At 36.5% G+C, this 288,358-nt stretch overlaps 3 protein-coding genes and 1 non-coding gene across 55 annotated transcripts; 1 reads left to right on the forward strand and 3 right to left on the reverse strand.

Moving 5' to 3' along the window:
- Positions 1-64,994: 64,994 nt before the first annotated feature.
- On the reverse strand, positions 64,995-78,231 carry PEG10 (paternally expressed 10). 2 transcript variants are annotated; one of them, NM_001291293.1, is given in 2 exon segments: positions 64,995-71,349; positions 77,965-78,231. In NM_001291293.1, coding segments are annotated over 2 exon segments (2,355 nt in total). In that variant the 5' UTR covers positions 77,970-78,231; the 3' UTR covers positions 64,995-69,000.
- A 159-nt stretch (positions 78,232-78,390) lies between these two features.
- Positions 78,391-149,963, forward strand: SGCE (sarcoglycan epsilon). Of its 46 annotated transcripts, none has more exons than XM_045388800.3 (15): positions 78,391-78,567; positions 90,034-90,095; positions 90,692-90,793; positions 95,264-95,371; positions 104,936-105,058; positions 106,695-106,852; positions 111,668-111,740; positions 116,111-116,309; positions 131,641-131,803; positions 134,318-134,529; positions 135,459-135,485; positions 136,231-136,419; positions 146,481-146,524; positions 147,395-147,429; positions 149,672-149,963. In XM_045388800.3, exons 4-15 carry the CDS (start codon positions 95,350-95,352, stop codon positions 149,720-149,722), a joined length of 1,296 nt encoding a protein of 431 aa, XP_045244735.2. In that variant the 5' UTR covers positions 78,391-78,567; positions 90,034-90,095; positions 90,692-90,793; positions 95,264-95,349; the 3' UTR covers positions 149,723-149,963. The 46 variants fall into 46 exon arrangements, 27 of the variants coding, with proteins under 27 accessions (XP_045244735.2, XP_045244734.2, XP_015303219.3 ...); XM_045388799.3 differs by having other exon boundaries at positions 90,692-90,737; XR_012432655.1 differs by lacking the exons at positions 135,459-135,485; positions 147,395-147,429 and adding an exon at positions 146,317-146,383 and having other exon boundaries at positions 90,692-90,737.
- CASD1 (CAS1 domain containing 1) lies at positions 100,979-225,158 on the reverse strand. Of its 6 annotated transcripts, XR_010585775.2 has the most exons (19): positions 224,788-225,158; positions 217,157-217,253; positions 216,502-216,622; positions 207,632-207,676; positions 206,598-206,660; positions 201,617-201,661; positions 201,076-201,199; positions 199,379-199,593; positions 197,030-197,452; positions 195,870-195,959; positions 189,920-190,039; positions 188,749-188,905; positions 187,268-187,347; positions 184,496-184,597; positions 182,335-182,475; positions 181,371-181,448; positions 179,212-179,304; positions 147,754-147,837; positions 147,443-147,629 (listed from the first exon to the last, which is right to left on the reverse strand). XR_010585775.2 is itself a non-coding variant. In XM_065542325.2 (18 exons), exons 1-18 carry the CDS (start codon positions 224,918-224,920, stop codon positions 103,403-103,405), a joined length of 2,175 nt encoding a protein of 724 aa, XP_065398397.1. In that variant the 5' UTR covers positions 224,921-225,158; the 3' UTR covers positions 100,979-103,402. The 6 variants fall into 6 exon arrangements, 5 of the variants coding, with proteins under 5 accessions (XP_065398397.1, XP_005550247.1, XP_065398399.1 ...); XM_065542325.2 differs by lacking the exons at positions 147,443-147,629; positions 147,754-147,837 and adding an exon at positions 100,979-103,450; XM_005550190.5 differs by lacking the exons at positions 147,443-147,629; positions 147,754-147,837 and adding an exon at positions 176,773-178,293.
- Positions 225,159-239,869: 14,711 nt separating this feature from the next.
- Positions 239,870-239,975, reverse strand: LOC123572603 (U6 spliceosomal RNA). Its single transcript, XR_006697168.2, has one exon. It is a non-coding gene; the product is annotated as a U6 spliceosomal RNA (small nuclear RNA).
- Positions 239,976-288,358: the final 48,383 nt, after the last annotated feature.

A 288,358-nucleotide genomic window follows, 5' to 3' on the forward strand; every position in this document is an offset into this window, starting at 1 on the left:
ATGTTGTTAACTTGCTATCTTTCTAACTTTTTGATGTGGGCATTAAGTGCTGTGAATTTCCCTCTTACTACTGCCTCATCTGTGTCCCAGAGATTTTAGTATGTTGTATCTTTGTTCTCATTAGTTTTAAAGAACTTCTTGATGTCTGCCTTAATTTCATTAATTTATCTAAAAGTCATTCAGGAGAAAGTTATTAAATTTCCATGTAAATATATGTTTTTTCAGTGAATTTCTTAATCTTGCTTTCTAATTTGATTGTGCTGTGGTCCAAGAGATTGTTATGATTACAATTCTTTTGTATTTGCTGGAAAGTGTTTTACTTCTGATTATGTGGTTGATTTTAGAGTATGGAGAGTCCTGTAGATGTCTTTCAGATCCATTTGATTCAGTGCTGATTTCAGGTCCTGAATATCTTTGTTAATTTTCTGTTGCAATGATCTGTCTAATATTGTCAGTGAGTTGTTAAAGTCTCCCACTACTATTGTGTGGGAGTCTAAGTCTCTTTGAAGGTCTCCATGAACTTGCTTTATGAATTTGGGTGCTCCTGTGTTGGGTGCATATATATTTAGGATAGTTAGATTCTGTTTAATTAACCCTTTACCATTATGTAATGCCTTTTTGTCTTTTTATCTTTGTTGGTTTAATGTCTGTTTTGTTTGAAACTAGGATTGCAACCCCTGCTTTTTTCTGTCTTCTATTTACTTGGTAGACTTTTCTTCATCTCTTTATTTTAAGCCTATGTGTATCATTGCATGTGAGATGAGTCTTTTGAAGATAACCTACCAGTGGGTCTTGGCTCTTTACCCAGCTTGCCATGCTGTTTCTTTTAATTGGGGCATTTAGCCCATTTGCATTCAAGGTTAGTATTGATATGTGTGGATTTGATCCTGGTATCATGATGTTAGCTGGTTATTTTCCAGACTTGTTATTTGATTGCTTTGTAGTGTCACTGGTCTGTTAAGTACCAAAAGACCAGTGGTACTTAACCAACTTAATGATTAAGTTTTTAATCATTAAGGTTTGATGGAATGGTTGAAGGCTCTAGTTATTGTTTAAATCAGCTGTAATGCTTTTTCTAGATTGTATATTGTAAAGATAGGTTTTCTGTCATTTAACCCTTGTCTTCTTTTTGTAGAATATGGTAATTGGCCTGTTACAGTAATAATTTCATATCTGTCCTAAGCTGGCTTCCTCTTGTTTCTTTCTTTCCCTTTCTTTTTCTGATCTCTCTGAAAATTTGGATATTCATTTGTTCACGAACACTGCTCTGTCATTATGTGTAAACTCTGGAAATGGTTAGTGCAGATATAAAGTCAAGAACTCCCAAAACTAAAAAACAAACAAACAAACAAACAAAACACAAAATATTAACAGTTTGTGTGGGTTTTTTCGGTATGTTTTTTCTTGTCAAAAGTGTGATTCAAGAAAAGTTCACTGTGAGTTCAACTAATAGTCTGTTTCCTGCATATAAAGAAAAACTCAACACTTAAGAGCTTTTGGCAAAATTTTAATCTTTTAAATTTTTGATATTTTATTTGAGATTGTCTGTAATTGAAAAAGGAAAAGGTATACTTAAATAGGCAATTCTTTGGACAAATTAATGTAATTTATTTATTTATTTACTTTAAAAATTATTTTTAATTTTTATGAGTACATAATAGGTATAAATATTTATGGAGTACATGAGATATTTTTATACAGGCTACAATATGTAACAATCACATAAGAATAAATGGTGTATTGATCAGCTCAAGCATTTTCATATATTTGTGATACAAATATTCCAGCTATACACTTTTACTGATTTTTAAATATGTAATATTTTTAAATTATTGTTGGCTGTAGTCACCCTGTTGTGCTATCAAGTACTAGATTTTATTCATTCTATCTAATCATACTTTTATACCATTAACTATCCCCACTCCCCGCCCCACTCCTCACTATGCTTCTTAGCCTCTGGTAATCATCTCTGTCTTTAGCTCCCATAATAATTTACTTTATATATGTGGGCACTCCAGTGTCTGGTGCATATATATTTAAAATTATATCTTCTTGCTGAATGGACCCCTTTATCATTATATAATGAACTTCTTTGTCTCTTTTTATGGTCTTTGTCTTAAAATCTATTTTATCTGAGTATAGCTACTCCTGTTCTCTTTTGGTTTCCATTGACATGAAATATCTTTTTCTATCCCTTTGTTTTCAGTCTATGTGTCTTTGTAGGTGAAGTATGTTTCTTGTAGGCAGCAGATAGTTGTATCTTGTTTTGTTTTGTTTTTAATCCATTCAGCCTCTCTGTGTCTTTTGATTGGAGAGTTTAGTTCATTTTCATTCAGTGTTATTATTGATAAGTAAGGACTTACTCCTGTCATTTTAAAATTTGTTTTCTGGTTGTTTTGTGATCTCTCTTCCTTCCTTCCTCTCTTCCTTTTTGTGAAAGTTATTTTCTCTGGTAGTATGTTTTGATTTCTTGCTTTTTATTTTTTTGTGTGTCTGTTGTAGGTTTGTTGATTTGAGGTTACCATGAGGCTTGCAAATAGCATCTTATAACCCATGATTTTAAACTGATGACAACTTAACTATGATTGCTAAAACAAACAAATGAGTAAAGAGAAAACTAATAAAAACTATACTTTAACTTCATCTCCCCCACTTTTTAATTTTTGTTGTTTCTATTTACGTCTTATTGTACTATTTATTTAAAAGTTGTTATAATTACTATTTCTCATAGGTTTATCTTTTAGCTTTCCTACTTATGATATGAATAGTTGATACACTACAATTACAGTGTTACAATATTCTGTATTTTTTGTGTACTTACTATTACTAGTGAATTTTGTACCTTCAGATGATTTCTTGTTGCTCATTGACATCCTTTCCTTTCTGATGGAGGAACTTCCTTTAGCATTTCTTCCTTTAGCATTTCTGGTGTTGATTAAATCCCTCAGGTTTTAGCTTTTGTTTGGGAAAGTCTTTCTCCTTCATAGTTTTGCTTGTGTTGTTGTTGTTTTCTTTTTTTGTGCAATGGCATGCTCTTGGCTCAATGCAATCTCTGCCTCATGGGTTCAAGTGATTCTCATGCCTCATCCTCCCAAGTAGTTGGAATTACAGGCATGTGCCACCACACCCAGTTGATTTTTGTATTTTTAGTAGAAGCAGGGTTTCACGATGTTGGCCAGGCTGGTCTCAAATTCCTGGCCTAAACTGATCCACCTGCCTTGGCCTCCCAATGTGCTGGGATTACAGGTGTGAGCCACTGTAGCCAGCCTCTCCTTCATATTTGAAAGATATTTTTGCCAGACATGTTATTTTAGGATAAAAGGTTTATTCCTTCAGCACTTTAAATATAACATGACACTCTCTCCTGTCCTGTAAGGTTTCCACTGAAAAGTCTGCTGCCAGACATAGTGGAGCACCTCTATTATATGTGATTTGTTTTTGTTTTTGTTTTTATCTTGCTGCTTCTAGGATCATTTCTTTATCCTTGATATTTAGAAGTTTGATTGTTACATGTCCTGAGGTAGGCTTATTTGAGTTAAGCCTGTTTGGTGTTCTACAATCTTCTTGTACTTAAATATTGATATCTTTCTGTAGGTTTGGAAAGCTCTGTGTTGTCTCTCTGAATACAATTTCTACTCCAGTCTCTCTCTCTACCTCTTCATGTGGGGAATAGGCCCCCAAATCTGGCCATAAACTGGCCCTAAAACTGGCCATAAACAAAATCTCTGCAGCACTATGACATGTTTGTGATGGCCATTATGCCCACACTGAAAGTTGTGGGTTTACCAGAATGAGGGCAAGGAACACCTGGCCCACCCAGGGCGGAAAACTGCTTAAAGGCATTCCTGAACCACAAACAATAACATGAGTGATCTGTACCTTAAGGACATGATCTTGCTGCAGATAACTAACCAGAGCCCATCCTTTGTTTCCTATAAGGAATACTTTTAGTTAATCTATAATCTACAGAAACAATGTTTATCACTGGCTTGCTGTCAATAAATATGTGGGTAAATCTCTGTTCAGGGCTCTCAGCTCTGAAGGCTATGAGTCCCCTGATTTCCCACTCCACATGCTGTATTTGTGTGTATGTATTTAATTCTTCTAGCGCCGCTGAGTAAGGGTCTCCCCGACTGAGCTTGTCTCGGCAAGTGATGCCTATACTGGGGCTTGAACCCAGGTTGAAGGGTCACCAGAGTGATGGTTGGAAAATGTGGAAGGAGCTGGAGGACACACAAGTACTTTTAAGCAATCCCCATGGTGAGTAAGAAGGGGAGCATGGAAGCATCAGGGTAACAATGGAACAAGTGTGGGCTCTGGTTCATTCCACCTTGGAACCTTCATACTAATGATGAGGAAGAAGGAAAGTAAAACGAAATAACAGAAGAGGTGACAGAGAGGTTTGTTTGCCAGCTAAAGCTACAGCGGCAAAGGAGGGAGAGGTTTGTCCCTATCTTTCTGCACCACCTCATTATTTTGAAGAAAAAGAGTGACCTGACCCTCCAGATCTTTCTTTTCCAGAGGACACTGGGTGAAAAGTGACTGTTTGAGCAGTGCCTTGAGCTACCACTCTCAGTTCTATTCAGGCAGGAATCCAGCAAGCTAGACATGAGGGTGATATAGAGGCTTGGCAGTTCCCTGTTAGGATACACTCCCCAGATCAACCAGGAAATACTATAGCTACATTTGAGCCTTGTCCTTTTAAATTACTCAAAGAATTTAAATAAGCTATTAATCACTATGGACCAGGTTCTCCTTTTGTAATGGGACTGTTAAAGAATGTTACTGTTTCCAGTTGGATGATTCCTACTGACTGGGATGCTCTTACTCGAGCTTGCCTGACTCCTGCTCAGTTCCTACAATTTCAAACTTGGTGGGCAGATGAAACTTTCATTCAGGTTGCTCACAATGCCCAGGTCCAACCTCAAATTAATATAACTGCAGACCAACTTTTGGGGGTTGGCAGCTGGGCTGGTTTAGATGCACAAGTGGTCATGCAGGATGATGCCATAGAACAGCTTAGAGGAGTGTGCATTAGAGCTTGGGAAAAAATCACTTCAGGCAGAGAACAATACCCTTCTTTTAGTGCTGTAAAACAGGGACCAAAAGAACCGTATGCAGATTTTATAGCTTGGTTACAGGAGTCTCTTAAAAAGGTGATTGCAGATTTGGCTGCTGGGGATATAGTGTTGCAGTTATTAGCTTTTGATAATGATAATCTTGAGTGCCAGGCTGCTCTGTGACCTATTTGAGGGAAAGCACATTCAGTTGATTATATCAAGGCCTGTGATAGTATGGGAGGTAATCTGCATAAGGCTACTCTGCTAGCCCAGGCAATGTCAGGACTGAGAGTGGGTAAAGGAAATACTCCATTTCCTGGAGCTTGTTTTAACTGTAGGAAGCATGGTCATACTAAAAAAGAATGTAGAAAAAATCAGTGAGTCAGGCCACCAGATGGGGGAAAAAAGAAAACTGTTGAGCCTGAAATATGTCCAAAATGCAAAAAAGGAAAGCACTGGGCCAATCAGTGTCATTCTAAATTTGATAAAGATGGGAACCCAATTTCGAGAAATGCCATGAGGGGCCCATCCCAGGCTCCATTCCAAACCGGGTCATTTCTGGCTCAGGCCATTCCCTCACCCCTTTGCAATGTCTGTCCCCTGCCACAGCTGGCAGTGCCTCAGTAGATTAATGCTGCACAAAAGCTGTGAGCCTTCTGCCTGGGTAACCCCCACAAAAAATTCCAACAGGGGTCTGTGGACCCTTGCCAGCAGGGATGATAGGATTACTTCTAGGTAGATCTAGTTTAAAGTTAAAAGGAGTGCAAGTACATACAAGAGTCATTGATTCAGATTACAATGGGGAAATTAAAATTGTTATATCTACTCCTTTTCCCTGGAAAGCAGAGCCAGGAGAGTATATAGCACAACTCCTGAATGTGCCGTATGTGGAAATGGGGAAAAGTGAAATCAAATGAACAGGAGGATTTGGAAGCACAAATAAGGCAAAGCAGCTTATTGGGTGAATCAAATTACTGATAAACATCCTACCTGTTAAATAACTACTCAGGGAAAGAAATTTAAAGGTTTGGTAGATACAGGAGCAGACATTTCAATCATTTCTCTGCAGCACTGACCATCCATGTGGCCAATTCAACCCACTCAGTTTAACATAGTTGGAGTTGGTAAAGCCTCTGAAGTATATCAAAGTAGTTATATTTTGCATTGTGAAGGACCCGATGGACAACCTGGGACTATTCAACCAATTGTAACTTCTATACGTATAAATTTATAAGGGAGAGATTTATTACAACAATGGGGAGCACAAGTTCTAATTCCAGAACAATTATATAGCCCTCAAAGTCAACATATGATGTATGAAATGGGGTATGTCCCTGGTATGGGACTAGGAAAAAATTTGCAAGGTTTGAAGGAACTACTTCAAGCAGAAAGACAAAGTTCCCACCAACATTTGGGATATCATTTTTGATGGCAGCCATTGTTAAGCCTCCAGAACCTATACCTTTAAAATGGTTAACAGATAAGCCAATTTGGATAGAACAATGGCCACTCAGTAAGGAGAAACTGGAGGCTTTAGCGGACTTGGTTACTGAACAATTAGAAAAAGAACACATAGCTCCAACATTTTCCCCTTGGAATTCTCCAGTTTTCGTAATTGAGAAAAAATCAGGTAAATGGAGAATGTTAACTGACTTCAGAGCCATTAATTCAGTTATACAACCTATGGGGACATTGCAGCCAGGACTGCCTTCTCCTGCTATGATTCCAAAAAACTGGCCTTTAATAGTCATAGATTTAAAAGACTGTTTCTTTACTGTCCCCTTAGCTGAGCAAGACTGTGAATGGTTTGCATTTACAATTCCTGCAGTAAACAACCTGCAGTCTGCTAAGCATTTTCATTGGAAAGTGTTGCCATGAGGCATGTTAAACAGCCCAACAATTTGCCAGACATATGTAGGGCAAGCAATTGAATCTACTTGCAAAAAATTTTCAGAGTGTTACATTATTCATTATATGGATGATATACTTTGTGCTGCCCCCACTCAAGAAATATCACTCCAATGTTATGATCACTTGCAAAATTTGATTTCTCGCACTGGTTTAATTATAACTCCTGACAAAATTCGGACTACTACTCCTTACTCCTACTTGGGGACCTTAGTAAATGACACTACCATTGTGCCACAGGAAGTAGCCATACGTAGGGATCAATTGAAAACACTAAATGACTTTCAAAAATTACTAGGGGACATTAATTGGATATGACCTGCTCTAGGCATTCCTACCTATGCCATGGTTAATCTATTTTCTCTCCTTAGAGGAGATCCTATTCTCACTAGCCCTCAGCAATTAACAAAAGAAGCTGAGGCAGAGTTACAGCTGGTTGAAAAGCAAGTCCATAAAGCTCAAATAAATAGAATAGATCCAGAGAAGACTCTAGATTTGCTAATTTTTTGAACTCAGCATTCACCTACTGGTGTTATTGTTCAAGAGTAAGATCTTGTAGAGCAGCTTTTTCTTCCACATACTAATTCACAGACTCCAACTCCTTATTTGGATCAAATTGCTACTATGATAGGAAATGGGAGAACTTGGATTGTTAAATTACGTGGATATGATCCTGAAAAAATCACTGTCCCTCTCACGAAGTCACAAATACAGCAAGCTTTTATAAGTAGTCTTACTTGGCAAACCCATTTAGCTGACTTTGTGGGTATTCTTGATAATCATTTTCCTAAAATGAAACTGTTTCAATTTTTGAAATTAACAATTGGATTCTCCCTAAAAAAACTAAATTTAAACCAATTGAAGGTGCTGAAAATGTTTTTATGGATAGGTCTAGTAATGGTAAAATTTATTCTGGCTCAAAAGGTAAATAAAGTTCTTCAGATGCCCTATACTTCAGCTCAAAAAGGAGAACTTGTAGCTGTAATTGCAGTATTGACTGTTTTTAATATGCCTATTAATGTGATTTCTGATTCTTCATACGGGGTTCATTCCACACAATTAATTGAAAATGCTCAGTTATGATTTCACACAGATGAACAACTGATGACTTTATTTACCCAATTGCAAACAGCAGTCAGGAGTAGAATGCACCCTTTTTACATCACTCACATTAGGGCTCACATACCTCTTCCAGGACCTTTGACTGCAGGGAATCAAATCGCTGATCACCTAGTTGCTACTGCAATATCTAATGCTAGACACTTTCACAATTTAACCCATATTAATGCCTCTAGTCTCAAATGCAGATACAGCATTACCTGGAAAAAAGCTAAAGCTATTATCCAGCAATGCCCAACTTGCCAAATGGTACATTCCTCATCTTTTACAGGAGGAGTTAATCTTCAAGGACTGGTACATAATTCTCTTTGGCAAGTGGATGTCACACATGTTCCCTCATTTGGGAGACTAGCTTATGTACATGTATGTGTGGACACCTTTTCTCACTTTGTCTGGGCCAATCAGGAGAGTCTTCTGCCTGTGTTAAATGTCACCTTTTGCAGTGTTTTGCAGTGATGGGCATTTCAACTTCTATTAAAAGAGATAATGCCCCAGGCTATACTAGCCAAGCTCTAGCTACATCTTTCTCTATATGGAATATTAAACACATTACTGGTATCCCATATAATTCTCAAGGACAAGCCATTGTAGAACAAATGAATGTCTCCCTAAAACAACAATTGCAAAAGCAGAAAGGGGGAAACAGGGATTACGGGACAGCCGATATGCAATTGAATCTAGCATTATTGACCTCAAAGTTTTTGAGCCTGCCTAAAGGCCAGATGCTATCAGCAGCTGAACAGCATCTACAGAAACCAACTGCAAAGACAGAAGCAGAACAACTGGTTTGGAGGAGAGAGCTGATAACAAAAAGTTGGGAAATAGGTAAAATAATAACTTGAGGTAGAGGTTATGCTTGTGTTTCTCCAGGCCAAAACCAGCAGCCAATTTGGATACCATCAAGACACCTGAAACCTTATCATGAGCCAGATGCTGAAGAAGAGATTCTGGGAGGATCCCAAGGACCCCCTAGTTGCAGCCATGTTGAGGCTGATGCTGAGGAGGACCCCAACTGTCATGAGCAACATCCATTGAACACAGCCACATACCTGGGGACAGATCAAGAAGCTGTCACAGATGGCAGAAGAAAAAATGAGGAAAGTGGGACAACCAGTCACAATAAGTAATTTAATGACAGCTATGATAGCGGTGATCACCACTGCCATGCGTATTCCTTCAACAAGGGCTGACACAGAGAGTAATTATACTTATTGGGCATATTTATCAATCTTGGCTGTTAATAATGTATGGATGTAATCACTGTATGACACAGTTACACATGCTTTCTAATCTCAGTATTTACCATAATAAATCTGCTACTATAATTGAGGCATACTGCCCTCAACAAGTATTTGTAAACAGAATTGGATCTGGTCAGAAATAATGAATGTACTTGTTTGGGAAGTTTGCACTGCAGAACAGGCAGAAGTGCTGCGCAATGATTCCTATGGAATCATTATTGATTGGTCCCCTAAGGGGATGTTTAGCTTAAATTGCCCCTCTCAGCCTGCATACCAAGGCCATACTAGGTTCAGCTGGGCTAAACAAAATGATCAGATGGTAGAAATAGTAAGAAATATAGTAAGAGTTCCTATTACCTGGAAACATGATGGTGTAGTGGCACCTCAACCTCACTAAACGTAGGGATTTGTGGAAACTATTAATGACTCTAAATAAGATCAAAATTTGGGAAAGAATAAAAAAGCATCTAGAAGGACACTCTACAAACTTGTCTTTGGATATTGCAAAATTAAAAGAACAAATATTTAAAGCATCCCAGGCACACCTAACCTTAATGCCAGGAACTGGAGTGCTTGAAAGAGATGCAGACAGATTAGCAGCTAGTAACCCATTAAATGGATAAAAATACTTGAAGGACCTGTGATTTCAATGATGATTGTGTTATTAATCTGTGTTGCCTTTGTGTAGTCTGCAGATGTGGATCCTGACTCCTGCGAGTAGTAGCTCACTGTGGTAAAGCTGCCTTTGTTTTTACTGCCCTGCAAAAACAAGGAGGGTAACATGCTGGGGATAGGCCCCCAAATCTGGCCATAAACTGGCCCTAAAACTGGCCATAAACAAAATCTCTGCAGCAGTGTGACATGTTTGTGATGGCCATGATGCCCACGCTGAAGGTTGTGGGTTTACTAGAAAGAAGGCAAGGAACACCTGGCCCACCCAGGGTGGAAAACTGCTTAAGGGCATTCCTGAACCACAAACAATAGCATAAGCTATCTGTGCCTTAAGGACATGTTCCTGCTGCAGATAACTAGCCAGAGCCCATCCCTTTGTCTCAGCCCATCCCTTTGTTTCCCGTAAGGAATACTTTTAGTTAATCTATAATCTATAGAAACAATGTTTATCACTGGCTTGCTGTCAATAAATATGTGGGTATATCTCCATTCAGGGCTTTCAGCTCTGAAAGCTATGAGTCCCCTGATTTCCCACTCCACATGCTGTATTTGTGTGTGTGTCTTTAATTTCTCTAGCACCATTGGGTTAGGGTCTCCCTGGCTGAGTTGTTCTTGGCATCTTCATTAAAGCCAGTAATTCTTAGATTTGCCCTTTTGAGACTATTTTCCAAATCTTAAGGCATTCTTTTAAATTCTTTTTTCTTTTATCTCCTCTGTGTATTTTCAAATAGCCTATCTTCAAGCTCACTAACCATTTCTTCTGCTTGATCAATTCTGCTGTTGCAAGTCTCTGATGCATCCTTCAGTTTAAGAGTGATTTAATTTTACAATGAACACTGTCTTCTAATTTTATCAATATGTGAAAATTTTTAGCAAAATATTTTTGTTAGTAAAAGTCTAATTTTTCATGATTTAAATGTTTAAGTTTTCTTACCTTTGTTTCATGAGTCCAGTAATTCATTTTTGTTTCCACAATTTTTTTTAGATAACAAATATTTAACTAAAAATGTAATGAGAGATATCTTTTGAAATACCATAATATTTTGAGTTCTTATTATCTACACCAACATGTCAATAGTGCCAAAGTGGAGAAATGATGATTTAAACCTAAATTACGAACCCAATTTGACTTGTCTAAGGTTTCACCTTAATTATGTGGATTTGAATTCTTATATAAAAATTCTTTTGAACTAAACTTCACAAGAAAGTAATTTTTAATAGACTATCATATATAACATTAAAATTTAGTTTTGTTAATTTTTAGAAATTCTAGGAATATTAGATTTATGTAATAACTTATTAGATTGTAAAAAACAAAAGACTTCTTTTATTTTCTAAAACTTTATAATCTAATTTATTGATACCATCTGGAAGTAGGAAAATATTCAAAATCACCCACCAAGAGGTAAGGATCTTCCTCAATCACAAAAACACACAGAAAGAGTTTGCAGATTTAGTTTAGCAACTTCATCCACAGGAGAAAATAAATACAGAACCAAAAACTCTATAGTCCTGATATCAAAAGCCTGTTCTTCTTTCTAATGGACACAATAGTCAAACAGAAAAACAAGTCATGTTCTCTGTTATCTCTCACCTGAAAAGGAATTCCTCCCCATTGCTCTTGCAGAGATTACTAAATGTAATATCATAAAAACAGATTACCAATCATTATTGTAATCAACAAGAAAAAATTTATTGTCCACACACAAATGAGATTCATGTGTATACAAGGTGCTCATCTGACTATGCAGTCAAGACCATCTTACAAGACCACTTGTCCCTGCTCCTAGATGTAGAAAGTGACTTAGCCCAAACACCAAACTACGTGAGACATAGGCCAACTACAGAATTTACCAAGAACCAGAAGAGAAAACAAAATGAGAAAGCAATAACAAAGGGGAAAAAAACCAACTAGAGACACAGTGTATCAGCAAAAGTATAATGCCATGATTGATGAGGAATCACTACAGGAGTCAAGAAAAGACATGCTAAGGCATAAGTAAGTAGCCCATTAAGTTAACTTCATAGACAATGCAGTTTTATCGAATTCAGCAGGTAAGTCCATTCGAGTATCTTTATGGTTGACTTATCAGTGTGTTACAGTATGACTTTCAAATAATTGAAACAAAACTCTTAAACAGATTAGAATGAACACAAGTCAAATATTTTGTCTATTTTTTAACTAATGAGCAACCTATCAAGAACCCTGAAGGGTTTGTGATTTTTCTCTACTTGTAAGGTAAAAAGTTGCCTTTCAAGGACTCATAAGTGCTGGCAGAAATCACAAGACCCCTGGGTCAGAAGCAAAAGGAAGCTTATTACTCATGGTATAGCAAGCAGCATGTGCATAAGAATATTTAGTACTAGTTCTCCAAATCAGTTTCCACACAGTAGTATGAATAAGGCTAGGGGACACCTGCACATGCAGTGGGTTGCATTCTGAGAGACTAGGAGAACTCTGAGCTTGTATTATTAATATCTCTTATGATACACACTAAGAATGACTTACCCTTGATCTGGAGGGAGACCTATTTATATCTTCCAAAGGCTATAAGCAAACCTGCACTTTGCTCTGGAAATAAATACTATATATTTTAAGGCTGTTTGCTATACAAACATTTTTGAAAAGATAATTCTGAACAAAGGTAGCCAGTATCTCTGCTTATAAGACATACAAAAATGTGAGAGACCCACGGAGAACTGGCTTTCAACATCAGCAAGTGAAATAGCAGAGATAATTCAAAAAGCATTTTGTGGAAGCATCTATTTAAAGGAACTTGAGTAAAGTAATATTAGAATTAGATTGCTAGGTTATATGTAAAACTGGTTACTTCACAGTTAAAAAACAAACAAGAGCTGACATAATTGTGGAAGTTATCTTTTCTGTCACACAGAAATCTATAAGATAACATGAATTTTGTAGTGTTTAAGCTCTAATCAAATAGTAAAGAGCAAGATAAAACACAAGTAAATGTGCTAGTTTAATTTTCTGAAAGAAATATCATAGATATGTATTAAATAATGATAGAGTATGACATTGAAAGGAGAGACTACATTCTCTTGACTTTATTTCCAAGTTTTAAATGTTTTTTCATAAAGTGTGACCACAACATGCTTGTTCATAATTTGATATCATTGCATGGATGCTGTTAGTGTCCTTGCCTTACTTTCACTATTATACAGTAAACTTCTATGTATCCTTCAAATTTTACCTACAGTTGTTAACAAAGATAAATATCCATAGTGATCATGGCAATACTCAAGGTACAAAAACAGCATAATCAAGAACACTGACATATCCAATTTTCTTTGGTATGTTTGTTCATGTCCCAGATGAAAACAAATAACATGCCTCCTATCCAGAGATTTACTAACTGTATTAATACTTTATAGAAAAAAACTTTTTGCTTTGTTAATTTTCTCTATTTGTCATTTTTAATTTTATTGATTTCTGCTCTTTATAGTTTCTTTCTTTTGATTTCCTATATATTTAAGTTTTGCTTTTAGGTTTCTAAGGTACAAAGTTAGATCTTTGTAGGTTCTGGATATTAGCCCTTTGTCAGATGCATAGATTGCAAAAATTTTCTCCCATTCTGTAGGTTGCCTGTTCACTCTGATGGCAGTTTATTTTGCTGTGCGGAAGCTCTTTAGTTTAATTAGATCCCATTTGTCAATTTTGGCTTCTGTTGCCATTGCTTTTGGTGTTTTAGACATGAAGTCCTTGCCCATGCCTATGTCCTGAATGGTATTGCCTAGGTTTTCTTCTAAGGTTTTTATGGTTTTAGGTCTAACATTTAAGTGTTTGATCCATCTTGAATTAATTTTTGTATAAGGTGTAAGGAAGGGATCCAGTTTCAACTTTCTACTTATGGCTAGCTAGTTTTCCCAGCACCATTTATTAAATAGGGAATCCTTTCCCCATTTTTTGTTTTTGTGAAGTTTGTCAAAGATCAGATGGTTGTAGATGTGTGGTATTATTTCTGAGGGCTGTGTTCTGTTCCATTGGTCTCTATCTCTGTTTTGGTACCAGTACCATGCTGTTTGGGTTACTGTAACCTTGTAGTATAGTTTGAAGTCAGGTAGCGTGATGCCTCCAACTTTGTTCTTTTGGCTTAGGATTTTCTTGGCAATGCGGGCTCTTTTTTGGTTCCATATGAACTTTAAAGTAGTTTTTTCCAATTCTGTGAAGAAAGGTCATGGGTAGCTTAATGGGGATGGCATTGAATCTATAAATTACCTTGGGCAGTATGGCCATTTTCATGATATTGATTCTTCCTGTCCATGAGCATGGAATGTTCTTCCATTTGTTTGTGTCCTCTTTTATTTCACTGAGCAGTGGTTTGTAGTTCTCCTTGAAGAGGTCCTTTACATCCCTTGTTAGTTGGTTTCCTAGGTATTTTATTCTCTTTGAAGCAATTGTGAATGGGAGTTCATTCATGATTTGGCTCTCTGTTTGTCTGTTGTTGGTGTATAAGAATGCTTGTGATTTGGGCACATTGATTTTGTATCCTGAGATTTTGCTGAAGTTGCTTATCAGCTTAAAGAGATTTTGGGCTGAGACAATGGGATTTTCTAAATATACAATCATGTCATCTGCAAACAGGGACAATTTGACTTCTTCTTTTCTTAACTGAATACCCTTTATTTCTTTCTCTTGCCTGATAGCCCTGGCCAGAACTTCCAACACTATGTTGAATAAGAGTGGTGAGAGAGTGCATTCCTGTCTTGTGCCAGTTTTCACGGGGAATACTTCCAGTTTTTGCCCATTCAGTATGATATTGGCTGTGGGTTTGTTATAAATAACTCTTATTATTTTGAGATACATTCCATCAATACCGAATTTATTGAGAGTTTTTAGCATGAAGGACTGTTGAATTTTGTCAAATGCCTTTTCTGCGTCTATTGAGATGATTATGTGGTTTTTGTCTTTGGTTCTGGTTATATGCTGGATTACATTTATTGATTTGCATATGTTGAACCAGCCTTGCATCCCAGAGATGAAGCCCACTTGATCATGGTAGATAAGCTTTTCGATGTGCTGCTGGATTTGGTTTGCTGGTAATTTATTGAGGATTTTTGCATCTATGTTCATCAGGGATATTGGTCTAAAATTCTCTTTTTTTGTTGTTGTGTCTCTGCCAGGCTTTGGTATCAGGATGATGCTGGCCTCATAAAACGAGTTAGGGAGGATTCCCTCTTTTTCTATTGATTGGAATAGTTTCAGAAGGAATGCTGCCAGCTCCTCCTTGTACCTCTGGTAGAATTTGACTGTGAATCCATCTGGTCCTGGACCTTTTTTGGTTGGTAGGCAATTAATTATTGCCTCAATTTCAGAGCCTGTTATTGGTCTATTCAGGGATTCAACTTCTTCCTGGTTTAGTCTTGGGAGAGTGTATGTATCCAGGAATTTATCAATTTCTTCTAGGTTTTCTAGTTTATTTGCGTTGAGGTGTTCGTAGTATTCTCTGATGGTAGTTTGTATTTCTGTGGGGTTGGTGGTGATATTCCCTTTATCATTATTTATTGTGTCGATTTGATTCTTCTCTCTTTTCTTCTTTATTAGTCTTGCTAGCGGGCTATCAATTTTGTTGTTCTTTTCAAAAAACCAGCTCCTAGATTCATTGATTTTTTTTTTGAGGGTTTTTTTGTGTCTCTATCTCCTTCAGTTCTGCTCTAATATTAGTTATTTCTTGCCTTCTGCTAGATTTTGAATGTGTTTGCTCTTGCTTCTCTAGTTCATTTAATTGTGGTGTTAGGGTGTCAATTCTGGATCTTTCCTGCTTTCTTTTGTGGGCATTTAGTGCTATAAATTTCCCTCTACACACTGCTTTAAATGTGTCCCAGAGATTCTGGTATGTTGCATCTTTGTTCTCATTGGTTTCAAAGAACATCTTTATTCCTACCTTCATTTCGTTATGTACCCAGTAGTTATTCAGGAGTAGGTCATTCAGTTTCCATGTAGTTGAGTGGTTTTGATAGAGTTTCTTAGTCCTGAGTTCTAGTTTGATTGCACTGTGGTCTGAGAGACAGTTTGTTATAATTTCTGTTCTTTTACATTTGCTGAGGAGTGCTTTACTTCCAACTATGTGGTCAATTTTGGAATAAGTGTGATGTGGTGCTGAGAAAAACGTATATTCTGTTGACTTGGGGTGGAGAGTTCTGTAGATGTCTATTAGTTCCACTTGGTGCACAGTTGAGTTCATTTCCTGGATATCCTTTTTAATTTTCTGTCTCCTTGATCTGTCTACTGTTGACTGTGGGGTGTTATGTTAAAGTCTCCCATTATTATTGTATGGGAGTCTAAGTCTCTTTGTAAGTTTCTAAGGACTTGTTTTATGAATCTGGGTGCTCATGTATTGGGTGCATATATATTTAGGATAGTTTGTTCTTCTTGTTGAATTGGTGCCTTTATCATTATGTAATGGCCTTCTTTATCTCTTTTGATCTTTGTTGGTTTAAAGTCTGTTTTATCAGAGACTAGGATTGCAACCCCTGCCTTTTTTTGTTTTCCATTTGCTTGGTAGATCTTCCTCCATCCCTTTATTTTGAGCCTATGTGTGTCTCTGCATGTGAGATGAGTCTCCTGAATACAGCAAGCTGATGGGTCTTGACTCTTTATCCAATTTGCCAGTCTGTGTCTTTTAATTGGACCATGTATCCTAGTTACATTTAAGATTAATATTGTTATGTGTGAACTTGATCCTGTCATTATGATATTAGCTGGTTATTTTGCTCGTTAGTTGATGCAGTTGATTCCTAGCATCAATGGTCTTTACAATTTGGCATGTTTTTGCAGTGGCTGGTACCAGTTGTTCCTTTCCATGTTTAGTGCTTCCTTCAGGATCTCTTGTAGGGCAGGCCTGGTGGTGACAAAATCTCTCAGCATTTGCTTGTCTGTAAATGATTTTATTTCTCCTTCACTTATGCAACTTAGTTTGGCTGGATATGAAATTCTGGGTTGAGAATTCTTTTCTTTAAGAATGTTGAATATTGGCCCCCACCGTCTTCTGGCTTGTAGAGTTTCTGCCGAGAGATCTGCTGTTAGTCTGATGGGCTTCCCTTTGTGGGTAACCCAACCTTTCTCTCTGGCTGCCCTTAACATTTTTTCCTTCATTTCAACTTTGGTGAATCTGACAATTATGTGTCTTGGAGTTGCTCTTCTCAAGGAGTATCTTTGTGATGTTCTCTGTATTTCCTGAATTTGAATGTTAGCCTGCCTTGCTATGTTGGGGAAGTTCTCCTGGATAATATCCTGCAGTGTTTTCCAACGTGGTTCCATTCTCCCCATCAGTTTCAGGTACACCAATCAGACATAGATTTGGTCTTTTCACATAGTCCCATATTTCCTGGAGACTTTGTTCATTTCCTTTTACTCTTTTTTTTCTCTCAGTTTCTCCTCTTGCTTCATTTCATTCATTTGATCTTCAATCACTGATACCTTTTCTTCAGTTGATCGAGTCGGTTACTGAAGCTTGTGCATTTGTCACATAGTTCTCATGTCATGGTTTTCAGCTCTCTCAGGTCATTTAAGGACTTCTCTACATTGGTTATTCTAGTTAGCCATTCATCAGATCTTTTTTCAAGGTTTTTAGCTTCTTTGCAATGGGTTCGAATTTCCTCCTTTAGCTTGGAGGTGTTTGATCATCTGAAGCCTTCTCTCAACTCGTCAAAGTCATTCTCCATCCAGCCTTGTTCCTTTGCTGGCAAGGAGCTGTGTTCCTTTGGAGGGGGAGAGGCACTCTGATTTTTAGAATTTTCAGCTTTTCTGCACTGTTTTACCCCATCTTTGTGGTTTCATCTACCTTTGGTCTTCGATGATGGTGATGTACAGATGGGCTTTTGGTGTGGATGTCATTTCTGTTTGTTAGTTTTCCTTCTAACAGTCAGGACCCTCAGCTGCAGGTCTTTTCGGAGTTTGCTCAAGGTCCACTCCAGACCCTGTTTGCCTAGGTATCAGCAGCAGAGGCTGCAGAAGAGTGAATATTGCTGAACAGCAAATGTTGCTGTCTGATCGTTCCTCTGGAAGCTTTGTCTCAGAGGGGTACCCGGTCATGTGAGGTGTGAGGTGTCAGTCTGCCCCTAGTAGGGAGTATCTCACAGATAGGCTGCTTGGGGGTCAGGGACCCACTTGAGCAGGCAGTCTGTCCGTTCTCAGATCTCAAACTCTGTGCTGGGAGAACCACTACTCTCTTCAAAGCTGTCAGACAGGGACATTTAAATCTGCAGAGGTTTCTACTGCCTTTTGTTTGGCTATGCCCTGTCCCCAGAGGTAGAGTCTACAGAGGCAGGCAGGCCTCCTTGAGCTGCAGTGGGCTCCATGCAGTTTGAACTTCCTAGCTGCTTTGTTTACCTTCTTATGCCTCAGCAATGGTGGTCACCCCTCCCCCAGCCTTGCTGCCACCTTGCAGTTAGATATCAGATTCCTGTGCCAGCAATGAGGGAGGCTCCGTGGGCATGGGACCCTCCAAGTCAGGTGTGGGATATAATCTCCTGGTGTGCTGTTTGCTAAGACACTTGGTAAAGTGTAGTATTAGGGTGGAGTGCCCCGATTATCCAGGTGTTGTGTGTCACGGTTTCCCTTGGCTAAGAAATGGAATTCCCTTGCCCCTTGTGCTTCCCAGGTGAGGTGATGCCTCACCCTGCTTCAGCTCTCGCTCGCTGGGCTGCACCCACTGTCCTGCACCCACTGTCTGACATGCACCAGTGAGATGAACCCGGTACCTCAGTTGAAAATGCAGAAATCATCCATCTTCTGTGTCGCTCACACTGGGAGCTGGAGGCTGGAGCTGTTCCTATTCGGCCATCTTGGAACCACTCCCTGAAGGAGACTTTATAAATCAAATAGATTTAAAAGTGTTAGGTGGTGTAATTATGTAATGTTTATGGATAATTTTCTTTTCTTTTCGCTTTATTGCCCCTTTCACCATGTGCTGGATAATTTTCTTAATGAAAGCTAATAATAGGTTTATGTTATTTAAAGAAAAACTCCAACAATTTTTGTAGTAAAATAACTATCTAAAAAGTATACATTTTGTAATACATATATACATAAATTCTAATTGTGTCTAGGCTTTCATAAAGTTTATATCTGTGGAAAAATATCATTTTTAAAATGTCGAGCTAAGCTACTTCAGAAAAACCTGAATTTTAAAATTTTTGTTTCAGAAGAGTATTTTTATATCTTATTCATTGTATAATGCAGATCAAACTGACATTCTTAACACTGTTAACCTTATTGTAATTCGGCACCAGAAAATGGAAACATATATAGCCTTTGTAATTTCAACTTAAGTAGGGACAGGATAGCCTCCCTTTTTCTCCAGCTTTTGGTCCTCATGAATTCAAATGTTTTGTTATTGACAAATTCAGTATGCCTGAGGATTTCAAGAAAGTTAGTCTTCCTATTTTTTATACTTAGGCAGTACTGCATGGCTTCTGAGCCTTTCTAAGTGTATTGTTTTTAATAACTTGTATGTACAGTCAAAGAAACTTCAGGAAACAAGGTTGTTTGAGGATATTTTCCGTATTTCTTGGGTAATTGCTGAGCATCCTTCCAGCTTCAGAATGTACTGTGGAAACCTCGTGTTTATTCAACTGCCCCTGCATGTGACCTCTAGATTCCAAAGAGTGGATTGAAGTGCCATTCTGAGGTCCAATAATTTATATAAGGCATACTTTTTTTTTTTTTTTTTGAGATGGAGTCTCACTCTGTCACCCATTCAAGTGCAGTGGCGTGATCTTGGCTCACTGCAAGCTCCACCTCCCAGGTTCCCGCCAGTCTCCTGCCTCAGCCTCCCGAGTAACTGGGACTACAGGTGCCTGCCACCAGGCCTGATTAATTTTTTGTATTTTTAGTAGAGATGGGGTTTCACAGTGTTAGCCAGGATGGTCTCGATTTCCTGACCTCGTGATCTGCCCGCCTCAGCCTCCCAAAGTGCTGGGATTACAGGCATGAGCCACTGCGCCCAGCCTACAAGGCATGTTTTAATTTAGTATATTCTCTATCTTAAATTAGTATATTCAGATCATGTTTAAGCATTTTGAGCTAGAGTTTATGCTATTCTTATGATACTACAAGAATATACATGGACATTAAGTTTAGTAATTACCAGAAGAAATGTTTGCAGAGCAAAAACAAAACAACCGTGGGCAAGGATCATTCTTGAAGTTAATGTCGCTGATGCCAACTTCCCCACCCCCTGCTACAACCAATCAAATCTAATCCTGTTATTAAGCTTACAATTTTTTTTAAACCAGTTACGTTGATTACTGTTAATTTAAATATTCCAATAGTTTATATTTAAGTGATGAACAAATGCTGTCATTCAGCAATGCCTAAAGAAATGGAGGAGATGTTACTAGGCTTCAAGCCACTGCAAAGCTAGTTGAATTTTGGGTGCAAAAGCAATGACATTTTTGTGGAAGTAAGGAATGTGCATATTGCACTAACATGCTTTATCAGAGAAAGAAATACAGTGAAACTGTATTTCAGAAACATTTTTAGAAGAATAACCTTCCTAGAGTCCTGGTATCTTCTATTTTAAATTCAGCTGTTTCCATTATTGACAATAACTGTTATAATCCTGATCCTAAACTTGGGAGTTCGTGAACTTATTCATCACTTATATACCAGTTAGATTGTTGCTGTACTCCTGAGGAGATAATGAGGGACAAGATAAGGCAAAAGAAACAGAAAAGGTAAGTTTAAAATATACTTAAGGTAGGATATATAGAATATGGGTACTGCTTGGAATAAAAAAAAAAAAGTAGATTTGGAAGCTTAAAATGGGGTATAATTGTGACTGACATACAAATACAAAATGATTTTATTTAGCTCATTAGCTAATGAGGGACCCATAAATGTTACAATTGATCCAAATGAGTGTTAAAGAATATGCACATATATAAGCAGTAAATATGCTGGAATTTATTTACAAATTGGTGTAAAACGGTCTTAATCCATGGGAAGTAGAGAGAAATCAGTTTAATTTCCCTAAGACAGAATTCATTTGTGTGATTCTGGAGAGTAATTACTTGCGTTACTATCAGTTACTTACAACTTACAAGAATTATAAAATAACTCAAAGACAAGGAAAAATACAGAGAACCTATAGATCAGATGACAATAATAATGTACTTAGACAACTGCCTAGTTTCCCACTGAAGACGCCCTGTAATCCTTCTGGTTCATTACAAAGAAGAGAAAACATGAGCTTAATTTATAAAAAAATTTTAATTTGTTTTCTCAGAGATTTTTAGAATAAATCCTGATAAATGTTCTTTATATTTGACATCTGATAATTCTATTTTTTTTTTCCCAGAAAAGACTGAGAACAAGACTCATAGAGTCTTAAGAGGGTTTATTGATCTAATTCTACTAGATAGGACACAGTAAAACTTGGGTAAGAACATGGACTCTCAAGTCAGATTGCGGAAATTGCAATTCTGACTTCCTTACTAACTAGTAATTGACTTTGGGAAAGTTAATTTACTTTCTTTGTAACTCAGTTTCTACATTGCTAAAATGAGAAAAATAACAGCATTTAATTTACAAAACTGTTGAGAGGATTTCTTAAGATAATAAATGCCATGTATGTGACAAACAGTAAGACTCAGTGAATGCTTTCCAGTATACCTTGAGAGAAAGGCTATTAATATTGCAAATCTTCTTATATAGAATATATTTTGATGGAAACTTTATGTAAGTCAGTGATCCTTTTTCTGATTACAGCATTGCCCAGTCGTCTGTAATTTTCAGTCGCAAACATCCTCAGCCCCATTACTTTCAAAGCCAACCTTCAAGCAGCTACCAAGAGAAATGGAAGTGAAGAGGATGCAAAAGATGCACCCCAAAATATGTCATTTTGGCATATTGATTATTTTGAGCTGAAGACAATTAAGAAGAAACAGACATAAGAAAAACTCTTTCCTCCCTTATTTGATTAAAAGCAGAACGTAAATTTGTAAATGTGCCTCTCTCTTCTCTCCACCAGGAAGGACAGAGGTAATCACTGGAGACAGCTCTAGACCCTTATCTGCCTGGAGACTGCACCAGGGGAATCTATGTAACAAATCTTATTAATTAACGCTTATCTTTCATTCATCCCCCCATATATTTGCCTTCCCATAATTTGCTGCCCTAGAAACTCAAAGTCCTTTTCCTTCATCTTGTCACATCTCTAAAATTTATTGCCCTAAAATCTATTAAGATGCTATGTAAGCCGAAATACTAACCATCCCTTTGAGTGCTCTTCTGTGTACGCATACTATACATGTTAACAAACTTCTGTTTGTTCTTCTCTTATTAATGTGTCTTTTGTCAGTCTAATTTACAGGGCCCCTGCCAATGATTCTAAGAGGGGTAGAGAAAGGAAAAGAAAACTTTCTCCCCTACAGAAGGAGCAGCCATTGCTCAATTTTAGCCATGACAGTTTCATCTTTCATCATCACCATATACCCTCGTGGCATCTTAAGTCCCACAACCTTCACCTTGTCAACAGGGAGTGTTTTCCAGATAGATCCATCCTCTGACACTGTGGTACCAAAGGTATTTCTTCCCTCTAGCTAGTATTTCTCCATGAAATAAATTCCAAAATTACATAAACCCTACATGTCAAACAGAGAAAATGAATATTTTAAGGCAAAAATGAGAGCATATTATTAACAAGTTATGCTGAATGATAGCTGGCTCGGCTAGATTCTCTTGTAAAGGAATAAAGGTAAAGAAATACTAGACAAGGCAGTTTAATATGTGTAACCCAGTCATTCATTTAAGCAGGCACCTGCAATTCCTTTTACAATTGCAATGAAAGCCCCCAACTATCTCAGCTATGTTTGAAAAAATACTTGGAGAACTTAGATCAAATTGTTAAGTAAAATTAACTCCAGATAGTGGATTTATGGTTTTTTTTTTTTTAATTTGAGGACACTTTTATTAGTTTTTATCAGTTAGTCCTTTTGTTTGTTTCTGTTTTTAAGGAGAATTTAAAATTCAACCTAAAATCAGTAAAGTAACTTCAGAAAAAATTTAATGAGAAAAGAGTGTTTTTCAGGAAGAATTTATTATCTCTGGCTAATTTTCTTTCCTCTTGTTAGACTTTATCAGTAAGTTATTTAGTTAAACCTTGATTTCAGTAAAAATTTCCTGTAGTCGGTGGAGCGATGTAAAACAGTCTGGAGCAGTGATTTAGAATCTCAAACATTCTGACGTGTCAAATTGAAGCCATGTTTGAAAAATCCATGTTACAGCTATTATGTTATTTTTCAATGCTGCTCTTTGCCCTGGAAGGAAGCTATGCATTCCTCATAATCTTAGCAGCCTGGAGAGCTGGCTACAACACCTTCAAAGATTACATTTTATTTATTTATTTATTTATTTATTTATTTATTTATTTATGAGACAGAGTCTTGCTCTGTCACCCAGGCTGGAGTGCAGTGGCGCGATCTCAGCTCACTGCAAGCTCCACCTCACAGGTTCAAGCGATTCTCCTGCCTCAGCCTCACGAGTAGCTACACCATGGCCAGCTAATTTTTTGTATTATTAGTAGAGATGGGGTTTTATCATGTTAGCCAGGCTGGTCTAGAACTCCTGACCTCAGATGATCTGCCTGCCTCGACCTCCCAAAGTGCTGGGATTACAGGCGTGAGTCACCGGGCCTGGCCGAAGATTCCAGTTTAATGAGGTAGACCAGGAATACAGAAAAGTCTTTCAGCTTTTCCTGCCCCTTTACATATCTTACTGAAAGAGTCCTCAGAAATCATAATTTGGGTATGTTAGGACTTCATTTCTTTTTGTTGAATTTTAAGTGTTTGTTACATATCTTGGATAATATCTCTTTCCAGGTAGGTGTTTTGAAACTTAGTTTGGCTGGATATGAAATTCTGGTTTGAAAATTCTTTTCTTTAAGAGTGTTGAATACTGGCCCCCACTCTCTTCTGGCTTGTAGAGTTTCTGCCGAGAGATCTGCTGTTAGTCTGATGGACTTCCCTTTGTGGGTAACCCAACCTTTCTCTCTGGCTGCCCTTAACATTTTTTCCTTCATTTCAACTTTGATGAATCTGACAATTATGTGTCTTGGAGTTGCTCTTCTTGAGGAGTATCTTTGTGGCGTTCTCTGTATTTCCTGGATTTGAATGTTGGCCTGCCTTACTAGGTTGGGGAAGTTCTCCTGGATGATATCCTGCAGGGTGTTTTCCAACTTGGTCCCATTTTCCCCATCACTTTCAGGCACACCAATCAGACATACATTTGGTCTTTTCACATAATCCCATATTTCTTGGAGGCTTTGTTCATTTCTTTTCACTCTTTTTTCTCTACATTTCTCTTCTCACTTCATTTCATTCATTTGATCTTCAATCACTGATAATCTTTCTTCCAGTTGATCGAATCAGTTACTGAAGCTTGTGCATTTGTCATGTAGTTCTCATGTCATGGTATTCATCTCTATCAGTTATTTTAAGGTCTTCTCTGCATTGATTATTCTAGTTATCTATTCATCCATTCTTTTTTCAAGGTTTTTAGTTTCTTTGCGCTGGGTATGTAGTTCCTCCTTTGGCTCTGAGAAGTTTGATCAACTGAAGCCTTCTTCTCTCAACTCGTCAAAGTCATTCTCTGTCCAGCTTTGTTCTGTTGCTGGTGATGAGCTGCATTCCCTTGGAGGGGGAGATGTGCTCTGATTTTTTGAATTTCCAGGTTTTCTGTACTGCTTTTTCTCCATCTTTGTGGTTTTATCTGCCTTTGGTCTTTGATGATGGTGATGTACTGAGGGGTTTTGGTGTGGGTGTCCTTTCTGTTTGTTAGTTTTCCTTCTAACAGTCAGGACCCTCAGCTGCAGGTCTGTTGGAGTTTGCTTGAGGTCCACTCTAGACCCTGTTTGCCTGGATATCAGCAGCGGAGGCTGCAGAAGATAGAATATTGCTGAACAGTAAGTGTTGCTGTCTGATTCTTGCTCTGGAAGCTTCGTCTCAGGGTGCACCCAGCCATGTGAGGTGTGATATGTCAGTCTGCACCTAGTGGGGGATGTCTCCCAGTTAGGCTACTCAGGGGTCAGGGACCCACTTGAGCAGGCAGTCTGTCCTTTCTCAGATTTCAACCTCCATGCTGGGAGAACCACTGCTCTCTTCAAAGCTGTCAGACAGGGACTTTTACATCTGCAGAGGTTTCTGCTGCTTTTTGTTTAACTATGCCCTGTCCCCAGAGGTGGAGTGTACAGAGACAGGCAGGCCTCCTTGAGCTGTGGTGGGGTCCACCCAATTGGAGCTTCCTGGCAGCTTTGTTTACCTACTTAAGCCTCAGAAATGGCGGGCACCCCTCCTCCAGCCTTGCTGCCGCCTTGCAGTTAGATCTCCACTGCTGTGCTAGCAATGAGGGAGGCTCCGTGGGCGTGGGACCCTCTGGGCCAGGTGTGGGATATAATCTCTTGGTGTGCCATTTGCTAAGACCCTTGGTAAAGCGCAGTATTAGGGTGGGAGTTACCCGATTTTCCAGGTGTTGTGTGTCTCAATTTCCCTTGGCTAGGAAAAGGAATTCCCTTCCCCCTTGCGCTTCCCAGGGGAGGTGATGCCTTGCCCTGCTTCAGCTCTCGCTGGTCCGGCTTCACCTGCGGACCAACATCAACTGTCCGACACACCCCAGTGAGATGAACCCGGTACCTCAGTTGAAAATGCAGAAATCACCCATCTTCTGTGTTGCTCACACTGGGAGTTGGAGGCTGGAGCTGTTCCTATTTGGCCATCTTGGGTACCACCCACGTGTTACATTTGCCTTTTATTCTTTGTGAAAAATCAGTTAACTGTATTTTAGTAGATATTTGAGATTTGTGTTTATTAATCAATTTGTGGATTATTTTGCAAATACAATGTTTCATGATTACTACAGACTTATAATAAGTATTGAAGTTGAGTAATAACAGTCCTCTTTGTTCTTTTTCAATATTGTGTTGTTTTGATTTTTTTCTCTTCATATAAATTTTAGAAAGTATTCTCAAAATCTACAACATAATTTCTTTGGGTTTAAATTGGGATTGTGTTGATCAATCGATGAAGCTGAGAAATGACATCTTGACAATACTGAGTTTTCTTGTATATGAGAAGGAAATATTTATTCTGTGAAATACAAACTATACTCTGTGAAATACACTGCTTCTCATTTGAATAAGAAGATGAGGCACCGACTGGAAAAAAATACTTTCAAAATACCTATAATATTGTATGTGGTTATTGATTTTTTTCATCAGAATTATATAGTTTTTATCAAAATGATCTTGAATATATTTTGTTAGATTTATATGTTTCATTTTGGAAAGTGCTAATTTACATGTTAATGCATTTAAAATTTCAAATTTGACTTGTTCATACCTGCTATACAGGAAACAATTTACTTCTGTATATTAATCTTGTGTTCCGCACCCTTATTATAATTGCTGATTAGCTCCAGATTGTTTTAGGTTGATCATTTTCGATTTACTACATAGACAATTTAGTCATCTGCAAAAAACAGCAGTTTTATTTTATCCTTCCCAAACAGTATACACTTTCCCCCATATTATACTATTCAGATTTTCAGTAAAATGTTGAGATGGAGTGCTGATAGAGGACATCACTGACTGGATCCTGATCTTGACAGGATAACTTCTAGTTTCTCACCATCTAGGTTATGATGGTAGCTGTTGGCCTTTTTTTTTTCTTCTTCTTCTTCTTCTTGTTGTTGTTTGAGATGGATTCTCACTCTGTCACCCAGGCTGGAGTGCAGTGGCATGATCTTGGCTCACTGCTACCTCTGCCTCCCGGGTTCAAGTGATTCTCCTGTCTCAGCCTCCTGAGTAGCTGGGACTACAGGTGCCCGCCGCCACACCCGGCTAATTTTTTATTTTTAGTAGAGATGGATTTCACCATGTTGGTCAGGCTGGTCTTGAACTCCTAACCTCAGGTGATCCGCCCACCTCAGCCTCCCAAAGTTCTGAGATTACAGTCGTGAGCCACCGTGCCTGGCCAGGTGTTGGAGTTTTTAAAAAATATATGTTGTATGAAGTTGAGGAAGTTCCCTTCTGTTCCTTCTTTGCCCAGTCTTTTAACCACAAGAAGGTACTGGAGGTTTTCAAATGTTTTTCTCTCCATTTATATGCTCATCTTATTTTTGTTCTTTAGTCTCCATGGAATGGATTGCATTAATTGGTTTTTAAGTGTTGAACCAGATTTGCATTATCTGAAATAAATCCAAGTTGGTCATAGTGTGTAATTGTTTTTGTATCTCATTGAATTTGAATTGCTAGTATTTTGTTGAAGTTTTTGCATGTATATTTATAAGAGATATTGGTCTGTGGTTTTATTTTCTTGTAATATCTTTGTCTGGTTTGATGTAGGTTAATGCTGGCTTCATATAAAGATTTAGGAGGTATTCTGTCTTCTCCTGTCTTCTGGGAGTTTGGCTACTGTCTCATGTCTCTTCACATTGCAAGGCTATTTCCTTTCCTCCAGACAGGTGAGCAGGTCTGGCTTCAAGATGGTGACACCATTTCTTGGCTTCAGGAGTGTCCTGGGGTCTTAGCTATGAATGTTCCAATACCAGCAGGTCACAGAGCGATGGAGGCTGAGGCTGTGGCAGAATCACCGAGACCTCCTGGAGCAGAGGACACAGGGCAGTGAAGCACTGACCCCAAGCTCTGACTGGAATGAGAGACAAAGGCTTTATGTTTTGTTTTGTTTTTTTAAATTTTTTATTACTCTTTAAGTTCTAGGGTACATGTGCACAACATGCAGGTTTGTTACATATGATACATGTGCCATGCTGGTGTGCTGCACTTATTAACTCATCATTTACATTAGGTATATCTCCTAATGCTATCTTTATGGGTTTTTTAAAATCTTCTTTACAGTACACTGTGCTCCCCAAATTCTGTACAATGAATTATATCAATGTTTAATTAAAAATAAAGGGAGCCAACCCCTCACAAAATCTTCAAGGATGTCCTTTTAAACCCTAGATGCAAAAGGAATGATGTAAACACATAAGATAATATGAATCATGTCAATTTAATTTTTTTCACTACCTTACTGCTATGTCAAAAAAAAAAAACAGATATTTTTCTAAGTCAGAAAACATTGTTTAATACAGAAAACATTAATACAGAAAACATTGTTCCCATATTGGGAATACACTTGAAGAATTATGGAACACCTGGTAAAAAAGAAGTAGTCAACTTTACAATAGAAAGTTTTGTATTCCCCTGGTAAATGCACAATTGTTATTCCAGCTTTGGCAGTAGCAAGTATGCACTTCTGTTAACGTTACCAAGTTACTTGCTCCCCAGTTTCTATGGTAACCACTTTTTGGGGGGAAGGTATGTGTATAAAAACATCATAAAATTAAGAATGGGGTTTCTTCCAGAAATTCCACAGCATAGAGCTGAGAGGTAAGCGGTCTATGTTTGAATTAACCTTAAAATGGATTGGCACTTCTGGCCCCTTTGTAAGAATCATAATATAATGTTCCTCCACTGAACTAAAAGGTGATGTGGAAATGAGAATAAACAATCAATAATGGATTTAACTACTTCAAAAAGGGAAACATAGAGCTTAAAACTGAGCATACTAATGGACTAGAGCTGAAGAGCTGTGAAAGTTATTCACTCACAATGTGTCTTTTGTCTGCCCCTAGAAAGGAATGCATAGGTTACACACATAGACTCCCTTTTCTATGGTAACAGCAACTTTCCCCAGGGCAACAGGAAATAGGAAGGGAAAATATTTTTTGCAGGCCTGACATGGAGTTAAGTAGATGAAGTTTTTGGTAAATAACCAGGCTTCACCAGAGTCTTAATCTCCCTTCACCAAGGACACTCTGCCCTCCTGCTCTTTGCTTTGTGTATTCGGTCAACGCTTACTTGTAACAATCTGTCATAAATGTCCTTAGAAATATAAATGCTTGATTACAGGTTGTTACTTTAGGTATTTATTCACAATGGGGAATATGCTCATAACCACAAGGAAGGGCGCTCCACAGGTAACACTTAAGGCATAAAACAGGTTGGTAAAGGAGATAGCAGGATAAAGGGAATCCTGTGGTGAGCCTGAAATTAGGCTCCTAAAGCTGCCTTCTCTTAAAGTCATAAAGTTAATCCTATCCAGAAATACTTTTTTTTTTCTATTTTTAATTGTGATTAAAAAAAATCCAACATAACAGTTACAGTCTTAACTATTTTTAGGTATAGAGTTCAATAGTGTTCATTATATTCACATTGTTGTGCAATGGATCTCCAGAATGTTTTCATCTTGCAAAACTGAAATTCTATATCCATTAAACAACAATCCCCCCGCCCCCAATTTCCTGGTTCTCCCAGTTCCTGGTAACCATGATCTATTGTTCGTCTCTATGAATTTTTTTTTTTTAATAGAGACAGGGTCTCTCTATCGCCCAGGCTGATGTTGAACTCCTGGGCTCAAGTTATCTTTTCACCTTGGCCTCCCAAAGTGCTGGGATTACAGGTGTGAGCCACTCCACCCAGCCTGTCTCTATGAGCTCGACTGCTTTAGATATCTCATACAAGTAAAACCATGTGGCATGGTCTTTTTGTGACTAGTTTATTTCACTTAGCATAATGTCCTTAAGATTCATCCATGTTGTAGCGTGTGACATGATTTCCTTCCTTTTTAAGACTGAATAATATTCCATCATATGGATATACCACATTTTGCTTATCCCTTCATTCACTGATGGACATTTGAGTTGCTTCCACCTGTTAGTGGAAGCTGCTACAAACATGGGTGTTCAAATACCTCTTTGAGATCTTGCTTTCAATTCTTTTGTATATATACACAGACATGGGATTGCTGGATTACATGATAATTCTATTTTTTTTATTTTTTGAGAAACTGCCATACTGTTTTCCATAGTGGTTGTGTGATTTTGCATTCCCATCAACCGTGTGCAAGGATTCCAATTTCTCCACATCCATATCCCTTCTAACACTTGTCATTTTGTTTTCGTTTTGGTGGTAGCCATCCTAATGTATGTGAAATAATATTTCATTGTGGTTTTGAATATTTATATTAATACTACATCTTTTACTAGACTAATTTATAAAAATTACTTACAATCTAACTAAATTATATCCCTGCAAATATTATAATACTTGGCAAACAATGATGCAAAAGAATGAAAAAGCTTAGTGATTCTCCAATACTCATGGGAAATTAGTAATAAATTGGGAGTTAAACTTGTAGCTATGAAGCCCCCCGCCATTTATGTAATCCCTGGAAGCACAGATACACTTTTGACTTCCATGTTCTGTTATTATTTCTCTATGCTAAAATGTGTTTTTTATACTGCCTAATATGGATGCCACCCAATTTTGATAAAGAACATAGTCATGTGGTATATTTCTGCATGTTAACATAAAAAGGACTCTGCGAGGTGCCTTAATGAAAATAAAACTAAAGAGAAAATCATTTCTGATTAAAAGTCATCATCATATGACACAACGTCTTGATAGTCTCAAGAAAACATTGAAGCACATAAATCTGAGGTAAGAAAAGGAAATCTATTGAAATATTGTAAGAAATTTTGAAGTAATTTCATGAATTTCACAAAAGATGTACCTTTCTATTTAAAAGATATTACCTTGATGCTCTGTGTACAACACTTGATTACAATTATATAATAAAATCCCAAAGCACCAAAATTCAGTGAAAAACCATTCATTCAAATGTGTTAACGTATAGTTTTCACAAAAGTAAAATGATTACTCTCATACAAATATAATATAAACAAGTGTAAAAAATGCTATTGAACTCACATTTGCATGGGAACCAGTAAGGTATTAAAAGCAGTTCAAGAAGCAGTTGAGAAACGATTATGCATGCATGCATGCACCTGTGTGCACAAACACACAGAGACATATTCAGTTAAGATAGTTGGGTAAGATACAAAACTGGTAATGTCTTATAGGGCAATAATATTTAGTATTATATGTTACTCTGGACAGAAATTATTTCCATTTCTACTGAACAGAAGTCTATAAACTGATACCTAGAAATGCAGATGAATAATGTACAGTAAGTCTAGGTAGGTATCTTCTTCTGTATCAATGATTCTGAAGTTATAGTTCCTGGATTGGAAATTCCTGGATCTGTCTCACCTGGAAATTTGTTAGAAATGAATATTCTCAGTCCCCTTTGCCAGATTTACAGAACCAGGAGCTCTGAGTGGGAGCCAACAGCCTATGACTTAGTAAGTTATTTAGATGATTTTGAATGCACACTGAAGTTTGAGACCTACTTCTCTAGATAATAATTAGGTTGCTGTCCCCCTAGTATGACATTGAAGGGATATGGTACCCAACTTTTTGCCACACTTTCAAATTTTGCCTAATTTTTTCATAGCAAGTAAAAATGTTAATATTTTATACTCTCGATTTTCCCCAAATTTTGCAAATGCCTCATAATGTCACTTCTACATTTAGGGTCATCTTCTGTCCCTGACATCACAGGAACTTTTATTGGATGAATCACAGATATTTTAAAAGGAAAATGCTAATGTTACATTTTCATAAAATAATCTTTATGCATATAATTTTCATACAGTTTTTGGGGAAATGCGAGAGATGTGGGTTGTAAGCCAAACTATAATGGAGTCCACTAAACTCTATATTTGCCTTGTTAGGCTTTGGAAGACTTAGAGGAGATTTCATAAGGCTGTGAACACATATTTCTTCTGCATAATACATGTTACTGTTAAGTAAATAGTTAACATTGATCTTTTGTTGCACATCCTAACGAAATTATGGTTCTTTTAAGGTGTACTAACGGGACTAATTTCTAATCTCAGTTTTTACAACTTTGTTCTGCCTTTATACAGTACTGCCAAACTACAGTCTGAGGAGAAGGAGAACTTCTAGCAGTAAAACGTCCTATTTCACACCGGTTCTCATGAGTCAACTTAATAATATGTTGTTTTGAAGGTCAGCAGCTGGCAGGAAACAGCACAGAAGAAATAACACATGCAGTTTTAAACTTTCATTCTATACTATGGTATATACACAGAAATCTTTATGCAATCTGTATACATAAGGCTGTTTATGCTTTTTTGTTTTTTGCTTCTTAAATTTGCTGCTGTTTGTGACTACTTCTCTTGGTAGCCATGGGCATGGTATAACATTTATCTAGCAAACTAAAAAAAAAAAAAAAGCAAATACATTTATTTTTAAAAGTCCCCCTTCAAGTTACACACATGTTTATTGTAGAAAACTGAGCAAAAGCAAAAAAATCTAAAAGCAAAAAAAATCAACATCGCTCTAAATTCTACCTTCTGGAATAACCACATTAATATTTTTATCTTCATATGAAAATATATATTTATGTTAATGTATGTTTTAATGTTAATGGACATATATCTTACTCAGAAAAGGGCTAAGAAAACAATTTCTAAGTAGAAGTACTGAAATGAATTGTACAAACATCACATAACAATTTGCATTTTTAAAGTATCATGGTAAAAATCCTGTGCCTAAGGATTCATTTGCACAAACACAGATTCCAAATATACCAAGGAAAAAGCTGAGTTTTTGATCACAGCCATGCATCATTGTTTGTTTTATTGAGTCTCAGCTAGCCTGAAAATTACCATGTTACCTAGTGGATTATTCACCCATTGTGTGGTAGAAAAAGACAAATGTTGTCACCAAACAAGATGATACAGTATTTCCTTTTATTCATAAAATCACCTTGAAAAACAGAAGTGATTCATTAATTTAAAAAATCTATAGCAGCACTGGAGACAAAGCAGAGTGTCATTATCATACTTAAAATTTGAGGAATTTCTTAAAAACATACAGTAGTTAGCAGGATTAGTGCTAGAAACCATAGTGAAATGCAAAGCTTTGAGTCAGCAGGGTTAGTAATGGGAGCTGGACATGGGTCAGATAGTGAGCCAATTCACTGAAGAATTGTGCAACAGTTGATCCAGTCCCAACTTGAATATTCTTTAGCCTGCAGGCTAAATCATGTTAGAAGAATTAAATAAGTAGAATTTTAAATGAAGCCTTGGCATGAACTCCTGAACTGGAGTAAGGCAAAAAGGTAAAATTTGACCCTTAGAATGGACTTAAAGAAAATGACAAAGACATTGCAGCTCCATGCTAAGAGTTGGGCTACACTCATACTTTTCTTGTTTCACCATTTGAGAAAAGTCAGTAGATGATCTCTTTGCTTTTTGTCTATGGGCCTTTCAAAAACAGCTGCCCTTTTTTCTCCTGGCAAGAAGCATTCTTGTACATTTTTCCCCATCACACTTATGGAGCCCTAAAGTTACAACTCCCTTTTGAGGGGTAGTTCTCTATAGCAAAGAAGGCTTGAAAGTGGCCAGGGAGCCCCATGACACCCACAATGGTGAGGCAAGTCTTTCATTTTTAAATGTGAATACAAAATTTGCCAGGCATTTTGAGGAAAACCAAGAGCACATTTTAGTGAGGGATACTAAAAGGAATACAAAAATACAGAGGAAAAAGAAACATATTCCTTAAATAATTTGTAATTAATACCTTCAAATAGATTTGAAAGGTTATTGCATACAAAAAATGGAACTATCAGAACAACAGAGCATTCTTAGAAGTAAAAACATGACACAAGGGTATTTTTGAAAAAGAACTCAATTGTTAGACTGAAGATAAATGACGTGTTTGTAGAATGACGTGATGACTGGAAGACAAAGTAGAAAGAAATTAACTGTTTTAGGAACTAAGCAAAGAGGTGAAAAACGGTAGAAAAAGTAGTTAAGAAAAATATGTAGTAGATTTTGTGTTCTTTGTGGCTGCTCAGCAATTTTGAACATCCTTTCTATGTTTGAAAAATTTCTTACCTTATGAATCTCACCAAGATAGAGGCGAGAAAGTTGTCTTCCCCATCTCTCTTGTTATTTAAAGGTAAATTTGATTAGTTAAAAATTAAAATTGAAAACTCTAGGGCAGTCTCTACTAAATTATTTTTACAAAGAAGTATAATTAATATGCTAAAGAATGAGATAATGGAGAATTATAAAATGCTCAATTAAACCCAGGCAAGACAGAAAAAGAGGGAAGCGAAAGGAACAAAAAATAAGTGGAATAAACAGAAAACAATTATAAACAAGGTAGATGTTAGCCAAACTATATCAGTAACCATTTTAAATGTGAATGGTCTAAATACACCAATTAAAAGACAGATATGTCAGAGTGGATAAAATATCAAAACCCAGCTAAATACTGCTTACCAGAAAGCCACCTTAAATATAAAGACACAGATAGAGTAAAACTGAAATAATAAGAAAGATGGACGATGCTCACACTAATAAAAAGAAAAGAAAGCTGTGCTTTAGGAGGGCCAAAGTGGGAGGATTCCTTGAGCCAAGAAGGGGAAGACCAGCTTGGGGAACATAGGGAGATCATGTCTCTGTAAAATATTTAAAAATCAGCCAGGCATATTGGTGTGTGCCTCTGGTCCCAGCTACTTGGGAGGCGGAAGTGGGAGGATCACTTAAGCTTAGAAGGTTGAGGCTACCATGAGCCATGATTGTGTCACTGCACTGCAGACAGCAAGACTCTGTCAAAAAAAAAAAAAAAGAAAAAAAAGAAAAAGAAAAAAGGAAAAAGCTAGAGTAGTTATTTTAATTTCAGGAAAAAAGTAGACTTCAGAAAAAAATATTAGGAATAAAGGCATGCATTACACAATGGTAAAGGTATCAACTCTCTAAAACGACATAACAATCGGTGTGTGTGCAGCTAAGAACAGACCATCAAAGTACATTAGGCAAAAACCAATGGAACTGTAAAAAGAAATAGATCCACTACTAGATGTGGAGAATTCATCTGTTAGCAGGGGTTAATAATGCATACATCAAGCAGGTTGAAAACTAGTAAGACTATAATTGACAAGAATAGCACTACCAATCAATATGATCTAACTGACAATTACAGGATACTCTATCCAATAACAGCTAAATATACATTCTTCTCAAGTTCACTTAGAACATTTGCCAAGGTGGACCACAATCCGGGTCATAAAACACCACCTTAAAAACTTGTAAAGAATAGAAATCATACAAAATATGCTCTCAGACCATGATAGAATTCAACTAGATCAATGAAAATTCCCAAATGTTTGGAGATTAAACAACACCCATCTAAATAACACATGATTGGGAGGCCAAGGAGGGCAGATCATGAGGTCAAGAGATTGAGACTATCCTTGCTAACATGGTGAAACCCTATCTCTACTAAAAATACAAACAATTAGCCAGTCGTGGTGGCACGCACCTGTAGTCCCAGCTACTCAGGAGGCTGAGGCAGGAGAATCCCTTGAACCTGGGAGGCAGAGGTTGCAGTGAGCTGAGATCATGCCACTGCACTCCAGCCTTGGTGACAGAGCGAGACTCCATCTCTAAATAAATAAATAAATAAATAAATAAATAAATAACAAATGAATAACAAAGAAACTTCAATAAAAATTATAACATTATTTAGAACTAAATGAAAATGAAAAATTTTCAAGTTTGTGGAATGCAGAAAAAGCAGTGTTTCGAAGGAAATTTAAAATTAAATGCCTTTATTAGAAAAGAAGAAAACCTAAAATCAATAATCCAAGCTCAGGAAACTAGACAAAGGAGAGCAATTTATACCTAAAGAAATCAGAAGAAAATAAATACTAAAATTGAAAGCAGAAAGTAATGACATTGAAAAGAATAAAGTAATAGAAAAAATCAGGAAAGCCAAAAGCTCTTTAAAAAAAAAATCGGTAAATTTGATAAACTTCTAACCAAGATAACCAAAAAAAAGACACAAGTTACCAATATCAGACATAAAAACAGGGCCATCGCTACTGATTACTATCAGTACTGGGCCAATTCCCTGAAAGATACAAACTCCCAAAACTCACAACGAGAAAGAAATAATCTAAATGAGTGTACGTCTATTAAGAAAATTAATTAATCTTAATAACCTTCCAAAAAAGAACACATCAGTTCCAGATGATTTCACCAGTGAATCTTATTGAGCAATTAAAGAAGAAATTACATGAATTCTCTACAATCTCTTCCAGAAAATGGAACCAGAGGAACACATTCTAACTCATTGTATGAGGCCAGCATTATCCTAATACCTAAACCAAATAAAAATATTATAAAAGATAGCTTTCAGTAAAAAACTACAAATCACAATCTCTCAGTACAGAGATGACAAATTCTCAAAAATAAATTAGCAAATTGAAAAAAAAAATCTATGAGAATAATTATAAAACACAACCAAGTAGGATTTATTCCAGTTCTGCACACCGATTCAACATTCAAAAACTGAGTAATATAATCAGCCATTAGTAGCTAAAGAAGAAAAATTTCTTGGTCATGTCAATTGAGGCAGAAAAATCACTTGACAAAATTTATTACCTATTCATGATAAAATCTGTCAGCAAAGTAGGAATAGAGGGAGAACTTTCTATATTTAATAAAGAATATCTACAAAAACCTACAGCTAACATTGTACTTAATGGTGAGACACTGGGTGCTTTCCTACAAAGATCCAGAACAAGAAAGAATGTTTCCTCTCACCAGTCCTATTCAATGTCATACTGTAAGTCTTAGTTAGTGAAATAAGACAAGAAAAGGAGGGCTTCAAGAGTGGATTACTGGAGGCATCTGGTACTTGCTTCCTCCACAAAGAAGAACAAAAATAGTGAGTAGATAATCACGCTTTGAGTAGATAATCTACAGAGAAGTGACAGGAAACATCCAACACAAGAAGAGAGGGAAGTGAAGCAGTCTATTTGGCTAGGATCATCTGGGAGCACGGAGAGGCTCCCTAAGACACAGAAAGGGTAAGTGAGAGACCCTTAATGGTGCACATTTCCATCACAGACTCCTACAATCCTAATAGGGCCCTTTAAGGAGAACCCCTAGACCCTCAAGGGCCCCAAGACGCACAGGGAACTGCCCGGAGACTGTGCAAAGGTATTTCTCCAGAGTAGGAGCTCATGCTGGGTCTCACAAGGTGACATTTTGAGAGCCAAACCCCCACCAGGCTGTATCCTGCCTGGGGGCCCAGTAGCCCCTGTATGTCCACATCCTTGGAGCCCCATTGACATTCACCACCCACAGCCACTGCCGTTAGGGGCAAAAGTGTGAACTATTAGCAATGACCCCACTGCTCCAAGCGACAAAGCTGTCATTCATTTCCATGCACCCTGAGGACAAATTACCTCCCCAACACACACATACAACCACCATATATGCAGTCTGAAGTGCACACTCCCAGTTACTTGCATATGGTTGCTGCCACTGAAAACAACCACAGCTTCCCTAATAGCAGAGCTGTAGCACAACTACTGCCAATCCACCTGAACATTCTGCGAAGGGCCTAGAAATCACCCTGCCCCTGCCTACATGCACCACTGGAGGGCCTGATGACACATCCACATTACCCAGCTGCAATCCACCAGTACCGACGCATACATCCAAAGTCCTGAGATTGCCCAGCCCAGCACACTACTGTTGGCACCTGAGCACTTATCCCGGGAGCCTGAGGTCGGGTCCACTCAACCTGCCCTTATCACCACAGCCAGCAGCCACCTGCAGATGCCACCTGAGGGCCTGGAAACTGTCCTGCCCAGCCCTTCATAGTCACAAGTAATATCAAGATAGACTGCTTGGGAGCTAGAAGAATGTCATGCCACTGCTACTGCATCATATGTGCCATAAGTACACTGCTTTGGGCCCAAGAGCCTTCCCATCGGCCTGCCCCACTGCTGCCACTACCAGCACCTGAAAAAGTTACATGGAGGCCCAATAACTGGTCCACCTGGACCCGCTAACACTGGTGCCAGCATATACTGCCTGGAGGATCAAGGATAGGTACACTTGGCCCAATGCTGCCACCACCAGAGCCCACGGATAGGCCCACCTGATACCCTTATCCTCAGTAAAACTTCACCACCGCCACAAAAAACTGCACCCTAAGCCACTGAAGAAATCACAAATACCATTGATGTTATTTACAGTCAAAGAAATGCTGAGACTACACTACCACACACATCCAGAATCAAAGCCAAAGTGCCCTACTCAACCCACACCATAGATACACCTTCAAGAAAATGTCCTCTGCTATGAAAGCAAATTCAAAAAAATGGGAGAAGTGATTATTACACCAGATGCACAGAAATCAACATAAGGATACAACAAACATGACCGGGTATGGTGGCCCACAGCTGTAATGCTAGCACTTTGGGAGGCCAAGATGTTCACATGAGACCAGGAGTTTGAGACCAGCCTGGCCAACATGGTAAAACCCCATCTCTACTAAAAATACAAAAAATTAGCCAGGCATGGTAGTGTGCACATGTAGTCCCAGCTACGCGGGAGGGTGAGGCATGAGAATCACTTGAACCCAGGAGGTAGAGGGTACAGTGAGCAGAGATCATACCACCGCACTCCAGCCTGGGTGACAGAGTGAGACCATGTCTCAAAAAAAAAAAAAAAAAAAAAGGAGGCACGAAAAAGCAAGGAAATATGATGTCTCCACAGTAACACAATTTTCTCCAGCAACAGATTCCAATCACAAAGAGATTTATGAAATTCCAGAAAAAGAATTCAAAATAATGAGGTGCAAGAGAATACAGAAAAACAATGCAAGGAAATCAGAAACACAATTCAATATATGATTGAGAAACTCATCAAAGAGATCTCATAAAAAAGAGCCAAACAGAAATTTTGAAAAGAATTTAATGAATGAAATACAAAATATATTCAATAATTTTAACAATAGACTAGATCAAGCAGAAGAAAGAACTTCAAAACTTGAAGACAGGTCTTTCAAAGTAATGAAGTAGACAAAGGAAAAAGAAACCTACATGACATACGGGACACCTTAAAGCAACCTCATCATTGAATTGCTGTTGTCTCAGGGGGTGAGGAGAAAACTAAAGGGACGGGACACCTATTTAATGAAATAATAGCTGAAAACTTCCCAAATCTAGCAACAGATTTAGGCATCCAGACACAGGAAGCTCAGAGAAATCTCAAACATACACAATTCAAAAATATCTTCCCCATAGCACATAATAGCCAAATGGTAAAATATCAAAGACAGAGAGAATTCTAAAAACAGCAAGAGAAAAGCATCTAGTAACTTATAAGGGAATCCCTATCAGACTAACAGCAGATTTATCAGTAGAAACATCTCTGGCCAGGAGAGAATGGGACGATGCATTCAAAATGAAAAAAAAAAAAAAATTAAGAAACCGTCGGCCAAGAATACTATACCGAGCAAATTTATCCTCATAAATAAGAAGAAATAAAGTCTTTCCCAGACAAGCAGAAGTTAAGGGAATTCTTCACTACTAGATCAGCCCTGTAAGAAATGCTTAAGGAAATTCTATACCTGAAAGTGAAAGGTTGGTATCTACCAACATGAAAACACACAGAAGTATAAAACCCACTGGTAGAAATTCTAGCCAAAGAAATCAGGAAAGTGAATGAAATAAATGACATCCAAATTGGAAATGAGGAAGGAAAGTTGTCCCTCTTTGCAGATGACATGATCTTATATTTAGAAAAACCCATAGACTCTGCCAAAAAAACTCTTAGATATGATCAATAAATATAATAAAGTTGCAGAGTACAAAATCAACATATAAAAATCAGTACTGTTTCTATATACCAATAATGAGCTAGCAGAAATGAAATTAAGAAGGCAATCCTACTTGCAATAACTAAAAAAAGAAAAATCTAGAAATGAATATACAAACAAGAGAAACAAATCAAATGTTACCACTACAGAAAAACAACAAACCACAATGATAAACAATTAGAGAGGAAGAAAGGAGCAAGGAATATACAAAATAATCAGAAATCAATAAAATGACAGGAATAAGCCCTCACATATCAATAATAACATTAACAGAGTAAATGTTTCACTTAAAAGATACATACCAGCTGAATAAATATAAAAACACGGCCTAAAAATGTGTTGCCCATAGGAAATTGATCTCATCTGTACAGACACATATAGTCTGAAAGTAAAGGGACGAAAAAGACAGTCCATGCAAACCAAACCCACAAGTGAGCAGGAGCAGCTATACTTCTATCAAATAAAAGAGACTATAAGCGAAAACAGTAAAAAGAGACAAGGAATGTCATTATATAATGACAAAGGGATCAATTCAGCAGAGGATATAACAGTTCTAAACGTATATGAACCCAATATCGGAACACTCAGATACATAAAGCAAATATTATTAGCTCTAAAGGGAGAGAGAGACTTCAACATAATAATGTTTGGGGACTTAAACACCCCATTCTCAACATTAGACATGATCTAGACAGAAAATTAACAGAGAAACATTGGATTTAAACTACACATTAAAGGGACCTTAACAGTTATTTACAGAATATTTCATCTAACAGTTAAATAAAACACATTATTTTCATCAGTGCATGGAACATTCTCCAGAATAAACCATGTATTAGTACACAAAACCAGTATTATTAACAAATTTGTAAAAATAAAAATTATATTAAGCATCTTGCCAGAATACAATAGAATAAAACTACATATCAATAACAGGAGAAATTTTGGAGACTGTACAAATACATAGAAATTAAACAACATACTCTGGGATGTCCACTGGGTCAAGGAAAATACTCAGATGGAAATAAAAACATTTCCTGAAACTAATGAAAATAAAAACATACCAAAACCTATGGGACACAGCAAAAGCAGTATGAAGGGGGACATTTATAGCATTAAATGCTTACATTAAAAAAGCAGAAAGATTCCAAATCAACAATCTAATGATGCACCTCAAGGACCTGGAAAGCAAGAACAAACCAAACCTCAAATTAATAGAAGGAAATCAGCATGCAATAAAAAGTAAACATCTCTTCATGATAAAAACTTTCAACAAACTAGGCATAGAAGAAATATACCTCAACATAATAAAAGCCATATATGACAGATTTGTAGCCAACATCATACTGAGTGGGGGAAAGCTGAAAAGCTTTCCTCCTAGGAACTGGAACAAGATGAAAATGTCTACTTTTACCACTCCTATTCAACATAATACTGGAAATTCTAGCCAAAGAAATCAGGAAAGTGAATGAAATAAAAGACATCCAAATTGGAAAAGAGGAAGGCAGGTTGTCCCTCTTTGCAGATGACATGATCTTATATTTAGAAAAACCTGTAGACTCTGCCAAAAAACTCTTAGATATGATCAATAAAGAAGTTGCAGAGTACAAAATCAACATATAAAAATCAGTACTGTTTCTATATACCAATAATGAGCTAGCAGAAATAAGAAGGCAATCCTATTTGCAGTAGCTAAAAAAAGAAAAACCTCGAAATAAATTTAACCAATGAGGTAAAATACCTCTACAAGGAAAACTGCGAAACACTGATGGAAGAAATTGAAGAGGACACAAACAAATAGAAAGATATCTCATGCTCATTGACTGGATGAATTAATAGTGTTAAAATGATATTAATTAATATTTGAATTAATAGAATTAATACATAATACTAATGTATCATATTAGTGTTAATTAATAATACTAATTAGTAATATTATTAATACTATCCAAGGAAATCTTCAGATTCAATGCAATTCCTATAATATTATCAACATCATTTTTCACGTAATTAGAAAAAACAATCCTAAATTTCATATGGAAACAAAAAGGAGCCTGATCAGCCAAAACAATTCTAAACAAAAAGAACAAAGCTAGAGACATTACATTACCTGACTTCAAATTACACTGCAAGGTTATAGTAACCAAACAGCATGGTACTGGTATAAATATGGACATGTAGATCAATGGAACAGAATAGGGAACCCAGAATTAAAGTCACATACCTACAATTAACTGATCTTTGACATAGCCAACAAAAATATACACTGGGGAAAGGACACCTTATTCAATAAATAGTGCTGAGAAAATTAGCCATATGCAGAAAAAAGAAACTGGACCCCTGTCGCTTGCCATATAAAAAAATTAACTCAAGATGGATTAAATATGTAAACGTAAGATGAGAAACTATAAAACTACTAGGAGAAAACATAGTTGAAACACTTCAGGACATTAATCTAGGCAAAGATTTTATAGCTAAGACCTCAAAAACAAAGGCAACAGAAACAAAAGTAAGCAAATGAGATTATATTAAGCTTAAAAGTTTCTGCACAGCAAAGGAAACAATTAACAGAGTGAAGAGATAACCTGTCGAATGGGAGAACATATTTTCAAACTATTCATCTGACAAGGGACTAATACCCAGAAAATACACGGAACTCAGACAACTCAACAGGAAAAGAAACAATTCCATTAAAAAGTGGGCAAAGAACACGAATAGACATTTCTCAAAAGAAGGCAAAGAAATGGCCAGTAAGTATATGAAAAAAAGCTCAACATCAGTAATCATCAGGGAGATGCAAATCATAACCACAATGAAACATCATCTTATCTCAGTTAGAATGGCGATTAGTAAAAAGACAAAGTAAGTACAGATGCTGGAGAGGAAGCAAAGAAAAGGGATCTCTTAAACGCTGTTGATAGAAATGTAAATTAGTATAGCCACTATGGAAAACAGTATTGAGATTTCTCAAAAAACTATAAAATAGAAATATCATATAATCCAGTAATCCCACTATTAGGTATTTATCCAAAGGAAAGGCTATCAGTATATCAAAGGGATACCTGCACTCTCATGTTTATTACACCACTATTCACAATAGTGAAAATATGGAATCAACCTAAGTGCCCATCAACAGATGAATGGATGAGGAAAATATTGTGTATATATACACAATTGAATGTTATTTGGCTATAAAGAATAAAATCCTGCCATTTGCAGAACATGGATGAAACTGAAGTTTATTACATTAAGTGAAATAAGTCAGGCACAAATAGATAAATATTGCATATTCTTTATCATATGTGGGAGCTAAAAATGTTGATCTCGTGGAGGTAGACCATAGAATGATAGATACCAAAGGCTGAGAAGGTTTCCTTGGTTGGAAGTTGGAATAAAGAGAGCTTGCTTAATGGATACAAACATACAGTTACACAGATAGAATAAGCTCTAATGTTCGATAGCAGACTAGGGTGATTATAGTTGACAGCAATGTGTTGTATATTTAAAATAGCTGTAAGAGAGGCCTTGAAACATTCCCAACACATAGAAATAAATACTTGAGGTAATGGACACCTCAAATACCATGACCTGATCATTACACAGTCTATGCATGTAATAAAATACCACATATATCCCATGAAAAATGTACAGCTATTATGTATCGATAAGAAAATAAAAAAGGAAATAAGCAGTATACAGATTGGGAAGGAAGAAAAAAACCTCTCTGTTTGCAGATGACTTCATTGGCTATATAGAAAATTCAAAGAATCAACATAAAACACCTGAAACTAATAAGCATATATAGCAAGACTATAGGATACAAGATTAATATACAATTAATCTTATAAATTTAATTGTTTTTATAAATACCAGCAACAAATAATTACAATTGAAATTTAAAGTGATACAACTTAAAATAGCACCCCCCAAATGAAATACTTGGGTATAAATCTAACAAATTTTGTACAAGATTTATATGCAGAAAAATTCTGATGAATGAGATCGAAGAATATCTAAATGAATGAAGAGCTATTCCAAGTTCATGAATTAAAAGATTTAATATTGTTAAGATTTCTATTCTTCCCAACTTGATCTATGATTTAACACAATCCCAACCTAATGGTAGCAAGTCACTTTGTAGGTATTGACAAACTGATCCTGAAGTTTTTGTCAAAAGGCAACAGACCTTCAACAGCCAACACAATTCTGAAGAAAAAGAACAGAGTTAGAGGTCCAACACTGTTTGAATTTAGGACTTAGTATAAATTTCAGTGATCAGAATAGTGTGATGTTGGTAAAATAATAGATATATAGTTCAGTGAAACAGAATAGGGAATTCAGAAATAGATCCAGAAAATATTGTCAATTGGTTTGAGAAAGTTGCAATGGAGCAAAGGCAATACAATGTAGAAAGAGTAGTTTCTTCAATAAATGTTGATTGAACAACTGGACATTCACACGCAAAAAAAATGAATCTAGACATTGATCTTTTACAAAATGTTTCTGAGTTTTCAAAAATTCAAAATAGATCACAGATCTAAAAATAAAATACAAAACTATAAAACTTCTAGAAAAAAGTATAGGCAACCTTCTGATGGCAATGAGCTTGTAGATATATCATCAAAAGCATAATTAATAAGCCTTAACGTCATCAAGATAGACTAACTTTGGAGGATTTTTAAAGTGTTTCCAGGTATATTCAGATTTTTTTTGAGAACATTTACCAATAATATTGTATCTTGGTAGAGTTCATCTTCTAGAACTTAAAAATTTGCCAGGATGTACCTCAAATCTCTTCTTCCATATTAGCAGCTTATCCAAGAAAACGTGTGATTTTTCTGTAGCAATCATGTTAATTATTTAGGATCTGTCATTGAAAGACTTAATTATTTTCATATGTTTTAAAACATGTGCAAGCAGAACTCACACTGTCACAAAATAATTTCTTTCATAGTCTCATAAAATGATTTCTTTGCTATAGTCTAAATGTTGGTGTCTCCCCCAAATTCATGCACTGAAAAATGTACCCCGAAAGCAATGGTATTGAAAGGCAGGAACTTTAGGAAGTGATTAGGTCATGAGGGCTCTGCTTTCATGAATAGGATTAATATTCTTAAAAAGGAAGATTGAGGGAGCCTGTTTGCCTTTCCGCTATATAAAGACGCATCTAGAAGATGCTAAATTTGAAGAAAGGAATGAGCACTCACCAGACTCTGAATCTGCTGGTACCTGGATCTTGGACTTCCTAGCCTCCAGAACTGTAAGCAATAAATTTACGATGGTTATAAATTACCCAGTCTAAGGTATTTTGTTATAGTAGCTCTAACAATCTAAGATAAAAATTGGTAATGATAGTGGGGGCTGTTTTAACAAATACCTGAAAATGTGGAAGCAGGTTTGGAATTGGGTGATGGGTAGCAGCTAAAAGGGCTTTGAAGTGCATTCCCAAGAATGGACCATAAAATGTAATTCTTGTGAGAACCAGGAAAAAGAGAAGAGCTGTAGGGAAGCCTCAGCCTTCTAGTGATTGCCTAAGTGGTAGCCATTAGAATGTTGGTAGAAATACGAACAGTAAAGGCCATTCTAATGAGGTCTCAGACACAAATGAGGAACATGTCATTGAAAAATGGAGGAAAGGCAATCCTTGTTATAAAGTGGTAATTAGGCTGAACTGTGTTCATGTCCTAGGGTCCTAGTGTTTTGTGAAAGGTACAACTTGTGAGTAATGAAATAAGATATTTCGTGAAAGAAATATCTAAGCCAAGTGTTGAAGGTGTAGCATATCCTTTCTTAACTGCTTACAGTAAAGAGTAGGAAGAGAGAAATGAGTTCAAGATAGAATTTATAATAAAAATGGAAGCAGAAATTCCATTTATCAAGATTTGAAAAATTCTAAGCATGGCTGTAAAGAATGAAAAAGCATGTTTTGGGGAGAACACCAATGTTGTGGCCAAGTGATTGTTAAATAAGAAGATTAGTATGGTTAGAAGCCAGGTGCTATTCATTAAAACAATGGAAGAATGACACCAAAGTCATTGTGGAGATCTTCAGGGCTGTCCCACCTATCATAGGCCCAGAATGTCAGAAGCTTGAGGAGAGAACAATTCTAAGGCTCCATTCATTTCATTCATGTGAAGTGGTCCTTGGTCATCCCAGCTGCAGCTTAACCAGGCCCAGGTGTGACTTTGGTGGGCCCTCCAGAAGGCACAGGTAGTAAACCATGTGGCAGTGTCTGCACAGTGCCACCTCCACAGGTCCACAGAGTACATGAACTGTGTGGCCATGGCTATCTCCAGCTAGATTTCAAAAGATGCCCTGGAGAGCCTCTGTATCCAGACAGAGAGCTGCCACAGAGGTGGGGCCACTGCAGAGAACCCCCATAAGGGCAATGCCCAGCACAGGCATAGGTCGGGGTCATCAGAGAGAGCATCACAACATTTAGTGTTGTTGTGGGAGTAGGCTCTGAGACTCCAGAATGATGCAACTCCAGCCTGGGAGAGCTGTAGGCACGTGATTCCAATGTATGAGAGGTACTGTGTGGCATGCACCCAGCCAAGCCTTGGGGATGGGGCTGCCTGCATCCTCGAAGGCCCACTCCCAAGGCTTGGTTGTGCCCCAATGTGTACAGAAGGCAGGACATCAAGTCAAAGGATATTATTCTCAAGACTTAAGATTTAATGTTATTAGCCCTGTTGGGTTTTGGACTTTGAATCAATTACTCTTTTCTTCCTTTCTAGTTTTCTCTTTTGGAATGAGAATGTCAATTTTATGCCTACCCCAATGTCGTGCTTTGGAAGGACATGACTTGTTTGATTTCATACGCTCACAGCGGGAGAGAAATTTGCCTCAGGATGAATCACACATTGGAGTCTCAACAATTTTTGATCTTGATGACATTTAGATGCAACTCTGGACTTCAGGCTTTTGAGTTGATGCTGGAACAAGTTAAGATTTTGGGGGCTATTAGAATGGAATCAATGCATTTTGCATGTGACAAGAACATGAATTTGGGGGGATCAGGGTGAAATGCTGTGATCTGAATATGGTTTTACCACCAAAATTCATATGTTGAAATCTAATCCCCAGTGCAACAGGTATTGAGAGATGAGGTGTTCAGGAGGCAAACCCGGGGCCTTTGGGAAGTGGAGACCTCATAAATTAGATTAGTGCTTTTATAAAGGCTTGAGGGAGCTTGTTTGCCCTTCTGCCGTCTGAGGACACAGTTAGAAAGTGCCATCTTTGAAGCAGAGACTAGATAAAACCAGATACCAAATCTGCTTATTTTGTCTTGTATTTATTTTAAACTTGAAATCTTCTGGTTTTATCTTGAACTACAGCATCCAGAACTGTAACCAACAAATTTATGTTGTTTATGAATTACCCAGTCTAAGGTGTTATAGCAGCTCAAACTGGACAAAGACAATGTTCAAAAAGTATTTTTTGTTATTATTGTTTCATAAAATGTACAACTTGTGCTCAATAAGCATAGGAAGATTTATTCTCTTAAAAGCCAGCAAACTTCTCTGGTGGTGATCACTTCCTTTGCCCATTCCTTGACAAAAATTTTTAAATGAAATGATTCACATACCTTTTTCTGATAAAGTTAATTAGTTTTATGTCTGTTGACAAAACTTATTTTAAGACTGTAGGAAGAGTTTTGTTGTGAGTACATGAATGTGTTAAATGATGATGCAAAGCACTTTCTTTTCCCTAAAAGTAGTAAAAACTGGAGACATTATCAAACATTATGGGAGCTCCATCTAAGCAAAGAATATAAACCTTACTTCCTGATAGAATTACTTTGGCCAAAATATGATGTGCTAAGTTTACTAACTGCAGCAATTTCTAAGTAATAATGACTAAAAACATTATTTTTAGATATCTGTAATTGCAATTTGATATAAAAATCTCTAATTTCTATTGGTAGCCAAGTCAGGGATACAGATATTGCTGCTGTAGTTTGTTTCCTATGCTCATCATTGAAGGAAAGTATAAATACCAATTAGATGTTAGTGAAAATAAAAGGGAATATTTTTCCATTCAGATTCACAGATTTGCCCTGAATCTGTGGATCTCTTGGGGGACCCATGGATGCTACTAGTCTGCTTAGTAAATTATGATAGAAAAATGGTTAGCAGTATAAAATAAATGATTCTTAAGTAACATCATAATTTTAAAAGGTTCTAGAAGGGTCAAAAGTATCAACATTTTTAAAAATTGCAAAAGAAATAGAGAAACATGTTGAAATATATTTTAATTTTGAATGGGATAGAACTTTTCTGAGCTTGCTTTATAGCATAGAGACCATCAATAACTGGAAAAATGTGTGACCATAAAATAAGCTATTTAAAGAAGAAATACAAAAGCCCAATAATGTGAGCAGCTCAAACTCTCCAATACTTAAAAAAAAAATAAAACAGCAATTACATTATATTTTTGTCTACTGAATTGGTAAAAATAAATCACGCTGATAATATCCAGCATTTTTAAGCAAAAGTTTCTGTCTTTTTTTAAAAAAAAATCTTTATTTTAAGCTCCTGCTACATGTGCAGGACATGCAGGTTTTTTACATAGGTAAACATGTGCCATGGTAGTTTGTGGCATGTATCAACATATCGACTAGGTATTAAGCCTCACATGCATTAGCTATTTATCCAGATACTGTCCCTCCCTCTGCCCCCTCAATAGGCCCCAGTGTGGGTTCCTGTGTCCGTGTGTTCTCATTATTCAGCTCCCACGTATAAGAGAGAATATGCAGTGTTTGGTTTTCTGTTCCTGTGTTAGTTTGATGAGGATAATGGCTTCCAGCTCCATCATGTCCCTGCAAAGGACACGATCTCTTTCCTTTTGATGGCTGCAATAATATCTAGCATTTTTTAAGGTGTAATAAATCTGCCACTTTCTCATACTATTGTTGGGATTGCAAATTTTTATGACCTCTGGAGAGTGAGAGGACTAAGGAAAAGGTATCATCAATTTCAAATGTGTGTTCTTTTTGAAACAATTAATACCCATTTTAAGAACCCAGTGGCCTACCAGAGGCAGGTCAGTGGGAAGATTTGCCCAGGATATAGGTAATCAAGGGGTTTGGAGAGAGTTAAAAAAAAATAAGAAGAAAACCAACCAAAAGTTATTCTTTGTATTATCACTATGCGCCAGCAATTCTAAGCAATTTCAGTAATAAAACACTTCTCTTAGGGTTGACTGCTCATTGTCACTAGCTCAACCCACCCCTTGATTGCTACTTTAAGATTTAATCCTTCAGAATTACTAGTTCAATGCAGCATTATTTATAATAATAAAATAAGCACCTGGCCAGGCACAGTGGCTCATAACTGTAATCCCAGTACTTTGGGAGGCCAAGGCGGTTGGATCACTTGAAGTCAGGAGTTCAAGACCAGCCTGGCCAACATGGTGAAACCCTGTCTCTACTAAAAATACAAAAATTAGCTGGGCGTAGTATTGTGTGCCTGTAGTCCTAGCTACTCGTATGGTTGAGGATGGAGGATCACCTGAGCCCAGGAGGCAGAGTTTGCAATAAGCTGAGGTAGTACCACTGCACTCCAGCCTGGGTGACAGAGCAAGACCCTGTCTAAAGAAAAATAAAAAGGCACCAATTTAAATACAATGGTAAAATAAATTAGACACCTATTGTTCAACATCATTCAGCTCTTAAATCAGATGGAACTCTAATAGAAAGTGATCCTGACCTATTCCATCTCTACTAAAAATACAAAAATTAGCTCGGTGTGATGGTGCACACCTGTAGTCCCAGCTACTTGGGAGGCTGAGGCAGGAGAATTGCTTGAACCCAGGAGGCGAAGGCTGCAGGGAGCCAAGATTGTGTAACTGCACTCCAGCCTGGATGACAGAGTGAGACTCTGCCTCAAAAAAATAAAAAATGAAAAGAAAAAGACAAGTTATATGATCTTACTAAATTTAAAAAGTATGTGTATACGCATGTGGTATGTGTTTGTGAGTACATATGTATGCTTAGAAAATTCAGAAAGCAACTGTTGTTACTCCTAGGGGCAATCCTTGCAGAAGAACAAAAGGAAGAATGTATTACTTTTGTATTACTTAGAGAAAAATCCACTAAAATTTTAAAAGAAAGAAAAGAAGGAAAGAAGTAAGAAGGGAGAGAGGAAGGGGGGAAGAAGGGAAAAAGAAATAGTATTCAAATACTATGTGATTCAAATCTATGCTCTGTAATTAACCATGAGTCTAAATTTTCTTCAACTACAAAACATGGCTGGGTGCGGTGGCTCATGCCTGTAATCCCAGTACTTTGGGAGGCTGAGGCAGGCGGATCATGAGGTCAGGAGATGGAGACCATCCTGGCGAACATGGTGAAACCCTGTCTCTACTAAAATACAAAAAAAAAAAAAAAATTATCTGGGCGTGGTGGCGCACACCTGTAGTCCCAGCTACTCGGGAGGCTGAGGCAGGGAATCGCTTGAACTGGAGAGGCGGAGGTTGCAGAGAGCTGAGATTGCACCACTGCACTCCAGCCTGGTGACAGAGCAAGACTCTGTCTCAAAAAAGCAAAAACAAACAAGAAAAAATAACAACAACAAAAAAAACCCTACAAAACACAAATCGAATAATTAAAGAGAAAATATTTTTAAATAGGACTTAAAGGCTTAAATGAAGACCACGAGGAATGATAATAGGAAATGCTGAGGAAACTGATGAGATTCAGTTGGCTATCATGAAGTTTTGTACAGAAGTGTGGGGAGAAAAGTGCGAATTAGGTAATGAAGAGTTTTAGTATAGGACCACTCCATGTCCATCACAGTCCATCTCTTGCATTTCTCAGATTTATTTCTTCACATACATTTTGGCAAGCAACTCTTTCAGGATTCATTCCAGTAGGCCTTCCTGCCCGGAGGAAACTTAAAGGAAGAAGATCAGTAAAATAAACTATGGCCCCTGCCTCTGCAGATTTTCTCAGTAAATATGAATTTCTTTTGTCAACAGTGTAGGAGAGTATTATTTTTTAAACACTTACCAGTTTGTGTCCTCTTACCAATAAAATATCTCCTCCTTGTCTACCATCTGCCATTTAGGTAAAGCTCTGAACTAGATTTGGAAAAGAGGAGGATGTAGGGAAGATGAGAAGGGGAAGTAAAAGATGAGCCTGCTCCTTGCAGTCAAGAAAGGGATACAGTGGTAGGGCGAGAACAGCAAGTGTTGAGATGTTTTGCTGTAACAGGACACCAAAGTAGAAATGTATGAATCACTGAGACGGAATACCATGTACCTGTTAAAATAGGTGGAGTGGAACTACATGTACATTTAGCCACAATAATGCAAGCTGTGATATTATTCAAACAATACTTGGAACAGGTATAACATACCCTATCTTAATGTTGGATCTGTATATATGTAGTTATTCTATAGAAACAGTCATGGAAATGATAAACATGACATTTAAAATCGTTGGCTCTATGAAACATAAAATCTGAGATTGAATTTAGTGTGCTTGGCATCAGCCCCTGTGGAAAGGAGGAGAAGGAAGTAGAGGACTGGGAAGAGATAGAAGTCTAACTATGATACAGCCCCAATTGTGGCCATCATTTTACTTTCTTTAGGGTATGTTTTGATTAAAGATTTTAATATAGTCATGGATCAATGTGTTCTCTATTGTTAGCATTTTTGTGTTTTGAATTTTTTTTCCCTGTCCTGATATCATACAGTTACTTTTTCACATTTTCTTCTAAAACTTTTAGAATTCTAAAGTTTGCTTTTCAAATTAAAAGCATTTATTCACTTGAATTTGACTTTTGTGCATAGCAGGAGGCAGAAACACAGTTTTGATGTTTGCTCTTTTCCCTTATGAATAAGCAAATTTATCAACACCTATGTTAATTATTTATATAACAAATCACCCTAAAAAATTAATGGTTTAGTACAACAATACTTATTTATCTCTCATGGTTGCTGTGGGTCAAAAATGTTGAGAAAAGCTCCACTGAACATTTCTCACTTGAGGCCTTTCATGCAGTTTCAGTCTTATGTCTTCTGGGGCTGCATTAATCCGGAAACCTGTCTTACCTAGGGCTAGGACATCGACTTCAAAGGTATCTCATTCACATGGCTGGCAAAATGATGTTCGCTGTCAACACGGGCTTCAGTTTCTCTTTGCATGAGCCTCTCAAAAGGGCTGCTTGATTGTCTTCATAGCATGAAGGCTGGATTCTCCCAAAGGAAATGTTTCAGAGTGAAAGACAGAAAATAAAATGCCTTTTATGACCTAGCCTCAGAAGTCATGAACTGTCACAACCACTGTTATTTACTGGTTAGGGCAGTTACAAAGGTCTGCTTAGTTTCAAGGGAAGGGAACACAGACTCCACTTCTCAGGGGGAGATATGTTCGTGTCACAGTATGAGAAGGACATAGTGGGCTATGATATATATTTGGTGCAGTCATCTTTGAAAATAAAATCTGCCACAACACCCATTAAAAAGTCCATTCTTTCTGCACTCATCTTCAATGCCATCTTTTTCACACATTTTAAATTTCCGTATATCCATACTTCTGCATTTCATTTCTCTACTGGTTTATGACTCCTTGCCTATCTGGCTATAATAACATTTATCTTAATAATCTTAACAATATATTTATATTGTTGATATCTGCAAGATATACTCCTCAATTTTATACTTATAATTGAGGTAAATTTAATAGGTTTGGGACTCAGAATAGCATGTTCTCAATTCACTACTTCCATAAAGTCAAGATCTAAATCAACACCATTTCCTCATTTTGCTCATGATTCCCTTCATTCACCTTCCTTCCATCAATACAAGTTGATATGGTTTGGCTCTGTGTCTTCACCCAAATCTCACTTCGAATTGTAATCATCCCTGAGTGTTGTAGGAGGGGCCGCATGGAAGGTAATTGAATCATGGGGGTGGTTTTTCCCATGCTGTTCTCGTGATAGTGAATCAGTCTCATGAGATCTGATGGTTTTATAAAGCGGAGTCCCCCTGCACGTGCCCTCTTGCCTGCCGACATGTAAGATATCCCTTTGCTCTTTGTCTTCTACCATGATTATGAGGCCTCCCCAGCCATGTGGAACTGTGAGTCCATTAAACTTCTTTCCTTTATAAATTACCCAGTTTCTGGTATATCTTTATTAATAGCATGAGAACAGACTAATACATAAGTAGGTCAAAAACAATGTGGATCTGGATTGTACTATGTGGTAGAAATTGAGTTGTCTATTCTAACATCATTGTTCTTTCCTTTTTCCTTAGGGATGGATCCCAGATTTTAGCTGGGAACAGAAACATTTAAAATGAAATGTTACATTTCCCATCCTGCTATACTCCCACTCATAACTGAGTTCTGAGCAATGAAATCTAAGCAAAGAATGTTGGGTTTTAGCTTAAAGAGACCTGACTCAGCATAGCAGGACCCATCTTGCTTTTTTGCCTTTGCTGCTTTTGACCAGCAACAGTCTTAGACTAGAAGTTGGTAGGATGGAAAGATCAGAGTCTAGGTATCTAGTGATACTGGAGAACTACTTCACTAGCTGTGGACTATTTCTTTTTGGTCTTCTTTTATTTGAGAGAGGAATGACTTCTGTCTTTAGCCACTATCACTTTGTGGTTTTCTTTTGTATGCAGTTAAAATTAACTGATTCAAACCATATGCTAGGGCTTAGAAACATCATTTTGCTTGGTTAAAATCTTTAAGGGGTAAGGGGACTGTGTCTGTGTGTGTGTGCAACTGTAATATTCTTATGTATTCCATGATCTGTTTTTCTAAAAATGTGGGACACATGAGAGACTTGGATTAGTTTAACTCAGTTTGGAAATGCTGAAGAAAGTACCATCATCCCTTCAGCACCAAATAACCCAAGCTTAAGGAAACAATGCTCCAGCTGAACAGCTGTGACACCCTTCTGAGTTAAACTGAGTGGAAGAAGAAATTAGTGTGAGCAAAAGTTTGATTTGACTTAATGCAATAATTTGAACATTGACTTTTAGCTTTAACTTCAGAGACTTTTACAGTAGTAGAAGTTTCATACATTCTAACATAGCTTCCATATCAAATTTAGAAATTTGTCTAGGAATTTCATTTGTGCCTTCCTGGGCATAATTTGAGATTGAATTAGTAAATGGGATAAAATGTTGGCCTAGACTATGAAGTATTTTTGAAATTAATGAATACTCTATTATGACCCATTTCAGAAGTTTCTGGGAATAAAAGCTGAACTACCCATCATTGGTCTTAAATAAAAGGAGCAGTGCATGTTTTGGGGGAGATACCTCAAGGTAGGTATGGGCCCGCCTTGACAAGGTACTGGTGGCCTCTTCTCCAAGAATGATGGCCACCCCCACCACACCCTACAGCCTTGGCTGTGAAACCCAACCAGTTAATAGAATGAGGAGCTGGAGTAAATAGAGGGAAACCATTTCTCTGTTTCATCTTGCTTTCATACTATGGCCCATGTAACAAGAACTCAGCCTCTCGGAGGAATTTCAGTAAGGAAAGTTTCCCCTTCTCTTCCCTGGAGCATCAAAGATATGTAGGTGATGATCAATGCTACTTCAAGGTCCATCATATTGCATTTGCACTTTCTTACTGAGGCTTGCTGCCAACATAATGTTTTCCGTTACATCACTCTAGAGCTTTTGAATTCCAAGACCTCCTGTGTCAGGGTCATGAGCAAGGCTGTATAATTACAGAGGATTCTAAGACCAAGACCTATGGTGAATACACTACAGACATTCCACTTGTTTTGATATAATAATGCGAACACAAACCAGAGAGAAACTGTTGAGATTACTTATACTTATTTTACTATAATAAATACCAAATACATATGCACATACAGTCATACATCTAATAATTACATTTTGGTCAATAACTGACTGCATATAAGATTATAGTGGAGCTGGAAAATTCTTATTGCTTAGTGCTATCCATCATAGCATTGTAGTGTAATGCATTATTCATGTGTTTGTGGTTAGCTGGTGTAAACAAACCTACTGCATTGTCAGTTATATAAAAGTATAGCACATACAATTATGTAGAGTAGATATTTCTAATGATAACAAATGACTGTATTACTGGTTTATGTATTTACTGTAAGATACTTTTTATCATTATTTTAGAATGTACTTCTTCTACTTATAGAAAAAAAAGTTAACTGTAAAGTAGCCTCAGGCAGATCCTTCAGGAGATATTCAGAAGAAGGCACAGCAATCATAGGAGATGATGGCTTCATGCGTGTTATTGCTCCTAATGACCTTCCAGTGGGACGTGATGTGGAGGTAGAACACTATGCTATTAATGCTCCTGACCCTGTGTAGGCCTAAGCTAATGTGTGTGTTTGTGTCTTAGTTGTTAACCAAAAGTTTAAAAGTAAAAAGAAAATAAAAAATTTTCAAAAGAAAGAAGTTAAGCTGTCAGAAGAGAAAAAGTAACAAAGATCAGAGGATAACTAAAGGAAATTTAGACCCCAAGAAACAATACAAAGGCTGAACAAAGTGAAAATTGGTTCTTTGAAAAGATAAACAAAGTTGATAAATCACTAGCTAAATTAACCCAGAAAAAACAAGACTCAAATAAGTACAATCGAATGAAAATAGAGGCATTACAACTGATTACATAGAAATGCAAAAGATCATGAGAGACTACTATGAGCATCTCTATGCGCACGAACTAGAAACCCTAGAGGAAATGGTTAAATTACTGAAAACATACAACCTCCCAAGATGAAACCAGAAAGAAATAGAAATCTTGATCAGAGCAATAATGAGTACTGAGATTGAATCATTAATGATAATAATAATAATAAAGGACCAGTCAGATTCACAGCTGAATTCTGATAGATGTACAAAGAAGAACTGGTTCTAAAAAATTGAGAAGGGACTCCTCCCTAACTTGTTCTGCAAAGCCAGTATCACCCTGATACCAAAGCTGGGCAAGCAAAAAACAGCAACAACAGAAACTACAGGCCAATATCCCTGATTAACATAGATTCAAAAATCCACAACAAATTACTAGCAAACCAAATCCAACAGCACATCAAAAAGATAATTTACCACAATCAAGTGGATTTTATTCCAGGGATGTAAGCATGGCTCAACATTTGCAAATCAATAAATGTGATTCACCACATAAATACAATTTAAAACAAAAACTATACAATCATCTCAATAGATGCAGACAAAGCATTTGATAAAATTTAGCAGCCCTTCATGTTAAAAACCCTCAGAAAACCAAGCATCAAAGGAGCATACCTCAAAATAATAAAAGACATATATGACAGACCCACAGACAACATCATACTAAATAGGGAAAAGTTGAAAGCATTCCCCCTAAGAACTGGAAAGAGTCAGGGATGCCTACTTTAATCACTCCTATTCAACATAGTACTGGCAGTCCTAAATAGAGCAATCAGGCAAGAGAAAGAAATAAAAGAAATCCAAATTGGAAAAGAGGAAGTCAAATTATCTGTTTGCTGATGATATAATCTTATACCTAAAAAATCCAAAAGACTCTTCCAAAGACTCCTAGATTTAATAAATGACTCAGTAAAGTTTCAGGATACAAAATCAACATACAAAAACCGGTGGCATTTCTATACACTAATAAAGATCAAGCCGAAAACCAAATCACAAACTCAATACCATTTACAATAGCTACCAAAAAGAAAAAAACCACACAAAATACCTAGGTATACATTTAACCAATGTGGTGAAAGATCTTTATGAGGAGAACTAAAAAATACTGATGGAAGAAATTGTAGATTCTTCTATCAGTATTCTTTCCACAAACAAATGGAAAAACATTCCATGCTTATAGATTGGAAGAATCACTATTGTTAAAATGACCATACCGTCCAAAGAAATCTACAGATTCAATGCAATTCTTATCAAACTACCAATATCATTTTCCACATAATTAGAAAAAACAATCCTAAAATTCATATGGAAACAAAAAAAAAGCCTGACTAGACAAAGCCATCCTAAGCACACACACAGAAAAAACTTCTGGACATTGACCTAGACAAAGAATTTATGACTCAAAAGCAAAGGCAACAAAAACAAAAATAGACAAATGGACCTAAACTGAAAAGCTTGTGCACAGCAAAAGAAATAATCAAGAGAGTAAACAGACAACCCACAGAATGGGAGAAATATTTGCAAACTATGCATCTGATGAAGGACTAATGTACAGAATCTACAAGAAACTAAAACAACTCAAAAGGAAAACAAACAACCCCATAAAAAAGTGGCCAAAGTGGTGAAAGTATTACACTGGTAATACTGTGGGTTTTTATTCTAATCTTATACTCCAGATGGAAATGGGGAGGTGATTCCTGGGCTTAATTTTCTTTAAGGACATGGGAGTTTGGTTTCTTTTTTTTATTGCCATGGGCTCTTTTGGAAGACAGTGAGTTGATTAGCAGGGAAGAACCATAGGGAGTTATACACTGAGATTAGGGTGTACTGGCTGAACTGTGGAAACTGTATGCAATTCTGCATTCCTCAGTAAGTGAGATTAGCATCTAATGAGTAGCACACATTTACTAACTTACTAAGTAGTGGTATAAAGGGATTTTTATTTAGTTGATTACTAGGGAGATTTAGCATAAAGGTTCTGGATTCAATAAATCAAGTCAGATTAGATCATTCACCTTAACTTTTACTTTAGCAGCCATTTCCACTAATCTCCATTAATAGTGTTCTATAAACTTTGGTTCAAAGTGGAATCAATGTCTTCTTCATCTTGTGACAAATTTCTGTGACTATGATGCATGTGAGTGTTTTCATTTCATCTGGTAACTCTGTTGTTCCTTTCACCATGATATTCACAAGATCAAATGAATAACTGACCAGAATGAGAATTGTCCAGTGGCCAAAAAACATGAAAAAAATGCTCAATATCACTAATCATCAGGGACATGCCAATGAAAACCACAGTGACGTAGCATCTCACAACAGTCAGAATGGCTATTATTAGAAAGTCAAAAAACAACAGATTCCTGTGTTTTGAGGGAGCTTAAAAAGATTAACAAGAATGGAACAACAGATATTGGTGAGGATGCAGAGAAAAGATAATTCTTATACACTGTTGGTGTGAATGTAAGTTAGTACAACATCTATGGATGGAAAACAGTGTGGAAGTATCTCAAAGAACTAAACAGAAACTACCATTTGATCCAGAAATCCCACTACTCGGTATCTACCCATAGGAAAATAAATCATTGTATGAAAAAGAAATCTGCACTTGTATGTTCATCACCACACTACTCACAGTAACACAGTCATGGAATCAACCTAAGTGTCCATCAATGGATGATTGGATAAAGAAAATGTTAGTAATATTTCTTGGTGTATGTGTGTATATACCTTCAGTGTGTGTGTGCCTCAGTATGTGTGTATTTCTTCAGTGGAAATAACTCAGAAACAAAAGCAAGTACCACATGTTCTCCCTGATAAGTGAGAGCTAATAAATGTGTACACATGGACATAGAGAGTGGAATAACAGACACTGGAGAGTTCAAAAGGTAGGAGGGAGAGAAAGGAATAAGGGATGTGAAATTACCTGTTGGGTACAACATACACTATTTGGGTGATGGTTACACGGAAAGCCCAGACTTCACCACCATAAAATATATCCATGCAAAAAATAAATACTTATACTACCTAAATCTATAAAAATAAAAAATAGAAAAAAGCTTATAGAATAAGGATATAAAAAGAGAAAATATTTTTATACAACTGTACAATATCTGTTTTAAGCTGTGTTACAATAGTCAAAAATCTAAAAAAATTTAAAAGTTTTTGAGGCTAAAAATTACAGTAGGTTAATTTATTATTGAAAAAAGAAAAATTTTTAAATAAATTTAGTGTAGCCTAAGTGTACTGTTTATAAAGTCTACAGTAGTATATAATAATGTCCTAGGCCTCATATTCACTCATGACTCACTCATTGACTCAGCCAGAGCAACTTCCAGTCCTATAAACTCCACTTATTGTATGCCCTCTCTATAGGTGTACCATACTATTTTTTAACTTTTTAAATTTTTATTTATTTATTTATTTATTTATTTATTTATTTATTTATTTATATTTTGAGACGGAGTCTTGCACTGTCGCCTGGGCTGGAACGCAATGGCACAATCTCGGCTCACTGCAACCTCCACCCCCCAGGTTCAAGCAATTCTCCTGCCTCAGCCTCCCGAGTAGCTGGGATTACAGGTGCCCACCACCATGCCTGGCTAATTTTTTACATTTTTGGTTGAGATGGCATTTTACTATGTTGGTCAGGCTGGTCTTGAACTCCTGACCTTGTGATCACTGCCAGCCTCGGCCTCCCAAATTGCTGGGATTATAAGTGTAAGCTACTGCACCTGGCCTATTTTTTATCTTTTATACTGTATTTTTACTGTAACTTTTCTACAGAAATATTGACCTTTGTGTTACAATTACCTATAATGTTTAGTATAGCAACATGCTATACAAGTTTGTAGCCTAGAAGCAATAGCCATACAGCCTAGGTGTGTAGTAGGCTATACCATCTAGGCTTCTGTAAGTACACTCTATAATGTTCACACAATGACAAAATTGCCTGACACATTTTTCAGAATGTATCTGAATACTATATAACATATAATAATATGTTTATACTTATTTTACCTACAACTATTATACTATATTGTACTATTATTATAAAACATATTAAATAACTATATAATATATGATATAATATATACTAATATTTAGTATTCTTATACTATATTATATGTTATACTCCTCTACATTATAATAAATATAAAATTTATAGAATACAAAATACAATATTGTATTAGTCTGCTGGGGCTGCCATATCAAAATACCATAGGCTGATTGGATGAAATAACAAAAATTCATTTTCTCCTAGTTCTGGATGTAAGAATTCTAAGATCAATGTGCTGGCACAGTTGTTGTCTGGTAAGATATTTGTGTTTGACTTGCAGATAGCTACCTTTTTCTGTGTCCTCACATGATCTTTCCTCTGTGTGGGTGTTCCTGGTGGTTCTTCCTTTTCTTAAAACACTAATTCTGTTTGATTAGGACCCCACCCTTATGAACTCATTGAATCTTAATTGCTTCCTTAAAGGCACTTTCTCCAAATAGGTCACATTGGGAGTCAGGGCTTCAATATACAGATTCGCGGGAGGGAAGGCAGAAAATTTAGTCCATAACAAATATGTATTATAAGGATTAACTATATATATGAGTATGGAATTAATCAACATTTAGAAATTCTACGTAGACTGGGTGCGGTGACTCATGCCTGTAATCCCAGCACTTTGGGAGGCCGAGGCAGGCGGATCACTTGAGGTCAGGAGTTTGAGACCAGCCTGGCCAATGTGGTGAAACTCCATCCCACTAAAAATACAAAAATTAGCTGAGCATTGTGGCAGGTGCCTGTAATCCTAGCTACTTGGGAGGCTGAGGCAGGAGAATCACTTGAACCTGGGAAACAGAGTTTGCAGTGAGCCAAGATCACATCACCACACTCCAGCCTGGGTGATACAGTGAGACTTCACTTGAAAAAAAAATTCCTATGTAAAACTAAACTGTCTAAACTACACATTCCTATTTATAATAAAAATATCTCACACATTTCTTTGCAGTAGGTATAGAACACCACCTTTTAACCTCTAGGTGGGTGTCCGTGATGGTTCATTTATCATCTCCTAGGTAGGAATGTGTCTTCTTCAAAGTGGTCCTTTAGGCTATCACTGTGGATTGGAATCACTGTGAGGACTCTCATCACAGTGAGGTCCAGAGTATTAGGTCAGAGACTTGATCTTTCAATATTAGGGGAACAAAGGACAGCAGGTCCCCTGAAGTAGGAACAAGTGTCATCAAGTTCTTAATCAGGATTTTTATACTTAGTGAACCCTAATATGCTACACTAGACATACGTGCAACCCTTAGCTTTCTGGTTGTAAATTTTACATATGTGCAAATAAGTCCAATCTCATATGTATCTCCTGATAAGAGCTATCACTGGACTGGAGAAACCTTACATATCGGTGTTGACAATGTCCTGAGAACAAACTGGGACTTCAGTTCTATACTCTATACTTACATGCAATCTACATAGACCTTGTCTTAAAAAGGTAGGCTTGTAGGCATATCTGCCTTGCTTTTGTTCCTCTCCCAAGTTCTTGATGGGTGTGAGGCAGCTCACGTGCCTCCTTGAGGGGGCTGTGTAGTGTATCTACTCTGAGCACATCTTATCCTCAGATCCAGAATTGGGGAGGAGGAAAGGAATAGGATGGATAATTTTAACCTAAGGCCCAAATTGCATTCTACAGCTTAGCTTGACCATAATAAAGATGCATTTTAATCCACATCTAACTACCTGTGTTCATTCTCAAGTAGGTACAAAAGAAAAGAGAGGTCATTAGTGAACACTCTTCCAACCTCAACATTGGATTTTGGTGAGGTTTAGTGCTTAGTAAGAAGACTTAAGCCCAGTTGTCACAATTGGGTAGTATTTCAGACTTGGACTGATAGGGTAATTTGCTGTACCAATGTTGTGGTTCAAAAGCTAGCAAAATATTGTTCACCCTACTTTAACTAACCTTAAGAACTGCAGGCAGTGATGAAACTTAGGGTATTGCTCAAGAGACTCAAAGTAGAAATGAGCATGTGTAGTCTTCACATCAACTTATACCTAGAAAGTAGGATGCTGTGTTATTTTATTAGATTTATTCTAACATAGGCTGATATATATGAGATTTAAGTAATGTTGAAACCTCTTAGAAATAAAATAGGAAAAAATATTTGTATTTTAAAAAGAATTTTATCTATAATAAATTTTTATAAGGTGCTGTCTCTGAGTCTAAATTCCACCTATTTCTTTTTTTGTAACATGGACTGATTGAGAATAACTAGCCAATGATTTAAAGTTATATAAGTTATAATTCATTTTAATTCATGGATTTTCTTATGTAAGGACTATAAGGCTAAATAGAAAATAGCAATTAATGATTTAATGATATTCCAAAGATTCACTTGCTCTCTTTTTTGACTGTCTTGGATCAAAATGTTATTCTGTAAATTATCCTGAGTTTCCAGGAACTGGGATTCTAGATATACAGCTGTCAACTACCTCTAGGGATTATCTGGGAATAGAATAAGGGAATTTTATTATATGCTAAAAGGGCTGTTTGGGAGGTCAATTTGGGAGGAAGGAATCATTTCTCTTGTTCATTCTTTCTAATCCTCAACTGAAAAAGATTAGTAAAAATAAATATTTAAGAAAATTTAGTGTATTCTAGAAAAAATCTTAAATGTCAAATATCCTTTGTCTGCACTAAACGATAATTAAATGCTGCCTACTCACAAATGACTTGGGCAACTATGGTGCCTAAGAACAGTTGGAGTACTCGGGTGTTATCATATGGATATGGTTTGTTTGTCCTTACCAAAACTCATGTTGAAATTTGATCCCCAATGTGGCAGTGTTGGTGGGCATGGAGCTAATAGGAGGTGTTTGGGATATGGGGGCAAGTGCCTCATGAATGGCTTGGTGCTGTTCTTGAGGTAGTGACTGGATTAGTTTCCTTAAGGGTGGGTTGATATAAAGCCAGATGCCCCTCAGGTTTTTCCATTTGCATATGTCTTCTTCCCCTTTGACCTTCTCAGTCAGGTTGTGACAAAGCTTGAAAGTCCTTGCCAGAAGCCAGGACCATGTCCTTGAACTTCTCAGCCTGCAGAACTGTGAGCTTAATAAACTACTTTTCTTTATTGATTACTCAGTCTCAGGTATTCTTTTATAACAACGAAAATGGACTAAGACACCTAGCTAGAGAACCCTTGGGTGCTCACCCTTCAACTGCATTAGGTGTGGTAGTCCAAGGTCTGTGCCCTGAATTGCATTCCCTTACACCTAGCCTACTGCCTTGAACATTGAAAAAAATTAATAAATTGTTATTGAACATACCACACACACATACTCTCTCTCTTTTTGTTATTTATCCCTCCTTCCAGATTCTTCTTCAAATACAGTTGTCCCTTGGTGTATGAAGGTAATAGGTTCCAGTACCTCCCACCCTGCCAATAGTAAAATCTGAAGATGCTCAAGTCCCTCAGGTAAATCCATAGTATTTGCATATAACTTATGCCCACCCTCCTGTATGCTTTATCTCGATTACTTGTTATACCTAATACAATGTAAATTCTTTTTTTTTTTTTTTTTGAGACGGAGTCTCACGCTGTTGCCCAGGCTGGAGTGCAGTGGCGCGATCTCGGCTCACTGCAAGCTCCGCCTCCCGGGTTCCCGCCATTCTCCTGCCTCAGCCTCCTGAGTAGCTGGGACTACAGGCGCCCGCCACCGCGCCCGGCTAATTTTTTGTATTTTTAGTAGAGACGGGGTTTCACTGTGGTCTGGATCTCCTGACCTTGTGATCCGCCCGCCTCGGCCTCCCAAAGTGCTGGGATTACAGGCTTGAGCCACCGCGCCCGGCCATACAATGTAAATTCTATGTAAATAATTGTATTGTATTATTTTTATTTTTATCTTTGTATTGTTTTTTTACTTTTTTTTTTCTGAGTATTTTCCATTTGAGATTGGTTGAATGTAGATGTGGAACCCGAGGATAAGGAGTAAAAGGGTGGGGATTGTGTGTTTAATTTTTCTAGCAAAAATATGAGGTGGTTTGAGTAGTGAATTAGTTATCAAATCTTTTATAGGTATGTACCAAATACGTTTCCATTCTATTGTGCGTGTTATCTTTATTAATTTAATTCATCTTAGATTTATTAGTTTACCCTCCTCATACCAATAAGTTATTCTTCCTTCTTGTAGTCCTTGATTTATGCAATTTTTTGAGGTGTGGCTCAAGAGTGATTCTTATCCTCATGAATACTTAATTGCCTTTATGTTTTTAAAAGTTGTTTATTTTCCCATTGCTATGTAACATTTTGTGCCAATGATTTAATTTATTCAAAAGGGCAACTCAGAGCTCCAATCAGTGGAACACGCACCTCTATTAGACTGACCAAATGAATGTATATTTGTGTTTTTAAGTTAACATAGTGTGGTCATCATTCTAAAAAATTGTTTTGATTGTAGTTGTTTTGATTGTAATTAGTTGTTTTGATTAATTGCTAGCATCCACTACACTAGATAAGAGGGAGTCTTTATTCATTTCATAAAAGGTTTCAAAAAATATTTCAATTGTTATGTAAAATAAGTTTATTGTTCTGGACTAGCTTTGTCATACAGCTGCATAACTTAATATCTTGAGGCTGAGTACCTTTTTTTGTTTTTGTTTAATCACGTGGATTACGGAAAGAAGTGGGGCCCAGGTGGGGAGGAGTCTAGGTGTAACAAATAGGAATGAATAAGATATTTCCATTTTCTTTCAACATGATTTGGCTATTCACTTTTGCATCAGGTTCAATTTTAAGAAACTCCCAGGGCAAGTACTTAATAACTCAGTAGTTCTTGGCCGAGGACCCTCACTCCCAATTTCTTCAAATCCACCCACCACCCTGCACACCGTTGGAGTTTATGAGCTCTGCTTCTGAGGGTAGACAGTTTTTAGTTGTGTGTTTTCATTAGTTCTAGATTTTTCCTTTTAGTCACTATCTTCCCAATAAACAGTCATATTTATGTGACTATCATGTCACAAGAACACAGCAGTCCTTTGAAACTAACCCACTAAGAGTCCCTTTTTCAGGTTTCCTATATGCAATCTATTATTCTACAACCCTGAGTGGGGTCACCGTGTTTTAAAATCTGATAGGATGAGTGCCTTGTAAACACCACTTGCCACTTTTTCCTTAGATGAATTTCACTATCACTCTCATTATATTGTTTTAGTGTTAATTGGTATAAATCTCTGTGTTAATTTCCCACACATCTATACTGCATTTATGTCTTCTTCTATGTCCTAATACTTCATAATTTTCTGTTAATGAATCTCAAGTATTTAAAGTAAAACTGATGTTAAAGTGTGTGATACTATATCACCAGAGTTATTATTAATTGTGTACCTTTATTTTATATGTTAAACTTTTACAGTTGGAATAACTGATTTCCTGGAGTATTCTGGCTATATAATTCATACTGGGTTGTAATAGACAATGTTCTTTATACCACCACCCCACTATCCCAAACTCAATTCCACCCCTATCCTACCCACCCTCCTACCTCCCACCTCCCCACCCTTCCCACAATCCCACCCTCCCCACAGCCCCACCCTACTCTACTATCCCCACTTGTAGCCTCTCCCACCCTCCCTACTCTCTCAGCCTTCCCCACCCTACCCCACCCCATTGCCTCGATGCTGGTAGACGCTGAAATGATCAGGACACAGTTTGCACTTAACCACTAAATCTTTATTGAATTTTTATTGTAACAGCAATGCAATATTAGCAAATAGAGAGCAATATAGAGTGAAGAGAATACAGCAATAAAGTTAGAAGGAGGGGGTAGGGGTAATGGGGTTCAGTGGTAGGAGGAGGGCTACTGACAGGGGTAAAAGCAAGGGTTTTTATTTATTACTTTTATAACTTCCATGAAAATTTACCATCCATCATTGATAATTTCATTCTAGCAGTAATTTATCAAAGGGCACTCATCCTCTATTAAACTATTAATCTAATCACCTTTGAACTTTCTCCCACTAGGGTTTTTATCCATGTCCAATTCACTCTAAATAAGTTGGTCTCCCTGCAGTTCCCTCTGAGTTATTTGAAATCTTTAAGGATAGCAATTACAGGGTAAAGGGTCACAAGTAAGTACACATGCCCACTTATAGCGATATCTAATACACAATATTATTCTAACATTCTAAATAACCCCACCCACTTAAAATTACTTAATAGTCCCTCCCACCCTAAAATGCTTATGATTATATATCCCCTATTACTTAAACTTGATTACACAAAGAAATAAAAGCAATGCAATTTCCACAGACCAATTCAATACCATTCTACAATCTAAAACAACAAAGAACTTTCAGTCTCATCAGATGTGTCTTCTCTCTTTAGATGAAAATGTAACATGGCTCCCGCAGGGCTCTCCATTTCTGCCCAGGTCTTTCCAGCAGGGTGTTCTCTGTTGTCAATCTTGGAACTGTCTGTATCTGATGTGAGATGTCTGTGGTGGATGACAACTGGATCAATTCAGATGTCCAAGAGGTACCTGCAAACTTAAACAGAATTCCAGACTGCACCATATAGATGTGGCCCTCTTATTTTGTGCACCTGCAAGTTCACTGTATTACTTCATGATTCCATCAGACTAATTCTCCTTTTTTCCACTATCTAGGACAAATACCTCACTGTCCAAAGTAAATTGACCCTTCATAAATGTATGTAAACCTTCTCTGTTTCAATATCCTAGCATGACAAATTTAGCTAGTTCTCTCTAGGCTTGCCTATCAATGGGAGCTCTTAGATCTTCTTCCTTCTTGATTTAATTAACAATGTAAATTTGTGCCAAAAGTCAATTAATTAATTTTGCCAGTTTGTTTCAAAAACTCAGCTATTGATTTTGCTTAATAATCTATCTCCTTTATGTTTTTTATTTTGCTCCCTTTCTAACTTCTTTAGATATCAAATTCCATTGATTTTTTTCCTTTCTTATGAATAAATCCATTTTTGTTGGAAAATGCCAAAAAAATTAAAGGATCCAATTAACATAAACTTGATTAACAACAAAAGAAATCAATTGAGTGAAAGGAAACTTAACCAAACTTCAATACTATAGAATAATAAATTTAGAATTACTTATCCTTAACATCTACATTTATAGATAGCATATATAGCAATAGAGCATAGTACACACTGCCAAAAAGTTAATCACAAGCTTTAGTAAGCAGCCAAATGTGGATCAGGGACTTTCTGAGTTATTAACCCACAGCAGCATATTCTCCCTGATCATTCTTGTCGTTGGGGAACTTTTCCAGACTTTTGCTTGCAGTGGTGGCAAATGTCCGTGTGCACATGCCAGGGCTACAGACAACGGCCCATTTCTAGGCACCCTGCAGCTTGAAGATCAATTGACAACTGTAAATTTGACACAAAACAACTTGAATTCAAAGGTATGGAGGATGAATTGATACTTGAGGTAAACAGAAGTGACGCTTCAAAATAGTTCAGAAGCACAAATGCACCATTTTAAAAGTAATTACTCTAAAACACATGAGTGATTGACAAGCTTTCTGATTCCATTGAACAAAAAAAAGTTGTTTTGGATTAAATAGTCAATTAGGTTTCTCTTTTGAAATTTTATATCCTTTTATATGATTTTTAAAGGCCCAATTAATAGAATTGAAATTATATATGATGTTAAAATTGAAGATGAACAGGATGAACCGTTATACAAATACTCCAGTTCTGAGGAGCCTCTCATTCACAGCATTGTAAGAACTTCACAGTAAAGAAATATTTTACACTATGTTACTTATCATTTTTACTTAGTTTAACTCTAACAGTAAGAACTGGATAGTACTTTGTAATTCAATGGAAATTTTTGAAAGCCTAGTCACCACTTCAAAACACACGAAAAATTATACTAAAAATTTTAAGTATTTAAACATGCAAGAATAAGGGTGGATGATAATGAACATGTGAAAGATGATGCTGATGAAAAGTGAAACTTCACCGTTAAGACTCCTCTTCACGTCAGGCAATCTGAAATACACACCATGTTGTTTTCCACCGCTCGCAATTAAAGCCTGCCTGTTACATCTCTGTGTGTGGCAGCAAAATGGAGTCTCAGCAACCAGGCAGGAACATGATACAAATCCTGCAGCAGGGTCAATGGCAGTAGTAAAGAATTAAACAGAAAAAGAGAGGTTAGATAAAACAGTTCAAGGTAGTAGCAAGGGACCAGGCTAAAGGAAGTCAGGCAGTCCCAGGTTAGCATAAAGCATCCAGGGGACACCAGAGGTGTCACTGGGCTGAAGACAACTCTTGTGTTGTTCGTTGCTTTGAGTTCTTTGAGTTGCTTTCTGAGGCTTTTCATCCATTGGCAGCTTCACATCAGCTCCATCCTCTAGAGGGACCCTTTTCATTACATGGATTCTGATCCTTCTGAAGTGGTTATCGTCAAGTAATGTGGAGTTCACTAAGGAAGTCCACATCCTCAAGACAGTGTCCACAGCCCTAATTCCTCTTCTTCAAAGATGTCCCTTCCAGGCATAGGAGTGTGAATCTGGGTGCTAAATCATTTCTCTTCTCTCCACACATCCTAACACGCTACAGTCTAATGAGGGGACTGAAGATGGAATGCCCAGATGCGTATGGAGACAGACACATGGATAGAGGCTTCTAAAACGTCAGCTGGTGCTTTTCCAGCCAATTAACAACACTCATGAAAATTCTTTCTGAAGTACCAGGACAAATCTTTTAAGAGTTGGGTACGGGATTTTGGAGTCCTTTTGATCTGCTATTCTTTAGCCCTCGAAGGTAATTGAGATGTGGTCACATTTCATGAACATCTAACACCCCTGGAGCCACCAGTAATCTCTGGTTACCAGGTTTAATGCTTCGTGGACGCCATTATGGCATGATGATGGTAAGGTGTTATGTCAAAGCCGGAGTCCTGGGTACATGTGATTTGCACCACGATGTGAAGGCACACTCTTAACATGCAAGAGTCCATCTGAGAGAGCACTTTCTTTTCAAGCCTGAGATGTTTCATGTTACAAGGGTTTTGCCTGCTCCTGGGAGAACCAGTCAAGTTGCTGCTCCTTGAGAATTAACAGAACCACAGAAATGGAGTTTGAAGACGGTGAAGTTTCTAAGGGTGCAGCGAGAGGATCACGGAAGCCTTTCCATACTGCACCGATAATTTTGGCTTCCTTAATAAGGCCTCGGTCCTCCAGTGATTTAAAGAGGGTACCGAAACTGCAAGAAAAGTCATGTCCTCCTCCTCCTCTTTGTCTCCCCCTCCATAAAGAAATCAGCATTTCCTGCATTTGTATCAGCTTCTCTGTAAATGTTAAAGAACAAATTTGGCAGCCTATAATTTAGATGGTGACAGAGGTTTTGGCAGGTAAAACCCAGACTTCCAGGACTGGCTGGAAAGTAAACTTACTAATTATTTTAGTTAGATTGGCAGTCAAGGTGGAAAAATGAGAGCTAATTTATTGGCAAATACTCTGTTGCTCTCAGAAAATGTTGAAGGTCTTTTGGTGCTTTAGGATGTGTGCCAGTCCAGGGTGGCCCTGACCTTCTACAGCCGTTTCAGAGAGGATGTGCCTCAGGTGGCCTGAAGATACAGTAGCCTAAAACTTAGCACACAGTCACTGATTGAGAAGCTGAACAGGAATAAATTTTGAGGGCAGAGATCCTGAAGGACATGACAAGTATTTACAGGGTACTGTAAGATGGAGGCGGCGGCGGCGGCGGTGGTGGAGGCGGCGGCTGTGGCGGCGGGTACTGTGGTACCGGAGGCTGGCGGTACCAGTGTGGATTCCAAGTGATCATAACAGGTACATATAGTGATCTTCCTTGTCCGTCTCTTCCCACTGGGTACCAGGCGAATCCTACTGGGTAGGTCGGGTATGCGGCATATGTGGGGTACGTTTGGTATCCAGGTATTTGAGGTACGAATTCAGTGTACGTTGCCAGGTGCGCTTGGTCTTCTAAATTTGGAATAGATAGGCGAGGATACTGATTCTGGATAGTAAAATTGTTTGGAGCTCGGCAATCGTAAGAAACTTGCAGTTTCCACCCCCTCTTCACCTGGAGAACTTGGGCTCCATTAGGTGCGATCGTTGGAGTAATCAGCCCATCTTTCACATTTCTTGCCACAAAATCTCGAAGAGCTGCCATTTCAGGTTCAGACAGTGAGTACACATGTCCGCTGGGAATACTGTGTGCTCCAGGTATCATTTCTATGTGAGGGTCAACCAGGCGGTGATCTGGGTAGACGTGCTCATCTACTGGAGTGTACACATTCTGGACATAGTAATATCTCACTGGTTGGTAAACTCTGTATCCATCTACTGGATAATAGAGTGGCGGTTGTTGTGCTGGCGGTGGGAGCGATGGTGGTATTGGAGAATACATCCGGCAGTGGTAGCGGCAGTATTCAGAATCAAAGACAATAGATCGAGTGCTCCATGTGATGTTGGGATCATGTGTGCTCAGCCAGCGAACCCCTAGGACGACAGGGAAGAATGGAGACTGAGTCACATCAAATGACAGCACTTCACGGTGATCTCCCAGGTCAACTATCAGGTCGTGAGTTTCGTGGACAACTGGGCCCGATGCTATGGGGCGCCCATCAATTGCTTCCACAAGTATTGGCCAGTCCTTGATTCTTAGAGGAATTCCATTTTGAGCAACGTATTCGTGATCAATGAAGTTGCCAGAAGCACCAGAATCGATCATGGCTCGGACGAACAGGGTGTGTCTGCCCGGAAGATGAATCTGGAGCATCACTTGCAAGTGTGGAGATGAGGCGTCATCTTGTGGGGACCTTATTATTTCTGGCCCGGTCGCTGAAGGTCCCTCTACAGCGGGGCCGGGGAGTTTCCCGCCGGCGAAGACTTCGAGGCCTTGGCAGGACAGTTGTCAGCGTAGTGACCTCCTGTTCCACAGTAGAGGCACAGGTTCAGCTTTCTGCGTCTTTCTTTTTCCTCCTGGGTCAGGCGCATGCGGGCACCTCCCACCGGCTCGGTTGGATCTACCTGGTGGTGGCTTGCAACGTGAGGCAACACCAGCGCCCGGGGTGGTGAGCGTGGCTTGCGAGCTGCAGCAGCCCTGGCCAGCCTTCTCTCAATGTGAATGCACTGCCCAATCAGAGCAGACAGCGACTTGGCGACCTCGAGGTGGGAGAGCTCCTCCTGAATGTGGTCGCTGAGGCCCTCGTGGTACTGGTCAATCAGCGCAGGCTCGTTCCAATCCAGGTCCTGGGCAATCATCTGGAAAGCATTGGAATAGTCGATGACAGACCCCATGCCTTGGCGCAGGCGTCTGATCTTGCGTTTGGCAGCCTCTCGCCTCTGAGGGTCTTCAAAGACATGCTTCATTTCCATCATGAAAGCTGGGTAGTTGTGCATCAGGTAGTGGGAGCGCTCCAGCTTTGCTGAGGCCCAGCGGGCAGCACGGCCGGTCATCATGCTTGTCACGAAACAGACACGGACACGATCAACTGAGAAATCTCTGGTGCTCTTTTCCATGAAGATCTGGCACTGGGCCATGAAAGGAGCCAGCATGTCTGGGTTGCCATCGAACTTCTCTGGAAGGTCTTCTGGGCACTCTTCCTCTATTGGAGGGGGTGGGGCAGCAGCTGCTGCAGCACCGCGGAGCTCGATGTCATCATCATCATCCTCAGGGGTGGGTTCCACTTGCTCTCGAAGGGTGGTGTTCTCCTCTGTGAGCTTCTGCACCTGGTTCTGCAGGTTGCTGTTCTCCTCGGACTGCTTAATGACCTTCTCTCTTAGGTTGTTGATCTCTTCAGAGAGCTCATCCCTTCTTCGTTCGGTCATGTTGGGGACACACGCGCTCTTATGGCCGGTGTGCTTGGAGTTGTTGTTGTTGTTGTTGTTGGGGGGAGGGGGAGGGGGAGGAGGTGGGCAGTCGGGACCCAGGGTGACGGTTGGGGTGGGAGGAGACCTCCCAGCTGTAGCTTCACTTCTGTGGGGATGGAGGCCTGGATCCTGGCCCCCTCTTCCACTCCTTCTTTTTTTTGTTTTCAAAATCCGCTTATTTCTGTAAATAAAGATAAATGTATAAATCCAACTTATAGATTCAAAGCAGCAAAATGCAGACACAAAGGATTTAGTGTTTAAATTATCCCTTGCTCTATGCACTTACTTTAATAATTAGCGAACAAAGAAAACAAACTTTCAAGAGAAAAGTATCAATCAGTACCATAGATAACAAAAAGGAAACTACTTTTTGATGTTCAAATGACCTTGTCTTCCTCAAAGGCCACCTGTTCATTATGATTCAACAATACATCATCAACAGCATGCTTACCTTTATAAACTATAAAAGAATGTTGAAACCCTCTAAACAAGTAGTTTTGTATTGAAACAGAGGAAGAAACTTCAAGGCAAACATAGATACCAAATCAATTATGCAAATTAAAGCCAAAATAATAACTTTTCTTACTAAAGAAGCTAGGCCAAAAATAGTTAATACTACAACTAATAGAAGCTAATTAAAAAAGAGGGGAGTATTAAAATCACAATGCATGTATTCATCAGCCCTGTGGGTGGGAGGAGGGTACTGTGGCCAACTGTCACAACCCTGTTTCACTGCCACAGAGAAGGTCACTGGTTATCAAATCAAACAACCACCACCACAAAAACTACAGGACTGCCTAAATTACTTTTCTGACCATAATTTAAATCCCCAAAGAAAATTCTGTGTGGGACAGAAATGGCACTAAGCAGCAATATGTGTATGTCAGTTTCCCTTGTCATTTATGCAGTCATTCAAGAAATACTAATTGATGCCTCCTAGGAAAAGCTATAAAATGGGGCATTCAAAGAAGCCCAATAATAGTATACCTCAAACTAATTGTGAGGACTTAATTAAATAGTGCAGGTAAATTATGTAGTGAGTATTCAATAATGGTTAGCTGATATTAACAAAGTTATTAATTAGCAAATAGAAAGGTGATTATCTGTGTGAAGAGAGTGGGATTAAAAGAGGGAGGGGCTGCAACTATAGCAACATGGGCATGCATTTCCCACCTAAAGATGTTTACTTTTTTAAAAACACTGTGTTGGTCAAATCCAAGGCCTTATTTGTCTTGCAGGTCACCAGTCTGCAATCCATAGTTTTTAACCAAGATTTGTCAGCATAGCCCCAAATGCAGGTTTGTAATGTTAAGGTGGGACAGGGCTGCATTCCTGCGGGTGAGTGGATGTGTGTGGGGAGGTGGGGGTAGGGTGTGTGTTTAAGCATTCTAATTATGAGTGCAATGACAATAAATCACACACATAAAAAATCCTGACACAGTGTCTGCCTGTGTACTTCCTGAAAATACAGTTAAATACATTTAGAATGATTTAATTACTTTAAATTTTATTAATAATCTCAAGTCCCATATTTGGAAAATTTAAATACATAAAAAGTTTAAAACATAATATGGAAAAGTTTAAAAAAGTTTAAAAAACTTTAATTTAAAAAGTTTAAAACTTTTAAAGAAAGTTTAAAAAGTTTATAAAGCTTTTAAAGAAAGTTTGAAAAGCTTATAAAACTTTTAAGAAAGTTTGAAAAGTTTATAAAACTTTTAAAGAAAGTTTGAAAAGTTTATAAAACTTTTAAAGAAAGTTTGAAAAGCTTATAAAACTTTTAAGAAAGTTTGAAAAGTTTATAAAACTTTTAAATAAAGTTTGAAAAGCTTATAAAACTTTTAAATAAACAAAAGTTTAAAAACATAACTTGGTCCTCTCTGGATACTCACTATGTGATTTACCTGCAAAAACGGACACCAAATAAATTACATAGAATAAGCCCAGAAAGATACACAGTTGGTAATTAGAGAAGTTACTATTTTCAACCAATAGAGTACAAGAAAAAAAAAAAAAAAAGAAAGAAAGTGGTAATTAAATATGATGCCCAGCCCCTGGCTGTAAAGAAATGCTCCTTCTTCCCCAACTCCTAACCCTTTAGGTACCTCCCACGCCCCAATGTCACCACCCACAGATACTTTCCCTGTGTCCTTTGCAGTTGGTGTAGCCTCTCCAAGGAGTGGCTATACAGCAAGCAGGGTCTTTAAGAGACAGGGAGTAGTGTGACATTTTAATAGTTTTAACCCACTACTTAATTACTTTAGTAACTTAGTCTACAAAAACAAGTAATTGACATTCAAGATAAAATATTCAAGTTTAGAAAAAATTAGAAAATACAATAAACACATCATAACCTGTGACATCCAGTATCATTTCCAACTCCTTAAAGACAATTCTATTGGTGACCCTGACAATATAACATCACAACATAATGCAATTTTTACTTATTAAATTAGGAGTTTTCATGTACCATTAAGAAACAACTAATAAGCATAAGTAAGGCGACTAAGGTACCACTTTTGTCATCTAGACATTAATATCTTCAAAACCTTGAGAAAAGACTTCCTAAAGAGCATTCACAGCATGGCCTGGTGCAGCCTGACCACTTGTTAATCACGGCCACTAAGGGGGGCTTTATTGAAGCCCAGGTCTGATAGTTTCATTATCTGCAAAAAACAATGATGTGACAGAAATAATAATACATTAGGAAATCAGCAAATTAGGAAATCCCTAAACTACATGGTTTAGGGAAATAAAAGATCAATAAGTGTTAAAAATTCAAATACTTTTGATATATAAGGAAGGTACTTTAAAAGTGAAAAGAGACCAGAGTTAAGATGGGAGGGGCTGCAACAATGGAACTTGGAGGTGCATGCCCTCCCCCCTACCCCCCCCAACCAGACATTTCGTTCTTTTTTATTTTTTAATGTAGTGCTGGTCAAGCAAATTCAAGGCCTACTTTAGCCTGCAAGGTCACTCACTTAAGACTTCTGACCTTTGCCAATAACAAGCCTGAGGCCTTCACATGAGGGTTGGCAAGTTTAGGGTGGGACGTTAAAAGAGACAACTGCCCAGGGAACAGTAGTTTATCCATTAAAAGTAATAGGGTAATGGGCAGGCAGGTTAACAGTGCATATAAAAATATTTAAACAGCGACTGAGGCAGCACAAGTTAACCTGGGACAAGGAGCAAGTTTACTTGATTTGAATTATAGAACTATGTATGGCTCCTTAAACTCCCCCTTAGTAGGGGCTGCATTGGAGGGGAGGGTTCAAGAGGTCTCATTCCTGAAAATTAAAAGGACAAACTGCATAAAGCCAAGCTGCCTAGGACAGATGCCATCTTTACATGATAATAATTTCAGTTTTAGTCTTTTTAGGAATTAAATACATTTGGTTAATTATTGACTCTTCATAATAGCTTGGAAAAATTTCTATTCCACAAACACACCAAAGAGCAATAGTAGCCAAAAACCATAAATAAACATCCCATTAGGAAATGACACCTCATTAAGCAACTCTTAGTTGCTTCATATTTTCAAATGTCCAATTTTTTACTACTATCTTGTACTATTTATGAAATGCAAATTCTCTTAATATGCATGTTATTACAGTTGTTTTGAACCTCTTTAATATGCCAATATACAATATCCAAAGAGGAGGGGGAATTACTTAAAGCTGTAATTATGATAAGCACAAATTTTCCATAGATTGTGTACTTGTTGTGGGACGGGGGTACGTGACACGAGATTTTTGGGAGCCAAAGCCCCCAGCTCCTCCCCTATCAAAGTCCTGGCTCATGATTTGTAATATATGGAACCAGGTTTTAAAATTTCTTCATTCAGCTAGAAACACAATTCTTATATGGTACATCTTACTGGGAATCAGTTATAAATTTGTTTTATACAGATGTTTATGCAAGCTGAAACAATCTATATTTTGTAATGTAACCACTTTATGTAACATTACACAAACTTTAATACCAATATGTACCATTAACAATCCACTTGCCCCAAATTTAAATTAGCTTTTTATGAAAAAAGCTAATTATTTGGAATAACTAGCTTTTTATGAAAAAAGCTAATTATTTGGAATAAGTAGCTTTTCATGAAAAAAGCTAATATTTGGAATAACTAGCTTTTTATGAAAAAAGCTAATTATTTGGAATAATTAAAATTAATTTAGTTCTTTTGTATTATAATTACAGCTTATATTATTGGAGTTTAAAAACACATACACTTTTAAAAATTCTGTTAAATGTGAGAGACAACGCAAACAAGGCAACCCAGGACAGCAGACCACCATAGGAAAGGAGCAAATCAGAAGAGACCTACAGACATCAAGCAAGACACTGAATAAACCAATTTACTCTGATCATTTAACACATATTTAATGAATGCCTACCATGTGCAGGCACAGTTTATTATACATAGGCAAATAGGCTAGGGTTAATCACCTAGAGATGCAAGAAAAAAAACCAGCTTCATAGGCACACAAATAAAAAAGCCTTATCCTCACTCAGAGGCCAAACCAACAGCACCAATTTTGTATCCACCAAAACATCGGATTCCAAAAGGTCCACTAGTGTCTCTAAAAAAACCTTAAATGTGAAAATATTTTTAAAGTTTTTAAAAAGAAGTTGTTAAGTTTTGGTTTTCATCTGCAGTAAATACATTTGGCTAAACTGCCGTTAGAGGCACCAGCCATGCCAGTTTACAAGGTCCCTTCGTAAGCCATTATCAGGAGTTTAAATTGTGGGATTGTGTCATTGAATATATGCAAAGCACATATTAAAAGTGCTCATAAATTCCAGTTATAATTATTAATTGTTTTATTATTCTAGTAGACACTAGTAGCCAAAGAGCAAAACCGACACAGCAGAGAAACCGCAGGGGGGCGGGGCTGTACAGCCAGGCTCAGGCTGGGAAGGTGCGCAAGCGCAGAGGACAGGGGCCTGAAGGGAGGGGCTGAGGGCTCACACTGCGCATGTGCGCTAGCTGGCTCTGAGGGAGGCGGAGCTATAGGCCAGTCCGGCAGAGGCAGGCTTAGGGAGGGGCCAAGCCTTGGAGAGGGGGGGCCTGAGCAGGCCACCTCAGAGAAGGCGGGCCTGGGGGAGGCGGGATCTGGGTGAGCTCACCTCAGAGGAGGCGGGCCCAGGGGAGGCGGGGCCTGGGCAGTTTATCTCAAAGGAGGCGTGCCCGGGAGAGGCGGGGCCTGGGCAGTTCACCTCAGAGGAGGCGGGCCCAGGAGAGGCGGGGCCTGGGCAGTTCACCTCAGAGGAGGTGGGCGGGGAGAGGCGGGGCCTGGGCTGCTCACCTCAGAAAAGGCGGGCCTGGAAGAGGCGGGGCCTGAGCAGCTCACCTCAGAATGAGGTGGCCAGGGAGAGGTGGAGCCTGGGCAGGCAGACGCTAAGGAGCTGGGAGGAGGGGCCTGAGGACGCCGCATCTAGAAGGCGTGCTCTGGGAAGGCGCGCTGCAGGGGAGGCGCGCTCTGAGGAGGCGCTGTGGGAGGAGGCGCTAAGTACCGCAGAGAAGGCACGCTAGGATGGGCGGGGCAGGCCTGAGACTGGCTGCTACAGGGCTGCAGAGTATCTGCACGCCCCCCCCAGAATCCCCCCTCCCAAACTCCTCCCACCAACCACCAAAGCCAGATTCATTTCATGCAGCAAGAGCAATCCACAGATCCAATCCCCCCGCCATACTCAGCAAACCCACAGTTTCCACAAACTGTTGCTGGACGCTGATTCGCGCCACCACAACTACACCGCCACTTCAATCAAGCACAACCAGGCAGGCAGCCTGCTCTGCCCTCACCAAAAGATTCCCGTTTCCACTCAAATCAGCGCCCCTCCACTCCACTGCTATAGCGGGAATGGTATGGGCAGAATGTTAAACACTAATTTTTGCCCAGGGCTCCATTTTGTCTACCAGCACCATCATGCAGAGAACCGTCCTGCAGAAAAATAGAGTGGGAGCCATTCCAAAAGGTGAAAGGGTGGGGTCCTGCTCCAAGAAAACAGAGGAATTGTACTCCTCAGCTCATGTCCCACTACGGCTGCTTTATTTGTAGCGCAAACACAGTCTGCAGCTCCTGTACCTCTGTAGCTCTTACCACTTTGTAGTGCATTTTAGGTGTGAATTGTTCCGCAGCTCATGTACCTCTGCAGTTCATGTGCCTCGGAGCGCAATGAAGCGCTGTCTTCGGGCTGGCTAATCGCATCGTTTTTGTAGCGTTTTTGTAGTGCTACTCTTCTGCAGCTCAGATTTTGCAGCGCGTGTAAAGCGCAATTCAGTTTTCTGTCTGCAGCTCCTATATCGCTGCTCCTCGTTCGGGATTGTAGCGCCACTGAAGCGCCCATCCATCAGTTTGTGGCACATAAAGCGCCCATCAGTTCATAGCGCAATGAAGCGCCAGTTGTAGCGCCCATCAGTTTGTCGCCCGCGTGAAGCGTGCTTGTAGCGCATCTGAAGCGCCAGTTTTGTAGCGCATTTGAAGCGCTTATCAGTTTGTAAAGCATGGCACTTGGTAGCGCATTTGAAGAGCAAATTGCAAATCGATCTGTAGCTCCTGACCGTCTGCAGCTCATCACTGTCCGCAGCTCATCTCTCTCTATAGCCCATATCTGGACTTGGTCCTGGAAACCCAAGCCTTGAAGGCTTGTTTTCCCCATTTGTTTTGGGGTACAGCCAGTGAAGGCGTGACAAGGTTTGCGTGGAGACATTCTGGGGTGCTACTCTATCTCCCGCAGCTCCCGATAAGCACGGGGAATGAACGTGATCTTTAAAAAAAAACGTCCTCACCGCATACTCACCACGCGAGGACTCCTCTGCGAAGGCAGGAAGGATGGGGTCCCACACCTGAGCCAGGCGCGGTCTCCACTGGGTGCTCCGCAGCCCGGAGTGGCTCCGGACGACAGCCCGCTCAGTGGACCTTTCGCCAGGCTTGGTGGACCTTCTCCGCTGTTCTCCTCAGGGCGCAGTCAGGTTTCTTCGACACACACCAACCGAAGTTGAAGCGCGTGTACCAAGAGCGCAGACTGCGAGCCTTATATAGGTTGCACCGAGGAGGGGGGCGCCAAATCCCAGCGTGCTCCGCGGGCTAGGGGGTGGAGGGGGGTGCGGGGGATGGGGGATGGGGGTGGGGGCGGTGGCAACACTACAGTGGCCCGCCGCTAGAGGGAGTACGGGATTACCGAGGGGGTGCGGGATGCTGATGCTGAACTGGCCAAGCTGGGAGGGAAGAAGAAAGGGAGGGGAGGGGAGAATCGAGGACGGACGGCCTAGCCAGGCCAAGAATGCAATTGCCCCGGTGGTGGGAGCTGGGAGACCCCTGTGCTTGGACGGGACAGGGTCGGGGGACACGCAGGATGAGCCCCGCGACCACTGGCACATTCTTGCTGACAGGTTAGTGGCCTGCGCGCGACGTGGAGGACCCGGGGCCAACAGGCCGCCGCCTCCCCATCCCCCGCTCGGGTTCCGGGCGCCTGGGCGCGCCCTTTGGGCACCAGCCTCTCTTTCTGTCCCGGACCCCACCGTACCCCTCCTTCAGTACGCCCTGTACCCCACTTTCCCGGCCCAGCTTCTCTCTTCCCAGGCTTGACCCCTGGCCTTTTTTCCTCTCGGCGCCCCCGCGGGCCCCTCCCTGCTCTGCGGGCGCAGAAATTCCATCTCCAATTCCCGTTCCCAACATCCCCCTCCCCGCCCAGCCCCAGGGTAGTCCTCTCCCGATCCCTGCAGCAAAGAGCTGGGGGTCGTTGCCTGTTTTTCTGGGGGGGCCGTTTCCCCGCGATTGGGCTCTGCGGCCGGGATGCGAGCCAAAGGAAATGGGTGTCAATCTGCGTCCCCGCTACACAAACACATCTTTTCTCCTTTTCTTGATCGTGATAGAGAACACAAAAATTTGACATTTAAAACACCGAATTTCCCCCTCTTGCTAAGTCCATTTCTCGGTGGCGGAAATCTCGGTTTTCTTCGGTTTTACGGAGCAGGGAAGCGGAATCGTGAAATGCTGGGAACTACACAGGGCGTTCAGGTCAGGGTTAACCCCGGCTGGAAGCCAGAGATGCTGCCGCACCAAGTGCGCTATTTCCAGAAACCAAAACCAATTTAAAACAGCTGTGGATGCTTCCACTGTGTTTGGCGGGCTTCGGAGGCTCACAGCTACGGACTTTTGGTGGCGATTACGAGGTTTACACAGAGATCTTGCTTCCCCTGCAACGTTACATTTTCCTAAATCTTGTAGGGTGAATGAATGCGTTTAGTCACGGCAACCGCACGTTTAATCCTTTCCAGCGGGTTGCCGAGATTCAGCCACAAATATTTGCGTGCATTTGTACTATCAACATATATATTTTATGTCAGGGAAAATTGCAGTGGCTGATAAGACGCTAAAATACTGATGAGGAAGGATGCTAAATAAAACCTTAACGCGGGTTCCCATCTAAGCGCCTCAGTGTTAGGCGCTTGGGAAACTGACAATCTGTTGATGATCTTAGTAAAACAAATTTAAGTTAAAAGGGAAAACCAAATTGTCTACAGCTGAGTTAGGTTTCTGAAACACAGATGAAACGCTTTCATATTTGAAGAGCAAAATTGAGCACATTTTAGTAACATTGCTACGGATTATTTTATACTTGGAGGATCAATAAGAATTTGACTTATTGTCGTAACAACGTTGCAGACACCGCACTTTAAAAGCTAGCCTTTCTAGGAATAAACAAAACTGGAGCCCATTTCCTGAGATTTTACTTTTCATTAGAGATAAAATATCCACTATCCGGAATATGAATGAAGGAAATGCAGCTTTTTAACAAAGATATTTTCCTAGGAAGTTGGGTGAACACAATTACACTTTTTAGAAGTGCCTTTTAATTTAATCTTTAGGATATTCACTCTCTTCTGCAAGATAGAATAATTCCAGGATTTCTTATGCTTGGTAGAGTACTGTTCTGATGACCGCTGTCAAATTCTTAGCAGTTTTGTTTGTTTAAATTCGAAAGTTACTTCACCTAGTTAACTGAGACATTATTTTTCTAAAAATTGAGATTTAAAACCAGTATAGATGAAAAGTAGGAAAAATTAAAGTTCAAAACTCCATCTTAAGACTTTGAAAGTTTGAACAAGTTCGAACCAATTTGATTTTTTCTTTCAAAATGTTAACCAGGACTTTTTTTAAAAAAACGTAATTAGTATTTTACCGTAATAAAAGTAATTTCAGGTATTGTACAAAATTCAGGAGAGAAAACCTTAGAAAACTCTAAAGAAGAAAAGGTCACCTGTAACCTCTTCACCCTGCAATAACACCAGTAAACATTATAGAGTCTGCTTTTTCAGTCGTTCTCTATGCATATATAGGTATCTATACCGTAAATATTTTTCATAGGATTGCAGATACTTTCTAAATGTTAAAAACAAGATCAAATTAATTCTTTTCGATTATTTTCTTTCCAAAGAGCCTTTAAATGTTAAATAACATTAAGTTTGCAGAGCTTTCTTTCAAGGAAATAATAGTAATTAATTTTTTAATTAAAATTTTAAATGAACAACGTTAGTACATAAATATTTAAAACCAGAAAACTGAGAAGAATTTTCTCTGGTCTCACTGTTTCTAACATATTATAGTTTTTTTTATTCTTTTACATATGAAAATATTTTCACTTTGCTTAGAAATAGAATATTCTAAGGGAAAAAACAGCATCAATGAATAAGTAATTTAGATAAAATCTTCTTGTTATCCAAAAAACAAAACAATATTAGAAATAAAACAGAAAGATAACATTAATAGAGCAATACTTTCGGCAACATTTTTGTGTTGTCTAGAACAACAAAAACTTTCAAAACCAAAAATAAAACAAAATTAATAGATAAGAACTTTAAACATATTTTGGATATTTAATATCTACGTGAATTTTGGATTTTCTCAGATATTTATTCCTGGTGTTGACTATTTCTGCCCATTTTGCACAGGGTTGCATATACAGCAAAGAGGAGTTAATGCATATTATTTATTTTATCAAATAATAACTGGGCTTTGTATTTAGACATTTTATCTATTTTTATGAGAGTTTGCTGTAGATCTACGAAGCTGTTGATTTAACACCTATATTTAACTTCTAGTAGGGTAAGAAAATTGTATTTCAAAACAAAGTGGGATTTTCACTTGTTAGATAATAACTAGACTTTCTCTTTGGATATTTTACCCATTTAATGAAAATTTGCCATGTATTTATAAAGCTGTTGAATTTACCTTATGTATTTAGCTTAAGTTCTAGGGTTTTAGAAAAACTATTTCAAAACGAACTGGAATTTTCACTTGTGAAAGAGTAATTGCACTTTTTCTATTTGGACATTTTACCCCTTTTTAATGACAATTTGCTATAGATCTGTGAATCTGCTGACTTATTACATGTATTTGGCTTAATTTCTAATATGATAGAGAAAATATATTTCTAAGTGAAGTTAAATTTTCAGTTGTCAAATAATAACTGGATTTTCTATTTGGACACCTTATTCATTTTTAATGACAATTGCTATGGATTTACGAACCTGCTGACTTACCACCTGTATTTGGCTTAAGTTCTAGTATGGTAGGGAAAATTTATTTCTAAGCAAAGTAGAATTTCCAGTTGTCAAAGAGTAAGTGGACTTTGTATTGAACATTTTATCCATTTTTACAACAGTTTGCCATAAATCTAAAAGCTGTTGATTTGCTTCATGTATTTTACTTAACCTATAGTATGGTGGACAAATTGCATTTCTAAGCAAAGTGGCATTTTCACTTGTCTCACAGACATTGAAAATAAGGGACAGCACCAGAAAAAACTGGTTAGAGACAACTTCAAAGAAATAAAGATAACATGTATCCAGTTTCCAACATTAGTTTTCCACTGGTGAAAATCGTGCAGTACACAAAATATGGAAGCAGTGAAGAAATCCTGACTTGTTAAAAAAAATTCTCAAGTCAAATATTCAGATTGTTTCTTATTCTAATAAGTGCAATATTTATAGATCACATTGTCTCCAAAATACCCACCTGCCTTCTTCCTTTTTCTTTTTTGCTAATTATCCGTACTCTACTCGAATAATCCTTTCCTTAAAATTCACCCTTCCATATTCTCTAAACACCCAAATGCATATTCTAACACTTATTTCCTACCCTCGGTGTAAAGAAATGACTCTAGGGGAATTGATGATATGGGTTTATGTGTTTGTTAGAAATTCTTGGGCTGGAGGGGAGATCGCTTTTACACTTCACTCCATTTTAGTCCAGAGCTTCACAGAAATGTCAATATGATGACTGTTTTCTTTCTATCCCTTTCAACCTCCCCAGCAGACAGACAGACAGACAGACAGACAGACATATGTGAGGGGCATACATAGACTAATACACACTCCATTTAGGCTTTTTCTAAACTTCGGAATCCAGTTCTCCAGTCTGTTATCTCCCTGATTGCCAGAAATATTAAGCATAATGTAGCAGTACAAGAAACAAACAAACAAACAAAAAATGAAGAAGAAAAAGCCAATGTTTCTAGGTATCAACAAGTCTTTTCCAATGAATATGTTTCTGATTCAAGTTTTCATGTTGGTAGGATCAGATAGAGTCTCAGTGCTCTTAAATGCTGTTACACATGGATTGCTTCCAAGCTAAATTCTCTCTTCATAATTCCCAGTGTTTTAAATTTTGTAAACAATGTAACCGTATTAAAGACAGTATTAAGTAAAAAACAAACCTCCAGTTTCCACAGCCTGACACTGGAACAACCATTTCCATTGATGTTGTATCCCTTCTAGTCTTTGTTCTGTATACATAAATATTTTTATATAATTACAATTTTAATATGTATAGATTTCTTACACTTTGTTTTGAAAGGTAAGTTAATCCTGCTGTCTGCAAAGCATTTGTCAAGGATACAGGATGTTCTTGTGTATGAGGTGGTGTGCAGATTAATTAACAGTATTTCTGTGTGAGCGGGAGGCAGACTGAACCAGCACCGGCGAGGTGTATGTGTTCTTGGGTTTGGGTCAGGGTATTATCCCTGGTTAAGGATCATAAGCCTTTGCCCTGAGTTTTCTCTTCCTCAGCATTTGTATGAATGAGTTGCATGAAGATCTAGGAGGCTTGCTTTAAAATCCAAGGATGAATTGAAAAGGGATAGCTGTTAGAAATTGATAACAATTTAGAGTTAACATGGTTTTTAAGTTGGCTGCAATGCTGTGCTGAAAGCAAAGAATATTTTATAGTAGTAAATGCATCATAATTCATTGGTATGAAAGTATGAAAATGACTTTGTATGGTGACAGTTCTTTAGGAAAATGAAGGTTAATATGAACCAGTGGCATGATGTGGTTGCAAAAGAAAAAAAATTAGTTAGCTTCTGGTAATAGTATAGTGTCCATATGTCACAAACATTAATAGTACCCTGCTCTAATCAACCACACCTGTAGTATTGTGTCCATTTCTGGCTGTCACATTTAAAGAGAGATTTTGACAAATTAGACAACTTCCAGAGCAGTCCATGGGGATGTTGAAGGGTCTGGCAATCCTGTCATGGGAGGTATCTTCACAGGGTCTGGAAGTGTTTAACTTGATAAGACTAAACAGTCAACATGAACTCTCTGATGTTTGCTTTGGAAAGTAGAACTAGCATTGGTGGGTTAAAGGTACAGATAGATTTCAACATGAGGCCTTCCTAACATTGCAGCTCAACAAAACAATCAACTTTATTTATTCTGTTCTTTAAATATCGGAAATATTCACCTTTCTTGCAATGAATATTTAACTTGAAGGCCATGATAACATTTTAGTGTTCACCTGAAAGACATTTGTGATGAGAACATTTTATTTTTTCTGATAAACTGTCTAAATAGCCCTGTGTGTTGCAAGTTCATTTCTTACAGCTTGAAAATAGCTGCAACAGCGTAATTTAACACACACCCTCCTATCTCTCCCATTCTATTTCAAACATGAAAACCTGAGAAGAAAATGAAAGATTCCTTTTCCCCCTGCAAAGTGTCTTAACTTGCTTAATTTGCTTCCTAGAATTACTCTTTCCTGGAATTTCTTGCTCTGTCCGAGCAGGCTACTGAGGCTGAGTGACCGTGGATGCCGAGGGTACCTAGGACTAGAGGGGGCAGGCTGGCTGCTGGGGCTCAGCTGCCACTTCTCCAGAGGGAAATAGGGTCCCTTCTGCAACCTCCCCTCCCTTGTGATATATCTCCCTACAAAACTTAACAGTTAAAATTTTTAGCTTTTACATAGCAAAATAAAATATTTTTATCAAATGTTTTTAACTTCTGTCCGTTTCAGGTTAGCCTGGTTTCTGCCTGGCTTAAGGGCACATTCTTAGTATCTCAAACATGTCTTGAGGCAGATTTTTCTTTCCTGTATGGTGATCTGCCTATTGATTGTTTATTTTGGTTACTATATCAAACTTTGAAAATACGATTTCTTAAAATGAATTTGTGGAGTATATAAGACTTCCTTACAGGACCCCTTTTGTGAGTAGTTTTGGATTCCACGGAAGCTATTTTTATACCCTGGAGTTTCTAGTTCTTGCAAACTAAGAAGTCCAATGAGAGAGGTGAAGGAATGATAGAAAAATTCTTGTGTCATATTTTCTAACTTTTCCCTGCAGCTTTCACTTCTGCCTCACGCTTAGAACTTTCTCCTCCACTCCAGTTGTTAGGTCAGAAATGCAGTCACTTTCACTCTGACTGTATGAAGTATATTTCTCATGTTGAACAACTTTCTCTTTTCCTTATTTTCTCTTTTATAAAAGGGCCCTGTGCACTTTTGTGGGATTGTAATAATGCAAACAGCAATTTACAATGGCTTGCATCCCTGTTGTTGAAGATGCCACGGGCGTTCTTGGGCTGAGTTCATATTTCCGAGACAGAAAAGCTCAAAGATGAGTTTCTGGCTTGTCAACGCTCAGCTGGTCTACAGGCGGCTACTTGTAATTCCTTGAATGCAGTGCTTGCTTGCTCTGGCTCCGGCTCCCCTGCTTTGGAAGTAATAATCCTGTGTTTACATTTTAAAACTTAAAGATGTTACCTTAGGAAATAAATAGGTAGCCTCGAAACATTAGGTGCTGGCATGATTATTGTTATATTCTTGGAAACAATATGTTAGTAAAAGCCACAGTGCTGTTTTCTTCTTTGGTCACTCTTTGGTAGAATTTTTTTTTTTTTTTGTATCTTTATCTAAGAATTTTTATGCAACGTTTATGCAATAGCAGTTTAAGTGCATTTTATTATTTAAAAACCTCTCGTGTTTAGTACATTTCACTTTGTATTTAATTGTCTTAGACTAATCAATTTTTTGGAATAGATCTTTGGCATCCTGTACCACGGGAATCGCCACGGCATCTGTTGTGACATGTACGCAGACTTTCTTTTCTGATAAATGAAGCCGCTCATTTAAAAAATGTATAGGAGTTAGGCAGTCTGGTATAAATTCTTTCCCATTCTTTAGCTTTTCACTCATTTGTCGGGTCACCACTTGAATTATTATGGAGATTTGGGGTTCAGTGCAAATTTGAAAGAAGAGATCACAGTATTTTTCTTACAGCAGTTAAAGTGGAATATTTGTTACCTATTTCTTCAGCAGTATGCATACAAGGATAGTTGCTCTTTTACCCTGGAAAGCAAAATAAGAGAAAAAATAGCACTGAGGTTTTTTATTTCTCCTTCTTAGCAAATTCATGTTTCTTGCTGTGCAGTAAAATGACATTGGCTTTTCTCTTCTATGAAATAGTTAATCAGTGTAGCACTTTTAACATCTTTCATTTTCTGTAGCTACAGGGTTGATTCTCATGAAACACCAGTACTGCAGAAGTAGAAACAGAACAGATTACTACACATGCTTATCAGAATTTGAAATGTACATTATTTTTTGTCTAACCATTTTACTGCTAGAAGTCTAGCTTACAGATATAATGATGAAGGTGCTCAAAGATACAGATAAGGATTTTTATTGTAGTATTGATAATCATAATGAAAAAAACTAGAAAAAATCCTGGTTATCTTTACTAATTAGTAATTCTTTTTTTTTTTTTTTTTTTTGAGACAGAGTTTTGTTCTTGTTGCCCAGGCTGGAGTACAATGGTGTGGTCTTGGCTCACTGCAACCTCCACCTCCCGGGTTCAAGCGATTCTCCTGCTTCAGCCTTTCAAGTAGCTGGGATTACAGGCACCCGCCACCAGGCCCAGCTAATTTTTTGTATTTTTAGTAGAGACAGGGTTTCACCATGTTGGCCAGGCTGGTCTTGAACTCCTGACCTCAGGTGATCCTCCCACCTTGGCCTCCCAAAGTGTTGGGATTACAGGTGTGAGCCACCACACCTGGCCAGTAATTCCTTTATTCATTCATTTTTTTGAGTGTTGACTAGTTTTGAGACCCCACGCTGGATGCTGGGGAATACACAGCTCAGCTATCATGGAACTTTTTACACTAGTGGGGTTGACAAAGGACAGGTTTTTTTTTTTTTCAAGATTAGTTGATTAATCAAACATTTACACATATAAATGTGCCCTTAAAATTATGGTAAGTGCTACAAACATGACTAGAACTTGTAAGTAGAGGATTTGGCCGGATAGGGGGTTTAAGGAAGGCTTTTCCAAGGAAGCACTCAGATCTTAAGGATGAGTAAATATTAGTAAGGAGGGACGGTATATTTGAGGTAAAAGGAAGACCTCTGTAGAGGGCCTGGGGCAGGTTTAATATGGTAAACAGAAAGTGCTAAAAGACGTCCAGTGGAGTTGGGGCAGAAAGAGAAGGGTGAGCACAATGTTAAATGAGGCTAGTGAGGAGATCAAGGAACAAATTTTGCAGAACCTGGTAGACAGCCTTAAAGGGTTTAATCTTTATACTAAGAGCAATGGGAAAATCTTTGCAGGGATTTAACCAGGACATGATCAGATCTGCATTTCAAAAAGAGCACTTTAGCTGTTTGTGAGGAAAGGGTTGGAGGGATCAGAATAGCTTGTTGTAGACTGGTTAGGCTCCTTTAGTAATTGAAGATAGAGATGATGACCTTGTGGGCTAGGGTGGTGATGGGGAGATGAAGATAGGAGAGATATTTTAGGGGGTAAAAAACAACAGGAGTGAGTGTTGCATTGAATTTGGTGCTAAGTTTGTCAGGAGAAGATTTCAAGGATGATTTCCAGATTTCTGTCATCTACGTGAGGACAGATGGTGGTGCCACACACAGGATGAAGAAGGCTCGAATGGGATCAGTTTTTAAGGGAAAGATTATGGGTCCTAGTTTGGACAAGCTTAGTTTGAGGTGATGATAAATAAATTATGATTGAGACACAGCAGAAAACGATGTAGCCTTAAAATGTGCTATCATGTAAACATGTTCAAGATATATTCTAAGTGAAAAAATGTGATCATATTATGCAAAAAAGAGCATGGTATGTGTTTTGTGTGTATACACATAGAATATGGAAAGATGCCAAGACGATTAAGAGTAGATACGCTAGGCAGTGACATTGGTGGGATGGCAACAGGGATATGAGAGAGAACGTTTATATTTTGTATCTTCCTGGTTATACTATCGGAATGTATCATAGTACAATGAGAATGTATGGATTTTTATAATTAAGAAAATTAATAACAATTTAAAGCAAACATCCAATATGAGGATATTTCTTCTTTAGAGGTTACTTAGTTGGAAAGATCATGAGTGTTGTTGTATTTTTTACTGTGAACAGAAATTTTTCCTGCAGCTTTATATCCCTAACCCAACAGCTCCTACACTTGGCTTTTTAATCCTTTTCCACTAGATTGCACTATTACACTAGATTTTACATTGCCTTTATACTGTTTTTTATTCTGCTTTTCACTAATTGTATTATTCTCACAATAGTCCAACATTGTGCAAATAAGGACATTAAATTGTAATGGTGCATGTAACTCTTGCTTATGTGCATTGTTTTTGTTAAAGTTCCCACTGGTGTTCCTATTTCATCTGAGATATAGTACTGTTCCCATGAGTGGAAACCCAAACTTATCTTCTCTGGCTATTTGAGCAAAGGAGCAGAAAATACCAAGAGAAGTGAGGAACTTTCCCTTCTCCAATAACTATTCTGTCAAACCAACACTTCTTATATTGAATGTTTAACTTTCCACTCAATTTTGATATTGTGATTAATGCAGTTGAGTCTTGCTCACACATAACTTTTTGCTTTTGTTGCATTGTTTCCTCTAAATAAATATCTAAAAGCTTATGAGAGTCAGAATATAAATATCAATGTAATTCATATCTTATTACATCAGGCTTCCCTAAAAAGGGTTAAACTGCAGCCCTCAACTTGGCTGAGTGCAGAGAATGAGGACTGGCTGAGTTGCCATCTTTTTAGCCCTTGGGCAACCATGTAGTAGAGTTTGGTATGACTGTTGCCTCTTCTGAGTAGCCTCTACTGTTTACTCTATAATATATTTCTATAGAATATCATTTTTCACATGTGTCATGATTGTGGAAAAAGTGAGAGTGCTGTATTATTATATAATGCCACCTGTAGTGATGACAGTTTTTTTTTTCATTTGAAGATGTATTTTTTAAAATGATTGTATTTAAGGAAATCCAACATTTTCTTCAAATTAGATGAAGAGTAAATGTAATAATAGTTTTTATTTTGGGGGGACATCACTATATGCTAGGCATTCTTCAAAGTTCTTAAATATATTATGTCATTTAATACTCAATGGTTTGTCACTGATATGGATACTATTCTATTCCAGATGAGGCACAGAGACATTGAGTAACTTACCCAATGGACAAAAATTAGGATTTGAACCCAGACCCTGTGTCTGTAAAGATTGATGTTAAACACTACCTTTCTGCACTACAGTTTTATTTCACTCTAAAGTCTCTTATATCTATTTTTTTAGGTTCTTCTGGCATTCTTCATTTAAAGTCTTGCTGTAACATTTCTTTTTTATTTCACTCTAAAGTCTCTTATATCTAATTTTTTAGCTGCTTCTGGCATTCTTCATTTAAAGCCTTGTTGTGACATTTCTTTTAGGATTATCTTTTCCCAGCTCCTTTCAGAGGTTGGGGTAGACAGTCCTCCTCAGTAAAGCCATTTTTTTTTCTCATAGGTTCCAAAATTTAAAGCTTTCTTCTTTCAACAAATTGTTTTTGTTCTTGTTTTGGTGCCTGTAGTACATGAGATTAATTTCCACTGCACAGCAATAGCATAGTAATGGTGATGGGAACTTTGGTTTTCTATATGAAAAAATATATATAAATAAAAATGTATATATCATTTTGTGTAAGTACATTCTATGATTGCACAACAACAAAATCACCTAACAATGCATTTCTCAAAAAGTATCCCCATTATTAAGCAATGCATGACTGTATTTGGGGATAGTATTGATGTGTTCATGATATAGACTTTGCAGTCAGCCACGAAATGGGTTCAAAATTCAACTCTGCCACTTAGTAAACATAAGACCTGGGGTAAGTTAACAGAATTTTCTTAAACTTGGTAGTCTCACTGTAAAATAGAGTGAATGCTACCTACTTCACATAGTCATTGTAAGGATTACATTAGTTAATATGTGTACAACCGTTAGTGTAGTATCCAGCACTTTGTATTTAAGACATTGTAGCTAAAGAAGAGAAGTAATAGTGAACTTACACTTTTTAGAGAGAAAAATATAAAAACAATGTTTCGGTGTAAGAAACAATTTTAAAAGAAATAGGGAGAATTACATAGAAGAAGGGAAGAGAAAAACGTAGAGGGTCAGGGAGCAACATAGCAACTTGGATGGGGATGGTAAGAGAAGGGAAGGGATGCAGGACACGTGAGCTATATAACTAACTTCTGAAAACAAAGTCTTCCATCCCCCTTACAGTGAAATATGAAAGAGACAGATGAAGTAGTGGACAGAGAAAGACTTGACAGTTTGGTTTTAAGGTGAGTATGATAATCAGATTAAATTTCATTTGACATATCCTGCTGTTTACTTGGACAGTGATGTCTGAATAAGTTATTATTTATTATTTCCATTCCTTGATATTCTGATTAGCTCATCAGCAATCAGTCACTATTCACAGCTCTTCAATTACTTTTATTAAATAGCAATCCTCTCCTCCCCCAGTCAGCAAATTATTCAAGTTTGGGTAACAGTAATATCTCTTCAGAGATTGCTTGCCCCAGGCCAGATGAAATGTAGTTATGCTGCTAGAAGACTCAAAATGAATCATGGAATCTTAAGACAAACTTTAGCTGTCGTATGGTTTCTAGGGAAGGTGAAGGCATGCCAGCCACCTTTGGATTAATTTAGGCTTTGATGATTTTAAAGGGGGAACATTGAAAATATGATTAAATTATGTACAGTGATATCCTGGCTAATTGTGTGAATGCTTTCTTAGCTTGGGCTTTGTAAATGCAAGATACATATGATTCTTTGTTTCTGTGTTTATGAACCAGAGTAAAACTCACACCCAGATGTAATTGTAATGTAGATTTCCATGAACCTGGTGAGCACAGTGGTGTTCTCTTCCTTTTAGGATTCCTGGGGATAGTCCAGTGTCTTTGGAGGAAGTTCAAGAACCGGTCTGTACAAGTCTGACATATCTTTACACATTAGATTTAATCTTGAGAAGTTGTAGGTAGGATAAATATTTTAAATATTGAGTCATATTTTTCCATCCTAGAGAAATTCATTCTCACATTAAAAAATGCATTGGTCCTTTTCTAATGAAAATTAAACTTTAAAATACTAGCCTTTTTCAATGAGTACTCTGTACTTGTCAATGTACAGAATACAATACTTTTCTATACAAGAAGTTAGTCAAGTGGATCCATGATATTGGACACACAATTAAAAATAAATAGTTATTTCCCTATTATTAAAGTTTCTCCCTCAATATGTGGGACTTGGTTTAAGCACATCATTTGTGGCATCGTGTCTTGCCTTTAGTGATATTGCTTGGGGAGTAGAGCCATAAAACATTATCCTTTTATTGAGATTTATTGGACTTCAGTCTTCTGTGGTCAAAGTAGGACTTCATATGGATCAATACAAACTTTCAAAAAATGAATGTGCTCAAAAGCAGTGCTGGCCTTGAAATAGAGCAACGTCTGTGTGTTGTGTTTAAACTATTCTACCCTGCCTCTCTGTTTAAACAGTTGAGACACCAATTCAGTTTGCTTTTTGAATCCTGTAAAAGCCAACTAGGCTGCCCTTCTACAGGACCTGGAAAGTATGAGCAATGATGCATTGATTCACTAGCCAAGGACATGTAGTGGTGTTAATTCTTATGCTGGGTTAGTCGGATTCTAAAAGCAAGGGTGTAAGAAAAAATTCCATAGACCTAAAGTTATCCTAATTAATCCTTTAAATCGCCCATAAGCCATAATATGTGTAGTTTTGTGTATAAAACTCTGAACAATAATTTTTATGCACAACATAGTCTGAGAACCACTGAGCTAGAATAAAGGAAGGAACAAAAGAGAAACTGGGCACTCAACCTGTTCTTTCTTTATGGTAACTACCCAGTTCATGGAGAAATGGAGAGTTCTATAGAGTGTCTGCTTGCCTGCAGGATTTACTTCATTATGCTTTAAGATTAAGCCCCTATAATCTTCAGACACATTAATAGATTGATTTGGTTTTGTAAGGATTGAATTAGACAGTATATGTGAAAGCACCTTGCTCAGGAGGTGGTGATGGAAAGCAGTTAAATCTAAATGTTGCTTGTCATATCCACACATACATTGTTCTTTGGAACATTGTAGAGAAGAATTTGGCCACCTGTTTCTTGTCCTTCTAGTTGGGATATTCCACTATCCAGCAAGGTCTTGTATGTTTTTGCAGATTGGCTGTATCTGTAAATCAGTTGGAGGTTGGAATGGGTAGGGTTTTCACTTCTAAGGTCAGCCCTACATTTGTTGCATATGTAACTCAGGTGATAGTTTATATTTCTTTGGGTTCTGTAATGGCTCTTCTGTCTTCTAGAGTTCACAGTTTTGTATGTGAATTACCTGGCGGAACTGTGTAACCCACCTACCTAGACTCTCCATGGTGAAGTCATGAATATGTGTTTCAGAATTTTTTTACTATGTATATTTTGGGGGTACCTGTGAATATGTATTTTAGGGGAGCTGCCTATGTGATTCCTATGTAACTAGCATGTTGCTTTTGGAACATAGCCATCAGGATAACCCTGGGGGTGGAGTATTTTGTCACAAGAGACTATTAATATTTTTGATCCTGTTTTAGCTTAAATTATTGGGAAATGCCTCCTGTATTATTCATCTAGATTTAAAAATACATAACTTCAGTTATTAAATACATTAACCATTTATTAGAGAAATTCATAACATTGGTCATTTAGTAGATAAAATTAATATTCTTAATTTGATGTATTTTTAAAATTGAATACAAATTAAGTAGCTTATTTTGGGGGGTGTTGTGGATTTTGATTTGTACTCCTAGGTAGCAGTGACATGATCACCTGAGGTTTTGTTTGTTTTTAATAACCTGGGTTTAATAACTTTTTAAAATTTTAATTATGGATATGTAATAATTGTACATACATAAAGGGCACCTGTGACATTTTGATACAATCATCCAATGTGTAATGATTAAATTAGTAACCTCGGTTTTAGCTGGCTGCAGTGGTCTGAGCAGTTGTTGTAGTCCTAGCTACTTGGGAAGCTGAGGTAGGATGATTGCTTGAGCCCAGGAGTTCTAGTCCAGCCTGGGCAACATAGTGGACCCCATCTCTAAAAACACTACCACTACTACTACTAATAATAATAATCTGGGTTTTGAATTGTATTCTTTTCTCATTTTGAAGGGTGGATTTTTCATAAAGTTCAGATTTTTACTGGAAATTTAGTTTGAAAAGGAAATATGCCTTTTATCTCTGATTTATTAAGGTGGGGAGCTCCTTTAAAGTGAAGTTTGCTATACCCCACTAACTGTTGCTGTCTCTACTTTCCTTTCCCTTTCTCATGCCCAAAGCATTTTCCTTACTTCCATATGCTTTGTCCTACCCATTCTACCTTTTCTTGGATTGTATCTTATCAGTTATGCTCCTGTTCTTTATCCTTAATCTCTTTCTCCCCCCTTACATCTTTTCCTCTATTTAGATACAAAATATGTCATCCCTACTAAAATAAACAACCTTTTGTCCACCTTGCCACTCTTCAGTCTATCATTTGATCTTTTTGATTCCCTATTCTGACCAGTGTTCTTGAAAGATTAACTGTAATTTCTGCATCTATGTCTTGACCTTTTGCAGTTTGGCTTCTACTCTCACCACTTTATCAGAACTCCACTTTCAAGGAGTCACCAGTAACTTCTCACTTTTCAAATCTAGCAGTCTTTTCTAAGCTCTCATCCTCTTTGACCTTTTTGCAGTAAGTGAGGATGTTGATCATACTCTCCTTCTTGACATGTCTCTTCCGTTCCGTTGGCTTATGTGACTCTTCAGACTTCATTTTTTAACCTCTGTGACTGCTTCTTTCTTCTTTCTTTCTGAATCATCCTCTGCTTTTGATATGTTAATGTATTTATTAATATGTTGTTTTGCTTTTGCTGTCCCTCTTCCTTTTGAGCATTCTTCCTTACCGCATACCAGGTCCAGAAGCTAGGACAGGCTGGGTGTGGTGGCCCACACCTGTAATCCCAGCACTTTGGGAGGCCGAGGTGGGTGGATCACCTGAGGCCTGGAGTTTGAGACCAGCCTCAACTCCATCTCTACCAAAAATACAAAAATTAGCCAGGCATGGTGGTGCACGCCTGTAGTCCCAGCTACTCCAGAGGTTGAGACCAGAGAATCTCTTGAACCCAGGAGGTGGTGGTTGCAGTGAGCCAAGATCGCGCCACTGTACACCAGCCGGGGCAACAGAGTGAGACTCCATCTCAAAAACAACAACAACAACAACAAAAAAAAAACAAAAACAAACAAAACGAAACAAACACACAGAAGCTAGGACAAATCCCCTGGGCAATTCTTGGGCTGAACTGAATCCACAAGGAACTTACCTAAAGTAGCCCAATGGAGAATAGGATGGAGAGCCAATATTGTAATCAGAAAAAAATGGTGCCCAAATCTATCATGTCTAAAATGTAAGGGTGAAAAATCAGAGAGTAGACAGCAGATTGGCAGTTTGGATGATGAAAAATAGGATCAATGAATGGGTCAAGAACAGGAACATATATTTGCTCCAGATCACTTTCTATGTAAGAGCCTGATGTATGTGTTACTAGGGAATCACACTAGGGCTTTAGCTTCAATAATCATTTCTTTGGAGAAGAACTTTAAATCTGTATGTGAAGCTCCATTACATTATCTTCTTCTCAAATCGTTTCACCTAGATACCCAACTAGTACCCTAAGTTTAACATATCCTGAATCAAATTAATCTTCTTTCTCTTGAAACTGACTTTTCTGAGGTTCCTAATGTATTGCTATTCTATGTCATTCTAGATAAAAACTTCAAAGGCATCTTTGATTTTCCTTTTATCCTTACACCTAGCAGTTTGAAAAAGTATTGTCAGTATTATCTCCATGTTGTCTTGTAATTGGCACCACTTTTTATTTCCTTGTGCTTTACCCTGACTGCTATCTGACACTCTTGTGGTAGCCCCTATTTAGTATTCCTTAACCCCTATCCTAGTCATTGCTGCCAGTGTGAGGAAAATTCAACTGTGAATTTAAAAGTTACTTTAAACTTAACACAACATTCCTAGCCAGAGATAATTGCTGCCCCATCAGTGTTCTTATAGCACTTATGCTTTCTACCATTTGTGTGTATAATTACTATGATGTATTTTATATATATCTGTGTGTTTGTATGTATATATACACATATATATGTATATGTATATGTACATGAATTGCCAATCCCCATAGATTATAAGCTTCTTCAGGGGCAGGAAGTATGCCTTGGTTGTCTTGTATCCCCACATATTCATTGTGTCAACATACAACAAATATTTGCTAACTAGAATTAAACAGTTAGCTGGGCTGGAAGGAATCTGATCCCAGTTAATTGTAGGTGATCTGTGATAGTCATTTTAACATGACATTAATTTCATTTTTTTGTACATTTTTTTATTCTGAAAAGCTTTTTTATTAAGCTGTGCTGATGGCATAAATGGAACAGTTAACTGGAAGACCAGACAGGCCAACAATTTTATTATCAGCAGAAAAATGGCTGCTGGGATGAAAGATGGTGAGTTTAGGTTGTAAATCTAAATCCCTTTGGGGGATCCAATTAAATGTCTGCTTCCAATAGTCTCTTCGCTTTTTTAGTCATGTGTGGCTTTTTGTTGTTGTTGTTGTTAGTTTGGAAAAATAAAATTTTGTTTTCCTAATCTGCTTAAACTTCTGATCCTCTGTGTTCTTAATCCATTATTTTTCAAGTCCTTTTCCTTGGCTATAGCTTTGCCCTTTTTAAAGAAAAACTAAAAACCATTCCTATGTTTTTAACCTACCTTTTATCCAGTCACTAGCTTGCCACTTATAAAAATTGTCCTACTGTAGTTACTATAACAAGTTATTTATAATATTGAAAAATGTGTATTTAACATCTATCATTTAAAACAGTATGTATGTAACCTTGGAGAAATAATCATAAAATATTTTGGCTAATTTTGGATGATTCTTGTTGCAAAACCAAATTGATATGTTTTGCTATTACTTAGTTGGCACTTGTTTTCTATTGGAAAGATGATTTGACCTGTAAATGACTGATTGATCCTTATAAGTTTTTCTTCTGTATCTATAAATGTGACCATCAGCAATATTCCAGGACTTTTGAAATAATGTATTTCATTAGGGAGAAAAGGTATTACTTAACAGTCAAAATATTAGTTGTTTTCAAAATATCAATTACCATTATGAACTTGCACTTAATATTTCTTTGTATTTTTTGGCTTTATGATCCTTCACACAAAGTATTAACTACATGTGTTCATGAACATTAGCAGAATAGCAGTTTATCTAATTTTGGAGCAACCAAAATGTCTATAAAAATAAGAGTAATGTTAAAATGTTTTCAAAAGAACAGTAATTTTATGTGATAAGATGATAATGCCAGATGAAACCTGCTGGGTACTTGTAGGATTGATTCCTGGCTTACCTCATTTTGTTCATACATCTCTGAAGTTGGGTGTCACTAATTTTTTTATAGCTGGAACCAAATTATTCTTCAGCTGGAGTCTTTTTGCCCCAGATCTCTTTCACAATGGGACAAAGTTTCCCAGCATATTTTTTCTCAAGCGACTTTGAAACAAACCCACAATACCTGTGTATTTTTAAGGAATTTTCATTGCTAAGATTTGTAAGAAAACATACGTAGAGTTTCATACAAATAACTTCTCATGAAAAGATCACAAAAATTTGTTTTAAAAAGCACTAGACGCACTTGTTCCTGGACACAGGCCCATGATCTCATAGTTCTTTTCCCCACATTCTCTTTAGATATTGCCATCAGATTCTCCCATGTTCCTTCAAGGGAATCACCCCTGATTACACCCTTATCTGGCTGGTTTCTTGAGCAAGCTGAGAGCCATCGGCTTCTTTGACACAGTCACTCTTCCTTTTTTCTAATCTATTTTCTGGATATGGGTCCCCGGTGTCCTTCACTGTTGCAATCTGCACTGAGCTTCTGCTCTGTCATCTCCAAAGGACTTGGGACATGCCCTGGTTCCTTGTGCCTCACCTAGAATCTCCGAAGATTCTTCCTCTGGACTTCACATCATTTTTCACTAGATTGCAGTCATCCCTTTTCTTCAGTCTTTTCTCTTTAGCTTTGATCCCTGGAACCTGGATCCTCTCTGAGCATGCCTCTCTCTCACTGTTTGATTTGCCCAAAAAAAAAAAAAAAAAAAAAAAAAAAAAAAACTCAACAGCTGCTACACTCAGCAGAGTCATCTATTATGGCGCTGTTCTCAGGGAAATGCATTTCAAGACCTTGACATATAGTGTCATCTAGAATCTCTAAGAGACGCCAGTCTCTTCCTGTTTCAAACTTCAGACTGTCATTGAACCTCACACTGATTTTCTCCTTGGAACCCTAGAGATAACTAGAGTTTTCACAATAGAAATGATCACTCCATGTTGAATCTACTGAGGTAACGAGTTTAGGTTATAACATTCTCTTATTGCTTTAGTTTAGCTTGATCTCATCCTTTAGATTATTTTTCTTTCTTCTCATCCTATTTATATCCTATCTTTGTAGTTCTGAATTATCAAGATACCTTATACAGAGAGTAAGTTTTGTCAACTGTATGAGGAGAATTTTTTCATCACTTTTAAAATTATAATAACAAATACTAGTAGCTTGTATGGCAAGGCCATTTTAAATGCTGTCTCAGATATATAATGTTCTTTGAGATGTTCTTGACCATGAATCTCAGTCATCTCTTTTTGAAAATTTCAAGAGAGCACAAAAGATGATAGGTTCGTTTATATATGAAATAACTTTAACAAATGTATGTTTTGTGTAGTGCTTTTTTTTTTTCTTTTTTTTTTTTTTTTTTTGAGACGGAGTTTAGTTCTTGTTGCCCAGGATGGGGTGCAATGGTGTGATCTCAGCTCACTGCAACCTCCTCCTCCCGGGTTCAAGGGATTCTCCTGCCTCCTGAGTAGCTGGGATTATAGGTACCCACCACCATGCCCCGCTAATTGTTTTTTGTATTTTTAGTAGTGACAGGGTTTCACCATGTTGGCCAGGCTGGTCTTGAACTCCTGACCTCAGGTGATCCGCCCGCCTCAGCCTCCCAATGTGTTGGGATTACAGGCGTGAGCCACTGGGCCCAGCAAAGAATATTCCAATTCTTAGCTAAAGTGGTAGGATGGTACTTCTTCTGTAAATAGGATTCCAAGGAATTTGAACGCCTTGGAACAACACTTTTGGCATCATTCTACCTCAGCACCCAGTAAGTGGTTACAAAAGTAATGAAGAATACTCCAGATATGGACTATGGAATCTCTTCTTTTTTTCCCTGGAATGGGAGTAGGGGACCTACTTGAGCAAGCTGAGGGCCATCAGCTTCTTCAACACACCCTTCCTTTTTTCTGTTTTCTCGTTATGGGTTCCATAGGTTTGAAGCAGTCACTTAGTCCCTGTAGGTTCAATTTTGTTATCTATAAAATAGATAATAGAGAGACTGAACTCTCCAGGAGAGCAAATGCATGCAAACTCTGATTGTTAGTAACTGTCAGGAATCGTGGGTTGAGTAGGAGGCAGAGGCCATATGCAGGTAGGAAATAATGTTACGATCTGTCTCTTAATAAAGAAATATATTTGGCATGCCCAGACACGATAACATATAAAGCTCTTTTCAATGTAGCATACTATGACACTAAGCTTATTGCTCACCAATTAACAATGGTATGGAACCTCTTTCCAACTGACATTTAAAAAACACACACACATGAAATCACATAATAATCAAGATGTTTAGTTCCAGTTTGGAAAGATTAAAAGTCAGTGGTTTTAGTTGGGAAAAAAATATCATGAAGAAACTCTTCTGCTTTTTTGTAGAAGAAGATTCAAGTAATAGATTCCTCTCCTACTTCATGTAAAGAAAAGTGGCCATATCTCTTAGAGAAATGAAGTTTACAAAGACACTGTAATGCCTTCCCAGTGATGGATTCCACAGCCAAGGCATGGACTATCTGTGACTGAAAAAAAACAATAGCTGGCCAATGCCAGATGAATGGCCTGCAGTACTTTGATGTTGAGTGAATTCAAAGGTGAAGGGCAGACTGCTGAGAAAAGCTTTTGATTCAAAGCCAACATTCATAAAGTTGTATTGATAAAACACAAGGTAAATCTTAGTGAGAAAAACAAAAACAAAAACAGGTTGTGTAACTGGCTTGATATTGATATCTCTTAAAATATTTCTCTGCAGCAATTATCTGGTTTAATAATTAAATTTCAATTTGACTGTAGTAACATGTTAAAAAATAAATTAGAAAGGCATCCATAAATGTATCAGGCTATGCAAACCTTGAAATGAGTTCTTTTGATGCAGAGACAGCAAGTGAGATTTGCCTCTTGTAATCAATTTCTGTGTATACAGGGACTCTGAATCTCATAAAGAGTTTTTAGATGTTAAAACTATAAAATATGAGGCAAGAAGTATTAATTTTTGTCAGTACTTAACATTTTTAATTATCAGGGATGACCATACCTAGTTGCTTAGGCAACAATTTATTTAAAAGGTACAGCAGATCGGTGGCTATTTAGTACTCTCTTTATATCCTCAACATACCTTAAAACCTTCTTAATTATTCTTATCCAAAATTTTTTTTTAGATAATACTTACTGTTAAGGCAATATTTAAACTAAGTTCAAATTGCTTAAACAGCTAATTTCCCAGCTGTGAAATATATACTATCATATTTAAGTAATTTGAACTCAATTAAAACACCTTTGTGATGCTTGCCCCCACCGAATAGCTTCCATCTTCAAACTCTTCATGTGAGAAACAAATTGATAAAATTGAAATGCTTTTAGAAATAGACTTTAATTGCTTATTAATAAGTTACTTATTAATTATATTATGTTATAGTACCTTAGGCTGATTTTGCTATAACTAAGGGCAATAGATCATTTAATTCATAGATCTCTTTGTTTAAATTATGCAGTGTATTTCCCACACATCAAATATGTAAGTAATTATTTTATAAAACTCATTCAATCCATTTTTTATTTGACAGTTCTTGGTTCTGTAATATATGCGTTGAATTAAGACTTTCAATTGTACACCTATTTATTTGTGAATGTATTTTATAACAGAGTTTCTGCTGCCATCACCTTAAGTAATGGCTCTCTCTCAAGTATAGTAAGATCATCTATTCAGAAGTGTACTGCGTCAACTAAGAACCAGGAAATACGCCACAAAAGAGTCTTTCAGCAGCCAAAATAGATGCTGCGAATGCAGGCTCCTGTCTTTTACATCTAGCAGAGCCCTATGTGCGTTAAACAGTACGCATTTGCTTTTACTTTAATGCGCAACCCTGCCTCATTTGGTAGTCTGGTTTCTAAACCTGTAGCTGATTAATAACAGCAAATTAGAGGGGATAGAGAAGCTGCTACAGGAAACATACTGATAGCAATGAGAAATGACAGCTGACAACTTGTCTACAAAAGATAAAACAAATCTGTAAAACACACAGCCTTAAAAAGCATTAGCAGACTGGGACCCACAGTATGATCAGTAAATGACAAGGCAACCAGACAGTCCGCACGGGTATCACCGTATAATAGAGCAGAGTGCAACAATTGATGTAGAAAATGATGATCTTGTACCGTCATGAAAAAGAATCAACTGCAGAGTACTTCAGAAAAATCAGCTCCATGGAACAATTCATTTCATGGGGTTCTGGGAAACTGAGATTTTACTAGATCCTTGTAAACCTTAAAAATTAGAAAATGATGTTATAAATGGACATTTTACAGTGATTAATTTATTAATAAAGCATCTGTAAGAGAGACCTAAACATACTGGCTACCTAATAAAAGTCACCTGGACATAAATATCGACAATACTTTATGACTTTCTTCTCAAAGATTTCACAAGAGAGATGACTTTAAGATTTAAAACTAGCTCAGACTTGCAGGGTCTTATACTCAGTGGTTATTTTATCTTTATAGCCATGTAATTGTTCTTGGTGGTGCAGAAAAAGGGCTGGCAAGTGTTCTCTGGACATTTTTGTAGCGAAGGGGCTGTGTGTGTGCCTGTGCTTATGCATATGCCATTAAGAATAATCGTTGTGAGAATTGTGAAGTTATGTGCTGTGTATTCATTAGCAACATACCATCATAATACTTTCAAAATTTAATGTTTACTAAATACATTCGAACTTGCTTTGAAGGTAATTGTAATAAGCACACATGCACACCCTAATATTTTCATTATGGAGAGAGAAAGTTTCCACTGGACTATTAGTAAAGGAAAACAAGACATTGTTTAGCTTGCATGAGGTCCCAGTTTTTTTTGCTACTGCTATCATGGTCTGTTATTTGGGCTCTGTGCTGTCACATAATATACAGTTGTTGAAATGGCTGCAGATTCTATACCTGTGAATGAAACATACAGATAACATTTTGTGAACAAGGTTTTGGTAACACGGTGATGAGAGACATTGGGACTATGTTTAGGGAGAGCGAGATAATGATCCCAGCTACTTGCTTACATACCCTTTTGGCTGTCTCTACTCAGATATGTAATTATTACTTTTAAAATTCTGTTCCTTATGACTACCTGTCTTCAGAAGTTTTTAATCTTTGTAAATCTAGCTATCCTTGCTATTTGGAGATGGTGTTTTTGACCTCTTGTGGGTTGGACTTTTGGTTTCATTGTTTTTCCCATTACTGGTGATAGAATTGCATGGATTTAACCACCCATAGGTTTCCAGTTTCATTTATATCTAGTGGCATATGTTTGCAGAGGTAATGGATTTGCAGCCATAGAAGATTGCAAAACCATGCGATACACAGAGAGGCCAGACCCTGTTACCTTGGCTTAATTAGCATGGCACTGTATACATGTATATTTCAGAGTTTAGATCTTAGTGTTGTGGATTCTTAGAGTGTTTAAATTTGATTTTCAAGACTTGCTCCTAAGGAAAACAACATGCTTTAAGCTTATGGTTTGTGAGTACTGCCTAGGCATATGTGAGTGCAACATGTGTTAACTGTTAGTAATAGCCTCTGTGGGTGTTGGAGCAGACCCCATCAGCTTTATTTATATGGCTCATGTTTAGAACAAGAACCTATAGCTTCGAATTCTCTGTGTCATTTGTTGTTTTTGAAAGGAAGCATAGGTGTAAATACTGCCCAAATTGCCTCTGTTAAAGAGCTATTTGTTTTGCAAGTAACAAATGCGAAAGGGAAAGGCAAAGGGCACTGCTCTAAAATGTTGTGTGGGTGCCTGTAATTTAAACTGATGCTACAGAAAGGAAGTATTATTTTTACAAACAAAACATAGTGGCTTAGTCATTTTCCATTTCTAGATGATGAATGTGTCATACATCTGTATCATGTTTTTCTCAAAGTGAATGGCATACTATACTTAAAGTGAAGCAGCCTTTACTGTGGAGTTGCCAAGGTAACTGACCAGCAAGTATGCAGTTCAGCAGATTGCTGAAAGGCAATTGAGTACACATGAATAAAGAAATGTGCTTGTCATCTTCAAACCCAGGAGGGCCATGGTAGATTGTGTCTTGGCTCTGTAGATCGCAGAAATGTTTTTTATAAAAGCAGAAACTGAGATGTTCTATGCAAGTTCTTGAAGTGAGATGATATGGGGTGGCAGGTACCCTTTCTTTAATGGTTCCACTTCACTACCTGTGGAGGGCAATGTAGAAAATGGAATCATTTCAGTATTATTTAATATGAACAACCTTTCATTTTGCTTTGTAAGCTAGCTTTTACCACCTTATAGCAGCAAATACTAAGGGAGACTATTAGTTTATAATGTCAATGAAGGATGATAATCTACAGAATGCTACCTCTGTAAGTATTATATATATTTAGTTCACTAATAGGAAACTTGTGTTTGCCTCTGCCGTACTTTGTATTAGAACGTACATATCCATTCCATAGGCATTGATACAATTATTCAAATATACCAGACTCTCTTCTAGCTGCCGAGAAAATAGCAAGGTAAATAAAACTTAGTGCTGTACTTCAAGGTATTTTTAATCTCTAGAAAGAATAAATTAGATAATTAGATAAACTCCAAAGAGATTCCTTTAGATTATTTGAAATGTTCTCTGCTTGGGATGTAAGGCTGTGATCCTGAATTTAAATACTTTGATATATAGAGTGAAATGACTTCTTAGCAGGAGTTCAAAACTCCCTATTCTGACTCTTCTTTTCTTCCCAGTTTTGCCTCCCCCTACCTTAAATTTACCCCAGGATCCAGCATTACTGGCTTAATTCCCTTCCTTGAAAGGCCCTCACAGTATCCAGTATTGTATGTTGCACATATGTTCACCGCTGAATTGCCGAAATTCCACATCTCTGAGTTTCAGAATCCTACTACTGTAGTACTTGAGGAGCCATATTGAATTCCACTTCTTCCATAAATCTTTTCCGAATCTGTCCAACTTTAATTGCTCCTCCCGTTTTTCCAGGTGTTGCCAGAGCAGTTTTACCTCTGGGATAATACCTAGTTAGGTGGATGTTGGTCTCCCAAACCAGATGGTGAACTCCTGGAAAGCAGTGGCCGGGTCTCTTTCATCTTCATATTCCCCATAGCACTTCACATTCAGGGTACATTGTGGTATCAAACTGGTTAAAAAAAAAAAAAAAAAAAGTATAGAATTCTCATCTTTACTATTTTTCTGTGCTTCATTCATTCTTGTTTTGGGGAATGGGATTATTCCTGCTGGTAAGTACATTGTTCTTGAGTAGAAGGTGGGTACTGTAAATGCCACGGGGGAAGATCACTTATGAATACTAGTACAAATAAATCAGGAAAGAATAGATCTCTCTACAAACCTAGTTTAAACATAACTTGTAGCTTCCTTCCCTCTGTTACACAGCCTTTGAAGTTATGTTTTTAGTAGTAAAGCTGTAGATACATGAAGCTACGAGCCAAATATTTTAGCTCAGTTCCCCCTTTCTGGCAGCTATCCACTGAACTGCAGGGACAAGTTTTCACAGATAAAGAAACATTTTGTGGGAGTTTTGATTTTTGTGCTGAAAAATGTAGTTCAGTGATCTTGCTATCTAAGGCTTTTAGTAAGTTGTGAGCTTGGAGTGAGCAGCCTTGGGGTTCTTAAGGTTAATTACCATATTTACAAATCCATCAATGACTTAAAAGAAAGAACTGGCCTGATAGGGTTAATCTGTCTAAAAATTGCAGCCACTAGCCAATCAGGAAAATAGAAACCCAAAAGAGATTGCAGATGTGATGAGAGTAACGGCAATAATGTGTTAGTGGAGAAGATGCTATCAGAGCAAAAACAATAGGTGGAAACTAATCAAAATAATTGGCCATTTTAATGTACTCACCTCGTATGTCTTAAGTAACTGGTAAATCATGAAATTTACGTATTTCACTTCAATAAATTATTTGGCCTGAATTTTATTATGTAATTGTTATTGCTTATTTAGGATGCAGCATATAATAGATTATATTGTTTGAATTACTAAATATCAAGATCAGGGAAAATTGAATAAATCATGTCTATGAGGGATGTGAGGAATGAATTCCCAGAAAAAGTATCCAATACATTTTTATAAGTATACATAAAAACCACATTGTACCTATTGATAGTGTTATATAGTCTGACATGCTTTGCCTAGAAAACAATTAGTATAGTATGGATTCTTACCACTTAAAAATTACTCTGTGTACTTTGCTTTAAAAAAAAGGAAAGAAGAAAAACATCTGAAGCAATTTTGTAGCTTTTCAGTTCTTATGATGTATTTTGTTGGTAATAACCTCAAATAAAAAAGAAATTACCAAAAAGATATTTTGGATAGCTTCATTATTTAATAATGGTCTAAAATATCAAATGTGCATAATTTTGTCTATGTAGTGTTTGAAAAGCCTGTAAACACAAATCAAAAGAATTTTTTTCCCGTTTTGTCCTGAAATAACTTCCATTTAAAACAAATTGTTATTAACAGTTTCCTTGCATGTTGCTTCAATTTTTCCAGAAATGTCTACGTAGTGAGACCCCTCTTTATAAAGAGTGTAAGCTGAATTATCAAGGGCATATCTCATTATTTGTCTTTCTGTTACTTATCTTTCCTCTTTGTTTTCAGTGTACACTATTTTCTCCAAGGTACACTCCGATCGGAATGTATACCCATCAGCAGGTGTCCTCTTTGTTCATGTTTTGGAAAGAGAATATTTTAAGGGGGAATTTCCACCTTACCCAAAACCTGGTATGTTCTTTGTGAGGAGAAAAAAAGTAGTTAACGCACTAAATTTTTTGTTTAATTTGCATAATCTAGACATATATGATAAAATATCATTAACATTAATTCAAATGGTCTAAATGTGATAAATTGTTGTAGGACATTTCTCATTTTCAGATTAGAAATTTAATTACAGACAAAAATAATTTATTTTTGAATGTTAAAGAAACCATATTTCTGGATTCTCAGTCTTGAGTTTTATGTCTCTGACAAGTGATCTACCTATATTCACATGGAAATGATTATAGCTGTAAACTTACGATTTTCTATATTAAGACCTAGATTCTCACATAGTACTTTCATTTTTGGAAAACTATACATATGTTGTAGAGGAGAATGAAAAATGGCATTAGGTAAGAGCTTTTAAAAAGCTTTTACAATAGGATATAATTTCATATAACTCCTTAATAATATTATGGAGATTAATTTTTCCTTTTAAGTGATACCAATTATGAAGTCTTATTTAATTCACTACTGGCTTAAATATGTTATTTTGAATGATCATAAATGCCATCAAATTAACGAAGGTATACAAAGAATAGCAAGAGAAAACATATCGTTATAACTCTTCCTTAAGCAGAAAATAAAAGCAAATTTTATGAAAATTATATTGTATAAGAATGTTTTTAGCATTAGAATTGATATAACTATTCTTTTTGAAGATTATATGATGAATACTGTACCTGAAAACTCTCCCACGATATAGTTAACCATGTTCCTAATAGTATTCAAGAAGAAATAGTCTTTTCATCAATTTTTTTTTAATGTTTTCTTATGAGGCATTCCATGTTTGCAAAACTATATGGCTCAAACTTTTGAGCAGCAGCCATAACATTTGAGAAGAAAAACATGTAGTTAAGAGCGTAGTTTGTGGAGTCAGCCAGGATTAAATGCTATTGTAGTTTCATCACTTAATATGACCATGGAGAAGTAACTTAATGTGGAAAATTACATATTCCATCAATAAAATCAGGGCTAATACTAGTAGTAGGTTCATAGGTATGTGTGAAAATAGATGAAATACAGCTTGTAAGGCATTTAACAGGGCCAGGGAATGTGCTAATAAATGATGCTGTTATTATTGCTTGTGATTAATATATGCTGTCATTAGTACAGTTGTTATGGATTTGTAATGTCTTTTTCATCCTATCCTCCAGTGTTTTAAAATTACATTTTTTTTATGAGACTTTTACCATTTTGGAATATCTTTCATACTCATATGATAGTGTCCAGCGTTTCATGAATGGAATATTTTGGAAAAGAATGAGTACATCAGCATGATTAGGGAATTTTCCTGAAAGATAGTTGTCTCACTGGCAGAACTATCTCACTGTTTGGTGACCAAAAATATATTTCCAAGAAAATTGTATGAATCTGCTTTCTTTGTTGCATCAGATTTTGAGACAAATTAAACAACCAAAAGGATTTTTTTTTTTTTTTAACGTGGAGCCCTAATTTAAATACCCAGATGGGTTTTGTATGTGTGTATTTAGTTGGCTACAAAATAAGAAAAAATTTTAGACAGAATGTTTTGATTGAAACTACCAAAGCAACATGTGTGAAAATAACTGTCTTATGTCTTAATTCTCTGTTTCTTATCTAGGCGAGATTAGTAATGATCCCATAACATTTAATACAAATTTAATGGGTTACCCAGACCGACCTGGATGGCTTCGATATATCCAAAGGACACCATATAGTGATGGAGTCCTATATGGGTCCCCAACAGCTGAAAATGTGGGGAAGCCAACAATCATTGAGGTAATTTACCCCTAGAAAGAGCAAAACTATACATATATATGTGTGTGTGTGCGTGTATATATATATATTGTAATGTGAGTTTTAAGTGTTGAAACTGTAGTTACCTGATGTGGTTTTTAATATTTTGTGCATGGAAACACAGTAGATAACATTTGGAAATGTGCCATTCTTTTCTGTTTATAAAGTTTTGCCTCAGCTTTTATACTAAAATGACAGTCTAAATTTGTGAAAAAAGTCACGACATTTAAAAGAAATAGGTTATTATAATATGAATTCTATTTGAGAAAATAATTGTAGACTTGATAGACTTATTTGCTCTGTATTTTGAATTCTGGTTTTATGTTCATTGAAATATAGCCATTCAACAGACATCTTATATACCCCTACTATGTGCCAAGCATTGTGATAGGTGCTTAGGGATAGAATGATAAATAACAGATGAGTCTTGCCATATCTTACAATTCAGGGGTTGGAGGACTGGGATGCAAACAAATACTTAGCCCACACTGTAATAACTGCTATAGTAAGAAGGTGCTGTTTGATGCAAAGTAAAGAATTTACTTCACAAAGTAGAAGGAAGGCCGTCTTGGGCAGAAGAAACAACGTATTAAAATCTTGGAGGTATAAGGAAAGTCACATGGTCTCAGAGAATGATAAGTGTGGCTGGAAGAGGATGTACCCCAGTAGGCAAATGATGGGAATGGGAGGTGTTGATGCTGGTAGGGGCAGATCTTTGAGGGCTCTGTAAGCCATCCTGATGTGTTTAGCCTTTATTCTAGAAGTGATGGCAGTGTTACCATTCATCAGGTCCTCACCAGCACCTAGCATCTTAGCTGGGAGATATTAGAAATTAACAACAACAAAACAGTTGTTACATTGAATCTTTAGTGGGAATTAATATAATACTTTAAAAAAATGAATGGATGTATAAACTAAAAGTATACATCCTTTCAGAGGATTACTTACTATGAATCTTTCTCCAAAGTTTTAGTCAGCTGTGTACTGTGGATGTGAGCTTCCACAGTGGCCAATTCATTTGGAATTGAAGTTTGTATTAACCGTTCAGTGATTTCTATCTATAAATCGTATTCCTTAAGGCAGTGTAGCTATAAGATAGACAGGTACTTAGAAGAAGCAAGTTAGTTTGAGCTATTGTCAAATTAATTTTTTAAAATATTCAGCAAAAGTTATAAAAGAAATATATAAATGTAATTCACCACATTATCAGATTAAAGAAGGAAAAACAGCATAATTGTCATGATAGTTATGGAAAAAGTGTTTATTAAAATTTACTACCTATTCTTGATAAGAAAAAATAGCTCTTGGCAAACTAGGAATAGAAGTGAAGTTCTTTAATTTGCCAGTTTTTACCAAAAGTAATAGCGAACATCATTCTTCATAGTAAAATGTTAGAGAAATTTCATTTAAATTCAGGAACAAAACAAGAATAACTCTGTCTGATAAATCTATTACAGAATGTATTGGAGGTCCCAGCCAGTACAGTAAAGAAAGAAAAAGAAATTAAATCCATAAGGATTTAAAAAGAAGAAATGGAAACTATCAATGATATAAATGGTCTGTAGACCATTAAGAATCTTAAAGGCTAGCAGTGAACTGTGAGATCAGTATAAATTATTGTGGCATTTCTATACATGAATAGCAAGTATTGAGAAAACACACATTTTTAAAAATACCATTTTTAATAGCAACAAAAATGTTGAGGTACTAGGAATATATCTAACAGAATATATGCCAGGTCTCAAGTCTAGGTAGATTAGGGATTACATGTAAAATGCAAATTTTTAAACAATTATATTAAAATGTAGAAAAATCTCTTTTTGACCTATGGATAGGGAAGGATTTAAGTAAGACCTAAATATTTTTAAGAGAAAAAATTTATCAATTTCACTATATGAAATTTGTGAATGTCTGTTCATCAACCATTAAACCAGAGCATGATTTAAAAAGACAAGCCACAAACTGGGAGAAGGTATTTTCAATACATGTAGCTGACTAAGAGCATCTAAAATAATAAAGAAATCCTGCAATTTAATAAGAAACAGATATTTCACTAAAGAGGAGACACAAATGCCAATAAACTTAAGTAGCTTACTTGTATGGGTAATGAGGAATATTCAGATGGAGATCACAATGAAAATTTTGCCATCAGTAAAATGCACTGCAGGTGGATGTGGGAGTTGGCTTCACTACTTTGGAAAGCAGTACTGGATATCTCATATCGTTGAGTATTCCTGTACCTTATGATATGGCAGTCCTACTTCTAGCAATATGCCCCAAAGAAGCACTTGCGAATGCCCTCCTGGAGACATGTACAATCATGCTCATCAAGCAACATTTGTATAGCACAACACTGGAAAGCCACAAAACAATAGAGACCCAAAAGTCTATCAGCAAGAGAATATATTAATCTTGATGTATTCACACAGTGAATGTTCAGAGCAACAGTGAACTTAAGCTTGCCCAGCAATATGAATAAGTGTTTTAAACACAATGTTCAATTTAAAAAAAAGTACTAGAAGACTACATATAATAGTTTGCCATTTTGGTAGAGCTCAAAAACAAGCAAACTAAACCATATGCTTTAAGCATTCATGCAATTATAATAAAATTGTATTTTAAATGAATGGATTGTTAAACACCAAATCCAGAATGACTACTTCTGGTTGGGGAGAGACAAGGGCTTAGGCTAGGAGTGAAACACATGTACTGAGATGGTTTCATAAGAGTTTATTGTGAGTGCCTTCATTATATACTTTATGACTAACATACAGTGTTATGAAAATGTATAAAAATATATTAAAAAAATAAAAATGAAAGTTTACCATATCTTTCATATAACGTAGTGATTTATCTGTAAATAGCTCATTTTTACGTTCATTTATAGTAACAGGTATGATATTTTAAAATATTCTATTAAGTTAGTCAAGAATTTTTGTATCTTAAATATATAATATTTAATCATATAAGTCTACTATTTCCTTCATTCAGTAGATGTTTATTTGAAATATTTAAATTTTAAGTATCTAAAATAGATCAGCTCTGTTTTAGAAATTGGAGAATAAAAATAAAGCATGCACACATAGACACACACATACTCTTCTGCTTTGAAGGTCTTCACATCATCATAATAAGTAAAATCTGAGGATATTACAGCAATTAAATGTCTCATTGGAAGTGATAGAAGGACTACATTCTGATACAGCTGTTAAAATTAAGCATCAACTATAAAATCAGATAATAAAATTCTTCCTCCTGATATAAAATATTCTTCACTCCCTTCAATAGTCTGCATTATTTAAAAATAAAGACATTTATTGGAATTTATGAAACTTATAATAATGAAATTTGTGATGATTAAGGGAAGGCTACCCATAAAAATGTTGCTATTAATTTGAAAAAATCTATCTTTTTCTGAGCTGAAGCTTCATGATATTGTAACAAATAGTAGAGGATTATACTTTTTATTGAAATGGGATTAAATGTTTTGCAGGGTAAACTTTTCAAATGATGAAGTTTCTCAACAAAATCTAGTTAGCATTTTTTGTATGTTTCATTTGAGGAAAAATTCCTAGTTTGTTTAATGGCTAGTCTTAATTTTAATGTTTGGTGTGAAATTAATTGATCATGTGTCCCAACAGATAGCAGCAAGGAAATAATTAAATATGATGGAAATTTGACAAATCATGGAGAGAGAGTTTCTTTTAACTTTATGGAGTAATATGCCTTTCAAACTATGTACCTTTTAAACATTGTTAAAGGTTTGGAATTATTTATTTCAAAATTCTTGCTATTCTAACTTAGTATTTTCAATGACTGCAACTTATTTTTTTGACACTCATGTAATGTATAAAAATCTTTGATATTTGTTTTAAAATGCACAAGATATTTATTTTTAGTTGAAATCAGTTTCATCCTACTTTTTTGTCTCAGTGTCACCTCCAGCTGCAATCATTGCCAGAAGGTTAGTGCTGGGATTCTAAGATTTTGACACAATCATTTGTTCTTTTTCTTTTTCTTTTTTTTTTTTTTTTTTTTGAGGTACTGCAGACGTGTCCGAATGATTTAATATCTGTTATAAAGTTAAATAGTCCTTAAGTTTTGAAACCATATCCTGTTTTTGGCCTTTGCTTTGTGTGTTGTTTGCACTGGCTGTTTCTGAATTGACTTTGATGTAAGTCTATTGGCTCTGCAAATGTTTACTAATATTTGACCGTATGAAGGGATTGATTTGTGTTTTTGAGCATGTTCCATAACCTTTATGGACTCTGATCCTTACTACTTTACTCCCATCATAAGTGAGATATGATTTCCAAAGGGTTATTTATGACATTTTTTGACTGATTGGGGTGCAGTTTAGAATTAAATGCAAAAAACACAAAGATGTGCTTGTTTTAAAGTGTACTTTTCATTATAATTCTTAAATTCCATGTAAAAGTACAAAAATTATTGTTTGTTTTTTTGAAAGAACATCACCGGTAAGTAATTCTTAATGGTTAATGCATTTACTAATGATGCATCTGCATTGCTACCAGTGCTTAATGGCCTTCTATGAAAGAGTCTTTCTGATTTTAACTTTTCGTTTCAGTACATTAAATAGACCTGACTAATTATTTATTTTCCCATAATATTGCTAAAAGCTCTGAGTTCTCATTGCCTAGAGAAGGATTATTTTGTAAGTGTATCAACAAATAATGAAAATGGAAAGAACGACAATTTTTTTCATTTTAATCCTTAATGAATTTCATTTTACAAAGAACATTTCACTTCTTTAATATGGTTTTCCTTTTATAATAGATAACTGCCTACAATAGGCGCACCTTTGAGACTGCAAGGCATAATTTGATAATTAATATAATGTCTGCAGAAGGTATGTATGAAAATATGTTGATGATCATTTCCTTATTTACAAGAAGTATTTCATTATGTTTTATAACTACATAAAATATAGTTAAGAATTTTAAAATGCCACATACCTAATATAACTGATGAAATAATAAGATATAGAAAAGAAAACTAAGCAATATCTAATTTGTTATAAAATATTATGGTGTGTTATGATGATGAAAAGCTCAGATACGAAGCCAAACAGATAGTCTTCTTATTTCTCTAATCCTTTTTCATCACCTTAAAATGGGACTAACAATAGCATTTCTCTTATAAGTATGGAGTAAGGAGTCTACAAGTTAAGGCTGGAGTACTGCACTCCAGCTTAGCTGACAGGGTGAGACCCTGTCTCAAAAAAAAAATTACTAACTGCTTTTATTATTTATTTAAAAATTTACTGTAGGTAGTAGTATAAGTGTATGTGATAATGTAGGGTTTCTGGAGAACAAATAAACCATAACTTAGGGCACAATTTCCTTCCTAAATAATTAATAGTGTATTAGTAATTTGTAGAGTCTTTCAGCAATTTAAAGTTTCATATGCTCAAATTGTAAGTGATTTCCTAAGAATTTTGAAGGTTAGGGATAAGGAATTATTCTCAGAATTACACTCTCAAATATTTTGACCTTTTTAAAATCAATTGACTGGGAAAATACCGCCAAATACTTTGTATTTTTTTTTTTTTTTTTTTTTTTTGGAGATGGAGTCTTGCTCTTGTGACCCAGGTTGGAGTGCAATGGCGCCATCTCAGCTAACTGCAACCTCCGCCTCCTGGGTTCAGGCGATTCTCCTGCCTCAGCCTCCCGAGTAGGTGCGATTACAGGCACCTGCCACCATGCTTGGCTAATTTTTTGTATTTTTAGTAGAGATGGGGTTTCACCATGTTGGCCAGGCTGGTCTCAAACTCCTGACCTCATGTGATCCACCTGCCTTGGCTTTCCAAAGTGCTGGGATTACAGGTGCGAACCACCACACCTGGCCTGTTGTTGAAATGTATAAATCATGAAATAATCCTCCCTATGTTAGATATCATTTATGAGGATGACAGGAGGGAAACAGATCCAGAATTTTTTTCCCTCTAAAAACAAGAAAACAATTGTGCATTCTTGATAGGGGAATTTTTGTTGCTATTTACTAGTGCAACTAAAAACAAATGAGCAAACACCAAACATTTTATCAGAACCTACTAATTTAGAATTAATGATAATGCAGTCAAGGCTGTTTTAAAAATTACTTTTACACTATATGAAAGAAGGAATTTCTGTAAAATTAAACATATGTGTGGAGAGATTGCTTGAAGACTTAACCCCCCTTAAGTGAATGTTTTCCCCCAGGAGTTTACCAGTATCAATTGTAGACAACAAATGTGCAAGTTTAAAATTTAAAATGACCTTCATATATGAAAAGCAAGTCCAAGTGCCAGTTCTGTGGGCCTGGACAGAAGACTCCCTGTTCACTCTCCCACTCCCCAAAGGCTTTTGGTAGGTATTTATGTTTGGATCAGGGAGACTTTTGTTCTTGACTACAGTGGTGATTGGATGCTTGCATGCTGTCTAAGCTGGCCCTGTAGAATTGGAATACACTTAATGAGCAGAATAATTGAAAAGTTTCGTTCCTCCTTGGGAATTCATCATTATAGTTATAAAGTTATACTACAGTGGCCTTGGACCATCTCACCTCACCATTATTTTCTCAAAGGGACTCGAAACTCTGTCAGGTGTGAGAGTCCCTACAAACTGAAAGCTTGGTCTATAATTTGAACTTCTTCCTTCTCAAATGTAGTCTCAGTGCTGTAGATACAGATTACTCAAGGCATCTCAATAGATGTTGTTGTTGACATATGGGGACCCATGGTCAAGTAGATACTAATGGAAGACTGCTAGACAACTGTAGGATTGAAAATTGGCAGTAGGGCTCTTTGTCTAAATAAGGGGTTTGGAAGGTGTGCTAGTGAGAAGGAGTAGAAGACAGGTTTTAGAAGCCTCCACCATTACTCCAGGCAGTGCTTGTTCCTTTGCTTTTTATGTAGGGTTAGTGGCCCAAACCTATTTGAACCACATGCACTAAAGTCCATGCATTTGTCCTTGCTGGTCTAGAAAGAAATGTGCAGTGGGATGTACATCTTTGAGCATGGCCTACACTCGTGTTATTTATCCCAGATTAGATTTAGGAAAAGAAATAACAAAAGTTGTATATCAGGGTAATCATGCTCTGTCCAACTCCCTGCCCAGCTGTCTCCTGTTCTGAGAGACCTAATGGGAAATTAGTCATGTAGACTCACACAGCATGAAGCTCAAGGAGAGTACATAAAGTGATTCTCTAAATTGGGTTTAGTGCCTCAGAGGCCTGCCACCAATCTGTTGGCCTACTGTTCTCTTGGCCTCTGTGATTTCCAAATATAGCAGGCATGGGATTTCCCCAGAGTTAGAAAGCTGCTGTGACTCATCTCTGGGAGTCCTGGCAGCAGCTCTTGGATGGGTAGATAGCAGGCAGCTGCCCAGCTCAGAGCCTCTGAGGGGTGTGGTGGCAACCACAGGCTTTGCAGCAGGTCTCAGAAAAGGAGCCATGAAGCGAGATCACATGGAACAGGAAAAGCCAGATAATAATTCTCCAAAAAGTAGCACTGATCATAAGAAAAAAGTTTTAGATACTTTTTAAGAAAACTGAATGTAAAAACATTGAATGAAATGAATAGATTTTAGACTTGTGGCATATTCAAAAGCTGCATTTGATATTATTTATAAATATTTTATTATTTATTGCCAAGAAACTTTTTCATAACACATTTCTGCATGACTATTTCTAGGTATGCAGATAAATGTAGCATGATTAAGCTATTTATCTGTATAAAACAGGAAATTTATTTGCATAAATGAGAAGAAATATATTTTAGATTGCAGATGGGCTATACATTAAGCAAATCTAACAAAATTGTAAGCAGAACAAGTGACAATATAGGAGATAAGCAAAGAACTTTGTATGATTAGGGCTTTGAAAAACTAAGTCTTTAAAAAGTGATGACCAAACTCTAGAAAACTCTTGAAAATTCTGAAGCCATAGTTTCTTCTCTGACTTCATCTCAGGCATCAAATGTCCTTTAATAGGATGCTTCATAAGAAATAAGTTAACCAAGATTTCAGGTACTTAATGTAATTTTTATTTTTTGTTCATTAAATAAAAGTGGAATATCTTACAGATACATGAATTTTATTGACATAAATGAGAGGATATACATAGTGTAATTACTACTGGGGACTTTAAATCTGTGTAGCACCTAGAAGCATTTTCTTGTCCTTTTAAAGTACAAATTCAGATAATCAATCTTTTCATATTATTATAATTAAGCTAACATCTAATATTTTATAGGCTCCTACTATGTGTTGGGAGCTCTGCTGAGCACCTTATATATGCAGTCTCTTTTAGCATAGATAAAAATCATATGAGGTAAGTTCACATTATGAGATAAGCTTCTGGAACTCTCTAAAAATAAGCTTTCTCATAGGAAAGTATAATGAAAAATACAAACAGCTACTCACCCTCTTGTTGTGAGAATTAAATGTTCTAATTCACCTAAGTCCCCTAGCTTGGCCTGCCTCATAGTAAATACATTTAAAAAATTAACCTTTATTCTTACAGAAATATTATTAAATAAACAGAAAGCTATTATTTATCATAAGAGAACAATTAGAATATAGAGAGTGATGATTTGTAATTGAAGAGTAGCATTTGAGTAACAAATAATCTTTATATATATTTACAGTTTCTTATATCGAAAGGCTGAGTTTGACATGGGGTTGTTTTAATATGTGAATCATGAAATATTTAGAGAGAAATTTTGATGACACATTGTGGAGGAAAAAACACCAAATCTCCAACAATGTGAAGTGGAAGTCCATGAGAACTTTATAATTTTTCTAGAATATTTAATTATAGTGCAATTAAAAACTGTGGAATTGTTCTGGTTTTTAGAATTCCTATTGGACATATAATTGATTTTTATTTCAGAAAAACTAATATTTTAGCATGCTGCCGAAAGATCAGTAATATTATAAATTTAAAATGCAGATTTATCTTTTCTTAGTTGTTTTGCCAAATCCTGTGATTATAAATTGCCCTGATGAGTCTCTGGTGAGCCTTGGATTTTATTATATTGTAGATAAAGTTCTGTTTCTAATGTCGGTTATGTTTTTAGACACATCCTCTGTTATACAGAAAGCCTTTAAAGTCAGTATTAATATTGCTTCCTGCTGCCAGGATTATGACAGAACTCAACAAATTGCAAATTGTTCTTTTGTTTCCTTTTTAAAAGACTACTTCATTAAAGATATGCATGCCCTTTTTCACCAAAATTAGACTTCCCGTTGCCATATCAAGCAGAATTCTTCATTAAGAATATGAATGTAGAAGAAATGTTGGCCAGTGAGGTTCTTGGAGACTTTCTTGGGGCAGTGAAAAATGTGTGGCAGCCAGAGCGCCTGAATGCCATAAACATCACATCAGCCCTAGACAGGGGTGGCAGGGTGCCACTTCCCATTAATGACCTGAAGGAGGGGTAAGCAGACCTTTATCTCATTGCCTTAAATATAGATTTTTTAAATATGGTGATCTTATCACACTTATTATAGATGGAAGATGGTCTATTGCATTTTTCTTTTTAATAAGAAATAGATATTGTAAAGATATGAACATACTAGTAATTTTCTATATTGACAAAGATATCGTGTTAATGGTTTTTTATATCTCAAGTTCCTGGTCTGTGAAATCTAATTGTAGATGAGGGTCAGCATCATAAATTACAGCGCTAAGTCTTTTGTACCTTCCATAAAGAAGCCGATTATTTAGGGCCATGAATTTCAAAGGAAATTGACGCCCCAGTTATTAGCTGCAGAAGGATGCGCAGACTGCTGTAACTTTATTCTAGGAAACTATTTCTTCATCTTTAACATTCTTTCCACCATGTGTCGGTGACTGATGGCTGGGGTGGATTTGAAACCCATTCCTGTGACACAAAGGCCTAAAGCCTGACCTTGTCACTCACAAGCTGGGTGACACTGGGCAAACCCTGAACTCCTCTGTGCCTCAACTTCCTCATCTGTTCCTGTGGGGAACGGATATTCTCCCTCAGAGTTGTTATAATGATTAAGTGAGATAATGCATTTGAAAGGTATTTGTCAATTCTCAAGCAGTGCAGATAGAAAGCATGACTTCTGACCTTGTGGAGGTCAAGAAACAATCCTGCCTGGGTAAAGTTATTATCAAGACAAACTTTGATGTTTAATTTTTAATATGTAGGTTGAGGCAGATTTGCTTCTCCTCCCTCAATCCTATAAAAGTATAGTCTGTGGAATAAATCACATTTTGCATAGCATATTCCCCTTTCAACTTCTCCTTCACCCATAATCCTGGAAACACTTTTATACAGGTGATATCTAGAATTAGCTAGAATACGTGGATTAGTAAGAATTAAATGTAAGGATAGCTTTAAAGGAGAACTATGTACACATGGATGCGGTCTGTGGGAGTAGGTAGAAGGCAGATGGGGAAAAGCAGTGAGCTGTAAAGTCCAACCTGAAAATTTCAGAATTCAATTTTATCTTCTATTTTATAGCAATGGATTTTGAAGTCAGTCAAGCATACATAGAAGTCCTTTGAGGAAAATGGTTGCTTTTTCTCTTGTCTATGTGCTGATTGGCTTTCTATATGAAAACATAATTCTAGAGCTTAAATTTTTACTTCATAGTTACAACATGGTTCTCTTTCCTATAAAGTAATTAAAGCAGAACCATAGAATGGTATGAATGGGGCTATCTTCCCTGAAGGCATTCTCCAAATAAGGAGGTTTTAAAACAGTTTTCTTAAGGTAATGTGTTCCACAATTGTTAAAACAATGACCAAATAGTGTTGGAGGAAACAGCACAAAAACAAGGCATTGGTAGAGTTTTTCATTGTTGTGCTTTATTCTGGTCTCACTTTTTCTCCAGTTAGTAGTGCAGGTCCCACCTGTCGAGGTACTTTTAGAGCCTGAACTAAACTAAATTGAACCAAGCAACTCCCTAAACAAAACTGTGACCTAAAGCACTGCTTTCCAACTATGTCTAGCCTGAAAATTGCCAATAGAACATTACTAAAAATATAGATAGGTTCCTGGCCTTTGTTCCCCCTAGAGACTGATTCTTTGAGCCTAGGGCTGGGCCTTAGCGTGTGACTCTATATTAAGAACAGCATTTTTGTCCTACAAGTACTTGTTTGAGAATTCAATCACTGACTGACCCCCAACACCTGCTAGAGGGTGGCACATGCTGTCAGATATTTGAGAGAATCAGTCCCGTGGCATTTATTTGGACTCTTGTCTCAGATCCCTTCCCAACTTGAAATGCTTTCCATGAGTTTTAATTTAATGTTAAGCCTTAACCTTTACAAAATATTCATATGGAGTCTTTTAAAATAGCATTTCTATAAATTGTACACAATGCCAACTCTATTACTCCAGTGTCCCTATACAAACACTCATAAAGTAAAATCCTACTTGAGTTATAATTCAAAAAGAAAAGTTTGTCGCTGCAAATGATTTTGCATGTTTTCTTGAGTTGTTATATAACATCATGATAATAGAAACAATTTTTTAGCCCTATTGCCTTAAATTTAGAAAAAAAAAATCCAATGCTTAACTAGTACTTTCTTTCCTTTTTACCCGTGTATATTATGATTTTTAATTCACTTAATATACTTTCTGCCTTTGCATTTTCTTTTGAAAATATCAGGGGCTATAAATCCTTTAAAATGAAATATTGAAAAGATCAAGAAATAGGGTCAGAGCTAGTAAAGGAATTATATCCTTTTTAAAAATTTTTGTTTAAAAATATATTCATACACTTCAGAAGTATTAATTAAGCACCTAATAAATGTATTCTGTGTAATACTTGGCATAAGTCTTAGTCCCAGATTTAAGAAAAAGATCTCCATGAAATTATTTCCTATTACACATGTCAGCCACAATTACTACATGCAAATTTTTTCATATTTGATATGTATAGTCAGTTAAACAGCAGATGACCAAGAGTAGCCCTCAGTAGTAGACCCTCAGAGTAAATCTACTACCCTTCTACTGCCTAAAGTGTAATTAAATGTCAGTCCCCAAGAGCCCAACCTGCAGCATCTCAGGTTGCTGAGCATTTTTCCTTCTTGATGAGCATTTTTTTTTTTAATCTGGCAGAACTCACTGACAGCTTTCAAACTTCTCCTAAATCAAACAGAAAATGATTATAAAGATTTACTTCAAAGTGAATAAGCTCCTGCAAAGGAAGGCTGAGCCCTCTGAAAAGATTCATTTTCACTTGCCAGACCCATAACCCCAAGGCAACTGTGCTATCTCTGGGCATGGTCTTGGTGCTACTTTTGCTCCTAATGCTGAGCTAGAGGCTAAGGCCTCATGGATGTATTTAGCCTGGGATAAAGCTGGGGGAAGAAGAGCAGGTTCATATTTCATTCCAGGCATGTCATGGCTGCCAACCACAGGCGAGTGATGTAGTGTAAATGGTGGCTATGAAGGGAATGATGGGGTGTGAGGATTAAAGAATATACTCACTTTTCCTAAGAGATTGTCAAACCTACCACTATTTCCTCTGGTTACCAAAGCATGTGGATCCAGTTTCAGTCAGCAACAGAGAATCCTAGTTTATTCTCTAGACCATCTCACAAAGTACTCCCGCTGATTGTCTGCTTTTTGCGGTATGTCAGAGGTCTCAGTGAGAAGTTATAGTTGAGGAAAAGAATGGAAATCAATGGCTGCCCAATATTGGTCTGATGGAAAGTCATGATCCTGGGCCAATTTCAGTAGGGTTCTGAAATTGTCTCTATTTATTGTAACTTACAGAATTGCCCTTTATCCTTTTTTTTTTTTTTTTTTTTTTTTTGTTATGCGGGCTAGAATGCAGTGGTGGGATCTCGACTCACTGGAACCTCTGCCTCCTGGGTTCAAGTGATTCTCCTATCTCAGCCTCCTGAGTAGCTGAGATTACAGGCTCCTGCCACCATGCCTGGCTAATTTTTATATTTTTAGTAGAGATGGAGTTTCATCATGTTGGCCAGGCTGGTCTGGAACTCCTGACCACGTGATCTACCCGCCTCAGACTCCCAGAGTGCTGGGATTACAGGCGTGAGCCACCGTGCCAGGCCGAATTGCCCTTTATTCTTAAATGATGTCCCTTCTATAATTTTGGTTCAACTATGCTTTCTTTTATGGAATAGTGGTGATATAGAAATATTTGCAAATGCCTTTAATATAAAATTGGAAACCTGTATCAATTTTTATAACAAAAAACAAATGAAGTCAATGCAACTATATGTTTAGTATCTACTCTTCTGAATTCTATCTCTTTTTCTTTCATAGTTTAAGGTTTATTCAGTATTTTTTAAATGTGAGAATATTTTATTAGTCTTTGGAGTAGAGCGATTTTAAAAACACAATCTAGGCTTGCAGTCTACTAGGGAGTAGGCAAATAATCAGATAATTAAAATCAGTGTTTTAAGCACCACAATTGAGGCATCACAGAGAGGGCTCCTCTCTCATTACAGTTCTACACCTGGAAAAGGTTTATAGAGGATCTGAAGGCTGACTGAGTTGAAAATATAAGTACAAATTAGCGTGCTGAGAAAATGAGAAACAGGAACGCTATGCAGGGATAAAGGCTTGGGCAAGTCCCTTAGGTGGGAGAGAGCATAGTGGATTCAGAAATCTACTTTGTGTGGAAATGGAGAAAGATCCAGAAGGGGCAAAGACCAGATCATGTAAGACCTTGTTTTCTGGGAAAAGTTATTTGGATTTCATCCTGAAGCATTAGGACCTGTGCAGAAAATCGTTGATACTAAAGTTTTTGTTTTAGAGAGATCACACTTGTAGAACAGGGAAGACTGAATGGAGGAAATGCTGTGTGGATATAGGTGCTGGGATTTTAGGGGACCCAATAGCATCCATTTTCCCCTGCCAAAGGATACATGAACAAGAGGAACATGAATACATGAAAAAATTCTTTTAGAATTCAGTGCCAATAAAACATTTAGGTCTCTAAGGAATAGTCATGCTTTCCTCTCTCTAATGATGAGAACTGTGACATTTACTGTGTTTTTTTTTTTTTAATTTCAATTTGGGTACAAGAAAATTCAGTGCCAAATGCAGTGCTCTGGCTTGCAAGATAATTATTAGTCCTGTCGAGTTTTCAATGTTTTCCTAATTTCTGGTGACTTTTTCACTTGTTTATTTTATTATATGTGTTTCGCTATAATCCCATACATCTTTCATTCTTTATTTTTCATCTTAATTTTATTGATTAATTGCAGATATGTACATTAAAAAGAAGCAGGGTGGAAGAAAAGGCAGGAAGTTTGGTGCTGCTGCTTTTGAGAGCTCAACATTTCCCAGGCAACATGTAACATATATGGACATATTCTTCTCTAAACTGTCTTTTATCTTCTATATACATAAAATAACAAAGTATGTTCATTAATTGGACAGGAAAAAATACAATCATTGGATCCATTTATTTGGTTATTGCTGTAAAAGGTGGAGTTTTGACTTAAATTATTTACCATTACTTGTTTCTTCATATTATAAATCTAAAGGCCTCAATAAATGCATTTTACCTCAAAGAAGAGAAATTGAATTGTTCAAATTGAAAGGAAAAAATTCTTCACAAGAAACAACTCTATCTAGTGTACTCCAGTCTCTAATATTTTGAAGTACCAGGTTTTGTTAGCCTTCATTGAGAGTCTTATACTTGATAATAGCCTCCTGTCTCATCTGTTTATACACATTTGAAATTTTGAAAACATGTGGTAGGGTCATAAAGGTAAAGATCATTCTCATTTTACTTCATACAAATTTAAAATTTTGACATATCAAAAACTAGGTGAAAGGAAAACAACAGATTACAAAAAACATAATTTTAGCATGTGTAGCATAGTTATTATTTTTACACATGGACTTGGACAAAATTACATATTTTAAAAAGCTAGCATGTTCAAACTTAGTGATTCTATAAAAGAAGCCATAAATATACTTTTTAGAAAAACTTAATGAGACAAATCCAATATCTACTGCTTTTGAGCATGACATTTGTGTTCCGTTTGTTTTTAAACTGGTATAATGCTTTTCATTCATGCATTCATTTAGCCAATAGGCTACTTGAGGACAGTGGCAAAGACTAGGTTCAAGGAGCACCATTAAGGGGCTGTTCCTTCACTCCCTTTGGAAGGTGATGGTGACTAGAACTACAGTTCTAGCAGTGGGACAAAACAAAGTGGACAAGTGTGTATGAGAGTTATTTCAGGGTAAATGTCAGAGACTGATGATGGATTAAATATGTGGAGAGAAGGAGAGGAGTCAAAGAGATGGTGCTTGAGTTCATGACTTGAGCATTTGGGGATGTCAATCACCGAGAGAGAAGATAGAAGGAGGAACAGGTGGAGGTGGGGTGGAGTAATGATGAGCTCAGTTTGGAACATATTAAGTTGAAAAGCTTATGGATCATCCAAGTAGAGATGAAAGTAATTTGGCAATATGTGTCAACTGTCATAAAAATGTTTCCACTTCTAGACCTCTCTTTTAGGATAGTCACATTAAAGAATATGCAGTGATAGTCTTTGTAATATTATTTATAACTTCAAAAAATTGGAAGCAACTTAGTTGTCCAACTCTGAAATAATTGCAAAATAAATCATATGTACTTAAAAAATTATATTGCCATAAAACTATAATTACAAAGACTACAATGTGGAATATGCTTAGATGTAGTAAGTGAAAAAGCAGGACACACAATTATATTTTAGAGATTATTGCAATTAGATTAAAATATATGCATTTGAAAAATATTCTGCAAGGTACATTGGAAAATGAAAATAGTTCTCTTGGCAATATAAATGAGATTTGCTTTTATACCTCAGATTTTCTTTAATGTTTTTATATTGCTTTTATAATTTAAGGAAAGAAACATTTCAAAGCATGAAAATCTCTTATGCCCATTCATGTTACCTTGAAAAGAATTAATTAAAAATCTTACGGCCCGGCGCGGTGGCTCAAGCCTGTAATCCCAGCACTTTGGGAGGCCGAGACGGGTGGATCACAAGGTCAGGAGACCGAGACCATCCTGGCTAACCCGGTGAAACCCCGTCTCTACTAAAAAATACAAAAAACTAGCCGGGCGCGGTGGCGGGCGCCTGTAATCCCAGCTACTCGGAGGCTGAGGCAGGAGAATGGCGTAAACCCGGGAGGCGGAGCTTGCAGTGAGCTGAGATCCGGCCACTGTACTCCAGCCTGGGCGACAGAGCGAGACTCTGTCTCAAAAAAAAAAAAAAAAAAAAAAAAAAAAATCTTACTAATTGCAAATACAAATCAATGTCTTGTCTAAGCAAGAGGGCCATTAACAGTTGTAAGAAACATTCATTTTATCTCTGTCCTTACAAATATATTTCACAATTACCAAGGAAAAATACGGTGTTGGCTTGGTAGTTATTAAGAGGATAGAAACTGAATGTATGCAAGGCTTAAAAGTAATAACTTGTTTTAAATTGAATATGTTTATATCCACTGATCATCTAAATACCAATAGTTTCTCATATCTACTTTTGTTCTGAATTTTTAATTTGATCTTTAATTTTAGTCAATTATTTACTATTTGTTTCCCAAAGGTACAATAGGTTTTTTAAAAAATAATCTTTCAAATTAGTCTTAAATCCTAATACAAATTTGATGTGAAGAGCAAATGAATTTGTGTGAACATACTCTCGAACACAGTTGTCATCTCAGGCTTGGTCGTGACTTCATATTTACATTTACATAGCTTTGAACTTTTGTGCTGTACTTTTATTTCATTTTTTAAAAATAACAGCTTTATTGAGATATAATTCACATATCATACAATGCACCTATCTAAAATGTACAATTTTAAATCGTGATTTTTAGTAAATTCACAAAGTCATGCAATCATTATTATAATCAATTTTAGAAAGTTTTTATTATCCCAACACCACACACCCACCCTTGTACACATTAGCAGTCACCACCACCCCCACCCCTAGGCAGCCACTAAGGTACTTGCTGTCTCTATAAAGTGCCTATTCTGGACATTTTGTATAAATGGAATTATATAATGCATGGTCTTCTGTGACTGGCTTCTTTCACTTTGTATAACATTTTCAAGTTTCATCTATGTTGTAGAATAAATTAGTATTTCATTTTTAATCATGGAGTAATATTCTGTTTTATGGATATGCCACCTTTTGTTTATCCATTTATAAGCTGATGAGCATTTGGGTTGTTTTCACTTGTTGACTATTATGAACGATGTCATTGTGAACATTCATGTACAAGTCTTTGTGTAGACATATATTTTCACTTTTCTTAAGTATATCCCTAGGAATCGAGTTGCTGGGTCATATGGTAACTCTATATTTAACATTTGGAAGAATTGCCAGACTGTTTTCCAAAGCAGATGTATTTTACATTTCCACCAGCAAAATAGGAGAGTTCCAACTGTTCCACATCTTCACCAGCACTAGCTATTATCTGTCTTTTTGATTATAACCATCCTAGTGAAAGTGAAGTGGTATCTCATTGTGGTTTTGATTTCTATTTTGCTGATGGCCAGTGATGCTGAGCATCTCTTCATATGTGTATTAGATATCTAGATATCATTTTTGGAAACAGGTCTATTCATATCCTTTGCCATTTTTAATTGAATTATTCATCTTTTGATCAAGTTGTAAGAGTCTTTTATATGTTCTATATACAAGTCCTTTATTAAATATATGATTTGCAGATATTTTCTCCTATTTCATGGATTGTCTTCACTTTTCTTAATGGTGTTCTTTGAAGCACAGAACTTTTTTTATTTTGATAGACTTCAATTTATCTATTTTTTTTTTTGTTACTGCTGGAGCTTTTGGTGTCATATTTTAAAAAATCATTGCCTAATCCAAGGTCATATTTATGCCTGTTTTCCTCTCAGAGTGTAATAGTTTTAGCTCTTAAAGTCTTTGAATTTTTTGTGTGTATACTATTTTTTAGAGAATTTTTAGGTTTATAGAAAAATTAAGCGTAAGGTGCAGAGATTACTTTTGCATCGCCTCCCCCATTATGAACATCCCTCACCAGAGTGGTACATTTGTTACAAATGATGAACCTATATTGACAAATCACTATCACCCAAAGTCCCTACCTTACATTAGGTGTCACTCTTAGTGGTTTACATTCTGTGGGTTTGGACAAATGTATAATGACATGTTTCCACCATTATAGTATCATACAGAGTAGTTTCACTGCTCTAAAAGTCATCTATGTTCCACCTGTTCATCCCTCCTTCCCCCCAACTTCTGGCAATCATTGATGTTTTTACTGTCTTTATAGTGGTTTTTCTTCTAGAATGTCATATAATTGGAATCATATAGTCTGTAGCCTTTCCATGTTGGCTTATTTCACTTAGTAATATGCTTTTAAGTTTCTTCCATACCATTTCATGACTAGATAGCTTATTCCTTTTTAGCACTGAATAATATTCCATTTTCTGGATGTACCACAGTTTAATTATCATTCACCTACTGGAGGACATCTTGGTTGTCCCCACATTTTGGCAGTCATGAACAAAGCTGCTATAGACATCCATGTGCAGGCTTCTGTGTGGAAGTAAGTTTTTAACTCCTTTGGGTAAACATAGGGAGAGTGATAGCTGGATCATATGGTAAAAGTATGTTATTTTGTAAGAAACTGCCAAGCTGTCTTCCAAATTGGCTACACCATCTTGCATTCCCACCAGCAATGAATAAAAGTTGCTGGTTGCTTCACATCCTTGCCAGCATTTGATATTGCCACTGTTCTGGATTTTGGCCAATCTGTGTGTTGCATATCTCACTGTTTTCATTTGTCTTTCTGTGATGATATGTTAAGTGGAGCATCTTTTCATGTGCATATTTACCACGAGTATATCTTCTATGGTGAGGCGTCTGTTAAGGTCTCTGGCTTTTTGTTGTTGTTAAGACAGAGTCGTACTGTATCGCCCAGGCTGGAGTGCAGGGTTGTGATCTTGGCTCACTGAAGCCTCTGCCTCCTGGGTTCAAGAGATTCTCATGCCTCAGCTTCCCAAGTCAAGTAGCTGGGAATATAGGAGCATGCCACCAAACACAGATAATTTTTGTATCTTCAGTAGAGATGGGGTTTCGCCATGTTGGTGAGGCTGATCTCAAACACCTGGCCTCAGGTGATCTGCCCACCTTGGCCTCCAAAAGTGCGAGATTACAGGCTTGAGCCACTGCATCAGGCCTCTGGCCCATTTTTAATTGGATTGTTTGTTGTTTTATGTTTTAAGTGTTTTTTGAATAACAGTCCTTTATCAGATATGCATTTTGCAAATATTTCCTTCTAATCTGTGGCTTCTTGTATTACTGGGAGTCTTTTGCAGAAGAGAAATTTTTAAGTTTAATTAAGTCCATCTCGTCAGTTCTTTCTTTCATGGATTGTGCCTTTGGTGTTGTAACTAAAAAGTCATCATCAAATCCAAGGTCATCTCGATTTTCTCCTCTATTGTCTTCTAGGAGTTTCATAGTTTTGCAGTTTGCATGTAGATCTGTGATGCATTTTGAGTTAATTTTTGTGAAGGGCATATGCGTCTAGATTCATTTTTTACATGTATAAGTCTAGTTTTTTCAACACCATTTATTCGAAAGACTGTCTTTCCTCCGTTGTATTGCCTTTGCTCCTTTACCACAGATTACTTGAATAGATTTATGTGAGTCTATTTCTAAATGTGTATTCTGTTCCATTGATCTGTTTTGTCAGTTGTTTCCCAGTACTGCACTGTCTTGATTGCTGTAGCTTTATAGTAAATCTTGATGTTGGGTAGTGTCCTCAAAATTTGTTCTTCTCCTTCAATATTGTTTTGGCTATTCTGGGTCTTCTGTTTCTCCATATAAACTTTAGAATAAGTTTGTTAATATCTGCAAAATAACTTGCTGAGATTATGATTGAGATTACATTGAATCTATAATTAATTTGGAAAGAACTGACATAAGGACAATATTTAGTCTTCCTATCCATAAACATGGAATCTCTCCATTTATTTAGTTCTTCTTTGATTTCTTTAATCAGTTTTGTAATTTTCCTCATACAGATCTTGTACCTATTTTATTAGACTTATATTTATATATAAGTATTTTATTTTGGAGGGTACTCTGCGCCTAGGCTGGAGTGCAGTGGCACAATCTTGGCTCACTGTAACCTCTGCCTGCCGGATTCAACCCCTGGCTCAACCTCCTGAGAAGCTGGGACTACAGGCGTGACCATGCCCAGCTAATTTTTGTATTTTTAGTAGAGATGGTTTTGCCACATTGGCCAGGCTGGTCTCAAACTTCTGACCTCAGGTTATCCACCTGCCTCGGCCTCCAAAAGTGCTGGGATTACAGGTGTTAGCCACCACACTCGGTCTGTGTTTTTAATTTCAAGTTCTACCTGTTCTAGGAAAGTGATTGACTTTAGCATATTAATCTTACTATCAGCTGTATCAGCTCTTGCCTCATGTATTTTGATGCTTTCTGTTTTGGAAGGTTATTACTGATTCCTGCAACCTTGCTGTAATCACTTACTAGTTTTAGGAGTTTTTAATCAATTCTTTTGAATCATATCATCTGCAAAGATAGTATTTGATCTTTTCAAATCTGTATACTTTTTATTATCTTTTTGTCTTTTATTACATTAGTTAGGACTTCCAGTATGATGTTAAAAAAACAGTGATGAGAGGCAACATTCTTAACTTTTTCCTGATGCTAGTGGGAAAACTTCAAGTTTCTCATCATTTAGAGTAATGTTAGCTGTAGGTGTCAAATTGAGGAAATCCCTCTCTATTCCTAATTTACTAAGAATTTTTTTTTTTTCCACAAATTGCCATTGGATTTTGTCAAATGCATTTCCTGCATCTGTTGATGATGTCATGTGATTTTTCTTCTTTAGCCTGTTGATGTGATATTAACTGATTTTTGGATGTTGAACTAGCCTTGCATAACTGGGGAAAGTCCCAATTGATCGTTGTGTATAATTCCTTTTATACGTTGTTGAATCTGATTTGCTAATATTTTGTTGAGGATTTTTGCACCTGTGTTTATGAGAGATGCTGGTATGATGTGTAGTTTCTTTTCATGTAATGTTGTTTTCTGGTTTTGGTATTAAGGTAATTTTGGTTTCACAGAATGAGATAGGAAGTATTCTTTTGGCTTTTGTCTTCTGAGAAATATTGTAGAGTGTTGGCATAATTTCTCCTTTAAATGTCTGGTAGAATTCAACAATGAACCCATCTGTACCTGATGCTTTCTTTTTTAGAATATTAATTATTGATTCAATTTCTTTACTACATATAGGCCCTGTGCAGATTATCTGATTTTTATTATTATTTTTTTCTTCTGCTTACTTTGGATTTGACTTGTTCTTCTTTCTCTAGTTTCCTGAGGGGGAAGTTTCAATTATTGATTTTAGATCTTTCTTCTTTTCTAATGTATGCATTCAATGCTATGAATTTCCTTCTAAGTATTGCTTTTGCTGAATTGTGAACATTTTGATAAGTTATGGTTTCATTTTCATTTAATTCAGAATATTTTCAGGTTTCATCCAAGATTTCTCCTTTAATCCATGTGCTATTTTTGAAGGATGTTGCTTAGTCTCCTAGTAGTTTGGGGTTTTTCAGTTATCTTTTTGATATTGAGTTCCAGTTTAATTCTACTGTGGTCTGAGAGCAGACAGTATATGATTTCCATTCTTTTAAATTTGTTAATTTTTTATGGTCTGGAATGTTGTTAAGTGTTTCATGTGAACTTAAGAAGAATGTGTATTCTGCTATTTTTGGATGAAGTAGTCTCTAAGTGTCTATTAAAACCTGTCGACTAATGATGATACTGAGTTTCACTATGTCTTTACCAATTTTCTGCCTGCTGGTTGTGTCCATTTCTGATAGAGAGATGTTGAAATGTCCAACTATAATAGTAGATTCATCTGTTTCTCTTTGCACTTCTATCAGCTCTTGCCTCGTGTATTTTGATGCACTGTTATTAGGCACATACACATTAAGGAGTGATTTATGTTCTTAAAGAATTGACCTCTTTATCATTATGTAATGCCTTTCTTTGTCTCTGATACGTTTCCTTGCTATGAGGTTGGCTCTGTCTGAAATTAATATAGCTCCTCCTGCTTTTTAGAGTTATTGTTAGCATAGTATATCTTTCTCCACCCATTTACTTTTAATGTATATGTGTCTTCATATTTAAAGTAGGTATTTTTTGTAAACAGAGTATAGTTGGATCTTGTTTTTCAATCCACTCTGACAGTCTCTGTCTTTTCATTGGGGTATTTAGATTTAGACCATGGATGATTAAAGTGATTATTGAGGCAAGCCATGGTAGCTCATGCCTGTAATTCCAGCACTTTGGGAGGCAGAGGCAGGCAGATCACCTGAGGTCAGGAGTTCGAGACCAGCCTAGCCAACATGGTAAAAACCCATCTCTACCGAAAATACAAAAATTAGCTGGGTGTGGTGGTGGGCACCTGTAATCCCAGCTACTTGGGAGGCCGAGGCAGGAGAATCGCTTGAACCCAGGAGGCGGAAGTTGCAGTGAGCCGAGATCTGCACTCCAGCCTGGGTGACAGGGCGAGACTCTGCCTCAAAAATAAAATAACAAAATAAAATAAAATAAAATAACCATATTTGTTACTGCTTCCTGTTTGTTGCCTTTGTTTTTTGTTTCTATTTTTGTCTTTCACTCTTTTCCCACTTTTTATAGTTTTCATTGAGCAATTTTTATGATTGTTTTCTCTCCTCTTTTAACCTATCAGTTGTATTTTTTAAACTTTCTTTCAGTGATTGTCTTAGAGTTTGCAATATACATATAAAACCAATCCAAGTTCACTTTCAAATAACACTATAATACTTCCTAGGTATTGCAGGTATCTTATAACAAAATAATCCCTGTCTCTCCCTCATCTCTCTTGTATCATTGCTGTCATTTATTTTGCTTATATATGTGTATATAAACATATAGATATATACATTTATGGATACACGGGTGAATAAATTGTAGATATTATTTTAAACAAGTCATCTGTTAGATCAATTAAGAAAAATAAAAGGTTTTATCTTCACTTATTCCTTCTCTGATGCTCTACTTTTCTTTATGTAGATCTCGGTTTCTGACCTATATCTTTTTCCATCTCTCAACAGAAGTTATTTTAACATTTCTTGCAAAGCAGTTTCACTTTATTCATTAGAGCCCTCTGCATATTAGTCATGGTTGTTTTAAATTTCTGGTCTGATAATTTCAACATCTCTGCCATCTCTGTCTGGTTTGATGCTTGTTCAGTCTTTTCAAACTGTTTTTTTTTTTTTTCTTTTTTTTTTTTTTTTGCTGTATAGTATGTTTTATAATTTTTTTCTTGATAGCCAGACTAATGTATGGAGTAAAAGGAATTTGACTATAAGTAGACCTTTAGTAATATGGTGGTCAGGTGTTGTGGGAGGGGAAGAATTCTGTAATCCTATGATTCGTTCTCAATCTTTTAGTGAGCCTATGCCTCAGGACCATGAATTTCACATATGCTTCTCATCTGCCTTTTTAGGTAGGACAGGATATGTGGATATCCAGTTTTTCCAGCACCATTAGTTATAACAATTATTCTTTCCTTTTTGAATTGTCTTGGTACCTGTGATAATAATCAGTTTATTAAATATGAGAGTTTATTTCTGGATTCTTAGTTCTATTCCATTGATCTGTATGTCTGTCCCTATGCCCATACCAGATGACTTGCTTACTGTAGCTCTGAGTAAGTTTTCAAATTGGGAATTGTGAGTTTTACAAATTTGTTTTTCCTTATCAAAATGTGTGTGTGTGTGTATGGCTATTCTGGGTGCTATGAACTTCCTTAGGAATTTTAGGATCAGTTAGTCAACTTCTGCAAAGAAGGTAGCTGGAATTTTGATGGTTTTATTTCATTTTACATTGTCATCTTTTTCTTAGCATTGTCATTATGAAAAGGAATGGTATTTACTTGGAGTATTTTCCTGGTTTTCTTTTTTCTTTTGAAAGGCCAATGAGATTCCTATCTTCTCAAGCTGCTCCAAGATTATTTAAATATTGTTGTCACTATTTTCTGTTGTGAAATCTTTTCAGTCAATTAAGTAGAGGTCTTTCCCCATAACTCCCCTACACTAACAAAATAGATTTTGTTTGCCTCTTTGTGTTTACCAAACAATAATTTTACTCTTATATTAATGTCTTAGATAAAAGACTGCAAGGCCTTCTGATGAGAGACCAAGCATATAGGGGTTTGTGTAGTAGAAAAACTGACTGAACTGGTAGGTAAAATAGTGATGTCCACCCAAAGCTCCATACTTCCAGGGATGTAATTTAAGAGTTTTATTATAAGAAAATTAAGTGAAATGTACTACTTAGTTATTTATTATTGTAGTAGTGGGGTTATTTTCTAACTAATTTACCTTAAGGGTAATTTTTTAATTTAAGTAGTCTACTAAATATAGTAATTACTAAATATAGTAATCAGAATATGACGCATGTTTATACTGAATGAAAATAAATGGGATGAAATAAAGCTTTTAGAAATTAACATAGAATGGAGAGAGTATCTGGTATACCAAAGTGCTCAGTAAATATTGGCTGAATAAAGGAATGAATGAAAGGAAGCCCCTACATGAATCATTGTTTTTAAAGCCTAGGCCCCTACCTCAGGGATGAGTCTAGTTAATCTCTCAATTCAAAAGGCTAAATCCTGCTTTCAAGGTAGATTGTTTTTTAGTGTTTTCAATTTTCTTAAAGGATAACCTGAGAGTTTCACATTTTTACAGCGTCTATGTCATGGTTGGTGCAGATGTCCCGTTTTCTTCTTGTTTACGGGAAGTTGAAAATCCACAGAATCAATTGCGATGTAGTCAAGAAATGGAGCCTGTAATAACATGTGATAAAAAATTTCGTACTCAATTTTACATTGACTGGTGCAAAATTTCATTGGTAAGTTTTTATTTTGTTTTTGCAAGTTTAATTAAAAATGATGTGACTGGAGTTAACATTTGACTAAAACCTGAATTGCTTTTAGAAATAAATCCTGGGTTTACTTGAACTGCAGTTGACTTCCCTTCAGATTAAGGATCTGGAAAGCTCATTGACAGTGCATCCATTTAGGAAAGAATATATCCACTTTTGTACTTATTCTGTCCTTGATTAGTTGCTGGGGCTGGATTAGCTTGGCAGGTGGTCCAAATGAACCCCCTGGACATCCATATAGCTGCTAATGAGCACAGATAATGGAGTTAGTATGATATGTGCAGAATGATTCTTCTTAAATATTCTACCACTAACCCACTTTGGAAGGAGAGGATGGAGTACAATAATAAATCTGAAAATAAAGCAATATTGTGCTATGATTTAATGTTCTGAAAACTCAAATTATAGGGAAAGTCCAAGAAACAAGAGACAATTTCGAGTGAAGTTAGAATCTTACCCATAATTCATAAACATAATATTTCTTTCCAAATCACATTTGAATTTGCATGTTAACAGATTTAGGAAAATGTAAGGTTTCAAATATATGTAAGATGTGTAATATTTTATATATGTTTGTATATTTTATATTATGTCTGTATATAATATTTTGATCCTGTTATCTGAAAGATAGGAGGGTTGTTTTAATTCTTTGTTTTTTCTTTTTACTTTTCATATTAATGTATCCAACTGATGTTTTAATTCTTTAGTGTCCTTTTAGATTTAACTTCTTTCAACTCTTTATGATTGGTGGTGAGTGAATTAGATCTAAGTTTAAAGCTGACATTTTAACAAAGTTACTGACACATAAACACAACTATCACTTCATGTCTTAGAGAGCCAGCTGCATCCTGGAGAACATATTACTCACACTGCAACACTTAGCACTCCTTGTGGCCTTTTGCCTTGAACTCTTCTTCTCATGCCTCTTGTCTCATGGCCTTTAGAAAAATGGCCTTCTTTGCCTTCCTAAATCAAGTAAAATTATTGTTATAGGCAAATATGCTCAATATTTCAATCATGGTGCTAATGATACAGGGGTACAGGAGACTGAGCAGCTGCAACCATAACTTAGATTCCTCTCCCAGCATCATCGGTGGACAGCAGACCCTAACAATGCCATGTTACTTGTGGTTGTTCTGGAAAATGAGTTTAAGACTATTACCCAATCTCTAAAAGTTAAAAAATGATATATACCTTGAAGATTTTTGTTTATCTGTTAAGGCTTTATAAGTGGAAAGGTTGGGAATTTTTATTTTTTATTTTACGTGTATTTATTTTTATGCCACATCTTGCCACAAAAGATTTCAGAAGGTTAAACAAGAGTCATACAATAAACATAATAAATAAAATATAAAAGAAGTGGAAAATCAGGACCTAAATTTCACCCCCCAAAAACAAGCATAAGGCTGTGTTGGACAACAAGCTGCCTAATGTGTAGGACAAAAAAAATGAAATTCATATTTAGTTCTCATTCTAAAAAGGAAGCACATCAATTCCTTGGCAGAAAACAAGTTTTCACTAACACTATATTATTAACAAAATTTTTCTTATTTTTTTTAAATTATACTTTAAGTTCTAGGGTACATGTGCACAACGTGCAGGTTTGTTACATATGTATACATGTGCCATGTTGGTGTGCTGCACCCATTAACTCCTCAGCACCCATCAACTCGTCATTTACATTTTGGGAGAAGATACTGAATAATGCTACAACTAATTCTCCCCAGCATTTTATTTTAGTAGCAAATGTAGTAGCAAATTTCACATGGCTACATTTTTAGTGTCCTTCAATAAAAACCTTAGCATAATTAAATGCAACTCAGTGAAAGCAGCACAGTTAATGTGGAGGTAAATTAACATAGTGCAACTGTTGTAGTTTTTTTTGATACTGGGATAGAATTAAGTAAGACTGGGATAGGTTCCATATTCCCTAGACTATCTTCCATAAAAGTTACTTCTGTCAGCTGGAAGGCAGAAAGATCAAGGACAACACGTTTGGAAATTGTCCCTCTTTCCACCCCCTCCCCTTCACACTTTTCTCTGTCGCTAACCTTAGAACAAATACGTGCATACCTGGTTTTCAGCCAGTTTTAGGTTTGGTAAAATCTGCACTTGAGCTTTGCCACTAGGAAATAAGACATTTACATGGTAGTGTAAAGGACTGCTGCTTTAGAGGAAGGAAACTGAAAACGAACAACTACACACATAGGTACACACATGTTAAATATGTACACATGTAAATGTATATGTATATGTGTTTTAGGAAGAACATAGAAAGTAGACCAAAGTAAAGCCTTTATTACTTTCATTCATTACATTCCCTGCCTCCAATAAATACTTGCAAATTCACGGTGATAAAGTAATTGGAAAAGATGGCTTTTTAGACAATTTGTCAAAGAATGTTTTAGTGTATCCAGATCTTAAAATCTCATAATGTTTGCAATGATTAATTTGTTGTGTAATTGTCTTCTTTTGTATCAGGTTGATAAAACAAAGCAAGTGTCCACCTATCAGGAAGTGATTCGTGGAGAGGGGATTTTACCTGATGGTGGGGAATACAAACCCCCTTCTGATTCTTTGAAAAGCAGAGACTATTACACGGATTTCCTAATTACACTGGCTGTGCCCTCGGCAGTAGCACTGGTCCTTTTTCTAATACTTGCTTATATCATGTGCTGCCGACGGGAAGGCGTGTGAGTACTTTAAAACTAATAAGAAAATTAGAGATCCTGCTAAGATAACAACATAGAAGTTTCCATTAAAAGTGAAATTTCATTTTAGTTCATAAAACACTTTGTAAATGAATTGAAATTGTGTCCAAACTGCAATACTTTATTCCTTTAAAATGAATTAAAATAGTTTTGAGTCTAGTAAATCAAGTTAGGGGATATAATAACTTTATTCAAAAATTATTAAGGCTAGATGTAAATTCACACTGGCAAAACAGTCCCAAGAATAATTGAGGCTAGATATTTTGGTTATACAAGCCATCTTGTAATGAGCAGAGACTGCAGAATCTACTGACATAGTAATTGCACTTAAAAAATTAATCGTGTTAGTTTGACCAGAAGTGATGGTCAAAACTCTTGAAATCATTCTGCCGTCAAACAGGGTAACACAATCTAAATGTATAAAATATATTTTTAAAACCCAACGAAGGAGTAAATTAATGAAAATAAGGTATAATTTGAGTAACAACTCTTCACTTCATGAATAGTTAGTACTTTCAGGACATCTATGTCAATTAAGGTAATCTCCCAAGATTATCTGGAAGTCAGGGCGACAAAGGAAAGGATAAAAATTTAATAAAGCAGCAAGTAACAAATTCTTTCATTTTTACATGTAGCTTGATTTCATTATGTCATAGAGTTTATTTCAATCAAGGCCTTGATTCTTAATCTCCATTTTTTTTCATTTTTCTATGTGTTTCTCATCAGTATTCCATCGCTGTATGTGTACTCATCCAAGTAATGTCATAAACCTGGTGGCAAATGCTGCCTGGTTGCATTTAATAGTAACAATGTCAGCATTTCCACATCATGCAAGATCCCATGAGCATATAGTCTTAATGTTCCAAATATCAATGCTATTATTTAATTCATAAATTTTGTTTTGTTTCTAGGGAAAAGAGAAACATGCAAACACCAGAGTAAGTGTCTTCTTTCCTGTTATTTTCTTCATCATTTTTTCCCACCTCTCAGTTGCCCATCATGCTCCATACATGTGTGTCAAGCTTTTTTTCATTTGTCATCTTTCATAGTTTATTTCATAAATGTGAAAGCTGCTTTCTAAATAGAGATATTTAGGAGGGGTAGAAACTAAAACTAGAAAGGGTTTAATAAGATTACACAGATAAAAATTAAACATTTTTAATTTTTAAAAAATTAAAAATTATTTCAGATTCAGAATATTAACTTACCATTTATACTATGTGGTTTCCAATCTGCATTTCTATAAACCAGAGAACAGATGAAAAGACCTTTCATACAAGTTTTCCAGAATCTACAGTAATAACCTACCATAAAATGAAACTTCTGTGAGTATTTATAAATGCCCCACCAGAAGCAAAAATATAAAAGCTATGGAAGTTTTATCTTAATCATAGAAAATAAATAGAAAACTAGTTTGTTACTTAGGACAGTAATATTAATACAATGCTTCATAGCTTAGTTTAATAAAACATGTATTTTAAAATCAGTTTATAATTTTTAGTTTTGTTACATTAAAAGTATGTGAGATGTATGACTTTCTGAAATAGTTTATTGAATGTCCAAAGTGCAATAATGTCTTGTTATTTTTAAAGATAAAAATACTTCATAACTTTTTCAAATTGATGACCCGTCAGGTTAATATATGATTCTAAATATATGTTGTTTTATTTCTTTTTGACCTAGCATCCAACTGGTTCATCACAGTGCTATTCAGAAATCTACCAAGGAGCTTCGAGACATGTCCAAGAATAGAGAGATAGCATGGCCCCTGTCAACGCTTCCTGTGTTCCACCCTGTGACTGGGGAAATCATACCTCCTTTACACACAGACAACTATGATAGCACAAACATGCCATTGATGCAAACGCAGCAGTAAGTGTCCACTTAGAGCCATAGTTATTAATATACATGTATATTTTTACTAATGTCTGTAAAGAACAGAGCTTTCTGTTGTTGTGTTGTTTGTTTGTTTATAACTGGAAGAGAAAATACCAAAAGGACATTAATTGTGTAAATCCCACCCCTACTGTCCTGACATATACAATACAGTTACTTTTAGGAAATGTGCTTTTTTCCCCCCACTAATCCAAACAAGACTACATATACCTTAATATTTAAGAAATTGACACTGATACTAAACTCAACATTACATGTTTGCTCAAAGATGAGTTAATTATTAAAAAAGAACCATATCCTAAGCATTTCAAATTGATTATTTTTAGAGATGTTAGAATTATTTGGTTTAAACCTATTAAAATGTTATTACCATAGACCTTTGTAATCTAAATTTTTGCCTCAGAATTAAGGGTGTTTGGGTTGTTTTTTATGATCTGCTTGTATGTCAGAGCAAGCAGTTCCAATTTGGGCTATAAACACCTATTTTATTAGTGCAAACTTTGTCTAGTGCTCTAGGGATCAGGGTTAGAAACCCTGGAAGGACTTTGTAAGCAGTAGGTAAGAGTGAGGGGTGAGGAAATTGTACAGTTGCATTTGGGAGACCATGCTATATAATGCTGTAATGCAGCATTATGCTGCATTCTATATTGCTGATACAATGTAGCCTAGTGGCCACATTTTTATGTAAGGGAATGGTGGGTAAAACTGTTATTTATAAGAACATGTCTCTTTTTTTTCTTTTTCCTTTTTTTTTTTTTTTTTTTTTTTAAGATAGAGTTTTGCTCCTGTTGCCCAGGCTGGAGTGCAATGGCACGATATCAGCTCACTGCAACTTCCGCCTCCCAGGTTCAAGTGATTCTCCTGCCTCAGTCTTCCAAGTAGCTGGAATTATAGGCACCTGCCACCATGCCCAGCTAGTTTTTGTATTTTTAGTAGAGATAGGGTTTCACCATGTTGGCCAGGCTGGTCTTGAAATCCTGACCCAGGTGATCCACCTACCTTGGCCTCCAAAGTACTAGGATTACAGGTGTGAGCCACCGTGCCCGGCCTTTTTTTCGTTTTAACCATATGTTAAAATGAGTTAAATTCAATTGCCCCAAGCACTAGAAGTCACAAAGTTGGCTTTTGAGGTCCTCCTCTTTTTCACTTTACTTTTATAGATGGAATGGCTATACAGAAAAATCTCTCTTCCTCTCTCTGTCTCTCTCTTTCTCTCTCACACACACACAGACACATACATACCCTTAGGATATAATATTAAAGTGAACACATTTACCTGGGAACTCTACTGGGTACATTTTTCCCATTGAGTGCTTATTTTGTAACCAGGTAGAATGCATGTGGTAATTTGAAGATTAAATAACAATTAATATGAGTAGTATAGACAGACTAGATAAGTTTATCCAGAATACTTTAGAAACCCAAAAGTATTATGAATATTTTTCTAAAGTTCTCTAACATCACTTAGGGTCATACAGACTAAGGTGCCTGTTTATGTACATGTGTGTGAGAGAGAGTAAGTAATGGGTAGTGGGTAATTTAAGAAATGGGTGAAATTGCATATGTTTACAATTTTAAATTTTGGAAACATTAATACATCAGGGATAGAAATATTAAGGTCTACAAAATTTAGTTGTACTGAATGGAACAGATGGGTTTCTGTGCTCTCTGGTGGTCAGTAGCCCACCTATTATGGGTCATCATAAAATCCAGTTTACCAGGATTAGATACTGATGAGAAAAATTGGTAAAATTTCAAGAATATTGTAATAATTCAGAATTTAACCACCTCTTATCCTGTTTTTAGATGAAAATTATGAAATGGTTTTGTCTTTCATTTTCAAAATGAAAAGAATTTGTACTTATTCTTTAAGGTTATTATTTCTGATATTGTTTACCCTAGCATGCCAGTGAAATGTTGACAGATATCCTTCAAAAATGGAATGGTCAAATACACTTGGAAAAAAGCAGTAGCAACATTGCAAAATTCTAACATGAAACATGAAATCCAGTAGCTAACCAAATTGTTTATGAATGATAAATTCAGTATACTTAGTATGAATGTGAAGATGAAATGCATGCCCTTTTAAGAAGGGTTAATTAATAAGTACAAGGCAGCATTATCCAAGCATATACCTGGTTATTGAGTACTGTAATGTAAAGGTTTTATTTCATTTTTTAAGCTACAACAGTCTTCAGTCCCTTGGTGTGTTGATATACTTTGTGAATCCATAGGAAAAGGTCAGAATAGGTAAATCTTCAAAGAACACAGTTTGAGAAATGCTTCTATTGATAATGTAACAATACTGTAGAATTTTAGAGTAGAAAACTAGTTATAATGAGAAGGAGAACTTGAATATGTTTGTAAATCAGTAAAACTCTATTGATAGTGAAATTCAAGAGAGGAAAAAGGTTGTTGTCATTTTAAGATAACCCTTTCTAACCATATATATTGAAAATAAGAATAGCTCCTTAAAAAGTATTTTGATTCCCGGTGGTTAGAATTTTGCAATGTTGCTACTAATATACAAGCAAAATAAAATTTTCTATCTAGTTTACACCAAATGCATCTTTCTGGTCCTTCCATATCCCCATCAAGACTGTCATTATGTTGATCAGATCTCTCTATTTGCAAATGCAATAGGCTATTATATTGAACTTGCAACAACTTAAAACCATACGTATTTTTAAGTCCAGAAAACCTTCACATTATTCAGATTTCTGCTAATGGAAAAGCTCCATTAACTAGCACTTCTATATAAATAGGGTACATAGATAATTGATGATGTTCACAATGATTATTCTGAGGCACTGCAGGATCATCAAGTGCGTCTGACTCATCAGAGGAAAATTAAATTACATTCGGTGTCGTTTCAGTGTTGAGTGTATATTATCTTTCTTTTATTCTTAGAAATGGATCATATGTGCACAGTCTCTATGGTAACTCCCTATAAGCCAGAATATGTGATTAACCTCATTTTCCAACCATGCCAGATAATAGGGAATTTATTGTATGGGGTTCATCATAGCTGTCCTTTATGCAAATTCAACTTTTACTTTTTACCAGAAAAACAGCCATGTTTTAAAAGTTTTACTTCAGCACTGAGTAGACACACACAAATATTTTGGTCATTTGGATTGAACTGAATTCTCAAGATTAAAATGCGATATTATATTTGGGGAGGCATTACAGTACTCAATAACCAGGTGTATGCTTGGATAATGCTGCCTTGTACTTATTAATTTACCCTTTCTAAAAGGGCATGCATTTCATCTTCACATTCATACTAAGTGTACTGAATTTATCATTCATAAACAGTTTAGCTAGCCAAAGGATTCTGTGTTTATTCTTCAGATTGATACCAGAAATATTCAGACATGGATATGGCTAAAGGTTTATATTGGCTTCTAAGCAAGACTCAATAATATTCAAAGCTTTCTTTCAAAACTGCATAAAACTAGTTTGTTCCTTTAAACAAGTCAATTTACATCAGAGGTATAGAGAATTCACAATGTTATGTAATGAATGGCTGCCACCATTATCAATTACATGGTAATATTTTCTTTTTGGTAGAATGTTTCACAGAGCTCCAGACTGGCACCATAAATTAGCCAGTAAGAAAAAATGTTTAATCATTTGCAGATGATAAATTTGAGACACTGATAAGAGACAAAGTTAAATTAGGTCAGAACTGAGATTAGATTATTTACCTATCCTGATATCTAGGCAGGGATAGATAATGTCGGTCATTGACCTCAGAGAGATCTCTGATTCAGGTTATAAGCAAAATGAACAAAGAGGCAGTGGAAAGGGAAGCTGGAGCAGAATGTGGAGACGTAGCACATGCCCAGAAATGAGGTGTTTCATTTTGTACTGTGTTTCTTTTGCTTTTCAAATTACAGAGACAATATAAATAGGCTTTTAAAACTATCACATAGTCTAGAAATGTAAGGTCAATTTAATTTGATCTTGGCTAATGTATTTATTCTTTAATAAACTTTTTATTTTGGAATGATTGTAGAGGTACAGGAAAGTTACAAAGATAATAGAGTTCCCACATACCCCTCAGTCAGTTTCTCCCATTGTTAACATCTTATAGTACCATGGTACATTTGTCACAATGAGGAACCCAGTATTAGTATGTTACTGTTACCTAGACTTCAGACTTTTTTCAGATGTCATTAGTTTTTCCACTAATGTCCTTTCTCTGTTCTAGGATTCCATCTAGGACACAATATTCACTGTGTCTCCTTAGTCTCCTCAGGTCTGGGCATTTTCTTAGACCTTTCTTGCATCCCATGACCTCGACAGTCATGAGGAGCTGTAGCCAGGTATTGTGTAGTATGTCCCTCATGCCTTCATAAAGTAAGTTTTTCTGCATCTGTACTTAGTTATCTTTGTAGCCTAGTGAATAAGTGTTGCCATTAATAGCAGAAATAATTTTTCCCCTATAGACATTCGTCTTATTTATTACAATTTATTTCTGGAAATCACATTGTAAAGTAACTCTTAAAAGTAAATTGACTTTGCCAAAGAATCATTGTTGTGATTGGGGTTATGTTTGTAACCAAAGACTTCACATCAAAAATCTATTACATATTTGACCGGTGTATCTCGATGATTGCCTTTTGTAAATATTTAAATGAAAAAAATTTAATTCCAAGTAATAAAATTTTAGGTCATCAAAGGAATGTCAAGAGAGAGTCTAGCCTTGTTCCCAAACCACGTTGTGTCAGGATCACTGTAGAGCGTTTATAGTACACATTCTGGGGCTCTGAGTATGGGAATTTGCAGTCTGGTGGGCGTGTGTGTTATGGTAGAGCTCCTGCAGAGAGCTTCTCAACAAAGGTTGAGAATTCCTGGCTTAATAATCAAAGGACTTAAGTTTCAGGATCGGAAAATCCAGAGCTCTGGTATTTCTGGTTGGGCCCGTGAGTAAGAAAGGTTGTTATTCACATTCCTCTACATGGAGTTTTAAAAGGGGAACAGTTTTTCCTGATTTCCCCATGTGAAACTGAAAGAAAAGCAGTCCATGCACATTGTCTAGGAGGTTGGAGCTGTTTGGGAGTTTATACTTCTCAGCCTCTATACTCTTCCACACCTCCCTAAACTGCCTGAGGAAAATGGTGTGGAGAGGTTGAGAGATGAGAGCTAATCAGAAAACAGTGCCTGGAACAGCTGAAATCCATTGAAAAAATGTTATTTTGTAGTCTTATGCTTGGGGAAAGGGGCATTGACTGGAGGATCCCAAATATTTGATTTTCTAAAAAATAACATTATATTAAATTTGTAGTGAGGTATGCTGTCTTTTGGGGAAAGATCTGCCTCTTCACTATTCTTTTCTTATGCCAACATCAATACCAATTGATTTTTTTGGAGTGGTAGGCATCTTCATGAGGCCCCGTAGGTAATGAATAATTGGGGACAGTACTCCACACATTTTTCAGGAAGATACTAATTTGCTACACAAAAATTTTCCTTATTCATTATTCTAAACATAATTCCTAATCCGGGATAATTGGTTCTCTCTCAAAACAGGAGATAGGTTGTACTTAATCTTTTGAAAATTAACAAGTATAAAAGTAGAATTAAGTCTTCTAATTGAAGACAGTATCTAATAATTTTAGCTTTTATTTAAATATTTTTCCATTTGTCCTGCTTCTGGTCACAGTGACAACTAACTTTATGGTAAAAGTCCATAAATAAAAATTAAGTTTTAATAAAAGTTAGTATCAGTTGAAGACAATGTTTCAGGGGACTAAGATTATGGTATCCTATTGAGAAGTATCAAGCAGCCAAGAATATTTCAGAGCCATTGATTTCCAAAAATACATAACTATTTCTTATTGTTAAATGATGCCACCATACTAACTGAAAAGTGAAATGTTTTGTATTTCACACAACTAATGTCATTTTCTTTCAACTCTGGCATGGATTCTGTGACTTTATGCAAATCATTTTGCTTTTTAGTCTGAAACAAGTAGCAATATAATCAGTTGATAATCATCAACTTTACTCACTGAATTACTGTATAGGGTATCCAAGAATGTCAAATTACTTTAAAATGGTTGTACAAATAAGAAATAATTGTGTACTGCCCCAAATCACTTATTTATTAATTTGCAAGTTATTGCTCTTGCATTCTTAAAGAATGAAGTTTGTGCAATGACTGATTTACACAATTTTCTATTTAAATGCATGAAATTAATGAAAACAAAATGAGAAAATAATTAATGCTAATAATTTAGAGAGTTACAGTTTTCTTAAATTTCTACATAATACAGTTTATACGTAATAACTTTTCACTTAGTCTAATAATCATTAAATTGTTTTATGACTTTATTAAGGTCCTTTCTTGGAAGGATTATACGGCCTCTATTTGAAGTCGACGCCCCCTCCTGTATAATTGCCTTTAGCAGCCTGCTCTCACCAAAGATGAGAATTCCCCACTTTCTTCCTGCATTCTCTGCATCTTAACTAGCAGAGTTGGGATTGTAGGCATTTTTCCAGTATGCCTGAAGCAGTGCTGTTATGAAATATGTCCCTTCAACTCTTAAATGGAATACACAGTTTTAAATATGCCCATCATAGATGTATTCACACTTTAATACTTACAGGTTCGCATGTAGTTACAAGTTTGGGAAGCCACAAAAACAGAGCTATGTGCACACATCTTGGAGACTCAAGGGTCTCCTTCAAAACAGATAGGTGTACCCAATCAGGGGAAGTTGAATCTCAGAATATTTTTGGTTGAGCACCTTTTTGCACACATAAGCACTTTTAATATAACTCATCTAAGTTTCCTTTGAAATTGCAAGGAGTGCATGTGCATTGTTCAAACACAACCACTTAGAACACACACTATGGATACTTTTCAGTCCCTAAATCAATGTAAGACATACAGTTGCTTTCTTATGCATCTTCTCCAAATTTCTTGCTAGTTTGTGTGTGGCATTTTTCTCAACCAGCCATCTCTTTTCACCTAGCCCAGCCCATTGTGATTTAGAAAGTTTAGCAATGTAGCAAAAGAGGAAAAAACAGAGACTAGAGAAGAAACGACAAGGCATAGGTTGACTCTGATCAGTGGTTTTCAAGCTAAATTCCACAGAAAGGTCAGTTGGGAGGGCCAACAAGAGAAGTAGGGGTCATCCAACAACCTCATCCAAATGCTGATTTTGAATTTGGAGGATCCTTAATCTAGTGCTTTTGGAAAACATGTGTCTTTTTTTACTAACCACTACCTATGTTAGAACACCTACATTCTATACTTTCTTTTGTATTTTGTTGAAATGTGTTGATTCAATCTGCTAACAGGCTAGGTAGAGCTGCAGATGGTAAGGAATGAGGAAGTGCTTGTGTGTGGTGTGTGCCTATGTGTAGAGGGTGCACTGTATTCGTTCTGAGTGTAGAATAGACCCAGATCAGTTATACCTGAGTAGATAAAGTAAAACACATCCTCCCACCCTGTGCCAGATACCCATCTAATTGCATTTTGACTTCTGTAGTAAAGATGTTTGCCTTGCCATCTTTAAATGTAGAACTTATTCCCTCTTCGTAGTTTATAAATTTATCTTTTTACTTTTGTGACCAAAATCAATATAAATACATAGTGTGAAATTCTGAAAGAACAAACAAGCTAAAAAAGAAATACTCCTCTAGCCTACACAAGGATAAGGCTGATAAGTAACAATAAAAAAGAATATAATCATTGGGATGAATTATTAAGTAACTTCCTCAAATTGTGTTAGAGTTTATTATTTCCTTAGTAATATCTTTAAAGTGGAACTGAAACATTGAAAAAAAATCGCTCAAAGGTGTTAACTATAGATTAAATTAAGAGTTTAAACAGTATTTAACTAGCACGTACTGTTTTCCACTTTAGATTGTTGTATCTGGAACATAATATTTGCCTGGCTGAAATATTATCAATGGTTTTCAAACTGTTTCTTACAGATTTCTTAGAATTGCTGCAGGGGCCAGCATGAGGGACAAAGAAAACAAAGCGGACAGGATTCCTAACTCCCTTGTTTCAACCCAGGCAACCTCACATTTATCTCTTTTGTACATCACAGTTCTGCTTAGGGTTTCAATTAAGAGAAATCCCAGTGCTAAAGAGAAAACAAAAAACTTTGAAAATCCCCAGCATGGATCAAACTTTATTACAAAGGACTGACTCTTAGAGTTTCTTCCATACAGAACCTAAATTGTACATTTTCATAAACTAATTTTAATATCAAAATGTGAAACTAAATCTGTAAGTTAATAAATGTGTATACTTTATAATGCTTACTGCTGAGGATACTAAACAAAATATGATAGTTCTTACTGTTAATATACTTTAGGACAATTAAATATTATGTACAGAGAATACAATGACAATCAGCATGTGAATGAAAGCATGCTTAATGGTAACCTAATTGTGGGTTGCTTAGAGAGTAAGGATGCATAGGGAGGTGGTTCTTGAGATTTTTTAAATTAAAAATAATACATTAAAAATTTTAATAACATTTCTTATGGGAATTTTTAAATTATAAGAGTAAAACCTGTATGCTGTAACAAGTTCTGAGTTGAGTTTGCAAGGACAAATGGGAGCTGATTGGGTACAGGACATGGTAGTAGCCATGGTGGTTGGTTGTCAGCTTCAAGCAGACATGGGGCACTCCATGTAGGAGCGAGATATATTGTGGCTTTCCAGGCCACATTAAGAAATCTGAAATTTAATCTGCAGGTAGATACAAGGAAATACTTAAATGTGTGTTATTTAAATGACATAATAGATTTGTGTCTTAGAACACTGGTCCCCAACTTTTGGCACCAGGAACTGGTTTCATATCAGACCAGGTGTGGGGGATGGTTTGGGGTGATCCAAGGGCATTGCATTTATTATGCACTTTATTTCTATTATTATTACATTGTAATATATAATGAAATATTATATAACTCACCATAATGTAGAATCAGTGGGAGTCCTGAGCTTGTTTTCCTGCAACTAGACAGTACCATCAGGGGGTAATGGGGAACAGTGACAGATCATCAGGCATTAGATTCTCATAAGGAGTGCACAACCTAGATCCCTTGCATACACAGTTCACAATAGGGTTCACGCTCCTATGACAGTCTACTACTGCCACTGATCTGACAGGAGGCAGAGCCCAGGTGGTAATGCGAGTGATGAGGAGCAGCTGTAAATACAGATGAGACTTCGCTGGCTCACTTGCCACTCACCTCCTGCTATGGAGCCCAGTTCCATGGCCCAGGGGCTGGGGGCCCCTGTCTTAGAAGAGCATTCTGACAGCAATGTGCAGAGTGGATTATAAGGGGACAAGAATGTAAATGAGGAAACAAGTCAACCCCCTTACAAGGATCCAAGTGAGAAATGATGATGGCTTCAACCAAGTTAGCAATGGAGATGGGGAAGAATGGGGCAGATCCAAATAAGACGAAAAGAAATGTCAGAAGTCCCTAAGTGGTTGGATGTGGAGACTGAAGGAGAGGGAAGGAACAAGGATGACTTCTGCATTCTGCCAATGCATCTGGATGCATGCCTGACATGAAGATAAAAGAGCACAGATGTTTGGGATAGTGAATGAAGGTGGTTATATATGTTGTTCCATGAAAATATGTGAGCATGTTTATATCTTCTAGGCCTGGATCTGAAAGTGTATAGGTTAAGAGCATAAGCCACTGTGTTCATATCTTAGCTACCATGTCCTAGCTATGTAGCCTTGGATCTCCAAGGCTATTTCTTCACCCATAAAATGGGGAAAACATTAACACCTACCTCTTAGGGTTGTTGTGAGGTACTTTAGAGTATAGCCTGTAGTAAAAATTTCATGCATGTTATCAAATATTGTTAATTTTTATCTTCCTCAGACCTCAAGTTTCCTCATCTGTAAGCTCATGAAAGGGGAGGGGAATTGTGCTGGATTACATGACTGGGGTCAGTTACCAATACAGTTTTTCATTCTAGTATGTCTGCTCTCTATTTACAAGTGTGTAAACAAACAGTTTTACTCAAAAATGTTCATCATTTCTAGGAACTTGCCACATCAGACTCAGATTCCCCAACAGCAGACTACAGGTGAGTGCTAAGAATAATAAATTGATGTTTATGAATGAATCTACAGATTAAAAGATAATTATGGCACTATATAATTTATGAAGCTTTAGCTTCACCAAATAAGGCAAAACACTTGTGTCATTCCTTAATCAGACTTAAAACCTCAGAATAATGGCTTAGATTATTACATAGATTGGCATCAGAATGATAAACACAGGGTAAATGATCTTAGAGCAAAAGCATCCATGGAGGTCCTGTCTAATTAAGGAAGACTGAATAAAACCCCTTCCTTCAGTGAAGCTCTCTATTCTTCCCCTTGGTATGAAAGATTCTTAGCTTGGATGCATCTAGGATTTGTCTCAGTAAGTGAGCAGCTTGAAACTGACTCTTACAAAAGGAAACCATTGTGACAAATCACTGAGGCTTCAGGGGGATAAATGAGAAATGGCTGGCCTGGTTTTAAAGCCGCTTTAAAAAGCTGTTATAACATGACCAGTGACAACAAGATGGCAGACAATTCTCCTTGGACTATTCTATTTCCCTAAGACTTGCTTTCTTTATTTCTTTCAAGTGTCCCTAAAAATTTTCCACAGCCAATTATTTCATTCATCTCTATACTGAGTAGATAACTTATTCATGATTGTCTTCTAATTAGTGGTTGATTCCTAGTTCTAATTGCCAGGCAACCATTAATGCCTTTGTAGCTCTTTTGGAAAAGCAAGAGAAGTTTTAAAAATGTAAGTTGGGTGTGGAATTCTGAGTATGAATGGTGGCATTGTGGTAGGGAAACTGTTAAAGTAAATCTCTTAAAAACTTCAGGCACATACAGAAATGTATTGGATGTTTTCATTCAGAAATTATCTTCTCTATTACTGCTTTCGTGAATTTAAGGAGATTTTCGTTTGACAACTTTTCAAAGATTTGAGGCAAGTATAATGAAATTGTTCATCAGATTTTAATTACAAGATAATGTTTATCAGAATTTTCCATACAATTTTGATTACTTGTTTTAATTAAATGCTAACATGTTTCAACAAGACTGTTCAGTATATTGATGTGTTGGTGCTACTTTGTAAGCATTCAGGAGATTGATGAAGGAACAAACTTTGTTATAAAAATGAGTAACCTAAAGAGAGAAAAAAGATAAATGAATCCCTACTACCACTAATTTCATGGTTATTTTTTTAAAGAGGAAAATTTCTAAAAGAATACTTCTACGATAGAAATGATAGAACTTCTTTGTTATTAACCTTGTAGCTTCCATCTGTCCTACGATGTCTATCTCCTGATTCTTAATTATTTCAGGCAGGGAGTGAGTAGGAAGGAGGCAATTTCTAGAAAAATAGTAAATATTTATTTTGAGTATTTAAAAATCCAGATTTTACTTACCCACTAGGAGAATTAGGAAACTTGACTAGATGATATTAGAGCAATTTGTTTAGTAGTCACATAGATATTTTACCAAGTGCTCTTGTTAACTTGCTACATTTTAGTAATACAGAGCATTTCCAAATACAAGGACAATTTATGCCTAAACAAATATAAGAGCCAAAGAGTTTTCCTAGGGGATTTTAAGGTTGTTTAACCCAATTTATAAAATTATTTTTCTGAAACAGATTTTAGGGAGCAGGTATTTTGCTTGAGTCAAGAAAGTTTTGTTCTCCTTTTTAGTTAACACTAGAGCCTATTACCTTGTTTTCTTACATTTTTCTGCAATTTGGATCATACTATTGACTAAAGTACACTATCTCCTCTTGGTTGTTTTGTTGTTATTGTTGTTTTTTTCAGTGAGTCCCCAAATATCTTAAGTGCCAAAGGGAGAGAGACCACCCTAGCATTTTTTTTATAATTATGAAAGATTGGTGTGTTTGTGCCTCTGGTACATTTAAAGCTAAATGGAGGCCAGGTGCGGTGGCCCACGCCTGTAATCCCAGCACTTTGGGAGTCCAAGGCAGGTGATCACCTGAGGTCAGGAGTTTGAGACCAGCCTGGCCGACATGACGAAGCCCCGTCGCTACTAAAAAAATACAAAAATTAGCTGGGCATGGTGGCATACACCTGTAATCCCAGCTGTTTGGGAGGCTGAGGCAGAAAAATCACTTGAACCCAGGAGGTGGAGGTTGCAGTGAGCTGGGATCGCACCATTGTACTCTAGCCTGGGCAACAGAGTCAGACTCTGGATTTAAACAAACAAACAAACAAACAAAAACCTAAATGGAGGCATGCCTCCTGGAGAGAAGGGCTAATGGGCAGTTTACATTCCTTATTTCCATTCTGTTCATTTAAATGAAAAACTTTATTTCTCAATTTCTAAATTATTCTATCTGCAAATGCATGGATTCAGTGCTGTTTATATATATTTTTGAGTACAGCAGCTTTTCTTTTCTTTTACCCTGATTATCCTAATACTGCAAAGAGGCAGCTACATTTATGCGATTGTCATGGAACAGTAACTGGAGTTTTCCAAGTACCATAGAACATTATGTGCGTGTCAGTTTTCTTTATGAAGGTAATTTAGGCATAAGAGTTTGCATCTTGGATATCAAGTAATTTTATTTGTAGCTACCTATATGGAATTTATCAGGGGAAAGTATATCTTGAAGTTTTTTTTTTTTTTTTTTTTCATTTAGTTACTTGTTTTCTTTTAAATTCCCATCAAAGCTCTAAGAAATGAACTAGCTGCTGGTGTTGTACTCCTGGACTTGAGCACTAGCCGGGATAATAGAGCAGTTAAAAGCTGACAATCGCACTAACTTTTGGACTAGGCCCAAACCATTAGGTTTGATGCCCCTTCAGGTTTTCTCGTTTTCTCTGCCCTACCAGCCCACATGATATTTTTTTAAAAGCCACGATTAAAAGGTACAGTTATATATCCTGCAATCAACCTCATTCTTTTTGTTTATTGTGGGAGGAATTTTCAGACTGTTCCTTTTGGGAAATACAAAATATTATAGCCTTGGTCCAAGAAGGAGAAGACTAATTTAGAATTTTTTCTTTCGCTTTCTGTTTTTTAAAAAAACGAAATACAGAGAAATAATGCAATATAATTATTTTACATTGTATTAAGAAGATGGAAACTTTCTCCTTGCCATAATTTGCTTTGCTCAAAATCTAAAAGTATACATGCCCTGACTAACTCCTGCCCATATTCATTCTTACACATTGCAGGTAAATGGTATCCCTGAAGAAAGAAAACTGACTGAAGCAATGAATTTATAATCAGACAATATGGCAGTTATATCACATTTCTTTTCTCTTCCAATAATGCATGAGCTTTTCTGGCATACGTTGTGCATGTTGGCAGTATTAAGTGTATCACCAAATAATACAACATAACTTTCATTTTACTAATGTATTTTTTTTGTACTTAAAGCATTTTTGACAATTTGTAAAACATTGATGACTTTATATTTGTTACAATAAAAGTTGATCTTTAAAATAAACATTATTAATGAAGCCTCATGACTGGTGAAATTTACTTCAATAAAGTATTTGCTTCCTATTTAGTAGAAATCTTTTAATTGCTAGAAACAGGTTTATGTGTTCATTCTCATTCCACAAGACTTTATTTAATGCTTCCTATAAATATACAAAATGCCTGTGCCTCCGTGTTCCAGTTGAGCAACCCATTTAAATAATACTTTAACTCTTGTGGCCTGTAAATCCTGTTGTTTTATATACCACTTGGAGTGTTTTTGAATAAACCTAGTTTTATGGATTGTGAAACTGATGACACCCAATTCACGCAGGGCAGCCCAGGTTGCATACTTACCTGACTTCATAATCAGATATTTGGTTTTTTTTTTTTTTTTTTTCTTTAGCTACACCTACTGGAATGGGAGGATATTTGGATCTAGAAGCAAGACAGGAGCTGTTACACAAAAAGAGAATAGTTACTGCTAATGTGACATCAGTTAGCTCCAAATCCCCAGAGTACTTTACATAACTCCTTTATGTTCAAGTCTCTCTAGCTTTGGTCAGTTTCATGCATCTTGGATACTATTGGATCAGTGTGGCTATCATGTCACCTGGCAGGGCAGCTTTCCTTGCAGACTGGACTAGCTGGAAACCTTCTCTTAATCTACTCTGGGAAAATTTTTGTGTCACCTATTAGGTGGCCAGAGGTCACAAAAATTCCAAAATCCAGAAAGATTCCCTGTTAATGTTAGGTACCGTAACTTGTTTTCCACTTAGGGAGAATACTCTGTCACATCATTGACATTAGAACCTCCCCCTTCTTTCTAGGACAGAGGATGTAGGTTCTCTTATTTCTTAAAGATGTATCTCTTACTCTAATTTCTTCCTAAGTTAACTAGGGCATTGCCACTTGCTGTTCTACAGGAGTAATCAGCTTGAGGTTGTAAATGTATTGCAACAGAGTCATGGCCTAGGAGGAATGCAGTGTTGTCAAGGCTCCAGAGGACCAGATTTTGGCACAGAACGCAGAGTAAACAAACTGTTGCTACTGCCAGGTGAAATCAAATTGCTCCTAATAGTCCCAGTGAGCAGGAACAAAGTAATGCACGATCAACATATCATGGACTACAGATCAGAAATCAGGAACTTTATTCATCTATTCTAGTAAAGAAGCCATTTGGAGATTGCAAAGTGCAGTTGGAGTTAGAATTGGTTTTTACACTGACCATATTGAGATATTGAATGGGGACAGAAATCACTGGCCAGCATCTTACAAATATTTAATAATAGCTTTAATCACTGCAGTTCCCCGTGAAAAAGTGATCTTGCTTCTGACTTAATATTTTGGTGGGGAAAAGAGTACAAATAATTTCCCCTTGGTTGATGCTACCCTAATAGTCCTTAAGGACTATTAAGGGTTTTTGTGTTTTGTTTTCGAAATGAGGATTCTGCCACGTGCTGAGGATTTCTATCCCAACTATACTCTCCTAGTGGGCAAAAGACTATATGGTAAGTTTTGGGTCCTGATGGTAAACTTAAAACACCTTTTCAGTTAGCCAGCATAATCCCTTGCCCTAAAATACTGACTAGAGTGGTTCTCTACATTTTTAGGAATCCAAGTAAACTCAGATTTAGATTCCAAATATCCCCTAAAAGTTAGTGACTTTTCCACCCTCCAAGGTATATTTACCCATATACATGACAGCCTCTCTTTGAGGAAGGTCTAGGTTCAATTTCCACATGGTGTATACCTGAGGTTACAAGATTTGCCATCATTTCACAGGTTCCATGTCTATAAACTGGTTCTTTAGAATTGACTAAGGGACCATGATTCTTTCGAACACTGACTTTAGTAAGGCCTTCTCCCACCAAACTTGTGTGTTTATTTCTATCCTCCTTCAGCACTTACTTGGAGGCTACATCAGTAATGGTACTGGGCAGTGCAATAAGGAATTGTTGATCTTTAGACACAAGTGCCAATGGCAGTAATGAAACTGAAAGCCCCTAAAAACATTTATTTAGGTCAAAATATGCATTAAAAAATTTACATCTGTAAGTCTACACTGATGACAGAAAAGAGCACTAAGTAAAGCTATTAAGGCTAAATTTGAGGCTAAGAGAATACTTAGAAAAAAATTAAATAGAAAATAACATCAAGGTCAGTGCCTCCAAGTACATACATAGCAAATAGGTGAGGTGAGTGACCCTTGGGATCAATGGTCCAAGATCTGAGCTATTCTCACGTCTTGACCATACCAATTAAGGATGAATAAAAGCCTTCAAGCAAGCCATCCTAAAATAGGGCAGCTTCAAAAAATTTGCATTTCAGAATTTCCTGTGAAACACCCCTACCATTTGCTTACTTACTGAATGCCTAATATGTTACTATAAGTCAGAGAGTGTTCTAAGATGTAGTCGTGAGCCATATTAGACATAGGCTTGTTCTCAAGGAGTTTACATTCTACTGGAAAAGACAGATATTAATCAAGTCATTATACAAATAAATGTCAACCTGTAATAGTGTGATAAATGCTATGAGGGAAAGTAATTGATGCGATAAAAGTTTATCACAGCAAGACTTGACCTAGTCAGCAAGGTCAGAGAAGCTTCCCTAAAGTTTGGTTGATACCAAAAGAATGAGTAGTAAATGCTAAGATGAAAAGAAACTATCAACAGAGTAAACAGACAACCTACAGAATGGGAGAAAATTTTTGCAATCTATACATCTGACAAAGGTCTAATATTCAGCATCTATAAGGAACTTAAACAAATTTACTAAGAAAAAAAAACATTAAAAAGTGGGCAAAGGACATGAATAGACAATTGTCGAAAGATGACATACATGTAGCCAACAAACATATGAAAAACAGCTGGCCAGGTGCAGTGGCTCACGCCTGTAATTGCAGCAGTTTGGGAGGCCGAGGCGGGCAGATCACTTGAGGGGTAGTCAGGAGCTCAAGACCAGCCTGGCCAACATGGTAAAACCCCATCTCAACTGAAAATACAAAAATTAGCTGGCCATGGTGGTGGGCACCTGTAATCCAAGCTACGTGGGAGGCTGAGGCAAGAGAATCATTTAGACCCAGGAGGTGGAAGTTGCAGTGAGCCGAGATCACACCACTGCACTCCAGTCTGGGAGACAGAGCAAGGAAAGCTCAACATCACTGATCATTAGAGAAATGCAAATCAAAACCACAATGAGATACCATCTCGCACCAGTCAGAATGGCTTTAAAAAAAAAAAAAAAAAAAAAAGGTAAAAAAATAACAGATGCTGGCAAGGTTGTGGAGAAATAAGAATGCTTTTACACTGTTGGTGTGAGTATAAATTAGTTCAACCATTGTGGAAGACACTGTGGTGGTTCCTCAAAGACCTAAAGACAGAAATACCATTCAACCCAGCAATCCCACTGCTGGGTATATATGCAAAGGAGTATAAATTATTCTATTATAAAGATACATGCACATTTATGTTCACTGCAGCACTATTCACAACAGCAGAGACATAGAATCAACCTAAATGCCCATCAATGACAGACTGCATAAAGAAAATGTGGTACATATACACCATGGACTACTATGCAGCCATAAAAAAGAATGAGATCATATCCTTTGCAGGGACATGGATGGGGCTGGAGGCCATTATCCTTAGCATACTAATGTAGAAACAGAAAACAAAATACCACATGTCCTCATAAGTGAGAGCTAAATAATGAGAACACATGGACACATGGGGGTAACAACACACACTGGGACCTGTTGGAGGGCAGGAGATGGGAGGACAGAGAGGATCAGAAAGAATATCTAGTAGGTGCTGGGCTTAATACCTGGGTGATGGGATGATCTGTGCAGCAAACCATATGGCACACATTTACCCATGTAACAAACCTGCACATCCTGCATATGTACCCCTGAGCTTAAAATAAAAGTTGGAAATGAAATGAAAAAAACAAAATGTCATTTAATGTCAACTGAAAGAATGAGAATGGATGTCTGCCTGACAACTAGTGTTGGACAGTGTATTAAAATGGGCATTGATATACAGCCAGTGAGATCGTAAGTTGGTACCACTTTCCTGGGAAGAGACTTGACGACACGTTCTAAGAGCCTTTAAGCTTCATTTCATATGCACCAAGCAATTTCTAATTTAAGTTGGATTCTCATGTTTATCTCTTTTGAGGAGACACAGCACTGGTCATGGCACTAGGAGAGTGATATTTTTCACTATACATTTAAAAATTGGCCTTATGAATCTATGTGTCTAATGTGAGTCTACCCCTGAATGGTAGCTTTCTTTATGGGATTCTGGCAAAATCAGGCTCCTGATCCTGTAATACCAAAAGCCAGCCCATGGACTATGGTTAATTGAAGGAATAAGTGTTCCTTGGAGAGGGCTCTTGACAATGATACAATTGATATCCTTTGCAACACCTTGGCTGACTGCTCCCTGTTAATTCAAACTGCAATAGAAAATATAGATTGAGTTGATTTGAAAAGAAACTAAGAGAATGATATGTTTCAGTGCTGGTATGTGAAGAATTATTGCAAGTATGAGCAAAAGGGTAGGGCAGGAGTAAACACTATGTGCATTGTGAAATAATTGATGGCTTTGCAACCTAAGATGAGTAGCCTTAGGTGACAAGAGAAGTGACTCAAGAGTTCTAAGGCCATCTGTTGGAACAAAGGTGATTTTAGAAAAACAAATCTAACTGAACTTGTGATGGTGCTAAGATTAGGAAAGTTATTTCCTGACTTTATATTTATCTGCAATGTTATAATTTTTTGTAAGGAAGAATGTATTCATATCTTACTTGAGTAATTAGAAAATCTTCAATAAAATTTTAAGGAAATGTCAACAAAAGAAAATGCTAAGATGAAGAAGAATAAGAAAAAATATTTGAGGCAGATAGAAGAGCATTATCTAAGCCCTTTTGGAAGAAGAGATACTAGTGAGTCTAGAGTTCTTTAGAAAGTCCAGGGTAGCCACAGTAATGGAGACTAGGCAAGAGATGGTGAAGTATAGGGGAAGGTGAGACCCAAGGTAGGCCAAAACCATGCATGAACTTAAAGGAGAAAAATAAAGTCTGAAGGATGTTAAGAATGAAAAATGTGAAGTGGTCATATTTAACCTTTTTATACATATGAATAATCCAACAATAACATAGAGAGCAGACAGAGCAGTTGGGCAGAATGGGTGTGGTCATACTAGTCAGAAATCTGTTTTAGATACAATTGGAGAAATGATAGCTTTGACTACGATAGTGGTGGGAGATTCAAGAGCTACTTAGGAGGTAAAAAGGCAGCAGTTGTTGGTACACTGATACTTTGGAAATAGTGTTGAGGAACAGAGAGAAGCCAATTCTGATGTGTGGGTTTTCTTGGTCAAATGGTGGCAATATCCATTGTGACAGACAATAGTGGATGAGAATCAGGATTAAGGAAATGATATGAGCTTAGTTTTATGCAAAGTGAACTTCAGGTACCTCTGAGAAAATCAAAATAAGTAGACAATTGAATATATGAATTTGAAACTCAGAGTAGAAGTTCGGACTGGTGCTACAATTGGTGAGTCATCTGGATATGGGTTTTCATCGAAACCATAGGATCTGATGAGAAAACTGGTGGTCATTTTGTCATCTGAATATTCATGCAGCAGCTAAAGTGTGTTGCAATTATTTCTCCAATAGCTAGCAAAAAGGATAAGGTACCTGAAGTTGGATATTTGCCAGAATCTAACGATCAGAGAAAGTCTGAGATGGTATTTTATTGACATTTCACAAAATTAAAATATAACATTACTTATTATTTTTGTACAAATTTTATTACTTTCTTAATAAATCTTACGTTTTTAAAGGTTGTTCATGTGCTCCAAGGATTTCGGTGATCAGATCATCTCACTTTGCATTCAATTAATAGGCTGCAGTTCATTTTAGGCAGTTTATCATGTAGTTTTCATATTATGTTTAATTTTTATGTGATTAAGATTCTTATTACCTTAATTTGGGAGTCCATGCATGTGCCTAAAGCAAATTTTAAGTGTTAAGACAATGAAGAAAGGTTGAGATAAACTGGCCTAGTAGAATTATATACTCCCTTTCCTTTTTCATTTTTTAACATTTCAAAATATCTTATTGGACTGAGTATCAGGGCCCTTTCATTCATTCATTGAGTGAATACTGACTTATGACCTTTTGTGTTCTAGGCATTGAACTATGCACTGGTGAATAAAACATAGTGTATTATGGAAGATCATGAACAAAGTCTAGTATACTATCTGGTACTAGTTGGTGCTAAGTAAATATTTGTTGACAGAATTAACCTAATGTCTAATATAAAAGGTATGAAGGTTTTAAGAATGTTGTAACAGAGAATGAGGAAAGGAAGCTACCTGGATTAAATGATCAGAATAGGCTATCTAAAGAGAAAATATTTAAGACATGATTTGAAGACTAATCATGTGCCACTCATGCTTCGCATTCTGGTCACAGGAAACAGCATGGGCACAGACCGAAAGGCAATGTAATGACAACAGGTGGTTGTGGTTTCTGCCCAGTATCAATTTACCCTTCTTCTAGCAACTTTACATTTTTTTCTCTACACAAACATCTCTGCTCTAATTTCTAGCCAGGTACTTGCATTTAAGGTGACTCCACACCTTGCACCAGATCTCGGGTCTGGCTAATCAGAACACTGCATCTCTCTGGTCAGGGTTTAGACCTCGGACTCAGTAGGACCTGTGAGATATAATTTAATTTTACTGAGACTGCCAAATGGGTGGGGGGCTCTTATCCAATATACTTGAATTTGGAGTGAAAATAAGGCCAACAGAAAAAAAGTAGAGGACCAATAGAATGGTCAGAAACCAATTCTTTATATACTGCAGGTAGTTGGTTTGAGTAACATTTGACTCTCAAGAACATGAAGGATCTCTGTGTTGTTGGAACATATTGATGAGGGGGAAGTGAGATTAAAGATGATTCTGGGGATGTAAACAGAGTCCTATTAGTCTTACAGACTTTGATCGTGGAGTTTGGATTTTATTCTAAAAACATCGGAAACAAAGCATTTGAAGTAGAAAAACAACACGCAATTTACATTTTTAAATTACTCTGGGTTTGTCCTTAATTGTTCCAGCAGGAATGTGTGACCATACAAGTGAAGTGTTGCTAGGAAAGTTCACCTAAGCCTTGGTATCCAGAGATTTTGTTGGGGGTCAGTCATGTAGGCATGTAGTGCCCATATGAATGACCTCAGCTACTCAGATTCCATCCAGTCTTCACCACAGAGCAAAACCAGGCATTCATCACAAATCACTTTTCTAGGATGAACTTATCCAGTCAAACTGGTACAGTGTAGGCCAAGGGCTTAGTCATACAAAAACAGATGTTTACAATAAATACCATAAATACAGCATGGTTCAGGGCTTCCGGCATACAGAAACTCATATCAGGAAGAATGTTCCAAGGGCTCAGAGGCTACCTTCCAGGGGCCAGCCAATGGCCAGGCCTGAAGATAAACATTTCTTTGAAATGTGTAAGATTTGAGCAACCCAATCCTCCTGCCCAAGGATTTAACAGCAGATTTGAGCAGGCAGCAGAAAGAATCAGCAAACTTGAATATGGGACAATTGAGGTTATCCAGTCTGAGGAATAAAACAAAAAAAGAATGAAAGTAAATAAATAGAGCTTGAGAGATCCGTCTTACTCCATAAGCATATCATCATATGCATAATGGGAATCTTAGAAGGAGAAGAGACAGAGAAAGAGACAGACAGGAAGAATACATCAAGAAACAATGGCCAAAACTTCCAAAATTTGATGAAAAACATTCACATTCAAGAGCTCAATGAACTCTGAGCAGGACAAACTCAGAGATACACACTTAGACACATCATGATCAAATTATTGAAAGACAAAGAAAAAGAAAGACTCTTGAAAGCAGCAAGAAAAATGTAATTCAGTATGTGCAAGGGCTCCTCAACAAGATTAACAGTGGATTTCTCATCAGAAACCATGTAGGCAAGAAGGCAGTGGGATGACATATTTGAAGTCCTTGGGGGAAAAATCATCAACCAAACATTTTATATCCAGCAAACTTATTTTGAAAAACTGAAGAAGAATTTAAGACATTCCCAGATAAACACAAAGTAAAGAAATGCTAGAAAGCTTGCCCTACCAGAAATATTAAAGGGAGTCCTACTGACAGTATTAGACAGATCATTGAGGCAGAAAATTAACAAGGATATTCAGGACCTGAACTCAACCTTGGACCAAATAGATCTGATGGACCTCTACAGAACTCTCCACCCAAAAAAACAGAGTATACATTCTCATCACCACATGGCACATACTCTAAAATTGACCATATAATTGAACATACAACAATCCTCAGCAAATGCAAAAGAATGGAAATCATACCAAACATTCTGTGGGACCAGAGCACAAAGAAACAGATGTCAAGACTAAGAGGATCACTCAAAACCATTCAATTACATGGAAATTAAACAACATGCTCCTTAATGACTTTTGGGTAAATAATGAAATTAAGGCAGAAATCAAAAAATTCTTTGAAAATAATTAAAACAAAGATAAAACATATCAGAATCTCTGGCACACAGCTAAGGCAGTGTTAAGAAGGAAATTCATAGCACTAAATGCCCACATCAAAAAGTTGGGAAGATCTTAAATTAACAACTTTACATCACAACTGAAAGAATTCAAGAAGCAAAAACAATCAAGGCCAAAGCTAGCAGAAGACAAGAAATAACCAAAATTAGAGCTGAACTGAAGGAGACTGAGACATGAAAAACCATTCAAAAGATCAACAAATCCAGGAATTGGTGGTTTTTGTTTTGTTTTGTTTTGTTTTTTGGTTTTTTGGTTTTTTTTTTTTTTTTTTTTTTTGAAATGGAGTCTCCCTCTGTCACCCAGGCTGGAGTGCAGTGGCATGATTTTGGCTCACTGCAAGCTCTGTCTCCCAGGTTCATGCCATTCTCCTGCCTCAGCCTCCTGAGTAGCTGAGACTACTGGTGCCCGCCACCACGCCCGGCTAATTTTTTGTATTTTTAGTAGAGACGGGGTTTCACCGTGTTAGCCAGGATGGTCTTGATCTCCTGGCCTCGTGATCCACCCGCCTCGGCCTCCCAAAGTGCTGGGATTACAGGCATGAGCTACCACACCCAGCCCAGGAATTTTTTTTTAATCATTGAGATAGATAGACTGCTAACTGGATTAATAAAGGATAAAATAGAGAAGATCCAAATAAAACAATCAGAAATGATGATGGGAATGTTACCACTGACCACAAAGAAATAAAAATAACCATCAGAAACTACTATGAATACCTCTATGCACACAAACTAGAAAATGCAGAAGAGACAGATAAATTCTTGGACACATATACCCTCCCAAGACTGAACCAGGAAGAAATTGATTCCCTGAACAGACCAATAACAAGCTCTAAAACTGAATCAGTAATAAGTAGCCTACCAACCAAAAAAAGCCCAGGACCTGATGGATTCATAGCCAAATTCTACCAGATGTATAAAGAAGAGCTGGTACCATCCCTGTAGAAATTATTCCAAAAAATTAAGGAGGTGGGACTCCTCCTCGACTCATTCTATGAGACCAGCATAATCCTGATACCAAAACCTGTCAGAGACACAAAACAAAAAAGAAAACTGCAGGCCAATATCCTTGATGAACACTGATGCAAAAATCCTCAATAAAATACTTGCAAACTGAATCCAGCAGCACATCAGAAAGCTAATCCACCACAAACAAGTAGGTTTCATCCTGGGACTGAAAGTTGGTTCAACATACACAAATCAATAAATGTGATTAATCACATAAACAAAAGTACAGACAAAAACCATATAGTTATCTCAATAGATGCAGAAAAGGCATTCAATAAAATTCAACACCCCTTCATATTAAAAACTCCCGATAAACTAGGTATTGAAGGAACATACTTCAAAATAATGAGAGCCATCTATGACAAACCTACAGCCAACATTATACTGAATGGGCAAAAGCTGAAAGCATTCTCCTTAAAAATCAGTACAAGACAAGAATGCCCTCTCTCTTCACTCCTATTTAACATAGCACTGGAAGTCCTAGCCAGAACAATCAAGCAAGAGAAAGAAATAAAGGGCATCCAAACAGGAAGAGTGGAAATCAAACTATCAAACTATTCTGTTTGCCGACAAACATGATTCTACATCCTGAAAAATCCCATAGTCTCAGCCCAAAAGCTCCTTTCACTAATAAGCAACTACAGCAAAGTTTCAGGATACAAAATCAATGTACAAAAATCACTAGCATTCCTATACACCAACAGCCAGCTAAGCCAGGAGCTAAATCAGAAAGGCAATTCCATCCACAATTGCCAGAAAAAGGATAAAATATCGAAGATACAGCTAATCAGGGAGGTGAAAGATCTCTACAATGAGAATTACAAAACACTGCTCGAAGAAATCAGAGAAGACACAAACAAATGGAAAAACTTCCCATTCTCAAAGATGGGAAGGATTGACATTATTAAAATGGGCATAGTGCCCAAAGCAATTTACAGATTCAGTGCTATTCCTATCAAACTACCAATGACACTCTTCACAGAACTAGAAAAAACAAACTATTTTAAAATTCATATGGAACCAAAAAAGAGCCTGAATAGCCAAAGCAATCCTAAGCACAAAGAACAGTGCTGGAAGCACTGTGTTACCTGATGCCTCAAACTATACTACAGTGCTACAGTAACCAAAACAGCACGCTACTGGTACAAAAACAGGAACATAGACCAATGGAACAGAATAGAGGATATAAGGCTGCACCCCAATGACCATCTGATCTTCAACAAAACTGACAAAACATGCAATGGGGAAAAGACTCCCTATTCAAATAAATGGTGCTAGGATAACTGGCTACCCATATGCATAAGATTGGAATTTGTCTCCTTCCTTACACCATGTACAAGAATCAACTCAAGATGGATTAAAGGCTTAAATATAAAACCCAAAACTATAAAAGCCCTGAAAGACAACCTAGGCAATACCATCCTGGACATAGGAATGGGCAAAGATTTCATGACAAAGACACCAAAAGCAATCAAAACAAAAGCAAAAAATTGACAAATGGGATCTAATTAAACTTAAGAACTTCTGCACAGCAAAAGAAACTATCAACAAAGTGAAGAGACAACCTACAGAATGGGAGAAAATATTTGCCAACTAGGCATCTAACAGAAGTCTAATATTCAGCATCAATAAGGAACTTAAACAAATTTACAAGAGAAAAACAAACAACCCCATTAAAAATGGGCAAAGGACATGAACTGACACTTTTCAAAAGAAGACATACGTGTGGCCAAGCATATGAAGAAAAGTTCAATATCACTGATCATTAGAGAAATGATCAATGTACAAAAATCACTAGCATTCCTATATACCACCAACAACCAAACCAAGCCAACAAAAAAACATAATCCAACTATATGTTGTCTTCAAGAGGCACACTTGAGATTCAGAGACTCAAATAAGTTGAAAGCAAAATTACAGAAGAAAAGATATTCCAGGAAAATGTTGACCAAAAGAAAGCTGGAATATTGTATCAGAAAAATAAACTTTAAGATAAAAATTATTAGCCAGGCATGGTGGCTCAGGCCTGTAATCTCATTCAAATTTAGGAAATCTAAAGAGCCCCAGTAAAATACTGCAGGAGAAGGTCAACCCCAAGGCACATAATCATCAGATTCTCCAAGGTCAAAATGAAAGAAAAAAATGTTAAGGGCATTCCATGGGTTTAATGGATATTAACTTCAGTAGGCAAAAGCCACAATCCCAGATGTTTCTGAGAGAATTCCTTCTCTATTTTGGCCTCCTGCTGAGGGACACCACTTTTGTTTCCTAGAAGTCCTCTAGGTTGGGAAGATCTGTAAGGCACAACCTTAATCTCTTGCAAGAGTCCTTTATACGATTTCATCTTCTAACCTTTTTTTTTTTTTTTTTTTTGAGGTTTTAGTAAAAGGTTGTACAGTCATACACTCAACCATCTTTTTGTGCCACACTTTTGGCAGCCATTTCTGATTCTAGGCTTATTTTGCCACATAGAGAAGCTGGAATTTTAAATGTCATCCAGTCTTGGTTACTTTTTGTCTCCTTTCTCTCATTTTTTACTGTAAGCAAACCAGGCATATCTTCAATACCTTGCTTGGAAATATCCTTAGCTACATATCTAAGTTTATCATTTGTGAGTTTTCTTTCCAGGAAACAATTTCCCTAAGCTTTCTACCACTACATGACAAGAATCTCCCTTTATGCAGGTTCAACTACTGTTTCTTATTTTCTTGTGAGCCCTCATTGGCAGCACCCTTAAAGTCCAACTTTCTACTAAAAATAATTTCAAGGCAGTTTAGGTTTTCTGTATCAAGCTCCTCATAATTCTTACATCCTGCAGGGGTGGAGGCAGTAGGGAACCTGTCAACTAAGAATTCTATGTCTGGCAAAACTGTCCTTCAAAAATGGGGGTAGGGGGTATGTGGCTGGACGTGGTGGCTCATGCCTGTAATCCCAGTACTTTGGGAGGCTGAAGCAGGAGGATTGCTTGAGCCCAGGAGTTCAAGATCAGCCTGGGCAACATAGGGAGACCTTGTCTTTACAAAAATTAAACAATTAGCCAGGCATGGTGGCTTGTGCCTGTGGTACCAGCTACTTGGGAGGCTGAGGTGGGAGGATCACTTAAGCCTGGGAGGTCAAGACTGCAGTGAGCTGTGATTGCACTATCGCTTTCCAGCCTGCGTGACACAGTGAGACTCTGTCTCAAAAAAAAAAAAAAAAAAAAAACAAAGGAGAATTTAAGACATTTCCAGATAAAGAAAAGCTGAAGGATTCTCTTACCATTAGACCTGTCCTACAAGAAATGCTCAAGGTAGTACTTCAGGGTAAAGGACACTCAACAGTAACTCAAAGCCAAATAAAGAAATAAAGATCTTCAGTAAAGTTAAATACACCAGCAAACAAAAAAGTTGATACTACTGTAATTTTGCTTTATAGCTCTACTTTTTCTACATGATTTAAAAGACAAATGTGGGATGGACATGGTGGTTCATTCCTGTAATCCCAGCACTTTGGGAGGCCAAGGTAGTTGGATCACCTGAGGTCAGGAGTTCAAGATCAGCCTCGCCAACATGGTGAACCCCCGTCTCCACTAAAAGTAGAAAGATTAACTGGGCATAGTGGTGTATGTCTGTAGTCACAGCTACTAAGGAGGCTGGGGCAGGAGAATCATTTGAACTTGAGAGGTGGATGTTGCAGTGAGTCGAGATCATGACACTGCACTCCAGCCTGGGTGACAGAGGGAGACTCCGTTCCCCCCACCCCCGAAAAAAAAGAGAAATGTGTAAAACATAAATCTATATTATTGGACACACAATGCATAAAAATGTAATTTGTGACGTCAGTAACATAAAAGGAGACAGAGTTGTATAGAGGCAGAGATTTTGCATGCTATTGCAGTTATCAATTCAAATTTAGGATGTTAAACATGAGCCCCATAGTAATCACAAAGAAAATAATTTTAGAAGGTTCACAAAAAGAAGTGAGAGGGGAATCAAAACCTTTTACTACAGAAAAATCAACTAAACATGAAAAGAGGCAGTAGTAGAGGAAATAGGGGACAAAAAAATAATAAGACAGGCAGAAAATAGTTAATAAAATGGCAGAAGTAAATCCTTGTCAGTACTTTAAATGGATTAAACTTTGCAATCAAAAGTCAGAGACTGGGCCAGGCAAGGTGGCTTACACCTGTAATCCCAGCACTTTGGGAGGCCGAGGCAGGCAGATAACAAAGTCAGGAGATCAAAACCATCCTGGCTAACAAAGTGAAACCCCGTCCCTACTAAAAATACAAAAAATTAGCTGGGCATGGTGGTGGGCACTGGTAGTCCCAGCTACTCAGGAGGCTGAGGCAGAAGAATGGTGTGAACCCAGGAGGTGGAGCTTGCAGCGAGCCAAGATCACACCACTGCAATCCAGCCTGGGCGACAGAGTGAGACTCCGTCTCAAAAAAGAAAAAACAAAAAGTCAGAGATTGGTAGAATGGAGTTTTTCAAATGATCCAACTATATGCTGTCTACAAGAGACACACTTCATGCCTGGTGTGGTGGCTCACACCTGTAATCCTAGTACTTTGGGAGGCTGAGGTGGGAGGACCCCTTGAGGCCAGGAATTTGAGACCAGTCTGGAGAACATAGATAGACTCCCATCTATACAAAAAATTTAAAAACTAGCCAAGTGCGGAGGTGCCAAACTACTTGGGAGGCTGAGACAGGAGGATTACTTAAGCCCAGGACGTAGAGGCTGCAGTGAGCCAAAATTACACCACTGCTGTCCAGTCTGGGTGACAGAGTAAGACTCTGTCTTCTTAAAAACATGAAATATACTCAGATTTCTGAAATTTTTTTCACTTAGCAATATTCCTTGGGATTTTTCCCTGTTAATACATAATCTCCCCATTCTTTATCACCACTACATGGTGTTATATAGTATTGGTTACCAGATCATCGATCCACTATTCCTTTATTGATGATGTTAGTTCCAATTACAATTATCAATTGTACAATCAATTACAAGTAATACTGCAGTGAATGACCTTATGTATATACCCTTTTCCACCAATATAAGTCACCAGATGTGGTATATGCATTTTTTATTTTAATATGTGTATCTAGACTGCCCTCCATAGGGACCCTAGGAATTTATATTCCCACAGCAATGCATCTGTGCTGTCCTGCCATAACCTTCACTCAACAGTGTCTTATCAACTCATATCTTGTCATATATTTAAAAGGCATTAATATTTCCCTTTCTGTGAACAGTTTGCTTATACTGCTTCCCCTCTGTCTTAGTCCATTTGGGTTGCTATAACATGTACCACAGACTAGGTAGCTTATAAACAACATAAATTTATTTCTTACAGTATGGAAGGCTAGGAAGTCCAAGATCAAAGTGCTGGTAGAGTTGATGTCTGGAAAGGGTCCATTTCCTGATTCCTAGATGGCCATTTTCTACGTCCTCACATGGTGGAAGGGGCAAGGAAACTCCCTGGGGCTTCTTTTATAAGGGCAATAATCCCATTCATGAGGGTTTGCCCTCATGACCTAATCATCTCCCAAAGGCCCCATCTCCAAATACCATCACATTGGTGATTAGGTTTCAACATATTAATTCATACACATTCAGATCATAGCACCCACTTCACTTATCTGTTGTTTGTTCTTTTCTCATCAATGCCTAGGAAGTCTTTATATTTCGGGGAGATTCGCCTTTTGTCTATAATATAAGATACAAGTGCCTTTTCTCAGTCTACCTTTGGATTTACTTGTTTTTGCTTTGCAAAACATTTTTTTCTAACATAGCAGATTTTGTCAATCTTTTATGACTTCTGGATTTTGCATAGTTTTTGAATAAAGAGTACTTTATCATTCCAAAGTAATACAGGATATCATTTGTATTTTTTCCATACTCTTATGATGTATGGTAGGGATCCAACTTAATTTTGTTTAAAATGACAACCTTCTTGCCAGTATTATTTATTAAACAATCCATCTTTTTTGTAACTGACTTGAGTTACTACCTATAGCATATACTAAATTCATAAACATGTATGGGATGATTTATGTAGTTTTTACTCTGTATCACTAGCTATTCATGCATCAGCTCCACACAGTTTTAATTCGACAGGCTTTCTATTATATTATGTCATACGATATTATAAAATAATACATTTTTATTTCTGGTGAAAGTACCCTCCCATAATGCTCTTCCTTTAAATCAGAGATTTTCTTGCGATTCTTATTTTTCCAAATATAATTCAGAATCAGCTTATTTCTTTAAAAAACTATTAATGTTCATGTTGGAATCACATGAACTTTATAAGTTAATTTAGGATAAATGTTAAAGGAATATATATTTCCATTTCCTTATAATGTATAAAGGAACTCTGTAAGAATACATAAAAAGCTAGTAAGACTGGTTATGTGTAGTTGGGGAGTAGCAGTCGTGGGAACTAGGCAGATGAGGAATTGTAGAGGAAAAATAAAACTTTTCACTATCTGCCCTTAATATTTTATTATTGAAACACCTAAATATATTCCCTATTCAAAAATACATACATAACAAGGAAATAATAAATGACCTTGCCTTTGAAAAAAGAAGCTAGCAGGCATAGGCTGGCAACAGTAGACATTCCTATTTCAGTTCTCTCCACATAGCTTCCCTGGTATTTTAAAGATGACCAGAATGTTGAGAGAGAGGGGCTTACAAACTCTCTGGTGTCTTCTTTCTGAGATCCCCTTACTGCACTGGTATTTTCAGGGCCAGTGCCTTGCCAAAAATGAAGTGTACACACGCTTCATGAGGTAAAAAACCGGCTCATGGCAATTTTCATTTTTGTTTCAATAATATGTCTTTCTTTTACATGGCCCTACTCAGATAACATTAGAGTTCTGAAGAAAGATAAGGTAACCACTGGTATGACAGAAGCAGGGTATAGGAGGCTCAAATCAATAGAAAATAAATAAAAACTAGGCCATTTCAACATGTTAGAAAAGAGAAAAACAAATCACTATAATAAAGAGCAGTCAACAAAAAACACATATAAAACAAGATGGATGAGTATTAGCCTCTGATAATCATGAAGCAAAATCTGACATGTGGGTTTGAACTCACAGACTTGGTTCCAATAGGAAATAAATCTTTAACAGAAAGACTGAAAAAAAAAAAAGGATGGAACCAGTAAGACTAAACATCACAGTTAGCAGAATAAATGTGAAAGTGTTTAACACCCCTGGTAAATATCTGGAGTATAGCTACTCTGTGTGGATGATTCAGGGTACAAATTCAAGTATAAACTGCTAGAGGATCCACTAGGGTTAGGAGAAATATTTCCGCATGTCGGAAAGCCTAACCAGAAGAGCCATCACGCTGCCACACCATGATGAGCCGAGGGGTAGTTAAGACCTGGCTAAGGTTCTCCTCAGGAAGAAACTGAATTTGCTCTTAATCACAGACAAATGGTCAATTGAGGGCCCAGATTTCTGCTCCATATAGCACAGACTCAATACTTTTACTCCGTTAAATGTTTAAGGAAGGCGTAACCAAAAGCCCACTATGGCACATTTGAAAAAAAGAGAGAGAAAACTCAATAAAGCTTCCATTAGAATGCCTAGCTTTAAGCAGTGTTGCTTCCTGATGCACCCTCCAAGCTAAACTATTTATGTAATGGAGACCAAAGTAATGGAATAAAAGTACTATATGGAATCATAAACTATGAAACAGCCATAAGTTGGAGAAAACCTGTGTTTAAAAAAATTGTAAGAGTTCTTTATGTAAGGATGTTAAAAGTAGTCCATTTGTCAAGTTTTTTTTTTTTTTCCAATTTGACTCGTTTGTGGCATTTCTTTTTACTAAGAAATATTTCTTTTTTCTAAGTATTATAATCACATTCATTTTGCTTTCTTTTGTTTATATGCTTGAACTATTCTTTCTGTATCAGAAATTAGATAAAAATTATATTTTGTTTCCCTCCTTTCTTTGCTTACTTAAAATTCTATGTACACTGTACTAAGAATTTTCACATATATATGATTCTATTCCCAGTTTTTCTTCTGGTGTTTTGATGAAGCCCATGAATTTAATTGTAAATTTCTGCATTTATTATCTATAAATGCTCACCTCATTCTTCGCGGTTGACATGAAAATGTGCTGCTCAGCTCTCCCTTCAAAAAACCTATTGTGAGGAAGTCCTGGTTCTCCCTAGGCCGCTGATCCCAGCCAATGACTGGGCATGGAAGCAGTACTAGAGTCAGCTCATTCCCACTCAGTGATTGACATTTCCAATGGTAATCTTGGTTTTGGAGCTCCCCATCATCCTAGCCAAGACTTTCTTGAAGCTGCATTGCATTCTGAAGCTCTTCTTACCCAATTCTCTGACTACCCCTGATACCTTTCCCCTTTATCCTTCACAAGTATTTTCCTTAGCAAATGTATTGCATATATGATTCTGTCTGCTTCTAGGGAATCCAAAGTGACATAGTTGGTACCTGGAGTGGTCTGAGAATGTATATGGTAAGATGAGGTTAGGAGACTGGCTCACTCATGCTCGGCAGGCAACGAGAAGCCCCTTATTAAGCAGAATGTGAATCATGGAGTCCTTGGCATAGGTGATAGCTTAATTGCTGAAATTTTCATTAGTGGAGACCTGGGAAAATGTCCTGGTAGAGGGAAGCACCTTTACTAATGTGATAATTGAGGCATTTGAAGGTTTTGGGAGGAACAGCACCTACAGGGACAGTTAAGTCAATGGGTTATTGCTCAGCTGTATGAATGTCCTGTAGATAGAGGATGAGAAGCTGAAGGCAGTTAACAGACATAAGCTAAGTTTTACAGCCACAGGACCTTTTAGGAAGCTTACAAAGAGGAACTTTACCTTCAGTGGGAAGTAAGTTCAGGATTTAATAACTAGGGTTACAGAGCACCAGAGGTGTTTAAATGCTTAGCCAAGGCAGGTCTATTACTCTAAATTTAGGACCCTTATGTGAAGCTCGGGACTCTGAAACATGGGTTGGGAATATACACAGAACTGGTCTTGTTATTCACAATGGGTTGATAGGCCCCAAAACAACAGAGGCCAGGTAGTGGCACATAATTGTCAGAGTTGCTTTACCATTAGAGTCTTAGGGGTAGCCAAACGGTCTTCACGGCAAGGAATAGTAGAGATAGATAATAGAATATGGTGTCTCTAGGGGAAAAATACATGGGATACATGGGCAGGGAATTACTGTGTTACTTAACATATACAATCAGAAGGCAAGAATGGAGGAGCAGGAGGCTGAGAGCCGTAGCCCAACAAAACATTGCAATTCCTTGCTGATTTCCCAGATCTGAGACTATGTTCAGATCTGGAACCCATTACCTAAAGAGTTGGCCAATTTCCCAAGAGAAAGAACCCTGCAACGCAATCATAAATATATACAGTACTGCAAAGCTTTGTTCAGTTCTCCCCTGAGATTTACCAACATTTACTAATGCAATTGTTGCTGTTAAAAGGAGAATAACCAGCCATTTTGAGAACTATTTGACATTGATACATGGAGACTCGAAGTATTTTCAAGGCCTTCTCAGTGGGAGCACGCAAAGACTAAGTAGTAAATGGGGTCCTAGCCAAAGTAGGTTCACTGTGTCCATGGATCCACCCTGTTGGACCATGAGTACTACTTTAGCCAGGACCCTGTGGTCATTTCCTGAATGTATAATTGGAATTTATATACTTGAAAACTGAAGTTAGCCTCAATTGGGTCCTTTGCCTGTGGGGCAAGAGCTATCACAGAGGACCAAGGCCAAGTGGAAGACTTTGAAACTGCCTCCCTAACTGCTGAAGATGGTAAATTACAATTTCTTATCCCAGGGGTGATGGAAGGTATTAGTGCAACCATTAAAGATCCAAAGAATGCAGGGATAGTGGTCCCTATCACGTCACTTTAATTCATTAGTCTGGCCCTGCAGAAACCAGATGGATCTTGAGGAATATCAGTACACTACAACAAGCTCAACCAAGCAGTAGCCTGGACCGCAACTGTTGCGCCAGACACAGTTCCATTGCTAGAGCAGAGTAGTAAGGCCTCCGGTACATGTCCACGGGCTTAGTGAATGTGTTCTTTCCATTCCAATCAGAAATTGTCTGCATTCACATGAAAGAGACAAAAATATTCATTTGCTTCTTGGCTGTGGTAACTCTTTTGCTGTGTGTCATAAAATAGTCCAAAGAGATCTAAACTATCTAAACATCCCATAGGATATTATGTTGATTATGTTGAGGACATCATGCTCATAAAGTGGTTATCACACTGGAGGTCTTGGTGAGACACATGTACTCTAGAGTATAGGAAATAAGCCATTAAAAGACTAGTAGTCTTGCCACTTAAGTACACTTTTTAAGAGTCCAGCAGTCACGGCTATGACAAGACATGTCAATCAAAATAAAAAACACATTGCTGCATCTTGTATTCCCTACTGCAAAGAAGGAAGCTCCTAGTGCCTGGCAGGCTCTTTGGGTTCTGGGGGCAATACATTTCACACTTAGGGATACTGCTCTGGACATATACCAAGTGATAAAAATGGTAGCCAGCTTTTAGCAGGGGGGTGGGGTGGGGGTGCTAAATAAGAAAGGGCTGTGCTATTACTGAAAAATGTATGGATTTGTTAGAACAAAAAAATGTACGAAATAACAGTCAAAACAGAAGACAAGTGGCAACCAGGAAAGTGTTTGCAAAATTAGACAGAGTTGTCTTCCTTATTATACAAGGAATACTTCTAAATTACCAAGAAAAAGACAAGCCCTTAAGTTGCATAAGGATAAAAAAATAAGCAGGAATTTTAAGAAAAATATTGAAAACTGCAAGTATTAGTTATGGCTTCATTCTCTAATTGGCCAAACCACCAAAAAATTGTTTTTCCTCAAATTCCTTATCTATGGGTAAGAGTTTTCCAGAGTTTAACTATTATCTCCACAGAGGCCTTTTCTGAGCCTTGCATGGAAGACGCATCTTTAATATTGCCCCCATTTAGGATATTTGGAAAAGGGGGTAATGAGGGAGGTAGTATAACCTCTTTTCTTACATGGTCCACTCGACGTCTTCAAGTTCCATGTTCCTTCTTGCTACTCATTTCTCTAGCAATTTGGTCACTGCTCACTTTGTCATACATCATCGGAGATTCATAGAGCAGATCCCCCCTAAAGGTGATACTGCTGTTTCTACAAAGGCCTTTGTATTTAAGATAGGGTTGGGCATAAGGAGGACCTTACTCCTTCTAGGCACCATCATATCAGGTTGTTTCAGCATCTCATATTTTTCTGAAGGGCCAGGAAAACTAAGCTGTAAAATACAGGAATTTTCCTGAATCCTCCAGCATTCTCTGGCATAAAAGAAAAAGGAGTCAGCTGAGACTACATCCCAGTTGGAGACCATCTGGTCTAAAATGAAACCACTCCCAGGCTGCAACATGATGACATGGCATTAAGAAGCATCCATAGAAGAGGTTAAAGCTACGTCATAAGGGCCAGTGTGTACCAACATCTTGAGTTTGCAGCCTGACATCTGGTCCTCAGAGCAACAATCTCAAAAGAGGAAACAATTGGCAGTTAGAGAAGGAAATGGCATAGCTACCACTGGAATTTTTGGTAATCTCAAAGGAAAAAAAAGGAAACAGTATTGGCTGAGAAGAAACACATGAGGTGAATAGGATAAGAACTTTCGGCCTTATTTTCATAAGGAGAATTGTAGAGAACTGTGAACATTTATTATAGGGACATTTCATGAGCAACTCAGGGACCCTAATGTGGAGATAAATGACTTGGAAGGCTAGGATTTTCAAACACAACCAGTAATGCAAAAATATTAATACTACTATTTGTATATACTCTGACTCTTGATCATCCTGACTGGTGTGGTCTGAAGAAACGCTTAGGACTACCAGACTGCCTCACTTCAAAAAAGAATGTAAGATGGCTTATACGGCTAGGTAAAATACAGCCAAATAACATCTGAAGTAGGTAAGAAGGAAAAAGAGATCAAGAATGAGACTAATATAAATAATACCAAAGTGCCCCGTTTTCTGGGATGGAGAACAAATTTAGCTCTAGCTTCTTATCGGCAAACATAAAAAGTCAACTCACATTGTACTTAAGACAGGAGAAAATGAGCTGTCTAGAAGAGGTGCAAATATTACAGTAAGGTCAGAATGAAATAACTTCAGACTCCACAAAAAGAGCCCACTGTGTAATGTAATCAACATTCCTACAGTTGACACAATGATGAGTTTCATAGAATTGTTTATAGAATGTCCTGCAATGCTAACCAATGGCTTCAAACTCAAGAGAAATACTAGGGGTAAGTCAGGAAGTTACTGTCCAGGTGGTCTTTGCTAAGTGCTTGCCAGACTTAATTCTCAGGTACCTTCTAAAGTATCTGAGGAAGTGATAAAAAGCAAATCCCTAATATTCCTTTATAAATACTGTTAACCATAGTCAAACCCACAGAAGATAGATATTAGCTAGCTGAGGGCTCATTACTGAAGTTCAGCCACCCTAGGGTTCTAAGAAAAACAGTGTTAATGAGACATTGAGCTGGTGTAGGAGTGACATCTTTTAGGCAAACTTGAGTTTAATAATCAGCAGTTTCTGAGGGAATACTCTAGAGTTTGACCAAGGTTCTCCTTAGGAAAAAAAAAAAATTGAATCTGTGCTCTTGCACAGAGAGATGGGCCATTTAGGTTCCAATGTTCTGTTCAATAACCTAGTCTTAACTAATTTTAGTCTGGAAAATGTTTAAGGAAGGCGTAACTAAATATAGTGGCCATTAAAAAATCTTTCCCCACCCATCAATTCCCAAAAAGCATCCATAGGAAGCCTAACTTTTGAGTACTGTGGTTTCCAGACATTCTTCCAAGTTAAATTATTTATGTAATGTATATTGAGGTATTTGAATGAAGTGACCTTCTGTATAGAATTAGGAACCAAGTGAAAATTGGAAAACAGCTTGGTGTTTCTAAACTGCAAGAGCTCTCTATACACCCAGGATTTTAATTTTTTTTTTTTTTTTTTTTTTTTTTTTGAGGTGGAGTTTCGCTCTTGTTGCCCAGGCTGGAGTGTAATAGCGTGATCTTGGCTCACTGCAACCTCTGCCTCCTGGATTCAAACGATTCTCCTGCCTCAGCCTCCCAAGTAGCTGGAATTGCAGGCACCCACCACCACACCTGGCTAATTTTTTGTATTTTTAGTAGAGATGGGGTTTTGCCATATTGGCCAGGCTGGTCACGAACCAGGATATTAAATTTTTATCAAATATTAATGTTCTAAAATGTTCCCACTGTATTTTTTCTATTTATGTTTTCTGGCATACTGAAATTTTAAATTTTCATGTAATAGATGTAGCAATTCTGGTTTTACCTTTTGGCCTTAACAGGTCATTTCTCATCTAAGAATGAGATGTTCACCTACATTTTCTACTGTTTATTTTACATGTCTTTAAACCTATTAATCATTTTATATTTCTTTTGGTATACAGAGTAAGAATGGGAATTTATTGCTCTCACTCCCCAATTAAGCAATAGTCCTGGGGCCATTTAAAGAATATTTCTACCTTTCTCCAGTAATGTGAAATCAAACCATTACCTTATTCTAGTATCTTCTGATAAAACCTGTTTTTATGCTTCTGATTCTATCCATTAATCTACATATTCTTGCATCCATTCCACACTGATATTAGCGTAACTTAATAATATATCCAAATATACAACTTTACAAGTCCCACTTCTCCCATTACTCTAAAACTTTTCCTGGATATTCTGGCCCAGGTATTACTTCTTTATAGTTCCCATTTTAAATCTTACAGTCTCTGAGAAAGGGCTCCAGCTCCATGAGCCTTATGCATTACGTACTTTGAAAGTACTGGATTCCTCAGACTTCAACTAAATGTTTTTCCACCACTTTGTCTCTCCCAATGACAGGGTCTAGAGGTGGGGATGAAATGGAAGGGGTCAAGGAAAGAAAGTGCTGAATTCTTAGTTCCAGTTTTCTCTCAACACCAGAAATAACTGCCACTATTTTCTCCTGAATAACCTAAGAAAAACACATCATGCCACTCCCAGTATTAGTTATCTTCAAAAACCTGTCTAGTCTAGTCTCATGAAGGAAGGCATATTCATTCCATCTATCAGCAGGACTTTGACCCTGTGACTTGTTAAAAACAAAACAAAACAAAACAAATACTAGCCTACTTATGAAAGAGCTACAGTCAAAAATCAAGTACTAAGGATGGATAGAAAAGAGAAAGACAAAGCCTGAGAATTAAAACAACCAAACAAACCAACAAAACTGCTAGATATAGAATCAAGCTTTATTTTTACTGAATGATAGTATAAGCTTTTAATACAACATAGGCATGTATAATATTGAAGATATTTAATTTGAAAATAAAGGGAAATACATTTAATTATGACATTTTTCTTAGTTTTACTTTGAATTTGAAATAATAATTTTAATAAATGTTTGGCTGGGTGCAGTGGCTCACGCCTATATCCTAGCACTTTGGGAGACCGAGGAAGGTGGATCACCTGAGGTCAGGAATTCAAGACCAGCCTGGCCAACATGGTGAAACCACGTCTCTACTAAAAATATAAAAATTAGCCAGGCCTGGGGGTGCACAACTGTAATCGCAGCTCCTTGGGAAGCTGAGGCAGGAGAATTGCTTGAACCTGGGAGGCAAAGGACGCAGTGAGCCGATATCACGCCATTGCACTCCAGCCTGGGTAACAGAGCGAGACTCCCTCTCAAAACAAAACAAAACAAAAGCAAAACAATTTTAATACTTTTCTACTAAGATGTAAAATGTCAGATGTTAGGGACAATTTTACTGCCAAGTCCTTGAAAAACAAAGAGTATTTTATTCAATTTCATATTCCCCCCAAATTGTTCATAATGGTTACTTTTGAACATAAATATTTGCATAATTTTTAAAGAAATTATTCCATATATATACATATATATACACACATACATATATATAGACATATATACAGAATTTGGGTATTCCAATATTGTTATATTTAGGTTCTGGTACCATACTGAATGGCAGTTAAATAGCTTCCATTTGTGTCTCCTTGTTTCTACTATGACTATTAATATGGAAAGGCAGAACAAATAGTGCCATTAAATTTTTGTAAGATTTAAAATCAGAAAATCAGGCCAGATATAGTGGCTCATGCCTGTAATCCCAGCACTTTGGGAGGCTGAGGTGGGTGGATCACTTGAGGCCAGGAATTCGAGACCAGCTTGACCAACATGGTGAAACCCCATTTCTACTAAAAATACAAAAATTAGCCAGGTATGGTGGCAGGCACCTGTAATCCCAGCTACTCAGGAGGCTGAGGCAGGAGAATTGCCTGAACCCAGGAGGCGGAGGTTGCAGTGAGCCAAGATCGTGCCACTGCACTCCAGCCTGGGTGACAGAGTAAGACTCTGTCTCAAAAAATTAATTAATTAAATAAAATCAGAAATCTACTCTGGAAATCAGTCATCAAGCACCACAATTTTGGGAACATAGTTTGGACCACCACTTCCTTTTTTGGAAACCATTTTTAGTATAAGAAAATGAGTCAGAATTCACCTTGCCAAGTAAGTTTCCCCAAATCACAATTATTCTAAGAATGAACAAATTAAGTCATAAATGTACGCAATCATTTTTGAATGTCTTTGCAGAGAAATATTCAAAGCGGTAAGATGGATTGAATTGCCAACCAAAACTGGCAATCTTTATTTCAGTCTCCACTATTAAGCTAAAAAGGTAATTTCTCTCTTGAATGATGTGAAGAATTGAATTTCTTTCAACTGTTCCAAAAATCTCTAAGTACAATACTACCTAATCTCCTGTCATACAGCAGACTCCCATGTGGTATATCCAATTCATCACGCAAAACACTGAATTGTCTGCAATGTAAGCCATGGAACACATCCAGTTTATGATATCAATGACTATATCCAGGATGCATTCTCTTTTTAAGGTTTTAGTATAAAGTCATTTGAGAATAGAATAATGAATGAACTTGGGTTCCACATCCTTGTAAAACATTATTAATTTATGTGGGCTGAATTTTTAATGCTCCTATTGGCTATGCACAAAAATGGGAAGTTTTGGCAAAGGAAAGGACGAACGATTTGACATGGAATTCAGTCAAGCAATTACCTTTTAAAGCCAGATGGTAGATTTCTGACTGTGATTTCTATTATAGAAAATCTGAATTTAGAGAACCTCTGTGGTTTTATCTCAACTTTAGCATATCTAAACATCCTGTTGAAAATCTTATTCTGAAGAATGGTATGATTGAGTAATGCAACTGGTCAGTACCTGAGTCGATGCAGAAAATAAAATATTAAGACATTTACCATATATGCAGGTGCTACATTGTGGCAACTTCCACAATAACCTTTTAAGATTAATTAAGAAAATCAAATATAAAATACATTTGTAACTACAAATACATATTTAAATTATACAAATTATTATATATATATAATTATATGTAAAAAATAGTGCTTTATATTAAATAAGAATATGTGATGAAGAAACAGGGCTCACCAGGTAAGTTTTAGGCTTGAGTTCAAATAGGAGAGAAAAGCATATATTCACTTGGGCATCACTACTGAAGATGTAAGTGCTTCCAAAAATACACAGGGAGACTGGTCATCTTTCTTTTTCAATTGTTTCATCAAGAAGAACCTTTTCAGGTGATAAAACTTACAAGCTAAATTAAAATGCACTGTACTCATTGGCAAGCTACATGAACAAGAATAATGTGATCACAGTACTTGGAAGTTTTTGATTTATAACTATACTATTCTCTACTTATAAGGCTGCAGTCTAGGAGGCAGAGCAATGAATCATTACAATTGTCTATCTGGGAAATGTCAAAAGATTAAGTAAGGGCAAAAGAAGGGAGAAAAGGAAAGAACACACATTTCTGTCCAAGAAATATTCCTCAATTAATGGAGGTATATCAGTAGCACATAAATCCAGTGCTAAATAAATTACATTTTTAAAATCTTCAAGCAAAATCACTAATGAACCATAATGCTTAAAATTCCTTGGTGGAAAGCAGATGACCCTCTGAAGCTCTGATAACTAAATGATTCTTTATTCAACTATCATTTGGTAATCTACCCCTACATACTAAGCAATTTAAAAAGCAAATTTAAGTTGAGGAAATAAATTAGATATTTGAACCAATCATTAATGGATCCAGCATTTTTGAAAAAGAACACAAAGAGTTTAATTGATACTTTGCCAATACAAAAATAAGCATCCACAGAATGTTTATTTACTGTTTAAATTACTCCATATTTTCATATACTGTGAACAGAAAATATATTTTACCCGACACATAGTAAAAGCAAACAAGTGCAATCTTTCAAACATTAAAATCATAATCAAATCTGTACAACAGATAAATAAATGTATACCTCTAACAGCCTGTAAAAAGAAAAAAAAAAAAAAAAAAAAGCAAAAACATTTATTGACCAAATTCACCAGTTTACTTAAAATTCTACTTACGGTAATACAGCCCAATCATAACAACTTGCATGTTTACTACACTGTACAAGTTTAGACTGATAAATATTTAAAATAGGAGGTGGGTAATAGGAAATACCAAATGGTTATAAAGAGTTTTCCAAATATTGGAAATAATATACGAAAATTAATTAGTGGGGATAACATATTAAATGGATCCACAGGGTAACTGGTATTACACTGGTATAGCTTGAGGAAAGGAAACAGGTAAACGTTTGGATTGGAAAAAAAATTTTGGCTTTTTATAAAAAGAAGCAACAATAACATCAACAATGACAAAACCCTGTACTGGAGCCTCAGAACTATTCTGTGAGACAAAGTGTACAAAGATTTCGGCTTGCATACCTGAAAACCACAGTTAGGAAGAAAAATCATTTCAGAAAACATAACATCAGAACAAGAACACATATAAATTAAAGGCATACTGTTTATCATTCCACTTCATTGCACATATAAGAAAACAATACTGCCGTCATTCTTGAGTAAGAAAGTTTCCAATGAAATAGGAAGTTCCACAATGAATATAGGTGCAGACAGTCTTATTACCACAAATTTAGTTATATCAAAACACTCAGTGGTGTCACTAAGTTAATTAAATTATCTATATTCTTACTGGAAAGGTAATCATTTCCCTGCCTTCATATGTTAACTTAAAATCATTTACAAATGGAAATATAGATTCAGTAGAAAAGACTTCACATGCAGTTCTATACAATGCATTCCGGTTTTTTGTTTGTTTAGTATTTCACATTGGATATGTACATTTCTAATATATACAACCACACATGTTCAACAGATATCACAGAACTGTCCTCTTGCCACAAACGTTTATATTTACATATACATTTATATCTCCAGATAGATGCTTTTCTCTTCTAGAGACACACAAAGTAAGCCTGAAGAGTTTAGGTTTTTTAGAATTTTTGGAACCTAATGTTTTGATTTATCTTGAATGGATGATAAGATGAGGAGTCCACAAAAAAATGCAGCTATACATGCCAACCTTTTCAAGAGAGAGGAGTTATCTTTAGGAATAATAATCTGTGCAAGATCATTAGTGATCTGAGAAATTTCATGTGCCACACAAACAAATATGAAAGTGCTGACAATGATGTTGAGCATAGGGTTTCCAGGTATCAGTACCAAGATACCCCTTGTGTCCGCTGCCAGCCATATGTGATACTGGCAAATAAACAGCTAGGAGAAAAAATATTTAAGTCAGATATTTATAGAGGGTCCATGAATAAATTATAGTTTTTCCTAATTTAAACATTTGATCGCATAGTAACATTAGAAGGCTTTCCTAAAACCATTTTATTCTGTCTCACTATTGGCCCTGAAAAGTCCACTGCAGTCTACTCCTTAGAACTCCAACTGCTAATACAATCTCTCTTATAAATGAGACCAAAGAAAATAATAGAACAATTATTCAAGAACTCAAAGAGGAATTTATTTTCCCTATTTATGAGACAATTTAATAAATCTTATACTCTAAAAACTCTAAAATATATGTTATGATTACAATATAAATTGTTTTAAAACATTCTATTTGAAATAATAAGGCTTGGACTACTCAGAATACATTTCAAAACCTACTGTTCAAACTGATTTTGTAAATAATTTCATATAATGCATCTTACACAAAATGTAATGAGTTTATACTTTCTCCCATGATTTCCAATCATAATAAGGATAAATTTTATTATGGTGTGCATCAATAAACTGAATTCCAGTAATATATTTAATTACGGAGATGAACAAAAAATCAAAATCCCCTCAGCTTGATTTCATTTATATACCTGGTCTAATATTTTTCTCTCTTGATCTCAGCATCTTGGTTGTGCTTGAAAGTTCAAGACAACGTAAATAATACTTTGCAAGTAATCTGTATCTAGTCATTTAAAAATAAGGCTTAAAAACATTCAAAAATACTTCAGTATTGTTGAAAGTTCTAAGTCTTTTCCTTGTAATTCCATAATAGCTTTGGTTTAGAAAAAAGTATGTCTGATTTTCATACTCACATATATATGTGTGATATTTACACACATACACATGTACATACACAAACATGTAACACCTGGCTGTGTAAGATAAGCAAAATATTAATGTACCAACCTCTAATGAAATTTTTCCAAACCAAGCAAAAAATGAACTGTAAACTGAACGGGCATATCCAGGGATGTTCCTTATTAGGATGAAGGCTAAAATCTAAAGAAAAAGCACAAAGGCAAATATTAATAATCTCTTTATTGAAAATTATTTTGTATAAAGCTTTCTTTTAAATGATAACCTTATTCTTTGTAAACTTGACACATATACAATGGTCTTTTTATATTCTAAAAGTATTAGAAAGTTATTTTTGTTCTAGAGCCTACTCAAACTGGATTTCTCAACACATGGTCTGTATGCTGCATACCAATGAACATTTTTAGTAGTTCATGACTGAACAATTTTATGTATACTGAAAAAATTACAAATTTGCCTAGGGCCCTTTGTGTAGAAAAAGTTGCTATCATATTTATGTAGCAACACTTCACAAAATCATATAATTTTGCTGCTCTCATAAAGTATCTGCTTGGTTGACAGTCACTCCCTCTCTTGACTCCCTTCAAAATTCTCCTTTGGCTGACAGCCATGATAGTATGGGAAATGGCATGGCTTTTAACATGTCTTCATGTTTGCTCTGCATGGCCTCGTAAATGATGTCTTGAACTATATTCACATGTACGATATTTTCCTCTCTAGATCTTTTCTCTCCCGAAAGAATCTCCAGCTTTTGAGATCCTGGCCTTTACTCCTCTCCCCTATCCTTCTGTACCAGGTGGAACAATCTTTCATTTTCGGTGGAACAATCTTGCATTTTCTTTTCTTCTTATTACTATTTTTTATTATACTTTAAGTTCTAGGGTACATGTGCACAACGTGCAGGTTTGTTACATATCCACACATGTGCCATGTTAATAATTGTCTCACATCCAATAACCAGCTTACCAAGCAAAGAATCCTTTCCTTAGAATCCACCCTCCTTATAAAAAAGCAAGAAACTATAAAGAAAAAAAGAATCTCCACTTTCACTACTACTTTCCAGAAACTTTCTCTTATAAAAGGATTGACAAATCTGTTCACACTTCAGGGAAAAACTCATATTCAATGTTGATCATCTTCGGCATTTTGTCAAAGGATCTAAGAAGTCTCTACGATGCATAAAAGATGAAAAAGGAGGAGATAATATGGGAAAAAGGAACCAAAGTGAACCACTCAGGTATAATTGAGTGATTCTCATGGGCAATAGCACCAAAAAGACTCAAGGTTAAATCTCGTCTTTTGCTTGTGTTAGTTCTGGGACTTGTGGCAAGGCACTTAATCTTGTGGGTCTTTTTCTTAATTCACACAAATAGAGATAAGCTTTACTTTGAAAGGTTGATGTGAACATTAAATGAGAAAACATACATAAGGTACTAATTATAGCACAGGTTGTGAGTCATTTAAAGAAACACTGTAAATAATTAATAGTACAGGTGATATACAAAATGGTGAAAATCATGAAGGTAAGACCTAAACAAAGGTTTTAAACATAAAACCATTTAATGAGTTTATTATAATAAAAGTATTGTGTAAGATGTACAACACTAAAAATAATGTAGGCTCCAAGAGAGTAGGAACTATGTCTGATTTGGTAACCACTGCAGCCCTTGGCATAATATCTAGCATGTAGTATTAACTTCTTAGGTTTTTTTGTTTGTTTGAGACAGAGTCTTGGTTGTCGCCCAGGTTGGAGTGCAATGATGCAATCTCGGATCACTGCAACCTCTGCCTTCTGGGTTCAAGTGATTCTCCTGCCTCAGTCTTTCAAGTAGCTGGGATTACAGATGCCCACCACCATGCCTGGTTAATTTTTGTATTTTTAGTAGAGACAGGGTTTCACCATGTTGTCCAGTCTGGTCTCAAACTCCTAACCTCAGGTGATCCACCAGCCTTAGCCTCCCAAAGTGCTGGGATTACAGGCGTGAGCCACCATGCCCGGCTGGGAATTAATGTTTTCTAAGGGCAGATTAAGTGAAAAATACTGAGCTACATCATTTTCACATATTAAATACAAGAACCCTTTGAAAGAGATTTTAATACCCCTACTACTACAGAGAAAGGAAGGGCTTAGAAAGATGAAGTAACTTCTCTACATTTTCTGGAGTTCAATCTCAAATCTCTCTGCCGCTAAAAACCATTTTCTTATCAAGAATTAAGATGCAAAAATTTCTCTAAATCAAGATAAGTACCTGCACCACAGAAACAGATGGATGGAGTTCATTGCATTCTGCTTTGTTTTTACAACTGCTAGCCCAGATGGAATAGGTCTAAAACAAAAAATGTATGGAAAAGTTCACAAAAACAAGTCTGGAAGAGGCATAAGCCTCACAGTGTTTTTTTTTTTTTTTTTTTTTTTTAACAGTTTTCTTCATTTATAACATTATACTTCATTATGCTATATAACTATCAGTAAAAACCGCTTACAAGTTTGCTCATCACCTGTTTTGGTATGTTCAACTGTCCAAACATAAGAAAGCACAGAGGGAGGTGCACAAGTCTGTGCTTTTCTGGAAATAGTGATCAAAAGGCAGTGATGGCTCTCCATATGAAACACTTTACATTAAATTTTCTCCCAAATTTACTGTAACTTTAAAAATTCCCATTTAATTGAGCTCTCATTTATTCTTCATTTTTAACTTATATACAGTCTCTTTAGAATTTAAGTCCAGTTAGAAAAATAAGGAGATATACATCGCCTCAAGCATTTAACATTACCTTGATTTGATCATTATGCATTGCATGCTTGCATCAAAATATCACATGTGCCCCATAAATATGAATATGTATTCATAATTAAAAATAAACAATTTTTAAAAACTATTGAAAGTATTTTTATAGATAAAAATATGGTTTATTTTGGCAAACATTTTGCATGCATTTGAGATAAATGTGTATTCTGCTGTTATTGCTTACCTAACTATTCTAACATCAGGTCAAATTGATCATGTCCTTAAGATAGTCTATAGCTTTACTAAATTTGTCTAGCTATCCTATCAATTACTGGAAGAGAAGTATTAAAATTTCTAAATATTAAAAAGAAAAATAAGGAGAAAACAATAAAAGATTTATTATTAAAAATAACTAATTATATTTCCATATCTTAACATTAATATTCCATACCATTTAGGATTTTGGAAAGTTTTCAAAACTTACCAAGAAAGAAACTACTGAAATAAACAATAGAAAATTTGAAATTTTGTTTGAAAAAAGAGGTTCACCCTTTCCTTCAGAAAGTATTTGACGCTTCTGCAAAGCCAGATAAATGAAAGCAAACAGCATTCCATGGAAAACTACCTGAAAAGCAAAGACAGAAAATCTGTTTTAAACAGTTAGTTTTCAAAAAACAGGAAAACTATTTGGTTAGTGAGGAATATATGAATAAAAGTAGGTAGGTTAAAAGCTTAAAGTTTGAAGTGTCTATGAAGGACTTCAACTTCAAGAGTGAAACTTCAAGAAATGAAATAAAGCTGATGATTGTTAGAAACCATCAGCAATAGACAAGCAAGCATCTCTTGGAACAATATGAGATAACGCTGGTTCATTCTGAGCCGTCTCAGTGGTAAGTGAAGTAGTAAAGACAATTTAAAAATAGAAAGAAACTCTCCTACAGACATATGATAAAATTTAAATGCACCCAACAAAGATGAAACACATTTTATATCAGTCCTTTCAGTCAAATAAAACAAAGAATAACACCACCAGGTCATAATTTCGAAAAAAAGTATATGCTCAAAAAAGTGAAAAAAATATGGTAGAACAGAAAGTACACGAGCTTTCTCTTTTTAAACAAAGACTTAATGTGAACTATCATTGCAACAGACTGAACATTTCCTTCCACTCAAAATCGTAAGTTGAATCATGTTAATCCCCAGTGTGATAGTTTTGGAGGTAAAGCCTTTGGTTGGTCATTAGGTCAGAGCCTTCATGAATGGGATTCATGCCCTTTAAAAAAAAAGACCCCAGAGAGCATCCTTGCCCCTTGCAGCACGTGAGGACAGAGTGAGAAGTCGAGTGTCTATGAAACAGCAAGTGGGCCTTCACCAGACCAAATCTGCTGGTGTGATTTTACACTTCCCAGCTTCCAAAACTGTAAGAAATAAATTTTTGTTGTTTATAAACCACACAATCTATGGTACTCTACTACAGCAGCCTAAATAGACTGGGACAGTCATATCATAATACACTGCTCTAATGAGAATATTGAGTAAATTTAAAAATTATTTGATGTAGAGACTTTAGCAAACATTTTATTCAGATGTGGTTTTGAGATGCAATGTAGTACACTGGAAAAGTGCATAGGTGTTGGAAACTAGGAAAGGCAAAGAATAAGCACTAAGAAAACATTTGTTGGAAAAAAGAGATGAGTCAAAAATGAAAGGAAAAAAGGAAAGAATTAAGTAATTAATAGTTATTTAGTATCTGTTTTCCAAATGCTGTGCTAGATGTACATTTTCTTGGCCAATTAAACCTTAACCCTTCTTCAAGATCAAGTTCATAGACTAATACAAGACACCGCTCTTTCTTCTTTGCACACTTCTACCACAAAATCTATATTGCATAGTTTAGTATCCTCTTATAATAGTAATCTTGGGTTTTAAACTAGATTCTTTTTTTTTTTTTTTTTTTTTGAGACGGAGTCTCGCTCTGTCGCCCAGGCTGGAGTGCAGTGGTCAGATCTCGGCTCACTGGAAGCTCTGCCTCCCAGATTTACGCCATTCTCCTGCCTCAGCCTCCCGAGTAGCTGGGACTACAGGCACCCGTTACCTTGCCTGGCTAGTTTTTTTGTATTTTTAGTAGAGACGGGGTTTCACCGTGTTAGCCAGGATGGTCTCGATCTCCTGACCTCGTGATCCGCCCGCCTTGGCCTCCCAAAGTGCTGGGATTACAGGTTTGAGCCACCGTGCCTGGCCTAAACTAGATTCTTAAAGCTTAGAAGCCTGTTGGGATGTCTTCTTTCTTTCTCTAATGTATACTTCATGGCATCAACATCTAGGGCATGTATTGAAACTCAATAAATATTGTTTTGAATGGCTGAAGCATATATACAACAGGTCACCTACAAATCAAAATTATAAGTCAGACAGGCCACATTATAGATAACATTTTAAAATAATATTTCCCAGAAGATATATATACACATGCATACTCTTTCACTGCTGTAAAGAAACGAGTGCAAGGGGTAGTGGACTGTTTTGATTTACTAAATCAACATCTTTCTTTATTCTGAAACTAAGTATAGATAGATCAAAAATTTCCACATCATTTTCCAACAGTATGATTTGAAATGACAAAATATCACAAAGTAAATACATACATAACGGTCTAACCTCCATCTGAACCACCATTCATATACATTCCCTTTCAGTTCAAAACACTTGGACAATGGCCAAAGAGAAAAAATCTTCTCAAATGCACCCTGAGAAAAGGAATCCAGAAAATAAATTAAGATGGTACAAGTCAATATTTGCTTTGCAATTCTATTATAAATTATAGTTTTCTAAAGTTTGGATTACATAAGAGTAATTCACAATGTTAAAGTTTTATTTCATTTGAAAATATCACTTCATTTGAAATGTATTTCAAATGAAATTTTTAAAATTTGAAAATAAATTTATCTTTCAATGACCAAGAAAGATGACTTAAAACTTGGTAAACTTATTTTCATTTCACGTGAAAGGCTACTGAGAGCGTAAAATTTTCTTAAGCCCCCAAATCAGAAAACCTGGTAATTAGAAAATCATTCTATATAAGGTTTTTAATCTCACAAACAAAATGATAGTATTTACTAACCAAACAGAAAAATACAAAATATTTCAGCCAATATGGTATCAATATCCCAAATAACAACTGTTAAAGTTAAAATATAGTTATCATTCTCCAAATGTCCTCAATAATCTATAATTAACTATTTGAGTTAAAAGAGTCCTCTGAATTAGTCACCTTACTCAATCAACCATACCCAAATGCCATTACCAGCCTTTGAAACAAAGTTTACAGTTTTACTCTGGTAAAGTTAGTGAATAGTACCCTCTTATGAATCTGACAGGTTGGAAAATTGGGGAATGAAGGGGCAGAAGTCTTGGGTACATTCCTGAACATTAACGAAGTCTTTCAAAGAAGAGAACAAAACCCTCAATTTTCAGAATAATCACAATGAACTCTCTATCAAGGAAAGCTCCATTATTAGACCTAATGCTACGGCATAAAAAGTGTAACATCATGATTTTTAAAGAGGCTATTAAAAAACAAAGAAAAAAGATGAAAATAATATTGTATTTTAGATAATGTTGAGTCTTTAGGTCAGAAGAACTTTATAATATTATTTTAATAAAATGCAACCATCTCCATTTAGCCACAGAATTTAAAATGCACATAGCATATTAAAAATAAGTTCTATCAAAATCTATGTCTCAGAAAATTAAGGATTTTTTTTTTTTTTTTTTTTTTTTTTTGAGATGGAGTCTCGCCCTGTTGCCCAGGCTGGAGTGCAGTGGCCGATCTTGGCTCACTGCAAGCTCTGCCTCCCGGATTGATGCCATTCTCCTGCCTCAGCCTCCCGAGTAGCTGGGACTACAGGCGCCCGCCACCACTCCCGGTTAATTTTTTTTGTATTTTAGTAGAGACGGGGTTTCACCGTGTTAGCCAGGATGGTCTCGATCTCCTGACCTCGTGATCCGCCCTTCTCAGCCTCCCAAAGTGCTGGGATTACAGGCGTGGGCCACTGTGCCCAGCCAGGGGTGATTTTTACCAAGAGTGGCAATCTGAAGTCTGAAGTGCTTATAGATCATATATACGTGTGTGTGTGTGTATATATATATATATAAACATGAATATAGATATACACTAGGTACATACCTCTTAGATAAAATATATGATCTTATGGATCATACACATGTAACATACCTATGAATATATATGATGTATATACAATTTAAAATTTTATCTCTAATTAATTTCTTATTATGTGATCAATAAACAAGTATTTATTAAGCACTATTTTGTGAAAGACAGTGGGCTTTTTGTTCTTGTCCAGTGGTCAACACTGACCCAAAGCTAGGGAAACATTCTTAATCCCTATATTGAATCTCTAGTCAGCTTTTCTTTCTTTCCCTCAGCAGTATCCACAGAGTGTTGGGAATTTTAATGAATAACTGTCAAGAAGTTGTTGCCGTAACCTGGCTATTTCTTTATACATTTGTTAGTTGTTTCCTTATTTATCTTCTATAAAAAAGCTTGAGTGTCAGGCAGAAATAACAGTGCTTTAAAGACCTCTAAGTATAAAAACAAATATAAAAGTCTACAAAAAGAAAAAAAAAAAACCCAAACAGCATAGGATTGTACATACACACAAAATGCCTATAGAGCACTTCCTTCCACCTGACACAGCCAGGCACAAAACAGAGTGTTGGAGATGTGAGTACACTGCAGAATATGACACAACTATAGGCATTCAAATTAAAATGTGTTGTTATAAATATCATGCTGCCCAAATAATACATCTCCCTGATGGATTTAACCAGCAGGTAGCAGACTGCCATCCTGTTAAAATAACAGAATATCTCAACCATCAGAATAGAAAAATACAAGGTTAGAGCTAAAAAAAATGACCAAAAGTTTTATTTAATTAAACATACTATATATATGTAAACCCCTTTGCTCCTAAGTTGGTTTTACTAACTGCTAAAATTTTACCGTATGTAGTTATGGAAAAATCAAGTAATACTCTGATGCAATGAATAATACACAAACTAGCTGCAAATTCTGTCAAGAAAAGTTTGATCTCCGCTTAGACTAGTGTCTTACAAGAAGCATTCAATAAATGTTTGATTGATCAAAGTCAAGTAAAATGGATCTTGAACAACTGCCAAAGGAAGAGCTTTAAATTGCTCTTACAACAAAAACAGTGGTAACAAAGTATATATATCTCAAAAGAACTACACTGAGTAGTCAACTACAGAGTGACATTTTTATTACAGTCATTTAAAAATGAAGCTAAAAAAAAGCTCTGACTCTTCTCACATGCTTTAATAGATTTGAACTTTAAAATGAAATATTAAAAAATATAAACTGAAAGGATTGTACAAACCTGAGAATATGCCAAAAAACATATGAATAACAGCAAAAAGCCTAGTTTCAACAGTAAGCCAAAATGCCAGAAACAATTTCCTAAGAGAGAAAATATTTAATTTACTAAAAAATAAATTTATATTACACAACATATTAAATACTCTCTATTTGATATATGTACATGCTGAATAGTTCTTAAAAGAATATAAGAATGCTTACAAGAATACACAAAATATACCTAGCTGGTATAAATTACAAGTAGGACAAAAAGAAAAACAAAGGATTCTTGCTAGGAATGAGGCTATAAAGTATAACTGATACCCTGTACACCTGCTGTTCATCCATTAGAAATAAATTTCAAAATGCCTCCTAGATTCAATTATACTTATTCATTATTCAAAGTTACAGCAACATCTGGAACAAGATGTTCAATATAATTCTAACAAACACTCTTGTTGAATATGACTTAGGTGATATTGCTTAAACATTAAAGTTCCAAGGAGAAAGCTTAAACTCCCTAATGGATTAGAGTTTAAATATAAAATGTATTGTAACATATGCATATTTAAAATTACGTGTTCAAAGTTTATACATATTGATAGTTTATTTGATCAATATGCTGGGTTTGTATAGAGAAATTAAATGACAAAGGCTGTCCAAAGACACTATTGGACTTTAATAGAGGCTAGACCTCAACTCATTCCTGAAAAATTATTTGATATTATACTGGAAGCCAATGGAAAAATATTTTTGACATATAATATTGGGTTGAGTCAAGTTAAATACATTTTTTAAAATAAAAAATTATTTTTCCAAAAAAGGAAGATTTTATTTTAATTATATGATCTTGAGGGTGAAAAAAGCATTAAGATAAATGACTGTGGCCTCACTTTGAACATTATTAGTAACTAACCATGTGAAATTTGAAAATAACAAGCTTTTGGGTATTTACGTTCCTTATATGTAAAACAGGTTGATAATAACTGCTTTAACGCTTGTCTAGAAAATAAATTATATTAGTGCTTTTAATTGTGTTTGACATAAGAAGCATTTTGCAAAGAAATATTTACTCAAAAATCTCAATATATACATAAGAAATCAAAGTAGAGCTGCCAAGATTGAAGCAAGACATAGGGGCACGGAGGCTTATTTGGCTTTCCCTTCTCTCTTTCAGCTCTCTCCACTCTGCCTCTGTATAAGAAGACAGTTTAAAAACTGTAGCATTAGTTAATATGTAAAATGGTTTTGAAAAATTTAAATTTAAAAAAGAAAAAACATATACAATGTAAACTATTATTCTCCACTGTTAATATTACTTTAACTACTTAGCTGTAACATTTTAGAAATATCGTTTAAGAACAGAACTTCAAAATGTCAAAACTACATATAAATTTAAACTGTCTATATCACTTAATAAAAATAATATCCTTTAGCAACTAAAAAGGAATTTCACACTTTGAAAAAATATATTTACTAACATTAGTAAGAAAGTATATTTACCGTTTGCTTTCTTTTGGATTATTTGTGGCCATAGTGCTAAAGTAACATATATGACCATGAACCATACAGTGACCAAGGGGACAAAGTAATAGAATTGATAAGGTCGATCCATTACTATACATAACACCACTACCAGGAAATTGAGACGAAATAAAACCTATTGAAAAGGAGAAGAAAATAGTTTCATTCTAAGTAATGGTTTTCATTCTAGGTATACACAAACAGCAAAGGCAGAATTTCTCTGACAGAGTATAAATGGCTAAGACTCAGTAATGACTGTACAAGTACATATTACTAATCCCTTAAATTACATTTGTTCTACAATCACCGTGAAGAGTTGAATATAAAATATGCATACATCATTACATTAACTAAATCCCAGCAAAGCACCAACCTAGGCTGTCCTCTGGCTATAATTGCTATCTTGCTAAAGGAGAAAAAAGCAGTCCTTCTGAGGGCTATAGTTTCGAAGCACAGATTATATTATCTTAAGAAAGCATTGTCCATTTCATCTAGTTAAATGTTGATTTACCCCATTTGGGATCAAATTAAGAGTTGTCATACATACGAAACAGTATTACTCAAAACTCAAATTTATAAGTGTCTTTGGGACTTTCATAACAGTCATTTCAGATATCAGTTTAATGTCATTCAAAAAACACAGAATTTGGGCAGAGCTTTATTAGTGCTCTACCACTTACTATGTGACCTTGGGCAAATTATTTAAGCTCTCTGAGCCTTACATTCCTCATCTGTAAATATAAGGATAACAACTCAAGGTTGTAATGTGGGGTAAATGAAATAATGTTTAGAAACTACTTAGCACTAGGTAGAAACTTAATTAATATTCATCCTCTTCTCAGAGAAAGAAAACATAGCACATTATACTAATTCCAGGTAACTGTCTGTTTCTACAAAACCAAAGTGAATCAGCAATGCTGTCTCCTGTGTACCAGTGCTTTTATTATATATTAAATTATATTTTCCTTCTTTCACTATTTATCTTGAAATACTAAACATAGAACACAGAATACAACTTTACAGTGCTATTTCATAAATTCAAATTATTCATAGTCTTATAATGACTATATTTATATTTTTTTCGCAAGTTAATGATTTCTCAAGAAAGCATGTTCAACCGAAAGAAAAGGAAATAACAGTGCATTCCTACCTGACATACTCTATGGATTCCAAAATCTCCTTTGATCCAGAAGTATGAGAAATGACCATACCCTGTTTGAAATAAGTATGCGGCAACCAGAACTCGAATGTGCATGTATACAGGCAAAAACTGTTGACAAAGATAAACAGGTAAAACATATGTTGGCATCAACTACACCTTGGATTATCATAAAAAGTACATTTAACAAAGATAATAAATCATTATTAGCACTTGGCATCAGTTCAATCACAACGTTGATTCTCATAAGTTAATCATTATAGCAAGGATTACAAAAAGGTAGAATTGGAATTGGAGAGACCTAGGTTCAAATTCTAATTCTGCTACTTTCTAACATGACTGAGTTTTCTGATTTGCAAAATGAGACTATTCCTTCCTTCCTTGAAGGGTTCTTGTGAAGGATGAATGAGATAATAAATGTGAAGCACTTTATACATTAACTTGAAACCAATTAAAATTCAATATATGATAGCTATAATTATTAACTGTCATACATCCTGAATGCAAGATGGATTTGCACTTTTACCCAGTGTAAACATAATTTAGGAATATTATTTCCCTCCCACTCTTATTTTACAAAACAATTTTGTTTTACACTCCTACATCACTATCTTCATCATTACCAAGTCCCTTAGTGTCATTTATTATGGTATTTGAGAGCATCACATCTTTACTTCTAAGTTGAATGAAATACAACACATTTGAATCCACATATGATAGAAGGCACCAAAAATGTTATCTAATTTACTAGCACTAATTCTCATAACCTTAGAACACTGTCATTCCACCTATCTACCACCTGCTGGCCCTTTATGTGTACAAGCACAATTTCCACAGCATAATTTGTACAGTGCCTTTTTTTTTTTTTTTTTTGAGACAGTCTCACTCTGTCATCCAGGCTGGACTGCAGTGGCGTGATCTCGGCTCACCGCAACCTCCACCTCTTGGATTCAAGCAATTCTCCTGCCTTAGCCTCCCAAGTAGCTGGGACTAAAGGCGCCCACCACTACATCCAGCTAACTTTTTGTATTTTTAGTAGAGACAGGGTTTCGCCATGTTGGCCAGAACTCCTGACCTCGGGTGATCCACCCGCCTTGGCCTCCCAAAGTGCTGAGATTACAGGCGTGAGTCACTGCTCCTGGCCATACACTGCTTTCTAAAGTGATCTTTAAGGCTGGGTGCAGTGGCTCAAGCCTGTAATCCCAGCATTTTGGGAGGCTGAGGCAGGTGGATCACCGGAGGTCAGGAGTTTGAGACCAGCCTGGACAACATGGTGAAATCCCATCTCTATTAAAAATACAAAAATGAGCCAGGCATAGTGGCACACACTTGTAATCCCAGCTACTCAGAGGCTGAGGCAAGAGAACCGCTTGAATCCGGGAGGTGGAGCTTACAGTGAGCCAAGCTCATGCCACTGTACTCCAACCTGGGTGACAGAACAAGACTCCGTCACAAAAAATAACAAAAATAAAGTGATATTTAAAAGGCTTGTTCAGTGACATGCAATCCTTGTAATTATAAGGCCATTCTTTTGGGGATAATTACTAGATCTATGTAAAATTTCTTTGGCTTCTATTTTACGAACTCATCTGATCATCTCTGCAGTTACCTAGCATTAACACTGCTTGTGATCATTTCAGGTTAATGTGCCTTTCCCAAGTGATACTTTGTAGGATAAAATAAAGTAATTGGGCAGACACATTAAATAGATTTTACAAGTCCTGAAATATATGCATCTTTTGCAAACAACCTTGAATTCATGTTTCTTTTTTGACAGATATTTCTTCTGGGGAAAAAAAAACAAACATGAACTTAGATCGTAAGTTCTTCTACACAGCCTCCACTCTAAGCAAACTTAGAGATTCCCTGTCTCTTAAACTGATCCTTCTTGTACTCTTTTGTCAAGTCTCTTTTATTTACCTGCTTATTCTTGCCCTGGAATGTTCTTCCCCTAAGCGTTTTGCTTATTCAAATCCTACTCTTCTTCAGAGCCTGGTTCAAAACTCCAATTTTTGCTATCAGATGAATGTCATTTCTCCTTCCTGAGTTCCTACAGCACCTACAATCTACATATCAAAGAGTTTTTATTTATTGCCCTTCATCATGTTTTTTTTAAATGACTTATTACATCAGAAATTTTCAAGAAGGGTGTAACATATTAGAATCACAAGGATGGAGGCAGGAAATGTACTGAAATAACCTCAGAATTTATCTAATCCAAATCTGTGCCCTTACCTCATTTTTGAATGTACTCTAAAATATCCCCTTCGTGGATTGTCTAAGCATCTTTTAATAGCAGAAAACAAACTCCCAACGCAATCCATTCCACCTTTAGATGGTCACTAACTGCTATAATGTTCCTTTTCATGGAAAGTAGAAACCTAACTATATGTAAAAGCTACTAAGTTCAATCCTCTAGAGCAGCGCTGTCCAACAGAAATAAAATAAAATGTGAGCCATAAGCAATTTTCTAATGAGGCTACATTTTAAAAGTTAAAAGAAACAGGTAAAATTAATTTCAATAAATATATTTTATTTAACTCAATATATTCAAAATATTATTTTAATATATGAGCTATTTTCATTCTTTATATAAAGTTTGTAAATCTATTACTGATTCATCATAATTAACCATATTTAATGTGGTATATATTTCACACTTACAGCACATTTGAATCCTGAATAGCTACAAAGTGCTCAACAGCCACATGCAGCGAATGGGGCTAGCACAGCGGAAAGTCTAGCTCTAGAGTCTGTCAGAGCTAACTCACTTTTACATCTGATGGCTCTATAAATATTTGAAAACAGATGTCGAACCTAGGTTAGTCATTCCTAATTACTTTAAGCACTCTCCATAAAACATGCTTTCAACTCCCTTAAAGACTGGGGCTGGGACTACAAAGTTGGGTTGGTTATTACATTTAAACAGTTAGTTCATTTAAACAAAATTAAATACTGTAACAACAATTTTCCAAGTTTTTGCCGATTTTGGCCTTATTGCAAATTTCATGTAATATTTATTCCAACATTTTAAGATATTTAAAATAAACAGAAAAGTTGTACTAGTACAATGGACACTTATATGCTGTATGCTGGACCTTTTAAAAGTATGTTGCAGACCATGTGACAGTGCTCCTAAACTATTTCACCACGTATATCTCAGGAAAAAAGGATGGTTTCTTATATGACCACATTATCATTACCATAACCAATAAATTTAATACGAAGACAACAGTATTTACTGTATGATCCATATTCAAAATTCTCTATTATTTTGTTATGTTACTTACAACAAAAATTTATTATTAAAAATATGTATGAAATTTCAAGTTTACATTACAGTTAATAGCTAGTTTGACTTCTGGTTCTGCTCTTTCTTTAGTCCCCCATATATTCTCATGACCTTTCATTCAGGTCTTTCCATGGAAGTTACAAACTCTCCAAAGGCAAAAAAAAAAAACAAAAAACGAAACAATGGAACACAAAATCCACCTACCATATATACCAAACTCACTATTCTCTTCATATTAAATTCACATTTAATCTATATTTCATATATACACTTTAAAATAATATTTACACTAACAGTGAGAATCTGTCAGACTATAAGGATTATTTTCATAATTCTCCAGAATTTTTGAACAGTTCTTATCTTTTTGCATAAAAACATGACACAACTGAAGTTTGAGATTTTATTCAAAATAAAAAATATTAATTAAAATAATCATGTTAGAAAGTTTTTAAGATGAGTAATCCCTCAAATATCCAAGAATCAAGTCCCCAAATATGCTATAACGTATACTAATAATGTTTTGCCTATGTAGATAAAGCAAATTTTTTAACCACAACATCCTATACAAAAGAACAGGGATATGTTAATTAATCATTATAAATGATCTGTTAGTGAAAAGTATGTCCTTCCAGAACAGAGATTTTTTAAAATTGTAAATTAGAATATATTAGGATGCAGTGTAAGATATATTAGAATGTTAGGTTGGTAAATGATTTTAATAGAATACCAAATTGCCTTCATCCTTTTATGATATAAATCCTTTCTTGAATCACTGAATTGAGGAACTTAATCTGCCATTAATTCTCTCTACCTGATTTTTTTTAAACAGTAGTATCACCCTTTAATATGTCAGCAATTAATTATGTCTCTAAGTGGTATTTTCTTAAAACAAATTCCCATTACCCAGTCTTTATTCACACATCAGAGATATTCTTAGGATTCAATTTTCATCTCTACTTACTTCTTAGAGAATCTCTGGATTTATACTACAAATTCTTAGCTGGGCTTATAAACTATGTCTTACTATCTCCATCTCTCCTTGCCTTGGATCATTTACACTATCTTGGCTCTTTCATAATGACTCAAATTCACTAGCTTCCCTTCAGCTGCAGCATCACAGGAATTTCCCTATTGCAACAAATATACATATCATAGCCAAATAATTTTAGTAAAATTTATACTTCATTTCTCTGACTTCTACACTTCAAATAAATAATTCATAAAATCATAATTTTTGAAAATAATAAAGAGACAATGAAGAAAGACATCCTTCAATTGTTAGAGATATCTGAAAAACACTAGTAACCATGTTATTTATCTTCTTAATGCTGCTTAAATCTTCAAAATACTCCTTTCTGGGCAACACTCCTCTCTAACTTCAACTTATCATTGATGCACGTACTGTTTATAGATGTGTGCTTTCTGTAAGCAAATAGAACAATAAAAAACAGTTCAGTTGTTCCCAAATTATGAATTTCTTAAAATTTTCAAACATATTTTATGGAAAGTTTGCATCTTCACTATAAAAGTTTGTGTGAAAAGTGGCTGTTAGGCTCAGCCACAAAAGTTTAACTGTAATGTGGCTGGGGTGTTAAAATTCAGAGCACACATTTTTTTCTAGCCCTGCCACATCCAAGGTGGCCAGAGATTATAATAATCCTGTCTTTTAAGACACCTATGGAGAAGGAAAAAAATATTTTTTCCAGGTACAAAAGGCACTAATTAGGTGACCAAAGGAAGGGTCCTCCACAGCACAGAGGAGGCAATAGTACTTAGCACTTAGGAAGTATGGCACACTCTACATAGTCTACAATGGTAGTTCGCCTGTATTTGGATTCTTTGAACACTGAGGCAAGAGAGTTGTAAGTTTTTTAAACTTTAAAAATGTAAAAACAGCTAGTCACACTTCCTAAAAGACAGTGAAGTATAGAACATAAACTATAATAATCAAATTTGATTTCTTCTGGTAGTAATTTGCCTATGCTACATCCTTTATAATCATCATCTTCAAAGTTTATTTTTTTCTTGTTTTTATTGAGACGGAGTCTTGCCCTGCAACCCAGGCTGGAGTACAGTGGCGAAATATTGGCTCACTGCAACCTCCATTCCCTGGGTTCAAGTGTTTCTCCTGCCTCAGCTTCCCAAGTAGCTGGGATTACAGGCATGCACCACCATGCCTGGCTAATTTTTGTATTTTTAGTAGAGACAGGGTCTCACCATGTTGGCTAGGCTGGTCTTGAACTCCTGACCTCAAGTGATCCACCCGCCTCGGCCTCCCAAAGTGCTTGAATTACAGGCATGAGCCACTGCACCTGGCCTCTTCAAAGTTTCCTGATAACTTCAAATTAGCTGTTCAATAAGATGGCATAAAATAATATCCTTAGATATCAGCTATTTCTATTACATTAAAAATTAAGGCCAAGTAAATACAAATCAATTATTGCCTTATCTTTTTTAAAAAAAAATTTTGCTTTTAAAATTACATTTTCTCAAAGAGTTAGGAGAATGGAAAGGCAGAAAGATTAAGTGGGAAATAAGAAGGGTCTATAACTGGTAGAGAATATAAAACACAGAAAAGCTAGTGCCCTTAAAGAAACATTAAAATGACATCATTTTCTGTACTTTCTGAACTTAAATTCCAATACTTACTGTACTTGCTCCAGAAATGTGATAAATCAAAATCACAAGTTGCATCCAGCCTTTCCATTCATCTGTTTGTTCTCTATTTAATACTTTGGTCTGTGTAAAGGAACCAAAATCTCTTTTAAAATTTATCATGAAGAAATTATTTAACAGTATATAATAAGTATGTTAAAAGTCTTCTTACAGGACATAAAGCTAATGCTTCTGTCAAAAGAACCTTGATGGTGGTGAGAAAGAGTTAAAAACTGTCATTTTATCTCTTGCTAAAAGATAGTGTAAAACTATTTTAAATATAATATGAATCTGAAAAATATAAACTAAAGAGATTTTGAATATTTAAGTTGATCCCCTTGGTTTTGTATTAAATGACAATGTATTAAAATTAAATGTACTAAAATTAAACTATGACAGATGTATTTATAAATCTAAAATTGGCATTCTATAATTTTCTTTAGAATTTCAGAGTTAAAAGGATCTTACACTTCCCCTACACTTCATTGACAGGAAAAAAAGCTCTATCATTACAGTTTACTTTCCCCAATATATTCTCACTGAAGATGAATACCTAATTAATAATCCTCACAGGAGAGGTATGTTTTACAATAGAATTCAGTAATTCAAATAAATCATGCCTTGTAAAGAAGTTACACAAATATTTTGAGCAATGACAGCAATTCTAAAATAGGAAAATCAGAATACTGTGAGTAGTGGTGGCCACATCATTAAGTTCTAATTGGTACGTATATATGTCTGACTGATAAATATATAAATATAAAATGTCTGTGTGCATAGGTATTTGTTAATATAATCATATTATTTTACTTTATAAAAGATAATAGTATCTCATGCTTGAAGACCATTATAAAATCAGAAGTACTTCAACTTTCTCCATCAACAAGCAGGCAAAATAACACTAAGTCATGAAATCTTTTTCACAGGTCATATTTCTCAACTTTTCAACATTTTCACGTGACTCTGACCTTTCTCCAAACTGTTCCGAAAAAGCAACAGTTAAGAGTCCACTAAGTGAAGTGTAACTACAATATTCCTTCATCTTCATCTATATACCTATTTGTATATTCTGTCACGATAAATGATATTAGTTCTTTAACAGAGTTTATAATGATAAAAAGGGTAACATGAGTTAAAAAGAAAATGACTCTTACCTCTTTAGTATTTTCATTGTAAAATACTCCCAAAACCAAAATGTAGATAATTGGAATAAAGAAAGATGAATGTGTATAAAATTTGTTTTCCTTCATGAACAGATTTGCACGGTCACACATGTAGAAATATGCCATAATCAGGCCAAGTTTGCAGAAAGACTGTAAAAGTATTTCTAATGAAGACACAGGGGTATTGATAATATTTTTCTTTTCCTCTCCACTTTCCAAATCAGTACATGGCTTATTCTTCCGATGAGCATTACGATGAATTATGTAAAAAATTAAATATCCGATAATACATGAAGTGAAAAAACAAGCAGCTAGCTTCTGTATGAGAGTAAGAGGAGGCCGAGGTTGACAACAGGACCCATCCACAGGCTTCAAAATCTTATTGCAGTACACGTTCATAAGAATCATTGCACTCTGTGAACAAATCAAGTTATCTGGTTATTATCTTGTCAGTGATGTATTTCACATTAAATTTTCTCCAGTGACTACTACTGAGTTTTTAGCACTGAAACCAGAATGCTTTTGTATATTTTGCTACCATTTCCCAAATCACGCAAATAATGGTATTCCTTCCATCTGTAACAGCTAGTTCAGGGTGTTTCAAACTTCTGGGGCTATGAACCAAAATACAAAATTCATTTTATAATGTGACCAGGACATTTACAGGAAACAATACCTATCCTTACTACTTGGAATGCACTCCGAGATTGTTCTATTCTTTTTTTTTTCCCAACACCAATTTCATGGTTGTTAATGGGTTGTGACCTTTAGTTAAAAAATGCTGACAGACATCAAGGACCAAAGAATTTTAATTAGAAGACTTTCAAAACAAAAGATATCAGGACGCTTAAGATAAAGTCTACTGTTTAAATGTGAAAAAAAAAGCATAAAATAACTGCCACTAAAAAATTATTAATTTTTAGCTAGCAATATTTGTAATAGGTCTTTCATTTGGATTATAGTTTATAGGCCATTTAGGATTCTACAGTTTTAAGATATCTAATGTTAAATAAAACTTAGAACCTTCAACATGGTTTAACTACAATAAAATTATTCTGGGAAAGTTGTCAAGAGTCTGTCTAGTTGAAGGTTCAGTCAAACTCTAGTTTTATAAAAACTTCGTAGTTTAGGCATCTGTGGAACTCCAGATGATTATGTTATTTAAGCCTAAACATTCAAAATAAGCAAGATTCGAGGAAATCTCATCCTTTTAGCCTTAAGACTGCAGGTGGTTTTATGCCTGGCACTCTTACAGATACTAGCCTGCAAATTCCACTGCAAGGTTCTTTACCAGCTTTTAGGGGGTTCATCAAGCCCTTTTATGTATATGGAGAACCATATGTATATGCAAACATACACATTATTCTGCAGGAGAAGAACAAAACCCTTGTCTTGTATCAGATACTCAAAGGGCTCATGCAACTCTCACAAAGGTTAAGAACCACTGCTTAATGAGAAAAAAACTAATTTGTTCCACTGTTTGTTAAAATTTATAGTTATGTAGTTCTCTTTCATACTTAACCTAAATCCCCTTCCATAGGTCAACTTGGATTTGTTCAGTATGTACTCTGTATCTTGAATAATGCTTAGGATAGAAGAGTTGTAAGAATTCTTTTTTTCTTTTCTTGAGACAGAGTCTCTCTCTGTCACCCAGGCTGGAGTGCAGTAGTGGGATCCTGACTCACTGCAACCTCTGCCTCCTCGGTTCAAGCAATTCTCCTGCCTCAACCTCCCGAGTAGCTGGGATTACAAGCATGTGCCACCACGCCCAGCTAATTTTTGTATTTTTAGTAGAGATGGGGTTTCCCTATGTTAGGCTAGTCTCGAACTCCTGACCTCAAGTGATCCACCTGCCTCAGCCTCCCAAAGTGCTGGGATTACAGGCATGAGCCACCACGCCTGGCCAGAAGAGCTATAGGGAACTAATAAAAATTATTTTAAGCATTAAAAAGTGTATTCTTCATTGAAGCTTAATCTTATAACCTTAAGGTTTAACGTAAGGAGAACATAGAAGCAGTAGTTTTTAAACGTGAGTGTGCTGAGAACATATATGCTTCTGAGGAGACAATGTATATTAACAGTGATTAGCACTCAATAAATGAAGTTTAATTTCCCTTCTTCCCTAACTTCTTTCTCTCTTAGAATGTACCAAAACTCTTATGTACATATTCAGCTAGATGACAGAAAGCAAAAGTATTTCTAGATGTATCTATACAGAATAACTACAAGTTACTAGGACTGCAATAAAATAAATTATTTATAACCATGTTATAATGACTTATGGCTTAAAGCAATTGATATTATAGTCTCCATCTACTGATATATGTAAAAATTTCTTACAGTTTCTCTGCTTGATTCAGGAAGATGTAAGCCATCCAAAGATTCCATGATGGTTTCTTGAGCAATTAATTTGGAAACACTGAACATCTTAACATTTGATTTAGAATTTCTGGTGCTACTATTCAAAATACTGACTGCAGCTTCATTGTAAGCATCTATCTTCTCATTAGTGATCATCTTCCTATTTTCACTTAATAGATCTTCATAAACAGGATCTGCATGTGAGATACATTTTTAAAAACACATTTTAAAAATCCCTATTGGTAAAAATCGTGATCATGCACGTTAGCTGTTCCACATTTCAAATGTTGTTTTTAAAAGTATAGATGATATCAGGTACCTAATAATTCATTTTTACATAAAGCTTCCCAAAGTTTGCAACAGATTTCCCATTTTATATTCAAGTTTTGAGTCAAGCAATATCCCTCTCAAATTTAAAGAACTGTTGTCTCATCTCTATATACACAGATTTGGGGAAATATTTTAATGCTCTAGCATGTCTTAAGAGTTTAACATTTTTGGATGCTGGGATATAATGGGTAACAAGAAATCTAAAATTAGTTATAGAAGATTGCTTAAATAAAAATAGCTGCCCATCTTTTTTTTCTCTTGTCACTGCTTAATTCTGTAAACTTTGTTCATACCATTAGGAGGTAATATTATTGAGGCTCAAGGTCTGCCTATTGTCTTATCACTTACTATAAATAAATTTAATTTTTCCTCATTTTAATATGAGAAAGGGTAACAATGAGTCTGTGAATAAAATAGGAATTATGGAACAGATCATCACTACCATTTTTCTTATTCCTTTCATTTTGACATTCAACTTGGAAATAATAAGAATTCCTGACAAAAAGCATGAATTGCTAAAATATCCATGACATTTCATATTGTGCTAGGCATTAAATAACATTCAATAAATTCCTAAAATGAGTTATCCTAATGTCTACTAAGAATTTCATTACCAAGCATAAACTAGATTGTGTAAATTTAAACATATTCTGTCAATTCAAAAGTGTATTTTATTTAATTATTTTTATTTTTTCAGAAACCCTTTGCTTGCTAAAAAAGTATATTTACTTCTAATGACTTTAATATTATGAAGCAGGGTGAAGTATATTTACTTCTAATGACTTTAATGTTATGAAACACGGCAAAACCCCGTCTCTACCAAACATACAAAAAATTAGCTGGGTGTGGTGGTGCACACCTGTAGTCCCAGCTACTTGGGAGGCCGAGGCGGGAGGATCGCTTGAGCCTGGGAGGCGGAGGTTGCAGTGAGCCAAGATCATGCCACTGCACTCCAACCTGGGAAAGAGAGCAAGACCCTGTCTCAAAAAAATATATATATATATTATGAAATAGATCGTATTTTTTCTATATATTTCCCAATCACAATAAATATGTTTTGTAAGAAAAAAATCAGAGAGACCACATCTCATTTGCCTTTAGGACTTATCTTTTTGTTATACATTCTATAGCCATTCTGCTGAGGTTCCTTGGAGGATATTTCTTATTTTTCACCTATGTTTATTAATTTGTTCCTTACATTTGAAAAAGGAGAGCAAATAACTCAAGTGTACTCTAATCTTGCAAATCTTGTTTCAAAATTAATTCACATAAAGCAGTAATTCTGCTTCTTGAAACAGAAGATAATAAAAACCCATGCTTCAAAATATACATTACTCATTCCTTACCTTGTAAGACCCAATAAACATCACTAGTCTTTGCCAATTTTTCTAAAAGTGGTGCTATGGAGGTAATGTTCATTTTATATTGAGAAAGCGCTTCACTGCTACCATTGTGAATCTTGATGGACCACTAAAAAGAAGTATATATTATCCATTAATGTAGCATTTATCATAAACAATTAAAGTATATAATTTACCTATTGTAACAAGTGTTATTATTTTAGATATTTCTCATTTTATTTAATATAAGAATAAAATTTGGTCAAATTATTTCATGAAATACATGAAGGCAATTAGAAAAAGCTGTTATAAAACTATACTTTCAATGCATTCAAGAAGAATACAATTTTAGATATAAAAAATACTGATATTTAACAGTAAGTTTCCTAAGTTCATTCCAACCTTATTAAAATTCAACAATCTAATCATAATAGAAGTAAGAATTAAAAATTTAGGTACAATCAAGAATTCTGAATACAAATTAACTTTTTCTTAGCATGGTCTTAAATGTGAAACAAAATCATTAAGAATATAGATAATAACTTACTGTGGCAGCTCCTGCTACAATCACATGTGGTTTTGCAATGGAATCCTAAAGGAAGAAAAATCTTTATCATAGTATTATATCCAGTTCAGGGAATTAATACAAATAAGATCATTTAATTTTTTTTCCTTAAAATGTAAGTTCTTCCTTCTAAATTCATTCTAAGTTTTTAGAATTCCTTGTTATTATTATCACTTATTATTGTTATAGCAAGACCGATATCCAATGCCTAAAATCTTGTAAGGCTACATATACATACAGGATGACAGAAATTTGGATGGTTAACTCTTTGACGTTCTTAAAAAAAAGCACCACTGAAATCTAACACGACCTAATATTATTCTGAACTCTGAGTAAAATGCTTAGAGTAAAGCACTAGTGTATTATGTCAGTCAATTAAAAGGTAATCATGGAAGCCTAAAGGGTACACAGCATAAGTGTTAAATAAAATACAAGGTCAGTACCAAAACAATCTTCTGGGAAAGTGAAATCCAATGCATATTTAACAAAATAAACCGATAATTATTAAAGACCACATGCAGAAAAACGCAAGTAGAGATCCCTAAAAACCTTCGCCAAACGCAAATTAGAGTAGTTCCCTCCCTTACACATGGTTTCAGTGTACACTGTTTCAGTTACCCGTGGTCAACTGAAGTCCAAAAACATTAAATAGAAACTTCCAGAAATAAATAATTCGTAAGTTTTAAATTATGTGCCACTCTGAGTAACATGATAAAGTCTCATGCTATCCTGCACTGTCCCTCCTGGGATGTGAATCCTCCCCTTGTCCAGGGTATCACACTGTATGCTACCTGCCCATTAGTCACTTAGTAGCCATCTCAGTTGTCAGACCAACTGTCACAGCATCACAATCTTTGTGTTAAAGTAACCCCTATTTTACTCAATAATGACCCCAAAGCTCAAAAATAGTAATGCTGAGATACTGTTATAATTGTTCTATTTTATTATTATTTATTGCTGTTAACCTCTTACTATGCCTAATTTATACATTAAACTTCATCATGCATTTGTATGTATAGGAAAAAACATTGTACACATAGGGTTTGGTACCATCTATAGTTTCAGCACATGCTGGGGTCTTGGAACATATTAACCATGGATAAATGGGGACTACTGTATGCTATTTATAATATATAGCAATAGTATATTATAGTACAATTATATTTGTAGGTAACTATATGTTATATATAGCATAACAAGTATATAGTACTTTATAGTACTTACTAACTTACTAAGTACATTCTCTTATCTCATTGTAATATAGATTCCCTGCCTTCCACCCTGTGGGGCAGGCAAGATGATATTATATATTTCTTATAAAACAAAGACACAGACTCAGAATGGCTAATAGGATATTGTTGAGGCCTGCCAGGTAAGTCAGAACTTAAGTCTTCTGACTTCTGAATCATCAAAGACCTGATATTGCAATCATACACACAAGAAACAATTAAAAACAAGCATGAAATTTAGTAACAAAAAATGGACTGATGTAAAAAATGACAGTTACTTTTTCACTATAAAGGTAATACATGCTTCATGTAAAATACTACAAAAATAGAGAAAAATAACAAAATAAATCAATTTTCTTTTAGATATACGACCATTTCCAGTTTAGCATGCTTCATTTTACACTGTTAAAGAATTTTTAGTGAATACAAAATTTTTAATATTTTTTCCTCATCTCTAGGTGCCTTTCTCATTCCCAAAACTCACACTGGTTATCCCAAACCTTACATTCCATGCCCTCCTTCTCAGCATAAAGTTTAATTCTCAAACTTCGTAGAGAAAATAAAATTCATCCAACAAGTGTGCTCTTGCCTTCCTTCCTTCATTCTTACAACTTCTCTATACTCCCGCAGCTATCTTCCTGACAAGAGAATAAAGAAAGTATGTCTCTATTCTTCTCAATGGCTAATGCCTTCCTCTGTCTACATTCCCTCCCTTTTCACTTCTGGAGCTATGATTCATGAATTATGTCCTCCAACTCTCATAGTATCAATCTTGTCCTCCTCCTCCACTCTCTTTCCTTCCCTCAACTTAAAAGTGTTAAATCATCCTTATCCTCAAAAAGTTTTCCTTCAACCCTGTCTCACACCTGTAACCAACAGACTACTTGAAAGATAACTTCCCTCACTACGCCAATTTCTTTATCTCTCATTTATGCCTCAACTTATGCTTTGAATTTGGGCTTCACTATCCATTAAAACTGTCCCACGAGCCCATTAACGAACCCTGGATTGCCAAACGCTGTAGCTTCATTCCACCTTAGCAAGTTTTGAAAGTGACACTGGTGACTATCCATCTTTTAAAATCCTTACCTCCCCCTGTATGTGATTTTACAGTCCTTCCTCCCTTGGTTTTCTTCCTACTCCTTTTACTGCCACTTCTCGGAATCTCCTTGATAATTCCATTCCTCAAAAGCCCTCTCCTCTTGAATCTCTAAATTCTCTGCCTATTCAATTTCTTCCATTCAAATAACTTCAAATATCACCTCAATCCATACCAAGACTCCCAAAATCCATCCAATAGCTCAGACTTAATGACTTCCATTCACTTATAGAATTACATCTCAACTGCCAGTTTCTTTACAAGTCAGCCTAATTTCCTTCCACTCTTCCACTATATCACATCATTCTCCTGTTTAAAACTTTCAATGGTTCTCCACTTCAATTCAATTCAATGTACTTATTATCAGAAAATACACCCTGAAGTATTTAGAAGTAGTTAAAAAACAGATAAAATAAATCCACTCCCCCAATATGGCTTAGGATATCATTCATAATGTAGTACCTGCTTCCTCATCTCTTGTCAACTCCCTGTAAAATGAAGCATATGAAAAGAACAACCAAAACCAACACACATAAAGAAGCATTTTGTATGTCAGCTCCACTAAAACTGCTGGAAAGTCCCTGAATAGGCTATACTCCATCTTCAGCATCATTGCACACGCTGTTTCCTTTGCAGGAAATAACCCCACTTCTCGTTCCCCACACTCACCTTCATGACCACTTTATCTGAAAACTAATTTTGAAAACTTAAAAAAAAATTACACTTATGGTCTATCCTCTGTAATCCTGTTTGTTGTGCCCTTTACACTTCCTATTTTAGCACTTGTCACATTGCTTAAGTGTATGTGTTATTCATCTAGCTCTTTGAGGGGAGGATCTCTATGTTAACCAACATATCAACAGTGTCTAACTTAGTGCCTAGAATATAGAAATATCTGTGGAATAACAATCTACTTAGAGTCCTCTCAATTCAACTTTGCTTTTACGCCTATAGGCTTCTAAAAGGCTATTCTAGTTAATAAGTGTATCTTCTTCCTAACTCATAGTTCTCAAATATTATCTCCTCTATAAAATGTTCTTAGATAATTACCAATACTCTCATCACCTCCTGTCCTAAGTGTCTCTATTCATGGTGCTTCCATAATCCTTTGAGCTCAATTCTGTGTTAGCTTTTGCCTTCTTTTGTCGTTATTCATCAGTAAGTCACCATCTACTAGATTACAAATTCCTTGAAGGCTGAGACTGGAGCTAATTCCCAGCCACATTACTATTACTCAGCACAAAGCTGGCAATAGTACATTAACAACAAAAATGTGGGTCTCCAAATCCTCAGGATCTAGCAGTTTACTATGGAAATAGTAAAAAGCAAATACATACATCCACACTGAAAACCATCAACTAATCAATCTCAGGTGACCATGTGGTCATCTACCTGAATAAAATATTTCCTTTTTCTCAACAACCATAATGAGTTTTACAACAGAATCTAAGGCTCCAAAAACTAGCTTTAACAAATGTATGAGAATTGAAATTTTGGATATGTAATGTATCTCCAGGTTAGTAAATAACCTATAAAGGTTTTCTGTGATCTTATAGGATTTACAAATTGTAGTGTATTAATGTTTAATTATGAATTTCTACTACTTTAATAAATATATTTTCAGTCCAGCACAAATATGAACCATATGCTTAAATCATTTCAAATATACACGGAACATTATTCTACACTTAGGGACATTTAAAAACATATCGACAAAACCAAAATGCACTGTAGACCTCAATTTCCCAGAAATTTGAATTCCAGAAGCCGTCTACATGTTTGTTTTTTGGAAAACATTTGCTCAAAGAAACAAGATTAGAAATGGTAGCTAGGTTCCCACAAGATCCTACAAAAGCCTATTTATTGTATGATGTGGTTGTAATACTAAATATTTATTGTGAAGAAAAAAATCCCAAACCAAAAAACTGTTGCAGGGCAATTAATTAAACAAAACAAGGTCAATAAAATTAAATATTGTTTTATCCATCTGAAATACAAATGTCTCTGGGAAAGAATACAGGTTTAATTAAAGGACTGACAAAAGGCTGTATGGAAACTACTACACAGATTGTAAAATGGACTTGTGAGAACTTAGGAGTTTTCTGAGGTTAATAGCATGCTTACCTTTACATCTAATTTATCTCCAAACATGATGAGCTAAAACATATTAGTCTTGCCTGCTAGGTCACAAATATAATAATAAAAAGAAAAAAAAAGGCTATAAAAACAAATAAACAAAAGTTTCCTGAAGTATCTGGGCATGAGTTTGAAGGAGAAAACAGAAAAATGCACAAGAGAATATACACTGTGCTGGGAAGATTACCTGGGTTTGAATCAGCTGAACTACAGCAGTAACAGAAGACTTTAAATATGGAAAGTCTGGTATAAACATAATCTGCTTTATGGTTAGAATGGTGATAATGGGGCAGAGATATTGGATCAACACGTTCTCTTCTCAATAAAGTGCTAGAATCAGTGCAGCGCAGCTTAGTTGCTATCAAGAAGGCAGGTATAAAATATAGGAGAGTGGGACAAGTGAGTAAAGGGAAGAAATATATGCTTGAGGGCTTTTAAAATTTGGTTGCTTAAAAAAAAAAAAAAAAAAAAAAAAGCCCTAGGATTTTTAAATACAGACCTCAGTCCACACTTTGATACACTGTTTCATAGAACCATTAACTTCAGGATGCCACAGAAAATCCTAAAAGAGAAATGTTAGAAGTAAAGACAAAGTCGAAGAAACTCTTAATTCCACCATTCAGAATAAACATTAACATTCTCTTATAGAGTACTTAAAAGTAAAACACTACATTGTCCAATACATCTTCAATTCCTATCTTAATTTGCCAAGAGTCCACAATAGTTCTCCTTGAATCCACTTCTGTCTTCCTCTAACCTCTGTCCACATTTTAGCCAGAGCAATCTTTTAAAAACTTAAATCTGATCTTGCCACACCCCTGCTTATGTATTCAGACCTTCTACTGCCTTGAGAATAAAATCTAAAACACTATAAATTGCTAAGAAGGTTCAGGATCTCCACCTGTCTCTTCTGCGTCTCCTGCTACTTGTACCCTTGCTCTCCCTTTTGGTACTCAGTCAGCTCCTGGAATGCTCTATGTTCTCCTTTTTCTCTAGGACTTTGCACATACTATTCCTTCTGTCCATAATGCTCACAAACTCTTCCACTGAGCCTGCCTAACTCTTACTTATTTTTGAAGGCTCAGTTAAAATATCACTTCTGCAGGGAGGAAAACAACTTTCAATTCCTTGCTCTGTACATTCCCATTGCCCCTCTTTTTCTTTTCTGCCATGCTTGTCCCACTTGTATTTGCATGTAGAGAACTATAAAAACCTGCAATCTTCATTAGGTCAAGGCCATTTTTGTCTTGATCCTCACTGAATTCTTAATGATTGGGAATTCAGAAAATTCACATATTCTTTTACAGACATTAATCCAGAACGCATACTGGTTTTGAATTCATGTGCAAGATTACTCTTTCCTAATAAAATTTTGAGACCATTACATAAAACAACTCACACAAACTTTTACTCCACTATCCTAATATTCTTATCTAGTCTCAAGAATACACTGAAGTACACTTAGGATGTTCAATTAACCAAAGAATATAGTTTCAACATTGTAACATCTAGCTTACTATTACATGAACTTACCACTTTAACTGATGCAGTCTTGTCTTCAAAAGGAATATTTTCATGCTGCCATAAAAGGAGACAGAGAAACATTAATGTATAGATTAAATTTATATAAATAATGCCCCATTTAGCGGTTTTGTTGATTTATTTTTATGCATATTTTTGATTTATTTTTAAGCACCAAATCTCAATTATCTAAAAACTCTACCCAAAGGGGAAAAAACCGAGATAGAACATAACAAAATAAGTGACATTAGTTAAATTGTCTACATGTGATTTTCAACATCTAAGATATAGTTCAAAGATAAAATTTCAACAGCAAACAAGCAAATACATAAACATGTCTATATAAATTACCTTTTTGCCAAGATTGCCAGGATTCCAATTTAGTCCCAGTATTACTATTTTTTGTTTGATTTGTTTTTTGTTTGCTATTTTGAGACAGAGTCTCACTCTGTTGCCTGGGCTATAGTACAGAGGTGCGATCTCGGCTCATTGCAACCTCCGCCTCCCGGGCTCAAGCAATCCTCTCACCTCAGCCTCCCAAGTAGCTAGGACCACAGGTGCAGGCCACCATGCTTGGCTAATTTTTTAAAAATATTTTTTGTAGTGACGGGGTTTTGCCATGTTGTCCAGCTGGTCTCGAACTCCTGGGCTCAAGTGATCCACCCACCTCAGCCTCCCAAAGTGCTGGGATTACAAGGCATATGCCACTGTGCCCAGCACTTGTATTACTATTTGTCTCAGAAATGGACTGCTACCCTTCATTTCCCGAGTCCCTTCCGGTTAGGCAGAGCCACAAGGCTAGTTTTGGCTAATGCAATGTGGATATATGTGACATACGCCACTTCCAGGCTGAATTTCCCAAGGCAATTCTCTGGTCTCTAACTTAACTGATGCACAGACTAAGGAAGCCAAATGTTCCAAGGTACTTTAGAAGATAGTAAAAATTCCAATAGTAGGAACGGCTAAATGACTATGTGGAGCAAAGCCTCTCGCCAGCCCACCTAGGACATGCAATGCTAAGCAAGAACTTCTGTTTTGTTAAGACATTAGAGCGGTTTGTTGGTGTAGCAACACCTAGTCCATTCTCACCAGTGTACTAGTATAGGCCCTGACTGACAGGAATGGATGAACATGACTCTAGGTTATTATAGGTTTCACTCTGAAAACAGCATATAAATAGTTCATTTGTAGAAAAAATTGAAACGTGAACACTACAACTTCTTATAACCAAATGTTCTACACAAAGAATGGCATTCCTTTCAGAATTAGAAATCCTAGGTGGGAAAGGGGTAAGGGTGGTCAGTAAGAAGCTAATTCTATTGTTAAAATCAAAATTGAAATGTTTTCATTAATTCAAACAGACAAATAGTATTTATACTGAAATCTCCATGAAACAAAATTTGTTCTATCAACAAGTTAACTTTTTAGGTTCTTGTTGGTGCTTCTAAAACATTACTTTCCAAAAGGAGTCTTGAGACTATTAATTCAATGAAACTTTAAGGTAAGTTTCTTTGGTCAAATAGATCTGGGATATACTGGGTCAAACAAAATCACACAGTTGTTTTCCTCCTTCTACCGCATCTTCAACCTTTTAAAAATGTGTCCTCAGAAAAATAATGTCATGAACTTTCTTTGTCTTACTTTGCATAGAGTAGTTAATGCAACTCGATCTCTTTCTTCTTTTTCCTTTTCTAATACAACGTTTGATATACACAAAAAAGTCACATATATGAAAATCACAAAGCACAGTAGAAATAAACACTCATGAATCCATGATACAAATCAGAGCATTGCCAACACACTGAACCACCTATGTGGTCCTTTCCCTATCTTAACTCCATGTTTCACCCAAAGTAAACCACTCTCCTGAATTGTGTGTTTATATTTTGTTTTTAAAAACTTTCTGTAGTTTTTGTCACATAAATATGCATCTTTAAATGATATATTTGTCACATAAATATGCATCTTTAAATGATATATATTAATTTTGCCAGTTTTCTCTCCAACTTTTAATTTTAAAAATTTTCAATCTTACAGCAAAGCTGACAGAATTAAATGAATGCCCAAAACGTTTTACCAATTGTTAACATTTCCTATACCAGCTTCACCTTTCTTCCTCTCTACACATATATATTCTATAGTTTTTCTCCTTTGCTGAACTATGTGAAAGTTCATTATAGAAGTCATAACATTTCACCCTTAAATACTTAAGCATATTCTCTTTAAGTATATACCCCTAAGAACATTCTCTTACATAAGGAATTTGACATTGAAAAAATATTATCTCATTTAATATATAGTCCATATTCAATTTTTTCCAATTTCCCAAGAATATCCTTTCTATAGCTCTTATATTTTAATCTACAATTCCATTAAAATCGTGTTACATTTAGTTGTCAAATCTCTTAATCTCACATAACCTGGAACATTCCCTAGCGTTTAAAAATTTGTACATATCAGTTTATTTTATCAATACTATTTTTATTAATATCAAGTATCGTATTTACTATTTTTATAGAGTACAGGTCAACTGATACATTACTATCTAGATTATAAAAAGCACTAACTGTTGTCTTCCTGGATATGTCTCTTAAGAAAAGAGTAAGAATTTCCCTAATTGTTCCATAGATCCATAAGCCATAAAAATGTTCACCATCAAACGATAATGCAAATTATTTTCTGGAGTATTTATAACAATTTACACTCTCACTAGCAGTTTATAAGACATCTACTGGTACACAGCCTAATACATCTGGTCTGTTTTCATATTTCTTGCCATTGTCAGATTTAATTTCTGCCACTATAGTAGGTATAAAAAAAAAAAAAATCTCACTTCTACTTCAGTAAAATGCCTGGCCATACTCCCTGACCCCCACCTTCTGTCCACTGGGTTATCTTTTTCATTAATTTGCAGTTTCTGACATTTCTTGAATGTATGTTGTAAATTATCTTTTCTCAATTTGTAGCTTATCTTTTTTCTTTAAGGTATCTTTTGGTGAATAGATACTCTTTATCTTAAGGTATGTGAATTTATCTTTTATTTCTTAGCACTTTTTGTTTCTTATGTAAGAGATGTTTCCCTACCTTGAGATAATGAAGATATTCTCCTACATTTTATTTCTATTTCTAAAGGTTTCAAATTTTTTACTTTCATATTTAAGTTTAAACTCATCCATCTAGAAACGATTTTACTCGATGGTGTGAGGTAGGAATCCAATTTCAACTTTTTCCATGTGCAAATTGCCTTAGCACCCTTAACTGAATAGACCTTCTTTTCCCCAGGGATCTTCTATGGCATTTCTGTTACTTTTAAAGTCATTTTATATGGAAGTTTCTATCTCAGAGCTCTATATTTTATGCTACTGGTTTATTTGTTTAACTCTACACCAATACCCCACTGTTTTAATTACTACAAGGTAAAATTAAATGTTGATATTGTAGAACAAATCCTTTCCACCTTGTTTTCAGATCTGTTGGGGTTATTCTTGGTCTGCTGCCCTTCCATAAAAAATTTAGAATCCATTAGTAAAGTTCCACAGCAAATTCTGTTGGGATTTTATTGGAATTACACTGAACCTACAGATCAGTCTGGCAATAACTGACATCTTTACAATACTGAGTCTTCCCATCCAAGGAAACAGTATATTATATTCCATCTAATTATGTCATTTGGAACTGTCTTCCAAAAAATTTTTATGGCTTTTCTGCATACAGATCTTCCACATTTGCTGTTTATTCTTATGTAACATATAGTTGTTGTTGTTACCATTGCACATGATATATTTTAAAAGCCTTTAGAACTCTACATTGTTGGCATGTAGATATGTGTTAATTTTTAACAGCTTTGTTGAGGTATCACAATTTTTGTATGTACATCTTATAATCAGCTACCTTGTTAAAATCTTTATTACTTCTAGTAAATTTTCTATAAATTCTTTGGGATTTTCTATGTAGAGAATTGTATCATATGAACTCCTAAGTTTATTTCTTTCCAATCCTTACATCTTTAGATTATCTTTTTTGGCTAGAATCTCTAATACAATGTTGAATAGAAGCAGCAGTAATGAACATCCTTGTCTTTTTCCTGATTTTAATAGAAATATGTCTGACATTTCACCATTAAGAACATTTACCGTAGGCTTCTAGAATTTTTACCAGGTTAAGTTTGATATAAAGTAACTTAAAGAAAGAATGACACCAATTCTCTGATATTGTTGGAATTTGTTTAATGGTGTAATACACATTAAAAATCAAAAAGTTGGCCAGGTGCAGTGGCTCACACCTGTAATCCCAGCACTTTGGGAGGCCGAGGCGGGCAGATCACAAGGTCAGGAAATTGAGACCATCCTGGCTAACACGGTGAAACCCCGTCTCTACTAAAAATACAAAAACAAAATTATCTGGGCGTGGTGGCGGGCACCCGTAGTCCCAGCTACCGGGGAGGCAGAGGCAGGAGAACGGCATGAACCAGAGCTGAGACTGCACCACTGCACTCCAGCCTGGGCAACAGAGAAAGACTCTATCTCAAAAAAAAGGAAAAATAAAAATAATTCAAAAGTTCCATGCATTCTTGAAACAAACATATTCCCTGATTGTAAAGTGTATTTTCTAAATTATTGAGCTATAAGGTTATAGAATCAAGCATGTTAATGGTCTACTGTATGTTTACTAGTTTTATTTGCTTGTTCTATCATTAATTGAGAGCAGTATGCAATTCTCCCACTATGAGTGAGAATTTGCCAATTTCTCCTTGTAGTTATATTTTTGCTTTATAAATTTTAAGGCTAATTTATTAGATGCCCATAAGTTTAAAATCTTAGTTATCTGAATTCTTTGTCATTAGAAAGTGACTTTCTGTATCCCTGAAAATGCTTTTGCCTTAAAATCTATTTATCTCATACTAATATGACTTAACTTTCTTTAGTATTTATCTGGTGAATCCTTTTTCATTTTTAATTAAAACCTTTTCATGTCCTTTTTATTTTAAGTATGTCTTTTTAACCAGCAGAAAGTTCTCTTTAAGAGCACTCTGAAAAATCTGTGTTTAGCTCATAAGTTTAGGCTACTTGCATTTATTTTGACTATAAATGTTTTTACCATCTCACTTTTTTGCTTTTTTTTTTTTTTTGAGATGGAGTCTCACTCTGTCACCCAGGCTGCACTCCAGCGATTTCAGCTCACTGCAAGCTCCGTCTCCCAGGGTTCACGCAATTCTCCTGCCTCAGCCTCCCGAGTAGCTGGGACTACAGGTGCCCACCATCACACAAGCTAATTTTTTGTGTTTTTAGCAGAGACAGGGTTTCACTGTGTTAGCCAGGATGGTCTTGATCTCCTGCCCTCGTGATCCACCCACCTCGGCCTCCCAAAGTGCTGGAATTACAGGTGTGAGCCACAGGGCCCGGCTTTATCATCTCACTTTTTAATTTCTATTCCTGCCACATATATGTAGCTTTTTCATATATGTATAATATATGTAAAAACAGCTTTTTACATAGACATATAAATGTGTGTATGTATATCATACATATGTGTATGGTATATGCATGTGTATGCATATGTATAAAATACATTTGGCATTAGATGGGTTTGGTTTTTGCTTAATTTTTTTATTCTTTTGGTTGAAATGTATACATCCTAATTCTATTCTTTCTTTCGGTCCTTATTCTTGAAGTTTTACTGTGCATCTTTAACTTAAGTTTTTAAAAAACACAGTATTTTAGAGAATATAGAGTACATTAGAACACTTTGTGATCATTTACCCTTGATATATATGCTATTATTAGCCAGTTATTTAGTTCTGTCTTTTCACTAACTGCAAAAGATATTATTTTATACATTGTTGAGATTTATATACATGTTTACTATTTTCTTAAACCATTGCTTCTTATATTTCAGATAATTTTTTTCTGAACATTTCCCTCATTCCTGATGTTTATCCTTCAGAAATTCCTTTAGTGTTAAGTCTATTTTATAGTAAACCCTCATTATTTTCATATATCTGAGAATGTCCTATAATACATCTCAAGAATGCAGAAATTTTAATTCCAGGTATACAATTCTGGGTTAAAACTTACTTTCAGAACTTTAATGCTACTATTCTTTTTTTTTTTTTTCTTTTTGAGACAGAGTCTCACTCTGTCACCAGGCTGGAGTGCAGTGGCTTGATCTCAGCTCACTGCAACCTCCACCTCCTGGGTTCAAGTGACTTTCCTGCCTCAGCCTCCCGAGTAGCTGGGACTGCAGGCACATGCCACCACACTCAGCTAATTTTTTGCATTTTAGTAGACATGGGGTATCACCATGTTGGCCAGGATGGCCTCGATCTCCTGACCTCAGTTGATCCGCCCGCCTCGGCATCCCAAAGTGCTGGGATTACAGGCATGAGCCACCACGGCCGGCCTAATTTTTGTATTTTTAGGAGAGACGGGATTTCACTATGTTGGCCAGGATGGTCTCCATCTCAACCTCGTGATCCGACTGCTTCAGCCTCCCAAAGTGTTGGGATTACAGGCATGAGCCACCACACCCAGCCCATCAACAGTATTTTTTTAAACCTAGGCTCCAGTTGGTTTGATGTAGAAGGAGTCCCCAGAGTATCCAGTCGGCCCTATGGCTGGAAGCAACACAAAATGGATTTCTTTATTATAAGACTTCTCAAGTTTTTAATATCCCAGCCTAAATTAAAACTATCTAAGAGGGAGATACGATATCTAGCTCTGCCCAAATTCATTTGACCAAAGCTTCTCACAGAACTAGTTTCCCACAAAGCATAATTTGAAAAAATTCACCTCTGAGGTCTCTTTTTTAAAAAATTTGCCTCGATACAGAAAATAAATCAAATTCAAACAAAGAATTATCTTCAATATTCCTATTCTACCCAGACATACCCATACCAGGCTTTAAATAAAATTAATAAGCTTTTATAATATGCCAGATTATGCTAGGCAGAAGAAATATATTTAAAAATAATAATGATGGTATGTAATTTCTGTCCTCAAGGTGTGCAGAGACAAGGTAACATATAATTTGGCAAATGTTCCACTAGCAGCTTGAATTAAATATTTTCTTGAAAACTGTCTCTTTAAGACCAGGACACACAATCTTTGTTTCTTTTTAAATGCATATAAATTAATCTTGTCTGATATCTCGTTTGATAATCTTGGGATAACTGGGCATCTTAGACTCTAAAAACTGGAAACCTAAGTGTTGTAACTGGGGCTCAAGAACAATGTACCATATTGTATCTACTTTTGGTTGCAGACTAAACCATTATAGCTTTTTTCAACTACCTGTTGTCAAATGGATTATTCAAATTTTTAGAAAGTCATGCAAGTTTAAACCAAGAAATATTAAAACCTTTATAGTAATCAGAAATCTCTCTACTTTTCAAAAGTTTACTAAAGGTTGGGCAGGCACAGTGGCTCATGCCTGTAATTCCAGCACTTTGGGAGGTCAAGGTGGAAGAACTGCTTAAGCTCAGAAGTTTAAGAACAGCTTGGGCAACATAGTGAGACCTCATCTCTATTAAGAATAATTTTTTTAATTATTAAAAATAAAAGTTTATTAAACATTTTCACTTTAAATTGTAATAATTTCATGTTAAATAGTTTTGAGTCTTCTCTATAATTTCATATGTATAAATGCAAATGGAAAATACAGATAGCAAATAAAATGAAAAGTTGACTGTATCGTTTGTTTCCATTATTCTCATTCTCATATGGAATAGCTGCTAAAGATTTAGGACCTGGTATCATCATCACTATGTTAAAAACTACTTAGCTATGAAGCCTCTAAGTTTTCAACTCTTTACTACAGGCAGATTTTCATAAATTCATGAGCTACTCCCCTCTACTCTTGTACTCTACTTTCTTGTATTCTACTTTCCCCCTTTGCTATTCCCCTCTCGCAATCACATGGTATTTGAAGACAATGATTAGAATCTGAGATCACTTACAAAGGTATAAACAGAGGATATGAGATAATTCACCAAAAAATAATGAACTAATTAATTTATAGAAAGAAATTAATCCTTGTTAGTTTTTAAAGTTATATTTTTAAATGATAAATTTTCTAACAAAATCAATAACAGAAATCTATTGCATTGCTGTTTTAATTTATAGTATGATCACCCAATGCCAGAAAGTTTGCAGAAAATTAGGCCCCAAAATATATTGCTAATTAGTATAAACTGAAAGAATTTTGCAGCATAATTAATAATTTTTAAATGTTTAGGTTATTTAACCTAATATTTGAATTGTAGAGATTCCACCCTAAGGAAATAATTTAAAAAGCAAAGTTTTCACATAAAGTAGTAATTTAAAATGTCTTTTTTAAGTGCAAAAAATTAGAAAACTACAAAAAGCTTTAAAAAGTGGGAAATTATGTAAAATTACATTATATCCACTCAATAATATGCTGCCATTAAGAAGATACTTAAGTTGATTATATAATGATGAATAAGTGGTGAAGAAAAAAACGGAAGATATAAAATTGCACATATTAAAAGATTACTAGTATTTTTTTTAAAAAAGAGATGAGCAAAAAGAAGTATGGAAAAATACTAACAGGAGAATAAGGGGTGTATTTTCTCTTTGTCTTCTTTCTAAGGAAATTTAAAAGTTCTTCCATGGTAAAAATGTATTACTTCTGAAAACTAAAAGTTTAGGTTATTATAATAAAAAGCCTGCCAGTGTCTTAGCCACAACTTCTTTTTCTCATCTTCCTCATTAAAGCAAGTCATCCCTCTTTTTCCCCAACCTTTCTGAAAATCAAAGTAAAATTTTTTCAGCTCCTACTCAATCTGGAGAGACACATTCCTCCTGTAACTATTCAGTTGGTTAACTTCTAAAACAACTCTACAGAAGGGAATAGACAAGTTTTACCTTATTTCCTTCTTCTTTGAATTGGGGATTAATTATTTTTACAAAAGAATAAAACAATTGACGAATTCTGGAATCTCCAATAAATGCAATATGTTTATCTACAAGGCAGTTCTTTGCTTCACTGAAAGCAACAAAGAAAAATTAATTAAAATAAGTAAAATCAGCCATATTGGCATTTCAAAGCACACGGTTTTTGAAGAAAGTTGTACTGGATTGTTACACATACCATTATATTGCTTTATAAGCCGGTGGCCAGGTTTGTTTAACTTACCACTCCACGTACCTATGATCAGTTAACTCTCTGTAATAGCTCAATTCATTACATGTTTAAGATGTATTCTAACTGTATTAGGTGCTTTATATCTATTATCTCTTAATCCTTAGAATAACTCCATTAAGATAGGTACCCAGGTGCCAGAGCAAGAGTCTTTTGCTCAAGGATTATTGCCTTAGGCCTAGTTATCTCTCACCTGAGATAAAGCAGATTGGCCAAAGCCTTTCCCTAAAACTTTAGGGGGCAGGGAAATCTTCATTTGCAATCAGCCCTACACACAGTCAGCAAGTCTCTACCCCAGCATAGAGAAGAAACGTACTGCTTCATCAACCCCTCTCCACCCATCCTAAAAAGTAAAACAACAAAATGAAGAAATGTTACCTGATTTTGTATTTATGCATCATACAGCTGTGAGGTTGCCAAACTTTCTCTCCAAGAAATCTGCCACTTGAGAGAAGGTATTCACATGAATCATTGCCTAAAACAGTTAAACACAACAGTGTCGTAAACAATAGTTAAAATTCTACACATCAGCTATCTTGACCCTATATAAGTTCCTTGAAATCAAAAAGTAGAGTTTTCTATGTTTCACTATACCGTCCAGGTTCATATTTCCCATTCATGAGAAACATGGTAAATATTAATACATAAATATTCAAGAGGACAAGAGCCACTGATGGCTTATACTTCACCTAACTCCTAAATGATACGTTCCCTGCTTTGGCAGTTCCTTCTGCTTCAGGTTTTCTTTCCGGGGACATCATCTCAATCTTAAATTAGCCTTTACATCTGAATATCACTCCTACTTCTAGCTGAGAAAGAAAAGTTTAAGGGAGGCCAGGCGCGGTGGCTCACACCTGTAATCCCAGCACTTTGGGAGGCCTAGGTGGGCAGATCACTCAAGGTCAGGAGTTCAAGACCAGCCTGGCCAACATGGTGAAACCCCATCTCTACCAAGAATACAAAAATTGGCCAGATGTGGTGGCACACGTCTGTAGTCCCAGCTACTCAGGAGGCTGAGGCATGAGAATTGCTTGAACCCGGGAGGCAGAGGTTGCAGTGAGCCAAGATCATGTCACTGCATTCCAGCCTGGGTGACAGAGCGAGACTCTATCTAATTTAATAATAATAAAAAAAAAGTTTAAGGGATAAAAGACAAGACTTTGGAAATGACTTCCTATTCAACTACTCAACTACTATAATACATAGTGCATCAGCATACGTGGAGACCTAGTTTTAAACAGAAAGTTCCATAACTAGGAAACTCCTCAGTCCCAGGTAAACCGAGGCAAAGAGTCACTCTACACTTTTAGACATTTTACTGTACATTAGCTAAATATACATGACCAAAGGGGTTAAAAGAGAGTTTGGAGGCATTTAAGCTCAAACATGTCAAATGAATGGGGTGGGATGGGGGTTTGTGGGGGGCAGAATGAGATGTTTAGGTTAATTATGGGGATATAATAAAATATTATTTAATCTCCAGTTCTTTATTAATAGTCAATAGCAAGTTATACTTGACATTTAATTAAGGTCAGGCTAAGGAGTCTGGGAGGAAGAATACTGCAGAACCAAAAGGATATTGAGCTTTTCAGGGTAGAGATAAGGAAGACACAAAGATATTTAAAGTAGAAGAACACATCTCTTTTCTCAATCTAGTTACTCATCATTTAGCCAAAATGCAGACAAAAGATGATACAAATGTAAGATAAGTATGCATAAATATTGAAAGTGTTGCTGTTTCTTATGTCATAAATTCTAAAGTAGAACAGGAAGGAAAAGTTAAAATGTTGCACTATCTTATTGATGGGAAACTGGTTAAGGAAAGCAGGATATCAATTACTAAATTTGTGTTAACTGTATATGCAGCCTGACCAGGTTTTTTTGTATTTCAAAGATTTTTTTAATAACCTGACTCTAAGTAAACTACAAATAATTAGTTCTTCACTTTCCCCATTACTAAAAACTAATTCTAGTTCTAAAAAACAAAATTAAGCTATATAAATAACTAAGGATGAGTAAAACGAGAACTGTATAAACACACAAGTTATTTTTCTACAAATAGCAATTTTGTAGGATTCTTTTATAAAGGCCACATGGTAAAATCTTATTAAAACCTTTAGTAAATGTTTAAAATTAAGGCCAAAATTCCACATTTATAGCATTTCTCTTTAAATCTATTAAACCAAGTTAAAAGTTAGCAACACTTCTATTTTTTTAAAAAGTTGTAAGTTGTAAATAACTAGGCGTTAATGCTTTAAGGTTTTCTTCTTTTTCTTTTCTGTTTTCTTTCTCCCTTCCCCTTTTTTGGGGGGAGGGGGGTGTTGTTACTTGCCTTTTGTCTTTTAATTAAAAGCCTAGACAGAAACATACCTTAATCAAACTTCAGTGTCTGGGATTATGCATCTATATGGGTTACCAATATGTTTTTATAGAGAATGGAAACACCATACCAGTATCTCAAAACAACCAGTCTTTTCTCCCCAGAAAACGTGTCTAAAATACAAACAACTTTTTTTGCCTCCAGTCAATACTACTACCCACATCTTGCTAATCAGTTGTTGAGCTGATGGAAAACAATAGTTCTAATCTGATGAACCCGTGTCAAAACAAAACAAAACAAAATAAAACAAAACCATAGCAAAATAAGATTTGAAGTTGTCACTAACCCAAAGGCATTATAAACACAGCATTTTAGAGAATACTGAGCTTTCCACGGAAGAAATTCTTAATTTGCTAATGAATGCTAGTTGATGATGACTTAACACATTTCATAATGCAAAGATGTTTTTTACAAGACTTGTATCTGAAATTAATCCGTATGTGTCTATATCATATCGCTGGGGTCCAGTCAAAAGACAGGAACTGTACAGTTATTTTAACAGAATCTAATACAAAGGATTGCTAAGTAGACAACCAAAAAAAGCAAGAAGAGAATGACTTTTTTGTATGTCAGCAAAATAAAAATAGTAGTAATAATAAATTACTACTATTATTATAACCTGATTAAAATAAATTAATGTGATCCAGAAAAAACTCCATAAAATTTCATACTCTAAAACAAGTTATCTTTTCTCAGGAAGGAAATATTTAAAAATCAAATCACTAAATGTAAATGTAGATCTTAATATAATGTGCCACCTTTTTAATATTTACACTATATATAAATATTTGTTGGCACATATTTTCCTTTCCAAATTTACCAAAGACAAACCAAAACAAAACTTTGGTTATTTTCAATTGTCTAGCATAATTTTGATAGCTATTTTAATACAACTAATGTGAGATAAATGTTGCCAAGCGCTCAGAAAAATCAAGCAAGAAACACACACACACACACACACACACACACACACACACACACACACAAAGAAACTAAAGAGACAGAATTATCTACTTCAGCTATCTCCAACACCAAGATTATCTGGATGAATAGCTGTCTTCCTCTTTATTCTATTATCTTAAGTATAAGCATTCTGGTTTGTCAATCTACAATCTCAGAATTTTATGCATGATTTTTCTGTGATAGAAAAATACTTTTAAAAGCAAGCAAACAAAAACAAACTGAAAAATAAAATGTAACAACTAAAGAAAACATCTGATGGCCCATATAAACCCCAACTTATGTTTTCCTTTGAAGAGATTATCTCTGGCACACTGCACCTAAATTTAGACTGAATCATCCTGCTAAAACTGTGTGTTTCCTACTACCAACCATTAAAATATCAGATCATGAAGTTTACAGTATAGTCCACAGAACATTGTTTGCCTAAGATACAGCAAGTTACACTTTAGTCTGTGCTGAAAATCACCATTAAAATTTATCTTTAGACAAGCAAGGAGTGTCTCATTACAAGTGGTATCATAAAGATCAGGATCTTTCTCACAAAGAAAGAAAAGGCTAAGAGACCCAGAGCTGCTGCTTTCTTGCTTTAATTTCTGAAGCTTTCAAGTTACTTTTCTCCAGAACATCAAATATCATTTAGCATTGGCATTTAACATGCTTAGTGATTTAAAAAAAAAAATTGATTTCAATAAAATTAAGACATTCGAAGTTAACTTTATCAATTTAAAAAATTAAAATTTATCCAGATTGGAACTATCCTTAAGGCTACAGATATTGGCCATTTGTCGCAGAAACGATGTTTTTAACCTGTAATCAAACTAATAATGGACATTTTGAGATTCATAATATTGGAAATTGATAACATTTGGAAAAAGTATAGTTAAGGCAGTAATTATTTTCAAAATGTCATTCTATTATGTGAAAATAATATTAATAATTTTATAAAGCCTACTTTCTAAAATTGAGATTAGAACATGAAATTCCATTAAAGCCAGAAAAGAAAATAAAAGGAAATAAGGACTTTGAAATCTATTTATGCACAGTTATTTAAGGATTTCCTATTGTGTGTTAGGGTCTGATGATTTAAAGATTTAAAGACGAGTAAGATACTCTTGGAAGCTCAACAGTCTGTGTGGGTAGGCAGATACCAATTATTACAATACAACACAATAAGTAAGTGTAAGTTGCTGGCAGAACTGAACTGCTAATTCCTACTGCTGTGGGGGTGACATTTGAACCAGGCCTTGAAGGAGAACGTATACTTTCTTTCAAGAGAGAAGTCACTGCAGGCAGAGAAAATCAGATAACTGTGAGATGTGAATGGGCAAAGCACATTCAGATTGTGAACCCGAAATCTGGGGAAAATAACGAAAAAACATAGGTAACAAAAAGTAGGCTCGGGTCAGATTTTGAAGCTTTACACAAACAACTTTTAGAAAATTACCTCCTGACTGGAAAAAAAAAATTTAGAAAAACTCTTAGCTGGTACAACAAAGTTGAATTATTATTATTATTATTATTATTATTATTATTATTATTATTTTGAGACAGAGTCTTGCTCTGTTGCCCACGCTGGAATGTGATCTTGGCTCACTGCAACCTCCGCCTCCTGGGTTCAAGTGATTCTCCTGCCTCAGCCTCCTGAGTAGCTGGAATTACAGGTGCCCGCCACCACACCCGGCTAATTTTTGTATTTTTAGTAGAGAGGGGGTTTCACCATGTTGGCCAGGCTGGTCTTGAACTCCTGACCTCAGGTGATCCACCTGCCTCAGCCTCCCAAAGTGCTGGGATTACAGGCGTGAGCCACTGTGCCCAGCCTGAATTACTGTTTCTAAGTTGTTTAACCCATGCTTCCCTGGAAAATGCTTTCTCCCTCTATTTTCTATACTCCCCACTGTCTAAGAAGCTCTGAGAAAGACAATAAGGCATGAGACAGACTAACGGGGATCTAAATCCTAGCTCAGTCATTGTGTATCCTTAGGCGATTCATTTAATCTGTCATGCTTCATATTTAAAATGGAAATAATACTGTAATTCACTGAATCTAAGACCATTGATTATAAGACACATGATTATTTTATGTCATAGTAAGAAAAAAATGTTACCAATTAAACTTTGACATGCAATCAAAGTTTTAAAGACTCGCCCTGATTACAGAGATGTTAAAAATAGTAGGGGGGAGTGAAATATGGTAATTGTATCTACCTCATAGAATGATTATAAAGACAAAGTGAGTTAAAACATGTAAAACCTTTAGTAGAACAGTCCCTGACATATAAGCGCTCAATGTTAGCACACAGTATTTGCCAAGCTTTACTTTCTGTAGTGGGTAATTCTTTCCTTTACTTTCGGCAGTTTGTAAAGCAAGAGATACTGAATATGTATATCCAAACTGCATTCAGTCTAGCTTGCCTGAGCACACTCACATTCAAAATCCAAATACACAGCCTAATCCCCTTCATCTGATGTAAGATCCTTTCTTATTCTAAAGCAAGATTTTCCAAGCCATGGCCTGGGCTGCTGGCGGCCCAGGATGGCTTTGAATGTAGTCTGAATTCGTAAACTTTCTTAAAACAATCCAAGATGTTTTTGCAATTTTTTTTAAGCTCATCAGCTCTCATTAGTATTAATTTTATGTGTGGCCCAAAGACAATTCTTCTTCCAATGTGGCCCACGGAAGCCAAAAGATTGGCCACCTCTGTCCTAAAGAGTTATAATGTGAGTCAAATGTATTATTATCTTTGTATGAAGGGCACTGCACCTGACTCAGTTTGATACTGCCAAAGCATGAGGATGGCTAAGATGTTCCTGGTAAGATGTTTATTTTTCCCAAAGTCTTCAGTTCAAATTATTGACATTCAGTCTGGGCAAGTACACACACCAGGTGTACTGCTTCACACTCAAGGCACTGAAATACCTATGGAAACTGATGACTTACTTCTGGAGGCTTTACAAACAATCCTAGATTGCTACACTGACTCATAAGTCCCCATCTGACATTCTATTCTCCCTGATGACAGATCTTGATAAGATGAAATCTATAATCTAAAAATCATAGTATTCCAAGCTTATCAAAAGATAAAAAGCACAAAAAAATAAAAGGCAGGGGACTAGATGTTTATCTTAGGACAACAGTACTGTAGTTACAAAATTTCTCTCTACTACCATCACATACACAAAATTGAATTAAATTACGGTTATTTTACACCAAATTGGCATAAAATGATTAATAGTAGTTAAAAGAAATATTTCCTCAAAACTACCACAAATCAATGCATCAACATTGCTAGTTTTACATGATTGTAGACGAACCAAGGCCTTGCCAGGTCATATGGCTGTAATCTGGAGAGAGCTGGAGAGAGGCCAAAAGGTTATAAAGAATCTATATATTTTTATCAATTTAGTATATTAAAAGCTGTTCACCCAGTATGGCTCTAGAGTATAAGATTTTTCATTCTCAGGAGCTGGAAGAAATAAAGCAGCAAAACTGACCAAAATGCCCTACACCTTGAAAGATCTCCTGGGATGAGACTACAGCTCAGACTCCAGCACCCCGTTTATGGATATTTTGCCAAAGTAGGTGTAAAGTTAAACGGGCACAGCGTTAATTTGCACCTGTCCATTACATATTACATCTTGACTGATTAATCTCACAGTCACCAAGAGCTGTCCAGATAATGGCTTTGATAGTATTAAGAGCCAAAAATAAAAGATCCTATCATTATTAATTTCCCTTTGCCTGTCAGCCTCTCTCAGTGGCATTTTTACAGAGGAAAAAAACAATCAATCAACAAGGACAAGTAAATATCCCTTGATTACTGAAAGATAATTCGTTCTGAAATAAGGTCATATTTCCTTTTCCCCTTTACACCAATCTCAAAACCCATGGCCAAGGCCTGCTTTCAAACTGCTTACAATTTGCTTTCAACTGCCCACCTTTATGCCTGTCAACCCATAAGTTCCTTCCAAGAATCTGCTCCAGTGCCTTTACTTTGTAAAAAGTGCGCACTCCGAAGTCTTTAAACGTTTCTGTATCACAAAAGCTGGGTGGCACCTCTTCCATTTGGCCACAGGCATCTTTTGCCAGCTGTCGCCCTTTTGGCAAAGGAACATGGGGGCGGCCCTTGCCGCTGTCCAACAGCCCAGACTGAGTTTTACAGGGCAGAGGCAAAATTAAACAAAGGCTAAAGAGCCGGACTCTTAAGAGGCAGGACCTGCGACCCCACTCCTGGCAGCGGTGCCCCTTGTAAGGCGGCCTTGGGCTTCATGCGCCCCGGGCTGCCCCCAAGGGCCGCCTGTCAGACTTCCTGCACGCGAGCCCCTGGTCTGGCGCGTCTCCCCCAGCCCAGACCGCTCAGGAGCCGGACCCCGGCAACACCTTGGGCCAGGCCCAGGGTAGGCATCCCCGACCCCAGCGCGGGAGGCTCGGGGGGCCCAGAACCACCAGCCATTGTCCTGTGGTGGCCCCCACTGGGGTCCACTCAGTTGGCCTGGGGCGCCGGCCCGCTGCTGGGGACACCTGGGGGCACGTGGGGGAACCGCCTCCCCCGCGGGCCGGGCGGGCGGGAGGCCGCGTGGGCGTGTGTTGGGAGAGGGGGGCGGCCTCCAGTCGCCGTGTCGCCGCCTCCCCCACGGCCTGCCCGGGCAGGGGGGAGGGCCCGCTCACCTCGGTAGCGGCGGGAGGCGAGGTGGCACGCTGCGAGCAGCAGCACGGCCACCAGCGCCAGCACCTTGGCGCTCCTCACGCTGAAGTAGTGGTTGATCTCCCGCTTGCCCAGGTTGTAGGCCAGAGCCGCCATCTTGGTTCCTCCATGACAACAGTGCGCGGCGGAGCGGGGAAGGGGCGCCGCACAGGGGCAGCACTGGGGCTGCTGCCGCTGCAGCCAGGCGAGGATCCGCCACCAGCCCCCACGGCCGCCACCCGCGCCTCCCGCCGGAGAACCTGACCCTGCGGCCGCGGCGCCCCCGACCTCCGCCTGCCCCTCCTCGGCCGCGGCCGACTCGGCGGCCTCCCCCCAGCCCCGCCGCCGCTGCTCCGCCGTGCCGGTTCCCCAGGCGCCCTGGACGCCTGTCTCCTCCCCTTCCTCCTCCTCTTTAGCCTCCTGCCTTAATAGCGGCTGCGCCTGCGAGGGGGGTCCGGATGCCCAGTGCTCCGGGGTCACCGGGTCACAGGCCCCGGCAGGCGGCGGCGGTGGCGGCTGAGGCAGAGCCATGGGTGTGTGGGTAGAGGGTACTAGGGATACCGCCTGGCCCGGACGGGAGCCTTAGGGCTGTCTCCTAGTTTACTGGCCGCTACCTGAGCCCAGGTTGGGACAATAGAACTACAGTTCCGGGAGAAAAGTACACATCGTCCCACTCCTGCCTTCCCCAACACTCCCCTTTCTCAGCCTTCTACTCCCAGAACCCGCCCAGCGGGATGGGAAGGACACCATAAGGTCGATTATTGTCTGGCTGGTCAATCTGGCTGCCCCTGGGTGCTGGCCAGATGGGGTTGATGGATACGGTTGATGGTGCTGGCTGATGGATTGCTGGCGTCCAACCCAAGAAGTAAGACCAGTCTTAACACTTCTCTCTCTGCTCTGGCCAGTTTCTCTTAAACCATTTTTTAAATGTCCTGAGTTTGCCCGGTTCTGGTGGGCAAAGATACACCAAAGTACCGAGTGGAAGGTACAGAAGGAGCCTAACTTAGTGTAGGTGTTGATGAGAAAAAAGCCTGACTCTCACTTGTATTTACACAAGGTTGGCTAGGTCGTTGTGTCAAAAAAAAAAAAAAAAATTTTTTTTTTTAAGAGGGAGTCTCTGTCGTCCAGGCTCTAGTGCAAGAGGCGCAATCTTGGCTCACTGCAACCTCTGCCTCCTGGGTTCAAGTGATTCTCCTGCCTCAGCCTGCAGAGTAGCTGAGATTACAGGCGCCCACCACCACGCCTGGCTAATTTTTGAATTTTAATAGAGATGGGGGCTTCACCATTTTGGTCAGGCTGGTTTCGAACTCCTGACTTCAAATGATCGGCCCGTCTCGGCCTCCCAAAGTGCTGGGATTACAGGCATGAGCCACCACACCCTGCCAAAAAAAATTTTTTTTATGTGCTTATGGCAGTCATCCCCGCTACTAAACGTTGGTTAATGTTTTGTGATTCTCAATAAAGCCAGCACTCCATTTCCTTAATAAAGCACTTGTTATCCCTACTCTCTTCTCGCTCCCATCCCACCCCTTTTTAAAATGTTTTTTCTTGTGCTGCTTCCCAGATGGGAATGGTTATTTACATTGCTTGCCATTCTACTTGCCTTGCCTTGTTTAGAGTGAGTCATTGTTTAGTTGGGGTGTTGTCAAGTATTCTTTACAACTTTCCCATTTAGCCATTCCTGAACTTGGCCCCTCTTAAAATTATAGAATATTAGATATGAAGGGACTGTAGAGATCTTGTCTACTCATTCCCATTCTCTTCATCCAAGGACCTTTTATTATGTTTTCATCCATGGACTTCATATCTTGAAAGATTTTGTCACTTAAATGAAATCACATACATCACTGTCATGGATGTAATACTAATAAGCAATAAAGTTAAATAAGTGTACAAACACTTAGGCACTGTTCCCTGCAAATAGTCTTTTAATTTTGGCTGTCATTCTGATCGGAGGTTGATCACATGCTGTAAGAATTGGATACTGTAAAAACCAGATAACTCTGCCAACAATATATGGTCTGCCAGTCACATCCTAGACATTTCTATGATGTCATCAACAGCAAATTAGAATTTCTGATCAGCATGCAGTAACCAGCGTTAACCCAAAGGGTTGAGTTAATGCGTGCAAAAAGTAAAGAAACTTGACATTCTATTAATTGCAATTTCCAGAAGGCTTTCTGAAATGTTGTAGATAGCTTGTGAACCTCCTTTTTCTTCTCTCAAGTTTAAGGCCAGTCTCTCTACCTCTGCTCTGAATCTTTTCTTGTCCTCCTTTCTTGAGGATGTTGATTCCTCCATCAGTTATCCCTATGCAAATCATCCTTTTTCAGTGTCTTCCAGTTCTTCCTATCTCCTTGCTGTTTGCCTTCCTCCAAAAGAATTTGTTTTTATATGAAAAACACCCATGGACACTCTTCCTGTGTGTTTACCTGGTCAACTCTTTCCTCCTCTTGCAAACATCTAGAAAGAGCAGTGTTGACTCTCTGCCTTCACCGGCTCAATTAGCATTCTCTCCTCAGCCACTTCATTGTTCTTCACCAAGACTGTGTGGTATGACCACTTGTTAACTCCAAGGGACACTTTATATTCCTTATCTTCCTGGACCATTCTGTGGCACCTGACATTGTTGACCATTCTTCCTTATTTAGTATCCATCTAAAACAGAGCAGGGACTCTGTCTTCAGCCCACTTCTTGCTGTTTTTAAGTGATCTTAGGATCACTTAGCCATTATTTGTGGTCCCACCACTGCCATGGGATCAATTTCCTTATACACACACACATGCACGCATGCACGCACACACACACGCCTGTTTATGTCAGTCCATATTTATCTATCCTCATGCTGTAAGAACCACCTGCCTACTGGATCTCTCTACTAGGATATGCTTCAGGTGCCTAATACTTACCATTTCCTAAACAAACTCATCACCTTCCTTCTCCTTTATCTACTTTCAACCTTTATGCCTAAGTTTTTGCCATTAACCCAGCTATCCAAGCAAGTGTTTGGGTCATTCTTGCTTCCTTCTAAATAACTCTCAACTGTGTTGCCCCCTTTCTATCCACTTGCTGTTACCTTGGTTAAGGGATGATTTCCTGCCTGCACTTCTTATCCTTTTACTCATCTTTCTCAGGTCACTCAAAATCCAATCCTACTGACATTCTGCCATACCTCTTACCAGACAGAACTTTCTTAAATTAAAATCTGATAATGTCATTTCCTGCTAAAAACTAGTTAGTGGCTCCATGTTTATTTCCTTACCCCTGAGCTATCCAGAATGTTTACTAATGCTCAGCAGGTTACCTCACACCTTAATAATATTTTTAAAAGAGAGAGACAGAAACCATCTGACAGAAACTCTCTCAACCTGTGCATTACTTCTATTTTTATTTTTATTTTTATTTTTTGATATGGAGTCTCACTGTGTTACCCAAGCTAGAGTGCAGTGGTGTGATCTTGGCTCACTGCAACCTCTGCCTCCCAGGTTGAAGCGATTCTTCTGCCTGTCTCCTGAGTAGCTGAGACTACAGGTGTGCACCACCATACCTGGCTAATTTTTGTATTTTTAATAGAGACGGGGTTTTACCATGCTGGCCAGGCTGGTCTCGAACTCCTGACCTTAGGTGATCCACCTGCCTCGGCCTCCCAAACTGCTGGGATTACAGACATGAGCCACAACGCCAGCCCTATGTATTACTTTAAAACAAATTGCTACACTTTATCTTGTCCCTTCTGATTCAAAGAAAAATTCCTCCTCCCCTTTCCCAAAACTGTCACTCTCACCTGTGTCTATGATTATATCAATATCATTTCATTGAGAATCTGGTCTCCTAAGTTCACCTTCCTTATTTCTACCTTTAATTTATCTCTCTTCATTGTTTGCCAAATGCATCCTATCTTCCTTAATGTACCACACACAATCTCTCTTTTTTCACCACCACACTTCTGAAGGAACAGTTTGTGGTTACTTTCCCCATTTAAAAAAAGTTTATTTTAACTACTTGTCAGTTCTTTACATGAAAACTAACTTATGTCCCTACTACTTTATTTAAACCACTCTTTCAAATGAGGGCCACATCCTAAATTACCAAATTCAACGTATTTATCTTAGCTTTATCCTTCTTGGCTGTGCATCTTCCTTGAAATATTTGCTTTATTCAAATCTCTCCTCTTACCTTTCTCATGCATCTCCGAAGACTCCTCTTGCTTTTCTCAAAGCCCCTTTTTAAAAGCGCTTTTCAAGTTTCTCATTTGCCTATTTCTCTTCTTAGCAAAACTAAATTGTAAGTTGACTTCAACTATCACTCCTGATCCACACGTGCAACCTGGCTTCTCATGGTCCTCTGATTTTCATATACCTCAGGGACAGCTTCAATGACTCTCATAGTACCTCAGATTCAATGTGTTGGAAAACAAGTTTTATTTTGCTTCTAAACCTTGTTCATCCTTTAAATTTTCCCTTTAGTTCATTGGCACACTATCCTTCAAGTAATTTCTGCTAATCTTTGACTCATCTTCTTTCTACTCTGCCTTCTACTCATCTAAAGTATAGGGTTTTGGCCAGGCATCCAAGCACTTTGGGAGGCCAAGGTGGGTGAATCACTTGAGGTCAGGAGTTCGAGACCAGCCTGGCCAACATGGTGAAACCCCGCCTCTACTAAAAATGCAAAAATTAGCCAGCTGTGGTGGCAGGCACCTGTAGTCCCGGTTATTTGGGAGGCTCAATCATGAGAATCGCTTGAACCTGGGAGGCAGAGGTTGCAGTGAGCCGAAATCATGCCACTCTCCTCCAGCCTGTGTAACAGAGTGAGACTCCAACTCAAAAAAAAAAAAAACCCTTTACACCGGGCATGGTGGCTCCTACCTGTAATCCCAGCATTTCGGGAGACCAAGGTGGGCAGAGTGCTTGAGCTCAGGAGTTCAAGACCAGCCTGGGCAACATAGTGAAACCCTGCCTGTAATCCCAGCATTTCAGGAGACCAAGGTGGGCAGAGTGCTGGAGCTCAGGAGTTCAAGACCAGCCTGGGCAATGTAGTGAAACCCTGCCTGTAATCCCAGCATTTCGGGAGACCAAGGTGGGCAGAGTGCTTGAGCTCAGGAGTTCAAGACCAGCCTGGGCAACATAGTGAAACCCTGTCTCTACAGAAAAGATAAAAATTAGCCAAGTGTGGTGGCGCGGTGGCGCGTGCCTGTAGTCCCAGCTACTCAGAAGGCTGAGGTAGCAGGATCACCTGAGCATGGGAGGTCAAGGCTGCAGTGAGCCAAGATCACACCACTGCACTTCAGCCTGGGTGACAGAGTGAGACTCTGTCTCAGAAAAAAAACAAAAACCAAAAAACTCAACTCTTTATTAGTTACATTATATGCTTAAAACAAAAGTATGTATGTGTGTGTGTGTATATATATATATATCATACATATATATATATCATGGTCACTTAAATCTGTAAGATATCAGAAAAAAATAAAATTATCAAAACTGTTTGAAATAAGGATTTATAGACCTTGCTGTAAATGTACAGTGCTTTGAGAGTTACTACTGATATAAAGCCATCAACATTAGCAAGAGATTTAGAAACTAAGCACCAAAACATGAATTAAATCTTTACTCTTTGAGAGCAAAAAAAAATTTGTGAGCATGTATGAATGTTTCAAATTACATGTATTGTATTAGTACCTTAGTAGAGCAGTATATAATTTGTAACTAAATAAATATGCAAAAGTTGGAGGAGTGCATGCTCCAATTTTTAACGAATGTGAACTCACAGTCACAAAAATTGGAATCACTTACCTAATGAATCAACATATCCTGTTCACTCTGCCTTCCCCAAAGCTTTTCTTTTCCTCTCCAGAATGCTCTGGTTTAGGCTCTATCCTGACCATTGCAACAGGCTCTACTGTATTCCTTGCCTCTAGTTTCTCACTTTTTCAATCTCTTTTTTCCAATTGCTACTAGCATTTTTTGTCTAAGACTTATATTTGATCTTGTCATGCACCTGCTCAAAATCTCTGGTGGTTCTTTATTGGAACAAAATGAATAACAAACCTGTCAACATGTTTAAGATTGTTCGTGATTTGGCCTAAATCTCCCTCTCTTAGCTCTGATTTCATCAAACCATGCTAAACTACAAGTCAGGAACATTACGTATGTGGCTTTTCTCTTACTATTCCCTTAAGTTGAAATATTTCCCACCTCCACATCTCATATTCTACTTATTTAAAATCTTTCTGTTTTAAAGACCTGCTACATTTTGCTTTTTCCATGAACTTGTGCCATACTTCCTTATGGGAATATAAATCTTTTCCTTTTTTTCATTTCTCATAGCATTTTGTTTCTATATATGCTTAAGTATGCCTTCAACACAGGCACCATCCAATCAGAACAGATATCTTCATTACTTGTGCATATTGTGTGTAATTGGGAAATTATCAGTTCTGTTTTTTGGGATATATCCCACTGAACCTTATAAACTATTCAGTTACTACGTTTATTTTCCTTTTCCTCATCCCCCTCCCTCCATACTTTATACATTGGGGCACAGGAACTTAGTCCTTGTTATATTATATGTAGGGAAAACGTGAAAAACTTAGAAATTGAGAAAAAATATGGTTGTCATCAGTGGAAACTTGGGCATTGTCCAGATTATCTGATTCTATGGGGGTTTGTGTATCTTGCCTTTGTTTTACATTGCCGTAAAATAACTATAATACATAATTATACTATATTATCTAATACTTGTAGTAATGCAAATGATTCTTGTCCATAGAAATGCAAATTGTCTCTCATTTGAGAGTCAGTTGATTATTGCCCTCTGGATATTGAACAGATTTAAGTTTTTACATCTATTAAGCAAATTTATTTCACAATTTCTGCTGACCTATATATGTGTGGTCCTTTGAATTTTTCTTTAAGCCAGTTGTTACATCTTATTGGTTCCCTCATTAATTAATGAGCTAAATAAATAAAAGTTTTGACACATGTTCACTTTATATCTGTTTGAAAGTCATAATATCTTCTTTTAAAAATTATCTTTTAATACGTGTGTCCCACCTCCTGGGCCATGGACCAGTACCAGTCTGTGACCTGTTAGGAACCAGGCTGCACAGCAGGAGTTGAAAGTTGGTGAAGGAGCATTACCACCTGAGCTCTGCCTTCTATCATCTCAGTGGAGGCATCAGATTCTCATAGGAGCACGAATGCTATTGTGAACTGTGCATGAGAGAGATCTAGGTTGCGTGCTGCTTATGAGAATCTAACTAATGCCTGATGATCTGAGGTGAAACATTTTCATCTGGAAACCATCCGCCCTGCCCATCCGGTCCATGGAAAAATTGTCTTCCATGAAATTGGTCTCTGATGCCAAGAAGGTTTGGGACCACTGTTTTAATACATGAGTATGCCTTACATTTAGTAAATATTAATATTTCTTTTTTTGTTTGGAGACAGAGTCTTGCTCTGTTGCACAGGCTGGAATGCAGTGATGTGATCACAGCTTACTGCAGCCTTGAACTCCTGGGCTCAAGTGATCCACCCACTTCAGCATCCCCAGTAGCTGGGATCACAGGCACAGGACACCACGCCCAGCTAATTTTTGTATTTTTTTTTTTTTTTTTTTGTAGTGGCAGGGTTTCATCATGTTGCCTGCCCGCTCTGGTCTTGGACTCCTGGGCTCAAGCAATCCTCCTGCCTCATCCCCCCAAAGTGCTGGGATTACCCGTGTGAGCCACAACAACTGGCATGATATTTCTTAAATATAGATTAAAGATCATTTAATGAAGAATATTGGAGGAAATTTAGACACTTTTCATTTAAAATTTTTTAAGATTATGAGGTAAAGAAATATTTTCCAAGCCAAATTTTTGTTTGCCTAGATGAGAGAACAACTTCCTCTAAAAGACTAAAAATGACATTTTTAATTAAAAAGTATTTATTTTTTTATTTAAAAAAATTTAAATTCAGCAGGTATATGTTCAGTTTTGTTACATGGATATATTGCATGATGCTGAGGTTTGGGCTTTGATTGAACTCATCACCCAAATTGTAAACATAGTAACGAATAGGTAATTTTTCTATCCTCCACCTGGCTTTTGGAGTCCCCACTGTCTATTGTACCCACCGTTACGTCTATGTATACCCACTGTTTAGCTCCCACTTATAAGTGAGAATATGTAGTATTTCGTTTTCTGTTTCTATGTTAATTCACTTAGGATATTGGCCTTTAGTTGCGTCCATGTTGTTGCAGAGGACATGATTTTGTTCTTTCTCATGGCTCTGTAGTATTTCATGGTATATACGTATCACATTTTCTTTATTCATCCACCATTGATGGACATCTATGTTAATTCCATGTCTTTGAATAGTGCTGTGATAAATATGTGAGTGCAGTTGTCTTTTTGGTAGAATGATTTACTTTCCTTTGGGTATATACCCAGTAATGGAATAACTGAGTTGAATGATAATTCTATTTTTAGTTCTTTGAGAAATCTTGAAACTGCTTTCCACATGGGCTGGACTAATTTACAATCCCATTAACAGTACTTGAATGTTCCCTTTTCTCTGCAACCTCGCCAGTATCTGTTATTTTTTTACTTTTTAGTAGTAGCCATTTTGACTGGTGTGAGATGATATCTCATTGTGGTTTTGATTTGCATTTCTCTGATAATTAGTGATGAGCATATTTTATAGATTTGTTGGCTGCTTTTATGTCTTTTGAGAAGTGTCTATTTATGGTCTTTGCCCACTCTTTAGTGGTTTTTTTGTTTGTTTGTTTGTTTATTTTTTTAAGTTCCTTATAGATTCTGGATATTAGTCCTTTGTCAGATGCATAGTTTGCAAATATTTTCTCCCATTCTGTACGTTGCTTGTTTACTCTGTTGCTGCTTTCTTTTGCTGTGCAGAAGCTCTTTAATTAGGTACCACTTAGTTTTTGTTTTTGTTGCATTTGCTTTTAAGGACTGAGTCATAAATTATTTGCCTAGGTCAATGTCCAGAAGAGTATTTTCCAGTTTTTCTTCTAGGATTTCTATAGGCTGAGGACTTACATTTAAGTCTTCAATCCATCTTGAGCTAATTTTTGTATATGGCGAGAAGTAGGGTTTGAATTTCATTCTTCTGCATGTGGTTCACCAGTTTCCCCAGCAACATTTATTGAATAAGGTGTTCTTTCCCTATTGTTTATTTTCATTGACTTTGTGGAAGATCAGTAGGTTGTACATGTGCAGCTTTATTTCTGGCTTCTCTATTCTGTTCTATTTGTCTATGGGTCTGGTTTTGTACCAGTACCATGCTGTTTTGGTTATTACAGCGTTGTGGTATAGCTTGAAGTTGGGTAATGAGATGCCTCTGGCTTTGTTCTTTTTGCTTAGAATTGCTTTGGCTATTCAGGCTGGTTTTTTGTTTGTTTGTTTCATGTGAATTTTAGAATAGTTTTTTCTAATTCTGTGAAGAATGACGTTGGTAATTTGATAGGAATTGCATTGAATTCAATGATTGCTTTGGGCAGTATAGACATTTTAGCAATATTCATTCTGCTAATCATGAACGTGAAATGTTTTTCCATTTGTTTGTGTTATCTATTCTTCCTTTCAGCAATGTTTTGTAGTTCTCATTGTAGAGTTCTTTCACCTCCTTGGTTAGATGTATTCCTAGGTATTTTTTTCTTTTTGTGGCTATTGTAAATGGAATTGTGTTCTTAATTTGGTTCTCAGTTTGAATGTTATGGGTATATAGAAATGCTACTGATTTTTTATGCATTGATTTTGTATTCTGAAACTTTACTGAGGTCATTTCTCAGTTTCAGGAGTTTTTTGGTGGAATCAGAGTTTTCTAGATATAGAATCATATCCTCAGCAAAGAGAGGTAACTCCCTCTTTTCCTATTTGGATTTCTTGAAATATTTTTAGCACGATGAATTTGAACATCAGCCTTTAGATCCTTCAATCAAGTTGAGTATCCCCTACCAAAATAAAACAAAAAAAAACCAAAGATCCAATTTGTATTTATTCAATTACTTGAAAACTGATACAAGAGAATAAACATAAAGAAGTCCTAAAGTATTACTCAATTATTTTGTTTGTACTTTTTCAATCTGGAAGTTTTCACAGTGAAAAAAAGATACAGAAATCTTCTCAATAATCATTTGGAAGTTGTATAAAGTAAAAGTTTTATACATGGTATAGTAGTCTTCAGTGTAATTAACACATTCCAAATTCACTCCAAATTCACACATGTCCTATATGTCTTCAGACTGGAAGCACTTGAGATTTAACTTTAGGTCTCTGGTTCTTTCTGTTTAAATTATCTTCCTATCTCAAGTATATTCTGGTTTTCCCACCTTTTTAGCTTCTCTTCTATCTCGTTTCCTTCTGCCACCAATTGTAGTATTTACTAAATATTTGTACTTCCAAGAAAACTCTTTACTCCTTACCCTGGTGGCTTCATTTGTTTTAATAGTTTGGGCAAAGGTGGAAACAGAGGAAATTACAGAAAAGTGGACAGATTGGATTTTAGAAGTAAAATTGACATAACTTGCTGATGGATTGTATGTGATGGATTAGAGAGAGGGAGAATCAAAGGTGATTTCTATTTCTGGCTTAAACAGTGGTTTCAGAGCCTACTTATTAACAGGGGAAAGACTGCAGTAGGAATAACCTTAGAAATGATTATCGGAATATTTCTTCAGTTAATTCTTATTTACATTATATAGTATGTTTAAAAGTTAAAACTAAGAAAATACAATACATATTAAATTTTCATATATGAAACTCTGCCCTACCCCACCACTCTTAATACTTTTTTTCCTGGGATACAAATACAAAAAGTATATCTCCAACTCCATTCCCAAGTTGCATTTTTTTTTTTCAGACGAAATCAACAGTTTTCACCAATGAGTTTTAAAAAAATTGACTGAGTGGGGGATGGAATGGTAGTGTAACAATTATTTTGCCTTGGGTCTAAAAAAACTAAGACCAATTTTCCTTTCTATAGAATAGTTGATTTAAATTAGCTAAAATTCAGTTCACTGGTTTTTTAAAGGCATGGAAGGGGTCCCTTGGGGATGGTGAATATGAATATCTCCTATTGTTTGTAGAATAAAGGGTGCTAACCATTGATCAGGTCAAAGAGGGGCAGTTGGAAGTAGAGAAGAAAACTAAATGACCTGTCTGGTTGCAAAGCCTCATGGCCCAAATGGTACTGACATTTTCACTAAACAGGTTAAGGGAAAAAATAGAGGTTAATTAACTTACAGGTGTTTCAGCTAAAATGACCAACACTGCCATAGGCCTAAGGTAAGTTTAATGCTGTTAGCAACATCTTGGTCTACCACTCCACATTGTGTCACCTTTGAATGCCTGTAAACATATTAGGATTGCTTTTTTGTGTATGGCTGTGTAGCTCACAGGGATATATGAAAATGTATTAGGTAATGTCTGTAAAGCACTTTAAATGATTTATTCTTTAGCCAATTTTTCTTAAGGGATACTTTGTCTCTCACACTTCTAATTGCTATCTAGCTAGATGATAAAGAGCCATTTTCAACTAAACACTTCGTGGGTTATAGGAGATGACTCATAGATCTTTTACTCTATGCACACAGAACATATACTCCCATCATGAAATTCTGTCTTTTCTAACTAGTATATCTTTTTGTTGACATTTAGATATCATTTTCAGTTTGGAGAAGTGGCAGGTATAACCTCGTGGTCATTAGAAAAAAGTTTTTACTATGGGGGTAGAATAGTGTGGTAAAAAAGAGTGTAGGTTTTGAAAGAAGAACATTTGTTATTTGACATTTGGCTCTACCATTTACTAGCTAAATAATGTGGCAAATCATTTTACCTGTTGAACTTCAACTTGCTGTAAAATGAAGATAATCACACTTATCACTCAAGGTTGTTTTTCTGACTCAACGAGTAATGTATAGATCTTGACACCTAGGTGATGCTCAATAAAAAATTCTTTCTTTCCTCCTTCAAACTTCATTGTCACTGGTAAATACACAAGCAGTCTGTCTTAAATCTGTTCTCTTCCTGACTACATCTAAAAGTAAACACATGTGTCAGAGACCAGATATTTAATTAACAGAAAACAGCCAAGTCAAATTCAGATACATTCCTTTAGATAATTACATAATCTTTGGTTAAGCCTCTTTAAAACAACAACAACAACAACAACAACAAAAAACACTATGACATTGAAGGTCCCTCCTTTTTGCCAAGTTACCTTTTTGCCTTATTTCCAAGTTTTAAATAATTTTATTTAACAGCCTCTTTTTGTGATCATAAATAACCTCTGGAGATTATTCTTGATTACTCACATATAAAGCTAGTTTCATGTTTTGTCATGATAGTTCACACAGCTCAGTAAGAGGTATTAACTAACTGTATCTGCTTCCTTGAACATTCAGTATTGAGCAACTACAGAGGCCAAATAATTAAATTCTGTCAGGTAATTTCATTAGAGAATATAGGATTCAATTCTTTAAAAACCTGTTATTTTTTTCTTCTGTCCCAAGACTACAAAACCAAGCCCCCAAAATTCTATCCACCAAGATTACAGGGTCATTATTACTTATAGATTCTGGTGGATTTCTTTCTACTTGAAGTCTCCAAATACTCTTGAGGTCCCTGGCTGGCTAGTAAGTGATATTGCTCTTCACTCGTGAGGCTTTAACTATAAAACAGGTTGATTTTTTTTTTCGAGTGGGGGTGGGCAGTGAAATTTGTAGTCATTGTTTTCACATCTTGCCCCTTAATGATGAGCTTTCCATGTTTGATTAAATATCATTTTGATACAGACAGGAGGCAGGGAAATACTGAGTAGAAGAGGGCGGTTCCCTGGCAAAGGCTTCACCCTCAAGCCTGGAAACTGCCACCCTAAATGAGAATAGTTATTGCTGTTTTCCTGCCCGAACACTGCTTTTTCCAAACCACCCTGGCCCACCATGCCCCCATCCTGTGTACTCATAGAAACCCCAAACTCCTCTGGCAAGGAGCAGAGCAGTACAGCAGAGAAGGAGAGAAGAAAAGTATCTGAATATCAAAGAGGCAGCTGGATGGTCAGAGAGGAGTTTGGCTGGGGATGGCCAAACTCTGGGGGAAGATTATCTTCCCACTCCATCCCCTTTCCAGCTCCCTATACCACTGAGAGCCACCTCCATTAATCAATAAAACCTCTGCATTCACCATCATTCAAGTCTGTGTGACCTGTCTTCCTGGATGCCGGACAAGGACCCAGGTACCAACAGAGCAGGTTATAAAAAGCCTTCACCCCAACTCTTCACTGAGCTGGTTAACACTTAGCCGTCCGTGGATGGCAACTGCAAAAGAGCATTAATTGTAACACACCCCTAGATGCTACCGTGGGGCTGGAACCCAAAAACGCTCGCCCAGGCCCCGGCACCTGCTTGCCTGCATGCTCCCCCTCCTGCATGGGGTTTATGTGGTGGCTGAGTAAATGAACCACACCCATGTCCCCCAAGAAGGGGTCCAAAGAACTTTCCCATCTCAATTTATCCTCAAATGTGACTCCAGGGTGGGCTTTGTATGATGAGGTCAAAATTGAAGACAGTACAATTCTCTGTTGAGGTGCAATACACAATTTTTTTTTCTTTTTTTGAGACTGAGTTTCACTCTTTTTGCCCAGGTTGGAGTGCAATGGCATGATCTCGGCTCACTGCAACATCTGCCTCCTGGGTTCAAGTGATTCTACTGCCTCAGCCTCCCGAGTAGCTGGGATTACAGACATGCACCACCATGCCTCGCTAATTTTGTATTTTTACTAGAGACAGGGTTTCACTATGTTGGCCAGGCTGGTCTCGAACTCCTGACCTCAGGTGATCTGGCTGCCTCATCCTCCCAAAGTGCTGGGATTACACTCGTGAACCACCGCACCCGGCCGCAATACATAATTTTTTAATAAGAGTTTGATCAGTGTTTTTCATATAAGTAAAATAATACTATGAACAGTGAGAGCACAAACAAATATTCAAGGCCTTCCAATTTATTCTGTAATGTGTACAGTCTCAGAAATAAATGTGTGAGTAACATTTTATTTATAAAATGTATCCTTTAGGTGAGTCCATGTCCTTCTGAGGCACATGGATGAAGCTGCAAACCATCATTCTCAGCAAACTATCACAAGAACAGAAAACCAAACACCGCATGTTCTCACTCATAAGTGGGAGTTGAACAATGAGAACACATGGACATAGGGAGGGGAACATCACACACCAGGGCCTGTCAGTGGAGTGGGGGGCTAGAGGAGGGGTAACATTAGGAGAAATACCTAATGTAGGTGACGGGTTGATGGGTGCAGCAAAGGCACGTGTATACCTATGTAACAAACCTGCACATTCTGCACGTGTACCTCAGAATTTAAAGTATAATTTAAAAAATTTAAAAAATAAAATGTATCCTTTAATTTGACTACTCTTTTGATCAATTCTTATAATAGTGTTGAACTAAGAAAAAAGAAAACACTTATTTGGTACATCTCTATTTTTATAAAACAAAAGAAATAAAACTTCATGATTTTCTAGGGGACTCATGGGAAATTTCAAAGATAGTTTGTTGTGTGAAGAAAATCCTCTAATTTTTATTTTTCTGAATCTAGGATGTGATTGTGGGAAAGCAAAACCAAGAGTTCTTAGAGTACTTTAGATCACTTCTTAATATAGGGTCAGATGTGCCTGAGAAACAGTAAATTCAATATCTGTTGATCAAAATAACAATACAATATTTTAAATATCAAGAATATGATAACACAAAAGAAAGGAGTGTTAGCTTTTCAGCAAATGAGGAACTTTAAGTTTTTGCTGCTTAATAAGCAAGGGCTTGAAAAAAATTACCACAAAATACAGAAAACTGTTTTAATGGGATATGGAATTTCTGCTGTGTTGTCAGGCCAGATAATGTAAAGGCATAAACTTTTACTACCTTTTGTTAAGAGCAGACCGAATAGTTTGAGATACACTGTTATTTTAGTATATAGAAAACCAAATTCTAGTTTTACATTAATATAGTAGTTAGCAGGAAAGAATTTATTAGCTCCTTGCCCTATTTTTTTTTAATGGAACACATCATGATTTTGTGTGTCATCCTTGTGCAGAGGCCATACTAATCTTCTTGTGTCATTCCAGTGTTAGTGTACATGCTGCCTAATTGAAAACCCTGTCCTATTTCTGTTGTATTTTTTTGAGACAGGGTCTTGTTTTGTCACCCAGGCTGGAGTGCAGTGGCATGCTTATGGTTGACTGCAGCCTCTGTCTCCTGGACTGCCCTATTTAAAAAACAGTCTTACAAATAAACTCGTCAGAATGGAGGGAACGTTGACAACATTTGAGTATATTTTATTGTTTCTTTTTCAACTCATTATTTGCAGTGAGGCAAATCAATTGTTTTCTGCATACTTACAACTTTCTACATCTATTTGAGATTTGTTTTATACAATTCGTTTTCTCATTCTAGAAGAACCAAACCTTTTAGTTTAAGACAGGAAATATTTCCAATACCTTGCATACATAGTCATACTTTTCTGCTACTATTGCTTTAGTATAGTCTTTGATGATTTATATAAATTCTAACTTTCAGTCAAAGCAGCTGATTTCTATTTCATAGAGAAAACTAGAAGGGGGTATAGAAGTATTTATTATAGGGCCGGGTGCGGTGACTCAGGCCTGTAATCCCAGCATTTCGGGAGGCCGAGGTGGGTGGATCACGAGATCAGGAGATGGAGGCCATCCTGGCAAATACTGTGAAACCCCGTCTCTACTAAAAATACAAAAAAAAAAAAAAAAAAAAGAAATAAAAGAAAGAAAAAAAAGGAAGAAAAAAAAATTAGCCAGGCGTGGTGGCGGGCACCTGTAGTCCCAGCTACTCAGGAGGCTGAGGCAGGAGAATGGCATGAACCTGGGGTGTGGAGCTTACAGCCAGTGGAGATCGTGCCACTGCACTCCAACCCCTGGGCAACAGAGCAAGATTCCATCTCAAAAAAAAAAAGAAGAAGAAGAAGAAGAAATATATCCTATACACAGTTTAGCAAATTAACAAAACTCATGAAATAACCTCCTACAGTCACCCACATCCATTTTTCACTCTTTTAAATTAGAGTAAACACAATCTTTAGTTAGGTAAACACAATCATTAACACGAAAACCAGATATATTCACTATAGGAAACAAAGTGTATTTATTAAAAATATGTTGGATGACCAAATTTTAGTATTCTAGTTCCCTTAAAAATTATCTAGGTGTCCAAGTTATCTATTAAATAACTTGATCTAAGAATAGACTAAGGTTTTAAAGTTAAATAAGGATCTTAGCTATGTTGACAAACTACAGCTTACCGTATTCTAATTTAAGAATTTAGACCATTTGTATTCACATAGCTTAATGTGGGGACTTAGAACGGAGACCCCCCATGTTAATTTGACTTACTTATTGTTTAAGAAATTCTTGCCCAGAAATGTAAAGCAATATATAGACCAATGTAAAGAAATATAAACCAATATATAGCTTTACTACTTGCTTCAGGAAATTCCTGAAAAGCAACTTATCTATATAATTTGTTCATCTGGCCAACTAGTTTTTCTATCAGGATAATAGATTGCTTATCTGGCCAAATAGGTAGCTTATTAAAGAAAAAATTACTTACGGGCCGGGTGCGGTGCCTCATGCCTGCAATCCCAGCACTTTGGGAGGCTGAGGTGGGCAGATTACTTGAGGTCAGGAGTTCAATATTAGTCTGGCCAACACGGCAAAACCCTGCCTCTACTAAAAATACAAAAATTAGGCTGGGCACGTTGGCTCACACCTGATCCAGCACTTTAGGAGGCCGAGGCAGGTGGATCAGATCAGGAGTTCGAGACCAGCTTGGGCAACATGGCGAAACTCTGTCTCTACTGAAAATACAAAAACAAAAAACAGAAAAAAACTAGCTGGGCATGATGGCAGGTGCCTGTAATCCCAGCTACTAGGGAGGCTGAGGCAGGAGAATTGCTTGAACTGGGGAAGCAGAGGTTGCAGTGAGCCGAAATCTTGCCATTGCACTCCAGCCTGGGCAACAAGAGCAAAACTCCAACTCAAAAAAAAAAAAAAAAAAAAAAAAATTAGCCAGGTGTGGTGGCAGGCACCTGTAATCTCAGCTACTTGGAAGGCTGAGGCAGGAAAATTACTTCTTGAACCCAGGAGGCGGAGGGAGCAGTGAGCCGAGATCATACTACTGCACTCCAGCCTGGGCAACAGAGCAAGATTTTGCCAAAAAAAAAAAAAAAAAAGAAAAGAAAAATTACTCATCAAGGCTTATGTTGGCCTTTCTCGGTCTCCTAATCCTAAACTATAAGTCATGAACTGTCCTCCAGTTCAGTTAGTTTCTTGTCTTGATAAACCTGCCTTTAACAACTGAAGCCTAGATCCCTAAGCCTTATAAATATCCTCCTCTTAAGTTCCCATTTTGAGGTGTTACTAGGATCTCTCAAGGTGGTATTCTCCCTTGTTGTAGCAGACTGAGCTTTGATTGATCAACGGAAACTGTAAGTTAATCAATGTTTGTTGTGTAAGGTTGAGAAATTTGTGGTAATATTGTTATGTGGCAATAGAAAATCAGTTCAACCCCATTAATAAAACTAGGGAAGAGTCATATAGCTGTTTTCAAACCAAAAGTTATCAAACAAGCCTAATCTATACAAGATTCAACTTTATTTTATTTCTTTGACATAAAACGTATGACTCAAAAGATTCACCTTTATAATATGAACTCATGTTGTCCTACAAACCTGCTTCTGATCTTGAGATTTCCATAATAATTTTTAAGCCTAGTTTTAAATGAGCAATTTCTTTATTTCCTGAGAAATTTGTGAATGCCAGAGTTATGTAAGTGCTTGTTTTTGTCTATGAACCAATTAGAGAGGAGCTATTTAAATTTAAGATAATTTATAATTTAATTTATTTACACACATGAGGTGGAAAAATGTCAAACTCACGCAATGAGAGGTAAAGGTTTTACACAATTACAGATAGACTTGCTCAGACTGAGAACTTGAAGTTTCAGTTCTACAGCCTCAATCATGAGTCAACAGTAAACACAGAACCATAAAAACCACTAGTGCAGATCTCGAAGGGACATTTTACTTTTAGTGAGCATATAATGTTTTCCTGATTGAGTTGAGCTCACAAATAGTCAAATAGACAAGTAAACAAAAAGAGGGCTAACAAACCAGATTTTTTTATTGTCTCTCACCCAACAGAAACCGATCCCCTTTATATCCTGAGAGAGGTCACTACATGATCACATCATAAAACCAGATTCCCAAATACAACTCTTTTTTTTTGAGACGGAGTTTTGCTCTTGTTGCCCAGGCTGGAGTGCAATGACCTAATCTCAGCTCACTGCAACCTCCGCCTCCCTGGTTCAAGCAATTTTCCTGCCTCAGCCTCCTGAGTAGCTGGGATTACGGGTGCCTACCACCACACCCAACTAATATTTGTATTTTTTTTTTTTTTCTTAAGTAGAGACAGCTTTCACCATGTTGGCCAGGCTGGTATCGAACTCCTGAACTCAGGTGATCCAGCCTCATCCTCCCAAAGTGCTGGGATTACAGGCATGAGCCACCATGCCCATCCCCCAAATACTACTCTTATGAATGAAGAACAACTTGTTGACTATGTACAATCAGACTTAGATATACATGAAATGCTTTTTTGACTCTGAAATCAATGGTCTAATGTACCCACTTGTCCCCAGGTCTGACTGTAGAGTTAGACGAGATATCAAGAGTTGACTAAGAGCCAGAAAAAAGAAAGAAAAACTCCCATGGTATACTTAGAGAATGATGATTTAGGCTTAATTAATTAATTATTTATTTATTTAAATAGGCTTTTGGGGAACAGGTGGTGTTTAGTTACGTGAATAAGACCTTCAGTGATGACTTCTGAGATTTTGGTACACCCAGCACCGAAGTAGTGTACACTGTATGCAATGTGTAGTCTTTTATCCCTCACCTCTCTCCCACTCTTTCCCCTGAGTCCCCAAAGTCCATTAAATTATTTTTATGCCTTTGCAGCCTCATAGTTTAGCTCTCACTTATAAGTGAGAACATACAATGTTTGGTTTTCCATTCCTGGGTTATTTCACTTAGAATAATGGTCTCCAATTCCATCCAGGTTGCTACAAATGCCATTATTTTGTTCCTTATTATGGCTGAGTAGTATTCCATGGTGTATATATATATCTCACATGTTCTTTATCTACTCATTGATTAATGGGCATTTGGGCTCGCTTCACATTTTTGCAATTGTGGATTGTACTGCTATAAACATGTGTGTGCAAGTATCTTTTTCATGTAGTGACTTCTTTTCCTTTGGGTAGATACCCAGAAGTGGGATTGCTGGATCCAATGGTAGATTTACTTTTAGTTCCTTAAGGAATCTCCATGCTGTTTTCCATAGTGGTTTTACTAGTTTACATTCCCATCAACAGCATAAAAGTGTTCCCTTTTTGGTGGAGGTTGCAGTGATCAGAGATAGTGCCACTGCACTCCAGTCTGGCAACAGAGCGAGACTCCATCTCAAAAAATAATAATAATAGATGCCAACATGTATTATTTTTTATTGTTTGATTATGACCATTCTTGCATGAGTAAGGTGGTATCACACAGTGGTTTTCATTTGCATTTCTCTGATAATTAGTGATGTTGAGCATTTTTTCATGTTTGTTGGTCTGATATAGGCTGTTTTAGTATCAAATAGTTTACATGAGCAGTAGGATGGCCAAAGGTGCCATATTACTGATGATCTTGAATGTTTAGAAGTGACAGTAAATCATTTTTTAATATGTTAAAATAAATTTTTTATAAATGATAAAATCATGACTTTTATATTAATATAAAAATAAACCTGTTAAAGATTTTGTTTAACTCAGGAAATAGGTGAGGTGTTACAACAAAATCAAGGAAGAATTTTTAAAAATTATAAATCAGGAACATTTAAATAAATGTCCTAATGAAATTAAGACTGGCTTCATGGGGACAGATGGGAAAGGAGGCAAACCAGTCGCCTCTGCACCAGACAGAATTTACGCTTCATAGACAATAATTATTGTACATTGCTATCAGTTATCTACAATGTGCAGAGTTGTAAATAGCTCAAGCACAATTAAGGACAAGAATCAGATACCTAGAAGTTTATGATCTAAATAATACATACTTTTTTATGTTGAAGCACAATTCTTTCCCTACAATAACCTCAACTGGCTTGATGATGGGAAAGCAGTGAGACACATTTGAAAATACCTTAGGGAAAAAAATGACACAAATTCTTGGATTTTCTTGGATGTAATAAATGATTAGGAAATAGGATTCAGAGATCATTCGTTACAAGTGCGGCAATTGCCTACTTATTGGGTGGATTGCTTCATAGGAGCTAGGATAATGACTTACACAGGGTTGGGGACAATAAAGGGAAGTGGAATAAAACATTCTAAAAAGTGATCATTTTGGTAACTCAAGTTCTGTGACATTGAAAAAGAGTTTCCTTTTATTCAACATTGTATTGAAGTCCTAGATAAAATGGAAAAAGTCAAATTATCCTTGTTTGCAGATGATATGATCTTATATTTGGAAAAATCGAAAGACTTTACAAAAAGCTATTAGAACTGATAAATTCAGTAAAGTTGCAGGATACAAAATCAAAATACCAAATCAGTAGTTGGCCAGGCATGGTGACTCACGCCTGTAATCCCAGCACCTTGGGAGGCCGAGGCGGGTAGATCACCTGAGGTCAGGAGTTCAAGACCAGCCTGGCCAACATGGTGAAACCCTGTCTCTACTAAAAATACAAAAAATTAGCTGGATGTGGTGGTGTGCACCTGTAATCTCAGCTACTGGTGAGGCTGAGGCAGGAGAATCGCTTGAACCCAGGAGGCAGAGGTTACGGTGAGCCAAGATCTCACCATTGCACTCCAGCCTGGGCAAAAAGAGGGAAACTCTGTCTCAAAAAAAAAAAAAAAAAAATTAGCGAAGCGTGGTGGTAGGCACCTGTAATCTCAGCTACCGGTGAGGCTGAGGAAGAAGAATTGCTTGAAGCTGGGAGGTGGAGGTTGCTGTGAGCTGAGATTGCACCATTACACTCCAGTTTGGGTGACAGAGCTAGACTTTATCTAAAAAAAAAAAACAAAAATCAGTAGTATTTTTGTATGCCAAAAGCAAACAATCTGATAAAGAAATCAAAAAAGTAATACCATTTACAATACCAAAAATAAAATAAAACACCTATGAATAAAATTAACTAAAGAAGTGAAAGATCTCTCCAATGAAAACTATAAAACATTGGTGCAAGAAATTGAAGTGGACACAATGAAAAGATATTCCATATTCATGGATTGGAAGAATCAATATTTTTATAATGTCCATACCATCCAAAGCAATGTGCAGATTCAATGCAATCCTTATCAAAATACCAATGGCATTCTTCAAAGAAATAGAAAAAATAATCCCAAAATGTATATGGAACCACAACCCAGAACAGCCAAAGCCATCCTGAGCAAAAAGAACAAAATTGGAGGAATCACATTACCTGACTTCAAATTATACTACAGAGTTATTGTAACCAAAACAACAGTGGTCTGGCTAAAAACAGACCCATAGACCAATGGCACAGAAGAGCGAACCCAGAAATAATTCCTTACATCTACAGCGAACCTATTTTTGACAAAGTTGCCAAGGGCATACACTGGGGAAAGGACAGTCTCTTCAATAAATTGTGCTGAGAAAACTGGATATCCACATGCAGAAGAATGAAACCAGACCCCTATATCATATGAAACTATACCATATACAAGCATCAAATCAAAATGGATTAAAGACTTAAATCTAAGACCTCATGCTATAAAACTATTAAAAGAAAACATTGGAGAAACTCTGGTAAATTGGTCTGGGCAAAGATTTCTTGAGTTAATTCCCCAAAAGCACAGGCAACTCAAGCAACAATGGACAAATGAGATCACTAAAAAGCTCTTGCACAGCAAAATAATCAATGAAGTGAAGAGACAACCCACTTTGTGGGAGAGAATATTTGCACACTATCCATCTGGCAAGAAATTAGTAACCAGAATATATAAGGAGCTCAAACAACTCAATAGAAAAACATCTAATAAACTAAGTTAAAAATGGGCAAAAAAACTGAATAAATATTTCTCAAAAGAAGATATGCAAATGGCAAACAGGTATATGAAAAGGTGCTCAACTTCACTGATCATCAAAGAAATGCAAATCAAAACTGCAATGAGATATCATCATACCCCAGTTAAAATGGCTTTTATCCAAAAAGACAGAAAATAACAAATGCTGGCAAGGATGTGGAGAAAAGGGAACCCTTGTACACTATTGGTGGGAATGTAAATTAGTATAGCCACTATGGAGAACTGTATAGAGGTTCCTCAAAAAACAAAAAATTGAACTATCATATGATCCAGTAGTCCCACTGCTAGGTATATCCCCAAAAGAAAGGAAATCAGTATATGGAAGAGTTATCTCCATGTTTTTTGAGATATCCCATGTTTTTATGCAATACTATTCACAATAGCCAAGATTTGGAGGAATCTAAGTGTCCATCAAGAGATGATTAAGGCTGGGTGTGGTAGCTCATGCCTGTAACCCCAACAATTGAGGAGGCCGAGGCAGGCGGATAACCTGAGGTCAGGAGTTTGAGACCAGCCTGGCCAGCATGGCGAAACCCTGTCTCTATTAAAAATACAAAAAAAAAATTAGCCAGGCATGGTTGCAGCCACCTGTAATCCCTGCTGCTCAGGAGGCTGTGGCAGGAGAATCACTTGAACCTGGGAGGCGGAGGTTGCAGTGAGCTGGAAGTTGCAGTGAGCCGAGATTGCGCCATTGCACTCCAGCCTGGGCAACAAGAGCGAAACTCCATCTCCAAAAAAAAAAAAAAAAGATGAATGAATAAAGAAAAGGTAGTACATATACACAGTGGAGTAATATTCAGCCATTAAAAATAATTAAATCCTGTCATTTGAAATAACATGGATGGAACAGGAGGATATGTTAAGTGAAATAAACCAGGAACAGAAAGACAAACTTCTTATGTTCTCACCCATCTGTGGGAGCTAAAAATTAAAACAACTGAACTCATGGAGATAGAAAGTAGGATGATTATCAGAGACTGGGAAGGGTAGTTGGGTGGTGGTGATGGTGGGGACCTGGGGATGGTTAATAGGTACAAAAGTAGAGTTAGATAGAATGAATAAGAGCCAGTATGCACAACAGAGTGATTACAGTCAACAATAATTTATTGTACATTTAAAATAACTAAAGGAGTATAATTAGAATGTATATAATCCAAAGAAATGATAAATGCTTAAGGTGATGGATACCCCATTTACCTTGATGTGATTATCACACATTGTACACTTACATCAAAATATCTCATGTACCCCATAAATATATGCACCATGTACCCATAAAAATTAAAAATAAAAACAATAAAAAAAGAAAGAAATTGTTTCAATTCTCAAGAGGTGGGAGCCAGAAAAATCAATACAAAGAGAAAAATTGCTATAATAGAGTAGGTGTAATGGCATTTTAGGGAAAGAAAACCTATTTAAGGAAGTTGAGGATGACACCACAGAGGAGACAGATCTTGCGAGGACACTTGGGGGATTTGTAGGTGTTTGTCAGGCAAATTAGAAGAAAAGAGGCAATGCAACATGCACAAACAAAGGCAGAAACAAATATGAAACTGTATTTTATGCTTGAGATTCAGAAACTAGAAAATATTAGAATTTCTGAAGTATAAGGTGTCACAGGAAGTAAATATAAGGATTACAAGAGATAAAAATGGACTGGTAATTAAAGGGTTTTCTAAGACTTACAAAGGAATTTTAAATTTTATTCTGTAGATAATGGAAAGCTACTGAGCAATGTTGTTGAGAAGTAATCTGATAAGACCGGCATCTTAGAAGGCAGCATGGGTAATTGATGGGTTTTTCAGGAAGATTTATATAAGATAAACATCAAAAAGATCACCGAGAGAGTTTCTAACCTAGCCCATTGCTCAACCTAGGCCAACGGTCATGACTATGGAAAGAAGAAATTTTGAAACATACTTAAGACATGGACTGAGAGAACTTGGTGATCATTGAAAATGGAGAACAAAGAAGAGAAAGAGATGACTCAGATTTTTCTCAGATATTTTTGTCTTGGGCAACAGCAGGTGGATGTTGTCTCCTAGATGCTATCTAGATGATATCTAGAATTGGTTATTCAGGTGAGAAGCCTAGGTTTGGGCTAAAAATAATAAATTTAGGTATCATGGCCATAAGTTAAAAATATGGCTAAAGATAAGTCTTCCCATAAAGAGGATAACATAAGAAAAAGATGAGAGAAAAGGAGAAGGAATCATAGGAGAGGAGTGGAAAAGGGAATACAGAAGAGGAGAGGGCTGAGAATATCAGAAGGTAAGAACTCATTTTAGAAACTGGAGAAATTAGGCCAGGTGTAGTGGTTCACGCCTGTAATCCCAGCACTTTGGGAGGCTGAGGTTGGTGGATCACCTGAGGTCAGGGACCAGACTGGCTAACATGGTGAAACCCCATCTCTACTAAAAATACAAAAATTAGCTGGGTGTGGTGGCATGTGCCTGTAGTCTCAGCTACTCGGGAGGCTGAGGCAGGAGAATCCCTTAAACCCAAGTGGCAGAGGCTGCAGTGAGCCTAGATTGCACCACTGTACTCCAGCCTGGGTGAGAGAGCAAAACTCCATCTCAAAAAACAAACAAACAAACAAACAAAAAAACCTGAGAAATTTATAGCAAAATCAGGAATGTGAAATTGTAAGGGGAAAAAGGGGATAAGATGTACAAAGGAGGAGGATTCAGCATTATTTTATGCCTGAAAGAGGTCAAGTTAGATAAGAACTAAAACAATCCATCGGCTTTGTTAACCAGGAAGACAATGATGACATTCATCAGAGTAGTATCAGAAAAATGTGGCAGTGGATTGAATGATGGCGGAGGAAGGTGTGGATGAAGAGAAATTATTCAATGGGTATAATATACGTTATTCCAGTGATGGATACCCCAAAAGCACTGACTTCACCACTCACAATCTATGCATGTAACAAAATTGCATTTGTACCATATAAACTTATACCAAAAAAAAAAAAAAAAAAAATGTGGCGGAGGAAGTAAGATTGCGTCGATTAGAATGACAAGATGTGAGGAGCAAACCTAGTATAGTTCTAACTTTAAAAGCTTGGTTATTAAGAAAAAAAGAAACACAAGGTCCAAGAAAGAAATAGGTGACATTTTAAATCCGTCTCTGGTAAAAATTATTAGTGCATTTTTTCCATGTCTTTGCTATTGTGAATAGTGCTGCAATGAACGTACACATGCCTTTTTTTATTAGTGCATTTTTAGGTGGTAAAGTTAGCCTGAGCTTTTGAAGTAGGTAGATGATTTTCTGAATTATTGGTTATATTTTGTTTAAATGTATGAGCTTCAGAAAAATGATAATAATAATTACACATTTAATTATAAAGTCAAAAAGCATATAATAAAATGTTTATACCTGAGAAAAAAGAAAAATGTCTCTTTCAGGGGTTGTCATCCAATATTTATTATCCATTATTATTGGCCCCTCCCTTTTAAGGCCTTCTCAAATAATAATGCAGTCTAAGTGAAAATAGTGTGTCGGCTCTGACTTGGAGCCCTTGGGTAAGTTCCTTGTTTTCCCTTTCAGAATTGACCCAGAATATACCATCTTTTTTTGATGCACTTGATCAGGAATTAATTATTCATGGATCCATAGAAAAATTTAAGAAGGAAAATTAGGAAAATTCTAAAGTGAACCAAGGGAGACATTGTTCCATACCCATCTCTTTTCCTAGTGTGAATTTGGTAGGAAAATACTCTGAGTTTGAAAAGAAAGTAGAAGAAGGGATTGAGGAAATATCATCCTCTTCTAAAAAGTTTTGGTGAAAAGACAATTATGTGACCATGCATTCTTTTCATATAAAATATATAAACAATGCCAGATTATTTGTAGCAATATTACTGTTTGCTCAGCTTAAAGTATTTTTGAAGCTCAGTTTTACATCAAAGGTCTATTTTAACCTGGTTAATTTGCTGTTCTGGCATCACAACATTTCAAAATTTCAGCTTAAATTAATATAATCTCCTCTGTTTACCCTATATGTGAATATGGGGTACACTTTTTTGGATCTATGTTTAAAGGAAGAAAAGAAGGAGGAAGAAAGAAAAAAGGGAGGGAGAGAGGAACAAGGGATGATGGGATGGAAGGAAGAGAGAGAGAGAGGACAAGAAAGGGGAGGAGGAGGAGAGAACTGATGAGAATTAAAGAGGAGAGAGGAGAAGGAAAGAAAGGGAAAGGAAAAGCCACCATCACCACCACCATGCTGATTCTAGTTTCAGTTTGGTCACCAGCTTATTACAGAAGCATTAGTCTGATCTTTCCTGGTATCTCACGTGGTAAGGAGCTTGACATCAAGTGCTTTGTGGGTACCATCAGGGCAACCACTGATTAGAAGAAGCAAGCCAGAGTGGGATTGTCTGTATCAGGAATCTCTCAGGGTCTTCTGAAGTACCAGCAGTTGGAAGCTTACTGCAAGGAAATACCAAAGGCCAGGTAGTCTTAGCCAGAGAAGCCTCAATAACCAAGAGAGAACCACCAACAGGCAGCCAGGTATATAGACCTTGGCTAACTTTCATAATTGTCTCTATTTTCCAGAAGCTGTAGTATTGGAAGGAATGGGGAAGAGGTGTACTGAGGGATATTAGGAAGAAACATCTGAGAAAGAGAATAAAACCAGTTCATCTTTAAAGATGAACTAGCCTGTAATTTCAGCACTTAGGGAAGCCAAGGCAGGCAGATCAGTTGAGCCCAGGAGTCTGAGACTAGCCTGGGTGACATGACAAAACCCAGTCTCTACAAAGAAAGAACAGAAATTAGTCAGGTGTGGTGGTGCATGTCTGTGGTCCCCATTACTCAAGAGGCTGAGGTGGGAGGATCACCTGAGCCTGGGAGGTCGAGGCTACAGTAAGCCATGATCATGCCACTGCACTCCAGCCTGGGCAACAGACTGAGACCCTGTCTCAAGAAAAAAATAAAAGAAAAATGAACTTGGGTGGATTTTTAATAACTGAAAGTGATCCAACAGCTTTGAGAGCAGCCTGAGTTATTGTTAAGAGGCAGGAAAGGAAAATTGCCAGTGCAAGGCTAAAGGCAATGATTGGAAAAATATAAAACTGTTTCATGTTTGTTCCTCCATAGAGATCCAACTGTAAATAAACTACAAATAAGTGGGATCATTTTGTTTGGTGGTAATGCTATGAAGCAGAGTAACAGTAGCAAGTAACTATGAAAAGGGGAATAGTAGGAGGCTACATTTGCTCTGGATGTCATGAGGGCCTGTTTGAGTTGAGAGCCTCCATGATAAGAAAGAACCACTCATTCCAAGCTCTGGAGTGAAAGTGTGAAACACGTAGGCTGGGCCAGGTGGCTCACGCCTGTAAACCCAGCACTTTGGGAGGCTGAGGAAGGCTTATCACTTGAGGTCAGGAGTTCAAGACCAGCCTAGCTATCATGGCAAAACCCTGTCTCTACTAAAAACACAAAAATTAGCTGAGCGTGGTGGCATGCGCCTGTAATCCCAGTTACTTGGGAGACTGAGGAAGGAGAATCATTTGAACCCATGAAGCGGAAGTTGCAGTGAGCTGAGATTATGTCACTGCACTCCAGCCTGGGTGACAGAGAGAGACTCTGTCTCAAAAAAAAAAAAAAAAAAAAAAAAAGTGTAAAACACCCGAAGGTTACGGCTAAGAAAAACAGCCAGTGTTTGTGAGGTGAGGCGGGCAATGACAGAAGATACCTCCAGCAAAATGGGCAAAGGTCAAGACCCTATGTACCATGATAGAATATTTTGATTGCTATTTTGCTTTCCTCAAAAAAAATTTTAAGCATTTCCTTAGCCCTGGTATTCTTGTAGAAGACTCTAGATTTATTAACTTAATTTTATTTAATGGATCACACATTCATACAATGCCAAATAATTCCAGTCTCAGGGGTAAGAAAATACTAAGACATCTCACATTTTTTTCCTTACACCCTCATTGCTACTATTATACCTAGATAGTTACAAAAAATTCATTTATACTATTCCAATTTTCATCTCACTTCGCTCACCCTACTCAAGGATTAAATTCTTGTTCATCAAACATGTGTACATACTTAAGTAGTTATAATTAACATCTAGGGTCTGGATGATATTATTTGCTTAAAAGATTGAAATAATAGATCCAAGTGTTGTTATAAATAGTCCATGTTAATCATGCCAAGAGAAAGGTATTAATTTGCTAGCATATAGAAAATGTATAGAAACAATTAATGTGGTAGCATGTAGAAAATGCATAGAAAATAATGAAGGCATGATGGCTAAAAGTTCTGCTCTTTGATATTTCTGATTTAAAACCCAGAACAGGAAACGTTTCCTCTTGGACTTTAAGAGATAGAAGTGTTTAAACTCCAGAGATATAAGTCCCTGCCAGGAGCAATATGCCCATTGTCTCTCATTAGAGCACCGTTCTTCCAAAAAATATGTTAAAGAATGTGCAGCCTGTAAGGGACATGTGCTTAGCTTTCTTGCAGCAATGTTTCTGGCGGCTTCTTTAATATGAATTACCGACCTCTCTGCACAATCCTTAAACTTCTACCTGCTACACTTATGCAAATAGTCACTCTGAATCCAACATGATACCTTTTAGTTAGTCTTGGAACATAAGTATTGCAGCTGTCTCATGGAAGAAACTGAGAAAAAAAATTCTGTTCAGTATGGAAATAACTCTATAGAGCTCATGATAAATGAAGGCTTATGAATTGTATGTCAGTTATTGCAGTCATCACTATAGCAGTATATTTCCTTGGGTTCTTATGGGAAATTACTTTCTTTGGCACATTCTGGGGAATTATTTCCTGTGTTCCATTAGCTCTGCAAGATGACGTCCTAAAATGACGGATGCAGTTCTATTGTTTTGTTAGAGTGCTCTGTAACTGCTCTTAGGGCTCCTTGTTTGAATGCATATTACATTCTCTTTGAATATTATCTGAGAATATGATTCATAGTTTAGTCTTAATGTTTTCAAAAAATCACTTAATGAACAAGAAGGAAGCTTGTTCTGGTAGAAAGAGCAATAAACAGCAGAACAGGTAATCCTTGTTCTAGTCACGATTCCACTGCCAACTCTGTGAACTGTGGCACATTGCTTTAGTTATAGTGTCTGTTTCTTCATTTATAACTTTTTTTCTTTTTTCTTCCCTTTTTCTTCAAAGCACAGCTTTACTGACTAGAGCAAGTTAGTTGTCAGGTGTTAGCTACAAGAACAAAACATATTTGGAAGCATACCAGGCTCATCATCATGAAAAAGAATAGGGTAACAGATTTCTCTACTAACATTTTCCTTTGAAATAACAAAAAATGATTATCTGTATAAAGACAAATAAGAAAATACTCTCATTAACTGAATTAACTGATTTCAGTATAACTTATTCTTAAATCCCCCTTCAGTTTATGTTTTCTGTTACCTTAAGATTGTCAGTATTTACTAAATATTAAGTATATAACTTAAAATTCTGTTGATGAGATAAAAATTAAATACAAAAATTAGGGAAAAATCATAAGCAAGTGCTGATTTATATAGCATATTAGTAAGGAATATTAGTTGCAAGCAACAGAAGTCAACTGACTAAATTAAGCAAAAATTGAGGTTATTTGAAAGGTAACAGGCACTCTGAAAATATGTTGCAGGCTAGGAAGGGGGCCTGGCTTGGGAATATGGAGAATACCAGGAAGCTGTACCAGGCAGCTGTACCAGGGAGCTGTGAAGAGCAGAGAAGCTGAAATAGAGCCGCCGCAGCATGGTGGGAACAGCCTGCTGTTAAGTTGATTATGCTGTTATGTTGACATCATTGTATGTGACTGTCAACCATTCATTTTGTTCTTGCCTCACTTGCTCATATCCACTGTGTGCGACAGGGGCATTCAATGGGCTGAAGTTAGGTCATGTGGCCACCTCCTGACTGTACTTAGAGACGAGAACTTCACAAGGCAGACACCCCCAATATGATCTCCAACTCTGATCATACACAGAGGGGAAATTACTTCCTAAAAGGAGGTTAGAGGGCAATGAAGAAGTAGAATGGCTAACGACAGGTATCTACTGTATATTAAGTCACAGAGACTAGAGAAGAAAGTACAGAGACTAAAGAAGACAGTTCAGTTTTGAGTTATTGAGAGACTTTATGAAAGACACTGGATAAACAGAAGTTGAAATGAGATCCATGAAGGGAGATTAAAAATGCTACACCAAAGAAATAAAGTAACAAAGATACCAAGAAAAAAATATAGGCCTGGCATGGTGGCTCATGCCTGTAATCCCAGCACTTTGGGAGGCTGAGGTGGGAGGATCACGTAAATTCAGGAATCTGAGGCTGCAGTGAGCCATGATCTACACTGAGCTCCAGCTTGGGTGACAGAGTGAGATCCTGTCAAAAATAAAGAGAGAAAGAGAGAAAGAGAGAAAAAGAAGAAAGAGAGAAAGAGAGAAAGAGAGAAAGAGAAAAAGAGAAAGAAAGAAAGAGAAAGAAAGAAAAAGAAAGAAAGAAAGAAAGAAAGAAAGAAAGAAAGAAAGAAAGAAAGAAAGAAAGAAAGAAAGAAAGAAAGGAAGGAAGGAAGGAAGGAAGGAAGGAAGGAAGGAAGGAAGGAAGGAAGGAAGGAAGGAAGGAAGGAAGGAAGGGAGAAAATATATCTAAGCCATCTAAATTCAGTCTGTGGGATGAACTCCACTCCTGGCCTAATGTGATCCTCCTGCCTCAGCCTCCCCCAAGGTTTTATTGATGAATTTAATAGGGTGGTTTTATGGTGATGCTGCATAGTTTCTAGCAACAGAAGCATACCGTCCTTCTATTAATAAGTTTCAAGGGTTATTAACGACCAATAGGACCACACAAGACTTCTGTGGCTGAGATGTTTGAGTTAAATTTTAATTGTCTTTTGCCCACCATATAGTTAGAACTGAGGCTTATGAATCTTATTTCATTTTTCATAGAAAATAAGCTGGCTTTTTGTGGTAGCAATAAGACAACCAGCGAAGACCCCCACCTGTCTCTGTTTCAACATAATTTCAAATAAACACATAAAACCTACTTCAAATGTAACACTTTCATGAATACAAACTTTGGGATTCCTCCCCCCAAGCATACGAAGTTTTACAGATCTGTATTTGAATTTCATCTTCTTGATGATGAAATGTGATGGTGGATGAGTTACCTGGATTCTTTGCTTTAGTCTCATCAGTATGTAAGAGAAGAAGATATCCAATCACAGAACTTATTATAACATCAATCACCACTTTGAGGGGTGATCTAGGTGCATATTAGGAACTTAAGAAATATTAATATCAGTTAATTGAATTCAAAATAATCTGTAAAATGATAGAGAAGTGTTTCTTTATGTTGGCTGTTATGAAATTACATTACTGTTGTTTGTGGTAGTCCTATAAAGGAGAGCTCTCACTTTTTCCCAGGAACAGTAGGAAAATCAAACATTTCTCTAGATAACATGAGTAAACATGAATAAAATATATTCACAGTATCCTACCTTGATGATGGATTTGTAAATCTGTCTGCTTTCAGATGTTCAAGACCGAGGAAAATTGCACAGGAAAATAATCTTGTATTTCTTTATCAAAACTAGCAAAACTCAGCATGTATCATACATTGGAAAAAGCCTGTAAGTCTGGAGTATTTTTCAAAGTGTTTTATTTTATGTATTAGCTTGGTGTGCTTGGTAGCTCAGGGAGGGTGGTGATTACTGACTTTCCCATCTTTAATTTAGTTTTTCCCACTAAAAGTGACAACTGACACAAGGTGGGCTGAGAAAACAACAAAAGTGCATTTTCCTCCCCAATTGCAGTTAAAGAATATGTTCTCTTTGTGATAGATTACTGTGCATAAGGCTGAGTAGGATCCCAACAATTAATGGGCTGCTATAGTTAACACCATTGCTCAGAAGCAATAGGAATGCAAAGACAGACTCTGTCAGTGAGAGGTGGCAGCAGCTGGCTGTCTAGATACCCCGCAGAACCCTGCATGGGGGCTTTACTTTCATGAATTTATCAAAAGATATGGCCCTGAGCTTGTCTAGGCTTGAAGCCCTGAAGTTTTTGTCAACTCACGATAATGGATGCATTTCTCAGTGACAGATTCGTGTAAACCAAACTCACAAGGCTGATGTCTAAAATTGAGTGCCAATTCATTAATTTTTAATGGGAAATAGAAGTGTTCCACTAACCAGAGAACTACAGTCTATGACCAGTCCATTCTGTCTGTGTAGGTAAGTGAACATGAGATGTCAATTATGACCTGAAGCTTACTCGATGAACATAAAATCACAATAAAGGGAACTGGTTCAGTAAACATTCTTTAACAGTTAATGCCATCTCAGGATACAGTCAATTTTATTGGCCTAAGAGCTTCACCTATCGCTTTTATATCTCCTTTCATTAGTCACTGTGTGCTAAGTTTAACCATTAAAGGTCCATCTTCCATCATCTCCCAGTCTTAGGAAAACTGTAATCCTTTACGTACTGAGTGCAGGAGAAGTTTACTATTGACTTTTGCTCTTGCCAGGTGTCATTTATAAAATGAGGTATAAATTAAGATAACAAGCACAATTTTAAAAATGTGTATTTAGGCAGCACATAGAAGTCACACGTATTCTCAAAGAGCTGAGAGTTTAACCAAGTTGAGTCATACAGAATTTATGAAAAAAATGTATTGACTGTTATTTACTGTTAAAGAAGGCAGAAAGGGTCATCTGGTTGAGGAGCAGGAGAGATGCTAGATCTGAAGGTCTGAAAAATTTCTGGTCTCTGAAGTATTCGGTAATGGGAGTACTTCATCATGCCTCATTACCAACTGGATGAAATATGCGTAAACACTGTCCATGCACTTATCCTTGGATTCCAGACCCTGACATGCTTTAGTGACTGTAAAGGTGATACCCTGAGTTGTGCAAACTACATTGGAACTTAGGTGAAATTAAGCTCTGTTGTGGCTTATAGCTGATTGACCTCTGGACTGTTGGGAAAGTCATATTTAATATATAGTTTCAAATTTCTTGCCCCACACTAATTTTGTTTTTCCTTACATTTCCAGTAAAGTTTGGTATGTGACGAACGTCAGTGAAGAAAGTAAAGGAAAGGGCTTGGGGATTGCTCAACGTCCACTTCCACATCCCCCATCCCCAGATGCATCCACAGACCCTTGTGTAGCAGCATCCTCTGCAGAGGCCTATAGTCTAGGCATTGTTGGCCATGATTGACCCCTGGGTCCACAGGTACCACTTTCAGGGGTGATCTAGAATGGACCTAAACCCAAACTACCAAGATTCATTTGTATTACAAGTAAAAACAATGTCCATTCCCTCCATTTCAGAAAATCACATCTTTAAAGAGTTTTGTCTTTTTGCCCTTACTCTGCTCTTTGCCAATCCAAAGTGTCTTTGTAGGTGGCATTTCCTGAAGATGTTCAAGGGAAAATATTTGATTGAAGAGAAGTCTCTTTTTGAGGGGAAGCAAGGATGTCCTAGGTTGGAGAATTACTGATTCTTATTAGACAGAGGTGATTGAGTCTGTTTTTGAGAAGAAAGAAAAGGAGGAGGGAATCTGGAAGGCAAAAGTTTCCAGGAGCAGTTGGAAGAGCATATGAAGTTACACAGATCTGTATTTGAATTCCATCTTCTTGCTTACTAGTAGAGTGATGGTGGATGAGTTACCTGGAATCTTTGCTTTAGTCTCATCAGTATAATGAGAAAAGATATCCAATCACAGAACTTATTATAACATCAGATGAGATCATAAACAACATACCCATCAAGATGCCTAGCCCACTGTGGTGTTCAAGTGCTAGTTTCCTTCTTACCACATAATGTTGAATTGTACCAAGTGAAAAAGAGGACTTCTGGGATAATAACCTTTTTTTCCTGGTTGATTGAAAGTTTGTCTTACCTTAATGTGATTGCCCTGATAAAACCCAGAAAAGAGCTCTTTCACGCCTTGTCTGCAGACATCCCTGCCGGCAATCTCTTTCCCTGATTCACTTAGTGTACTTACCCTTGCTGTGATCACCCATATGAAGGGAGATTGGTTCAATTCTGCAATGAGGAGAATATTTCACTCTCCCACAGCGGCAGTAATGGCTCTTCTGCCCTTGGGGGGAGAGATAATAGGGGCTACTGAGTTATTTGAAAGTTTCATCTATATAGTTTTGTCCTTTTCCACTTTCGTCCATTTGATCTTAAGCACTTTTTTTTTTTTTTAAATACTTCTTGATGGTTTGCCAAGCCGGGATCTGGAGGTGGTTCACTTATTGTTATATTCTCATTTGTTTTTCAGATCTTTTAAGATGGATCCATCTAACTTAGTTTTACATTGTTTTATAATTAGTAGTTTCTTGTACCCTCTGATTCTTAGACTTCTTTACCTTCTGTGTGTATGTATCTCTGGATACCATAAATACAATATTACAGTGAACTAACATTTTCACCAAGCAGAATCAAATCTAATCTCACATAACTTGTTTTTCAAATGTAAGAGCTAAGGCTGTGATTACCTGGGGGCCCAGGGCATGAAATGAGAATACTAAAACAAGAGTATAAAATAAGGCAGATTGTTTTCCAACAGGAATATAGATATATAATTAAAATGATGTTCAACTTTTTAGGCACAGTCTAGATTTGACTATATCTGGGGTACAGGACACAATAATTACTTTGTCTCTCTGATTAGCAGTGAAAACATCTAATTTTAAAAAATGTATCTTCAACTGTAATGTCCTATATTGTAATATCAGTAAACAGTAGATATGGGAACGGAATATGGTTACTATATACCTACACAGAAATTACATTTGGAAAGTGCTGATCACTTGGTTTTCAAAAAGATGATGATTTGTTACAGTCACTACGGAGACATCAGAGAAGCCATTGTATGTTTGTAGTTGAATTTAAGATACAGAAAACTCTGGTAAAGCTTTTCAAGTTGTATTCAAATCATTGAGTGAATCAGAGGTGAGAAATGTTCTAAATCAATAACCAGCATTCTAATGTGACTTTTATGTAATTCCTCAAGAGGAGGTTCAGGAGACTCGATGCAATGTGACTTCTAGTCAAGCCCAGACAACCTGCCACCCTGTTCTTCCAAAAGTAAAAATGAACACATGGGAATGAGCAAAGCTACCCACTTGGGATTCTATTGCTTTTCACATGTTATTTTCCATTCTGCTTGCCTCCCCCACCAATTTCTCACCCCTGCTATTTCTTTCACTGCCAGTATGGCAGAGAAAATAAATATGGTATTGGTACATATTAGTGAATATTGATACTTGAGTAAGGTTTTCTATTTCTGTTCATAGTGCAAGGGTGCCTGCAGAGCAGGACAATTTTTCTACAGTCTTACGGGTCCATTTGGCCAGTCACTGACTGATATCCAGCTGAATTTAGAAATTGTTATTTAAGATGACCTTTAAATACGTTATTTTAAAGATAATTAGGACATAAATTAGATTTCAGAGAACCAACATAGCAAGATGATTACGGAATAAGCTCTGAAACAGAATCCTCCTTCTATATACACCTTATTCAGTATGCAATTTTGGGTAAATTACTCAACGTTTTTGTGCCTCAAGTTTTCTCATTTGTAACATGGGGATAATCATAATGTCTACCTGATAGGCTTGTTATGGATCAATATGTTGATGTGTAAAGCATTTAGAACATGTCTGGCTCGTGATTCATGCAATGTAAGTGTTAGTTTTGTTAAGTCTACAATCCCTTATTTGCAATTCTAAAACTGAAAAGCTGAAAAAAATTGGTTCATCTTGTAGCAAACTCATTCAGTGGCAAGATCTGACCAGAACTGATCTCTGACAACTTATAAACTTCACTTATCCCACTTTGTATGAATATTCATATGTATGATGGTAGAAGTATTAATGTGTTTGATTAAGAGCTAGTGCCATACCCCTTGGGGTTGTTACATGAAATATTCACAACTTACTTAGATCCAAGACATTCTGAATTCCAAAGGACATCAGGTCCCATGGGGTTTTCTAAGGAATTGTTGACCTGTGCTGTTGCTATTTCATCTGATAAGATAGTAGAGCCATTCTTGTTTTATATTTGTTAACAGTTTGAAAATGTGGAGGCTTTCGTACATGGTGGAGTTAAAAAACATGGTGATCTACCAAAGTTTGAGAACGAAAATTCTGATTAATCAGATATTCTGACTAGTACAGAGTTGATTTATATATGATTAGTTTTGGATTACACATTTTTAAAGAGTTTGTATTGAGTGTCATCAATCCTAAAGCTTCCTTCAATAAGTGCAACCAATATTAATTGAACACTTCCTTTGTACCAAGTGCTATGTTAAAAAAATTACATGAAATTTCATTTAATTTTCTAAACAGGTCTGTAAAGTAAGATTTTAAAATCATCATCTCACTTTACATGTAAATAAATTGAGAAGTCATGTAGGTAATCAGTGAAACTCAAGCCCAAGTTTGGGCCCTCAAAACCCATGCTCTTAAATATAAGTTGATTATATTTAAATATAAGTTGATTATCCTTTGATGATTCAGAAAGTATGACTCATGACATTATTGTGTTCCAAAGACATCATTAAGAACATTACTACTTATCATGATTGCATTTATTATGCCTTTTCTATATGCTAAACATTGTGCTATGAATAGAATTATACTTTGATTGTGAGCAATTCCAGTTTTAAAAGGTTGATTCAAAACACCTAAACAAATATTGTTTCATTATTTCTATTCAGTTTCACTCTGTGGTGGGCGATTCAGAATAAAAAGTGAATAAAGAAAAGTTCTTGCTTTTTAGGAGATTATAATCCCAGGTAAAGTGGCTGCTCTGGGGGTTAACATATGTAACGTTTTATTCTTAATTTAGAGTTAATGGGTACCTAATTTAGAGTTAATAGGTACATTTAGTCTACACAAAATGTGGAAACTTTACTATCATATAGGGTTAATATTCCCCTACCTATCTTTTATGTGATATAATTATATATTATGTGATCATATATCATGATGTATTGTGCATTATATATGGCACAATTATCATATATTATATGATTACATCCACATACACTATAAATCCACAGTAAGTCTTATAGTTTTTGACCTAAATACCTAGACATATTTTAAAGAGATTAAGTAGTAAATAGTATTTTATATTTACCCAGATATTATACTTCCAAGCATCTTCATTCCTTCCTGATGATCTGAGTTTTCAGCTAGTGTAATTTCCCTTCAGTCTGAAGAATTTTACTTAGGATTTCAGCAGATTGGCTAGATGACACTTTTCCTAGTTTTCTTTTATTTGAAAATTATATTATAGTATTTCACTTTCATTCCAATAGGATATATTTGCTGCATATGAAATTCTGAGTTGACACTTTTTTTCCAGAACTTTGAAGATTTTTTTTTTTATGGAATTGTGGCCTACATAGTGTCAGATGCAAAATCTGGGCTCATTTGAACACTATGTAATTATGTTATTCTTTTTCTGGCTTCTTTCAAGATTTTCTCTTTTTCTCTGGTTTTCAGCAGTTAAGACTATAATGTATCTACACATAGCTTCTTCATTTATCATGTTTGAGGGTCACCGCACTTCTTCAATCTGTATGTTTATGCCTTTTACCCGATTTTGGAAAAATTTGGCTAATTCTTCAAATATTTTTTCTGCCACATTCTTTCCTGTCATTTTGTGATTCCAATTATACATATGTTACATCTTTTGATACTGTCTTAAGAGTTCTCTGAGGCTCTGCTCATTTTCTTCCAATCTTTTTAATTTTTTTGTCTATTCTTCAGATTGGACTATTTCTATTGTATTATCAAGTTCACTGACTAGTTGCTCTGTCATCTCTATTTTGTTGCTACACCTATATAATAATTCTTTTTAAAATTTCAGACATCTTATTTTTTAGTTTTAGGATTTATTAGCTTCTTTATTTTCATAAATATTTCAAAATATTTCATATTTTCTTTATCTTTACTGAGGTTTCCTAATATTTTATTTATTGCTAACCTATTTTTCCTTATTTCACTCACCATAATTATAATAGCTGCTTTAAAATCCTTGCCCACTAATTCCAACTTCTGTATCATCCAGGGTTGGTGTATATATTTACCAACACTAGTACACCAATATTGTATCTTTTCTCTTGAGAAAAGTAATACTTTTCTGTTTTAAAAATATATTCAATAATTTCTGTACCCTGGATACTGTCAGGGTTATATTGTGCATTCTGTTATAGTCTTCCAAAAGTTCTGATTTTCTTTTCAGACATTAAACTTGGGTGGACTCAAGCATCACACTCTGTCTCTTGTGTGGCAGCTAAAATTACAGTTAATTGTTAAGAATCTTTATCTGGATTTTGTCTGGCAAGTGCATCATTTAGGAGTCAGCTAAAGTTAAAAAATGTGTATTGAGATATAATTTACAATTTTACATGGCATAAATTAACCAAACATAAGTGTACAATGTGATAAATTTTGGTAAATTTGTATATTTGTGTAACATTACCTCAGTTCTGTTTTAGAACATTTCCATCACCCCCTAAAATTTATTTGTACTCATTTGTTGTGAATTTCCAATCCCACCCCTAGCCCAGGCAACTGTGGATCTACTTCTGTGTGTATAAGTTTACCTTTTCAAGAAATTAACTATTAATATAATGGTACACTATATAGCCATTTGTGTCTGTCTTCTTTCACTTAACATTTTTTGAGGTTCATCTATGTTGTTGAATACATGAGCAGTCTGCTCTTTTTTGTTGCTGAATAGTATTTTATTGTGTGCATATACCTCATGTGTTCATCCGTTCATCAGCTGATGGGCATTTGGATAACTTCCAGTTTGGGGCTATTTTGAGTAATGCTGTTATCAACATTTGTGTACATGTCTTTATGTAGATGTATGTTTTTATTATTTGCCTTATCTGCTTTTAAATCCAAGTATTGGATTCTTATTTCAGTTATATTTTTCCGTTCTACAATTTCCACTTTATTTTATTTAGTAGATTCTTCTTTTCTTATGAAGTCTCTATTCTTTTCTCAATTTTTGTGAACATATTAAACATTACTATTAGTTTATTATTGTTTGTAGAAACAAAGTTTCACTGTGTTGCCCAGGCTGGTCTCAAACTCCTGGGCTCAAGCAATCCTTTTGCCTCAGTCTCCCAAAGCACTGGGATGTCAGGCATGAGCCACAACACCTGGCCATAATGTAATTTTAAGGTCATAATGATAGCTCCACTATTTGGGTCATCTTTACTTCTATTTCATTCTCAAATTTTTCCTAGTTTTTTGTTATATGTTCCAATTTCTTATCTTGTGTAACAATATTTGATGGAATACTGGAGATTCTGTATGAAAAATTATACAGGCCTTGGATAACGATGTCTTTCCCCAAAGATAATTTAATTTCATTTTGGCAAGTAGATAGAGATATAAAAGATCACTTTTATCTAGTCAAGAGTGGATTCTATACTGTGATGGAACTGGTCTAGTTTTAGTTTGCCTTTATTCCTTATTCTTTATTTCTAAGGTATAGCATTTTTATGGTCTTAGGTGAAATCATGGGGGTGTTTCCTGGGTCCCCTCTACTTTTGTGAGCCCTGAATTATAATCTCTATGCCCTTGGTACTACCATACTACTAAAGCCTTTGCTTAGCTCTTTTGCATACCAGTATTTTCTGCTAGACCTTTCGGAGTCTTGCTTTGTGTATATGCAGTTTTGAGGATGGCCACCCCTTGCAAGGAAATTGCATGTAGAATTTTAACGCTTACTTTTATGTGTTTTCTTCCCCAAATTTTAACTCTATTACATACCCTCAACCCCAAACTCTGTCTCTTCAGCCCAGTGAGAGTGTTGTAAGCCAGGTTTGTCTTTCTTTTTAATCTTTGTTTCTCTCAAGTGCAAATTTGCAGGTGTCTTGAAGGGAAATACAGGGCAGAAGCTCACTTCAGTGTGTTTTCCTTCTCTCCCGGACTGCTGCTTCTCAAGTCCTGTCCACTGGAAGTGCTCTTGAATGTTGTCAAACCATTGTTTCATGCATTTTATAGTTAACTTGGGCAAGAATTGCTCTAATATGAGCACTTCTGAAATAGCTGCAAGCAGAGTTTTCCCAATTCTTTGGGAAAACATACAAGAAAATCCCTACTTTTTGCTGCAATATAATTCGGTCATAGCAATGGGTAATATTTTTTTAATCAGATGCTTTTATGGTGCTTCAATTTAGAGTTTCATTTGTGACCAAAAGACTTGACATCAAATAAATCCCAAATTATAACTCAACTATAAAATTTATACAATAATATAATAATTTAAAATTGTAAATGCAGGCTGGATTTCTTTGTGCAGCATAGAAAGGACCTCAACATATGTGATGTGTAATGTATTAAAGAAAAAATTTTATTGTACTAATATTGTGCTCCATTGTTTTTTTTTTTTTTTGCATTTATTTTATTTTATTTTATTTTTCTTATTATTATACTTTAAGTTCTAGGGTACATGTGCATAACGTGCAGGTTTGTTACATATGTATACTTGTGTCATGTTGGTGTGCTGCACCCATCAACTCGTCAGCACCCATCAACTCGTCATTTTCATCAGGTATAACTCCCAATGCAATCCCTCCCCCCTCCCCCCTCCCCATGATGGGCCCCGGGGTATGATGTAAGTCCAAGTAATCTCATTGTTCAGTTCCCACCTATGAGTGAGAACATGCAGTGTTTGGTTTTCTGTTCTTGTGATAGTTTGCTAAGAATGATGGTTTCCAGCTGCATCCATGTCCCTACAAAGGACACAAACTCATCCTTTTTTATGGCTGCATAGTATTCCATGGTGTATATGTGCCACATTTTCTTAATCCAGTCTGTCACTGATGGACATTTGGGTTGATTCCAAGTCTTTGCTATTGTGAATAGTGCCACAATAAACATACGTGTGCATGTGTCTTTATAGCAGCATGATTTATAATCCTTTGGGTATATACCCAGTAATGGGATGGCTGGGTCATATGGTACATCCAGTTCTAGATCCTTGAGGAATCGCCATACTGTTTTCCATAATGGTCGAACTAGTTTACAATCCCACCAACAGTGTAAAAGTGTTCCTATTTCTCCACACCCTCTCCAGCACCTGTTGTTTCCTGACTTTTTAATGATCGCCATTCTAACTGGTGTGAGATGGTATCTCATTGTGGTTTTGATTTGCATTTCTCTGATGGCCAGTGATGATGAGCTTTTTTTCATGTGTCTGTTGGCTGTATGAATGTCTTCTTTTGAGAAATGTCTGTTCATATCCTTTGCCCACTTTTTGATAGGGTTGTTTGTTCTTTTCTTGTAAATTTGTTTGAGTTCTTTGTAGGTTCTGGATACTAGCCCTTTGTCAGATGAGTAGATTGCAAAAATTTTCTCCCATTCTGTAGGTTGCCTGTTCACTCTGATGGTAGTTTCTTTTGCTGTGCAGAAGCTCTTTAGTTTAATGAGATCCCATTTGTCAATTTTGGCTTTTGCTGCCGTTGCTTTTGGTGTTTTAGACATGAAGTCTTTGCCCATGCCTATGTCCTGAATGGTACATTGGAGAAAACTGCTTTAAAATTCATATGGAACCAAAAAAGAGCCCGCATCTCCAAGACAATCCTAAGTCAAAAGAACAAAGCTGGAGGCATCATGCTACCTGACTTCAAACTATACTACAAGGCTACAGTAACCAAAACAGCATGGTACTGGTACCAAAACAGAGATATAGACCAATGGAACAGAACAGAGTCCTCAGAAATAATACCACACATCTACAGCCATCTGATCTTTGACAAACCTGAGAGAAACAAGAAATGGGGAAAGGATTCCCTATTTAATAAATGGTGCTGGGAAAATTGGCTAGCCATAAGTAGAAAGCTGAAACTGGATTCTTTCCTTACTCCTTATACGAAAATTAATTCAAGATGGATTAGAGACTTAAATGTTAGCTCCATTGTTAATATATCAACTACTCTTGGCATTTAGTTTATTATATTTTTATCTTAGAATGTAAAATAAAATTAAGGAATGATAATTTGAGTGGTCCAGTTCTTTTTAAAAGGTTTCTAATACAGTTAAATTACTTGCTACATTTTATCTAAATAACCTTTATTAAGAATTGTATTATTTTATTAATCTTACTTCTATCCAAAAATATTAGCATATAAAATATTTATTGATATTGCTGTTGATGACTATCAAGATGCTGCTTCTGCTAAACATTATTTTAAAAGTAATGATTGGCTGGGCACAGTGGCTCACATCTGTAATCCCAGGATTTTGGGAGGCTGAGACAGGCAGATTGCTCTAGCTCAGGAGTTTGAGACCACCCTGGACAACATGGTGAAACCTCATATCTACCAGAAATACAAAAAATTAGCCAGCGTATGCCTGTGATTCCAGCTATTCGGGAGGTTGAGGTGGGAGGATCACTTGAGCCAGGGAGGCAGAGGTTGCAGTGAGCTGAGATCACACTGCCGTACTCATGCCTGGGTAACAGAGTGAGACCTTGTCTCAACAAAAGTAAAAATTGGCTAATTATTTTTCTCTTTCTTACTCTTGTTTAAGATTTTGCAAACTGTAAGTATAGCTATTACATATCAGAAAAGGAAATAATTTTTGCCTATTCACTATCATTGATACTTGGACAATTATCAAGAGGAGTAACATTTTATTATTATCTGCATGAAAAATGAACATTTCCTTTAAGAAAGAAGCTTCAGCTTGACTTACAGAATCGCAGAAGTAGCTATGAAAACTTAAAGATTATATACAAATGTTGTTTATAAGGGAAAATTTAAGACTTTGGGATGCACAAATGAGATTACTGTATATAAATTCAATGCAATGCTAGAGCCTTTGGGGGTTATTGAACATGTAGGGATATGCGATTTTGTCTTTAGCTAAGTATTTCACTACTCTGTATACAGTAAAGTTAACTTGTAGAAAACAGGTAGCAATGCAAACAATTCTTGCCTATAGACATGCAAAGAAATTCTATCTATGAGGGGAAACACCTTTTCTCTTGTGGAAAAGTCAGTTTTGCAAATTCATTTCAATATTTCAGATTCATAAATTTGTCTTCTATGGGGTCTCTTTTGAACCTATTGAATAGGTCTCTCAATCAATTAATAACATCTTTGACATGTGTTCATCATACATTTGTATGAGAGTCAAGTTTTTACTTTTTTTGGAAATTATTATAATTCATATCATATATACATTCAGATATAGATGGAATTTAGGTTGATCAAAAGGTGAAATGATGATCAATGAAAGTGGGAAAGACGAGCCTGCTTCCTTCCCTAGGCTTAAAATATAGATCCACTCGACACAGGAAATAGGTCTACAAAATTACGAAGATTGCTCCAGATTTTCTTATTGTTTGTTTTAGTAGTGCTTATACAAAGCTTATTTTTGCATTAAAACTGTTGCATATACTGCAATCATTTTTAACGCGATTCCTTATTTAACTCTTTATTTCAAAGTTTATGGATTGGTTTAGTGACTAAAATTGTCCACATTTCTGATAACGACTATCAAAAAAGAGGGAGTGGAATAGCTAGAAGCATAAACAATTATATATTTGCAAATCATTCAGATGCAGGACAGTTTCCTAGGCCACTTACAAAATAAAATTCGGCACAATTCTGTACCCCTTCCCCTGTGGAGAAAATGCAGAGTGATTTTCCCATCATTGCTACTGCACTAGATATCCAGGATTTTATCTCTCTTATCTTGGGCTTGAAGGAGTTTCTGAAGTATAATAATTAGAAGGGGAGTTTCTCCATAGGGTATTCAGACAGAACTTGGTAAAATCTTATAACCCAGGAGGCATCGTCCCTGCCCAAAATCAATAGATGAAGCAGTGCATTCTAATTAAGTCCTTCTTGTTGCTAATGAGAGGTTCAACTGGGATAGTGACATTCTTATACAAGTGAAGACTCCTGCTTACTCATCTTCTATTTAATTCCTGGGCACAGGATAGTGCTCTTGGCAGTAGCCCTTAATTAGGTCCATCCATTTGTTTATTTCCAGGCAGCAGACCCTCTTCTACCTTGTTTGGGCTCATGAGCTCCAGGGGCTCCTTCTGGTACCCTCTTTCCTTTATTCACTTCTTCTTAGCTACCTCTTAGCCAAGCATGGGAGAGGCAAGGAAAATCATTCCTCCGTATTCAGATTTCCAACACAGGCACTGTCTCTTTTCTCAAATTCAGTTCTCCTGTTCTTTTCACAATAAACCTTGATGGCTCATTACCCACAGAGGCTGAATCGTTAACAATCAAAATATTAGTTCTTTTTCTTAATATCTGAACTCTGCCTCGAGGCAAGGGAAAATATTTGTATTCCATCATTCTCTGCATGAAGGAAAGGAAGTAAAAATGAAATAGTTTGAGTTTGCAAATTATAATAGCCACAAAATTGGTGTCTTGCCACAGAAAAAAAATGTTTGATTGGGAAGTTTTAGGAGGTAGAAAACAAATATTGGAGCTAAAAAGCTGTTCTCATTACTTGATTTTCTTAGTTCAAAATACAGAAGAAATGCTAAACTGGCCTAGAATTTCTTATCCAAACCACTTGAAGTCTGATGTATATTTTAGAGTGCAAAAATTTTTGTATTTTAGAATAGTAATGTAAATTCATATCACAGATGTGGATTTATTATGCAACTCCTTCCAGAGGCACCTGGGGCAGCACTGCTAAGTTAAATACAATTTTTTTTTTTGCCACGAACATGAATATCCACACTGAATAGAATAAATAAAGGCTTTATATGACATCTTGTCAATTAAGATCAACTGTAGCTACTATATAATTTCAGATTAAGTTATATTTTGCTGTCAAATGAGTTAAAAATTACTCCAGGGGAAGGATTATGACTATCCCTGTCTTCCACCTCCACATCTTGAAGGTCTTCAGGGGCAGTAACATACATGGAGTTCCCATCTCCTGTGATAAAATGCCTTTTTCTGGAATACCTCCTGAAGGACCTGCTTAAACTTGCTTTACAGTTAACTTTTAAAAAATTATTAGAAGGAGTACACTCTAAAATAACAAGAAAAAGTATAATGTAGTAAATACATAAACCAGTAACACAGTCATTTATTATTATCAACTATTATGTATTGTCCATAACTGTATGTGCTACATGTATTGTCCTTAACCGTATGTGCTACACTTTTCTATAACTGGCAGCACAGTAGCTTTACTTATACCAGCATCACCACAAGCATGTGAATTCAACCACTATGACATCATAAGGTATAATAGGAATATTTCAGCTCTGTTGTAATCTTATGGGATTATCTTCCTATATTCTGTTCATTGTTGATGGAAACTTCGTTATGAGGGATACGACTATATTTCTTTTTTTCTTCAAGCCTCCTGTGTGTACCTAATCTCTTGACCACAGTAGTATCTCTTTGGCAGTTAGCTCCCTCATTACTCCTCATGGTCCCTTTATTACCCACCCTATGCCCTTGTCTCCACCGCTACTGCCTTAAGTCCATCGCTGGCCCCATTGCCCCACAATCCCTTCACCTCCATGCCTGCCTTTGATCATGATGCTGACTCCAAAGAAAGAGGTGTTAGGAAACCAATTAGGTAGACTAAAATGAAGAGGAATAGAAGTGTTTTCTTCTTTATCCTTTGTGTTTTGAAATGTTATTCTAATGTTTCTAGTTTGGATTTTTTTCTCATTGAATTTAACTTTATGGTAGCCAGTGAGGAACGCTTTTGACAGAGGAATCCCATCATTTTTTGTTCTTAAAAATTCTTTGCCTCTATTTCTCCAAACATAGCTATTTCTTTTTGTCTTTTGTCCCCTCTTAGGAAATTTCCTTAAGTGAAGATAGAGTTACTGGATCTATTTGCTCTGTCTCTTACAATTTCCTCCACTGTTTATATCTCATTACCTCTGTTTTACGCTCTGGAAGAATTCCTCAACAATATATTCCAGGTACCAATTTACTCTTTAGCAGATCTATTAATACCATGTTATTCAGTCAGTTTACTAAATTGTGTGTGTGTGTATATTTATATATATATGTGTTTTGTTTTGTTTTGTTTTTTTGAGACAGAATCTCATTCTGTCACCCAGGCTGGAGTGCTGTGGCACGATCTCAGCTTACTGCAACCTCTGCCTCCCAGGTTCAAGCGATTCTCCTGCCTCAGCCTCCTGAGTAGCTAGGATTATAGGCATGTACCACCATGCCCAGCTAATTTTTGTACTTTTAGTAGAGCGGGGTTTCACCATGTTGGCCAAGCTGGTCTTGAACTCCTGAGTTCAAGCGAACTGCCCATTTTGGCCTCCCTAGGTACTGGGATTACAGGTGAGAGCCACCGTGTCCCGCCTTAGTAAGTATATTTTTAATTTCTAAAACCTTTAGCTGATTATTTGTATTACTACTTATTCTTGTTTCATAACCACTTGTTCTTATTTTATTATTTGATTACATGTTCTGCTTTAATTCTCTTATAGTATTAAATATTCTTTGAAATCCTTTGTATTAATTCTAACTCTTGTAAGAATGCAGGTGTAAGTTCTTTCTTGTGAGGTGAGAGGCTGGGTGTGTTGACAATCTTTCCCAGTGTTGCCATGGGTTGGTAAGTCTTATTTGGCTGTTTATCTTTATAGCAGAATTCTCCTGGATATGTGCTGGTCTGTAACATTCTCCCACACGGGATCCAGTTTGAATCCTTGTAGGAATAATGTAGTTCTCCTTACAGAACATGACATGGCTATGGCAAGGGTAGTATTTTATTTCAGGATGGTTGTCTTGACTTCTCAGCACAGCAGCTCTGACATGCTCCAGATGTAAAGGCCTCCAACACTTCCTGCTTATAATAACTTTCAATTATGATGGCTTCCCACACAATGGATGCCTTCTAAGTCTATGGCTGTAGTTTAGGTTCACTTCTATGTCTGCCAGTCTTTTTGCAACGACTCACAGCTTCATGCCCACTAAGTTTCTTCCCTTATTAAGGCTCCTTCCTCCTTTCTTGCCTGTCTGCCTTCCTTCCTCTTTTCTTTCTTTCTTCCTTTCTTTTCTTTCTCTCTTTCTTCCTTTCCCTCTGTCTCTTTCTTTCCCTCCCTCCCTCTTTCTTTTCTTTTCTTCCTTCCTTCCTTTAGCTCCCTCCCCTTCTTTCTTTCTTTTCCTTCCTTCCTTCCTTCCTTCCTTCCTTCCTTCCTTCCTTCCTTCCTTCCTTCCTTCCTTCCTTCCTTCCTTCTTTCCTTCCTTCCTTCCCCTCCCTCTTTCTTTCTTCTTCCTTTCTTTTTTCCTTCCTTCCTTCCTTCCTTCCTTCTTTCCTTCCTTCCTTCCCCTCCCTCTTTCTTTCTTCTTCCTTTCTTTTTTCCTTCCTTCCTTCCTTCCTTCCTTCCTTCCTTCCTTTCTTTCTTTCTTTCTTTCTTTCTTTCTTTCTTTCTTTCTTTCTTTCTTTCTTTCTTTCTTTCTTTCTTTCTTCTTTCTTTATTTCTTTCTTTCTTTCTTTCTTTCTTTCTTTCTTTCTTTCTTTCTTTCTTTCTCTTTCTTTCCCTCCCCCCCTCTTTCTTTCCCCTTCCTTCCTTCCTTCTTTCCCATCTTTCCCTCCCTCCCTCCCTCTCTCTCTTCCTTCCTTACTTCCCCTCCCTCCCTCTTCTTTCTCTCTTTCTCTCTCTCTTTCTCTTTCTCTCTTTCTCTCTCTCCTTCCTTCCTTTCTTTCTTTCTCTCTCTTTCTTTCTTTCTTTCTTTCTTTCTTTCTTTCTTTCTTTCTTTCTTTCTTTCTTTCTTTCTTTCTTTCTTTCTTTCTTTCTTTCTTTCTTTCTTTCTTTCTTTCTTTCTTTCTCCCCTTCCCCTTCCCCTTCCCTTTCCCTTTCCCTTATCTTTCTTCTTTTTTCTTCTCCTTTGGTTTGGTAGGGAGGTTTAATCTAAATCTTAGAACCAGAATCTATAAATAAAATTTAATACCTGTATGTTAATAAATTTATATAAACAATGACATTTTATGTCTGTAGCTTCATAAAGATTGACTCTAACTCTTCTTCATATTTGCAGCCTAAAGACTTTTCTAAATCATTCTCATCCATGTACAGCACTATATGGAAAACATATTTCCTGGAAGACCAAATTGTTTAACATGTTTAGGATCAATACACTGATACTATAATATGGAAGAACACTGATATTTTGTCTATATATCATGTTTGATTAAATTCACACTTTTGTTTTATCTTTAATTGAATTAAGTATTTCTGGAAGTTAAATAGCTTCTCTTGAAAGTCAGTCAGAGATTTTTGACAGCTATTTGGGAGCCTGATTATGATTCTTTATAAGCATGTATCATTTGGACCAATCTCTGCTAGTTTTGAAATTTTGAGGATCTATTAAAAAGATTTGGCAATTTCTATTTGCTTTAATTGTGTCACCTGGCTCCTGCAGGGTAATCTTTAGCTTCTGCTACCACAATAACACTTTATTTTGGTGCTACTTCATAATATCTTCTGAAAGCATGTTAAATGAAAATTGTGAAAATTTGGAATGTGAATTTAAGTCAATGTGCAACTATATGGTGTGTGAAACCAATGCAGATAACAGGGTCACAACCCAATGCCATTTTGTTTACCTCTAGTTTGAGAGCAAACAGAAGTTTTTCTTTACTCGAATTTCTTCTATCCAAGTAAAGATTTCTTCTTTACTTGAATAAGTTTGTTAATGTGCAGGCAATGCCAGCTACATCACTACTTACTTCTCAAAGTATTTTTGCACATGACGTATGAAAAGGCATGTTTTAGAGTCAAGAAAACATGGTATTTTTCATTTGACCCAGCAATCCCATTATTGGGTATATACCCAAAGAATTATAAATCATGCTACTATAAAGGCAGATGCACAAGTATGTTTATTGTGGCACTCACTGTTCACAATAGCAAAGACTTGGAACCAACCCAGATGAGCATCAGTGATAGACTGGATAAAGAAAATGTGGCACATATACACCATGGACTACTATGCAACCATAAAAAAGGGATGAGTTCATGTCCTTTGCAGGGACATGGATGAAGCTGGAAACCGTCATTCTCAGCAAACTAACACAAGAACAGAAAACCAAACACCGCATGTTCTCACTCATAAGTGGGAGTTGAACAATGAGAACACATGTACATAGGGAGTGGGACATCACATACCCAGCCTGTCGGAGAGTGGGTGGCTAGGGGAGGGATAGTATTAGGAGAAATACCTAATGTAAATGACAGGCTGATGGGTGCAGCAAACCACCACGGCATATGTATGCCTATGAAACAAACCTGCATGTTCTGCACATGTACCCCAGAACTTAAAGTATAATTTAAAAAAAAGAGAAAACATGGTGGTTTTGTTAAATACATAAAATACTGAATGAGAGAATCTAAACAAAATAGACACAATAGTCATGGAATAAGAAGAAGTGATCAGATTGGTTTCTATATGAAATAGGTCTCCTTTAGCTGCATGGAAAAGGAAACCTGATTCCAAACAACTTAAGAAAAGGAATGTATTGGTGTCTATAAAAAAAAGGTTAAAGGTTTGACACAGAACTTAGAATATCACCAGTTTTGCCACATCGCTCTAGTTTCATATTTCCTGTGTTGGCTTCATTCTCAGGCTAACTCTAGGCCTGACTTCTCCAAGGCTCAAGTCCAGAGGAAAAGAGAAAGTGTCTGTTCCAGCAGTTTCTACAAAAATCCTGGGAGCCATTGTAATGGGACCAACGTGGGTCATGTGGTCCCTGACCCAATCTCTTGGGGGATCTATTGCTCTTTTTTTTTTTTTGAGACGGAGTCTCGCTCTGTCGCCCAGGCTGGAGTGCAGTGGCCGGATCTCAGCTCACTGCAAGCTCCGCCTCCCAGGTTCACGCCATTCTCCTGCCTCAGCCTCCCGAGTACCTGGGACTACAGGCGCCCGCCCCTTCGCCCGGCTAGTTTTTTGTATTTTTTTTTTTTAGTGGAGACGGGGTTTCACCGTGTTAGCCAGGATGGTCTCGATCTCCTGACCTCGTGATCCACCCGTCTCGGCCTCCCAAAGTGCTGGGATTACAGGCTTGAGCCACCGCGCCCGGCGGGGGGATCTATTGCTCTAAGTGGCCAGGAACTAGGATGGATTGATAGTTGAGGGTGGAGAAATAGTTCTGCAACGAAGTTTGTGCAATTTTATTTTAAAAAGGAGGCAATGGATATTGGGAAGTTAAGAACAACAAATGTCATAGATATGGTTGAGTATGGAAGACACAGAGAGAATAGACTTTGAGGTTTTTAACTCCCAATCGTAGAATCTGAAAGTGGCTTTGAGTTCTCTTTTATTACAGAGCTAATAAAATAATAAAGGTTTGTAAAAGTCTCTAATTAGTCTTCTGTCATCAATCTCACATAATATTTCTGTTCATTTATTTATAGACTAAAGAGCATTTATTTAGAATCAAACTAAAAAAAAAGAAAAATATGTAGAAAGTAAAATACAAAAAGGAAAAAGGAAATGTTTCCTTAATTAATTCAAGTGCACTTTAGACTGTTTTTATTTATTACGATGACCTGGAAAACTTTAATTACATTGCTCCATTTAGCTCTAGTGAATAGGTAAATAATTGTAAAAACTCCTGCTTGCTGACAAACTAGAGGTAAACCAAACATATTGTTTATTATTCCATAAATCCCAGATACAGTGCACTGCTTCTGCTTCTGGTCAGATCTCAATTATTCTTGTTTACAGACCTATCCAGTAGCATAAATATATGTAAACTATTATTGTAGTATAGTATTCTAGCCTCAGAATTGATCTATAACACCTTTCCTTTGAGGCCATAACACAGATAAAAATAGAAAACTAAAACAACAGTATAAGCGGCCACCGGCTTCTCCCTCCCTCCCTCCCTCCCTCCTTTCCTCCTTTCCTCCTTTCCTCCTTTCCTCCTTTCCTCCTTTCTTTCTTTTTCTTTCTCTTTCTTTCTCTTTGTTTCTCTTTCTCTCTTTCTTTCTTTCTTTCTTTCTTTCTTTCTTTCTTTCTTTCTTTCTTTCTTTCTTTCTTTCTTTCTTTCTTTCTTTCTTTCTTTCTTTCTTTCTTTCTTTCTTTCTTCCTTTCTTTCTTCTTTTTCTTTCCTTCTTTCTTTTTGTCTCACTTTGTCATCCAGACTGGAGTACAGTGGTGAGAACATAGTTCACAGCAGCCTAAACCTCCTGAGCTCAAGCAATCCTCCTAAGTCCCCCAAGTACCTGGGACTACAGGAACGGGCCTACACACCTTGCTAATGTTTGTATTTTTTGTAAAGACATGGTTTCGCATCTTGCCCAGGCTGGTCTCAAACTCCTGAGCTTAAGCGATTCTCCCATCTCAGCCTCCCAAAGTGCTGGGACTACAGGCATGAGCCACCACACCCAGCCTCCACTAGCTTTCTTAACCAACAATACTCTCCACCTTTCCCTGTCGCTGTGCCCCCAACACGCAGACTCTTAGGACTGGATAAACACACTGAGCTGAATTGTTCTTCCCTTAAGGTCATAATTAGTCTAGAGTGTTACCTGGCTCACAGTTTCTCTATGACTTTTGCAAAAATAAATGTGGGTGCCATCTGTCTTAAGGGCGCTTGCATTATAAAAGGAAATTATTGAGGACTCTAAATAAACCTCAGGAACAGTAACTGGGATTGCGGGAGGAGAGGTTCCTGGGGGAGGCGGGACACCTGAGCCCCACATTTTCTGTGGAGCAGCAAACACGATCCAGGTATTTTTCAAGGGTTTTGGCTTATAGATGTAACCTCGCTGCCTCAAAGTACATCCACTTCTGGGCGTATGTGTGACCTAAAGATACTAGAAGCCCTCCCTCTTCCAGTTCATGAGAGAGTGAATAAAGAAAGACTTGGCAGCCATCTCACAGAGGCTGCTGACACCTGCTCAGGACAAATCCCAGGGCAATGTGCTTTCTATCTTCATTGCATGTTCTGCACGAAGGACTAAACTTTGTTTATCCTCCATCCAGCTAAAGAGATTATATTTCATGGCCAGCTGGTTCCCTTTGAGGCAGAATTTGGCTCCTTAAATACAGTACTTGTCTAGATAAATGTTTAAGTTGTTTCACAAAGGACATAAGATCACCTTTTCTTGGTAGTTTTTTCACTTTTCATTAGTCTAATAGAGGTTATTCATATGCTTGCTGACAAATTTTTTTGTTTTGCTTTTCCCCCTAAGAACAGTACAGAAATATTTTAAATCTGTAGGATGAATTCCTTCTAATTTGTCATTATTCAAAGCATCCTCCCTTGGGGTTATGAATATTATCAAATTTGGTTTGCAGTTATTGGCTTTCAATTAGTATACATATTTTCAACTAATTTGGGGGGGGCAGTCTTTCTTCCTTTTGACTTTTTGTGTATTTCCTTTTGCCGCTGCGTTGTGCTTTTCATACTCACCTCTCTCAGTATAGCCTTGCGTGGTTAGAATTCAAAATTTAAGTCACAGTGAAAAATCTTAAAAAGTGTATCTGCTTCTAAAGAGCTATAAATATCTCCTAAAGCCCTGTACTGAATAGTTACGGTATCTATTGCAATGTCCAGCTGACAATCTGCATCGTTTTGCTTGTTACTTGAGTGAAAAAGATGTAAATAGTTATGAATTATCTGTTACTATTCCCAAATCAAAAATGGGAAGGAATATCAACTCTTTTCATAAATCTTCTATTACGGATTATTTTATGTTTATGCTGCTCATTTTCATGGAGCCCTCACCTGCCACCATGGGCTGGATTCTCATGAATGCAGTAGACACAGATGTGATGAAGCTTCAGACTGTTTCATTTCGGCCAGTTTGCCTGGTTTCACATTAAAGAAGGAGCTGGGAAGTGCCAGTCCCTGAAGATCAGAAAGCAGTGACCATGAACCAGACTAAATGAGACACCTCTGATTTTTCAGGCATGACTGAGACTGATGGTGCCACAGCTGTGTAGGAAGAATGCATAGCAGAGGAGTTATGTGTGTCTCTGGAGTCAGGCTGTCTAGGTTCAGGACCCAGATATTCCCAATTACTTGCTGTGTACTTTTGGACAAGTTATTTAACATATCTAAGCCTCAGTTTCCTCATTGTAAAATGGAAATAGTAATAGTATCTAACTCACAGGGTTGATGTGAGGATTAAATGAGCTCATGCTACTGGAATACATGGAACAAGGTCTGGCACCAAATAAACACTCAGTGAATGTTAGCTGCTAGGTCCTGTCTGCCTTGTAACTACTCCTTGACTCTGAACTATTAGAGCTCTTGGAATCTGAAATGCTCATTTTGGTACTTGATCATGCATTAATTCCTTCATCTCCATTTATTGAGGTGATTTTAATCCCCCACAGATTGCTGAAGATGGCTTAAACAGTGTGTAAGAGAGTAGACTGCCTATTTTAGTGCTGTTCACAATAAAATTGACCTCTGATAAATATTTACTCAAAGCTCTAGGTCACTACTAAAAAAGCTCAAGGAATATTGTGTTCTATTAATGGCGGATAAGTGTACAGCTTATAGAAGCCTTACTTTGTGCCTCATTGCTAGCATATTGGGTTTATTTATGCAAATCTATACCCTAAAAATTGCACTAATAACAAGAGGATATCATGGGAGGGTAATTACGATGGAAGGGTCTAGAAACTTGCATTATGTGAGAAATAGTTTAAAGAACTGAATGATGCAGCAGATGAGAATTTCTCTTTCTTTGATGTTGTTGGAGAGGTTTGCAGGTTTTAGATTTCTATTTACAGTCAGGCTTTAATACGTATTCCCAAGGTTGCTTTAGGGGTAATTGCCAACAAAAGTCACCACACTTTAGTATCCTTACTCTTGCAGCTACTATGACTTTTTTTCTAAGTCAATTTTGTCATCCTTGCAATTTTCTTTGCATAAAATTAGTTCTCCCTAAAGACTCCTTAGTTTTTACTTAACTGAGCTTCTTGAGGGAGTTCCTACCAGTTTGCCAGGGGGGGCATAAGCACTGCTGAATCCCGAATCAAACTCACTTTATGCCCTGTCCCCCAGACTCAGTAGACTCTAGAGCAATGGAATAGAAACAAATGAAACTAACATACTGCAAATAACCAAGAGGCCAGGTATCATAATCACCGGGAGATAACTGGGTTGGACAGAGCAGATTCAACGCTCTTAACTGTCTGAGAGCATGCTCTTGGTTTGAAGATAAACTCTGTAACTTCACCGCCAACTGTACCCTCTGTTTTAGATTGCCCTGCACTCTGGGGATTCTCTCTCTCAATTGATTTTGGCCATTTGGTTTTAATTACCACTGTAAGAAAGTATATAGTTTATCTGCAAAATAAAAAAAATCACCACGCTTATATTATATTTGAAATGGGGGACTAAGTACATAAATTTGTAGATCAAAACATCAGTGAAATGCACTAAATTGCTTTCTTTCATGATCTGATGTTTGGGATTATTGGATTTTGCACTTAAAAAAACCAATTACTTTAGCTTTATGTTTGTTTTTGTTTCCAAAATAGGAGATAATACAACTTCAGACAGCTATTTGCAGGTCTTTCCCATGTGGATGCACCTACTCTTTAAAGCTTTCTACTACCTGAATGCCTCTAACTATAATGTTGGTTTAGTTATGTGTTTTGGATGCTTTGCTAACCATTAAAGTTTGCTGTTTATACATCACAGTTACATCCTCCATAACCTTTTTTTTTTTTTGCAATAGTTAAAATTCACTTAATTGTAGGAAATTTGATGTAAATTTCAGTCCTTTCTAGAAATATTTAAAACACTGGATGTTTTAGAAGCCCATGAGGAATAGTATTTTAACACATAACTTTTATTTTCACCAAGCCCACTTAAACCAGGGTAATTTTGTTCCATGGTGTGTAATGTTCTTACTTGTGATTAGTCCTGCAGGTTTCTCTTTTTCTTTTTCTAATTGCAACAACTAAAGGGCAACAACAACTGCTGGAGTTACAGTTGTCAGACATTTTAGGTAGTTTTCCCCTTTGCAAAAAACAGTTCTGTCGAAAATACCAAAGAGTGTATATGTTGAGATTGCCACCCGCTGGTGAAAATAGAGAATTTCCATTTTAATGAGTAATTTTGAAAAACATTTGTTTTTTGTTTTCAGAATATGAGTTTGTATTAGGTTCTTTAAGAAATATGTTTCAAATCCCGTTAGAAGGATTAAAAATTTCATTATTACAAATCAAGTTAATGCTGTACTGGAAGCATAAAACAATCATTATGAAACCATTTAAAGACCTTTATTTACATCTCTTGTAGCCTCCACAAAGAAGGAAAATTGAAAAAGTTGTAAAACTAAATATGTCAAAGTGTTATCAGTGGTTATTGTTGATTAAAAGAGATCAAAATAATTTTTTTGCTTCCTTACACTTTTACTTACGTTTTTCCTACAGAAAGCTTGTATTGCTTTAAAAGAAAATATAAACCTAAAGAGGAAAAATAGGTATATGTATGTATATAAATTGAAATGTATCTTTGGTGCTTTATGGAGTGCTAAAAAAGAAAAAGTATCACCCTAAATCAATGCCACATTTAACTAAACAGATACAAAGGAACAAAAGCTTAGAGATTGAACTGCAGCTTTCATCACTTCACTAGCACAAATTTTAAATTCAAATGCATACATAAGAATTTATTATGTGATAAAGATGTAATTTCAAATCCATGTGCAAAGGTGCTTGGTCACCTTACATTATATAATAAATAAATCCCAGATGTTAAAAATTCGAATTCAAAATTAAGTAAACTTTAAAACAGATAAGTGAGGTCGGGCACAGTGGCTCACACCTGTAATTCTAGCACTTTGGGAGGCCAAGGCGGGCAGATTGCCTGAGCTCAAGAGTTTGAGACCAGCCTGGGCAACATGGTGAAGCCCTGTCTCTACTAAAATACAAAAGAAATTAGCCGGGTGTGGTGGTGTGCACTTGTAGTCCCAGCTACTCGGGAGGCTGAGGCACGAGAATTGCTTGAACCCGAGAGGTGGAGGTTGCAGTGAGCAGAAATCGCACCACTGCACTCCAGTCTGGGCGACAGAGCAAGACTCCATCTCTACAAAAACAAAACAAAACAAAACAAAACAAACAAACACAAAAACAAAAAAACAAAAAATAATCATGTAAGTGAATATTTAGCTTAAGCAAAAAGGCAAAGAAAAAAATTATGAAGAAAAAATATAAAGCAAAACATATGTATATGAAAATTGCCATAAAAGGAAATGATAAAATGGAAAAATTATTTATAGCATACAGAACAGAAAAAATAAATAAGACATCATTTAAAAGGGTCTATGAGCATTTGAAAAACACATTTAATTTCAATACTAATCAAAAGATTGTACGTTTTTTAAAAATGAAAAGTTTTGCTATAAAATTGGCCAAGATTTAAACTATTTTATTATATCTAATATTATCAAAAGTACTTCATGTTATAAAACTATTCTGCTGCTTAAAATTATTTCTTAAGAAGATATATAATAACATGGAAAAATGCTCATATAAAATTTAAATTAAAAATAGAATTTAATAATAAAATGTTTTTTTCTATATCTGTCCAGAAGGATATATTCCAAAGTTTAAATAGTGATTATCTGTATTACTTGAGTTGTTGGTGATAATTGGTTTCATTCATTTCTGTATTTTTTAAAAGTTTGTAAAAAAAATTGCAAATATATAAACTGCTTATTAAATTTTCTTTAAAATCAGGGTATAAAATAATGCATATAGTTTGATTAATATTTTAGTAAAAATAAAAGCATATGTGCATGTATACTTATATATATGTTTTAAAATTCATATAAGTAGATTAAAAGATATTTTAGAATTTTAATAGTGATTATATGCATGTTTGATTATATGGTTATGTTTTTATGGTTTAAGTAGTGGTTATAGGTTATAGGTGGCTATAGATGACTATTTTCTACATCATTCATTTTGTGATTATTTTACTACAGATAAACAAAAATGTATGTGATATATGTATACATTAAAAATTATCTTTAGAAAGATATTTAGTAATATGAAAAAACATTTATGAAAACTTTAGTTAAAAACAGAAAAAAACACAACCTAATATATGCAGCTTGCTCACAATTTGATAGAAATGGAAGCACATTTCTATTTTATTCATATGTGTATATGAATAGATTTTAAAAACTTGGAAGGGCATGTTCTAAAGTTTTAATTGTGATTATAGTACTGTGAATATAGTGGATAGTTTTCTTCTTCATTCATTTCTAACTTTTTAACTAGAAATCATGAAGCATACACATATATTTATCTCATATATATCAAATTGTATACATTAAATATGTGCAGTTTATGTCAATTATATCTCAATAAAACTGATAAAAATGTATAAATGTTGTCCAATAAAACAAGTTTACCTATTCTTTATAAAAAGAAACATGAATAATTTTAAAACACAAAGTGTTCACTTTTTACTAGCTCAGTACCCATTTGTATGGTTGGTTCAAAAATAATTGCAGTTTTTGCCATTAATTACTTTTAATGCAATACCCAATACATTTAAAAATATTTCTTCACTAGCATTTCGCACAGTAATGAAATAGCATTTTAAACAGGTTTTAGAAGTTTGGATCTGCATATTCTTTGGAAGGTTGGTAGGGAGGGGTGAGTGGGGTAGAATATTCCTACTTATCAAGATATGTTAGTCCCTAAAAAGAAATGAATATCATGCCCAAGAAGCTGACTACTTTGTGGAAACATTCAGCTATTTATTTTTTCATCACAAGATGGTGATTTCTTATGATTAACAGATTTAAGTAAGCAAGTAACCAAGAAAGCATGATGTGAATTTTCAAAAGAAACCACTAATTTAGATCCTAGTGTCTCTCATTAACATATCCTGTGCTGAAGTAGTAAATTTATTGATTATGTGAACTGTTAAATAGTCCATCTGCAATGCAAATGTAACTTTAAAATTAAAAATCTGACATCAATTCATTTTTCTCAAGTGACTTCAGAACTAAATTAAATAAAACACTTGATATGAGGCAGTCAGCCTTTTCTGATAAAGCTTTCAAATATCTGGCATGTTAAAAGTGTGCTGCTAGGCATGTGAAAGATGACACCAGGCAAAGAAAGACAGTCTCAATCATTTTTTAATAAAGGAAAATATACAGCTCTCCTGTGCAGCTGCATACTGCTTGACTGGTGGGCAATACTAATATGTATTCAGAGATATGATGATGTATCTGCTTGTTTTGCTGAGCTGTATGGAGACCTCTTGCACAGATGCTCCCATGTGACAGCTGGCTATATAGTTTGGGTTGCCTTCCTTGCAAGGCTCACAGTCTAAAACTCAAGCACCTAATTTTTAAATACTAACGCAAAGCACAGACCTAAGAATGAATAGAAATACTCATCTCTGAGGCATGTCATGAGTTGATTATAATAAAAATTGCTTAATTATTTATTAGTGGTTGCTTTATAAATTACTCTCTGGTTTTGCTGGAGGGCATAAACTGTGAGATGGGAGAAAAGAGTGAGATGGGAGAAAAGAGTTAGAGAGCTGAAATAGTCAGGGGACACTGTGGTTAAGGGTTTCCTATACTACACAAACGCCTTTGGACTTTATCCTGCAAGTGCTGTGGAAACAGAAATCTTTTAACAGGGAGTTGAAAGGTCAGATTTGTGTTTTCTCTGTGTAATGGAAGATGGATTTGAGGGGAACGAGAAAAGAGGCAGGTAGTAACTTATTAAGGTGAAAGACTGAAGTGAAAAGTTGCAGTACAGCTGAAAAAGAAGGGAGGAAGCCCCAAAAACAAAGGCTAAAGAAGTAAAGTTATAGAAAAACATTTAGGAGGATATGGTAGTTGATTGAATGTGAGAACCAGAGGTAAAGGAGAGGAAAGAATTGTATTTTCTGTTTTGTATAACTGGGTAAATAGTAGTAACCCCCTTAACTGATACTGAAATCACAGGTGCTAATGCAGATTAGAAGGGGAAACATTAAGTGGCTGATTGACCTACTTTTCCTGATGGATACATGCAGTCATTCAGAAATTTTGTAAGAGCAATTGTATAGACAAACATACAATAAACAATGACAGTAAAATTATAAACACAATGCTGCAAATAAATCACAAAAGGCCAGGAAAACATGAGAGTCTTTTTATGAAGCTGATATTAGGGACATGGACAAAGATGGAACAATTAGGTTATATTAATTGTATTTGTTATGTTGCAATGGGAATGATTTTACTTGCTATAATAATGAGCTCTGTTATAATGGGTATTCTCCTTGCGTCTCACCTATTCATTCACTAGAATGAGGTTTTATTCTTTTCCTTTCACAAAGTAAATATACAATAAGATCAAATAAATTTTGATGATTGCCAACAGATGGTGAGGGGCTCAACTTGAGGACCATCTGATCTTTGGCTTTTCAGTTCTTTCCGGCTGTTCTTTCTACTTAATTACCTTCCTCTCACTTCCTAATCCCTTCCATGTAATTCTACACCAAGACTGGGTCTAGCACTATTAATTTTCCACAGCCTACACTATTTTCTGATAAGATATTCTTTCTTAGCTGGTTGCTAATGGACCTAAACAGTCTGGTTTTAGCAGAACCTTTCAATCCTATTTGAATCATGTCTTTGCTCAATTTATTAATTCAGTTTAATGCAGAGAATTTAAAACTTACTCTTACAATTTAATCTCATTTCACATCTGACACAATGAATCAACCACCAGTGATTTTACATAATCAAAGAACCATTTCAACTAACCTATCTTTTAAATCCTTCTATATGAGACATATTTTTTTTCAATCATTAAAACAGGCTTACTAGAGCGATATATGTGTTTCAGTAACAAATTTCCCTCATTACCTGAATGCATCTATGCATCTTTTGAGAATGAAGCAGAGAAAGTATTGCTGTAATAGATATTTTAACAATATATCAGGGAAGCACAGAAAGATTAGGAATGTACGAACACTCAGAAAGGACTGCCTAGGGCAATTTTCTATAGATTTTTGTATGTATATTTATATAATCCATATCTAGACAGAACCTTTTTTTCTTGACAAGTGTATTTTAACATTCAGTTCAATATAAGGAGGCTGTCTCCGTGTTCTGTTCAATAGTCCCTAATAACAACTGCTTTACCAAGGGAGACGAATAAAATTTTGTTGATTGAAGCATCCTGCGTCATAATGTGTTCTCATGTTTCTGTAATGTTTAGCGGTAATTTAACCAAATGCTTGTTCTTTTGAATGAGAAATTGTACATCAAAACTATATATTGTTCTACATGTAGCCTGCATTTGTAACACAATAAAGCTTAGTTTTAAATATACCATCTATGTTTTGTGAATGCTAGTTAAAAATAATCCTACTTTCTTCTGATAATGAAAGTAATATATGCTCTTTTTTTTGAAAAATGCAGAGAGATTAAAGAAAAAACCAGGGTAATATGCATCACCTCACTAGAGAAAATGGCTATTAATATTTTTACTTACATCCTTTCTGCATTTTTATGCATATCTATAAAAAATAAAAATTTTAAAGCAAACTTGAACTTATATTGTATGTAATGATTTACGTGGATAATCACTACACACATTAACTTAGATGAATTTTACTCTCTGTGTATGTGAGAGAAACAGTAACTTAATTAAATTTTTAAAATTCCTCTTCATTTAGCTCATGAATATATGCTTTGGAATAAGCATGAGATAGGGGATAGGAATTTGCTTTTTTCTTAGTCAATTTCAGTTTCTGTGTGTCTCACATGGTGTGTGAAACTTGCTACAGTGACTATGATTCTGATGGTAAAAATACATATTTTTCTTATAACATGGGCTATACTCAAGCCAACAATTTTGATGCACAATCACAAAAACAGCCCTTACTATTCTAATACTAAAAGGAAAACTGTGTGGAAGTTATGGTATTTGATCTCCAACCTAGAGATTTTCAAGGGTAATGTTGATTATGCAAAACTTTTTCTCCATTATGTGCTAGTTTTAAAACGTAACTTCCTGCATGGGATGCAACTCCCCTGTAATCTACTTCTTTATTTTAGCAATAGTTATTAATTTTTTTCTATAAGTATATTTTGAGAACATTTAAAATATGGGATTGCAATCCATCAAATGGATGCACCATATCTACTTAAACCAATCCACTATCATTAGACATTTGGTTAATTTCCAATGTTTTGTTATAAATAAAGCCATGACAACTGTTGTGCCTGAGATATGATATGAGGGTCAGTCATTATATTTGCACATGGACTTAATGCTGTTGTAGTGTCTTTCTTTCAGGCACTTTTACCACTCCCATGCTAAGATACAGGAAGAAGGGCGATGTGACTTCCCAATAACTAGCTAGGGATTACCTTCATTGGAAGAGAAGACAATAAAACATGATTTTAGAAATATAATCTTTTCGTGTTTTTTGCAGACTCCTTTCCATGACTCCTGTTTAGAGGGTTGGATTTGCACATAGTCATGTGAACCAGTTCAAAGAGTGTTTTTGCATGGCTTTTTGAGAGCTGCAGTGTTCTAGTTCCTTCTGTCAGCTTTGCGCTGCAAATAGCCATGGTATTTCCCAAAGTTAGAAGACTTCTGTGATTCACGTGCTTGTTCTTCAGACCCACACAGCTCTCCCTCCAAGTTTAGGTTGCCCGGACAGCTGCACTGGGGGAAAGCTATGTGCTGTTCTGATTTGTGCAGTGGAGAGAAAACTTGAGTCTCACACTTTACGAGAACCCTTCATACGGACTCTACTGGGTCAAAGTCTTTAGAAAAATCTAATATTAATTTATTAGCATTCATTCCTTGTCCAAGATATAAACATTTTAAAGGCTTTTGATACATACTGATAAATTTCTCTCCAGAAATTTTGTACGAATTTATACCACATCAACTGTAGATGAGAGTGATCTTTTGTCTAAACACTTATCAACCTATTATTTTTAAAAGAAACATAGCCAGAGATGAAGTGAGCTTTTTAACTTCGTGTTTCTTTAATTTCTAAAGGAATTGAACATCCTTTGTGCATTTTAATGACCTTTTGTTTTTTGTTATTCATGTTCTTTGTCACCCCCACCCCCTCTTTTTTTCTGTACAAGCATTAAAAAAATTGGTATCTAAGAACTCTTTATATTTTAAGTCTTTATCTAAAAGCAAAATGCTCAAATTGTATTAAGAAACATATATATATAGATAGATAGATAGATATTTTTTCTTTTCTTTTTTTGAGATGGAGTCTCACTCTGTCACCCTGGCTGAGATGCAGTGGCATGATCACTGCAGCCTCTACCTCCTGAGCTCAAGCAATCCTCCTACCTCATCCTCTGTAGTAGCTGTGCTACATATGTACCACCATACCTGGCTAATTTTTTAATTTGTGTAGAGACAGGGTCTCACTATGTTGCCCAGGCTGGTCTCAAGCTCCTGGGCTTAAGTGGTCCTTCCGCTTCGGCCTCCCAAAGTGCTGGGATTATAGGTATGAGCTACCAGGCCTGACCAACATATATATTTTCAAGGAGAAAGTAGTGCTAGGAAGAGTGTGAGATGGGTAGATAGGAAGCAGGCATTCAAATACAAAGTATTTGAATTAAATTAAGTTTCTGTTTTATCCAGAACATTAAAACTTTTGTGATGCAGTTTGTAATAGAGTTGTTATTTATGGTCTTTCATACCCTTGCCCTCTTTAAAAATTGCCCACACAGAGCTTCTGATGTCTAGGTGGCTATGTTTTATATCACACGACTCTCATTATGGGATACCTACCCAAACGTCAGCACTTACTAGGCTGTCTAGAGATTTATGAACAATATCAGAATCTCTCTCTTAGAAATCAGAATGACAAATAATAATAATAATAATAATGAAAGCCAATGAATAGCAGATATGAAAAAAACATGCAGAATGTGAATGAACCAGATTAGTGGTGAAGCTGTAGAAGAAAGAGTTGAAAAAGTCACAAACTCCTGCTCCTGAGATCTCTGAAGCCGCCTTAAATAGAGAGCCACGCCTGTCATGGTGGTGTGAGCCTATAGTCCCAGCCACTTGGGAGGCTGAGGCAGGAGGATTGTTTGAGCCCAGGAATTCGAGGCCACAGTGTGCTATGATGGCACCGTGAACAATCACTGTATTCCAGCCTGGGCAACATAGCAACACCCTGTCTCTAAAAAAATAAATAAATAGAGAGGCAGCCATGTTGCAGCTCCAATTTCAGTAGGCTGTTACCTTTCTTGCTCTTATTTCTCTATGTATGTCCCTGCCACTTGAGCTTCCTTGAGTGGATCTCTGTTAGTTTTGCTTAAATAAACCTGAAGATACAAGATGCTCATAAGGTAAAGTACCTGTGATACAGATTTTGG

Source organism: Macaca fascicularis, chromosome 3 (assembly GCF_037993035.2).
Source record: "Macaca fascicularis isolate 582-1 chromosome 3, T2T-MFA8v1.1".
NCBI lineage: Eukaryota > Metazoa > Chordata > Mammalia > Primates > Cercopithecidae > Macaca > Macaca fascicularis.

What these genes read in the sequence shown, in the direction of transcription:
- SGCE (XM_005550194.5), top strand. Translation starts at nt 78,459, where the DNA reads ATGCAATTGCCCCGGTGGTGGGAGCTGGGAGACCCCTGTGCTTGGACG. An exon ending in TGGCACATTCTTGCTGACAG is followed by an intron (nt 78,568 to 95,263) that starts GTTAGTGGCCTG and finishes TATTCTGAAAAG; the next exon opens with CTTTTTTATTAAGCTGTGCT. An exon ending in CAACTTTTCAAAGATTTGAG is followed by an intron (nt 147,430 to 149,671) that starts GCAAGTATAATG and finishes TACACATTGCAG; the next exon opens with GTAAATGGTATCCCTGAAGA.
- CASD1 (XM_005550190.5), bottom strand. Translation starts at nt 224,920, where the DNA reads ATGGCGGCTCTGGCCTACAACCTGGGCAAGCGGGAGATCAACCACTAC. An exon ending in ATGCATAAATACAAAATCAG is followed by an intron (nt 216,623 to 217,156) that starts GTAACATTTCTT and finishes TGTTGCTTTCAG; the next exon opens with TGAAGCAAAGAACTGCCTTG. An exon ending in TCAAAGAAGAAGGAAATAAG is followed by an intron (nt 207,677 to 216,501) that starts GTAAAACTTGTC and finishes CTTTTATGGCAG; the next exon opens with CATGAAAATATTCCTTTTGA.